This window comes from Anomaloglossus baeobatrachus, chromosome 1 (assembly GCF_048569485.1).
Source record: "Anomaloglossus baeobatrachus isolate aAnoBae1 chromosome 1, aAnoBae1.hap1, whole genome shotgun sequence".
NCBI lineage: Eukaryota > Metazoa > Chordata > Amphibia > Anura > Aromobatidae > Anomaloglossus > Anomaloglossus baeobatrachus.
Genome location: NC_134353.1, coordinates 837,886,691 through 838,175,048, shown reverse-complemented (window position 1 = coordinate 838,175,048; position 288,358 = coordinate 837,886,691). Strand labels below are relative to the sequence as shown.

Sequence of the window (288,358 nt, the reverse complement as noted above, 5' to 3'; positions counted from 1 at the left end):
ACAGGCTGGATGGGGGGGTATGTGAACAGGCTGGATGGGGGGGTATGTGAACAGGCTGGATGGGGGGGTATGTGAACAGGCTGGATGGGGGGGTATGTGAACAGGCTGGATGGGGGGGTATGTGAACAGGCTGGATGGGGGGGTATGTGAACAGGCTGGATGGGGGGGTATGTGAACAGGCTGGATGGGGGGGTATGTGAACAGGCTGGATGGGGGGGGTATGTGAACAGGCTGGATGGGGGGGGTATGTGAACAGGCTGGATGGGGGGGTATGTGAACAGGCTGGATGGGGGGGGTATGTGAACAGGCTGGATGGGGGGGTATGTGAACAGGCTGGATGGGGGGGTATGTGAACAGGCTGGATGGGGGGGTATGTGAACAGGCTGGATGGGGGGGTATGTGAACAGGCTGGATGGGGGGGTATGTGAACAGGCTGGATGGGGGGGTATGTGAACAGGCTGGATGGGGGGGGTATGTGAACAGGCTGGATGGGGGGGGTATGTGAACAGGCTGGATGGGGGGGGTATGTGAACAGGCTGGATGGGGGGTATGTGAACAGGCTGGATGGGGGGGTATGTGAACAGGCTGGATGGGGGGGTATGTGAACAGGCTGGATGGGGGGGTATGTGAACAGGCTGGATGGGGGGGTATGTGAACAGGCCGGATGGGGGGGTATGTGAACAGGCCGGATGGGGGGGTATGTGAACAGGCCGGATGGGGGGGTATGTGAACAGGCCGGATGGGGGGGTATGTGAACAGGCTGGATGGGGGGGTATGTGAACAGGCTGGATGGGGGGGTATGTGAACAGGCTGGATGGGGGGGGGTATGTGAACAGGCTGGATGGGGGTTTATAGCAGGATCATATACAAGGCAGGAGGATCATTACCAGGATGGGGTACCTTAGTAGAGAATTTGGGGACATTACCCCCATAACAGTGTCAGCAGCAGATCCTCGCCCCATAACAGTGTGTTATGACCACATTTTTTGCTTAAAGTTTTATTTTCCCATTTTCCTCCTCTAAAACCAGGGTGCGTCTTATAGTCCGGTGCATCTTATAGTCCGAAAAATACGGTATATCATACAATACAATTAATTATATAAAATCAAAAATAAACAAAAAAGTACATGTATTTGCTATTGTTACATCTGGCACGACATGATCTATAAAGCTGTTACATTATTTTACCCATTCAGTGAACAGTTTAAAAAAAATGCAGCAAAAAAATGCTTTTTCAACATGCTGCATAAAAAAGTGCATTAAAACGCAATCAAAAAGTTGAACATAAACAGAAAAGCTTTACTGAAAACTACATCTTGTCCTGCAAAAAACGAGCCACCACACGGCTCCATCAGCGGAAAAATAAAAAAGTTATGACTCTAAGGTGGGCTTTACACGCTGCGACATTGCTAGCAATTGCTAGCGATGTCGAGAGCGATAGCACCCGCCCCCGTCATACATGCGATATCTGGTGCTTGCTGCCATAGCAAACATAATCGCTACGGCAGCTTTACACACACATACCTGGTCGGCGACGTCGCTGTGACCGCCGAACAATCCCTTCTTCAAGGGGGAGGTGCGTTCGGCGTCACAGCGACGGCACCGCGACGTCACTAAGCGGCCGGCCAATAGAAGCGGAGGGGCGGAGATGAGCAGGACATAACATCCCACCCACCTCCTTCCTTCCACATTCGCTGGTGGACGGTAAGGAGATGTTTATCGTTCCTGCGGTTTCACACACAGCGATGTGTGGAGCTGCAAGAACGACAAACAACATCGGATCTGCAGCAGTAACGCCATTATGAAAATGAACGACGTGACACAGATCAGCGATTTTTTACGCTTTTGCGCTCGTTCATCGTCGCACCTAGGATTTACACGTTGCGATGTCGCTACCGGCGCCGGATGTGCGTCACTAACGATGTGACCCCGACGATATATCGGTAGCGATGTCGCAACGTGTGAAGCCCACCTTAGAATACAGCAATGGCCCCCCAAATTCTTTTTTCTAAAAATTTGTTTTTATTGTGTAAGAGCGGCAAAACATGAAAAAGATATAAATGTGGTATCGCTGTAATTGTACTGACCTGAATAATAAACCTGTGTTGTTACTTTTACCAAACAGTGAACAGCATAAAAAAAATCACAAAACCCAATTCCTGAATTGCTGTTTCATGTTAAAGTCTACCTACCAAAACTGACGATAAAAAGCAATCCAAAAATGTTATGTGCCCAAAAATGGTACCAAAAGAAACATCAACTCGTCTCAGAAAAAGCAAGACATCACATGGCGTCCACTGTCTATTCCAGACAATTGTGCACTCTAAAATTCAAATGGTGCTTCTTCACTTCCAAGCCCTGCCATACACCCAAATAGAAGAATTCCACAACATATGAGGTATCGGCCTACTGAAGAGAAATTGCACAACAAATGTTATGGCGCATTTTTTCCTGATACCCTTGTAAAAAAAAAAGCTATTTGGCTGAAATAACAATTTTGTGGTAAAAATGTTTTTTTTTACTTTAATGGCTCAACGTTATAAACTTCTGTGAAGCCCCTGGGGGCTCAAGGTGCTCACCAAACATCTAGATATATTTCTTGAGTGGTCTAGTTTCCAAAATGGGGTCACTTGTGGGGGAACTCCACTGTTTAGGCAGCTCAGGGCCTCTCCAAATGCGACATGACGTTCGCTAATGATTCCAGCTAATTTTGCTTTCAAAAATTCAAATTGTGATCTTTCCCTTCAGAGACCTGCCGTGTGCCCAAACAGTGGATTTACACCACATTTGAGGTGCGGCATACTCAGGAGAAAATGCACAACAAACTGCACTGTGTATTTTATCCTGTTATCTTTGTAAAAGAGTAAAATTTGAGGCTAAATAATATTTTTGTGGGAAGAACTGAAATTTTAATTTTTTTCCTTCAACAATGCTTTAGTTTCTGTGAAGCCACTTTTTTGATTTTTTTTGAGCAATCTGAGGGGTGCAATTTTTTAGAATGGTATCACTTTTGGGATGTTTCTGTCACCTAGGCCTTTAAAAGTTACTTCAAATGTGATATGGTCCCTAAAAAAATGTCTTCCTAACAAAAACTTCTTTACAAAAAACATTATCGTCAAGCTTCCACTAGGAGGTGCAGGGACTTAGTGGAGATTGAACTCCAAAGTGCAGTAATACAAAAGCCTATCAGAAGTTACTAGCGCAAGAATAAGAGTAGTCAGACATGCCAAAGTCAAACTGGGATGTCACGTCAATACAGGGCAGTGAGCAAGCCGTAGTCAAATGGAAGCAAGGGGTCAGATGTCGAGAAGTCACGTAAAGAGCCAAGGAGGGTCAGAGCCATAGTCAGGGGACATTACTGAGGTCAGAGGCTGGGAGAGCACATAAGTACACAGGTGGGGGTGGAGGCAGAGACATGGGTTTGGACCAGGGTCAGGTAGACAGTAGAGATGAGCGAACTGGCCGTGGTTCGGCTCGAGTTCGGTTCGCCGAACGGAGGTCTCGTTCGAGTTCGGTGAACGTTCGACAAACCGAACTCGAACCAATAGGATATAATGGGAGGCAATCAAAAACACATAAAAACGCATTATAAATGTACACATACAGTTAATAAACATTGCCATAACACTTACCGGTCCCCATGATCCCTCCTGCACTCTGTCTCCTGCCGCTATTCCATCCGATGATCGCTGAATCCTCCCGGTGACCAGCACTGCCAGCAGTGATGCAGGACCTATCGTGACGTCAAAATAGCCATGTGACCAGTCACGTGGCTATTATCTCATTGGCTACAGACTGGTCACATGACTACCACGCGTCATGTAGGACCTGTCATTGCACTCTCCGGTACACGGTGCACATTTGTGTATCGCCGTATACCGGCGACATGCTCTAGCACACGGTCGACTTCCCGTTCCGTTAGGGACCGGCTGACACAGCCGGTCATTAACGGAGATCACCGTTGCCATAGCAACGCAGTTAGCAGTGACGTCACCGCTAACCGCGGCTCCGGGAGCACTGTTGCTATGGTAACGCGTCTGTCAGCAGCACTGATCACTCACGGAATGAAGGCTGCACGCTGCTTCCCGTGCAGCCTTCACGGAGTGAAGGCTGCACGGGAAGCAGCGTCTTCCCCCATGCACCAGTGATGGAGCAGAGCTGCATTTGTTGAACGAGAAAGACAGAAGACCATGGATCGTGGAGGGCTGACAGGGGGTAATAAAGATGGAGTTTCTAATGTGTCTGTGTATTTATTTCTATTAAAGTATTTTTTCTCTGTGTGGTGTCTTTTTTTTAACCCTCTATTGGAGATTCTTAATGGCCGGGTCAAACGTGCCTGACATTAAGAATCTCTGGCTTAATACTAGCTAGTAAAACAAAGCTAGTATTAACTCATTATTACCCAACAAGCCACCCGGCTTCAGGGCTGTTGGAAGAGTTGGCTACAGCGCCAGATGATGGCGCTTCTATGAAAGCGCCATTTTCTGGGGCGGCTGCGGACTGCAATTCGCAGCAGAGGTGCCCAGAAACCTCGGGCTAACCTGTGCTGCGGATTCCAATCCCCAGCTGCCTAGTTGTACCCGGGTGGACACAAAAATGGGGCAAAGCCAATGTCATTTGTTTTTTAATTATTTCATGAAATAAGTGAAATAATTAAAAAAAAACGGGCTTCCCTATATTTTTGGTTCCCAGCTGGGTACAAATAGGCAACTGGGGGTTGGAGCCAGCCCATGGCTGCCTGCTGTACCTGGCTAGCATACAAAAATATGGCGAAGCCCACGTCATTTTTTTGGTGGGCAAAAAACTTCTGCATACAGTCCTGGATGGAGTATGCTGAGCCTTGTAGTTCTGCAGCTGCTGTCTGCTCTTCTCCATACAGACAGACTGCAGCTGCAGAACTACAAGGCTCAGCATACTCCATCCAGGACTGTATGCAGAAGTTTTTTGCCCCCTGAAAAAATTATGTGGGCTTCGCCATATTTTTGTATGCTAGCCAGGTACAGCAGGCAGGTACGGCTGCCCCCAACCCCCAGTTGCCTATTTGTACCCGGCTGGGAACCAAAAATAAAGGGAAGCCCTTTTTTTATTATTTCATGAATTTCATGAAATAATTAGAAAAGAAATGACGTAGGGTTTGCCCCATTTTTGTGTCCAGCCAGGTACAACTAGGCAGCTGGGGATTGGAATCCGCAGCACAGGTTGGCCTGAGCTTTCTGGGCCCCACTGCTGCGAATTGCAGTCTGCAGCCGCCTCAGAAAATGGCACTTTCATAGAAGCGCCATCTTCTGGCGCTGTATCCAACTCTTCCAGCACCTGCCTGCTATACCTGGCTAGCATACAAAAATATGGCGAAGCTCACGTCCTTTTTTTGTAGTTTTTTGGCAAAAAAAATAAAAAATGCTTCCCTGGATTTTCCATTGCCAGTGAAGGTAACACCAAGCAGTGGGGGTTAGCAGCCAGTAGCTGCTTGGATTACCCTTAGCTAGCAATACAAAAAGTGCAGCGGGAGCCCATATATTTTTTTTTTAATTATTTATTTAAATAACTACAAACAAAATGGGCTTCCCTGTATTTTGATTGCTGGACATCACAGTGCTGTAAAAATAAATCTTTAAAAAAAAATGACGTAGCGCTCCGCGGTATTTTCGATTCTCAGCACAGATAAAGCAGACAGCTATGGGTTGCCACCCCCATCTGCCTGCCGTTACCTTGGTTGGCAATCAAAATACAGGGAAGCCCATTAATTTTTTCTATTTAAAAAATAGTTAAAAAAAAAAATGACGTTGGGTCTCCCCATTTTTGATAGCCAGCTAGGGTAAAGCAGACGGCTGTAGCCTGAAAACCACAGCTGGCAGCTTTACCGTGGTTGGGGATCCAATGTGGAGGTCCCCCCAGGCTCTTTTTTTATAATTATTTTATAAATATTAATAATTACACAAAGAAAGTAGGGTCCCCCCCAAATTGGATCACCAGCCAAGGTAAAGCAGACAGCTCTGGTCTGGTATTCTCAGGGTGGGAAGGTCCATAGTTAGTTATTGGGCCTTCACAGCCTAAAAATAGCAGGCTGCAGGCACCCCAGACGTGGCGCATCCACTAGATGCGCCAATCCTGGCGCTTCACCCCAGCTCATCTCGTGCCCTGGTGCAGTGGCAAATGGGGTAATAAATCGGGTTGATACTAGCTGTAAGGTCACCTGACATCAAGCCCAGCAGTTTGTGATGTCATGGCGTCTATTAGATACCCAACATCATAAACTGTCAGTACTAACAAAAAAAAAAATCGACAAAAGAAATTTATTTGAAAAAACAGTCCCCAAAACATTTCCTCTTTCACCAATTTATTGTAAGAAAAAAAATAAAGGGGTCCCTCGACGACTCTGGACCATCTAGAATATGGGGGGGAGACACTCAGGGAACGTATCCCCCATTTTCTAGGAGTGCAGACCCTTCATGTGAGGAGTGTGGGTGCAATGAATCTGCACTCACTCTCCCCGGGTCCACAGCAGCAGAGTCCATGTCGTAATGGTTGCTACCAAAGCTGCAATGCCCTGCTCATCAGATAAGGGCATGCCTAATCAGGAGAACTATTCTTCATTTCCAAATATTGGTATTTGCTGATATTATTGCTATTCCACCTACTATATATTGGGGATAGGATCTTGGAGATGGAATACCCCTTTAAGTCCAGTTATCCGGCTAAATGAATATTTAACAACAGAGCTCGCTATTTAGATGTGTTTTCTTGTGGTGTATAATGGACTCTCATGTTTGGTAGTCGTTCAGCAGGGAAACTATAAAAGCAAATCCCTCCATTTGGAAATGTAGTATATAGCTCTCCTGATCAATTATGTTCCTTACCTCATGAGCAGGTCATTGCAGTAATAATAATAATTTATTCATTTATATAGCGTTATTAATTCCATAGCGCTGTATGTCTTTGGAGTGTGGGAGGAAACCGGAGTACCCGGAGGAAACCCACCAGGGGCGGACTGGGGTGTCTGGGGCCCACCAGGAGAATTGACTCCAGGGGCCCACCCTACAGCTAAGTATAAACACCCATTAGCGTTATCCCCATTATTGTGTTGCTTTGACTGTAAAGCACAGGGGGCTCCTGCACATCTATATTGTGCACCATAACTGTGATGTACAATTATAGTCGTTTGCAGTAATGGGGTCTTTGGTGAAAACAAGTTATCACAGGGTAGGTTGGTTATAACTTATTGATCGGTGAAACCAGACCAGTGGAAACCGCACCGATCGGAAGATTGGGGAACTTTTTGCAGCGGCAGGTGGGATATGTGACCGCAGCTCCATTCATCCTCTGTGGGGTGGGGTGTGTGACCGCAGCTCCGTTCATCCTCTGTGGGGTGGGGTGTGTGACCGCAGCTCCATTCATCCTTCTGTGTGGGGAGGGGTGTGTGACCGCAGCTCCATTCATCCTCTGTGGGGTGGGGTGTGTGACTGCAGCTCCATTCATCCTCTGTGGGGTGGGGTGTGTGACCGCAATTTCCATTCATCCTCTGTGGAGCAGCCAGATAAAAACAAGCCCAGCGCTCGCAGCCACTGAGGGAATGAATGGATCAGGGGTCGAGTCAGACGTGAGCTCCAGTATAATGGGGGATAAAAGTTGCACGATTGGTGCAGGTCCCAGCAATTGGTCCACACAGATGAATAAGTTATCACTTATCCTTAGGCCACGTTCACACGTTTAGTATTTGGTCAGTATCCTACATCAGTATTTGTAGCCAAATCCAGGAGTGGGTGATAAATACAGAAGTGGTGCCCGTGTTTCTATTACACTTTTTCGCTGATTTTACCACTCTTGGTTTTGGCTTCAAATACTGAGGTAGAAAAACTCACTGAATACTCAGTGTGTGCACGTGGCCTTAGTAAAGGTGTATACTTGTTTTCACTGGAGAATCTCTGTAAGTGCATATTTACTGCAGTGTAATAGTCACAGGTCAGGGAGGGGTTAAATGTTTAAGTATTTAATTTCTACTGGAAATAATCTCCCCTTTATATAGAGAAAAAGTGACCTCCATACACAACACAATCCACTATACCAAAACCAATAATACCATATACAAGGGGGAAATACCGCCACACCGTGACAAGACAACATATTACTACCACATAGTGACCGAATACAACCACATACAAGGGATAAATACCGCCACACAGTGACCAGACCACATATTACCAACAAACAGTGACCAAATACATCCACATACAAGGGAGAAATACCACCACACCGTGACCAGACCACAAAGTGACCGAACAATACCACATACAGTCAGGGCCAGAAATTTTTGGACAGTGACACAAGTTTTGTTATTTTAGCTGTTTACAAAAACATGTTCAGAAATACAATTATATATATAATATGGGCTGAAAGTGCACACTCCCAGCTGCAATATGAGAGTTTTCACATCCAAATCGGAGAAAGGGTTTAGGAATCATAGCTCTGTAATGCATAGCCTCCTCTTTTTCAAGGGACCAAAAGTAATTGGACAAGGGACTCTAAGGGCTGCAATTAACTCTGAAGGCGTCTCCCTCGTTAACCTGTAATCAATGAAGTAGTTAAAAGGTCTGGGGTTGATTACCGGTGTGTGGTTTTGCATTTGGAAGCTGTTGCTGTGACCAGACAACATGCGGTCTAAGGAACTCTCAATTGAGGTGAAGCAGAACATCCTGAGGCTGAAAAAAAAGAAAAGATCCATCAGAGAGATAGCAGACATGCTTGGAATAGCAAAATCAACAGTCGGGTACATTCTGAGAAAAAAGGAATTGACTGGTGAGCTTGGGAACTCAAAAAGGCCTGGGCGTCCACGGATGACAACAGTGGTGGATGATCGCCGCATACTTTCTTTGGTGAAGAAGAACCCGTTCACAACATCAACTGAAGTCCAGAACACTCTCAGTGAAGTAGGTGTATCTGTCTCTAAGTCAACAGTAAAGAGAAGACTCCATGAAAGTAAATACAAAGGGTTCACATCTAGATGCAAACCATTCATCAATTCCAAAAATAGACAGGCCAGAGTTAAATTTGCTGAAAAACACCTCATGAAGCCAGCTCAGTTCTGGAAAAGTATTCTATGGACAGATGAGACAAAGATCAACCTGTACCAGAATGATGGGAAGAAAAAAGTTTGGAGAAGAAAGGGAACGGCACATGATCCAAGGCACATCACATCATCTGTAAAACATGGTGGAGGCAACGTGATGGCATGGGCATGCATGGCTTTCAATGGCACTGGGTCACTTGTGTTTATTGATGACATAAAAGCAGACAAGAGTAGCCGGATGAATTCTGAAGTGTACCGGGATATACTTTCAGCCCAGATTCAGCCAAATGCCGCAAAGTTGATCGGACGGCGCTTCATAGTACAGATGGACAATGACCCCAAGCATACAGCCAAAGCTACCCAGGAGTTCATGAGTGCAAAAAAGTGGAACATTCTGCAATGGCCAAGTCAATCACCAGATCTTAACCCAATTGAGCATGCATTTCACTTGCTCAAATCCAGACTTAAGACGGAAAGACCCACAAACAAGCAAGACCTGAAGGCTGCGGCTGTAAAGGCCTGGCAAAGCATTAAGAAGGAGGAAACCCAGCGTTTGGTGATGTCCATGGGTTCCAGACTTAAGGCAGTGATTGCCTCCAAAGGATTCGAAACAAAATATTGAAAATAAAAATATTTTGTTTGGGCTTGGTTTATTTGTCCAATTACTTTTGACCTCCTAAAATGTGGAGTGTTTGTAAAGAAATGTGTACAATTCCTACAATTTCAATCAGATATTTTTGTTAAAACCTTCAAATTAAACGTTACAATCTGCACTTGAATTCTGTTGTAGAGATTTCATTTCAAATCCAATGTGGTGGCATGCAGAGCCCAACTCGCGAAAATTGTGTCACTGTCCAAATATTTCTGGACCTAACTGTATACTCATGCGAAAACAAAAGAGCTGGACAAGGAAAAAGAGGAGGACACACAGATATAGGCATGGCACGCCCTTCTAAAATCATGTAAAACACCGCAAGGTGACTCCAAGCGTAGTCTCCCTTTTTTCCAAAAATTGTGCCCCACACACACCCACCCATTCAGTGGCAGCACTTGTGCCCTAGTTGTACACTTCACAGCTAGATTTGCATCAAGCACATTCCAAAATACACCATTCTTATCCGTCCCCAGGATGACACCGGAGTAGGTAGCAAAGTCTTTCCTGATCCCAGCTCTGTTCATCTTGGCTTCTTTTAAAAACACATCAAGCAAGGGTTACTCCAAGCGGAGCCTCCCTTTTTTCCAAAAATTGTACCCCACACACCCACCCATTCAGTGGCAGCACTTGTGCCCTAGTTGTACACTTCACAGCTAGATTTGCATCAAGCACATTCCAAAATACGCCGTTCTTATCCGTCCCCAGGATGACACCGGGGTAGGTAGCAAAGTCTTTCCTGATCCCAGCTCTGTTCATCTTGGCTTCTTTTAAAAACACATCAAGCAAGGGTTACTCCAAGCGGAGCCTCCCTTTTTTCCAAAAATTGTGCTCCACACACCCACCCATTCAGTGGCAGCACTTGTGCCCTAGTTGTACACTTCACAGCTAGATTTGCATCAAGCACATTCCAAAATACGCCGTTCTTATCCGTCCCCAGGATGACACCGGGGTAGGTAGCAAAGTCTTTCCTGATCCCAGCTCTGTTCATCTTGGCTTCTTTTAAAAACACATCAAGCAAGGGTTACTCCAAGCGGAGCCTCCCTTTTTTCCAAAAATTGTGCTCCACACACCCACCCATTCAGTGGCAGCACTTGTGCCCTAGTTGTACACTTCACAGCTAGATTTGCATCAAGCACATTCCAAAATACGCCGTTCTTATCCGTCCCCAGGATGACACCGGGGTAGGTAGCAAAGTCTTTCCTGATCCCAGCTCTGTTCATCTTGGCTTCTTTTAAAAACACATCAAGCAAGGGTTACTCCAAGCGGAGCCTCCCTTTTTTCCAAAAATTGTGCCCCACACACACACCCATTCAGTGGCAGCACTTGTGCCCTAGTTGTACACTTCACAGCTAGATTTGCATCAAGCACATTCCAAAATACGCCATTCTTATCCGTCCCCAGGATTACACCGGGGTAGGTAGCAAAGTCTTTCCTGATCCCAGCTCTGTTCATCTTGGCTTCTTTTAAAAACACATCAAGCAAGGGTTACTCCAAGCGGAGCCTCCCTTTTTTCCAAAAATTGTGCCCCACACACACCCACCCATTCAGTGGCAGCACTTGTGCCCTAGTTGTACACTTCACAGCTAGATTTGCATCAAGCACATTCCAAATCCACAAGCATTTACTCTCCCCAGGATGACACAGGGGTAGTAAATTCCTTCTGGATCCATGACTTGTTCATTTTGATGAACGTCAGTCTGTCCACATTGTCACTGGACAGACGCGTGCGCTTATCTGTCAGCACACACCCAGCAGCACTGAAGACACGTTCAGAGACAACGCTGGCAGCTGTACACGACAAAATCTCCAAGGCGTAACTGGATAGCTCTGGCCATTTTTCTAGATTTGAAGCCCAAAATGAGCAAGGCTCCATTTGCAAAGTCATGGCATCGATGTTCATTTGTAGATACTCCTGTATCATCCTCTCCAGCCGTTGACTATGTGTCAGACTTGTTGTCTCTGGTAGCCTTGCAAAGGAGGGTCTAAAAAAATTATGAAAAGATTCCATAAAATTGCTGGTACCAGCACCAGATACGGTCCTACTGGTACGTGTAGACTGTTGAAGATGACGAGACCGTCCCATGTTTGTCAAGTTACAACTGGGAGATTAACTCCCTGCACCTGCACGGTTGTTTGGTGGAAAAGCGGATCTAAGATCAAGTAACAGCTTCTGCTGATACTCCTGCATACGTGCGTCCCTTTCTATGGCTGGAATTATGTCACAAAGTTTGGACTTGTACCGGGGATCTAATAGTGTGGCAAGCCAGTAGTCATCATCACTTCTAATTTTGACAATACGAGGGTCATGTTGGAGGTAGTGCAACAAGAAGGCACTCATGTGTCTTGCGCAGCCATGTGGACCAAGTCCACGCTGTGTTTGTGGCATAGAGGTGCTAACCGTTCTTTCTTCCTCTGACATCTCCCCCCAACCTCTTTCAACTGAAATTTGACCAAGGTCTCCCTCATCTGCTGAGTCTTCCATGTCCATGGACAGTTCGTCCTCCATTTCTTCATGTCCTCCTGCACCTTCCTCAACATCTCGCCTGCTACCATGCGCCCTTCTTGATCCCTGTCCCCCATGGTCCCATGCCTGGCGCCTTGGTGATGATGAACGTCTGGACCTTGGTGATGTTGTTGTGTCTTGCGCATATGAATCCTCCTGTAGTTCATCCCCTTCCTGTTGTCCCACCCCCTGACTCCGAATAGTGTTTAGCGTGTGCTCCAGCATGTAAATGACTGGCATCGTCATGCTGATAATGGCATTGTCAGCGCTAAACATATTCGTCGCCATGTCGAAACTGTGCAGAAGGGTGCATAGGTCCTTGATCTGAGACCACTCCATCAGGGTGATCTGCCCCACCTCTGCATCTCGTTGGCCCAGGCTATACGTCATGACGTATTGCACCAGGGCACGGCGGTGCTGCCACAGTCGCTGTAACATGTGGAGAGTTGAATTCCAGCGTGTCGCCACATCGCATTTCAGGCGATGAACCGGCAGGCCGAAAGACTTCTGGAGCGATGCAAGTCGCTCAGCTGCGGCGCTTGAACGGCGGAAGTGAGCAGACAATTTTCGTGCCCTGTTCAGAAGGCCATCTAGGCCGGGATAGTGTGTTAAAAATTGCTGCACGACAAGGTTCAACACGTGAGCCATACAAGGTACGTGTGTCACCTTGCCCAGGCGAAGGGCCGCACCCAGGCTTGCAGCATTGTCGCACACGGCCTTACCAGGCTGCAGGTTGAGTGGAGACAACCATTTATTAAACTCGGACCGCAGAGCTGACCACAACTCCTCAGCTGTGTGACTCTTATTCCCAAGACATGTCAAGCTAAAGACCGCCTGATGCCGTTGCGCTCTGCTGCCAGCATAGTAATGAGGGGTGCGTGATTCCTTCTGCGCAGTGAAAACGCTGGTGGCCTGACCAGGCAGGCTTGGGGCGGAGGTGGAGGACCCAGATGAGGTGGAGGATGCAGAAGCAGTGGCGGAACTTGGACAGACAGAGGATTGACACACAAGTCGTGGGGACGGCAAGACTTGTGCAGCAGACCCTTCACCATCTATCACCATAGTTACCCAGTGCCCAGTGAGCGACATGTAACATACCTGTCCATGCTTACTGGTCCAAGTATCGGTGGTGAAATGCACCCGTTCACACACAGAGTTTCTCAAGGAAGCGGTGATGTTGTGTGCGACATGCTGGTGTAGCGCGGGCACACCTTTCTTAGAGAAGTAGTGGCGACTAGGCATCTGGTACTGGGGCACAGCGACAGACATAAGGTCTCTAAAATCCTGTGTGTCCACTAGGCGGAAAGGCAGCATTTCGGTAGCCAACAGCTTACAGAGGGATAGAGTCAACCTCTTAGCTTTGTCATGGGTCGCAGGAAATGGCCTTTTATTTGTCCACATCTGAGGGACAGAGATCTGGCTGCTGTGTGTAGACGGTGTTGAGTAGGGTGTCCCTGGAAAAATGCAGGTTTGTGAGGAAAGTGCAGGCGGAGACATGATGTTGCCTTCATCCAAAGTTGGTGCTATCGATGTCTGAGAGAGCTGTACACACTCACTTGTTTCCCCTTCCAAAACAACTGACGACCTACCAAGCAAACTGCCTGTTGCGGTTACAGTGGTGGAAGTTGTGGGTGGAAAACCAGGTGTGACAGCTGTTCCCACAGTCCTAGAAGATGACGAGCGCGCGGATGCACTGGAAGGGGCAGGCGGTGGATGGTTCGCTCCGCTAGGCCGCATTGCAGCACGGTGAGCTTCCCACCGGGCCATATGATATTTATTCATGTGACGATTCATGGAAGAAGTTGTCAAACTGCTGAGGTTTTGACCTCTACTAAGAGAACCATGACAAATTTTACAGATCACATAATTTGGGCGATCTTTTTCTATGTCAAAAAAGGACCAGGCTAGGCAAGGCTTAGAGGCCATGCGACCTGTTGATCCACCCCGAATAATGCTCAGAGGCAGAGTGGTGGCTGAGGATGCAGTTGTAGACGTGCTACCAGTACTCCGACTCTGTCCAGGAAGGCACAAGGTAACTTCGTCATCAGTTGCATCCTCCTCCACCACCTCTGTTGACCTCCTCGAGTGCCTGACTGTGGGTTGACAGTAGGTGGGATCTAGAACTTCATCATCAATTGTTGTGTTTGCACTCCCCTCCCCCTCAGACCGAGCCTCTTCTTGCCCTGACCGAATATTTAAGTTGTCATCCCAATCGGGTATCTGAGTCTCATCTTCATCAGCATGTTCCTAATTGTCTATAACCACAGGTGTTACAGTTTGTGACAAAGGGTCAACATTATGCTCCGAAACTTGGTCCTCACGGCCTGAATCAGAGTCACAAAGGTTCTGGGCATCACTGCAGACCATTTCCTGTTCTGTACTCAATGTAGCTTGGGAGCAGACCTCTGATTCCAAGGCTATAGTGTGACTGAACAGCTCTGCAGACTCAGCCATCTCAGTTCCACCATACTGTGCAGGGCTGATGGAGACTTCAGAGCTGGGAGAAATCAAGTTTGATTGGGATGACAACTCAGAGGACTGGTGTTTTTTGGATGCGGTACTTGAAGTGGCTGAGAGGGCACTTGTTGGACCACTTGAGATCCATTCAAGCATTTTCCTTTTTTGGCCATCATCTACCTTTGTTCCTGTTGTTCGTGTCCGTAAAAAAGGGAGCACATCGGATTGTCCACGGTAAGTAGTAGACATCTTACTTTTGCTGGTAGATGGTCTATCTTCAGCAGATGATAATGGAGCTTTGCCACCTTCCCACGGACAAACCCTTTTTTTCCTTTTCCACCACGCCTCTTCCCCTTTCCACCAGCATCTGTCATTTTGCCACTCATGTTGATTGCGACAAGATTGTGGACTGAAAATGTGGTAGTAAAAATTGAGAGGTGGTGTAGATTGCAGTGGTGGTCTAGCTTTATTAACAGCAGAATAATAAAGAATAAATATCCATGACAATGCAACTACGGCCCTTAAACTGGCAGCAAAAATTGCTAGTATAATGGCTTAGTTATAATGAGTTGGAGTGGGCAATGCAGGCAGAGGTGCTGCAAATGTCTTTGCACTAGTGTGACTAGACAAAAGTCTAATAGCCACGTTTAGGATGCCACTAGGTACACTGAGTGTTTGCTAGTATAATGGCTTAGTTATAATGAGTTGGAGTGTGCAATGCAGGCAGAGGTGCTGCAAATGTCTTTGCACTAGTGGGACTATAGCAAAGTCCAATAGCCACGTTTAGGATGCCACTAGGTACACTGAGTGTTTGCTAGTATAATGGCTTAGTTATAATGAGTTGGAGTGTGCAATGCAGGCAGAGGTGCTGCAAATGTCTTTGCACTAGTGGGACTACAGCAAAGTCCAATAGCCACATTTAGGATGCCACTAGGTACACTGAGTGTTTGCTAGTATAATGGCTTAGTTATAATGAGTTGGAGTGTGCAATGCAGGCAGACGTGCTGCAAATGTCTTTGCACTAGTGTGACTAGACAAAAGTCCAATAGCCACGTTTAGGATGCCACTAGGTACACTGAGTGTTTGCTAGTATAATGGCTTAGTTATAATGAGTTGGAGTGTGCAGAGGACAGGAGGGTACAGTGCCAGGATTGTGGGGCTCTGGGTAGAGGAATGGAAGCCTGCCTTTCTATTCCCTCCTAATAGGGAAATGCAGGGAGGAAATCCCTGACCTTGGCTACACAGACGCTGTCGCTGTTTTCAGGACCTGTCACCTATGGCTCTGACCCTGCCGGTTTGAGCCCTTAAAAGGACTGATAGAAAGTGCTCTCCCTAAGCTGTCCAGCGCTGTGTATGGAGCGCATACAGCTGTATCGGCGATAGGACAAAGGACGGAGCTGCGACAGTGATGTCTGACACCAAAGACGCAGAAGAGATAATGGCGTCCTGGAGGAAAATGTCCGGTTTTATAATGCAGGGACATGTGACATGGACATCCTATCACACATGCCGTTGCTTCTCTGGCTAAAAGTCCACTTAGCTGTGTGTGTGTCTGGGATTGGCTGACATGCTGGCCCGCCCCACAAGACGCGCGCGCTTAGGGAAGGAAGACAAGGAAAAAAAAAAAATAAATGGCGATCGCCATTATAGAAACAGCAGTGATCTGAAGGCGCTGTTCACGCACACTATACACTGAAATGTCATAATAGTGTGATTCACAGAGTGACTTACACTATTACAGCGGAATCCAAGCTAGGAATTAGCTGTTTTTTTGCTGCTAGAACCGTTCTCGAACGTTTCTAGAACTATCGAGCTTTTGCAAAAAGCTTGAGTTCTAGTTCGATCTAGAACAGGCCCCAAAATCACTCGAGCCTAGAATTGGAGAACCTCGAACCGCGAACCGCGCTCAACTCTAATGCAGAGCCCAACTCGCGAAAATTGTGTCACTGTCCAAATATTTCTGGACCTAACTGTACAAGGGAGAAATACCGCAACACTATGACCAGATAACATACTACCAACACATAGTGATCAAAAGCGACCACATACCAGAGAGTAAAAGCACCACATCATAATTAGACCACACAGTAACCGAATATTACCACATACAAGGGAGAAATACCGCAACACTATAATCGCACCACATAATGACCGACTATAACTACATACAAGAAAGTAATACCGCCACACCATAATCAGACCACATAGTGACCGAATACAACCACATACAAGGGAGAAATAACGTGACACTATTACCACACCACATAATGACCAAATAATACCACACATGAGACAAATATCAGTACATGACCAGACCACATATTACTACCACACAAGGACATATAATACTATAATAATCATCATGAATAAAAACTACAATGCTAATAACACTAATAGTATCATCAGTGCCATAATGCACATGAACTCTGTATATAGTGTATAGTTAATACAGTGCTCACCAGAAACATTATACACAGGAGCTCTGTATACAGTGTACTGCCCTATAATGTCCCCACTGCCCTATAATGTTTCCCACTGCCCTATAATGTCCCCACTGCCCTATAATGTTTCCCACTGCCCTATAATGTCTCCCTACTGCCCTATTATGTTCCACACGGCCTATTATGTCCCCCACTGCCCTATTATGTCCCACACTGCCCTATTATGTCCCCACTGCTGTAAATTGTCCTCCACTGCCCTATAATGTCCTCACTGTCCTATTATGTTCCCCACTGCATTATGTCCCCCACTACCCTATTATGTCCCCCACTGCCCTATTATGTCCCCCACTGACCCATAATATGCACCATAAAGTCCCCCACCGCTTCTTAATGCCCCTTGTAAAATAACACTGCTCCTCCCCCACCCGCAGCCCCTCATATAAAAGTACATCTTCGGCTCCTCTGGAGCGCTTACCTGTGCCTGCGCGTCCTGCTCTTCATCCCTGCAGCTGCGGCCCCGGTGATGATGATGTCGGTGCAGGACTGAGGCGCGCTCCTCTGCAGCCCCGGCGATGACGGTACGTCGCGGTACCAGCACTGCTCTCCCTCCTGTCACCGGCCGCACTGTACAAATGTATTGCGCGCCTGAAAGACGCACATACATCTGGATACCGGCGCGGTCGGTGCAGGCCTTGGGACTCCCGCATTGCACCGCTAGGACCTTTGGTGAGTCACATGACACATGTGATGTCACTAAAGGTCCGGCAACTGCAAAAACTTCAGTGATAGTGATTGTACAAGTTCTGTACAATCACTGAAGTTTACGATAGAAAGCCCGGGTAGCGGGGCCAACTCAGGCCTGTGATGCCCTGTGGCATGGGAGCTGCCTGAGGGCACCATACTGGGGATGGGGGGCAGCTGCCCTACAGGCCCCCAGAAGCAGGACAGATGGGATCAGTGGCATAACTAGAGTTTGATGGGCCCCGGTGCAAAGTTTGAACCTGGCCCCCCCACACGTACATGACACTCGAGGTATGGGATAGTGTCGCTGACACTTGGCTCTTTCCCTCAGCACCCAGGTTTCCCATGATCTGAAATCTCTCTATCAGCAGCTTTCCCATGCTCTGCTATACATCTTTCCCTCGGCACCCAGCTTTCCCATGATATCAGAGCATGGGAAAGCTTGGTGCTGATGGAAAGAGCCTCTTTTCCTCAGCACAAAACGTTCCCATGCAGTGCTTTATCTTTGTCCCCCTCGTATATAGTTATCCAAATACTATAATGACCCCCACATAGCCTTCCATATAGTATAATGGGTCCCACATAACCCTTCATATATTATAATGCACCTCCCATAGTCCTCCATGTATTATAATACATGTCACATAGTCCTCCCTATTATGTAATGTAGAGCATAGTCCTCCATATAATACACATCCCACAGTCCTCGATTTAAGATAATGCACATCCCATAGTCATCCATACAAGGCAAACCCCATAATCCTCAATATAGTATAATACACACTCCATAATCCTCAATATAAATGCACACTCCATAATCCTCAATATAGTATAATACACACTCCATAATCCTCAATATAAATGCACACTCCATAATCCTCAATATAGTATAATACACACTCCATAATCCTCAATATAAATGCACACTCCATAATCCTCAATATAGTATAATGCACCCCCATAGACCTCTAGCCACTGTTTACTCACTGCTTAAAAAAAAATAAATTAAATATAAATACATTAAACATAATTTTTAATGGAGTGAATTGGGAGATGATTTGAACTTTTAGGTTTTTTATTTTTTTAACCTTTTTTTTAACGTATATATATATATATATATATATATATATATATATATATATATATATATATATATATATATATATATATTACTAGTCCCCCTGCTGCATTGCTCTGATCTGCATAAATGCTGCTTTCCTCTGGCGGTCTGTCAGGTGTAAGAGGAACTGACTCATGATAGCTACAGGAGTCATCACATGACTCCGTGCTACCATGGCAACCATCAGCTCTACGTGATCACACACACTACACCCCCATATGTCACACACCCTGCTCCCCATACAGCCTGCACCCCCCCATATCACACACACTACACCCCCATATGTCACACACCCTGCACCCCCATATCACACACACACTACACCCCCATATGTCACACACCCTGCTTCCCATACAGCCTGCACCCCACATATCACACACACTACACCCCCATATGTCACACATCCTGCACCCCCCATATCACACACACACTACACCCCCACATGTCACACACCCTGCTTCCCATACAGCCTGCACCCCACATATCACACACACTACACCCCCATATGTCACACATCCTGCACCCCCCATATCACACACACACTACACCCCCACATGTCACACACCCTGCTTCCCATACAGCCTGCACCCCACATATCACACACACTACACCCCCATATGTCACACACCCTGCACCCCCCATATCACACACACACTACACCCCCACATGTCACACACCCTGCTTCCCATACAGCCTGCACCCCCCATATCACACACACACACACACACACACTACACCCCGATATATTACACACACTGCTCCCCATACAGCCTGCAACCCCCATGTCACACACACACACACTCTACACCCCCATATGTCACACACCCTGTAACTCCCATATCACACACACACTACACCCCCATATGTCACACACCCTGCTTCCCATACAGCCTGCACCCCCCCATATCACACACACTACACCCCCATATGTCACACACCCTGCACCCCCATATCACACACACACTACACCCCCATATGTCACACACCCTGCTTCCCATACAGCCTGCACCCCACATATCACACACACTACACCCCCGTATGTCACACATCCTGCACCCCCCATATCACACACACACACTACACCCCCATATGTCACACACCCTGCTTCCCATACAGCCTGCACCCCACATATCACACACACTACACCCCCATATGTCACACACCCTGCACCCCCCATATCACACACACACTACACCCCCACATGTCACACACCCTGCTTCCCATACAGCCTGCACCCCCCATATCACACACACACACACACACACACACACACACACACACTACACCCCGATATATTACACACACTGCTCCCCATACAGCCTGCAACCCCCATGTCACACACACACACACTACACCCCGATATATTACACACACTGCTCCCCATACAGCCTGCAACCCCCATGTCACACACACACACTCTACACCCCCATATGTCACACACCCTGTAACTCCCATATCACACACACACTACACCCCCATATGTCACACACCCTGCTTCCCATACAGCCTGCACCCCACATATCACACACACTACACCCCCATATGTCACACATCCTGCACCCCCCATATCACACACACACTACACCCCCACATGTCACACACCCTGCTTCCCATACAGCCTGCACCCCACATATCACACACACTACGCCCCCATATGTCACACACCCTGCACCCCCCATATCACACACACACTACACCCCCACATGTCACACACCCTGCTTCCCATACAGCCTGCACCCCCCATATCACACACACACACACACACACACACACACACACACTACACCCCGATATATTACACACACTGCTCCCCATACAGCCTGCAACCCCCATGTCACACACACACAGACACACTACACCCCCATATATTACACACACTGCTCCCCATACAGCCTGCAACCCCCATGTGTCACACACACACACACACACACACACACACACTCTACACCCCCATATGTCACACACCCTGTACCTCCCATATCACACACACACTACACCCCCATATGTCACACACCCTGCTTCCCATACAGCCTGCACCCCCCATATCACACACACTACACCCCCATGTGTCACACACCCTGCTTCCCATACAGCATGCACCCCCCCATATCACACACACTACACCCCCATATGTCACACACCCTGCTTCCCATACAGCCTGCACCCCCCATATCACACACACTACACCCCGATATGTCACACACCCAGCTTCCCATACAGCATGCACCCCACATATCACACACACTACACCCCCATATATCACACACACTGCTCCCCATACAGACTGCAACCCCCATATCACACACACACACACACACACACACACACACACTACACCCCCATATATCACACACACTGCCCCCCATACAGCCTGCACCCCCATATCACACACACTACACCCCCATGTCACACACCCTGCTCCGCATACAGCCTGCACCCCACATATCACACACACTACACCCCCATATGCCACACACACTGCCCCCCATACAGCCTACACCCCCATATCATACACACTACACCCCCACATCTCACACACCCTGCTCCCCATACAGCCTGCACCCCCCAGATCACACACACTACACCCCCATATGTCACACACACTAGACCCCCATATGTCACACACACACTACACCCCCATATGTCACACACACTGCCCCCCATATCACACACACACACTACACCCCCATATATCACACACACGGCTCCCCATACAGACTGCAAACCCCATATCACACACACACACACTACACCCCCATATGTCACACACACTGCCCCCCATACAGCCTGCACCCCCCATATCACACACACACACTACACCCCCATATATCACACACACTGCCCCCCATACAGCCTGCACCCCCATATCACACACACACACTACACCCCCATATGTCACACACACTGCCCCCCATACAGCCTGCACCCCCATATCATACACACTACACCCCCACATCTCACACACCCTGCTCCCCATACAGCCTGCACCCCCCAGATCACACACACTACACCCCCGTATGTCACACACACTACACCCCCATATGTCACACACACTACACCCCCATATGTCACACACACTGCCCCCCATACAGCCTGCACCCCCCATATCACACACACACACACACACTACACCCCCATATATCACACACACTGCTCCCCATACAGACTGCAACCCCCATATCACACACACACTACACCCCCATATGTCACACACACTGCCCCCCATACAGCCTGCATCCCCCATATCACACACACACACACTACACCCCCATATATCACACACACTGCCCCCCATACAGCCTGCACCCCCCATATCACACACACTCTATACCCCTATATGTCACACACCCTGCTCCCCATACAGCCTGCAACCCCCATGTCACACACACTACACCCCCATATGTCACACACCCTGCCCCACATATCTCACCCTGCCTGTACCCCAACTTACCCCTCTCTCAAACACTCTGCACCCCTTCACATCCTTCTGTCACAGTCTGCAGCCCTCATATGCCACTCAACCTGCAGCCCCCTCCCTCTTATGTCCCCTCTTTTCTCATTACCAGTCATCTGTCCAAATCTTCAGGAATCAGTATCTTCTGATGCTTTCTCCCCGGCATCCTGTGTCTCCTCCCACACAGTCACATGGGCATGACATCATCGCAGGTCCTGGAAGGATGGATTCCGTCTGCTGTGCAGGAGCAATTCTGCTCTGCCGCAGCTCAGAAACACCTGGTGGCCTCTCCAGGTCAGGGGCCCCTCTGCCCCCTGCTGACACTGGGCTCCGCGATCGTTACGCCCCTGGATGGGATGGTGGAGGCAGCTAGAGCTGGCCCCAGGCAGGTGACTGGTAAGTTAAAGAGCCCCCCCCCTTGGCCCCCGCACACACCCGCCCGGGGCCCCTGCATCCCCCCCCGGGCCCCTGCACCCCCCCAAGGGGCCTCTGCTCGCTCCCCTGGGCCCCCGCACCCCTTCCCGGGGTTCTTGTTCACTCCCCTGGGCCCCCGCCTGCTCCCCTGGGCCCCTGTTCACTCCCCTGGGCCCCCGCCTGCTCCCCTGGGCCCCTGTTCACTCCCCTGGGCCCCCGCCTGCTCCCCTGGGCCCCTGTTCACTCCCCGGGGCCCCCGCCTGCTCCCCTAGGCCCCTGTTTACTCCCCGGGGCCCCCGCCTGCTCCCCTGGGCCCCTGTTCACTCCCCGGGGCCCCCGCCTTCTATACTCACGTGCTGCTGCTCCTGCAGTCTGGCCTGGGGCGACGCCGGGCCCGTCCTCCGTAGCGCGATGCTGCCAGCACCTGCACAGGAAGGAAGCAGTCATCACTCTGAGACTGCTTCCTCCTGCAGTGTCGCTGCGCACAGGAGTCAGAGCCGCGCGGCAGAGATCGCTCTCCCTGCTTGCCGCTGCAGAGGGAATGGGCTTGTCACTAATCATATCGGCAATGTACCGATATGATTAGTGAAATTACCAGCCGGGGTGAAGGGGGGGGCTCTCACATATCCATAGGGACCCAGGGGGGTAGGGGGGCGGGGCCTAGGGGGCGTGGCCATCAATAGCAGGGGCCCACCGGGTGTTCTCCCGACCTCCTGGTGGGCCAGTCCGCCCCTGAAACCCACCGCAAACACGGGGAGAACATACAAACTCCTTGTAGATGGTGTCCTTGGTGAGAATTGAACCCAGAACCTCAGCACTGCAGTGCTAACCACTGAGCCACCGTGCCGCCCATTTAGCTTACAGATGCATAACCACTACTCACTGTGTCTGAACACAGGAAGCTGAGCTGACAGCCGCTCTGTGCATGCGGCAGCGTCTATTGTGATGGAGAGGGCCGTGGGGGGATCAACGCTGCACAGGTACCGGGGAACACCGGTGGGGTTATAGGGGGTGACCTGGCAGGGCCTGGGGAGGAGTTTTCTGTCGCATGTGTCATGGCACATGCGACAGAAATCAGAGGAGTAGGGTGAATGTGGCCGGCGCGCTGCTGTGCGCGCTGCCATCTTGGATTTCTGGGAGGGCATCAGGGGGGGCACTTTGGCGACACCGGGGGACCGGGGAGGAGATTTATCATGTTTGTTCATGCCAGATGGGAGATAAATAATTTTTTTACCGGCGCTGTCACTTACTGTAACGTGATCATCGGTGTACGGTGTATACCTGTGATCACGTGAGCGGGGACCGGAAAAACCGTCCTGAATCATGATCTCCAGGGTCTCAGCTAGCCCTGAAACCCCGGAGATTTTCTGACGCTGGGGGGCATTATTCACTTATTTCTGCCTGCTGTTTATAAACGGCAGATCAGAATAAGGCTACATTAACACGACCGATCTATTTTTGCGGTCTGCAAAAAACAGTCCGTTTTTTTCACGGGTGCATCCGTGTGGCATCCGTTTCCGTTCCGTAGATAGTCCGTATGTCATCTGTTTGTCATCCGTGTGCCTTCCGTTTTTTTGTGTACTGCAAAAAAACTGAAGGAGGGTAAATGCATAAATTTACCCATGATCCATAGCTTCATCCTACATGAGGCGGTCACATGTTCACTCCAGTGCCATTTTCTACTGCTTTTCACAACGTAGAGCGCTCTGGTGATTTTCTTGTGCTTGTGCACTTCATATCAATCTTTTCTGTCATTATGATGGCAGAAAGACACATAATGTCCCACTCTCCTGCGTTTTGTAATTTTGCACCCTTTGGTGCCTTTCATGTGGCACTAAGGGGTGCTTAGCTTTGTATTTAGCCAAAATAATGGAAAAAAAAATGACGTAGGGTTCCCCCTAGTTTTGTAGCCAGCTAGGGTAAAGCAGACGGCTGCAGCCTGCAGACCACAGCTGGCAACCTCACCTTGGCTGGTAATCCAAAACTGAGGGCACCCCACGCTGTTATTTTAAATTAAATAAATAATTTAAAAAAACAAACAAACACGTAGGGGTCCCCCCAAAATTGGATCACCAGCCAAGGTAAAGCAGACAGCTGGGGTCTGATATTCTCAGACTAGGGAGGTCCATGGTTATTGGACTCTCCCCAGCCTAAGAATAGCAGGCCGCAGCCGCCCCAGAAGTGGCGCATCCATTAGATGTGCCAATCCTGGTGCTTCGCCCCAGCTCATCCCGCGCCCTGGTGCGGTGGCAAACGGGGTAATACATGGGGTTAATACCAGATGTGTAATGTCACCTGGCATCAAGCCCTGGGGTTGGTGAGGTCAGGCGTCTATCAGATACCCGACATCACCAACCCAGTCAGTAATAAAAAAAATAGATGACAAACACATTTTTATTTGAAAAAACACTCCCCAATACATTCCCTCTTTAACCAATTTATTAGAAAGAAAAACAAATCCAGGTCTGGTGTAATCCAAGGGGTTGCCATGACGATCCACACTGTCCCAGTCAATGAAGAGCAGGATGTTCCCCATTGGCTGGGAGAGCAATGCAGTGACCTGAGCTAACATCAATGGGTTAGCCCAGGTCACTGCAGGGGGTGACAAGTGCTGCTGTCAGGAGCGAGGTACATTACCTGCGCTGATCTCCTGCACACTGACAGCACCTATCACTGAGTTCAATGACCGCCGCCTTCACAGCCAAGTATCGCGAGCGGCCCGTGACGTCACCGCTAGTCAGTCTCGGGTCTGAAGCGAGAGAAGGTGATGTGACAAGCGGCAGCCATGGAGGACAGTGACAGCGCTGAGGTCGGGACTTCATCACCGCAGGTAAGCCGAGCGGGACCATGTGAGCAGAGTGCCAGGAGGACGTCAGTGTCGTGGACTGCATGGCTGGGGACGGGTGTGTGTGTGTGTGTGTGTGTGTGTGTATGTATGTGTACATGCCTCATGCAGGAGGGGGCGGAGTGAGCTGAGCGGGGAAGTGTGGGCTTCCTGCACATAACTAGGATAAACATCGGGTTACTAACCAAAGCGTTTTGCTTGGATACCCAATGTTTATCTTGATTACCAGCTTCTGGCAGGCTGCCAGCGATGGCTCCTGCACACTATAGCTGTAAAAAGCCCTGGTTTTTGCTGCTAGAACCGTTCTCGAATGTATCTAGAACTATCGAGCTTTATCAAAAAGCTCGAGTTCTAGTTCGATCTAGAACAGCCCCCAAAATCACTCGAGCCGCAAACTGGAGAACCTCGAACCGCGAACCGCGCTCAACTCTAGTAGACAGGACAGACAGAGAGTACGGGAGGAAATGGAGGTCAGGGAGACGAAATCTGGTAGCAGGATAGATTAGAGCAAACTCACAGGAACCAGTGCACACATTGCAGAGCAGGAACTATTACTGGCGGCGTCCCGGAGGAGTCCACACCATAATTAAGCGGTGAGAGTCCCAGAACGAGGTACGACCAAACAGACCCCTTCCAACTGACTTAACCCCGTCAGAGCCAAGCAATAGTCATGACAGTTATGTTTCAAAAATTGTGCTGATGTAAAGTAGACATGTGGGAAATATTGTTAATTATTTTATGTCACATAACTGGTTTAAGGGTATAAAAATTAAAAGTTTGAAAATTGCAAAATTTTCAAAAGTTTTGCTATATTTTCACAAAATAAATGCAAAAGATATTGTCTTAATTTTACCACTATCCTGAAGTTCAATATGTTACAAAAAAACAATCTCAGAATCTGTTGAAGTGTTCCAGAGTTATAACCTGTCAAAGTGACACTGGTCAGAAATGAAAAAATTGGCCCGGTCACGAAGGCAAATATCAAAACTGTCATGGAAATATTCAAAATTTAGTTTTATTAATAAGAAAGTATCTGGCAATAGAAAGGATGGCCAATTTTTCAATCTGTCCCAGACCTCGATCACAGCCTATGTTCTATGGTCCATAACAGATTAAGGGGCTGACAGCCAGTAACAATCAAATTTGCATATTTAAGTGAGTACCATGGAATTTTGGACTCTTACTTGGAGGGACATTTCCTTCTACAGTTTACCACTGTTTTATAGCTATGAAGGGCAACAAGAAATTTGATTGATCACATATAATTACAATCCCATGGGAAATGATCTTCACTTTCATTAATATTTTCTATAAGAACCCTTATTGGGTGTCTTAAAGAGAATAAATTGCAAACAGAAGATTATTTGTACTATAAACTACTTTACAATCACATCTTTTTTGTGTGCTACATAGTGAAAAGACAACCATAAAAGTCAGTGATGGTCTAATGAAAACTAAACCACTTGCTTTCTTACATGGGATCAGTGGCGAAATGATCACGGTTTCAGAGGTCGTGATCCTGACCAGGTTCAGGGGTACAGGTATTAGCCGACCCCAGTGAATGGTTCAACGGGAGGTGCACCAAGAGCGCACATCTAGGTTAAATGCATTGCAGCACAAAGACCTGTGTGGTCCCTGCACTGCAAAACAAGCTTTAGGCCAGCAGCTAACATCGGTGGTACCATGAGAGTGACGTCATGCGCCATGGCCACCTGCTACCTGTTACCTGCTGGCCAGTGCGTGCTGACAACACAGGATGAAGCACAATGTGGGAGCAAAGAGAGGTGAGTAGAGTTTAGGGTTTTTTTAAGGGTTAGAGACAGAAAGGGGACTGTATATACTAGCAAGGGGCCCAGGATAAGGATATATATAAGGATATGCTTTTTGTCATTGTCATGCTGGAACAATACTTTTCATACTCATAGTACTCGCGCATACAAAGTAACTCACCTGGTAGTAAAATCACTTATACTGTAGCTCAGCATTGAGACCACCATCGATCCTGGTCAAGTATCCAATGCCTGTCACGCTCCTGGGACCCCGACGTCGCCTGTCACTCACTGGTCTGGTCCCCGGGTCTCCTGTCCGCGGCTGCTCCACCCGCTCTCCCTCCTGTGCGTCCTCCATGCTCCCCGTCCGCCGGTCCCGGCGTCGTGCTGCGGTCCGGGACTCTGCATCTGCCTCACCTGCATCTCCTCCACTACCCCCAGCACGTCCTGCACTGGTCTCCTGCACTCGGGCCTCATGCATGCGCACTAGGGCGCGGGCGCGCTCACTCAACTCTTCTTAAAGGGCCAGCGTCACTAAAACAGGATATGGCTGATTACAGGTACAGGGTATATAAGAACTTCCTTTTCTTGTGGGTGGGTCCTGTTCAACGTGTTCTTGTAGCTAGGTGTTCAGGTCCCTCTGTGCTTCGTACCCAGGTTAACCCTGTCTCTTCACACAGTGTCCGTTTGCCAACCTGAGGGTGTCCAGCTTGCCGGTTTCCCAAGAGTTGCCCCGGTGACCATCAGCTGTGGATCCCACCATCTTCCGTCAGCCTGTACCCGTCACCGGTCCTGGATACCATCTGGTCACATCAGCCTGCATGTTTCGCTGGACCCGGACCCCGTCTGTTGTTAGCACTCGGCACCTGTACCTGGTTCCAGTCATCAGTCCTGCACACGGCCCCGTTGGACTAATAGCCATATCCCATACAGACTTCTGAAGGACATTTACTCCAAACTCTCTTGTGTCCCGGCTACTGTGCATCGAGGCCCTCTGGGCGGGTGACCAGACAGTCCCTGTATAGGGGTTCGCTCCTGGTTGCCTCTCTGGGGGAGTCCGGTGCACGGTTCCGTGGATCCACCTCCAGGACGTTACAATGCCTATGGCTGGGAAACAACCCCATATCATCAGGCTTCTTTTACCAAACTTGACAGTTCTTTCAATTTCTCTATCCATTGCCCCTTTTTCCCTTTTCTTCCAGACCAATTTGCACCCATCAGAGCCTATTGACTTTCATCTCATTGCTTGAAATCACCATATTCCAATCGTCTACTGTCTCCTGTGTACTTTTTTGCAAACCTGAGCCAATGCTTCTAATGAAGATATTGAAATCGAGGTTTCTTCTCCTCTTTTCGGGCCATCATGCCAGACTTGTGTAATGTGTGTCCAACGGTGCTTGCATGGACATTTATGATCTCACTATTATGAAGGATACTAGGCACCTCCACTGCTGTGTTTCTTGCACCAGAGCTGATAAACCTTGCAATGACCTAACTTGTTGACTCTTATATTTTGCCTAGACGTCCACCTCTTGGCTTTAAATGGATATATGGACTTAATTTTGTATTCTTCAAACTGTCATGTCACTCACATGACGCAGTTTGGTAACTTTCTTGGCCAAGAGACCGCTATTGATGAGCTGGATGATATTGTTTCTCTTTTTTTGGAACCAGTGACCTTTCATTTGAGAATAAGCCTAATCACACTCTGACATATTAGGGAATGTGACAGCAAAAAAAAGATTTTTCAAACACCAGAAGCAAATCATTAACAATGCAGTATTGATGTTGGTCTCAATGTTGAGCTATACATGAGTATCCTACACGATTAGTTACTTATTAAACTTGATTACTATGGGTACAAAAAGGCATAGTGTTCCAGCAGGATAATGACCAAAAACATATGTCAAGATTGGCAAAGAGATGGCTCAATGACAACAAAGTAGAAATGCAGAATTGGCCCCCACAGTCCCCAGACCTGAACCCAGACCTGAACCCAACCAACACTTGCGGGTAGAGTTGAAGAAAAAGCTATAAGCACATTGTGAACATGTCAGGATGGAGGCATACATATCAGGACGTGGACAAGAGTGAGGACATATACACTAGGATGGGCTCAGGATAGGGACATATATACCAAGATGGGGACATATATACCAGGATGGGCCCAGCATGGGGACAAATATACCAGGGTGGAGACATATATACCAGGATCAGGGACATATATACTGTGTATATATATATATCAGGATAGGAGACTTATATGGGGAACATAGATACCTGGACAGGGAAAATATGTACCAGAATAGGAGACTTTTATACCAGAATGGTGGACATATAGACCAGAATGGGGACATACATTCCAGGATGGGGGCATACATACCAGGATGGGCCTAGGAAGATGACATATATACAAGGATGAGGACAAGAATGAGGACATATATACTATGATGGGCCCAGGATGGGGATATATATACCAAGATGGGGACATGTATACCAGGATAGGCCTATATATGTCACGCTCCCCGGGTCCTCACCCCCGTTCCCCGGCTCACCTGCCACGCTCTCCGCTCCCCAGTCACCGGATTCCGTCCGTCCCAGGGCTCCGGGCCCCCGATCCCGGCGCCCGACAGCTTCCCTGGACCTGGCCGGCTCCCCTGCGTCCTCCTCGCAGCCTCCTTCCCTGGCTTCTGGCACCCGGGCGGCGCGCATGCGCATTAGGGCGCGCGCGCGGTCACTGACCCTTTCTTAAAGGGCCAGCGTCCATTAACAGGAAATGAGGTTGCACAGGTACAGGGTATATAAGGGGTCATTGTCCAAGGGGGCGGGGCCTGATCTTCGTGTTCCCTGAGCTAGGAGTCAGGTCTCCTGGTGTTACTGTGCTCGTACTCACCTATCTCTCTTTGTAGAGCCGTGCCTGCTTCGCCATCCAGTCTGCCGTATCCTGAAACCCGAACGCTGTCCATCTGCCATCCTGACAGTCCGCACCACCTCGGATCCCTGCGGTGACCCGTCTTCTTGCTCCCAAGGTTCCGGACCCCGCCTGACATCATCTCGGCTTCCGAACCTGAGCTGCGTCACCCGGACTACCACCCGTAACTCCGTAGTCCCAGGGACTTCTCCGCTATACCTGTGTGCAAGGACTGCTCTGCTGTTTCTAGTGCTCCAGCTGCCGGACTCTTTGCTACCATCTAGGAGTTCGGTCCAGTGGATCCACCTCCTGGGCCTGCCCGTACACCTGGCCGTGACAGTAAGATCAGGCCATGGATCCCGCTGCAGCACTATTGGCCCTGCAAGAGGAACTCCAACGCCAGCGTGAAGTCCAGACCCGCATGCTGCAATTTATGACCTCCGTGGACACCCGCCTGTACACGTTACAAGCATCCATGACGCCTGCGGCACCCAGGTCCTCCAATGGACAATCCACGGCTCCCGCACCAGTGGCAGCCTCGTCGGGTGCTTCCCAACTCCGGTTGGCTTCACCACCTCGTTATTCTGGAGATCCCAAGACCTGCAGGGGCTTCATCAACCAATGTTCCCTTCATTTCACGCAGCTGCCACATCTATTCGCCTCCGACCAAGCCAAGGTCGCCTTTATAATGTCCCACCTAGAGGGCGAGGCACTGGCGTGGATGAACCCCTTGTGGGAGAAGGAGGACCCCGTGACCAAGAACCTTCGAGAGTTCCTGCAGGCCTTTCGCAGTACCTTTGACGAGCCGGGACGCGCCTCTGCGTCTGCCTCATCACTTCTCCGCCTACGTCAAGGAACACTGACGGTGGGCCAATACGCCATCCGTTTCCGCACTTTGGCTTCTGAACTCGGGTGGAATAATGAGGCCCTGACAGCCGCCTTCTGGGAGGGACTCTCGAGTCGCATCAAAGATGAGTTGGCGGGTCGTGACTTGCCCTCCACCCTAGATGCCCTGATTGCCCTGGCTACTCGAGTGGACATTCGTTTTCAGGAGCGCTCTAAAGAGCTGTCTCGTGAGAGACGACCGGTACGGCATTCCTCACCTCCCCAGAAGCCCTCCGCACCTCAGTCATCAACAGCTGGGATTCCCGTCCACGAGCCCATGCAGATTGACCGAGTACGACAGTCTGAACAGCGTCGAGCAGAGCGGCTCGCCAAGGGCCTCTGCTTTTACTGCGGAGAGGGCACACACCTGCTACGCGCCTGTCCAGAGAGGCCGGGAAACTCCAAAGCCTAGGGTTGGTAGGAGAGGCCACCCTAGGTGCTGGGACTCTCTCAGACCCGGTTATGTGGACTGTGCAAGTGTCAACGGGAGAGACACGGTTCACGGCTGAGGCATACCTCGATTCCGGGGCAGCAGGCAATTTCATTCAGCAGGCCACGGTGGACAAGTACCAGCTGCCTGTTACTCCACTTGACAAACCCCTCGTGATAGCCTCTGTGGATGGGAGACCCCTCTCTGATACCATCTCCTGGGTCACCAGACCGGTCGAACTACGTATCGGTGCCCTGCACACCGAGAACATCTCTCTCTACGTCCTTCCACACATGTCCCATCAAATCCTGCTGGGACTTCCCTGGTTGCGGACACACGAACCCTCAGTCAGCTGGGGTACTGGCGAAATCACCCGATGGGGTCCTTCTTGTCATGAGAAGTGTCTGAAGTCCATACCACACATCCGACGACCTCCGGTTCCAGAGAACCTACCGGAACTGCCCTCGGCCTATTGGTCCTTCGCAGACGTTTTCGACAAGAAGGAGTCTGAGGTACTTCCGCCACACCGTCCCTACGATTGTGCCATCGACCTGCTCCCAGGAACAACACCACCTCGAGGACGGATATATCCGTTGTCCCCAGCCGAAACCAGGGCCATGTCTACCTACATCACAGAGAGCCTGGCTAAGGGATTCATCCGGAGATCCTCCTCTCCTGCGGGAGCGGGCTTCTTCTTCGTTAAGAAGAAAGAGGGTGACCTACGCCCCTGCATCGACTACCGGGGTCTGAATCAGATCACCGTAAAGAACAAGTACCCTCTGCCGCTCATCCCCGAATTGTTCGACCGGCTCAGAGGAGCCCGTGTGTTCACCAAACTGGATCTTCGGGGTGCTTACAACCTAGTTCGTATCCGCTCTGGGGACGAATGGAAGACCGCGTTTAATACTCGCGATGGGCACTATGAATACTGCGTGATGCCCTTCGGCCTATGTAATGCACCAGCAGTCTTCCAAGAATTGGTGAACGACATCTTCCGGGACCTCCTCTACGTCTGTGTAGTAGTGTATCTGGATGACATCCTTATCTACTCTCCGGACCTCCAGACCCACAGAGAGAACGTCCAGCTGGTCCTACAACGACTGAGAGAGAATCGTCTATACGCCAAATATGAGAAGTGTGTCTTTGAGCAGTCTTCTCTCCCTTTCCTGGGATACATCATCTCGGGTACTGGACTGCAAATGGATCCTAAGAAGGTGTCCTCCATACTCAACTGGCCTCCCCCTTCTGGACTAAAGGCAATCCAACGGTTCCTGGGATTTGCCAACTACTACCGCCAGTTCATCCCTCACTTCTCTGCCCTGACTGCTCCTCTCTCCGCTTTGACCAAAAAGGAGGCTAATCCAAAGGACTGGTCACCTGCGGCCGACGCCGCGTTTTGCTCACTGAAGCGAGCATTTGCCTCCGCTCCTGTACTCCACCGTCCGGAGTTAAACCGCCAGTTCACCTTGGAGGTGGATGCCTCCTCCTCGGGAGCCGGAGCAGTGCTCATGCAAAAGTCCTCCTCCGGGAAGATGGTTACATGCGGTTTCTTCTCCAAGAGCTTCTCTGCACCTGAACGTAATTACACCATCGGTGACCGAGAACTATTGGCGGTCAAACTGGCTCTGGAGGAATGGCGCTACCTCCTGGAAGGAGCAGTGTACCCCGTGATTATCTACACGGACCACAAGAACCTGGAATACCTACGGTCCGCTCAGCGACTGAACCCACGGCAAGCCAGGTGGTCCTTATTCTTTGCCAGGTTCGACTTCCAGCTCCATTTCCGACCCGCAGACAAGAATGTACGTGCGGATGCCTTGTCTAGGTCTTTCATGCCCATGGAGCAGGAGGAAGAGACTACCCAGCCTATCATCCCTCCTAGCAAGATTATTCCGGTGGCCCCTGTCACCCTGGCCCAGATACCGCCCGGAAAGACCTATGTCTCTGAGACTGACAGGCAAAAGGTGTTACACTGGGGTCATGCCTCGAAAACAGCCGGTCATGCAGGCCAGAAGAGAACATGGGGTGCGATTGTACGCCATTATTGGTGGCCATCCCTTCGCACGGACGTCGCTGCTTTTGTCTCTGCCTGCTCCTCTTGTGCCAGGAACAAGACGCCCAAACACCTGCCCTATGGCCGTCTTCTGCCTCTGCCGATACCCACAATTCCGTGGCAACACATAGCGATGGATTTTATTACGGACTTGCCATTATCCTCTGGACACACAGTCATATGGGTCGTGGTGGACCGGTTCTCCAAAATGGCTCACTTCGTCCCTATGGCTGGACTGCCCTCTGCTCAGGAACTCGCGGAAGCCTATATACATCACATCTTCCGCTTGCATGGTTTCCCATCCCACATCGTGTCCGACCGAGGAACTCAGTTTACCTCCCGCTTCTGGAGGGCGCTCTGCAAACATCTGGGTGTGACTCTGGACTTTTCTTCTGCTTACCATCCTCAGTCTAATGGCCAAGTGGAGAGGGTCAATCAAATCTTGACCTCCTTCTTACGTCACTACGTCAACGCCCATCACGACGACTGGTCCACGCTTCTACCTTGGGCTGAATTCTCACATAACCACCACATCAGTGAGTCGTCCTCCAAATCTCCCTTCCATGTAGTTTACGGACTTCAACCCTCCGTCCCGTTGCCTATATCCCCTTCATCGGATGTTCCGGCTGCTGATACTGCAGTTCGTGACTTTGCTACCATTTGGGACTCTGTCAAAGCGTCCCTTGGGCGCGCTTCCCAGCGGATGAAGAAACACGCTGACAAGAGACGTCTGGATCCTCCGTGTTTCTCTCCTGGTGACCTGGTCTGGCTTGCTTCCCAGTACATCCGATTGAAGATACCTTCCTACAAGCTGGGTCCTCGCTACATCGGGCCGTTTAAGGTCCTCAGCAAGATCAATGAGGTATCCTACAAGCTACAGCTCCCGGCCACGATGAGGATACCCAACTCCTTCCACGTCTCTCTGCTCAAGCCGGTTGTCCTTGGTCCCTTCTCCGCTGCTGCCAGTCCGGCCCCTCCTCCTATTGCCGATGATGACATCTATGCGGTAAGGGATATCGTGGCCATGAAGACCGTACGAGGTCGGCAGTTCTTCCTGGTGGACTGGGAAGGGTATGGTCCTGAGGATAGGTCTTGGGAGCCCAGGGAGAACGTGGGCACTCCTCTTATCCGTGCCTTCATGTCCCGGTTGCGGGGAGGGGGGCGTGGGGGGGGGTACTGTCACGCTCCCCGGGTCCTCACCCCCGTTCCCCGGCTCACCTGCCACGCTCTCCGCTCCCCAGTCACCGGATTCCGTCCGTCCCAGGGCTCCGGGCCCCCGATCCCGGCGCCCGACAGCTTCCCTGGACCTGGCCGGCTCCCCTGCGTCCTCCTCGCAGCCTCCTTCCCTGGCTTCTGGCACCCGGGCGGCGCGCATGCGCATTAGGGCGCGCGCGCGGTCACTGACCCTTTCTTAAAGGGCCAGCGTCCATTAACAGGAAATGAGGTTGCACAGGTACAGGGTATATAAGGGGTCATTGTCCAAGGGGGCGGGGCCTGATCTTCGTGTTCCCTGAGCTAGGAGTCAGGTCTCCTGGTGTTACTGTGCTCGTACTCACCTATCTCTCTTTGTAGAGCCGTGCCTGCTTCGCCATCCAGTCTGCCGTATCCTGAAACCCGAACGCTGTCCATCTGCCATCCTGACAGTCCGCACCACCTCGGATCCCTGCGGTGACCCGTCTTCTTGCTCCCAAGGTTCCGGACCCCGCCTGACATCATCTCGGCTTCCGAACCTGAGCTGCGTCACCCGGACTACCACCCGTAACTCCGTAGTCCCAGGGACTTCTCCGCTATACCTGTGTGCAAGGACTGCTCTGCTGTTTCTAGTGCTCCAGCTGCCGGACTCTTTGCTACCATCTAGGAGTTCGGTCCAGTGGATCCACCTCCTGGGCCTGCCCGTACACCTGGCCGTGACAATATATACCAGGATGGGGACATATATACCTGGATAGGAGAATGATATACCAGGATTGGTGATATTTATACCAGGACGGGGAGCATATGTACAAGGATGGGGACATACCAGGATGGGGCCTAGGATTGGGGACATATATAGCAAGACATGGCCTAGGATGGGGGAGAGTATAACAGGATGGGGGACATTACTACATAATGAAGCGGGAGGGGGCAACTTGTATCTCTTTATAGCATTTAGAATGATACATTGGCCCAAACAACTAACCAACATGCAGGGAGGGGCTGGGCGCAGGCCCAAAACTTTGCACTAGTTATAACTCTAGTTATGCCACTGCATGGGACACGCATTAAACATCACTATAAATGCTTTTTCCAGCACTATAAAGTTACCTAGCTTCATAAGATGTGTTTCTTGAACGCTTTCTGTATCACAATTTACAATTACATTTTGCCTCCTCTCTCTAAACTAGTGACCTTTTAAAAGGAGAATTTAGACCCCAGGCATTTAGTGACATTAGCTTTATAACCATATTGACTAAAAAGTACAACTGACTGAAAGTACAAGCTATTCATAAGAGGAGTGTGTGCAGACCTGAAAACCACTATCTAAAGCCTGCTTTACACCTTACAATTAGGTATGCGATCTCGTATGCGATGTGACACGCCCAGGTCGCATATGCAATTGAATGAGATTGCACGTAGGTCGTTCATTTGCTGTCACACGAGCGTTAGTAGTCTATGTTAAATTGATCAATTTTGTGTGCGATCCTTTAGATCACGTGTTCTGTGACGTATGCATTGGGCACCTTTTTTTTTTTTTTTTATTTATTGACTTGCCAAGCGTGTGTAATGTGTAGAGATGCGTTTTTACTATGTCATCTGCCATTCAGCTCTGCTACATGGCCGCTGACAGCAGACACATACAGCCATGTAGCAGCGGTGAATGGTAGTTCACAGCAGACACAGACAGAGCTGCACTGTCAGAATGAACTCGGGTGAACCTCACCCGACTTCATTGTCATGCTGCGGCTCTGTCTGTGTCGCGTCCTGATTAGCGGTCAGCTGTGAAGGACTCACCGGTGACCGCTAAACTCCTGAGTAACTGAATTGAGCAGCCCTCTCTCATATACTCACCGATCCCCGATCCCCGGCGCTGCACGGCATTCACACTGCTCCGGCGGCTTTTACTATTTTGAAAAAGCCGGCCGCCCATTAAACAATCTCGTATTCTCTGCTTTCCCCGCCCACCAGCGCCTATGATTGGTTACAGTGAGACACGCCCCCACGCTGAGTGACAGCCGTGTCACACTGCACCCAACCACAGCAGCCGGTGGGCGTGTCTATACTGTGTAGTGAAATAAATAATTAAATAATTTAAAAAAATGGCGTGCGGTCCCCCCCAATTTTAAAACCAGCCAGATAAAGCCATACGGCTGAAGGCTGGTATTCTCAGGATGGGGAGCTCCACGTTATGGGGAGCCCCCCAGCCTAACAATATCAGCCAACAGCCGCCCAGAATTGCCGCATACATTAGATGCGACAGTTCTGGGACTGTACCCGGCTCTTCCTGATTTGCCCTGGTGCGTTGGCAAATCGGAGTAATAAGGAGTTATTGGCAGCCCAAAGCTGCCAATAAGTCCTAGATTAATCATGTCAGGCATCTATGAGACACCCTCCATGATTAATCTGTAAATTACAGTAAATAAACACACACCCACCCGAAAAAATCCTTTATTAGAAATAAAAAACACAAACACATTCCCTGGTTCACCACTTTAATCAGCCCCAAAAAGCCCTCCTTGTCCGGCGTACTCCAGGATGGTCCAGCGTCGCTTCCAGCGCTGCTGCATGGAGGTGACCGGAGCTGCAGCAGACACAGCCGCTCCGGTCACCTCCACACAGCTAATGAAGACAGCCGTGCGATCAGCTGAGCTGTCACTGAGGTTACCCGCTGTCACTGGATCCAGCGGTGGATGCAGCGGTGGCCGCGGGTAACCTCAGTGACAGCTCAGCTGATCGCGCTACTCACCGCCGCTCCTCTCACCTCCCCGCAACAACTGAGGTGAGTAGCGCGATCAGCTGAGCTGTCACTGAGGTTACCCGCGGCCACCGCTGCATCCACCGCTGGATCCAGTGACAGCGGGTAACCTCAGTGATAGCTCAGCTGATCGCGTCTGTCTTCATTTGCTGTGTGGAGGTGACCGGAGCGGCGGTGTATTCTGCAGCTCCGGTCACCTCCATGCAGCAGAGCTGGAAGCGACGCTGGACCATCCTGGAGTACGCCGGACAAGGAGGGCTTTTTGGGGCTGATTAAAGTGGTGAACCAGGGTCTATGTTTGTGTTTTTTATTTCTAATAAAGGATTTTTTCGGGCGTGTGTGTTTATTTACTGTAATTTACAGATTAATCATGGAAGGTATCTCGGGGAGACGCCTGACATGATTAATCTAGGACTTATTGTCAGCTATGGGTTGCCAATAACTCCTTATTACCCCAATTTGCCAACGCACCAGGGCAAATCGGGAAGAGCCGGGTACAGCCCCAGAACTGCCGCATCTAATGTATGCGGCAATTCTGGGCGGCTGCTGACTGATATTGTTAGGCTGGGGGGCTCCCCATAACGTGGAGCTCCCCATCCTGAGAATACCAGCCTTCAGCCGTATGGCTTTATCTGGCTGGTTTTAAAATTGGGGGGGACCGCACGCCGTTTTTTTTAATTATTTAATTATTTATTTCACTGCACAGTATAGACACGCCCACCGGCTGCTGTGATTGGGTGCAGTGTGACACCTGTCACTCAGCGTGGGGGCGTGTCTCACTGTAACCAATCATAGGCGCCGGTGGGCGGGGAAAGCAGGGAATACGAGATTGTTTAAAGGGCGGCCGGCTTTTTCAAAACAGTAAAAGCCGCCGGAGCAGTGTGAATGCCGTGCAGAGCCGGGCCGGGGATCGGAGATCGGTGAGTATGAGAGAGGGGGTAAGAGGGATAGACTGACATGGACAGAGAGTGAGGGACAGAGATAGTGACCGACTGACAGAGATTAGTGAATGACAGACATTGTGAGGCGCTTCAGAACGCAGCTTTTCAGCTGCGCTCTGAAGCAGACCTTTTTTAAGCTGCGGTGCAGAGCGCACACCTGCGCAAATAGCCTCAGACACCAAAATCGTATGAGGGATGTCACACGTTACAATTGACTAGGTTCATACAACAAAACGTCCAATGTATGAGGAATAAACGACGTGTATGCGATCACCGTATTTTCGTTTAATCCTGATCGCACGTAGGTGTCACACGCAAATGCGTCACGAACGATGCAGGATGTGCGTCACTTACAACTTGACCCCGACGACGGATTGAAAGATTTATTGAAGCGTGTAAAGCAGGCATTAGAGCAACAAGCATAAAAACCAGAGTATGGACATAAAACCGTTAACCTGGTGATACAACACCCAAGAGCGACAAATTACTGAGATTTGCAAGATAAAGAAATGTGAGAAGATATCAGGCAGAAATATATTGTAACTATAAAGTATTTCTCCTTCAGCTCCTATTACTCTCTGTGACAGTCCCAACAGATGCTTAAAGGGAATCTGTCAGTAGGATCAACCCCTCTAAGCCGTCTAGATGGGCAAGTATTGTAGGTCATAGAAAATTGAATAAAATGATACCTTGATATCTACAATGCGATGTCTTATTCCAAAGAAATCTATGATTTCCCTCTTTTTAAATGGTCCAGATACAGATCTCCTTGAGAATCAGTCTCCAGAGCTTGTTTTAAATGAAAGAGGACTTTACCATTGTGATGTGTAATCTGCAGCGAGATCACAGATAACATAGTACAGCAGAGGTAACACATTACAGCAGAATTGAACTTTGTCTCATTACAAAAGCATTTGGAGCTGCAGTTGTCCTCACTAGGTGCTGTCATCTTCCATGTCACAGACAGCTAGTATGGGGAAGGGCAGTACAGCAGAGCTGACAGCACTATAAGAGGACAACTGCTACTGCAAATGTGTATAATGAGACAAAGTTCACTTCTGCTGTTCTGTGTTAGTTCTGATCTCACAGCAGAGCTATGTATGATTATGAGGGCAGACTATCAGTCATTACAAGTCTCAAACTGGTAAAACACCCTTTAATTTAAAATAATCTCTGAAGGTAAATTCTCAACCAGATTAGTGTTTGGCCCATAGCCTGGAACAGCTAATTTACATAAAGGAAAAATGTGCATTTCTCTGGTATAAGACATAAGATTACAGATATCAAGGTATAACTTTATTCAACTTTGTAAGACCTCCCTGTTCGCATAGATGTTGTGAGAGTTAGGAGGTTAGATCCCACTGACAGATTTCCTTTAAACTTTAAACCAGTCAGGGCCATATTTTCTGTAAGTATCAGGATGAACTTTGGTTGTTTGATCAGATGCAGGCGTTATATCCAACTGATGCAGTAGGTCAGACAATTAAGGCCCCATTACACGCTACGATTTATCTGACAATATGTCGTCGGGTCACGGTTTTCGTGACGCACTTTCGTCTTCAATAGCGACGTTGATGCGTGTGACACCTACGAGCGACTCCGAACGATCGTAAAACTAGCGAAAATCGTTGATTGTTGACACGTTGTTCATTTTCAAAATATTGTTCGTCGTTGTGAATGCAGCAGACATATTGCTACGTTTGACACCCTGCCAAAGATGAACAACCTCGTTTTTGCATCCGTCATCAGCGATGCGGCCGTGTCGTTACGAGCAATGCTCCACGCCGCCTCCGCTCTGATTGGTATCACGCCAGGGTGTATGCTTCGGACAATTATACGCCTCTATCGTTGCCGGAATCATTGGGAGGAATGCTGTGTGACGGTGTCCACATGACCACCTTGGTCAAACAATATATCGCTGAACGATGTAGCGTTGTTTGTGAGATGGGTGGGTGTGACCACTACAATACAACCTATGAGCAATCTCGGCAAATCATAGCAACGATCTGGGCGTGTCACATCGCTAACGAGATCGCTAGCGATATCGTTGCGTGTAAAGCAGTCTTTAGTCTTTGCTATTGCAGACATGAGATGTACTGACTCTTTGCACCACCAGCTTAGAGAGGTTGTCTAGTCTAAATCCACAAGTCTGCAGTCACTCTATGCGTCACTCTATGTGATTGTGGATTTGTGAATTCTCACATCGTGCACACTGTGCACTGTGGGGATTCGCCATTGTCAGAGCTGGGAACAACAGTCATGTGGCCGCGAGTATGTAATATGCATATACCCCTCTAGAATCTAATTAGATGGGCCACTGAGTTGTGCCACACCCATACTCGCAGCCATGAGACCACTATTCATGGCTCTGACACTGGAGAATCCTCAGAGGGCACAGTACGTGAGATGTGAGGATTCACAAGTCTGCAGTTACGTAGACAAACACATAGAGGGACTGCAAACTTGTGGATTTAGACTAGACAACCTCTTTAAGCTGGTGGTGCACAGAGACAGTACATCACATGTGTGCAAAAGCCAAGACCAAGCACCTAATCTACTGCATCAGTTGCCTATAATGCCTGCATCTGATCAAACAACCAAAGTTCATGCAGATACACGAAAATTGTCCCTGACTGGTTTAAAGTTTAAAGGAAATTTGTCAGTGGGATCAAACCTCCTAACTCCCAAGCAATCTACACGGACATGGAGGTCTTACGAAGTTGAATAAACATATACCTTGATATTTGTGATCTGCTGTCTTATACCAGAGAAATCCACATTTTTCTTATATGTAATTGAGCTGTTACATAATATAATATATAATATTAAAAACAAAATGATAATATAAAAATGTTGGTAATAGCTAATTGCTAAGCTAATTTCATGGTTAATAAAGCGTTTTCTTGATAAGAAACCCTCTCTAAGGCGGGCTTTGCACACTACGACATCGCAGGTGCGATGTCGGTGGGGTCAAATTGAAAATGACGCACTTCCGGCATCGCATGCGACATCGTAGTGTGTAAAGGCTCGATGATACGATTAACGAGTGCAAAAGCGTCGTAATCGTATCATCGGTGCAGCGTCGGCGTAATCTATGATTACGCTGACGCGACAGTCCGATGTTGTTCCTTGCTCCTGTGGCAGCACACATCGCTGTGTGTGAAGCCGCAGGAGCGAGGAACATCTCCTACCGGCGTCACTGCGGCTTCCGTAGGATATGCGGAAGGAAGGAGGTGGGCGGGATGTTTACATCCCACTCATCTCCGCCCCTCCGCTCCGATTGGCCGCCTGGCGTGTGACGTCGCTATGACGCCGCACGACCCGCCCCCTTAACAAGGAGGCGGGTCGCCGGCCAGAGCGACGGTCGCAGGACAGGTGAGTCCATGTGAAGCTGCCGTAGCGATAATGTTTGCTACGGCAGCTATCACAAGGAAATCGCTGCTGCGACGGGGGCGGGTACTATCGCGCTCGGCATCGCAGCATCGGCCTGCGATGTCGCAGCGTGCAAAGTACCCCTTACACTTGCTTTGCATTTGCATTTCTTAAACATTTTTAAACTTTAGAAAATTACATAGTTGAAATAGATGCTCTCAAGAGAACGTATGTAATAAGATTGCACCTTCTCTAAAATGCCATCCAGTACTTAGTTATAAAAAAGAGAAATATAAATCTATCAAAATGCAAATATAAACACTAAACAAACCTCAAAATGATGACATTTTCTTTCTTGCAGTAATAGCTGCTCGCACTTTATTTCTATCATTATTCTACATGATAATTTTCCACTTTCCTCTATTTTCATTTTTATAAATTTGCAAGTGCACAGAAGACTGTAAAAAGTAAGGGGGATAACTATAAAGGACACAATTCCTGCTGACCTCGCTCGACTTTTATAGAACTTCTCGTTTTTATTTTTCTGCATGTGCAGGTTTTAGAGTACTATCCATTGTTAACTTTTAGCTGTATCAGTAAAGCATGGAGATGATGCATGTAATATCTCCTGAAACAACTGCTTCTGAGGCAGAAGCATTAATTGCTTTAGTGACATTTATTCAAAGAGCGCATGTTACTGCTTCAGACACTCAAGGGTAGAAAATGAAACATTTCCAAAATTCAGCACAAATGTTTCTGTATACTGCACCAATTATTTCCCTATCTTTTTTTTTTCGTTTTTTTTTTATAAACTTTCCTTATGTTAGTAATAATCTAAACAAAAAGTTAACAATGCCATTTTATGATCATTTTTTGTTTGCGATCCCCAGACCCATTGATTATTCACTCTGTTAGATATTAATGAATGTTACTGTATTATTTTAGTAAATATTATTTTAGGCAACTAGACATAAATACAGTTCTACCAACCCAAGAAGTTTTCCTTCCAGTATATTGATTTTAACCTTTTCACCCCTGGGCAATTTTCCATTTTTCGTTTTCGTTTTTTTCTCTCCTTCTTCCAAAAGCCATAACTTTTTTTTTTATTTTACGACAACATAGCCATATGAGGACTTCTTTTTTTGCAGGAAGGGTTGTACTTTTGAATCACATAATCTATTCTGTCCCATATTGTACTTGAACATGGGGAAAAAATTCCAAGCGCTGTGAAATTGCAAAAAACTGCAATTGCACGATTGTTATTGGAGCTTTTTATTTACTGTTTTCATTATTTGGTAAAACTGACCTAGAACTATGATTTCCCAGGTCAGTTCGAGTTTGTAGATACCAAACATGTATAGTTTTAATTTAATCTAAGTGGTGAAAAAAAAATCTGAAATTTGTAAAAAAAATAATAAAAAGAATCACTCTTTTGTTGCCATTTTCCAAGACCTGTAGTGTTCTCATTATTTGGGATCTGGGGCTGTGTGATGGCTTATTTTTTGCGTCTTGACCTGTTTTTTTAATTATACTATAGATATGGATAGATGCAATTTGATCACCTATTATTGCATTTTAATGCAATGTTGCAGCAAGCAAAAAAACCGTAATTCTGGATTTTTGATTTTTTTCTCGCTAAACCGTTTACAAATCAAGTTAATTTATTTTACATTTTTATAGATTGGGCATATCTGAACACGGCAATACCAAATATGTATATTTATTTTATTACTATTATTTTATTTTCAATAGAGCAAAAGAGGGGTGATTTGAATTTTTAGGTTTTTTCATTTTTTAAAAACTTATTTTAAACTTTTTAATTGATTTTACTAGTCCTTCTAAGGGACTTTATTCCTGCACACTCCGGTCATTGCACTTCTCAGGGACCACACTGTTCAGGTTAGCAACCTTGTTTTCCTGGCTGCTAGCCCTTTAAACCCCAATGTGATCTGCGAGCATGGCCACAAAGCTTTCACTATTGAATGTTGTTTGCGCATACAATGAAGGCCAGTGAAAGCATGCTGAGGATGTACTTTGTGGGCGGGGCTAGAGCGCAATGCGCTCCTGTCCCACAGAAGAAGAGGAGCGGCAGGCATACTGTACATGCCTTCCAGTGCTGTATGCCCCCCAGTCACAGTGCTGTATGCCCCCAGTGTTGTCCATGCACTCCTGTGCTCTCCATGCATCTCCGTGCTATCCGTGCTCTCCAGTGCTGTCCATGCCTCCAGTGCTTTCTGTGCTACTAGTGATGTCTGTGCCCACCAGTAAAATCTGTGCTTCCCCTGTGATGTCCGTGATGTCCATACCTCCCGTGTTGTCCATGTCTGTGCACTTCCAGGGATGTCAGTGTCCCCCAGTGATGTCTGTGCCCCCAAGTGATGTCTGTGCCTCAGTGCTTTCTATGCCTCACAGTGCTGTCCCAGCTCCCCAGTGATATCTGTGCCCGCCAGTGCTGTCTGTTCCCCCAGTGCTGTTTTTTCCCCTCAGTGTTGTTCGTGCCCATTAGTGCTCTCTGCTCCCCAGTGCTGTCTTTGCCCCCAAGTGCTGTCCTTGCCCCATAGTGGTGTCTGTTATCCCCAAGTCATATCTGTGCCACACAGCCATGTTTATGCTTCTCAGTGATGTATATATCCTTCAGTGATGTCTGTGCTCCTCAGTGATGCCTATGCCTCCCAGTGATGTCTGTGCCCCAGTGTTTCCTGTGAAGTATATGACCCTAGTCCCTCCTATGATGTCCCATCCCCTCCTGTGATGTGTATACTCCAGCCCCTCCTGTGATGTCTAAATGCATTCAAACATAATGTCCAAACATGGAAGAACATTCCCCAGCAACTAACAACCTCATCGATAACCTGAACATATTGCTCATACTTGATTGTGAATAAATCCAGATGTTTAAACAATGTTGTTTACATTTTCATGATTTGCATATCATTAGTATGACTTCCCATCCTGTAATTTTCAGAACTACACAACTTTTCCTTCTTGGTTTTGCAATTTTAATGTTGAAGATTATACTTTCACACAAATATATGAGTGGTAGTGCTTAAATTAGTATGATGGTAAAGTACCAATGCTTAATTTTTAGTATATGATAAGAGTCTACTCATCAAGGTATTGTAACGATTTGGGAGATCTAGGTATTTCAACATAAGAAGAAGTCAGAGTTGCAAGTAGAGATGAACGAACCGGTCGCGGTTCGGCTCGAGGTCGGTTCGCCGAACGGAGCTCCCGTTCGAGTTCGGAACGTCGACCGTTCGACGAACCGAACTCGAACTGCATGGGAAACAATGGCAGGCAATCACAAACACATAAAAACACCTAGAAAACACCATCAAAGGTGTCCAAAAGGTGATAAACAACTCACAACACAACACAAACACATGGGAAAGTGACAAGGACATATACTCATGCGAAAACAAAAGAGCTGCACAAGGAAAAAGAGTAGGAGACACACATATATGAGTATATGCAAGGAAACATCGATGCCATTACTGTGCAACTTGAGCCCTGCTCATTTTAGGCTTCCAATCTGGATAACTTGCCTGAGCTTGCCACGTACGCCTTGGGGATCTTGTCGTGTCCTGCAGCCAGCGTTCTCTCGGAACCTGTCTTCAGTGCTGCTGGGGGTCTGCTGGCAGATAAGCACACGTGTCTGTCCACTGACAATGTGGACATGGCTCTCAGAGGACTTTTCTTCCCCTGGGTCAGCCAGGGGAGGCGAAAGGCACGCGTATTTTTGAGAGTGCTTCATGCAAAGCATCTTTTTCATTTTGAAAAGGGGGATCAACTGATTCCAGTCAAGTGGGGTGCGTGAGGCCCAATTAGTGGCAACGAGGGAGACTGTGGTTGGAGTCCCCTCGCTGTGTTTCTAAAAGAACCAAGATGAACAAGTCATGGCTCTCAGAGGACTTTTCTTCCCCTGGGTCATCCAGGGGACGGGAAAGGTATGTGTATTTTTGAGAGTGCTTCATGCAAAGCATCTTTTTCATTTTCAATAGGGGGGTCAAGTGATGCCAGTCAAGTGGGGTGTGTGTGGCCCAATTAGTGGCAACGAGGGAGACTGTGGTTGGAGTCCCCTCGCTGTGTTTCTAAAAGAACCAAGATGAACAAGTCATGGCTCTCAGAGGACTTTTCTTCCCCTGGGTTAGCCAGGGGACGGGAAAGGCACGCGTATTTTTGAGAGTGCTTCATGCAAAGCATCTTTTTCTTTTTCAAAAGGGGGGTCAACTGATGCCAGTCAAGTGGGGTGTGTGTGGCCCAATTAGTGGCAACGAGGGAGACTGTGGTTGGAGTCCCCTCGCTGTGTTTCTAAAAGAACCAAGATGAACAAGTCATGGCTCTCAGAGGACTTTTCTTCCCCTGGGTCATCCAGGGGACGGGAAAGGCACGCGTATTTTTGAGAGTGCTTCATGCAAAGCATCTTTTTCATTTTGAAAAGGGGGGTCAAGTGATGCCAGTCAAGTGGGGTGTGTGTGGCCCAATTAGTGGCAACGAGGGAGACTGTGGTTGGAGTCCCCTCGCTGTGTTTCTAAAAGAACCAAGATGAACAAGTCATGGCTCTCAGAGGACTTTTCTTCCCCTGGGTCATCCAGGGAACGGGAAAGGTATGCATATTTTTGAGAGTGCTTCATGCAAAGCATCTTTTTCATTTTCAATAGGGGGGTCAAGTGATGCCAGTCAAGTGGGGTGTGTGTGGCCCAATTAGTGGCAACGAGGGAGACTGTGGTTGGAGTCCCCTCGCTGTGTTTCTAAAAGAACCAAGATGAACAAGTCATGGCTCTCAGAGGACTTTTCTTCCCCTGGGTCAGCCAGCGGACGGGAAAGGCACGCGTATTTTTGAGAGTGCTTCATGCAAAGCATCTTTTTCTTTTTCAAAAGGGGGGTCAACTGATGCCAGTCAAGTGGGGTGTGTGTGGCCCAATTAGTGGCAACGAGGGAGACTGTGGTTGGAGTCCCTCGCTGTGTTTCTAAAAGAACCAAGATGAACAAGTCATGGCTCTCAGAGGACTTTTCTTCCCCTGGGTCATCCAGGGGACGGGAAAGGCACACGTATTTTTGAGAGTGCTTCATGCAAAGCATCTTTTTCATTTTGAATAGGGGGTCAAGTGATGCCAGTCAAGTGGGGTGTGTGTGGCCCAATTAGTGGCAACGAGGGAGACTGTGGTTGGAGTCCCCTCGCTGTGTTTCTAAAAGAACCAAGATGAACAAGTCATGGCTCTCAGAGGACTTTTCTTCCCCTGGGTCAGCCAGGGGACAGAAAAGGCACGCGTATTTTTGAGAGTGCTTCATGCAAAGCATCTTTTTCTTTTTCAAAAGGGGGGTCAACTGATGCCAGTCAAGTGGGGTGTGTGTGGCCCAATTAGTGGCAACGAGGGAGACTGTGGTTGGAGTCCCCTCGCTGTGTTTCTGAAAGAACCAAGATGAACAAGTCATGGCTATCAGAGGACTTTTCTTCCCCTGGGTCAGCCAGGGGACGGTAAAGGCACGCGTATTTTTGAGAGTGCTTCATGCAAAGCATCTTTTTCTTTTTCAAAAGGGGGGTCAACTGATGCCAGTCAAGTGGGGTGTGTGTGGCCCAATTAGTGGCAATGAGGGAGACTGTGGTTGGAGTCCCCTCGCTGTGTTTTACATGATTTTCGAAGGGCATGACATGCCTAAGAGGTTGAGTTTCATCATCTGCAACTTGTTGGCAACAGAAAGGCTGCCTTTACACCCTTTTATGATCGAGGATTTTCGAGACCTTATGCCCGTTGCAGTGCCCCAAGAGCCGATGGACAGTCGTCACTCCTTCTCCAAAAAAGGCGTGCCCGCGCTACCACAGCAGGTCGCACACAACTTCACCGATTCCTTGAGAAGCTCTGTGTGTGACAGGGTGCATTTCACCACAGATACTTGGATCAGTAAGCATGGACAGGAGAGTTACATGTTGCTGACTGGGCACTGGGTAACTATGGTGAGAGATGGAGAAGGGTTTGCTGTACAAGTCTTGCGGTCCACACGACTTGTGTGTCAATCCTTCATCTGTATGTACAAGTTCCTCCACTGCTTCTGCCTCCTCAACCTCGTGTGGGTCCTCCACCTCGGCCCAAACCCTGTGTGGTAAGGCCACCCGCGTTGTAGCTGCGCCCAAGGAATCCCACACACCTCCTTACTATGCTGGCAGCAGAGCTCAAGGCCATCAGGCGGTCAAATGTTTACTTTGAAATGTAGGGGAAATGTGAGACACCGCTGAGGAATTGTGGACGGTTAGCTCTGGAGAGTGAGACCGAGTTTCATCAATGGTTGTCTCCACTCAACCAGCAGCCAGGGAAGGTCGGGTGCGACAATGATGCAAACCTGTCTGCGGCCCTTCGTCAGGGCAATGTGACACACGTGCCTTGTATGGCTCACGTGTTGAATCTGATTCTCCAGCAATTTTTAAAATACCATCCCGGCCTACATGGCCTTGTGCAGCGGGCACGCTGTTATGTGCTCACTTTCATCCTTCGCACCCAGCAGCTCAACAACTTTCATCGCTCCTGAAGTCTTAGGGTCTGGCGGTTAAACGCCGGAAATGCGATGTTCCGACGCGCAGGAATTGGAATCTGCACATGTTGCAGCATCTGTGGCAGCACCGCAGAGCCCTGCTGAAATACGGTATGATGTATACCCTGGGCTAACTTGATTCAGAGGTGGTGCAGATCACGCTGCTGGAGTGGTGTCAGATCAAGGACCTATGCACCCTTCTACACAGTTTACAAATGTCGACGAAGATGTTTAGCACTAGTGATGCCATTCTCAGCGTGACAATTCTGGTCATCTACAAGATGGAGCACACTGTAAGCATTATTCGGAGTCAGGTGTTGGTCCAAGAGGAAGGGGAGGAAGTACAGGAGGAGTCATATGCAGAAGTGATAATAAGATGTACAAGGTCCATACGTTGAGCGGCACCTAGGCGGCAGTCATGGTGGGGGATAGGGATTAACAAGGGCGCATAGTATCAGCAAAAATTGTTGAGGAAGGTGCAGGAGCCCATGAAGAAATGGAGGACGAACTTGCGATGGGCATGGAAGACTCAGCAGATGAGTTAGATCTTGCTCACATTTCGGTTGTGCGAGGTTGAGGGGAGAGGGCAGAGGAAGGAGGCATGATTCTCACCTCTCTGCCACCAACAAACCAAGGACTTGGTCCTCCTGGATGCACAAGACACATGAGCGCCTTCTTGCTGCACTACCTACAACATGACCCTCGGATTGTACGAATTCGAAGTAATGCTAACTACTGGGTTGCCACACTGTTGGATCCCCGGTACAAGACAAAATTTGGCGAAATAATTCCAGCCATAGAAAGGGACGCACGTATACAGGAGTATCTGCAGAAGGTGGTACGGATTCTTAGATCTGCTTTTCCAGTAAACACCAGTGCTGCACAGAGTGAATCTCAACGCTTTGTCATGGATAGGAGGAAATGGGCTTTTACTTGTCCACATCTGAGGGACCGAGGGCTGGCTGCGGGGCTGAGATAGCATTGAGTGCGGTGTCCCTGCAGAGTTGCACTTTTGGTCATATACCAAATGAGTTGAAAAAGGACAAATGCTGGTGGAAAGGGGAACAGGTGTGTTGGAAAGGGGAAAAAAGTTTTTGTCCGTGGGTTTGGTGGTTAAGCAAAAGTAACATTTGATGAGGAAACACCATCTGTTATGGTGGGACTGGCAGATTTGGATAAGGTGGTATATACTATGTTACCGGTATATAATGAAAATTAATAAGAAAAGAAAGAGAAAGGTATATATCCCCATCAGCAGTCAATGTCCACCGTGCTCCCAGATGGAAAAGGAGAGTTTGGCAAATGGAAGGTTAGGTGGAGGATACAGATCTGTGTGGCTATGAAACTAATAGTTGCCTGAACCGAGTTAGACGCCATTCGGATCTTGAGACTGGGAGCCCTGTTCGCGTCACAGGGTCCACACGCCCACCCAGCCCAGGAACTCCCTGTTAACATCACAGGGGCCATTGAGTACGCTGACCGTGTGCATTCGGGCCACACCTGTGGACAGCAAGCGCATCAGCAGCAGCAGGCCTGTTCATGCCACTGGGCTGCACAAGCAGGACTGGTAGGACAGGAGCTGGTCTTAACTAGAGTTGAGCGCGGTTCTAGGTTCGTGGTTCTCCAGTTCGCGGCTCGAGTGATTTTTGGGGGCTGTTCTAGATCGAACTAGAACTCGAGCTTTTTTGCAAAAGCTCGATAGTTCTAGATTAGTGATGAGCGAGTACTAAAAAGCTCGGGTGCTCGAAGCTCGGGCCGAGCCTCCCAAGATACTCGTGTACTCGGCCCGAGCAACGAGCCCAATGTTATCCTATGGGAGACCCGAGTATTTTTGTGAAATGACCTCCCGGCAGCATGGAGAAACCCTAAAAATGGCACAAAAGTCTCAGAAGAGTGCTCAAATGACATGGCAACAGCATGGGGAAGACCCCTTGAAGCATTTATCACTCAAAAGTCACAGCTGTGAACAATTTTGTCCGCGTTTTACGCCATTTTTACGGACTCACCAGAAAACCTTCCAAAATGACCCCAAAATGATTTTTCATGGCAGAAATGTTAAGGGCACATACCCAATAGTGAGATAGAGCTGGTGTATGTTACTTTTTGAGATTAATACATGAAAGATTTTACGTGAAAACATTGTGTGGCACTCCGATGTCCCTGAGAAGAGACGTACATGAAGGCCTCTTGAGTCTAATGTGCCCATTTTGAGGAAGTGAGTCTTTGTAGTATTTTCCTTTGCCAGGGCAGTCCAAAATTGTGAGGTTCACCAATGTCCCTGGATAGAGACGTGCATGATGGCCTGTAAACCTGAAGTGCCCATTGTAAGGAAGTGGGTCTATTTTAGTATAGCCCTTTGCCAGGGCAGCCAAAAATTGGGAGGCTCCACATTGTCCCTGGATAGAGACGTGCATGATGGCCTGTAAACCTGAAGTGCCCATTGTAAGGAAGTGGGTCTATTTCAGTATAGCCCTTTGCCAGGGCAGCCAAAAATTGGGAGGCTCCACATTGTCCCTGGATAGAGACGTGCATGATGGCCTGTAAACCTGAAGTGCCCATTGTAAGGAAGTGGGTCTATTTTAGTATAGCCCTTTGCCAGGGCAGCCAAAAATTGGGAGGCTCCACATTGTCCCTGGATAGAGACGTGCATGATGGCCTGTAAACCTGAAGTGCCCATTGTAAGGAAGTGGGTCTATTTCAGTATAGCCCTTTGCCAGGGCAGCCAAAAATTGGGAGGCTCCACATTGTCCCTGGATAGAGACGTGCATGATGGCCTGTAAACCTGAAGTGCCCATTGTAAGGAAGTGGGTCTATTTCAGTATAGCCCTTTGCCAGGGCAGCCAAAAATTGGGAGGCTCCACATTGTCCCTGGATAGAGACGTGCATGATGGCCTGTAAACCTGAAGTGCCCATTGTAAGGAAGTGGGTCTATTTCAGTATAGCCCTTTGCCAGGGCAGCCAAAAATTGGGAGGCTCCACATTGTCCCTGGATAGAGACGTGCATGATGGCCTGTAAACCTGAAGTGCCCATTGTAAGGAAGTGGGTGTATTTCAGTATAGCCCTTAGGCAGGGCAGCCAAAAATTGGGAGGCTCCACGTTGTCCCTGGGTAGAGACGTGCATGAGGGCCTCAAAACATTGTTCCCATTGCAAAGGAGCGGGTCTCCTGTCGTTGTAATGTCCATTCTGCAAAGAATGGGCGAAAAAATTTACCACTGGGGGTATACCTGAAACAAAGACCTAACTATTGTAACGGTCATCATGATGGCGCATGAGGAGAAGGAGGAGCAGTCCAGCGATTATCCAAAGTCGAGAAGTGTACCCATGGGTGAGTGGAGGTACATGGCAAACTTTAAACTCCGCTCTCATTTGCTGGTGGTGTGGTGAAGTCTGGCCCAATCCAACCCTTGTTCATCTTTATCAGAGTCAGCCTGTCAGCATTTTCAGTTGACAGGCGGGTGCGTTTATCTGTAATGATTCCACCTGCGGCACTAAAAACACGCTCTGACAAAACGCTAGCAGCAGGGCAGGCCAGGACTTCCAAGGCGTAGAGAGCCAATTCATGCCACGTGTCCAGCTTGGATACCCAATAATTGTAAGGCACAGAGGAATGTCGGAGTACAGTTGTTCGATCTGCAAGGTACTCCTTCAGCATCTGGGCAAACTTAGGATTTCTTGTGGCACTACCCCGCACCTCAGGGGCTGTGGTACGTGAGGGGCTGAGAAAACTGTCCCACATCTTAAAGACTGTTCCCCTACCTCTGGCGGATTGGACTTGTGCCTCTCTCGGCTGTACGCCTCGGTTGTCCACTGATTCCTGACCTATGCCGCTAGCGTTTTGTGAGGGGAATGCTTTGCCTACTTCCGTGAGTATGGCCTTCCGAAACTGCTGCATTTTGGTTGACCTCTCCTCCACGGGAATAAGAGACAAAAAGTTCTCCTTGTAGCGTGGGTCTAACAGTGTTACCAACCAGTAATGATTGTCGGCCAAGATGTTCTTAACGCGAGGGTCACGAGACAGGCAGCTTACCATAAAGTCAGCCATGTGCGCCAGACTCTTAACAGCCAGGACTTCAGTAGCCTGACCAACAAGATGACTGAACATGCTGTCCTCCTCCTCCTCCTCCTCCTCCTCCTCCTCCTCCTCATCTACCCTGTCCTCTGGCCAGCCACGCTGAATCGAGGATATGACTGGTGTGCATGTCATATCCTCAATTTGGCCGGAGAGTTGCTCCATGTCTTCATCCTCCTCCTCGTCATAGTCCTCCACTGCACGTTGTGATGAGACGAGGGGGGCTGTGTGTTATCACCCACACCCACTACTGTTTCTTGCTGCAACTCATCGCGCTCCGCCTGCAATGCATCATGTTTGTTTTTCAGCAGGGACCGTTTTAGAAGGCAGAGTAGCGGTATGGTGACGCTAATAATGGCGTCATCACCACTCACCATCTTGGTGGAGTCCTCAAAGTTTTGGAGGATGGTACATAGGTCTGACATCCATCTCCACTCCTCAGGTGTTATGTGTGGAGTTTGACCCATTTCCCGACGGCTTAGGTGATGCAGGTACTCAACAACTGCCCTCTTCTGCTCACATATCCTGACCAACATGTGCAGAGTTGAATTCCAACGCGTGGGGACATCACACACCAGTCTGTGAGCCGGAAGATGCAAACTGCGCTGAAAGCCGGCAAGGCCGGCTGAAGCAGTAGGTGACTTTCGAAAATGTGCAGACAGGCGGCGAACTTTTACCAGCAGATCAGACAGCTCTGGGTATGACTTTATAAACCGCTGAACCACGAGGTTGAGCACATGGGCCACGCATGGAACATGTGTCAGCTGGCCTCGCCTCAAAGCCGCCACCAGGTTCCGGCCATTGTCACAAACGACCTTTCCTGGCTTTAGGTTCAGAGGTGTGAGCCAGTGATCTGCCTGCTGTTTCAGAGCTGTCCACAGCTCTTCTGCATTGTGGGGTTTGTCACCTATGCAGATTAGCTTCAGCACAGCCTGTTGCCGCTTCGCCGAGGCAGTGCTGCAGTGCTTCCAGCTTGTGACTGGTGTGGAGGGCACAGTGGATGAGGATGCGCAGGAGGAGGAGGAGGCTGAAGAGCATGACATTCCGGAGCTGTAGAGTGTGGGTGAAACACTGACTGAGGTAGGGCCTGCAAACCTTGGTGTGGGAAGGACGTGTTCCGTCCCTCGCTCAGACTGGGTCCCAGCTTCCACAATATTAACCCAGTGTGCCGTCAACGAGATGTAGCGGCCTTGCCCACAAGCACTTGTCCACGTGTCTGTGGTTAGGTGGACCTTGGGTGAAACAGCGTTGTTCAGGGCACGTGTGATGTTTTGTGACACGTGGTTATGCAACGCGGGGACGGCACACCGGGAGAAATAGTGGCGGCTGGGGACCGAGTAACGTGGGACAGCTGCCGCCATCAGGTCACGGAATGCTTCTGTCTCCACCAGCCTAAAAGGCAACATTTCCAGTGCAAGCAGTCGCGAAATGTTAGCATTTAGAACTGTGGCATGTGGGGTGTTGGCAGTGTATTTGCGCCTGCGTTCAAAGGTTTGCTGAATGGATAACTGAACGCTGCGCTGGGACAAGGACGTGCTTGATGATGGTGTTCTTTCTGCGTAGGCAACTGCAGGTGCAGGAGTGGAGGAGGCTTGTTCGCAGGCAGCATGGACAGAGGATTGGCTCGCATGCACAACCAGCGAAGACGTAGCAGTGACATCAGCAAGCACTGCTCCTCGACTCTGTTGTACTTCCCACAAAGTCGGGTGCTTGGCTGACATGTGCCTGATCATGCTGGTGGTGGTCAGGCTGCTAGTTTTGGTACCCCTGCTGATGCTGGCACGGCAGGTGTTGCAAATGGCCTTTTTTGAATCATCTGGATCCAACTTAAAAAACTGCCAGACTCGTGAAGACCTAACATTTGTACAGGCACCTTGTGTCGTCGTGTTGTTCCGGGGAACGGTTGCCTGACTTCTGCCTGGGGCCACCACCCTGCTTCTTACTGCCTGTTGTGATGCTACGCCTCCCTCCCCCTGTGCACTGCTGTCCTCGCTCTGCATATCCTCCTGCCAGGTTGGGTCAGTTACTGGATCATCCACCACGTCGTCTTCCTCTTCCGCACCCTGCTCCTCCTCCTGACTTGCTGACAATTGTGTCTCATCATCGTCCACCACTTGTTGAGACACGTTGCCAACTTCGTGAGAACGTGGCTGCTCAAATATTTGGCCATCTGTACAGACGATCTCCTCATGACCCACTTCAATATGAGCTGGCGAGAGGCCAGAATGTGTGAATGGAAACGTGAACAGCTCTTCCGAGTGTCCAAGTGTGGGATCATTAATGTCCGAGGAGGACGTGTACTCAGCCTGGTGGTAGGAAGGAGGATCAGGTTCAGAAATGTGCGGTGCAGTATCACGGCTACTGACACTTGACCGTGTGGAAGACAGAGTGTTTGTGGTGGTGCCAATCTGACTGGAAGCATTATCCGCTATCCAACTAACAACCTGTTGACACTGGTCTTGGTTCAAGAGCGGTGTACTGCTGCGGTCCCCAAGAATTTGGGACAGGACGTGCGAGCGACTAGATGTGGCCCTTTGTTGTGGCGAAATTAGAGCTTGCCCACGACCTCGGCCTCTGCCTGCACCACCATCACGTCCACTTCCTTGTTCCTTGCCAATGCCCTTGCGCATTTTGCAATGCTGTGCACTGCTGACGTGTATATTCACTACTTGTGCGTTATATCAAAGTTTCTGGAAATTGCACACAAGTGCACCTGTACGCTGCCACCGACAGGCACACACGTGCGGTTTTTAAATGCAAGCACGGACGCACTAAGAACCTAACACAGGTTTTAGGAGCAAAAATTAAGAACTCTGACACTATCAGCCACTGCTGACTGACGTGTATTATACACTACACTTGTGCGTTATATAATAGTTTGGTAAAAACGCACACCAGTGCACCTGTACGCTGCCACCAACAGGCACACACGTGCGGTTTTAAAAACCAAGCACGGACGCAATAATAACCTAACACAGGTTTTAGGAGCAAAAATTAAGAACTCTGACACTATCAGCCACTGCTGACTGACGTGTATTATACACTACACTTGTGCGTTATATAATAGTTTGGTAAAAACGCACACCAGTGCACCTGTACGCTGCCACCAACAGGCACACACGTGCGGTTTTAAAAACCAAGCACGGACGCAATAATAACCTAACACAGGTTTTAGGAGCAAAAATTAAGAACTCTGACACTATCAGCCACTGCTGACTGACGTGTATTATACACTACACTTGTGCGTTATATAATAGTTTGGTAAACGCACACCAGTGCACCTGTACGCTGCCACCAACAGGCACACCCGTGCGGTTTTAAAAACCAAGCACGGACGCAATAATAACCTAACACAGGTTTTAGGAGCAAAAATTAAGAACTCTGACACTATCAGCCACTGCTGACTGACGTGTATTATACACTACACTTGTGCGTTATATAATAGTTTGGTAAACGCACACCAGTGCACCTGTACGCTGCCACCAACAGGCACACACGTGCGGTTTTAAAAACCAAGCACGGACGCAATAATAACCTAACACAGGTTTTAGGAGCAAAAATTAAGAACTCTGACACTATCAGCCACTGCTGACTGACGTGTATTATACACTACACTTGTGCGTTATATAATAGTTTGGTAAAAACGCACACTAGTGCACCTGTACGCTGCCACCAACAGGCACACACGTGCGGTTTTAAAAACCAAGCACGGACGCAATAATAACCTAACACAGGTTTTAGGAGCAAAAATTAAGAACTCTGACACTATCAGCCACTGCTGACTGACGTGTATTATACACTACACTTGTGCGTTATATAATAGTTTGGTAAACGCACACCAGTGCACCTGTACGCTGCCACCAACAGGCACACACGTGCGGTTTTAAAAACCAAGCACGGACGCAATAATAACCTAACACAGGTTTTAGGAGCAAAAATTAAGAACTCTGACACTATCAGCCACTGCTGACTGACGTGTATTATACACTACACTTGTGCGTTATATAATAGTTTGGTAAACGCACACCAGTGCACCTGTACGCTGCCACCAACAGGCACACACGTGCGGTTTTAAAAACCAAGCACGGACGCAATAATAACCTAACACAGGTTTTAGGAGCAAAAATTAAGAACTCTGACACTATCAGCCACTGCTGACTGACGTGTATTATACACTACACTTGTGCGTTATATAATAGTTTGGTAAACGCACACCAGTGCACCTGTACGCTGCCACCAACAGGCACACACGTGCGGTTTTAAAAACCAAGCACGGACGCAATAATAACCTAACACAGGTTTTAGGAGCAAAAATTAAGAACTCTGACACTATCAGCCACTGCTGACTGACGTGTATTATACACTACACTTGTGCGTTATATAATAGTTTGGTAAAAACGCACACCAGTGCACCTGTACGCTGCCACCAACAGGCACACACGTGCGGTTTTAAAAACCAAGCACGGACGCAATAATAACCTAACACAGGTTTTAGGAGCAAAAATTAAGAACTCTGACACTATCAGCCACTGCTGACTGACGTGTATTATACACTACACTTGTGCGTTATATAATAGTTTGGTAAACGCACACCAGTGCACCTGTACGCTGCCACCAACAGGCACACACGTGCGGTTTTAAAAACCAAGCACGGACGCAATAATAACCTAACACAGGTTTTAGGAGCAAAAATTAAGAACTCTGACACTATCAGCCACTGCTGACTGACGTGTATTATACACTACACTTGTGCGTTATATAATAGTTTGGTAAACGCACACCAGTGCACCTGTACGCTGCCACCAACAGGCACACACGTGCGGTTTTAAAAACCAAGCACGGACGCAATAATAACCTAACACAGGTTTTAGGAGCAAAAATTAAGAACTCTGACACTATCAGCCACTGCTGACTGACGTGTATTATACACTACACTTGTGCGTTATATAATAGTTTGGTAAACGCACACCAGTGCACCTGTACGCTGCCACCAACAGGCACACACGTGCGGTTTTAAAAACCAAGCACGGACGCAATAATAACCTAACAGGTTTTTTTGGGGAGCGACAATTACAGTACAGACAAGTCAGACACTATCTGGACTGTTTTACACTGTGTACACCAGCCCCAGATATGAAGGCTGGTATACGGTCACCACTACCCTGCCTGCCTGCCTGCCTGTATACTGCTACAATAGTCCTGACAAGGACTCTTTTGGTCACTAGCCTGTATTCAGACCTGGCTATACCCTGCCTGTATATAGCAACAATAGTCCTGAGAAGGACTCTGCTACTGTACGCCGACCTGGCTATACCCTGCCTGCCTGTATACAACTAGAATAGTCCTGAGAAGGACTTTTGGTCACACTGTTTGCAGCCCTGCAACTGAAAAAGCTATAAAGGGCCGCAAAGCTTTCCCTGAATCAGCGACACTCTCCCTACACTCACTGTCAGAATAGCTGTGAGCAGAGCACAGCGCGCCGGCCTATATAAAGGCTCGGTGACGCTGTGCAGGCCGGCCAATCACTGCAATTCCACAACTAACAGGGCTGTGGCATTGCAGTGGTCTGCCAGCCAATCCCTGCATGAGGGCTGGCTCTCAAAAGAGCGCCAACATGCAGAAATGAAGACCACGAGTAAAGCACGAGTATCGCGAGATTACTCGGTCCCCGCCGAGCAGCCCGAGTACAGTGATACTCGTGCGAGTACCGAGTAGTGACAAGCATGCTCGCTCATCACTATTCTAGATACGTTCGAGAACGGTTCTAGCAGCAAAAAAACAGCTAATTCCTAGCTGGCTTTCCGCTGTAATAGTGTAAGTCACTCTGTGACTCACACTATTATGACATTTCAGTGTATAGTGTGCGGGAACAGCGCATTCAGATCACTGCTGTATGGATAATGGCGATCGCCATTTTTTTTTTCCTTGTCTTCCTTCCCTAAGCGCGCGCGTGTAGTGGGGAGGGCCAGCATGTCAGCCAATCCCAGACACACACACAGCTAAGTGGACTTTTAGCCAGAGAAGCAACGGCATGTGTGATATGATGTCCATGTCACATGTCCCTGCATTATAAAAACGAGTATCTGCCCGTCTGGATGCCATTATCTCTTCTGCGTCCTTGGTGTCAGACATCACTGGTGGAGCTCCATCCTGAGTCCTATCGCCGATACTGCTGTATGCGCTCCATACACAGCGCTGGACAGCTTAGGGATAGCACTTTCTATCAGTCCTTTTAAGGGCTCATATGGGCAGGGTCAGAGCCATAGGTGACAGGTCCTGAAAACAGAGTTTAACAGCTACACAAGATGACAGCGTCTGTGTAGCTAAGGTCAGGGATTTCCTCGCTGCATTTCCCCATTAGGAGGGAATAGAAAGGCAGGCTTCCATTCCTCTACCCAGAGACCCACAACCCTGGCACTGTACCCTCCTGTCCTCTGCACACTCCAACTCATTATAACTAAGCCATTATACTAGCAAACACTGAGTGTACCTAGTGTCATCCTAAACGTGGCTATTGGACTTCTGTATAGTCCCAGTAGTGCCAGATATTTGCAGCACCTCTGCCTGCATTGCACACTCCAACTGATAGTTACTAAGCCATTATACTAGCAAACACTGAGTGTACCTAGTGGCATCCTAAACTTGGCTATTGGACTTCTGTATAGTCCCAGTAGTGCTCAGATATTTGCAGCACGTCTGCCTGCATTGCACACTCCAACTCATTATAACTAAGCCATTATACTAGCAAACACTGAGTGAACTTAGTGTCATCCTAAACGTGGCTATTGGACTTCTGTATAGTCCCAGTAGTGCTCAGATATTTGCAGCACGTCTGCCTGCATTGCACACTCCAACTCATTATAACTAAGCCATTATACTAGCAAACACTGAGTGAACTTAGTGTCATCCTAAACGTGACTATTGGACTTCTGTATAGTCCCAGTAGTGCTCAGATATTTGCAGCACGTCTGCCTGCATTGCACACTCCAACTCATTGTTACTAAGCCATTATACTAGCAATTTATGCTGCCAGTTTAAGGGCCGTAGTTGCATTGTCAGGGATATTTATTCTTTATTATTCTGCTGTTAATAAAGCTAGACCACCGCTGCAATCTACACCACCTCTCAATTTTTACTACCACATTTTCAGTGCACAATCTTGTCGCAATCAACATGAGTGGCAAAATGACAGATGCTGGTGGAAAGGGGAAGAGGCGTGGTGGAAAAGGAAAAAAAGGGTTTGTCCGTGGGGAAGGTGGCAAAGCTCCATTATCATCTGCTGAAGATAGACCATCTACCAGCAAAAGTAAGATGTCTACTACTTACCGTGGACAATCCGATGTGCTCCCTTTTTTAGGACACGAACAACAGGAACAAAGCTAGATAATGGCCAAAAAAGGAAAATGCTTGAATGGATCTCAAGTGGTCCAACAAGTGCCCTCTCAGCCACTTCAAGTACCGCATCCAAAAAACACCAGTCCTCTGAGTTGTCATTTCAATCAAACTTGCTTTCTCCCAGCTCTGAAGTCTCCATCAGCCCTGCACAGTATGGTGGAACTGAGATGACTGAGTCTGCAGAGCTGTTCAGTCACACTATAGCCTGGGAATCAGAGGTCTGCTCCCAAGATACAGTGAGTACAGACCAGGAAATGGTCTGCAGTGATGCCCAGAACCTTTGTCACTCTGATTCAGGCCGTGAGGACCAAGTTTCTGAGCGTAATGTTGACCCTTTGTCACAAACTGGAACACCTGTGGTTATAGACAATGAGGAACATACTGATGACGATGAGACCCAGATACCAGATTGGGATGACAACTTAAATATTCGGTCAGGGCAAGAAGAGGCTCGGTCTGAGGGGGAGGGGAGTGCAAACACAACAATTGATGATGAAGTTCTAGATCCCACCTACTGTCAACCCCCAGTCAGGCACTCGAGGAGGTCAACAGAGGCGGTGGAGGAGGATGCAACCGACGACGAAGTTACCTTGCGCCTTCCTGGACAGAGTCGGAGCACTGGTAGCACGTCTACAACTGCATCATCAGCCACCACTCTGCCTCTGAGCACTAGTCAGGGGGGCTCAGCAGGTCGCATGCCCTCTAAGCCTTGCCTAGCCTGGTCCTTTTTTGACATAGAAAAAGATCGCCCAAATTATGTGATGTGGAAAAATTTGTCATGATTCTATTAGTAGAGGTCAAAACCTCAGCAGTTTGACAACTTCTTCCATGAATCGTCACATGAATAAATATCATAGGTCCCGGTGGGAAGCTCTCCGTGCTGCAATGCGGCCTAGCGGAGCGAACCATCCATGGCCTGCCCCTTCCAGTGCATCCGCGCGCTCTTCATCTTCTAGGACTGTGGGGACAGCTGTCAAACCTGGTTTTCCATGCACAACTTCCACCACTGTAACCGCAACAGGCAGTTTGCTTGGTAGGTCGTCAGTTGGTTTGGAAGGGGAAACAAGTGAGTGTGTACAGTTCTCTCAGACATCGATAGCACCAACGTTGGATGAAGGCAGCATCATGTCTCCGCCTGCACTTTCGTCACAAACCTGCATTTTTACAGGGACACCCTACTCAACACCGTCTACACACAGCAGCCAGATCTCTGTCCCTCAGATGTGGTCAAATAAAAGGCCATTTCCTGCGACCCATGACAAAGCTAAGAGGTTGACTCTATCCCTCTGTAAGCTCTTGGCTACCGAAATGCTGCCTTTCCGCCTAGTGGACACACAGGATTTTAGAGACCTTATGTCTGTCGCTGTGCCCCAGTACCAGATGCCTAGTCGCCACTACTTCTCTAAGAAAGGTGTGCCCGCGCTACACCAGCATGTCGCACACAACATCACCGCTTCCTTGAGAAACTCTGTGTGTGAACGGGTGCATTTCACCACCGATACTTGGACCAGTAAGCATGGACAGGGACGTTACATGTCACTGACTGGGCACTGGGTAACTATGGTGATAGATGGTGAAGGGTCTGCTGCACAAATCTTGCCGTCCCCACGACTTTTGTGTCAATCCTCTGTCTGTTCAAGTTCCGCCACTGCTTTTGCCTCCTCCACCTCATCTGGGTCCTCCACCTCCGCCCCAAGCCTGCCTGGTCAGGCCACCAGCGTTCTCACTGCGCAGAAGGACTCACGCACCCCTCATTACTATGCTGGCAGCAGAGCGCAACGGCATCAGGCGGTCTTTAGCTTGACATATCTTGGGAATAGGAGTCACACAGCTGAGGAGTTGTGGTCAGCTCTGCGGTCCGAGTTTAATAAATGGTTGTCTCCACTCAACCTGCAGCCTGGTAAGGCCGTGTGCGACAATGCTGCAAACCTGGGTGAGGCCCTTCGCCTGGGCAAGGTGACACACGTGCCTTGTATGGCTCACGTGTTGAACCTTGTTGTCCAGCAATTCTTAACACACTATCCCGGCCTAGATGGCCTTCTGACCAGGGCACGAAAACTGTCTGCTCACTTCCGCCATTCAACCGTCGCAGCTGAGCGACTTGCATCTCTCCAGAAGTCTTTCGGCCTGCCGGTTCATTGCCTGAAATGCGATGTGGCGACATGCTGGAATTCGACTCTCCACATGTTACAGCGACTGTGGCAGCACCGCCGAGCCCTGGTGCAATACGTCATGACGTATAGCCTGGGCCAACGAGCTGCAGAGGTGGGGCAGATCACCCTGATGGAGTGGTCTCAGATCAAGGACCTATGCACCCTTCTGCACAGTTTCGACATGGCGACGAATATGTTTAGTGCTGACAATGCCATTATCAGCATGACAATTCCAGTCATTTACATGCTGGAGCACACGCTAAACACTATTCGGAGTCAGGGGGTGAGACAACAGGAAGGGGAGGAACTACAGGAGGATTCATATGCGCAAGGGACAACAACATCACCAAGGTCCAGACGTTCATCATCACCAACGCAGCAGGCATGGGACCATGGGGGACAGGGATCAACAAGGCCGCATGGTAGCAGGCGAAATGTTGAGGAAGGTGCAGGAGAACATGAAGAAATGGAGGACGAACTGTCCATGGACATGGAAGACTCAGCAGATGAGGGAGACCTTGGTCAAATTTCAGTTGAAAGAGGTTGGGGGGAGATGTCAGAGGAAGAAAGAACGGGTAGCACCTCTATGCCACAAACACAGCGTGGACTTGGTCCGCATGGCTGCGCAAGACACATGAGTGCCTTCTCGTTGCACTACCTCCAACATGACCCTCATATTGTCAAAATTAGAAGTGATGATGACTACTGGATTGCCACACTATTAGATCCCCGGTACAAGTCCAAATTTTGTGACATAATTCCAGCCATAGAAAGGGACGCACGTATGCAGGAGTATCAGCAGAAGCTGTTACTCAATCTTAGCTCGGCTTTTCCACCAAACAACCGTGCAGTTGCAGGGAGTGATTCTCCCAGTTGTAACTTGACAAACATGGGACGGTCTCGTCATCTTCAACAGTCTACCCGTACCAGTAGGACTGTATCTGGTGCTGGTAACAGCAATTTTATGGACTCTTTTCATAATTTTTTTAGACCCTCCTTTGCAAGGCCACCAGAGACAACAAGTCTGACACATAGTCAACGGCTGGAGAGGATGATACAGGAGTATCTCCAAATGAACATCGATGCCATGACTTTGCAAATGGAGCCTTGCTCCTTTTGGGCTTCAAATCTAGAAAAATGGCCAGAGCTCTCCAGTTACGCCTTGGAGATTTTGTCGTGTCCAGCTGCCAGCGTTGTCTCTGAACGTGTCTTCAGTGCTGCTGGGTGTGTGCTGACAGATAAGCGCACGCGTCTGTCCAGTGACAATGTGGACAGACTAACGTTCATCAAAATGAACAAGTCATGGATCCACCAGGAATTTACTACCCCTGTGTCATCCTGGGGAGAGTAAATGCTTGTGGATTTGGAATGTGCTTGATGCAAATCAAAACATCCTGTTTGCAACTAGGGCACAAGTGCTGCCACTGATAAGGTGTCTGTGTGGCCCAATATTTTGAAAAAAGGGAGACTCCGCTTGGAGTAACCCTTGCTTGCTGTGTTTTTTAAAAATGATCCAAGATGAACAGAGCTGGGATCAGGAAAGACTTTGCTACCTACCCCGGTGTCATCCTGGGGACGGTTAAGTATGGCGTATTTTTGAATGTGCTTGATGCAAATCTAGCTGTGAAGTGTACAACTGGGGCACAAGTGCTGCCACTGAAGGGGTGTCTGTGTGGCCCAATTTTTGGAAAAAAGGGAGACTCCGCTTGCAGTCACCTTGCGGTGTTTTACATGATTTTAGAAGGGCATGCCATGCCTATATCTGTGTCTCGTCCTCTTTTTCCTCGTAACGCTGTTTTGTTTTCACATGAGAATTTGTCCTTGTCACTAGAGATGAGCGAACCGGTCCCGGTTCGGCTCGAGGCGGTTCGCCGAACGGGGGGTCTGGCTCGAGTTCGGCTCGTCGAACGTTCGACGAACCGAACTCGAGCCCATAGGAAACAATGGCAGGCAATCACAAACACAGTAAAACACCTAGAAAACACCCTCAAAGGTGTCCAAAAGGTGACAAACAACTCACAACACAACACAAACACATGGGAAAGTGACAAGGACATGTACTCATGCGAAAACAAAACAGCTGGACAAGGAAAAAGAGGAGGACACACAGATATAGGCATGGCACGCCCTTCTAAAGTCATGTAAAACACCGCAAGGTGACTCCAAGCGGAGTCTCCCTTTTTTCCAAAAATTGGGCCCCACACACCCACCCCTTCAGTGGCAGCAGTTGTGCCCCAGTTGTACACTTCACAGCTAGATTTGCATCAAGCACATTCAAAAATACGCCATTCTTATCCGTCCCCAGGATGACACCGGGGTAGGTAGCAAAGTCTTTCCTGATCCCAGCTCTGTTCATCTTGGCTTCTTTTAAAAACACAGCAAGCAAGGGTTACTCCAAGCGGAGTCTCCCTTTTTTCCAAAAATTGGGCCACACAGACACCCACCCCATCAGTGGCAGCACTTGGGCCCTAGTTGCAAACAGGATGTTTTGATTTGCATCAAGCACATTCAAAAATACGCTATTCTTAGCCGTCCCCAGGATGACACTGGGGTAGGTAGCAAAGTCTTTGCTGACCCATGACTTGTTCATCTTGGCTTCTTTTAAAAACAATGTAAGCAAGGGTTACTCCAAGCGGAGTCTCCCCTTTTTTCCAAAAATTGGGCCCCACACACACCCACCCATTCAGTGGCAGCAGTTGTGCCCCAGTTGTACACTTCACAGCTAGATTTGCATCAAGCACATTCAAAAATACGCCATTCTTATCCGTCCCCAGGATGACACCGGGGTAGGTAGCAAAGTCTTTCCTGATCCCAGCTCTGTTCATCTTGGCTTCTTTTAAAAACACAGCAAGCAAGGGTTACTCCAAGCGGAGTCTCCCTTTTTTCCAAAAATTGGGCCACACAGACACCCACCCCATCAGTGGCAGCACTTGGGCCCTAGTTGCAAACAGGATGTTTTGATTTGCATCAAGCACATTCAAAAATACGCTATTCTTAGCCGTCCCCAGGATGACACTGGGGTAGGTAGCAAAGTCTTTGCTGACCCATGACTTGTTCATCTTGGCTTCTTTTAAAAACAATGTAAGCAAGGGTTACTCCAAGCGGAGTCTCCCCTTTTTTCCAAAAATTGGGCCCCACACACACCCACCCATTCAGTGGCAGCAGTTGTGCCCCAGTTGTACACTTCACAGCTAGATTTGCATCAAGCACATTCAAAAATACGCCATTCTTATCCGTCCCCAGGATGACACCGGGGTAGGTAGCAAAGTCTTTCCTGATCCCAGCTCTGTTCATCTTGGCTTCTTTTAAAAACACAGCAAGCAAGGGTTACTCCAAGCGGAGTCTCCCTTTTTTCCAAAAATTGGGCCACACAGACACCCACCCCATCAGTGGCAGCACTTGGGCCCTAGTTGCAAACAGGATGTTTTGATTTGCATCAAGCACATTCCAAATCCACAAGCATTTACTCTCCCCAGGATGACACAGGGGTAGTAAATTCCTTCTGGATCCATGACTTGTTCATTTTGATGAACGTCAGTCTGTCCACATTGTCACTGGACAGACGCGTGCGCTTATCTGTCAGCACACACCCAGCAGCACTGAATACACGTTCAGAGACAACGCTGGCAGCTGGACACGACAAAATCTCCAAGGCGTAACTGGAGAGCTCTGGCCATTTTTCTATGTTTGAAGCCCAAAAGGAGCAAGGCTCCAGTTGCACAGTCATGGCATCGATGTTCATTTGGAGATACTCCTGTATCATCCTCTCCAGCCGTTGAGTATGTGTCAGACTTGTTGTCTCTGGTGGCCTTGCAAAAGAGGGTCTAAAAAAATTATGAAAAGATTCCATAAAATTGCTGTTACCGGCACCAGAAAAGGTCCTACTGGTACGGGTAGACTGTTGAAGATGACGAGACCGTCCCATGTTTGTCAAGTTACAACTGGGAGATTCACTCCCTGCACCTGCACGGTTGTTTGGTGGAAAAGCCGAGCTAAGATCTAGTAACAGCTTCTGCTGATACTCCTGCATACGTGCGTCCCTTTCTATGGCTGGAATTATGTCACAAAATTTGGACTTGTACCGGGGATCTAATAGTGTGGCAATCCAGTAGTCATCATCACTTCTAATTTTGACAATACGACTGTCATGTTGGAGGTAGTGCAACAAAAAGGCACTCATGTGTCTTGCGCAGCCATGCGGACCAAGTCCATGCTGTGTTTGTGGCATAGAGGTGCTACCCGTTCTTTCTTCCTCTGACATCTGACCCCAACCTCTTTCAACTGAAATTTGACCAAGGTCTCCCTCATCCGCTGAGTCTTCCATGTCCATGGACAGTTCGTCCTCCATTTCTTCATGTTCTCCTGCACCTTGCTCAACATTTCGCCTGCTACTATGCGCCCTTGTCGATCCCTGTCCCCCATGGTCCCATGCCTGCTGCGTTGGTGATGATGAACGTCTGGACCTTCGTGATGTTGTTGTCCCTTGCGCATATGAATCCTCCTGTAGTTCCTCCCCTTCATGTTGTCCCACCCCCTGACTCCGAATAGTGTTTAGCGTGTGCTCCAGCATGTAAATGACTGGAATCGTCATGCTGATAATGGCATTGTCAGAGCTAAACATATTCGTCGCCATGTCGAAACTGTGCAGAAGGGTGCATAGGTCCTTGATCTGAGACCACTCCATCAGGGTGATCTGCCCCACCTCTGCATCTCGTTGGCCCAGGCTATACGTCATGACGTATTGCACCAGGGCTCTGCGGTGCTGCCACAGTCGCTGTAACATGTGGAGAGTTGAATTCCAGCGTGTCGCCACATCGCATTTCAGGCGATGAACCGGCAGGCCGAAAGACTTCTGGAGCGATGCAAGTCGCTCTGCTGCGGCGCTTGAACGGCGGAAGTGAGCTGACAGTTTTCGTGCCCTGTTCAGAAGGCCATCTAGGCCGGGATAGTGTGTTAAAAATTGCTGCACGACAAGGTTCAACACGTGAGCCATACAAGGTACGTGTGTCACCTTGCCCAGGCGAAGTGCCGCACCCAGGTTTGCAGCATTGTCGCACACGGCCTTACCAGGCTGCAGTTTGAGTGGAGACAACCATTTATTAAACTCGGACCGCAAAGCTGACCACAACTCCTCAGCTGTGTGACTCTTATTACCAAGACATGTCAAGCTAAAGACCGCCTGATGCCGTTGCGCTCTGCTGCCAGCATAGTAATGAGGGGTGCGTGATTCCTTCTGCGCAGTGAGAACGCTGGTGGCCTGACCAGGCAGGCTTGGGGCGGAGGTGGAGGACCCAGATGAGGTGGAGGATGCAGAAGCAGTGGCGGAACTTGGACAGACAGAGGATTGACACACAAGTCGTGGGGACGGCAAGACTTGTGCAGCAGACCCTTCACCATCTATCACCATAGTTACCCAGTGCCCAGTCAGCGACATGTAACGTCCCTGTCCATGCTTACTGGTCCAAGTATCGGTGGTGAAATGCACCCGTTCACACACAGAGTTTCTCAAGGAAGCGGTGATGTTGTGTGCGACATGCTGGTGTAGCGCGGGCACACCTTTCTTAGAGAAGTAGTGGCGACTAGGCATCTGGTACTGGGGCACAGCGACAGACATAAGGTCTCTAAAATCCTGTGTGTCCACTAGGCGGAAAGGCAGCATTTCGGTAGCCAACAGCTTACAGAGGGATAGAGTCAACCTCTTAGCTTTGTCATGGGTCGGAGGAAGTGGCCTTTTATTTGACCACATCTGAGGGACAGAGATCTGGCTGCTGTGTGTAGACGGTGTTGAGTAGGGTGTCCCTTGAAAAATGCAGGTTTGTGAGGAAAGTGCAGGCGGAGACATGATGTTGCCTTCATCCAACGTTGGTGCTATCGATGTCTGAGAGAGCTGTACACACTCACTTGTTTCCCCTTCCAAACCAACTGACGACCTTACAAGCAAACTGCCTGTTGCGGTTACAGTGGTGGAAGTTTTGCGTGGAAAAACAGGTGTGGCAGCTGTCCCCACAGTCCTAGAAGATGAAGAGCGCGCGGATGCAGTGGAAGGGGCGGGCGGTGGATGGTTCGCTCCACTAGGCCGCATTGCAGCACGGTGAGCTTCCCACCGGGACTTATGATATTTAGTCATGTGACGATTCATGGAAGAAGTTGTCAAACTGCTGAGGTTTTGACCTCTACTAACAGAATCATGACAAATGTTACATATCACATGAGTTGGGCGATCTTTTTCGATGTGAAAAAAGGACCAGGCTAGGCAAGGCTTAGAGGCCATGCGACCTGTTGATCCACCCCGAATAATGCTCATAGGCAGAGTGGTGGCTGAGGATGCAGTTGTAGACGTGCTACCAGTGCTCCGACTCTGTCCAGGAAGGCGCAAGGTAACTTCGTCGTCGGTTGCATCCTCCTCCACCGCCTCTGTTGACCTCCTCGAGTGCCTGACTGGGGGTTGACAGTAGGTGGGATCTAGAACGTCATCATCAATTGTTGTGTTTGCACTCCCCTCCCCCTCAGACCGAGCCTCTTCTTGCCCTGACCGAATATTTAAGTTGTCATCCCAATCGGGTATCTGCGTCTCATCTTCATCAGTATGTTCCTCATTGTCTATAACCACAGGTGTTACAGTTTGTGACAAAGGGTCAACATTATGCTCAGAAACTTGGTCCTCACGGCCTGAATCTGAGTCACAAAGGTTCTGGGCATCACTGCAGACCATTTCCTGTTCTGTACTCACTGTAGCTTGGGAGCAGACCTCTGATTCCCAGGCTATAGTGTGACTGAACAGCTCTGCAGACTCAGCCATCTCAGTTCCACCATACTGTGCAGGGCTGATGGAGACTTCAGAGCTGGGAGAAAGCAAGTTTGATTGGGATGACAACTCAGAGGACTGGTGTTTTTTGGATGCGGTACTTGAAGTGGCAGAGAGGGCACTTGTTGGACCACTTGAGATCCATTCAAGCATTTTCCTTTTTTGCCCATCATCTACCTTTGTTCCTGTTGTTCGTGTCCGTAACAAAGGGAGCACATCGGATTGTCCACGGTAAGTAGTAGACATCTTACTTTTGCTGGTAGATGGTCTATCTTCAGCAGATGATAATGGAGCTTTGCCACCTTCCCCACGGACAAAACCTTTTTTGCCTTTTCCACCACGCCTCTTCCCCTTTCCACCAGCATCTGTCATTTTGCCACTCATGTTGATTGCGACAAGATTGTGGACTGAAAATGTGGTAGTAAAAATTGAGAGGTGGTGAAGATTGCAGTGGTGGTCTAGCTTTATTAACAGCAGAATAATAAAGAATAAATATCCCTGACAATGCAACTTAGTTATAATTAGTTGGAGTGTGCAACGCAGGCAGACGTGCTGCAAATGTCTTTGCACTAGTGGGACTATAGCAAAGTCCAATAGCCACGTATAGGATGCCACTAGGTACACTGAGTGTTTGCTAGTATAATGGCTTGGTTAGAATGAGTTGTAGTGTGCAACGCAGGCAGACGCGCTCTGCAAATATCTTTGCACTAGTGGGACTATAGCAAAGTCCAATAGCCACGTATAGGATGCCACTAGGTACACTGAGTGTTTGCTAGTATAATGGCTTGGTTAGAATGAGTTGTAGTGTGCAACGCAGGCAGACGCGCTCTGCAAATGTCTTTGCACTAGTGGGACTATAGCAAAGTCCAATAGCCACGTATAGGATGCCACTAGGTACACTGAGTGTTTGCTAGTATAATGGCTTGGTTAGAATGAGTTGTAGTGTGCAACGCAGGCAGACGCGCTCTGCAAATGTCTTTGCACTAGTGGGACTATAGCAAAGTCCAATAGCCACGTATAGGATGCCACTAGGTACACTGAGTGTTTGCTAGTATAATGGCTTGGTTAGAATGAGTTGTAGTGTGCAACGCAGGCAGACGCGCTCTGCAAATGTCTTTGCACTAGTGGGACTATAGCAAAGTCCAATAGCCACGTATAGGATGCCACTAGGTACACTGAGTGTTTGCTAGTATAATGGCTTGGTTAGAATGAGTTGTAGTGTGCAACGCAGGCAGACGCGCTCTGCAAATGTCTTTGCACTAGTGGGACTATAGCAAAGTCCAATAGCCACGTATAGGATGCCACTAGGTACACTGAGTGTTTGCTAGTATAATGGCTTGGTTAGAATGAGTTGTAGTGTGCAACGCAGGCAGACGCGCTCTGCAAATGTCTTTGCACTAGTGGGACTATAGCAAAGTCCAATAGCCACGTATAGGATGCCACTAGGTACACTGAGTGTTTGCTAGTATAATGGCTTGGTTAGAATGAGTTGTAGTGTGCAACGCAGGCAGACGCGCTCTGCAAATGTCTTTGCACTAGTGGGACTATAGCAAAGTCCAATAGCCACGTATAGGATGCCACTAGGTACACTGAGTGTTTGCTAGTATAATGGCTTGGTTAGAATGAGTTGTAGTGTGCAACGCAGGCAGACGCGCTCTGCAAATGTCTTTGCACTAGTGGGACTATAGCAAAGTCCAATAGCCACGTATAGGATGCCACTAGGTACACTGAGTGTTTGCTAGTATAATGGCTTGGTTAGAATGAGTTGTAGTGTGCAACGCAGGCAGACGCGCTCTGCAAATGTCTTTGCACTAGTGGGACTATAGCAAAGTCCAATAGCCACGTATAGGATGCCACTAGGTACACTGAGTGTTTGCTAGTATAATGGCTTGGTTAGAATGAGTTGTAGTGTGCAACGCAGGCAGACGCGCTCTGCAAATGTCTTTGCACTAGTGGGACTATAGCAAAGTCCAATAGCCACGTATAGGATGCCACTAGGTACACTGAGTGTTTGCTAGTATAATGGCTTGGTTAGAATGAGTTGTAGTGTGCAACGCAGGCAGACGCGCTCTGCAAATGTCTTTGCACTAGTGGGACTATAGCAAAGTCCAATAGCCACGTATAGGATGCCACTAGGTACACTGAGTGTTTGCTAGTATAATGGCTTGGTTAGAATGAGTTGTAGTGTGCAACGCAGGCAGACGCGCTCTGCAAATGTCTTTGCACTAGTGGGACTATAGCAAAGTCCAATAGCCACGTATAGGATGCCACTAGGTACACTGAGTGTTTGCTAGTATAATGGCTTGGTTAGAATGAGTTGTAGTGTGCAACGCAGGCAGACGCGCTCTGCAAATGTCTTTGCACTAGTGGGACTATAGCAAAGTCCAATAGCCACGTATAGGATGCCACTAGGTACACTGAGTGTTTGCTAGTATAATGGCTTGGTTAGAATGAGTTGTAGTGTGCAACGCAGGCAGACGCGCTCTGCAAATGTCTTTGCACTAGTGGGACTATAGCAAAGTCCAATAGCCACGTATAGGATGCCACTAGGTACACTGAGTGTTTGCTAGTATAATGGCTTGGTTAGAATGAGTTGTAGTGTGCAACGCAGGCAGACGCGCTCTGCAAATGTCTTTGCACTAGTGGGACTATAGCAAAGTCCAATAGCCACGTATAGGATGCCACTAGGTACACTGAGTGTTTGCTAGTATAATGGCTTGGTTAGAATGAGTTGTAGTGTGCAACGCAGGCAGACGCGCTCTGCAAATGTCTTTGCACTAGTGGGACTATAGCAAAGTCCAATAGCCACGTATAGGATGCCACTAGGTACACTGAGTGTTTGCTAGTATAATGGCTTAGTTATCAGTTGGAGTGTGCAGAGGACAAGAGGGTACAGTGGCAGGATTGTGGTGCTCTGGGTAGAGGAATGGAAGCCTGCCTTTCTATTCCCTCCTAATGGTGAAATGCAGGTAGGAAATCCCTGACCTGGGCTACACAGACGCTGTTGCTGTTTGCAGGACCTGTCACCTATGGCTCTCTGACCCTGCCGGTTGGAGCCCTTAAAAGGACTGCTATAAAGTGCTCTCCCTAAGCTGTCTAACGCTGTGTATGCAGCGCATACAGCTGTATCGGCTATAGGACTCAGGAAGACGGAGCTGCGACAGTGATGTCTGACACCAAAGACGCAGAAGGCAGATAATGGCGTCCGTGAAGAAAATGTCCGGTTTTATAATGCAGGGACATGTGACATGCAGATCCTATCACACATGCCGTTGCTTCTCTGGCTCAAAGTCCACTTAGCTGTGTGTGTGTCTGGGATTGGCTGACATGCTGGCCCGCCCCACAAGACGCGCGCACTTAGGGAAGGAAGACAAGAAAAAAAAAAAAAAAAAATGGCGATCGCCATTATAGAAACAGCAGTGATCTGAAGGCGCTGTTCACGCACACTATACACTGAAATGTGATAATAGTTTGATTCACAGAGTGACTTACACTATTACAGCAGAAACCAAGCTATGATTTAGCTGTTTTTTGGCTGCTAGAACCGTTCTCGAACGTTTCTAGAACTACCGAGCTTTTGCAAAAAGCTCGAGTTCTAGTTCGATCTAGAACATGCCCCAAAATCACTCGAGCCGCGAACTGGAGAACCACGAACCACGAACCGCGCTCAACTCTACTTGTCACTTTCCCATGTGTTTGTGTTGTGAGTTGTTTGTCACCTTTTGGACACCTTTGAGGGTGTTTCCTAGGTGTTTTTATGTGTTTGTGATTGCCTGCCATTGTTTCCTATGCAGTTCGAGTTCGGTTCGTCGAACGTTCGACGAACCGAACACGAACGGGAGCTCCGTTCGGCGAACCGACCTCGAGCCGAACCGCGACCGGTTCGCTCATCTCTAGTCTTAACCGTTCTGCGTTACCAACTGTGGTGGCGGCCTGCATCGACGCCCTATCCCTGCCTGCCTCTGGCCTAAAGCCGCAATGAGTTCAACACATGGAGGTGTGCTGGTTCGGAGCATAATAGAAGACTGCGCACCTCCTTGTTGGCTCCAGCCCATTTTATAACCTGGGTCCGCCCCAAACCAGGGTGGACCACAATGCACCTCCTGGAGACAAAAGCAGAGTGACACGTCATGAGTGGCATAACTAGCGTCCTATTTGGAACCGCAACTTCAATAATGACCTCATGGCTGCCACAACACAAACACCTCACCAGTCATCGTCTGACCATCAATAATGAGGTGACAAGTCATAGGGGCGGGCCTCTGCAAGCCATTTGGGAGTGGCCTGGCCACATCGTCAGGACACCTGATGCCCTGTGGTCTATATGGCCCCCCACATCAGGGGCAGGGCCAAAGAGTTCATTACCGGACCTAGTCTCTGATGCAGTAAGTGCCTGAGCATGCTCAGTAGCATGAAATACAGTCTCTGAAAAAAGACTATCAGCTTTAGCATGGTGTCTAGGCACAAAACAGGACTTAGACCCGGCACGGAATGCAAGTACCTGTGCAAAGAGGCTTTTCACACTAAGTGTGGGAGCATGCGCTGTATCTCGAAATGAAGAGTTAGCGTCAGGAATGGCACAGTCAGGCTGAGCATACTCACTAGGCGAAACACTGTAGTTAGGCTGCAGCTGGGGTAAATCGGCACACGCATGCGCACTAGCTGCCTCTCCACACTTAGACGTGGAGGAGAAATTGTTCTTCGGGTGTGGACTTGGAGATGCTGTCTATGAACAGAAGGAAAAGCTAAAGGAAGCCTCACTTTCTATCCCTCCGAATTATCAAATGCAGCAATGAATTCCCTGAGTTTGCTATAACATTAGCGTTGCAAAATGTGCATGAGGGTGTCCTGCAGAGGTGCTAGAAATAGCTTGGCACCAGTGGGACAATAATGGAATACAACATCCAGTTCTATGATGCCACTAAATGGCAGTATTTTTTGCTATCATTATAGCTTATTAAAAACAGAGCAGCAGGGTGTCATGCAGAGGTGCTGCACATAGATTTGCACCAGTGGGGCACTAATGGAGTACAACAGCCACTTCTTGTATGCCACTAAGTTTACTCAATTTTTGGTATTATAATGTCTTAGTAAGTAACAATGAGTTTGAGTGTGCAATGCAGGCAGACGTGCTGCAAATATCTTTGCACTAGTGGGACTATACAGAAGTCCAATAGCCACGTTTAGGATGCCAATAGGTTCACTCAGTGTTTGCTAGTATAATGGCTTAGCTACAATGAGTTTGAGTGTGCAATGCAGGCAGACGTGCTGCAAATATCTGTGCACTAGTGGGACTATACAGAAGTCCAATAGCCACGTTTAGGATGCCACTAAGTTCACTCAGTGTTTGCTAGTATAATGGCTTAGTAATTATGAGTTTGAGTGTGCAATGCAGGCAGACGTGCTGCAAATATCTGTGCACTAGTGGGACTATACAGAAGTCCAATAGCCACGTTTAGGATGCCACTAGGTTCACTCAGTGTTTGCTAGTATAATGGCTTAGCTACAATGAGTTGGAGTGTGCAATGCAGGCAGACGTGCTGCAAATATCTTTGCACTAGTGGGACTATACAGAAGTCCAATAGCCACGTTTAGGATGCCACTAGATTCACTCAGTGTTTGCTAGTATAATGGCTTAGCTACAATGAGTTTGAGTGTGCAATGCAGGCAGACGTGCTGCAAATATCTGTGCACTAGTGGGACTATACAGAAGTCCAATAGCCACGTTTAGGATGCCACTAAGTTCACTCAGTGTTTGCTAGTATAATGGCTTAGTAACTATGAGTTTGAGTGTGCAATGCAGGCAGACGTGCTGCAAATATCTGTGCACTAGTGGGACTATACAGAAGTCCAATAGCCACGTTTAGGATGCCACTAGGTACACTCAGTGTTTGCTAGTATAATGGCTTAGTTATAAAGAGTTTGAGTGTGCAATGCAGGCAGACGTGCTGCAAATATCTTTGCACTACTGGGACTATACAGAAGTCCAATAGCCACGTTTAGGATGCCACTAAGTTCACTCAGTGTTTGCTAGTATAATGGCTTAGTTATAATGAGTTTGAGTGTGCAATGCAGGCAGACGTGCTGCAAATATCTGAGCACTACTGGGACTATACAGAAGTCCAATAGCCACGTTTAGGATGCCACTAAGTTCACTCAGTGTTTGCTAGTATAATGGCTTAGTAACAATGAGTTGGAGTGTGCAAAGGGCAGGAGGGTACAGTGGCAGGGTTGTGGGTCTCTGGGTAGAGGAAAGGAAGCCTGCCTTTCTATCCCTCCTAATGTGGAAATGCAGCGAGGAAATCCCTGACCTTAGCTACACAGACGCTGTCATCTTGTGTAGCTGTTAAACTCTGTTTTCAGGACCTGTTACCTATGGCTCTGACCCTGCCGGTATGAGCCCTTAAAAGGACTGATAGAAAGTGCTATCCCTATGCTGTCCAGCGCTGTGTATGGAGCGTATACAGCTGTATCGGCAATAGGAGCTGCGCCAGTGATGTCTGACACCAAGGACGCAGAGGAGATAATGGCGTCCAGACGGGCAGATACTCGTTTTTATAATGCAGGGACATGTGACATGGACATCCTATCACACATGCCGTTACTTCTCTGGCTAAAAGTCCACTTAGCTGTGTGTGTGTCTGGGATTGGCTGACATGCTGGCCCTCCCCACTACACGCGCGCGCTTAGGGAAGGAAGACAAGGAAAAAAAAAATGGCGATCGCCATTATCCAAACAGCAGTGATCTGAATGCGCTGTTCCCGCACACTATACACTGAAATGTCATAATAGTGTGAGTCACAGAGTGACTTACACTATTACAGCGGAAAGCCAGCTAGGAATTAGCTGGGTTTTTTGCTGCTAGAACCGTTCTCGAACGTATCTAGAACTATCGAGCTTTTGCAAAAAAGCTCGAGTTCTAGTTCGATCTAGAACAGCCCCCAAAATCACTCGAGCCGCGAACTGGAGAACCACGAACCGCGCTCAACTCTAGTTGCAAGTAAAATTGATTAGACATGGTTGAATGATAAAATTGATGGGGTTTTTTATGGCTTGAAAAAGTAAAGGCACAGGATCAAGGAGGAAACTTATTACATCATCTATAGTTTACTAATTATAGTGTCTAGGTCACAAATCAAAAAACATTTTCATAAATGCAGTATTACTATTTTGTAGGCAACAAAATTTACTTTGGTTCAGAATTAAATAAGGTTCTTTAGCCTTTTCTCCATCTTTATTTTAAATTTGGGCTGCATGTTCAACTCTTTAGGTAAAATATTTTCAGGGAGAGCACATTGCAGGAATCACACAGAGCAACTAATTTTATCAGTTTATAACTTCAGACAAAAGAGATGGAGCTGAGCATTGCAGATTGCTAAATTACAGTAGAATAAGTGGATACGTTATATAACTAATTTTTTCCCTTCAGTTCACTGAACCAGTCGATGTCAGAGATGCAATGTTACTGACTGCATGAGATTGTCAGAATAGCAAATAACAGGTTAAGGGGGAAATGTTAGGAATGAGAAACTGTGTATAGCAATTTATTCCTCTTGAGACCTCATAGGAGTCCCTAGATGGTGCTTTGTAGGTGGAGGAGTGGCACAATGGTGAAGGAGTGTGAGATAAGGGCCACTTGGAAAATGTAGTGTATGCAGATATAAAGAACTGGCCTTCCCATGATTACGCACCATCATTTGCGGCGAAATGCGCGTCGGTGCATCTGACCACTCGGCTGCTACACTGTACTTCTTCCCTTATTTTCACAGGTATGTGGACATATGGGCATAGCTGCAGACATACCCATTTTTACCACTACTATCATTTGAATCCATGCAGGTGTTAGGGGCTTATAGCAACATGGGGCTACATTTGTATTTTTTTAAAACTTTGTATTTATGCTGGCATATGTTTATGGTTGGTAACTATTGTAATTACCTTAATGAATATTTATTCTTATTTGTACCTTACAGTTCTATGCCAATAATTTAATTATGTTATCATTTTGATATACACTCTTTCGCCCTGATTTTACCCCTTACCATCCTTTTGAGATCAGTTGCTACATTCCAAGCAGTCCTCTCCAATCCTAATTATTTTGCCCACCCTCTTCCTTTAATATCGTCATTTCATATTTTAAAATTGTATTTCTGTCTAATAAAGTTGTTTTGTTTTTGTACTTTATACTCCTTGTCCTCCTTTTTTGATAAGATCTAGAGAACTGTCATGAAGTTCAGAATATAAACAATAACATACCACAAGGATGGCAGCAAAAGGCTAAAGAGGATTTAAAAAACAAAATAAACGTGCCAGGAGGTTGGGGACTCATTACAGGGACAGCAAGATCATTTCTTTTTTATTTTTTTCCCATAAAACCCCTTTAAATCCATTACATAAATATTACAGAAACAGTAATTTTTCTTTCAATTACATTTTGAATAACAGTTTGTAAAGATGCTCCTTGCACATTAAAGCTTCCACTCTATGAGTCATTTTTTCATCTCATCTTCAAAACATGTTCATGAAAATAAAAGATGAGGTCTTAAAGAAGAGAACATACTCCAAAAAATATAAAATAACTTGTAATTTATTGTCACATTTTCAATTTACAATTCATTTCTCCCTGCAGCACCACGGTCTTCTCAATAGCAGAGCAAGCCCATTTCTCTTGTATTTAAACATAATTATATTATTGACCTAAAACATCCAGTTAGCAAATAGTCATTACATTTTCCACACACATTACTGTCTAAGAATAATTAAAGTTTGGTAGTACAGTGCGCTCACATGAATTTATTTGATATACATAACCTGCTTAGCCTATGGTGGAAGAAATGTCATCTTACGGTGTCCATAAAAAGTCCATAGTTCAAAATGGTTTCCTATTTTACTTAACAAGCAAACATGTTTCTAACCTTGGACTCTTGCTTTCAGTTTGTGCCCTAGATAATCTCATAAAGATCGTAATGAGACATAATAATTACATGAAAGCCAGATCTTAATGTTACTTACGGTTTTGAAATTGACATAATATAGACAGTGGCAGTAAAATCAGGGTTTCACACCCTATATAGACCTTTTATTGAATTGAAGATGTCCATTAGTAGCACCCCTTTATAGATCTGATTTGGTATGCAGTGTATAGTAGCTGAGATGTGCCCAGTATACATAATCCTTCAGGGACAGAAATATTATTTTAAAGCTGAAAAGGTTTTGTCTGTCTTACGCCTGAGTCCCTACCTATGTAAACAAAGTTGTCTTCGGCTATGTTCACATGTTGCATTTTTGCTGCTTTTTTTCTGTAGCAAAATCTGCTCTTTAGGCAGTAAAAAAAGCTGCTTTTTTCCTGTGTTTTTGCAGCCTTTTTGCTGCATTTTTTGTTGTCTTTTTACCATGTTTTTTGCTGCTTTTTTACTGCACTTTTGATGCTTTTTTACTGTGTTTTTGTTGCTTTTTTTAGCTGCGTTATTGATGTGTCATTTCTCTGCAGTACATGTTTGAATAAAGTTAGTTTCATTCACCACAAAAGCAGCAAAAATGCAGCTGCATTTTTACACTCTCAATACTTTCAATGGTGAAAAAAAGCTGCAAGAATTCTCACGCTGCTCCTTTAAAAAACGCAGCAGTTTTCCATTTAAGTCAGGAAAAAAAAAGCCAGTATGTGTTTTTGTGTGCAGGAGATTTCTGAAATATTACAGCTTTTGCTGGTTCTTTAAAAAGCAGCTTTTTATCTGCATTTATTTGCATAAAAGCAATGAAAAAAACATACACAAAAGCTCAGCAAAAATGCAATGTGTGAATAGCCTTGTGATTGAATCCATTATTTATCAAGTTTGGTTCATCTTTCATGCATCTTGATTTTTCCAAAATAAATATTTTATAGCAATTAAATATCTGCTGAAGGAGACGAAACGCGCGTCGGTGGCAAGAGGGAGACCCAGTGGTCATTAAAGTGTGGAGGCAGGCATTGTCAGCACTATTAATTAATTTCTATGTATATATAGTATTTTTATGTTACCACTGGGAATGTAATTTACAGATTATTATAATAATATACTGTGCTGATAATGTCTGGATATGTGCAATAAATAAAGTTATTATATCTTTTTCTATTTTTGGCACGCAGCACCTTTGAAATATCAATTTTTTAATAGTAGGCTAGTCAGATTTTGGTAATATTATCTTTACAGCACACTGCACTTTTTATGCACTGCATGAATAATTTTTTAACTGTATTTATAAGAATTATCATATTTATGAATTATTGAGTGTATTTTACCTAATTTTGATATTTTTCTACTGCCTGTATAGTATTTTTTCAGGGTGCTTCATATTTATATACATATATATTTCAGGCCCATTAATTACTGTGTATTAGCATTTTTTATATACACATTTACATTGTACTGTGTTTTTTTCCCCACACTGTATATTAATAGGTGTTTTAACAGGTGTTTTAATGAGTGGTCAATAAAAATTAATTTATTACTTTTGTGTCTAGATGTCTATGTTTCGGCTATGATTTGGTTGTATGGGACAGAGGGGGATTTTTTTTTATTTTTTTTTTAATTAAATAAGTTGTAAGACATTTGATGAAAAAATTTCTGATTCGTCAATTTATTTTTTTATGCTGAAAAAGGGAAGTCTCGTCCCAACAACGAAAAAAAAATGCACTTCATTTTTTATCACAGTGGCAGATGATAATTTAGTACTCAGGGAACCTTTACCTTCAGTGTTTGATACTTGAGATTATATTGAACCTACTGCCAAGAAAGAAGGAGAAAAAGCAGCTGTATACATTGTAGGTTTACTTTTTCCTTTATCTTTTTTGGAGGGGTAATTGAAGGGATTTTTTTGCCTACTGACGCTAAGTTCTGTGAAGGTACAATGGATTAAAACTGATGTACATTTTTGCAAAAATAAAAAAAAAATTATTGGGTATAAAGTTGACCTGCTGTGTAAGTCAGAAAAACTGTTTATTCAGTTGCACCAATCATTAATATACTTTTAGGCATAATCATTAAAACTAAGCTTCATTTCTAAATATTTTATGTATTAGTTTACAACTATATCATCGTCTTTATATTCTACATGCATTTGTTATATTGGACAATCTGTGGAATGCATACAATCAATTTTTTTTCCTATTTTTCCTATTATATTGAAAAAAAAAAAGAATTGGAAATTATGAAGATTCAACATATATTTTAAGATTTCAAGACTTTTTTTTTTACCCCACCGTTTTCTTTTTTTTACCATCCTTTCCCTCGAAAACAATGTATATACTGTATATATTACGTCATCAGCCGGGCAATTGAAACATTTCTTATCAAAATTTTCTTTTTTTTTTTAATCACAATTTAGCTAAACATGTCGGTAATATTATTATTAACATTTTCAACCTCAGATTACATAATTCTATGGCATGCTGACTAAAATATACTTCTATATTGAATATCGGGGTCATGTCATTGGGACAGCATCATAGCCATATAAATAAGCATGCGTTCAAGGTCGTCGACTAGATTTTGCATTTATGTTTCGATATAGGCGTGAGCTCTTATATATGAGAAGAAAGAAACATTTTTCAGAACAGGGATCATGTATTATATATTTTCTGTGACTAGCCATATGGAATTTGCATTAATTTCTTTGTAAATACGAACATCATTTTAAATATATCTTTTTAAAGACAATAATATTTAAAGACTACATATAATATATTTAATTAGAATCTTAAGTGTGTTCAGTTCTGTCCAGCAGTTCACTTGGTATAACTGCCCTGAGAAGATGCTAAATATGTTACTGAACAGCTCGTGCTGCCTAAATAGCCCGGTAAAGCTCGTCCAATCCACCTGTAACTCAACACTTCTTAGGCATCATTTAGCTGAATTAAAAACAAAGTACGGTTTGTTCATTAATTATGAAAACATTCATTAATGTTTCATACAAAACAAAAAAAAAATACACTTGACAAGAATTTGATTGTGCTTCTTACATCAATGGGCTATTATATATATATTTTTTTGCTTTTTATTTTTTCCCCCTACTACTAAAACAACCATGTTTCAAAGCAAATACAGTTTAAATACTATGCTAGCTATCTGTCTATTTTTGCAAAACAAGCACCTGATGATATATCTCTTTCTGGTAGTGCATTTCAAAAAATCCAGAAATGTTTAAAAAAAAAAAAAAAACATCAAAAAAATAAAATCTAGTTAGAGATGTGCTTTATACACTTCTTTTAGGAATCAGTTTACATTCCACTTTTCCCGATTTGTCAAGCTATGGCATGCCCATTCATTAAACTACTTTTGATGTGCTGGAATTACAATTCTGTCCTAGTTAAAAATCTTTGTTTTTTTAATTATTTTAAAAGATGACTGAAAAAAAACACAACTTAGTGACTGACAATAATTTTTACAGTAAGTAAAAAGTTTATCACAGTTTTTTTATAGCTTGCATGAGTTCATTTTTTTAAAATAAATCTTTCACATGTTTTTTTAATATTTGTAATACTGTTTTCATGTTTTAGGTTACTACAGTTCTATGCTTTATAACAGTAAACACCATAGAGCTTGTGCTTTTTGTCTGGGTAACCCACAAAGCGGACAGCTGCCTCGTTAGGGCTGCATCGTCTTCTCGGCTTGGAGATTGGGTAACGGACGCTGGCATCAGCCAACCATCCTCCATCACAGCGATCATATCCCAAGAGTTTCCATGCTGCATACATCTGGCCTACTTTAGCGATCTGAGCCCCATCATTGATACAGGCCTGGACAGCTTCATCGTATGTGAGCTTTGTTGGATGTATTAGGTAGTAGAATCGACCTTTTGAGAAAAATAGAGAGAAAATACATTTTAATTCACATATTAAATAGACTTGAGCAAAAAGATTTACAGGACCCAGGTCTAGCGGTCTGTGAGCAGTCTGTAGCCATTAGGCTAAAGCCTTATGAACTTCCTTCTCCTCATCATTAGGCTGGAGTCAAACTTGCGATTGACCCACGCATGACTCATGTCTCGCATCGCATCCCCCGACACGGCAGCTGCTCTCTGGACAGGAGTGTGTCAGCTTCATGTATTTCTATACAGCTAAGATGCTCCTGTCCAGAGAGTATCAGGCCATGCTGGGTGATGCGATACGAGACTCGCGCAAGTCACCTGTGAATCAATCGCAAGTGTGACTCCGGTCTTACAGTGTGAGCCATGTATGACAGCATGACAAGTCTACTAACCAGGAGAAGCATTGGTGATCTGCTATGTATGAGGAGGTTCACAGGACTCTAATCCGGCAGGTGTAGACTACCAAAGTGGCCAATGGACCAAAACCTAGCAAAAACACTTCATGAATGTATTAATCCATTGTCACACAACTCATTTTTACATAGGCCAGTATTCCCTAAACTTTTATTTATATTTTTCAAACTAAAAATTGGACCTACTTATGTTTGCCATGATTATTTTATTAGCATCTACACTCCTGTTATTATGTAAGCATTTCAGCACCGCGCTCCATAACATATAATGCAGTGCATGCCTACTTTATGGAAAAATAAATATGAACAAAATTATGATCTAAATTTCCCAGGTGGATTCAGATTGCCAATCTAAGAAGTTTCAAGGTGCAATAATTAAATACCGGCCAAGAGTTGTTGTCAAACGTAGTTTCTGCATATATTGGTTCTAGGTTGTATAAAAATGGAAAACAGGAATAAAAAAAGTTGTGCGCCTAATTGAAACGAATGGAATGTGACCACACACCATTCTCGCAGAAACCTTAGTAGTGTCTTTTACAAATATATGTATTTTATTACAGTTTTCAAAATCTTACAAATGCATGTATATATACAAAAATTTCAAAAAATTTCTAAACATCTGGCCATACCCTAACAATCTAATTTGAATGAATTGAACATTTATGGCAAGATTTCCTCCAGTCTACAACTGATCGCCTGGGTACCAGCAGGATGACATTTTGGGGGTGATTCATCAAGATGGGTGATTCTCTTGCTAAGGAGGCATGTCAAATCAAATGCTCCATTTTCATTAAAGAGACCTAACCACCAGCATTTTGCAATGTGAACTAAAGGTAGCGCCATATTAGCACTAAAGGGTATTTTACACGCTGCGATATAGGTATAGATATCGCTAGCGAGCGTACCCGCCCCCGTTGGTTGTGCGTCACGGGCAAATCGCTGCCCGTGTCGCACAACATTGCTTAAACCTGTCACACGCACTTACCTGCCTAGCAACATCGCTGTGACCGGCATCATAGCAATGTCACTAAGTGGCCTCCCAATAGTAGAGGAGGGGCGGAGATGAGCGGGCCGGACATCCCGCCCACCTCCTTCCATTCTCATTGTCAGCGGGACGCTGGTACGGTGAGTTTCCTCGTTCCTGGGGTGTCACACAAAGCGATGTGTGCTGCCGCAGGAACGACAAACAACCTCGTTACTCACCTGACAACGATATTTGGTGTTTGGATGACCTCTCTAAAACCAACGATTTTTACCACTTTTGCAATCATTGAAGGTCGCTCGTACGTGTTACACGCTGCGATGTCGCTAACGACGCCGGATGTGCGTCACAAACGCCGTGACCCCGAAGATAAAATGTTAGCGATATCACAGCATGTAACGCACCCTTAAGATGGTGAATCCAGGCACACCTGTTGTAGAAAGATGGGAAGCTTGGTTGATGAAAAATCTTTAATTAATGTTGCAGACATGTACTGCACTTTAATTGACAGGTGGAACAGGGCGGGCCTTTGTGTGTCAGGTCCTCGGTGTTTATTCCTTCTCTGGTGTGCTACTGGCTTGCCCTCTTTTCTTTATTTAAATATCGCACAACGCTGCCATTGCTATTTTTGGCGACACGTGCGCATTTCCACAGTAATTCTATCTTCATTTAAATGGTGCTGGAGTCTGCATGCACGTACCACGATCTCTGGAACTATTTTATTGAAGACACTGTGGTGAAGACTATGAGTGGCATGAGCGGACCCATGGAAGCTCGGTTCGGAGGGTTCAGTCAGACAAACTGACTGAAAAAAATGTCAGAAAAAATTTGATTTAGGACCTGTACATGACGTGAACCCCAATGGAAGTCACAAGTTGGGCAGATCAGGTCCCTACACACATGAGGCAGCAATAAACATCACCTACAGTGGAGGGCGGGCAGTGTTTTTCCATTTTTTTTTTTTGGGTGTACACTACATCCGATAACACTGTTGTTACCCCCAATACGAGCTGTTCAAACACTGTAACCAGCTCGCACTGGGTGAAGCATGGAGTGTACCCAAGCACAGGGATGCTTAATCGAGTAGTTTGCATACGTAAAGCACCCAAACTCAGAACTCAAAACACTGTCAGTGTTCGGTATGAACACCGAACTTTACTTTTCAGGTTCACTCATCTCTAGACAACATTCCAACATCAAGACACAGATCTACAGAGTGGAAAACAGAGTGTGGTCTGTGGGGACATGGTAATGCAGAAACATTTTAGGAGGCACATTTTTTTGCTACCACTTTGAGGAGAAATTCTCAGTGATGTCAAGCATTGAAAGTCCATGATTTGTTTATCATGGGAAAACCAATTCAATATGGAATTAACAAGTCAGTCATTGTTATATCCGGGATAAATTGCTGAAGAAAATAGCTTGTTTGCCTTCTAGGCTTCTGCATGACTTTAGGAAAGTCATATTATCTCCTGCCACCTTGTCAACGACTTGATATAGTACATTTTGTTGTGAACTGTCCCAAAATGTCTGTAAGCTTTTTTTTCTAACACAGAGTACACACGATTAATGGTCGTTAACTTTATAGATTTTTTATCTTTCATAATTATTTTCAAACCTTTCCTAATCTCAGTGAACATAAGTCTGAAGAGGATTGTGAAGCAAATAGTCTCCATGGAAACCAACACTTAAATTCCCATTAGCATCTTCCAGTGCCAGAAATCTGTGTTCTCAGTCAAATGCTCCCAGAAATAGCAGCATCTTATCAATTAATTGCAGTATCATATATTTTCTGATAAGCTATACACTATTTAAAGGACTGAATAATAACAAATAGGTTCAGAGAAATCCACATTTCTATCTGATCAACAAAGGAATAAGGAAATGTAGAAAACACTAATTACAGCATCGTTTATCAAGGTTTTAGATATTTTGTTAATTAATTTGCTATCATGTAAAGCTTCTAAATTATTAAAACAAGAAAATGATTTCCAAAATTTTAGATCTGTACCGTAGTAAATGCATATTTCAATACATCATGCTGCAGAAATAATAATGGTAAAGTTCTAATCTTTTGATTAAAAAATAAATAAATTATTAACCTTTAAAAAAAATTGCATTAAGTGTTTTTTTTTATTGCACCAATAGAGGGGCACTTTAAAAGCAAGTTCCCTGCTATGTCTTTAGGGTGCTTTACACGCTGCGACATCACTACCGATCTATCGTCGGGGTCATGTCATTAGTGACGCACATCTGGGGCCGGTAGTGACATCGCAGCGTGTAACACCAAGGAGCGACGATCAATGATCGCAAAATCGTTCAAAAACGGTGATCGTTGACACGTCGCTCCTTACCTTAACCCCTTCAGCCCCCGGGCACTTTCTGTTTTTGCGTTTTTGTTTTTTGCTCCCCTTCTTCCGAGAGGCGTAACTTTTTTATTTTTCCATCAATCTTGCCATATGAGGGCTTGTTTTTTGCAGGATGAGTTGTACTTTTAAATGAAACCATAAGTTTTACCATATAGTGTACTGGAAAACGGCAAAAAAATTCCAAGTGCGGAAGTCCAAGTTTTATTCACTGTGTTCACTTTATTCAGTATGGTAAAACTGAGGTATCTATGTGATGCCTCAGGTCGGTGCAAGTTTGTAGACACCAAACATGTATAGGTTTACTTGTATCTAAGGGGTTAAAAAAAATTCACAAGCTTGTCCAAAAAACGTGGCGCACATTTTGCGCAATTTTCCAAAACCCGTAGCGTTCTCATTTTTCAGGATCTGAGGCTCAGTGACTGCTTATTGTTTGCGTCTCGACCTGATGTTTTTAACGGTACCATTTTTGCGCAGATGCTACGTTTTGATCGCCTGTTATTGCATTTTGCGCAAAATTTCGGCAACCAAAAAACGTAATTTTGGCGTTTGGAATTTTTTTGCCGCTACCCCGTTTACTGATCAGATTCATTGATTTTATATTTTGATAGATCGGGCATTTCTGAACGTGGCGATACCAAATATGTGTGTATTTTTTATTTTTTTAATCCTTTAATTTGGAATGGGGTTTAAGGGGGGTGATTTGAACTTTTAGGTTTTTTTATTTTTTTTTTATTTTTTAAAACTTTTTTTTTTACTTTTTTTTTATTTTACTAGTCCCCCTAGGGGGCTATAGCGATCAGCAATCCGATCGCTTTGCACTATCTGCAGATCTCAGCTACAGAGCTGAGAACTGCAGATTTGCTGCTTCACTTTCAATGCCGGCTGTATTCCGGCATTGAGAGGAAGTGAGTCATGTTAGCTACAGGCGTCATCACTTGACCCTGTGCTACCATGGCAACTGCCGAAAGTCACGTGATCATGTCACGTGACTTCCGGTGGGGGCGGGGTAAGTGACTGTCATGGCGGCGCCCATATACATATGGCTGCCAAGATTTTGGCAGCAAAATGTAAGGGGTTAATGGCCGCGGGTGGAAGCGATTCCACCCGCGGCTAGCAGGCACACATGTCAGCTGTTGATAACAGCTGATATGTGCGCGGATCGCCGCCGCCTGCTGGCGGCAGGGGGCGGGGCTTACCGGCACACGATCCATGACGTACCCAGTACGTCATGGGTCGTTAAGGGGTTAATATCCCTGCTGCCACAAGTATGATGTTGTTCATCATTCCTGCGGCATCACACATCGCTATGTGTGACACCGCAAGAACGACGAACATCTCCTTAGCTGCGTCCACCGGCAATGTGGAAGGAAGAAGGTGGGCGGGATGTTACGTCCCAGTCATCTCCGCCCCTCCACTTCTATTGGCCGGCCGCTTAGTGATGCCGCAGTGACGTCGCTATGACGCCGAACGCACCTCTCCCTTGAAGGAGGGATTGTTCGGCGGTCACAACGATGTCGCTGACAAGGTATGTGTGTGTGCAGCTGTCGTAGCGAACATTATAGCACCAAATGTCGCACGAATGACGGGGGCGGGTGCTATCGCGCTTGACATCACTAATAATCGCTAGCGATGTCGCAGCGTGTAAAGCACCCTTTACACACACATTCTGGTGGCTTTATCCGCTATCGCTGCTGTTTTATTATTTCATGGAGTGCCAGAGGTCACAACACAATACAACTCTATGAAAGCCTTGATCTGGACTTGTACTGGCTCTCATAAAGTTGTGTTGGGAGCTTGTGATGTAGCTTCTGAGTTCCGGGCAGTTAGAAGCTACAGTCACAATTTGGTGCCGAAAGACTGGATCGGCATCGGTAAATGGTGAAGATGCCGGAAGGTGAGAATATGACAGGGGAAAGGGGACCGAGATTTAAAGTGCCACTTCAGTACTGAAGAGAAAAATAATGAAGTGGTGCAGGTCTCTTTGTATACATACTGTATATATATATATATATATATATATAAATAATGCCGGTGGACAGGATATGGGTGGACACACTGTATAGATGCTGTATATATATATATATATATATATATATATATATTACTTAAAACCTAATGGTTGAAAGCTGAATTGCATAAACATAGTCTATAAATAGGATTATTGGGTGACCAAATAGATGCAATTTCCTGGGGCTTCTTTTAAGTGTGAGTCAGAAGGGATGTATGTCAACTTGTGTTTAAAGGGATCCTGTCAGGTCCCATATGCATTCTGAGCTATAAGCAGGGTGTTGTGTGGCCTAATACCTCCTTCCTACCCATCCCTATGTTGTAATATTGTGGAATATGAAAGTAATAAAAAACATTTTATTACCTACATATTCCCTATGTAAATGTGCAGGGTCTGTAGTCCCATGGACATCACATCGCCCTGTGGATGTTTGCATGTATTCCGTGGTATCACGCCCCTGTGGGCGTGATACCATGGATTTACATGTGCGACGTCACCATCAGCATCTTCAGATCCCACAAGTGCGTACTTACCATTCCAGCAGCCGTCATCAGGGTGCTCGATTCTCAGCTTCAGATGCGCTCTGTGCATCTGTGCAGGAGTCTTCTAAGCATGCGCAGAGCGAGTCTGAAGCAGAGAAGCGAGCACACTAATGACGGCTGCTGGAATGGTAAGTACGCACGTGTGGGATCTGAAGGTGCTGATAGTGATGTCGCACATGGAAATCCATGGTATCAACCCACAGGTGAGTGATACCACGGAAAACATGCAAACGGCCACAGGGCGATGTGACATCCATGGGCCTACAGCCCATAGGGAATATGTAATTAATAAAACATTTTTTATTGCTTTCATATTCCACAATATTACAACACAGGGATGGGTAGGAATGGGTTATAAGGCCACACATCACCCTGCTTAGGCCGGTTTCACACATCCGGCTTTTCGCCGGTTTGCCGGATCCGGCGCTCTCCCGTACAGACAATACAGTACAGTGACAGCGCTGTAACTTCCGGGTCACATGCTGTCATGTGACCGGCGCTTGTTGCGCTGTCACTGTACTCTAGTCACTGTATGGGAGAGCGCCGGATCCGGCAAACCGGCGAAAAGCCGGATGTGTGAAACCGGCCTTATAGCTAGAATGCATATGGGACCTGAAAGGTTCCCTTTAAGGCTATGTGCCCACGCTGCGGATTTACCGCGGATTTTGCCGCGGATTTGCCGCGGATTTACCGCGGATTTTCCGAGAATCTGCAGCAGCGGCACTTCCAAGCCATTTCAATGGCATTTTGGAAATGCTGTGTCCATGCTGCGGATTTTTCCGCAGCGGATTTGCAGCGGATTTTGATCCGGAAAAATCTGCAGCATGTCAATTATTGTTGCGGATTTTGGTGCTGATTTTGGGTATAGAATGGGGAAAAAAAAAAAATCCGCATCAAAATCCGCGGCAAATTCGCGGTAATCCGCGGTAAATCCGCGGTAAATCCGCAGCAAATCCGCGGCAAAAATAAGGTGCGGATTTGCCGCGAAAGTCGCGGATTTTCTTGCAGAAAAATCCGCAGGTACATTCTACCGTGGACACATAACCTTAGTCTTTTAAGCTACTCAATATAAGGAAAATAATAGTTTATTAGTATGGTTAGGCAAATCAGTTCTAAACAAATCAAAAATGAATCTGGAAATTTCGAAAATTTGTGGATTCTAGAGAATCGGAACATTTTGCGAATCATTTTGTGCAAATACATATAAAAAACGGCCAGCTGTAATTTTGCTGATTTATATGGACTAGGATGAAGGCCGTGCCGTAGCAGCTCCCCACCTGCCAGTAGTTAGTTGACAATGATGTCAAGGTGCCAAAAGCACTTGCAAAGATTGAAGAAAAAAATGGAGCCAGCGCTGCTGCCTTAATGACTGAATAAGGCTATGTCCGCACGTTGCTTTTTACCTGCTTTTTTGCTGCTTTTTCAACTGCAGCGTTTAATGCCAAAATGGTTATGTTCTGCTTTTCAAGCAAAGTCTATGGGAATTTGGGTTTCTTGTCCGCACTATGCAGTTCAAACTGCAGCCTTTTTGTTGCAGAACTTTGGTCAAAAACTCAGCTTTGCAGTGCAAAACCCAAATGGCAAAAACAACTGACATGTGAATTGTTTTTGCCATTTGGGTTTTGCACTACAAAGCTGAGTTTTTGACCAAAGTTCTGCAACAAAAAGGCTGCAGTTTGAACTGCATAGTGCGGACAGGAAACCCAAATTCCCATAGACTTTGCTTGAAAAGCAGAACACAACCATTTTGGCATTAAACGCTGCAGTTGAAAAAGCAGCAAAAAAGCAGGTAAAAAGCAGGTAAAAAGCAACGTGCGGACATAGCCTCAAGGTTTATTTTTTTTCATCATTCCTTTCCAGACCATCTTTTTATGTTTTAACGTTACTTCAAATTTCCTGGGAGCATTTGAGTGAACCTGACAAAATCGAGTTTTGGCACATTGCCTGATCTCCCTGAAAAAAAGTCGGGTCTTATATTATTTTTTCCTCTGAAAAATGCGCTAGGGCTTATTTTCAGGGGATGACATATTTTCCCATGACCAACAATCCACATTTATTCTTAAACAAGAAAAAAAAAATCAACATTTATTCAAATACAATCATGTCATCAAATTCTAGAACATCAACATTTTGTGGTAATCCTATTACTGGTTCAGATGCACATTTTCTTATTTGACCTGCTATTCTCATGATGCAGAGCCATAATGGTGCGTACACACCATATTTGTATGGGGGGTGTCTGCTTTGTTTGATGAAGAGTCCTGCTATATTCTTCAACTTTTTTTTTAGCTGTTTAGACACTTCCTTATAAATCCACAACAAGGGCTTATTTTTGGAGTTGGGCTTATATTTTAAGTATATTCAAAAAAAAACCAAAAATCCTACTAAGGCTTACTTTCACGGAAACAGGGTATATGCTGTTATTTTGTGTAACTTCCTAGTCAACGTCTGAAGGCAGCTTCCTCCAATGACACTGAAAACTTGACTAGCCCAATTTTTTATTTTTTTGGCATTGCCTAAAAAAATGACTGAACATTTCTACTGTTTTAAAAATAATTAATGAATAGCACTGTGGATGAACATTTCTTCAGCAATTTAAATGCTATGTGATTCCAAAGTCAACATTTAGACTTTTCAATGAGGCTTAGCCCATACTATCAACATTCCCAAACTCAGAAACCAAATAACCTGCATAGACTTAGGTGTTAGAAGAAATGAGCAGTCTGAAAGTCAAAATGTGCAAATGGAAACAGACTGTTAAAGTGATGGAAAGCTCGACACAATTACTGAATCACTTTCAATGTAATAGCTGAAAACAACTGCTGTACCTCTAATCTAATAGGCTCGGTAACTTGGCTTCAAAGGATAGATCAAGAATGGCTGGTTCCTTTAAGTAAATGGTTATAAATTTACTAACTTTCTTATACTGAAAAGTATAAATGTAAGGGTTTAAAAGGTAATTACTATTGATAGGTGAATAGCAACTATTCATGTTTAGATTATTAGTAACAAATCCAAAGTATTATTACGGTATTCGTCACAAATAATGAACAGATTGCAAGTCAATGAAGAACTCAAGCATTTTTCTTGTCATGATGAATACTGGAATAGTACTTGGTTTTTGGTAAGAATTATCCGAACACGAATAGTTACTATTCACCCATCTCTTATAATTACTATATTGCAAAATAACAAGTCAGATGTTTTATTGGTGGACGTTCGGATGATGAAACCTCATCGACCATTGGCAACATAATTGCTGCAGAATCTGAAGCCTTACTAAAGGAGCCATTGCCTTTACAAATGGTTGCTCATCCCCCAGTATGTTATAACCATGAACATCCAGTCACAATGTAGCTTCTAATGAATGTTTTCATTTACCTTTGAAGTTTGATGTGAAACAAAACACATCATATCGGCCTTTGTCTTTGTCCCTATATCCATAGTTTCGAACTCCAGGAACAGTGTTTTTTCCCCCGCAAGGTTCTCTAGGATTGGTAATTGGGTATTGTACTGAGCCATCGTTTAGCCAGCCTGCATTGCACCAATCAAGTCCTGACCTCCAGGCATCATATAGTTGATCAAAAGAGGCAATTATAGAATCTTGGTCTTGACAGACTTTTTTGGCTTCATAAAAATTGAAATTGTAGCGGCCTATACGTGGAAAATATGGATATACAAGACCTGAAATACAAACAAAAAAAGGGTAGGAAGCTATGTAAAAATGAAAGCAAAGCTTATCAGTAGACTTTATGTAAAGTTTTCCAGCCATAAGCAGTATAAATTAAAGTATGGTGAAAATAATTACTGTTTCTGAAGGATAATTTTTTATATTAGCTTAGTCACTCATACAGCAGAACCTATTACATAGTTACACAGTACGGTTAAAAAATGATATATGTTCAATCAAGTTCAACATAGGGACAAGAAAGGATGAAGAGGATGGGGTATTGGTATGCACATAATGCATGATCCAATCTTCTCTAAAATCTAATTTTCCCACCTCATCTTGAGTGTCAATCAATTGCATCAATATTTAGAACAAGATTTTACACATTTAAATAAGTATTTATATTACTGTCTTTTTTTTAAACCATTGACAGTTTCCACTATGACCAGCTCTGGAGGTGCTTACTAGTTTTACTTACACTACAGCATAATATTCCTGCAACTAAGGGGTACTTTGCACGCTGCGACATCGCAAGCCGATGCTGCGAAGGCCGAGCGCGATAGTCCCCGCCCTCGTCGCAGCTGCGATATCCTTGTGATAGCTGCCGTAGCGAACATTATCGCTACGGCAGCTTCACATGGACTCACCTGTCCTGGGACGTCGCTCTGGCCGGCGACCCGCCTCCTTATTAAGGGGGCGGGTCGTACGGCGTTACTGCGACGTCACACGGCAGGCGGCCAATAGGAGCGGAGAGGCGGAGATGAGCGAGATGTAAACCTCCCCCCTACCTTCTCCCTTCCGCATGTCCTATGGGAGCCGTGGTGACGCCGGTAGGAGATGTTCCTCGCTCCTGCGGCTTCACACACAGCGATGTGTGGAGCGAGGAACAACATCGGACCATCGCGTCAGCGCAATTATGGATTACGCCGACGCTACACCGATTATACGATTACGACGCTTTTGTGATGTGTGTCACTTTCAATTTGACCCCATCGACATCGCACCTGCGATGTCGTAGTGTGCAAAGTACCCCTTAGTGTCCAGGGGCAGAACTTTACATTTATACACAGTGAATTGCATGTGCCAAGGAGATGCTCAAATACTCAGTTTGTCTAAATCAGCTTGTAAATTAAAACTTCCATAGATCCATAGACAACACTATACTACACTGCTTGGTGTCTGCAAAAATGGAAATAACACATCTTCTACATCATTGATAAAAAAAATTATTTTAAAGAACAGAGAGTCCTCAGTGGTTGATACCTTTTAATGGCTAACTGAAAAGATGGTAATAATTCAGTTAGCTATTAAAAAGTATCAACCACTGAGGACTCTCTGTTCTTTTAAACAATTTTTTTATCTCTACTGGCTAACACGGTACAAAGATATATATTTTACGTACATCATTGATAAAACAGTTGAATAGTAGAGGACCCAGCACTGAACCTAGAGACCGTTCAGAGTAATAGTTTATATAGTCTTTTCAATTTTTTACTGCAATTACTAAGTAGTACAGGTCTAGTATTAACAGGGAAAGAGCTAGTACCATTTTTGAATATGAGCACCACATTAGCTTGGTGCCAGTCATTGAGCACGGTATCAGCCACTAGAGAGCATCAAAAAATGACGTAGTAAGAGCACAGCAATAACTGAGCTTTGTTCCTTAAAGGGGTATTCTCATCTCCCAGATCCTATCCCAATATGTAGTAGGTGTAATAATAATAATTATATTAGCAAATACCTCTGATTAGTAATGTAGTATAGTTCTTCTGATTCACAATGTCGCTTACGTCATGTTCAGGACATTGCAAGAGCTTACGTATCCGTGGTTATGACCACTAGTAACTAACTAACTGTGACTATGAGTGGTCATAACTATGGATACCTAAGATCCTACAATGCCCTGATCATGAGGTAGGACACATGGCTATATCAGGAGAACTATACTACATTTCTAATTGGAGGTATTTGCCTAAATTATTATTATTACACCTACTACATATTGGGATAGGATCTTGGAGATGAGACTAAAGGTCCAGTCACACTAAACAACTTACCAGCGATCCCAACAACGATAGGGATCGCTGGTAAGTTGCTAGGAGGTTGCTGGTGAGATGTCACACTGCGACGCTCCAGCGATCCCACCAGCAACCTGACCTGGCAGGGATCGCTGGAGCGTGGCTACACGAGTTGCTGGTGAGCTCACCAGCAACCAGTGACCAGCCCCCAGCGCCGCGTGGAAGATGCTGCGCTTGGTAACTAAGGTAAATATCGGATAACCAACCCGATATTTACCTTGGTTACCAGCTCACGCAGCTACACGTGCAGAGAGCAGGGAGCAGCGCACACTGAGCGCTGGCTCCCTGCTCTCCTAGTTACAGCACACATGGGGTTAATTACCCGATGTGTGCTGCAGCTAAATGTGCACAGAGCAGGGAGCAGCGCACAATGCTTAGCGCTGGCTCCCTGCTCTCCTAGCTACAGCACACATGGGGTTAATTAACCCGATGTGTCCTGCAGCTACATGTGCACAGAGCAGGAGCCGGCACTGACAGTGAGAGCGGCGGAGGCTGGTATCAAAGGTAAATATCGGGTAACCAAGGACAGGGCTTCTTGGTTACCCGATGTTTACATTGGTTACCAGCCTCCGCAGAAGCCGGCTCCTGCTGCCTGCACATTTAGTTGTTGCTGTCTCGCTGTCACACACAGCGATCTGTGCTTCACAGCGGGACAGCAACAACTAAAAAATGGCCCAGGACATTCAGCAACAACCAACGACCTCACAGCAGGGGCCAGGTTGTTGCTGGATGTCACACACAGCAACATCGCTAGCAACGTCACAAAAGTTGTTCGTTACCAGCGATGTTGCTAGCGATGTTGCTTAGTGTGACGGGGCCTTAACCCTAAGCACTCCTGGATACAACCCATCTGGAACTGGGGCTTTGTTCACATTAACTTTATTTAACTTTGTGCAAACCTTAACTACATTCAGCCAACTAAGTATATTTGTTGAAGTATTTAGAGTAACTAGGATAGACTACATCAGTCATTCTCTCTTCTTTTGTATATACAGAGCTGAAGAATAGAGATGAGGGAACCTTTGGAAGTTCGGTTCGCCAGGTACATTCAAACCTTAAAAAGGTTTGATTTTTGACCCCCAACTTGATCTGAACCTCAATGGAAGTCTGTAATTGGCCAGTTTGTGGCTAAACACACAGGCTGCCTACCATAAGCAGAACACTTCTGGGGTAAGGTGGGCAGGGTTTTTCACATTTTTTTTTTGTTTGTGTGTGCACACTGCACTTGACCACACTGGTTTTACCCCCAGTGTGAGCCATTCAAACACTGCAAGTGGCTCGCACAGGGTTGAGCATCACTCGCACCCAAGCACAGCACTGCTCACTTGAGTAGTCTGCACTCGTAACTCACACAACCATCAAGCCCAAACTTTGCTTTTTTGGAAGTCAGATTCTGAACCCAAACCTCGAACTTCTGGTTCACTCATCTCTACAGAAGGACCCATTTAGTAATTCTGCCTTCTCTTGATTCTCAGTGACAAACATTACATAAGGGATCTACCTTGGATTTTTGTTGGTATTAATATACTTAAAGAATTTTTGGGAATTTCTATTGCTTAACCTGGCTACCTGCCATTCATTTGCTAATTTGACTGATTCTGTTGAGCTCTTTGTAGTTTATATTGACTAGAACCGACCTGGCAAAGTTATACGGCATATTTTAAAATGCTCTTTTTGTGGGGTTTTTTTTTTACAATAGGTATAAGCTACGTGATTTTATTTCTGCTGTATTTGATAACGAGTATAATACTCAATAACACAGAGTGACACAGGCATCTGAGCATGCCACGATTTTTTTTTCTGTTGGGTTTGTAATCTTTCATCAAATCCTAATGAATGTATCAACTATTTGCTTGTCTTCCTGAATAATGAAAGCTCAAAATGTCAGCATGCATGTGAAATCACATCACAGGAGCAGGAAATGCATTAAGATTACAATCCTGGTGTAGAACTATATCTCTCAGATGTTTATATGGATGAGTAAATGGAAATGTCACACACAACACAAAAGGTCACGATTTAGAAAGAAGGGCCATAACTTCAGAATGAAATAAAACCTCTGGGCATTTTTGGTTTTGTAAGGTCAGCAATTAATACCGTCCTGCATCAGATTCACAGTATTGAGACATGCGGACACTTCTCTGAATGTGAATAATACCGTACATCAATAATACTTTAACAAAGGTAGAAAACAGCAGACACAGTCAGTGTTCACATTGATCAGATTACTATTAGACAAGGCTGTTTGCTTGGACAGGATGAACTATAATGATTTTTGTACCGTATACTGATAATTAGCACAAGCAAATTTTTTAAAGAACATTATGTTTTGCAGAGATTTATTGTTTTGAATTACACCATTCATTTTACTTCATGTGAACTAAAAAACAGAAAAATAAGATTCCAAGTTCATTAAAATGGTGAAAAAAAAAACCCCACCACGGTTCTACCATCTAACATACACTGTGCAGTCAAAATGACCTGGCAAGAAAATGCTTCAGGTCACTACGATAGCAGTAATACTAAACTTATAATAAATTTATACAAGTAAAAAATAAGTTCTAAACTTTATATACAAAAATAACATTTGGTCTTTGGCACCATTTCCTGAGACCCATACTATTGAAATTTTTCCTGTTATGATGAAGCTGTGTGAGATATACATGAGCGAGTACCTAACTATCCGTACTCTATATACTCATAACGCGTACTGTCTCATATTCGCATGTTTGTTCCGAATAGCGTGTGCAATGCAAGTCAATGGGGAAAAACTCGCAATGTAACGAATAACCCGAATTTTGCACAATTTGATACTCGCACGAATAGTATGGCATTCAGGTTACTCATTACTTTGCAAGTTTTTCCCCCATTGACTTGCAATGCACACGCTATTCGGAACAAATCAGCGAGTATTTGACAGTACTCGTTATGAGTATAGCAACTATGAATAGTTAGGTACTCGCTCAACTCTAGTGTGAGAACTTGTCTTATGATAGTTTTCATTTATACAAATTGGGGTACATGCAATGTTTTTATCCCATTTAATGGCATTTTTTAGGGGGTAAGTGTATTGAGAGAAAACAAAAATTGCAATACAGGTGATTAGAATTATTTTTTGTTGTGACTAAACATGGCAGACCCAGGAGTCTTTATTAAATGTCAGGATGCAAGAGCAACACATTGACAATCTGAAGTCACTTCCCCTTGGGCAGCAATGGCCATCAGAAGTGATGGCCACCATGTTGGGAGCTTTTTAAACAGCGTCATTAAAAGGGACTCTGTCAGCAGGTTTTTGCTGTGTAAGCTGAGGACAGCATGTTGTAGGGGTAAAAAAACAAAAGCAACTGTGTCTCTCTTATTGTGTGCGTGCTGTGGTTTACTTAAACTAATGGCTTTATACCCTGTGATTAACACTAAAAACTCATGCAGAGAAGTTAGACACGGCCCACGCTGTGATTGATACCTCACAGTCAATGCACAATCTCTATTGAGAGCCTTTTGTGGGCGGGGCAGCTCTCTCACCTCAGATACATGCTTAAAACTCAATTCTTTGATTATGTGAGAACAGCTGCACCCAGTCATCTATGGGATACACTTTGGATTTAGAATCTCCTTGCATACATTATGTTGCTGTAAGATGAGGTAGGAAAAACCTGCTGACAGATTTCCTTTAAGCTGATTATCTATTCCTCTTATGTTCTGACATTGCAATAAAACCAATAACCAAGCTGAATGGAGCAGACACCACTTCTGAAGCCTGCTTTACACAGTACGATCTATCGTGCAATTTCATGATCGATCGTACCCGCCCCCGTCGTTTGTGCATCACGGGCAATTAGTTGCCCGTGGCACACAAACAAAGTCGTTAACCCCCGTCACATGCACTTACCTGCTGTGCGACGTCGCTGTGGGCGGCGAACATCCTCTTCCTGAAGGGGGAGGGACGTTCGGCGTCACAGTGACGTCACACAGCGGCCGGCCAATAGAAGCAGAGGGGCGGAGATGAGCGGGACGTAAACATCCCATCCACCTCCTTCCTTTCGCATAGCCGGCGGGTGCCGCGGGACGGAGGTAAGCTGCTGTTCATCATTCCCGGGGTGTCACACGGAGCGGCGTGTGCTACCCCGGGAACGATGAGCAACCGGCGCCATTTTAATTAAACGAGATTATGAAACCGAGCGACGAATACACGACTCACGATTTGTGTGCGATACTGCGTCGCTCGGAGGTGTCACACAGCCCGACGTCGCAAGCGATGCCGGATGTGCGTCACAAAAACCATGACCCCGACGATCTATCGCATGATAGATCATCTCGTGTAAAGCACCCTTGAGCCTAATCCATATGATAATGGCACATGGCTTCTGCTAAGAAGTTTAAATGGTTGTCCAGGATTAAACGTCTGTCCCCAATTAATGTGGTGCTTCTGACTTGTGAATTCACTAATGTGTTTAAATTAGTCACAATGTCTCCTTTCCCGAGTTTCATGACCACTGCTAGCTTGTTGAGATGCAGCAGCTGTGATAATATAATGTCAACCGGTCTCATGATCATAAGCACTTCTAGCTTTGCCCTCTTGACGAGATATCATATGTGACATGACTTCCCATTTGGTGGCAAATAGAATCACTCATGCTTTCAATGCTCTAACCTACATGTATGGACAAAACTAACAGCTGTTTGTGTACATGTGCTGTCCCATGTATGCCCAGAAATATTGGTTTTGAGAAAGAAGAAAAGTGGGAAAAACTTTATTTTACATTGGGATTACAGGACCTTTGACTCAAAGACAAGGAGTAAATTAGGGCGCAGAACTGAAATACACTATCACACTAGGTACGGGGAAATACAAAGTGAGAGGTGAAAGGGAAGGGAAGGGACCCCTGTGTCTAGGGAAGGGAAAGATGGTGACCTCTGACTAAATCTACAGCTGGTTCCTGGGGTCCCTCACCACCCTTGATAGGTTCCACACCTATTCACCGAGCCAGATACCTGACCTTAAATATCCCTAGTACTTGACCTTACATAGGAAACGGGTCGGATGAGCGCTTCGTCAACCACACTAAATGCTAAAGGAAGACACAAGGGGGACACATGGGGGAAAAAGCATGAACTACTTATCCACAGAAGACACTGACAGGAGTTCAGCAAGCTTCAGTGACGATACTACAGATGAGTACAAGCCACCTGCCTACAACCAGCGCTAGAGTGAACTGAATAATATCACCAGCACCAGTCCAGGGAAGAATGGAGTATTTAAGCACCAAGAGAATACTGATAATCAGCAGCTGGATGGAAGACAAGCTCCTGCTGGGTCCAAAAGGGGGAAGAGATAAAATCCAGCAGGAAAGCTACCTATTATATTGAATGCTGACAGCAGGGCCAATGGAAAGTCAGGGAACATTTTGTGCAGCCAAATGCTGTGACCTTCTGTAGCCAGAAACCAGATCACTGTCTGTCACTTGTGACACACCCGTGACACACCCATGGCATACACATAGCACATCACCAATGGAACTGTACATTTAGCATCACATTAAACTATTGATAGCCGCTGCTGCTTCAGGTTATGAAGAAGTGGCACGGGACAGGAAAACTGGAATCAGGCAGTCACAGGGAAATGTAGTTAATGTTATATACATATATTCTGAAAGTGCAGTCACAAGGTATTGCTCAACAACCCCTTTTAAAAAAGTTGTTATACAAATCAAGAAATCACGGTTGGATTGATTTCTAAACACCCTGAAAGGCTGCAACCATATAACTGTGTAAAAATGACTGTCATAATTATAAAGAAGAAAATGACAATCCGGAGGTTTATTTGGCTGCCCATGTGGACATGTTTCTGCCATTCTGAGACACACGTGGCCTTTGTTACCTAGAAGGTATATGACAAATCACAAAAAAGGTATCAGTGCACCCCCGAAAATCTACTTTATTTGACTTGAAATATAATTGCTTAACTAGCCTCAATTGTCTGATAATCTCTAAATAGTGAGATGAAGCAAGTTGGTCATGATCCACTAATAAATTGGAGACATGCTTAACTGCTAGAAAGAATAGTAATTTAATGATAAATTATAAACAGGCTAAATTAAAATGTCTTAATCAGAACGAACATCAGCCTCACATTTATACAGCGATTTACCAGCTAACATTGCTATCATGGGAGTTTTACATTTTAAGAACATTTAACAGCGTATTAAACTCTTATCAACGTAACCAATGTTATTTGTTTCATCATGACCCGTTTCAACCTTGATAATGTTCCCTATTTTCCTATTATTTTCCTGTTAACTGATGATAAATGGCTACAATCAACAGCCCCTTAATAATGAAAAAGCTTATTGAGTTATGTAATAAAGAACTAACAGTTTTTATGTCATGTAAACTATACAGCAAACTGTTAACCCAGCACCTTAAAGCAAATGCTGCTATTCAGACTGAAGTTAATTTTTAAGTATTTATCCACTCTTGAACACTGTCTTGTTATTTCATTTAGTATCCTAAGTTTGGAATATAGTAAATAACAAAAGTGTCAGCAATAGTGATGAATACGCATGCTCGGCACTGCTCGCTAGTTTCAGCAAGCCTGTTGCTGCTTCACCGAAGAATTATTGCTTACAGCTTAGACTGATGTGGAAAATTTGCTCTGAGATGACAATTTGTAGATGAAGGAGGAGGGCTGCAGGAACTGGTGTAATAGATTGAGGAAACCCTGATGGATCTAGGGCCTGCAATCCTATGCATCAGTATCATGTGTGCCTCCCCAGGGTCCGAATTGGTCCTGACCTCCACAAGACCCAGTGTGCCATCAGTGAAATGTAGCGTCCCTGACCACAGGCACTTGTCCACATGTCAGTGGTTAAGTGGACCTTCCCAATAACTGCATTTGTCAGGACATGGGTAATCTTATGGGAAATGTGCTGGAGTAAGACAGAGATGGCACACTGTGAAAAATAGTGGTGGCTGTGGACAGAGTTATGGCCCTCTAATAATTATGAGTAAAGGTCGCCTGATGGCCCTCCAAATTTTATGAGTGAGGGCTGCCTGATGGCCCTTTAAAATTTATGAGTATGGGTTGCCTGATTGCCTTTCAAAATTTATGAGTAAGGGCTGCTTGACGTCCCTCCAAAATTTATGGGTAAGAACCGCCTGATAGCCCTCTAATAACCATGAGCATGGGCCACATAATAATCCTGTTGACATGGTGTAGGGGGAGGAGGAGGACAAGAATAAGAAGAACCATGAACTCTATACCCTTTTTTGGGTGGGAAGGGGTGCATGGGAAAACACCAAAAAAGGGACATTTGATTTGGCTTTATGTTCCACTGCTGTCATCCAAAGGGGTTAAGAAGTCTAGCCCAATCCAGGCATTGCTCATTTTGAGAATAATCAGCCTGTCAGCATTTTCAGTTGAGAAGCAGATAAGAAAATCAGTTATTGTGCCCCCAGCGGCATTAAAAACCCACAGAATCAAGTTAAGCAGGGAGGGAGCAGTGACTATGCCCTGAGAGCCTCAGATTTGGTTCATTTCTGTGGACGATACAGTATATGAGCGAGGGCACATGATGACCCTGTAGGTATGTTGGAGGATGAGGACATGAACAAGAAGAAACCATGAACTGCATACCCCTTTTTAATAATTTTGCTTTACGTTCTGTTGCTGTATCTGGTAACAAGGTTATTAAGTCCTTGTTCACATGTTGGATTTTTGCTGTTCCTTTTTTTACAGCGTTTTTAATTTGTTTTATGCAACTTAAAAGCTGTCTTTTACAGTACCAGCAAAATGCACACAATTGTTTTTTTTTGTGTGACTGAAATGGAAAACTGCTGCGTTTTTAAAACAACACTAAGTGTGAACATAACCTAAGTGGTGGAGCAGGCTTGTTTTTTCCTCTTTGTTAATTTGCCTTATACGCAAGTCATAATACAGGAAAGAATATTTTATAACATTTTTTTCTGTACAATCCATTTTATCTTTGGTTTTGTATGTTTTACTGTAAATCTATAAAAGCGGTGTAATAGTCTAACAACATTGCTCCCAGCAGCGACCTGGGAGACAGACATGCACCCAAGCATGTTGTTCTCATTCCATTTGAGCACTGTTTCCATTGATTTCAGTGATTTTCCAACCCCTTCAGGCCTCCTCAAGCAGTGGCTCTTGACTGACAAGTCAACATTTTAAAGGGAACGTGTCAGGTCCTCCATGCCCTCCAGCCTAGCAGCATTGTAACCTGTATAACCAAATTCCCTGCGTAGTCAGCCCTGTAGAACGCTATTCACTAATATGAATATTTTAAAAAATGACTAATAAATCTCCCTGTCCCTATGCTAATAAGGTCTTTGACTAATCACGAGGGCATTAGTTCCTCTGACTAGTTGGCCCTCTTTTCCTGTTATCATGTCCCTGTTGGAGTGATAACATAATTTCCACAAGCCGACGTCACTGCCAACTCCTGGAAATGTTGCTCATGCACGCAGCTCATTTCAACCACATCAGTGTGGCTTTGAAGCCAGGTGTATGTGTCCTGTACTTGACCGGAAGTTCAGAAGACGGTTCACGTGCATATACTATAATACTACTATATACTATACTGACTGGCTCCAAATTCATTCTTTAGGCCTCTTTTACACGTCAGTGAAAAACACAGACGTTTTTCACTGACGTGTTAAAAACGCATATGTCCCTCCATGTGCCGTGATTTATGACACACGTAGATTGCCCATGTGCAATCTGTGATCCATACTCCGTGATACGTGATAGCACATGGACATATACTCACCTGTCCCTGCTCCTACTGCCGTGGTGCTGAACTCTTCGATTCTACTCTGTTTGCGCCCCCGCTGCAGCTACTTCCAGGTCGGCTGTGGCTGCATACATGAATATGCAGGAGAATAAGCAGCTGGCTCTGAAGCAACCAGCTGAGGCCGGAGACAAGCAAGTGGAGAAGGTGAGTTAAAAATGCTTTTTATTTTCAATATCCGTGTTTTTCTGGTACGTGTTTCACAGATCACACCATAGTGTGGTCCGTGGGACATCAACGATGCCAGAAAAAAATGGACATGTCTCCGTGCGGAAATCACAGACACGCGTGTACAGCAGATGGAGACACGGTCAGTGATAAATCACTGATGTGTGCACGGACCCATTGATTTTAATGGATCTGCATATGTCCGTGATTCTGGTACGTATAAAAACTAGCACATACGTACCAGAATCACTGACGTGTGAAACAGGTCTTAGAAGGACAACAACTCCAAACTTAGACTTAAGCGGGCTTTACACGCAACAACATCGCTAACGAGATGTCATTGGGGTCACGAAATTCGTGACGCACATCCGGCCTCGTTAGCGACGTCGTTGCGTGTGAAACGAATGATCAAAATTACTCACCTAATTGTTGATCGTTGTCCGGTCGTTCTAATCCTGATTATCGTTGCTGTTGCAGGACGCAGATTGTTCCTCGTTCCTGTGGCAGCACACATCGCTATGTGTGACACCGCAGGAACGAGGAACATCATCGTACCTGCGGCCGCCGGCAATGAGGAAGGAAGGATGTGGGCGGGATGTTCGGCCCGCTCATCTCCGCTCCTCTGCTTCTATTGGACGGCCACTTAGTGACGCCGCTGTGACGCCACAATAACCGATAGCGATTTGCCTGTGATGCACAACCGATGTCGCTGTGTGTAAAGCCCGCTTTAGTCATTAAGAACTATCTTTAACGTAAAAAAGAACAAAGGGTTCAACTTGTCACATTAATTATTGATTTGACTTTGATTTCTCTTTGGTTTACTCACTTTGCATTTTGTTGAAATGGTTGAAAAAAATAAACTATACACACTTCTATTTTTGAAAGTATTCTTACTTTGCAGCATTCATATCATTTTTGAACAGTACTGTGGCTACAGGATCCAGCAAAATTTGGAAAGAACACCTCAGCCTTTATGACATTCATTTAAAGGGGTTGTTCAGACTGTGGGGTCAGGATGAATTTTTATTCTGCAATTATCATAATAGCGCATAAAAAAAAAACCAAACAATTTTGCCATGAGTTTACAAACACTACAGCAACCTGACAACACTGTTTGTGTAAAACCCTAAAGGCCGCTTTACACGCAACGACATCGCTAACAAGATGTCGTTGGGGTCACGTAATTCGTGACGCACATCTGGCCTCGTTAGCGACGTCGTTGTGTGTGACACCTACGAGCATCCGCTAATGAAGCAAAATACTCACCAAATCGTTGATTGTTGACACGCCTTCCATTTCGAAAAAATATTTTTGCTGATTTTGGGCGCAAATTGTTCATCATTCCTGAGGCAGCACACATTGCTACATGTGATAACCCGGGAATGACGAACAACACCATACCTGTGTCCTCCGGCAACAAGGTGGGCGTGACTTTCATGCGGCTGCTCTCTACCCCTCCGCTTCTATTGGGCGCCTGCCGTGTGACGTCGCTGTGACACTGCACGAACCGCCCCCTTAGGAAAGAGGCTGTTCTCTGGCCACAGTGACGTCATTAGGAAGGTAAATATGTGTGACGGGTACTAGCGATTTTGTCCGCCACGGGCAGCGATTTGCCCCTGACGCACAAACGACGGGGGCGGGGGCGGACGCTAGCGACATCGCTAGCGATGTCGCAGTGTTTAAAGCCCCCTTTAGTGTGCGTGCCCACAATCAGTGTTTGCTGCTTTTTGGATGTAGCTATTTTTTGTTGTGTCTAAAACCCTGCGTTGTACAGTACAAGCACAGTGGATGGGATTTCTAGATCATGGTTATGAGCAGCTGCGGTCTCCTGCATTCTCCTGCGAAGGAGACTTGTGGCCAAGACCCGCTGCGTCCAGAATGTTGTGAGTCCTAATCGTGGGCACATACCCTTAGGGTAGGAATACATTTACTGAACAAGGTATGGTAAAATAGAGACCAAATCCCCAAATTAATTATTATTTTAGTGATAGACAAACTAACAAGAAGGTCCTAATGAATTCTGCACAATAACTAGTCTTGTTACTTTACGTGGCACTTCACAAAGATGAACTACATAATAAAAGGTTGACTAAACTCATGTCTTTCATTGTGTATTATTTTTAACCTTTCTTTTATAAGGGATGATTATTCCCAGTTATACTATGCACACCATAAAGAACACCTGTCACTTGTAAGTTAACTAATCATATATAACTAATGAGTGTATAATGCTTCTTCAAAGCTGGGTGGGCTGCTAATATTAGGGTACATAAAATTCCAGCCTCGTCATGGCCTGCATTTATAGTCTGCAGCATGTCATCCTTTTAGGCTCTTGTTCATAGCTATAGATTTATCAGAGATGGTCGGATTCTAGTAAATAGCTCTCAGCTGTCAGAAAAGTTTCAGCACTTGCCAAGATGTGGAAAGTCAACTCTGAGACATAGTTGCCTGGAAACAATCGAGGTAAAAGTAAAAGGTAGTGGCTGGGACATGATGTACTGTTGAATCTATAAAATCCCGGCGTCTTCACAGATAGACATAATGTTGAAGCAATGTATGCCACACTCAGGTCACAGACTATTGATAAATTTCTCAACTATTTACTCGTGTTCCTATTGTGTATACTAAAGATGAGCAAATCTTTTGAAATTCTATTTTGTCAGCGTCAGCATTTTTTAATTTTTTATCCATTCCCCACGAGTCGCAAATACTGCCATGCCTCCAATTGCCCTGAAAAGACGTGTATGACATTAAGAGGTGACATTTTAGTAATGTTAAAATAACCTCAAAATTTAAAGTACATCTATGGGTAAATGGATGGTAACTGGCAGAAACAAGCAGCCTACTAAATAACACTAATCTCATTTGCTATGATATAGCAAAAACCATGTGTTTTCTGGCCTTTTCTCACTATCTATATTACTAAACTATGAGCTCTAATGTCCTCTCTATATCCTAGTTCAGCACTAAATGGCTGCTGCTGTGGCGCCCCTGAGGCTTCAGGCGCCACAGGGTATTACACCTCTTTTAAGGGGTAATATCCATCCTGGGTTAGGAGGGGGTTAACTGCCGGTGCCTTCACAAAATCACACACATAAAACAATAAGGTGCTTTCCCACAGAGGGGTGGACTAGGGCAGACAGGGAGGTTAACCATCATAAAGCATGTGACTACCCCAAAGGCTAGGACAACCACTGGGGACGGGCACCACTTGGGGTAAGATGTAGGCGCAACCATCCCACTAGAACAGACTTTCCCAGGCAACAGGCGTTGAGTGTTTCTCTATTTTCGTGGGGCCCATGGTTTGGATCTGGAGGCTCAGCCAGGATTCCGGATAGCAAATAGGGTGACACTTCATTAGAAAGACTTCCACGGGTACCGGCGGTGACCACCAACTATCCGGGATCAGCTGGAGCCCATCGTGGCAGAGACCGGTACTCTGGGGCAGTGCCTGAACTACCAGTGAGTAAAAGACCTGGAACCGCAGCCCCTGTCTCTGCCTCTCCTTTGCTGGTGCCGTCGCCCAGTGCTGCGGCTCCAATGGGGACTGCCACCGCCCCCAGTCGGTCCTCTTTCATCATCCCCAGGGTAACCCCGCTTCGCCTGTGGGGAGCGATACCATCCCGGCTGCGACCTTCACCATCAGCCCCAGAGAGCAGCACCTGCAGCGGCGGCCCATCTCTGGCCGCGGACCACAGCTGGCGTAACGATCTAAAAAGACTTTCCTCACCGTCACTACGCCTATGCTCCATCCTTCCTCCTGTCCACTGCCTTCCCTCCCTCCTGTACGCCTCGGGGTCACGAAACCGGGCAAGACCAGTCAGTGACGTCACAGAGGATCTATAACCCCCTCCCCGGCGACAAGTCTGGTTTAACCCCCTCGACCCCAGGGATTACATTTAGCGTCACGAACAGGATATTCGTGCCCGCAACAATCAAGTACTGTGCGCCTATTGAACTTTCTGTTTATGGACTGTGTGTGGCGTATTAACAAAATCATTAGACGCCATTAACTGCAAAGAGCAGGAATAGAGGGGGCGTGCCGTCATGGGCGGATCACACAGAAAAGGGCACGAACAAGAGTTCCGCTGCAGAGCCACTCAGAGAGCAAATACCACAAGTGATATGTCCGCTGAGGAGGAACGCAAGAAAAGGGTCTTTCTGCTGAGAACAACAAGTACACTTTACCATTCAACGAAGGATAAAGAGGGGCCGTGCCATGGAATGCGGTACCCCTAAAAGCGCGTGAAAAGAAGCCCTGTTACCAGAGGTGGAGTCCACCACCCTGGATGACCAAACCGAGATGGCTGGACAGGGTATGATGAATACCGAAAATTACCAAATTGTTCCAGCCCCCGACACCTCAGCACTAGGAGAGTTAGACTCACATCTAGCACTCCAGAGGCAGCATGGATACCGAGTGCTGGCGGGAACGGACTCCATGCTTTGTATCAAACGCATTTTTTTGCCTGAAGTCCTGCTACCGGAGCGTGATGAGGAATTCACCCGGGATAGTGAGCCTGCTTCTGATACAGTTGATCTCCTAAAACTGGTTTGCCATTGTTGTAGCAGGCCAGGGCATTTTACAAGGGACTGTCCCATGAGTGCCCAGAACCAGGGGGTCAGGACCGGTTTCCTCGTCCAGCCATCACCAGAAGCAGCAGTAAAGAAAGAGTGATAGTAAATGTTTTCCTGTATAAAAGTTAAAGTTAAGGTTGATTTACTATGCTGCACTTTGAAAAATTGATATGACTTGTTGACCTGTTTGAAAAAGTTTAAATGTTTGAAATGCTTTATTTGCTGTGTCTCCCTAAAAGGGAAGAAATGTTGTTTAGTTAATTCCATAACAAAATGCGGTGATCCCTGTATATTGGGAATATGGCACCCCTGAGGCTTCAGGCACCACAGGGTATTACACCTCTTTTAAAGGGTAATATCCATCCTGGGTTAGGAGGGGGTTAACTGCCGATGCCTTCACAAAACCACACACATAAAACAATAAGGCGCTTTCCCACAGAGGGGTGGACTAGGGCAGACAGGGAGGTTAGCCATCATGAATCATGGGACTTCCCAGTCACTAGGAGAACCACTGGGGGCAGGCACCATTTGGGGTAAGAAGTAGGCACAACCATCTCACTAGAGCAGACATTCCCGGGCTCAGCTTCGGATAACATCTAGCACTGGCAACAGGAGTCGAGTGTTTCTCTTTCTTCGTGGGGCCCGTGGCATGTAGCTGGAGGCTCAGCCCGGGTTCCGGATAGCAAATGGGTGACACTTCATTAGAAAGACTTTCCCGGCACCGGCGGTGACTGCAGACTATCTGGGAATGGCTGGAGCCCATCGTGGCAGAGACCGGTATTATGGGGCAACGCCTGAACTACCAGTGAGTAAAAGACCTGGAATCGCAGCCCCTGTCTCTGCCTCTCCTTTTCCGGCACCATCGTCCAGTGCTGCGGTGTCAACGGGGACTACCACCACCCCCGTCCGTCCTCCATCATCCTCCCCGCGGTAAACCCGCTCCGCCTGTGGGGAGCGACACCAAACCCGGCTGCGACCTTCACCATCAACCCTGGAGAGCAGCACCCACAGGTGCGGCCCATCTCTGGCTGCGGACCACAGGTGTCGTCACAATCTATACCCCCATCCCCATCCTCCATCCTTCCTCCCGTCCACCATCTTCCCTCCCTCCTGTATGCTTCAGGGTCACGAAACTGGGTCAGGCCAGCCCGTGACGACGCAAAGAATCTGCAACCCCGGCCCGGCGATGAGTCAGGTTTAACCCCGTTGACCGCAGGGTGTTACACTGCATTCCCTGCTTTTGCTTTTACACAGGCACTGATAGTTCTTACTGATAAGCTGTGCTAAACCATGAGATGTGATAGTTGAAATGCATTATGAGGAAGTCCAATCAACCATACAAGTCATGTGAGCCTTTCTTGACAAATTCAGCTTTTTGCAAAGTGTAAAATGGCAGATATTTTTGTTGATTCACATGAAGCAAATTCCTAAAAATGTAACCACGAGCAGTTCTGGGTGCATATTTTAATCCCTACTTAAAGGTCCAGTCACACTAAGCAACTTATCAGCGATCCCAACAACGATAGGGATCGCTGGTAAGTTGCTAGGAGGTTGCTGGTGAGATGTCACACTGCGACACTCCAGCGATCCCACCAGCAACCTGACCTGGCAGGGATCGCTGGAGCGTCGCTACACGAGTTGCTGGTGAGCTCACCAGCAACCAGTGACCAGCCCCCAGCGCCGCGTGGAAGATGCTGCGCTTGGTAACTAAGGTAAATATCGGGTAACCAACCCGATATTTACCTTGGTTACCAGCGCACGGAGCTACACGTGCAGAGAACAGGGAGCAGCGCACACTGAGCGCTGGCTCCCTGCTCTCCTAGTTACAGCACACATCGGGTTAATTACCCGATGTGTACTGCAGCTAAATGTGCACAGAGCAGGGAGCAGCGCACACTGCTTAGCGCTGGCTCCCTGCTCTCCTAGCTACAGCACACATCGGGTTAATTAACCCGATGTGTCCTGTAGCTACATGTGCACAGAGCAGGAGCCGGCACTGACAGTGAGAGCGGCGGAGGCTGGTAACGAAGGTAAATATCGGGTAACCAAGGACAGGGCTTCTTGGTTACCCGATGTTTACTGTGGTTACCAGCCTCCGCAGAAGCCGGCTCCTGCTGCCTGCACATTTAATTGTTGCTGTCTCGCTGTCACACACAGCGATCTGTGCTTCACAGCGGGACAGCAACAACTAAAAAATGGCCCAGGACATTCAGCAACAACCAACGACCTCACAGCAGGGGCCAAGTTGTTGCTGGATGTCACACACAGCAACATCGCTAGCAATGTCACAAAAGTTGTTCGTTAGCAGCGATGTTGCTAGCGATGTTGCTTAGTGTGACGGGGCCTTAACTGTCCCAGCATCTGAGGGTGTGCTAACATGCTAAGTGGGCGGAATGAGTGCATGAACTAACCCCCTTGCGACTAGTCACTGGCCTCATTAGCATATCATAAAGGATCTTTAGAAATACTTTTTCTAAAGATCTCTTTATCTATGCTAATGTATACAGGGATGGTTAGGCAGGGATTAGAAATATGCACCCAGAACTGCTTGTGTTCTGGGTGCACAGTTCTGTCAGGTTCCCTTTAATTTATGTGGAGCTGTTGAGCAATCACTTCGATCTTGATATGACCATGTAAGCAGGAGAAGCAAGGACCATCTCTTAGTCCATTAATGCTGCATCTATTTACATATGTTTGTCTGACAGCATTAAAATCTGTATTAAAGGTTTTGGACAACTGATGGATAACATGATTTTTAAATTTCGAAGTATTTACCTTTAATTAATAAAACTGCATTGATTTTAAGTTGGCAATCTTTATTCCGTCATTCATTTTTAAACTCTCTGATAGGCATTTTGCAACTCGAGAAAAGTTTCAGATTTTCCTCTCTTGGGAGGGTATCTGAGTTCTGAGTATATTAATGGTACTGCTGTCTTCATTACTTCATATATGTGCATAGCTTCTAGAGTTTCTACCACTCACATCATGTTATTTCCTCTTTCTGCAGCCTCTTTATTCTACCCTCCCTGACACTGTAGATTCTTTCACCTTTATCCAGGCTATGGAGCAGGGTTGCTAACTATCCAAAAATTCCAAGACAGTCTGCAAAAATAGAGTGTCTTTGATTTTTTTTGAAGCTGAAGAAACTTATACAGAAAAGTTTGACTGTAATTATTACTATTTTACAATTCACAGTGAATGCAGCTGATGTTATATCAGAATCATGGCTGAATACATGAATCACGTCTAACCATAATGATTTCTTATGATTCTCCAATATTTTACAACAAAAAATTCTAAGAGAACAGAGCTAATATGTACATGTGACGCCAGCCCCGACACGCACGTTTCGGCCTCACCTTCATCAAGACCCCTGACTATGGTGACGCCACCAAAACGTGCGCGTCGGGGCTGGCGTCACATATACATGCAGGTTCCACTCTGCTCAGGTAAACACCTTTGTCTATGTGTACATTTAGGATGATTTTTGTATATCTGTTTCTACTGTGAACAGCACATGCTGCAGTTTAAATACCCTTGCTATATTTTTATTATGGTTCTTTCTCTCAACCATGTATGATCTCTCACTATATTAGCTCTGTTCACATGAGCAGCAAGCAAAAAAAAACATAGTTGCTGCATATACCAGTACATGCATTTGTAGCAATCACTACAATAGTACATACATACAGAGGATATGGTGTGCCTTGGATCATGTGCCGTTCCCTTTCTTCTCCAAACGTTTTTCTTCCCATCATTCTGGTACAGGTTGATCTTTGTCTCATCTGTCCATAGAATACTTTTACAGAACTGAGCTGGCTTCATGAGGTGTTTTTCAGCAAATTTAACTCTGGCCTGTCTATTTTTGGAATTGATGAATGGTTTGCATCTAGATGTGAACCCTTTGTATTTACTTTCATGGAGTCTTCTCTTTACTGTTGACTTAGAGACAGATACACCTACTTCACTGAGAGTGTTCTGGACTTCAGTTGATGTTGTGAACGGGTTCTTCTTCACCAAAGAAAGTATGCAGCGATCATCCACCACTGTTGTCATCCGTGGACGCCCAGGCCTTTTTGAGTTCCCAAGCTCACCAGTCAATTCCTTTTTTCTCAGAATGTACCCGACTGTTGATTTTGCTACTCCAAGCATGTCTGCTATCTCGCTGATGGATTTTTTCTTTTTTTTCAGCCTCAGGATGTTCTGCTTCACCTCAATTGAGAGTTCCTTAGACCGCATGTTGTCTGGTCACAGCAACAGCTTCCAAATGCAAAACCACATACCTGTAATCAACCCCAGACCTTTTAACTACTTCATTGATTACAGGTTAACGAGGGAGACGCCTTCAGAGTTAATTGCAGCCCTTAGAGTCCCTTGTCCAATTACTTTTGGTCCCTTTAAAAAAATTTAAAAAGAGGAGGCTATGTATTAGAGAGCTATGATTCCTAAACCCTTTCTCCGATTTGGATGTGAAAACTCTCATATTGCAGCTGGGAGTGTGCACTTTCAGCCCATATTATATATATAATTGTATTTCTGAACATGTTTTTGTAAACAGTTAAAATAACAAAACTTGTGTCACTGTCCAAATATTTCTGGACCTAACTGTATATATATATATATATATTGTGAGACTGTGACCGGGGTTATCTATGACGGCCGGTATGTCTCGCCCCGGTTGTGCTCACTCCATGATAGAAAGTAAATCCACTATAGGGTTAATGCTGTTTCCCTACAGGCTGAAGGAAGGGTTAAATAGAATCAGGAACAAGGGCAGGTGTGCCGGGGGTGAGGGAGTGAACAGAACTCCCTGAGTTTTCTGCTGGAGAGGCACATGTATTGTGTTATGGACTTTTGTTTGGACATTAAAACCGTGTGCTGTGAACCTTAATGCCTGGATCCCGTGTCTTCTGCTGCGCAGCCGACCGTGCTATCTCACGTATGGTGGAGAATCGGCGGGCATGACAGCCGGTGAGGTGTAGCATCCATCCCTGGTGACCCAGCTGCGCATGTCCTGGATTCGAGCGGCTATACTACAGCCCAAACCCGGCGACGCCATGGAGGACATACTAAAGCATTTGGCTCAGGCTAATGCACAGCAGCAACAGACCAATGCACACCTGCTCCAATCCTTGCAAGTGCAGGAAAAAAAACTCCAAGAACAGATGGATCAGGCCAATGCACGTCAGCAGCAAGCCTTGCAATTGCAGGAAAAAAGGCACCAAGAACAGATGGTTCTCCTGGCCAAGTCGATCCGTGCCGGACCGGCAGCAACAAACCCGGGACCGGGTGACGACGGCAGCGTCCGGAAAGCGGTGAGACAAGCGTTGCAAAAGATGACCCCGGGTGATGATGTGGAAGCGTTCCTGGCGGTGTTTGAGCGGGTGGCCGAGCGGGAAAAGCTGCAGACCCCGCAGTGGGCTGAGGTATTGTCGCCCTATCTGACGGGGGAACCCCAAAAAGCGTACCTGGACCTCTGTACCGAGGACGCCATTAACTATGTGACCCTGAAAGCCGAAATACTGGCTCGGTTGGGGGTGAATACCTATGTACGGGCTCAGCGGGTAAATCAGTGGTTCTATGAGGAAGCCAAACCCGTACGCTCCCAGGCCTATGACTTGTTGCATCTTGTAAAAAAGTGGTTGCAGCCTGACACTCTGAGCCCGGCGCAAATGGTGGAAAGGGTAGTAGTGGATCGTTTTGTGCGCACTTTACCCGTCACCGTTCAACGGTGGGTCGGACAGGGTGACACGAGTACCCTGGACCAATTAGTGTCCCTGGTAGAGCGGCATGTGGCTACGCAGGACTTGATACGGGACACTGAGACTTTGCGTACCGCCCGTCGTTCCGGCCCCTCCAAACCTAGGGCCAAGGAGCCACTGCTGACAACGGTGCAGGAGTCCCCTACCGTCCCGTCTGAGGCCGCGGCCGCCATTCCTGAGGTCCGGAAGGTTCTGTACCCAAAACGACAACCCGTCAAGGGGGTTTCCGTCCCCATTAGATGTTGGCGGTGCCAGCGGGTGGGACATATGGAAGCCCAGTGTCCACTCACCACGGAGCCCATGGATTGTGGGGTTACCCGGCGGGGTTCAATGTATGCTCAGGTGGTGTGTACCGCTGACCTGGTCTCCCCAGAGACGGAGCCCCACTTGTGCCAAATACAGGTGAATGGATGTCCGGTTACAGGATTGTTGGATTCCGGAAGCTTAGTGACCCTTGTGCGATCCACCTTGAGGGCTAAAGTAAAGGCCACAGGACGCACCGTGGGGGTGGTTTGCATACATGGGGACCGCCGCGACTATCCCACGGGGATTGTCACCATCACAGCACCTTGCGGTCAGGTGCAACATGAGGTGGGACTTCTTAACACTCTTCCTTATGACGTGATCCTAGGAAGGGATCTGCCCTATTTTTGGACTTTATGGAGGGGACCCCCTAAGTCCCCTCAGATATTGGTTGGTCCGGGACCTGAGCCCTACAATCCTGAATCCAGGACACCTGCCGTAGGGGTCACCATGATAGGGACAGAGTGTGAACCCGGTAGGTCGCCCCTAGAGGTATTGGCAGGAGAGGCTGAGACGGTCGAGCCCATCCCGGAGTTGGAGGCGTCCCCGGATACGTTTGGGACAGCCCAACTCCAGGACCCTACGTTGATACATGCCCGGAGTCGGGTGACAGTAGTTGACGGGGTGGCACAGCTGCCCGGTGCCCAGGTAAGGTACCCCCATTTTGCTCTTAAGCAGGATTTACTCTACCGGGTAGATGAAATACGGGGCGTGGGGGTAGAACAGTTGGTGGTGCCCCAGCCGCATCGCCGGCGGGTCCTCGACTTGGCTCATAAACACCTGATGAGTGGCCACCTAGGGGTCAAGAAAACGCAGGAGCGAATATTGCAAAGGTTCTATTGGCCCGGGGTCTTTGGGGAGGTAAAACGGTTCGGCGAAACCTGCCCGGAGTGTCAGATTACCGCACCCCTGACCCATTTTCGCAGTCCGTTGGTACCGTTACCCATTATAGAAGTCCCTTTTGAACGGATAGGGATGGATCTGGTGGGGCCCCTCGTAAAGTCCGCTCGAGGGCACCAACACATCCTAGTGATCGTTGACTATGCCACCCGGTATCCCGAGGCGATACCTCTCAGACATACTGCAGCAAAGCTTATAGCTCGGGAGTTGTTTGCTGTGTTCTGCCGGGTGGGGTTGCCCAAGGAGATCCTTACGGATCAGGGGACCCCATTCATGTCTAAAGTGACCAAAGAGCTATGCCGGCTACTCCAGATCAAGCAGTTGCGTACGTCTGTGTATCATCCTCAAACGGACGGTTTAGTCGAGCGTTTCAATAAAACCCTGAAAACCATGCTAAGAAGGGTGATCTCAAAAGACGGGAAAGACTGGGATATGATGCTTCCCTATTTGATGTTTGCCATACGAGAGGTGCCACAGGCATCCACGGGGTTTTCGCCTTTTGAATTGTTATACGGGCGACATCCCCGGGGATTGTTGGACCTGGCAAAGGAAACATGGGAACAAGAGCCCACCCCCCATAAAAGTGTGATCGAACACATTTTAGGTATGCAGAACCGCATAAGCGCGGTCATGCCAATTGTGAAGGAGCATTTACAGGAGGCTCAGGCCGCGCAAAGCGGCCGCTACAATAGACAAGCCACCGTGCGGACCTTTAAACCCGGGGATCGGGTGTTGGTATTGATCCCCACGGCGGAGAGCAAATTCCTGGCTCAGTGGCAAGGCCCCTACGAGATAAAGGAAAGAGTAGGGGTGGTTAACTATAAAGTATTGCAGCCCGGTAGGCGGAAACCTGAACAAATATACCATGTCAACCTATTAAAACCTTGGCAGGAACGGGAAAGCCTGATGGCTGTTGTTTCCCCACCTCCCTCCTCTTCGGGTCGTTCACATCCGGCTCCAGCGACCTCCGGAGAGGACGAACCGGAAGTAAGGATTGGAGAAGCCCTCACCAAGCAACAGAGGCGAGAGGCCAGACGGTTGGTTCAGCAGAACCCCGATGTCTTCTCCGAGCTGCCCGGTAGGACCAGTCTGATACGACATGATATTGTCACCGAGCCCCACCTGAAGGTACGCCTGAAGTCATACCGGGTACCGGAGGCTCGACGACAAGCCATATCGGAGGAAGTAAAGACAATGTTACGCCTGGGGGTCATCGAAAAATCCCGGAGTGAATGGGCTAGTCCGATTGTCCTAATACCAAAACCCGATGGCTCCTTAAGGGTCTGCAATGACTTTAGGAGATTGAACGAAATATCCAAGTTCGATCTCTACCCCATGCCCCGGGTGGATGAGCTGATTGATAGGCTGGGACAGGCGCGATATTTTACCACGCTCGACCTGACCAAAGGGTACTGGCAGGTGACACTAACGGAGTCCGCCAAGGAGAAAACCGCTTTTGTTACGCCGGAGGGTCTCTTCCACTATGTTGTCTTGCCTTTTGGGTTACATGGCGCTCCGGCCACGTTCCAGAGGTTGATGGACTTGGTGCTGGAACCCCACCAGGCGTATGCATCAGCGTACCTGGATGACATCATTATTTACAGCTCCGATTGGCAGACCCACTTGGAACAGGTACAAGCGGTGGTGGACGCGCTTCGAACAGCCGGATTGACAGCCAATCCCAAGAAATGTGCATTGGGACTCACGGAAGCCCGCTACTTGGGCTACGTGATAGGCCAAGGAGTGATTAAGCCCCAAATTAACAAGGTTGAGGCGATCCAGAAGTGGCCTAGACCCCTGACCACGAAGCAGGTAAGGGCCTTCCTGGGTATCGTGGGGTACTACAGGAGGTTTGTAAAGGATTTTGCGGGACTATCAGCCCCCTTGACGGACCTTCTCAAAGGCAAGAAGTCCGTCATGGTGCGCTGGACTCCGCAGGCCGAGGACTCCTTCCGGGCCCTGAAGGAGGTCTTGTGCGGACAGCCCGTTCTGGTCAACCCTGATTTCCGGAAGGAGTTCATTGTACAGACTGACGCCTCGGAGGTCGGCCTGGGGGCAGTGCTGTCTCAGGTGGTTCAGGGGGAGGAACACCCCGTCACCTTCTTGAGTAGGAAGCTCACCCCTCCCGAGCGGAATTATAGCGTAGTGGAGAAGGAGTGCCTGGCGATCAAGTGGGCCTTGGAGTCCCTACGCTATTACCTGCTGGGACGGCAGTTTCGCTTAGTGACGGATCACTCTCCACTGGTCTGGATGAGGTCCGCCAAGGAACGGAATGCCCGGGTTACCCGGTGGTTCCTTTCTCTGCAGAACTTCCGGTTTACGGTTGAACACCGGGCCGGTAGGTTGCAGGGCAACGCCGATGCCTTGTCCCGCGGCCCGTGTTTGATGGCTGGAGTTCAACCCCGCACGCTTGAACTTAGGGGGGGGGTATGTGAGACTGTGACCGGGGTTATCTATGACGGCCGGTATGTCTCGCCCCGGTTGTGCTCACTCCATGATAGAAAGTAAATCCACTATAGGGTTAATGCTGTTTCCCTACAGGCTGAAGGAAGGGTTAAATAGAATCAGGAACAAGGGCAGGTGTGCCGGGGGTGAGGGAGTGAACAGAACTCCCTGAGTTTTCTGCTGGAGAGGCACATGTATTGTGTTATGGACTTTTGTTTGGACATTAAAACCGTGTGCTGTGAACCTTAATGCCTGGATCCCGTGTCTTCTGCTGCGCAGCCGACCGTGCTACCTCACAATATATATATATATATATATATATATATATATATAGACAGATAGATAGATAAAATATATATATATCGCAGCTTCAGTAACATAGTAAATACAGTAAAATTAAGACAAATTTTAAAAAATATAAAAAATCCCACAAATGTTCAAATCAGCCACCCCCCTTAAAAATAGAACAATACAAAAATAAAAATACCCAGATTTGGTAATGCTGTATTTATTAAAGTGTGATCTATCAAAATAGAAAATAAATAAACCCGGTTGGTAAATGACGTAAAGGGAAAATAAATAAAAAACGCCAGAATTGCGTTTTGTGGTTGCTAAAACATTTCAATAAAATGCAAATAGAGGTGATCAAAACATTGTATCTACCCAACAAATGGTATCAGTAAATATGTCAGCTCAGGCCACAAAAAATAAGCCATCACATAGCCTCATATTCAGAAAAATGAAAACATTACAGGTCACGGAAAATAGTAAAAAAGGCAAAATTTCAAAAAAAGTTCACCTCTTAAATTAAAAAAAAATCTCCACATGTTCGGTATCTGTGTAATTGTATTGACATGGAGAATCATACTGTCAGGTCAGAGTTACCATATAGTGAACATGGTAAATAAAAAGCCCAAAAAACTATTGTGGAATTGCACTTTTTTTGCAATTTCAATACATTTGGAATTGTTTCCCCACTTTCAGTGCATTACATGATAAAACGAGTGATGTCATTCAAAAGTACAATTTATTCCGCAAAAAAACAAGCCTCCATACGACTAAGGGGTGCTTCACACATAGCGAGATCGCTACCGAAATCGCTGCTAAGCAGTGTGCGCGGCTCCCTGCTCTCTGCACATGTAGCTGCAGTACACATCGGGTTAATTAACCCGATGTGTACTGTAGCTAGGAGAGCAAGGAGCCAGCGCTAAGCAGTGTGCGCGGCTCCCTGCTCTCGCGGTTATGATCGCTGCTTCGGCTGCTGTGTTTGACAGCTAAGCAGCGATCATAACAGCGACTTACAAGGTCGCTGTTACGTCACAGAAAATGGTGACGTAACAGCGACCTCGTTGTCGCTGTCGCTTAGTGTGAACCAGCCCTAAGGGGACGCAACAATAAAATAGTTATGGCTCTTGGAAGAAGGGAGGAAAAAGCAAAAGCAGATAAATGAAAATCGCCCGGGGGTGAAGGGGTTAAATGAGCTTTGCCTTATGTTGGGATGTTAATTCTGTCTAATGTGTGTTGCTTTGTACTAATATAATTAAGGCTATAGAGGAAATAAAATCTGAAAATATAACTTTTAACTGAAAATTCAAGTGAAAAGGAAACAAAACATTTTCTGGTCTTCTGTGAGTAATATTGCCAGATTTTCACACCTTTTCTGCCATGATTAGAAGCCACGGAGGCTATGTACATACTGTAACGGAAGGTGATAATTAACAGCAGGGAACAAAGAGGTCAACGTGACAAAGTCTTCACGTGTAAAACCAGATGAGCTAAATACATAATTCTATTTATTATGGTGTCTTGAGAAATACAAATAAAACTTTGTCATATAGGAAGACTATCTGGCCATTTTGTTCAATGTGCGAAGACTTGGATATTACACTGTGGATAAACAATTATACTAATTAATGAAAGCCCTTGACATCAGGAAGAAGGCACAGTATTCTCACTGAACAACACAGGCTTATTCTCAGGGCATATAAGGAGTCCTTCTAACTTTTTGGTTGCCTGAATCAAAAAGTGAAATACTACTCTTGCCCTGCCAAAACTGGCGGTAGGAAGGGTGAATGGGTGGACTATATACAGTATGTACCAACATTCTGGAGGCGATGATCTCGGCCTACCTAACAGATAGTGAAATGCTGTAAATTAGTATTAGGATGGATTCACTCGATGGTATGGCATCCGATGCGAGTGCATCAGACATGATATGCTAATAACCATCTGCTCCCGCTGTGCTGCAAGCATGAGCTGAGTGTCATACAACTGTGATCCAATTCTGCGATCAGATCATAGCTGCGGAAGAGAGGGTGAGAACTGTGGAGGAGAGAGAGGGATTAATATCCCCATCTCCTCCATTGTCAGCTGATGCAATTATCGCACTCAACTCGGATATCATCAAGTGCAGTTTGATGTTTTGTTCGCACCCACAGACTTCTATGGGTGCGAGTGATATGGCTTTCACTGTCAATCGCAGCACGTTGCGACTTTTCTCTCATCCAAAATTTGGATGAGAAAAAAGATGACCATCTGATCTCCCTCATTGAATAACATTGGTTTGTGTGCAATACGAGATTTTCTCGCATTGCACTCATCTGATTCATACGCTCGTGTGAGTGTACCCTTATACTAGGAGCTTTCCAACTCAGTAAACCCTATTGTTCATCATAACTTATTTGTGTAATAGAGACAGCCTTCTTGGCTTGGCTCGCTGTGTTTTGATCATCACATTTTTTTCCCTCCTATAGAATTTTGTCTTAGAGCCAACTCTGAAAAAGAATTCACCACCCCCAACCTGTAGAGGTCATAATATACTCATTTTTTCATTCCATATGTCCATATCATCAATATAGGTACGGTAATACATAATTTAAAAAATTACATCAAAATGTTGAAAAGAGCAGAAGCAAGTACAGTAATTGTTTCCACTGTCAGTTTAAAGGGATTGTCCAGTGAAAACTAATGATAACTTGCTGACTACTGGATGCCCCTCCAATGTGTCTTGCACCAATTGGTGGATCTGGGAATTTTTATCTCTCATTTTTTTCCCATTGGAAAACAGAGCAGGAGGTTGGATTCCCAACTGCCCCTCCATTAATTGTCTATGGGACTACCGCCAGCCTGATGGTGCGGCAATCAAACATGCTCCGTTCCCCACTCTGCTGATCAGTGTGTGTCGTAGCCATCAGGTCCTCACCAATCAACAAGTTACCACCTATCCCCAATAGGGGATGTTTTCAGGGAATAACCCATTTAATTGTAAATTTAGTTATATCTTTACATCACTGGTCTATCAGATATTCTGATAAAAGTAATTAAAATATACCTTGTAAGTCCAATGACACAACAGCGGTATCGTCCTCCAGTCCTTCAATGACTTCACATTTATATCTGCCATAGTCTTCCAGTGTTATGTCAGTGATCACAAGTGAAGCATCATTGTCACTTGCTCCTTGTAGGTAAACCCTTCCCTGATAGCTGCCATATACCCTCTTGTGATGTCCCATTGAAACAAAGACATCCACCTCCTTGAGGTAATCTGAAGTCAGTTTGGTCCACTTGATACGGATTTTGTGAGAAGGTGATCCAGGAGTCACTGAGTCATGTAAAAACTTGCATGGTAATGTTGCATTACCGCCTCGATGGGAAATGACTTTAGTTTGTTCAACCTCCACATAAAGACTGGGTCCATTCTCTGAAAGAAAGTGAAAGACGTTTAGTTAAAAAAATATCCCCGAAATACAATAATCAATAATGTTATGGGCATGTGATTCAGTTATTCCGAGTACGACCTTTTTGTTGAAATCTCATGAGGTTACATCACAGGAGTATTCCATTTTATGTAATATGTATTTCTAGAATATGACATTCATTGTTGACCAACGGGGTTGTGAAAGCTTGGAGTCTTGATGGTCCAGAGAGCAAAAGGGCAGTATCGCTGATGCAGAACTGCACCCAAGATGCAAAAGTGGCAACAGTACCGTGTTCTCACGATCGGTTGGGTACCAGTTAAACCGCCATCCCCAAAAATGTGATATCATATTGTATCATGTGAATATTCCTTTAATGAATATTGTAATAGATGAATAAATCCTTTTTTGTCCAAATATATTTTGTAAACAATACATATTACAGTGTATATATGTTTTTATTTGTTGTCATTATCTTGCAAGTGAATGCACAAACTGCAACAAAGTGACTCTAGTGAAGGGAGTCCTTCCAGACCTACACAACCTTTTGATACTACTGGCATCATGTCTCCCATGGCTGATTGATGATAACAGTAATATGAATACCCATGACTGCAGACTACTGGCTGGCTGCAGCGGTCACATGCTGAATGCTTGTAAGCAAAAATTTAGGGCTTAGTGGCAGCTGTTGGTTGCCATTAACCCATTATTACCTCAATTGCCACCGCACCAGGGCAATCGGGAATAGGGAGGGTAAAGTGCTGGGACTGACGAAGCTAATGGATGCGACAATTTTGAAAGGCTACAGGCTGCTCTTTTTAGGCTGGGGGCTAAATAAGCAAGGGTCTCCCCAGCCTGAGAATACCAGCCCCCAGCTCTCGGATTTTATCTAGGCTGGGTATCAAAATTGGAGGGAAACGCACGCCGATTTTTTTAAATTAAGCAAGCAAAAATCGGAGGACCACTAGAACATTAACACATCATATGTGGAGAAGGAGAAAAGAGACGTGAATTGCTTTTATTAACAACATTTTCTGCTGTTTACTTGATCTTTTTTTCTATTAAATGTTATATTCTAACTTTGCAATATGTTTTTATGTGTAGCAATCCAGTAGTTGAGATGTGGATTGAATTCCACCAATGATTTTCCTGATATATTAACAGTGTTATATTAACACAATATGTTGAACATTAGTGATAAAATGGTGCAAATTACACAAGTGAGATTTTTTCAGCATTCCAGTACATAAGTGCCTGAGACCAATGTATCAAATTTTTCAAGTCAAATGTTGCACAATTTTGCACAGATTTCCACTTTTTATGCATGCTAACTAGCACCCTTTGAAATATTATAAAAAAAAAAGTGAGAGACCAATGTGTCAAACATAACATGGTAACCTTGCAACGCTTTCTGCATGTTAAAATGAATGCAAGATAAATGGATTTGTTCCATGCCTTTTATGTGACCACTATGATCTTTCAAAAATGAGTAAAGGTGGCTTTACACGCTATGATTTTGCTACAGCGATCTTGTTGGGGTTACGGAATTTGTGACACACATCCGGCCTCTGTTGCGATGTCGTTGTGTGTGACTCCTATGAATGAACGATTTTAAATCGTCACAAAAACGTTCAAAATCACTCATTCCTAATTATCGTTGCTGATACTTGGGTGATGTAGTTCGTCGTTTCTGCAGCAGCACACATCGCTACGTGTGACACAGCAGGAACGAGGAACCTCTCCTTACCTGCGGGACGCCAGCAATGAGGAAGGAAGGAGGTGGGCGGGATGTTCGTCCCGCTCATCTCCGCCCCTCCGCTTTGATTGTTGGCCGCTTAGTGACGTCGCTGTGATGCCGAATGAACCTCCCCCTTAGGAAGGAGGCGGTACGCCGGTCACAGCGACGTCGCTATGCAGGTAAGTATGTGTGACGGGGGTGTGCGATTTTGTGCATGACGGGCAGCGATTTGCCCGTGTCGCACAAACGATGGGGGCGGGCACGCACGCTAGCGATCACATTAGCGAGATCGCAGCGTGTAAAGCCCGCTTTACTTCTTACAACTCTTATTTAGAAATGGATTCATGTGGAGATCTCAGTAGAATTTGCAGAGTGGGCACATACAAGCACTGTAGACACAAGACCAGCAATCCACTCAGTTGCACATACCATGGTGGACCCATCTTGTATGCCGATATAATAGGCCTGTGCTTCTCAAACTGGGAGCCTGGCATTACCAGTAAGGTGCCCTTAGAGTTGTTATTGAGGCTCGGCTCACCTGGAGAATCAGTATTCAGCGGGAGGCAATATACAATATAAGCCGCACAGTGCTTTTTATAGCTTTCAGAAATCTCTAGTCTAGCAAAATAATTGACTCATTTTTCATTTAAAGGGAATTTGTCATCAAGATTTTACCACCTAATCTGAGAGTGGCATACTGCAGGGGTATAAACCCTGACTCCAGTGATATAGCACTTACTGGGCTGCTTGCTGTAATTAAAAAAAAAAAAAAAAATCACAGTTTTATCAACGGAAGATTATCAGTAGAGGACTAGTACACTTACTGTCATAAAATCTGCTATGTTTCTAGGCTCTGTATAACCACACACTACACAAAAAAATGATTGGCAGGTTTCTGCCTATGCAAAGTGTAAACAGAAAGCTGCCAATCAGAGGTGTGGGCGGGGTTATAAAGGGCTCAGCATTTAGATAACTCCTAGATCTGCAGCAGATAAAATGGTGATTTTATCCAAACTGGAGAAAGCAGCCCAATAAGTAATATATTGCTGGAATAAAGGTCTCCATCCCTTTATCAAGCAGTTCTTAGATGGGGTAGCAAAAATCTGTTGGCAGATTCCCTTTAAGTTTAATGTTTTAATGAATTTACAAAACCTAGCAAATGTAAATTCAGTAGTTTTTTTCCCATTTTGGCATAAATGTGCCACTAATAGTTATGCCCAGTCTTCTCCTTGGTCTGTCTGGTGACTCCACAGGCTTCAGGTCTCTTGTATGAAGCCCTACATTAGATAAATGATGTACACACATTGCTCACATGTGCATATTGTACTTATCTATTGGATGTATACTGTAAACACTAAAACTAATGGGTTTGGCACCAACAAAATTGGAATTCAGGCGTGGAATGGGCATCTCCAGCTGACATATCCTTCAACCATTAAGCCCATCTGTGTTGTCGTGCTAAGCCCCACTGTGCAATGTATCCAGGACACTAACACAAACTAAATCTGAACCTCTCCTCCCTAACCCAACAACTCACTCTATATGGCCGGACCCCTATGTAGCTGAACCTGCTGCATATGTAGTATATAAACTCCTGCACTGCGTCACTGGTATATACAAAAACAAGTGTGTTACGTATTACTGTAAGTGCACTGACACTGGTACGACAGCAGTAAGTACAGCTCACCTTTCTACTTATCTTTTGCATTCAAAAGTTTTAAAAAATCTTATAAGTGACTATGTACTTTGAACAGTTGTACTCATGTTCTTTCACCTTTTACAAGAAACGCCGACATTGAAATTGTATTGTGAAGACTTTTATTTAAAGTCATTTTCTGTTTTCTCCCAATAACCTGCATTTAAACATTATACTTTTACAGTGAACTTAAAAATCATAAAGTGGATTCAGAGCCGTCTCAGCTTATTATTGGGTTCACCAATCTGTATAGTCAAATATAAAAAATATACACTTGTTAAGGGAAAATCAAATTGTGTATGTAACCCTCCAGGATGAAAATCTCATTAGAGTGACCTCTTTTTTTTAGTATTCTTAGAGAAAACACTGTAAAGGGATTGTAAATGTCGGTCTGTGCAGCAAATAGTAAGAGGCCCATGTTACCATAGCACCAGCTACATACAGAAGCTACATCTCTTATAATAGACCTTCATGGAAAGAAAGCCAACGAGCCAAACATAAATGATATTTGTCTCCCTTTCTTCTTTGCAGTTTTATGGATACACATATCTATATATATATAATTGCCCTATTCTGTCTCTCTGTCTGTCCAAGAAATGACGTCATACGCTGAAACCGCATAAACCTCGCCAACACAGCTCCAACAGGCCGAACAACCCCCCCCCAACACCACCCACCCCTCACTCCACCCTCACCCAATCAGCAGTGGCCCTACATCACATCCCCCACAAACCCACACCTTACTCTACCCACAGCGACGACCACTCAATTAGGACACGCCCACTCGCCAAAACCCTGACAACGACATGACGCAGACGGCGGACAGATACAAGGGACACCGCCATGGAAGCTCCTTACACCCGACGCGACGAAGCACAGTCAGCCCTGACCTATCATCACCGCACATGTGGCGCCCTGGATAAGCCAGGTTGTCACAGAACAACACCAACACACCCCACACCCCGGTGAGGCACACCAAAGCCAAACACAAAATCCTTGTTGCCTTCCTTCAGGGGCTGATGTCCACACCAGGGGGTGGGCCAGGCGGTTGGTCCCGCCCACCGAGGAGTTCACAGTCCTGGAGGCAGCAAAATAGGGGAGTTGAGTCTTAGAGTTTGAAGTGGAAGGAAGTGAAGTGGTAGAGGAGCAGACAGAAAGCGGTCCGGGTGTGTGGCCCGGACGGTACAGCAAGGTTGGCAGACGGTGGTGACCGTCTGCAGGAGAGGCCGATTGGAGTGAGCCGTAAGGACCGTGGACGGGCGGTGGCCCGACGGTACCGGGGCGGTGGCCCGGCGGTACCGGACCGGTGAACAAAGAGAAGCCAGCACCATCCGGCAGGGCTTGCGGACCCCGACAAGGCTAGGAGTCGCCGTTGAATTTGTCAAATCCGTTAGCGAAGGGAACCTCCTAGGTTTCCCAGCAGTCAAGTCCCGATAGAAGGCAACAGCTCAAACCGTGAAAGGAAACACAGTTACCACCAAGGATAAAGTTCCCAGGGCCAGAGCCTGCTGGAAAAAGAGGCTCCCTCAGCCTCCATCCAAGCTGGGGAGCGGGTTACCGGTGGGAACCCATTGGAACCGTACACACTACACAGGTGCAGGGAAAGGCAGTCACCATCAACCTGCCGGGAGGAGAAACACCGCAGCCGTCTGTGGGACCCGTCCATCCAGCCGTTTGTTTTACCGGAGACTTTGTGTTCATCATTGGCTGAGTGAGTACCACCGTGCCATGCGGCACAGCACTGCCCCCGCGACCCTGCACCTCGACAGGCCCCTAACCCGCCTGCCATACATCCCTACCTCCCTCACCGGGCCCTGGGACAACCAACCCCCCTACCCACGGAGGGGAGAACCAACATCCAAGCTGCTCCCTGTCATCGCTCCCGGGATCCCCGTCCAGAGCAGCGGTGGTGTCACCAATCTCACCACAACCGTGGGTGGCGTCACGGACAATAAATCCCCAAAACCATTCCCCATTTCACTCACGGGTGAGGAACGACGCTCGAGTCCCCGGGATCTGGCCCACCGCTTGAGCCACCACCGAGCAGCAGCAACAGCAGCAGCAGCCGGACCCGAGCAGTGGGAGAGCGCAGCGTCACCTCCTCCGCCCGCGACACACACACCAGCATTACCACCCCCATCATCATCGCACACACCCCGCCACTAACTTTCCCATCATCACCACACACACCCCGGCAATACAGCGCCTATCATCACCGCACACACCCCAGCACTACTGCTCCCATCATCACTGCACACACCAACATTACCACCCCCATTATCACCATACACACCCAGGCACTACCGCTCCTATCATCACTGCACACACCCCGGCACTACAGCCCGTATCATTACCACACACACCCCGGCACTACCGCTCCCATCATCACCGCGCACACCCCAGCACTACAGACCCCAACTTCACCGTACACACCCCGGCACTACTGCACCCATCATCACCGCACACACCCCGGCAGTACTGCACCCATCATCACCGCACGCACGCAGGCACTACCACACCCATCATCACCGCACACACCCCAAAACTACCGCACCCATTATCACTGTACACACCTGTTACAAGGGGGACCCAGGGAAGCGTGCCAAGATGGTATATGGACAGCTTCCGCCGGTCAAGGTCCACTGTGCAGTGTAAGGGACCGCTGCTATGGTGGGAGAAGAGTGAGCGGGTTGCTGCTAGCGATCGTCTGGAATGTCACAGACGATCTGCGTACACCTGTCCGCCCGCCCTAACCCGTGAGGGTTGTATGGCACGGGGCTCACAACTCGGTGTACCTGTTGCACGGGGGCGCACAGAGGTGCCTACGCACGTGTGCCAGCGGGAGTCACAGGAATATGGCACGAGGGTAGCACAGAGGTGCCCACGCACGTGTGCTTCAGAAACCAGGTGAGTCCGACAGAGATTCAAGGAGCTCACCTGGGACAGGAACACAGCCTGTTAAACGGAATACTGCCGGAGCAGCAAGGCAGGTGCGAGACCTGCAAAATACAATGACGTCTGTACAGTGGCGTGGCAGCACGCTGCCAGACATCCAAACATAAAAGGACGGTCGCGCGCCGCCATGATGGCAGGAGGGGTTTTTAAGGAGATGTAGCTCCAGCCAAGGGCGGGCGCGAGACGGATGTGACCCAATCATGATCTGTGACGTCCTGGCCCGGCCAGTCACGATTCAGCACATCACCAGCCTCGTTATCTGGCCGTGTGATACCAGTGAGCGAATCAGAAGACGTCACGTGGGGCACATGCTCAACCTCCTGCCTCTGGGTCATAAAGGCGGGATCTTCGGTTTCACAATGTGCAGAGCAAGAAGTCTTGCTGCTTCCCTGAGCATCTATCCTTTGCACACTGTGCAACCACTCTGACCCTCTGCGATGCCGAGCAGGAGGACACGTGGGAGGCAAGGGATGGGAGACCACTCCATTCCTTACAAGGAGTAAACCACTAGGTGTCACCCTTCTGCTGCATCTAGGAGGAGGAAACTCCTGCAGTCTCCCAGGCCTTTGGCGCTGCTGAGCAGGAGGGCTCGCGGCAGACAAGGAATGGGGGACCACCTCATTCCTTGCAAGAGGAGAGCCATGAGATGTAACACACACCCCAGCACTACTGCACCCATCATCACCGTATACACCTCTGCACTACCACCCCCATCATCACCGCACACACCGGCACTACCGCACTGATCATCACCGCACACACCCCAGCACTACAGCCCCTATCATCACCGCACACACCCCGGCACTACTACTCCCATCATCACTGCACACACCAGCATTACCACCCTCATCATCACTGCACACACCCTGGCACTACTGCTCCCATCTTTACTGTGCACACCCCGGCACTACAGCCCCCATCTTCACCGCACACACCCCGGAAGTACTACACCCATCATCACCGCACACACGCAGGCACTACCACACCCATTATCACCGCACACACCGGCACTTAAGCACTGATCATCACCGCACACACCGGCACTACCCACCCATCACCACACACACCGGCATTACCTCAGTGACGTCCCTGCTGACAGCGCGACTCACTTTAGTTTCTGCGTGGAGCTCACAGACAGCAGTGGTGCTCTACTGCCGCTCCTGTCAGCTTCATGTAGCAGAGCTGAAAGAGTCGTGGGACCCCTGTGGATTACATTGGATCTGCAGGGGTATTTGGGGATTTTAAAAACGTGGTGAAAGAGGGTGTTTTTTTGTCTTTTATTCCAAATAAAGAATTTTTTCGGCTGTATGTGGTAATTTACTTTAACTTACATTCATCAGTGGTTAGTGGGAGAGCTGCATCCGAGAATGCTCATGAGCCAATCATTACTATTCATGGCCAGTGGGAAATGAAGCCACACACACACACAACACGACTCCCACACAGTCCAACACAAACACACACACACTGACACATACAAACCACCACGCACACACACTGCCGCACACACACACACAACCCCGCTCATATCAAACATGCCCACTCCACACACAGGCGCATACACACACACACAGGCACACATACAAATACACACACACCGCACAAAATACACCCCCCACAACACACACACATCGCCCCACATACTCACCGCAACACAGAACGCAATACACACACATCGTGCAACACAAACACCGCCCTACACAGACACCCATATACCAGGATGGAGGCCATATAAGGATGGAGACAATACCAGATTGGGACACAGACCAGGATGCTGCATACACAAGGATCCTGCCTATACCATGAAGGGGCCACTTACCAGGATGGGGCCACATACTAGCATCAACCCACATACCAGGATGGGGGCCATACAAGGATGGAGACTATACCTGGATGGGACACAGACCAGGATGCTGTATACACAAGGATCCTACCTATACCATGATGGGGGCACATGTCAGGATGGTGGCTACACCTCAATGGGGGCACATAACAGCATGGAGCCACATCACAGCATCAGCGCACATACCAGGCCAACCCAAACCTCCCAACGCCACAGACTGCAACTCACCACCAGCCACAGTGGAAAAGCAGAGCCGACGCCACACAGGAGTGAGCAGCCAGCGGACAAGTACAAGGGACACCTTAGGAAACATTATGGATGGTGCCTATACCGGGAGGCTGTCTACACCAGATTGCGCACACAGACCAGGATGGGGGCACATGTCAGGATGATGGCTACACCACAATGGGGGCACATAACAGCATGGAGCCACATCACAGCATCAGCGCACATACCAGGCCAACCCAAACCTCCCAACGCCACAGACTGCAACTCACCACCAGCCACAGTGGAAAAGCAGAGCCGACGCCACACAGGAGTGAGCAGCCAGCGGACAAGTACAAGGGACACCTTAGGAAACATTATGGATGGTGCCTATACCGGGAGGCTGCCTACATCAGATTGCGCACACAGACCAGGATGGGGGCACATGTCAGGATGATGTCTGCACCACAATGGGGTCACATACCAGCATGGAGCCACATCAAAGCATCAGCCCACATACCAGGATGAGGGCCATACAAGGATGGAGACTATACCATGATGGGACACAGACCAGGATGCTGCATACACAAGGATCCTGCCTATACCACGATGGGAGGACAGTATACGTTGTACAAAAGTGATGATTCAGCGGATGCAGACAATGAAGACGAACGAGAGCACTATCCAGTTGAATTTTTAAATAGTCTAACGTCATCAGGAATGCCATCACACAGACTTCAATTGAAAGTTGGAGCAATCATCATGTTGCTGCGCAATCTCAATACAAAAAAGGGTCTCTGTAATGGAACTCGCCTTACTGTTACTGGAATGCATTCCCACGTAATTCAAGCTAGAGTGATCACTGGATCTGTACAAGGAGACAAAGTCTTTATTCCACGCAATGATTTATGTCCTTCCAACACACATCTTCCATTTAGGCTTTGTCGATGACAGTTTCCCCTCAAACCAGCATTTGCCATGACAATCAACAAGTCACAAGGTTAAACTCTTCACCGTATTGGCATTGATCTCCCTGAGTCCGTTTTTGCACATGGCCAACTGTACGTAGCATTTTCACGAGTTCAAACACGAGCCAACATCAAAGTGCAAGTTTTGGACACACCAATACAAGTCAAATTACTAAAAGGTAGTGACAAGGTTTTCACACACAATGTCGTGTACAAGAATATTTTTCATTTATATTGCTAAATCACACAGTATACTGTTAATGCAGTTAGTTCCCAACAATATTTAGTTACATACAGTTACATCATCATGTTAAACATTCACAATTCTTAAACAATAAAATGTATCTTTGACCAAAAATATACTGTCTTCCTATCATTATTAGTCAAAAATCATACATTAACTACACAATAAATTCTACAATACCGGATGCGTTAGAATCGGGCCACCATCTAGTGTATACATAAATATACAATTAAAAACTGCATGTTAAACCCCTTCATCCCCGAGACTGTTTTCACCTTCCTGATCAGGCCAATTTTTCCAATTCTGAAGAGTGTCACTTTTAGAGGTTATAACTCTGAAACGCATCAATGGATCCTGGTGATTCTGAGTTTGTTTTTCATGACATATTGTACTTCATAATAAGACAGAAGGAGAATCCGGTGGCTCAGACGTATAGGTACGAAATGACCAGATCCACTTACAGTATATTAATTTTGTCTTTTTTAAAAATTAAAAATTTTAAAAACATCACTTGCTGCACAACGCATTTCGGCAACATCTGACTTCATTAGGTCCATGTACAGCAAGCAATGTTTTTAAAATTTTTAATTTTTAATAAAGACAAAATCACTTTAAGTGGATCTGGTAATTTTGTACCTTTACATCTAAGCTACCAGATTGTGCGCAGACTGCCCTCCTCCTTTTGTCTTATTGTTCTCTGCTCGGAGCCCAGAGAAGGACTCTGATTCAGTGGGCCAACCAGCTGCCACCGGATAGTCAGGTTACCCGGATTACATGCACGATCCATTTTACCCCAAGGTGAGTGCATTACCATTCAAGCACTCCTTGTGATCACAAAATACTGCACCCAGAAAAGTGCCACCTGTCTCTCTTCCTTTCTAGGAATTTTTTTTTCCACTCTGCATATTGTACTTCATGTTAGGAAATTTAAGACATTTTTTGCATTCAATTGTGAAATACAGGAAACTTGGTGAAAATGTTGAATATTTTCCAATGTTCAAACTCTGAATTTTTATGCCCTTAAAGCAGAGTCAGGTCACACAAAAAAGTTGCTAAATAACATTTCCCACATGTCTACTTTAGATCAGTGCAATTTTTGAAACGTATTTTTTTCTTGATTAAGAAGTTAGAAGGGTTCAACGTTTATCAGCAATTTCCCATTTTCCAGTAAAATTTACAAAACAATAATTTTTAGGTACCATATCACATTTAAATTGATTTTCAGAGGCCTATGTGATAGAGAATAACCAAAAGTGACACCATTCTAAAAACTGCACCCATCAAAGTGCTCAAAACCACATCCAAAAATTTTAGAAACCCTTTAGGTGCTTTAGAGGCACTAGAGCAATCTGGAAGGAAAAAAAATAAAATTTACTTTTTCCCCCAAAAATGTTATTTTAGCCGAGATTTTGTATTTTCACAAGGGTAACAAGTTAATAATTCACCATACAATTTGTTGTTCGATTTCTTGTGAGTATGCTGATACCTCATATATGGTGGAAAACTACTTTTTGGGCGCACAGCAAGGCTCAAAATGGAAGGAGCGCCATTTGCCTTTTGGAATGCAAAATTGGCTGAAGCCAATAGCAGAAGCCATGTCACATTTGGATAACCAATGATGTGCCTAAAGAGTGGTAACCCCCAAAAGTGACTCCATTTTGGATATTAGACCCCTCAAGGAACTAGACTAGAAAACTAGAGAAACTAGACCCCTCAAAAAACATATTTTACCACAAAAATGTTGTTTTAGCCCCAAATTTTGCATTTTCACAAGGCCAACAGGAGAAAATGCACAATACAATTTTTCCTAAGTATGCCAATAACCCATATGTGGTGGAAAACTATTGCAGGACTTGAAAGGGAAGGAGCACCATATAGATTTTCATACAATAGTTTGTGGACTGCATATAAAAAGCTCCTAAATGCCCCAAAAAAAGCAGAACCCCCTCAAATGACCCCATTTAGGAAATTACACCCCTTGAGGAATTTATCTACAGGTGTAGAGACAATTTTGAATCCATGGGTGTTTTCTAGAAGCAAGCAGCATTGGATGTTTCTAAGTCAAATTACAAATCTGCTATTGTAGTATCCTGTACATTATAATGCTCTGTATGCTGTAGTGCCCATATATTGTGCTTAGCTCATGCTTTTGGAGACATGGACAATTAAGTGTGCTCTTTTCACTACAGAAATGCCAAACATGTGAACGCTAAATGGGGTTTGGTCATACTGTGGGGCTCAGATATGAGGGGGGTATTTGGATTTGGGACCACACGTTTAATGGATTTCTTTTTGGGGGGAGGCATAGAGCTTTTCCAGAGCCCTTGTTCTACCAGTAACGTAGAAGCCCCATATATTTCCATTGACACATGACGGACCTGAGTGGGGACTTGGTTTTTTTTTTGTGGATTGAGTTGAACATTTTATTGGGAATTTTTTTCATAAAATTTTGGACCACATTTATGCCATGCACTATGCTGATCACTTACATCGGGTTCCTATCTAAGTCTCCTAGTGACATAACAGATGACATCACCGAGGGATCCATCCACTATAATGAGGCAGCAAAGTTAGCCTGGACTCTGTCTGTTTAGCGGTGTCCTTTTCAGAAGGGCACAAAACTGTGGTTGACCACGCTTTTATGCACCACTGAAAAAAACAGACACCATCAGAACACAGACCAGAAAAAGTTCAAGGTGACTCCCTTTGCCTCATTAAAGGGAATTTCCCATCGGGGGTTCTATCAAAATCACCTATTTCAGAGATTCACACGTAAACCCCAGTGCAAGTGCTCAGCATAGAGCTCAGGATAAATATGAGTCAAGCCTTGCTGCAATTTTTGGGAAGAAACATTAAATAAAAGCTATTCTTGTCCTTGGATATTCCTTAAAAATTCTGTAGGATTTAGCAAAAGTAAGTACTACTACTTGAATCTAAAACTATGATCTCTTTCAACACCAAAGAGAAAAGTGATTCCTTTTGAAACATTTACATTTGTCTGATATTGCTTCCCCGGTTTGTTAAAATCTAAACATATGTGTTGCCAATTGCTTAGTGCATAGAGCAGAAGTGGGAACAGGTTAGTGGAGTTGATTGAAGAATGATTAGGAGACCTTGAGAAGGTTACAGAAAATGAACGCAGTCCTCATATTGCAATGCTTTACTGGGGACATTAAGGACAAATGTGAAAACACAGACGGTGATAAGAATGCAAGACAGCACATAAACCGGCAAAGTGGCACAAGGAAATTTGTAAGTCGTTGGCTAGATTCCAAATGAAGTCAAAGTGTAGTGCTAGTATAATGTTGTTATAAGTGCATGCACTTTGATAGAATCGCTACATTTTCTTCCCTGAGTTCTAACATGTCTCTTCATTTTAGGACAGAAAAATTGTAAGTGACTGTTATTAGCATTGACATTATAGTGAAACTTGTCACCATAACAAGTCTTTCTTTCCTTAATAAAAGTGGCTTAACTCCCATTTATATGCACAGAGTATAACTACCCTATGAATCAATTGGAACATTGTATTCCATCTAAAGAAATAGACCATGGTATTTGTTCTGAAAGTATCAGGGAAATATAATGTCTCATTAGATTGTTTCAATGACCTTTCAACGGCTTTGGAAATTGGATTAATAGACAGCTGTAACTTGCTATATTGCCACTGTATTATCTGGATGAGATAACAGTGCTCCAACATGTTTACTGCATTAAAGTCTAATGAAAGAAACTTCAAATTCTCCAACGTTTTTGTACTTTACTTATTTCTGTAAAACTTAACATGAATCTGTAGGATATAGACTATAAAGAAAGTAAATACTGATAATGAAGCTTCAAAATCATGCAAAATATCACAAGTCATGTACCTTGCGATGTAAAATTGTGTTAAAGGGAACCTGTCACCTCTTTTTTTGGCCTATAAGCTACGGCCACCACCACCAGGCTCTTATATACAGCATTCTAACATGCTGTATATAAGCGCCCAGGCCGGGGATATAACATAAAAAACACTTTATAATACTTACCCAAGGTCGCGTGGTGGGAGTAATGGGCGTCTCTGTTGTCCGGTTCCGGAGCCACCTCTTTCGGACATCTTCGTCCACTTTCTGAAGCCTGGGTGCATGACGCGACTACGTCATATACACTCACGGGTCCTGTTCAGGGCAAATCGAAGTGCGCCTACTCAGGACCTGAATGCCGGCGAGTGTGTATCATGTTGGACCCATCATGCACCGTGGCTAGAGAAGAAGGAAAACAAACATGGCCAAAAGAGGCGGCGCTGGCGCCGGAAAATGGAAACGCCCATTAGGCCCACCGCGCGACCGTTAGGCAAGTATTATAAAGTGTTTTTTATGTAATACCCCCAGCCTGGGCTCTTATATACAGCATGTTAGAATGCTATATATAAGAGCCCGGTGGTGGGGGCCAAAAAAGTGGTGACAGGTTTCCTTTAAACTATGGCTATTGCAAATACTGTAATCCAAGAGCACCACTAATGATCAAAAGGAGAGCCTACAGCCACTATTATGTACTATGTAGGTGTGGCGCCCCTGAGACTCAGTCACCACAGGGCATTGCATTTTATTTGGGGTGCAATACTTTGACTCAGGTGATGAAGGCATTAATCACGGATGTTGTTTGTTTCACTTACACAAAGCATCTAGCTATGAGTCACCACTTACACAGGAAGCTGGACAGTTTGGGAAATTCTAGGTTACCCGGTCAACAGACACTAAGGGGCACTTTGCACACTGCGACATCGCAGGTGCGATGTCGGTGGGGTCAAATTGAAAATGACGCACTTCCGGCATCGCATGCGACATCGCAGTGTGTAAAGGCTGGATGATACGATTAACGAGCGCAAAAGCGTCGTAATCGTATCATCGGTGCAGCGTCGGCGTAATCCATGATTACGCTGACGCGACGGTCCGATGTTGTTCCTCGCTCCTGCGGCATCACACATCGCTGTGTGTGAAGTCGCAGGAGCGAGGAACGTCTCCTACTGGCCTCACTGCGGCTTCCGTAGGATATGCGGAAGGAAGGAGGTGGGCAGGATGTTTACATCCTGCTCATCTCCGCCCCTCCGCTCTGATTGGCTGCCTGCCGTGTGACGTCGCAGTGACGCCGCACGACCCGCCCCCTTAACAAGGAGGCGGGTCGCCGGCCACAGGGACGTCACACGGCAGGTGAGTGTGTGTGTGAAGCTGGCGTAGCGATAACTTTCGCTACGCCAGCTATCACCACATATCGCTGCTGCGACGGGGGCGGGCACTATCGCACTCGGCATCGCAGCATCGGGCTGCGATGTCGTAGTGTGCAAAGCCCGCCTAAGAGTCACCCCAAGGGTGGGGGCACTGAGTGAGGAAGAGAAACACAAAGTTTTAACTTGAGAACAGTCTGAGACAGCGAAGGATCAACAGGTCCCCTGGGGGAAGTGCTAAACTCAGCTCACCTCAGGGGGATCGCTCCTGATGTGTGCTTAGAAACCATCTCTGGGAGGGAGGAGAGAGTATCAGAACATCATGGGACTTTTAGTACCATGGCTACTATAGAGAGTGCTTCACAGAGCTTCTATAGCTATGACCGGCCAGACTAGAAGAGGGCGAGAGACAGAGGTGACCAGTGGAGATGGTGAGACAGAGGAGCCATGGCAGCTGGGGGGGAATTTAGCTGCTTCACAGTGCCAGCACAGTCGGGGTGCAGAACCCTCAGTTGGGGACACCTTCACAGACTCTAACAAATCTGCAGGGGTTGGGGATTTCATGTCCCATCGCCCACCACCCACTTTCCTGGAGCACAGTGACATATAGGATCCGGTCCGGTTTACAGTCAGGCCCCACCGAGACGACCCATGTCATCTGCATGCAGGACGGGACACTTAACACAGACAGTGCAGTCCCAAAGTTGCTTCAGGCCACAGGGAGCCACGGGTTAGCGCAAGGAGGAAAGTCTCACACATTTCCACAGACACTGGTGATTGCCTCTGATTCACCCGGGACCGGCTGGAGTCCATCAATGGCGGCGGAAAGTGGCACCTCCAGGGACCTTTAAGAACTGTGAGTAAAAAGAACTTTGAACCGCAGCCCCGGTGTCGTCCTTGTCATTGCCGGCGCCGCCGCCCCGTGCTTCGGCGCCATCAGCCATCCCCATTGCCCTCATCCTCCCTGGGGCTCGCTCCACCTGTAGTAAGCTGGACTATCTGGGCTGCGTTAACATCGGCCCCGGAGGAGAGCAACATCTCGCAGCGGCAGTCGATTCCTGGCTGTGCACCACAGGTGGCACTGCAAGACATCCCCCATTCCCATCCAACACCGCTCCTGGAAGAGGAAAAGTCGCAGAAAGGGTCCACGGCGGAGGGGGCCTGGACCCCCGTCGCCTCTGCAACTGGTGACACGCTTCCCAGGGACCCTCCACCCTCCTTCCATCCCTCTTTACACCGGTCACCCGTTTGCTTGTCCTTTACATGTAGCCAATGGGCCACTGAGCCAGGTCAGGCCAGTCACAGCAACCCCACAAAACCACTGGCCTGGTGACGAGTAACCCCTATGACCCCGTGGGGCGCTACATAGACAATGTGCTTCAGATTGTAATGAGGCGCTATTCGTGGTAGCCTGGCAGCTCTTAATAGGGCATCCGTAGACAGCCTATACTCTAGATATTCCTGATTAGGCAGTCACAAAGTAACCCTGATTTTTACCCTCTAAGGACAGAGTCATACTTGCAGGTGTCTCGCATCACCTGGTACAGCCTTATGCTCTCCATACAGGAGTGTCTCAGCTGCATAGAAATACATGCAGCCAACTCACTCCTGTCAGGAGAGTGTGCGGCCGTGCTAGGTTATGGGATGCAAGACTCGTGCGAGTCACTCACAATTGTGACTCCGGCCTTACCCCTATACAGGGATGAAGAGTTACACATGATCCTATGGGGTATTTCTGTGAGGTGGTTGTTGTCTGGTAGACTGAGTTGGTAGAGAGGACCAGTATAAGCCAGGTCAAAATGAGAGAGGAAAAAAAGGTAAATCAGATTCATCAGCCAGAGCAAAGGTGAAAACAATCTGAGGTCAGCCCCTGAATATAACACACAGGCTCAGGCCCTCCACCCTCCTTCCATCCCTCTTTACACCGGTCACCCGTTTGCTTGTCCTTTACATGTAGCCAATGGGCAACTGAGCCAGGTCAGGCCAGTCACAGCAACCCCACAAAACCACTGGCCTGGTGACAAGTAACCCCTATGACCCCGTGGGGCGCTACATAGACAATGTGCTTCAGATTGTAATGAGGCGCTATTCATGGTAGCCTGGCAGCTCTTAATAGGGCATCCGTAGACAGCCTATACTCTAGATATTCCTGATTAGGCAGTCACAAAGTAACCCTGATTTTTACCCTCTAAAGCGGGCTTTACACGCTACGACATCGCTAATGCGGAGTCGTTGGGGTCACGGAATTCGTGACGCACATCCGGCCGCATTAGCGATGCCGTTGCGTGTGACATCGATTAGCGATTTTGCATCGTTGCAAAACAGTGCAAAATCGCTAATCGGCGACACGGGGGTCCATTCCCAATTATCGTTACTTCAGCAGTAACGAGGTTGTTCGTCGTTCCTGCGGCAGCACACATCGCTGCGTGTGACGCCGCAGGAGCGAGGAAACTCTCCCTACCTGCCTCCCGGCCGCTATGCGGAAGGAAGGAGGTGGGCGGGATGTTACGTCCCGCTCATCTCCGCCCCTCCGCTGCGATTGGGCGGCGGTTCAGTGACGTTTCAGTGACGTCGCTGTGACGCCGCATGGACCGCCCCCTTAGAAAGGAGGCGGTTCGCCCGTCACAGCGACGTCGCCGGACAGGTGAGTATGTGTGACGGCTGTGGGCGATGTTGTGCGGCACGGGCAGCGATATGCCCGTGTCGCGCAACAGATGGGGGCGGGTACCCACACTAGCGATATCGGGACCGATATCGCAGTGTGTAAAGTAGCCTTAAGGCCGGAGTCACACTTGCAGGTGTTTCGCATCACCTGGTACAGCCTTATGCTCTCCATACAGGAGTGTCTCAGCTGCATAGAAATACATGCAGCCAACTCACTCCTGTCAGGAGAGTGTGCGGCCGTGCTAGGTTATGGGATGCAAGACTCGTGCGAGTCACTCACAATTGTGACTCCGGCCTTACCCCTATACAGGGATGAAGAGTTACACATGATCCTATGGGGTATTTCTGTGAGGTGGTTGTTGTCTGGTAGACTGAATTGGTAGAGAGGACCAGTATAAGCCAGGTCAAAATGAGAGAGGAAAAAAAGGTAAATCAGATTCATCAGCCAGAGCAAAGGTGAAAACAATCTGAGGTCAGCCCCTTAATATAACACACAGGCTCAGGGTAAAAGAGGAACAGGGACTGAACCAGGGTCTTCCTCACTTATACAGATGCCAAAGTCAAATTAGGCCAATTGTGACATGTGTTGTTACCACTGCTGCCACGAGGAGTCAACCTTAAATAAACATGTCCACCCAACTGTTCTAATCTGAAGGAGTGCTGTACACACTGCAATTGGATACTAATGGAGTAATAAAAGATGTAAAACAATTAAATTAAACTGCAAATACTGTAAAACATAATTCATCTCTTCAATCTCCTGCTAACTGTCATGTGATGTTCACTTCCAGACCCATTAGGGGTCATGGCGGAATCGGGCTCTGTTCACACTGCAGAGTCTGATAGGCAACCTGATGTCTGCTACTTGTTCAGCCAGAGCTGGGTGTCGGCTGTTTTATGTTCACTGTTCCTCTGTTCTGCAGAAGTTAATTCCTGCTGACCTGGGGAACTCTGCTAGGAGCTCAAGTTACTATTTACTAATCACAGCAGTCTCTTTCCTATATAAGATTTTGGATCCTACTACTCAGTGCCTATGATAGCTCCGGCTTGTGCAGCAATTTTGGTCTATTGTGGGGATTCAATTTTGGTGATCTGTGGTGTGCTTATTGTGTGGTGTGGAAATTTCTCACTTGTCTGTTTACTTCTTCCCTTTTATGTTCTTTTCCCCTGTGCATGTATAGTCGCTCCTTTGTGTTTGATTGCCATATGTACAAGTATAGGTTTTTCCTCAGTCTGTGTTTAGTTGTGGGGTTTGTGACTATGGTCCTGGCTCACTCCTTGGATGGAGGAGGGAGGGGGGAGTTACACCAGGGCTTGGACAGGAGTTAGGGTCATGCTAGCCACTGAGACCTCGCTACCATCAAGCGCACCTCTGAGCTAAGGCACAGTACAGGGTCCCCAGTCTGAGGGTCAGCCTACAGTAGGTGCCTCTAACCTGTCATCCCATCCCCGTGACACCAATTTAGGTCAGATGGTCAAGTGGACCTGTGGCGCCCTGGACAAGCCAGGACGTCACAAGCACTACACCAACACACCCCACACCCTGGTCAGGCACACCAAAGTCAAACAAAAACCCTTGTTGCCTTCCTCCAGGGGCTGATGTCCACACCAGGGGGCGGGCCAGGCGGTTGGTCCCGCCCACCGAGGAGTACACAGTCCTGGAGGCGGGAAAAGTAGAGAAGGAGAGTTTGAGATTAGTTTGGAGAGGAGTTGGAGTGAGGAAGTAAAGTGGCAGTTGAGCAGTCTGAAGTTGGTCCAGGTGGGTGGCCCGGACAGTACAGCAACGTTGGCAGACGGTGGTGACCGTCTGCAGGAGAGGCCTATCGGAGCTAGCCGTAAGGACCGTGGACGGGCGGTGGCCCGGCGGTACCGGACCGGTACGCAAAGAGAAGCCAGCACCAACCGGCAGGGCTTACGGACCCCGACAAGGCTTGGAGTCGCCGTTGAAATTGTCAAATCCGTTAGCGAAGGGAACCTCCGGGGTTTCCCAGCAGCCAAGTCCCGACAGAAGGCAACAGTCCAACTGAGAAAGGGAAACACAGTCACCGCCAAGGCTACAGTTCCCAGGGCCAGAGCCTGCGGGCAAAAAGGGCTCCTTCAGCAACCTGCAAAGCTGGGGAGCAGGTTACCGGTGGGAACCCATTGGAACCGTTTACACTACACAGGTGCAGGGAAAGGCAGTCACCATCAACCTGCCGGGAGGAGTAACACCGCAGCCGTCTGTGGGACCCATCCATCCAGCCGTTTGTTTTACCGGAGACTTTGTGTACATCATTGGCTGAGTGAGCTGCCCCCGCAACCCTGCACCTCACCAGGCCCCGTAACCCGCCTGCCATCCATCCCTACCCCTCACCGGGCCCTGGGACAACCAACCCCCTACCAACATCCAAGCTGCTCCCTGTCATCGCTCCCAGGATCCCCGTCCAGAGCAGCGGTGGTGTCACAACCTCACCACAACCATGGGTGGCGTCACGGACAATATCCCTAAACCACACCAAACGACCCCTTTCACTCACGGGTGAGGAACACCGCTCGAGTCCCCGGGATCCGGCCCACCGCTCGAGCCACCACCGAGCAGCAGCAGCAGCAGTAGCCGGACCCGAGCAGTGGGAGAGGGCAGCGTCCCCTCCTCCGCCCGCGACAACTTGGCATCACGAACAGGATCTTACCGCTCTGCCGTCTGGTAGCGGTGCGCCTTGTGACCGCCAGAGGTGTCCGGATGAAAAATTTGTGAAGCCGCCATCTTGGGCACGAAAAATCCCTGCTCGAGCGTCTCCTCGAGCAGTGGAGGCGCGAAAGCCAAAACCCCGCCCCTGTATAGGAGGAGCCGGAAAAAGACTAAGGGGGACTGATGGCGTCTGGCCGCATGTAGCCCGCGGTTATACCAGCAGGGACGCCGGGACCCCACGATCCGCTGACCCCTGCAAAGAATGTCCGCTCCACCCAGCTATACGGAGGCTACCGAGCCGGTGCCCGCCGGTACAGCGGCATGGCTGAGGGCCCGAACGGCAGGGATCTGCCGACACTACCGGAGTCAGATATGTAGGCTGATGGAGCAGTGGACCACGGAGGTGGAGGAGGTAGCTGCAGTCGCCTGGGTGTATGGAATGGAGACCATGATGGAGGAGCTGGTGAGTGACCCACGCCCCTGTGTCCCCGAGGAACCGGCCATTGCGGCTGAGGGACCCGGTCTACCCCTGGCCCCTATGCCGCCTCTGTCCTCCTTGCCCGTGCATCACGCTGCGCCTGGCCCATCGGGCGTACACCCCTTCGTAGCAGTGGCCGAGAGAGTGGCGAGCCTGGAGACTGCGGCAGCTGGCGGCAACCCGCCTGGCGCAGGGACGGACGATAGTGACTCCGGGCCTGATACCGAGCCCGTTTCGGAGGAGGACGAAGGAGTCGTCACCCTGCATGACATGGAGGCCACTTACATCCCCCGGAGCGGAAATAACAGGTATCGGGCGGCCCTTCCTCGCCGCGCCTGCTATGCGCTTGAGGGGCTGGTGCCCGTGTTCTTCCACCCAGAGCCGGGTGGGTAGGATGAAAGTGCACCATGAGGTCAGCGGAGTCCCGTTGCAAGTTGTCCCCATTGGGACCACCAGTATTATGTGTTGAAAGTACCGTTTTGCAAGTTTAATGAATGATAAGAAAGAATAAACCGAAGTTCACCTGATTGACAACTCTGAGTTGATTCGGTCGTTGCCGGCAACTGTTGTCCCCGTGGGGGCTGTTTGAAACCAATGCGTAGAAACTGCTACGGACAAGCCCGATAACTGGCAGGGCAACCATGAACTTGTCGTGTATAAATAAAATATGTTTTAAGGCTTTTACCGTTACCGCTTCCGGAGAGGCTGATTTGGAGGATGGGCCTGGAGGAAATGGATGGCCCAGGCCCGCCACTACCGCAACCGGTGGCGATCCTCCGGGGGTTTCAGGGGTTTCCCATGGACGTGGGTCCCCTGAAAAGGACAGAACCCGCTCGGGCAACTTGTGCTGGACTGGGGGCAAGGGATGCTGCCCATTTGCTTAGGGGCAGCATCAGGGCCAGGTTGCTTGGGTGGGAGAGAGCTGAAGCCGATACTGTTTTAGTAACGTTTAAGAATGTGCCTCCCGATGTGGGAAGATTGCAAAATGTTTTTATATGTTTTACCGTTTATCTTTTTCAGTTGTGAAAATAAAACCGGTGATGGACGGGCAGCTCGCGGATGGTCTGCATTTTACTAAGGGGGAATGTGGCACCCTGGACAAGCCAGGACGTCACAAGCACTACACCAACACACCCCACACCCCGGTCAGGCACACCAAAGTCAAACAAAAACCCTTGTTGCCTCCCTCCAGGGGCTGATGTCCACACCAGGGGGCGGGCCAGGCAGTTGGTCCCGCCCACCGAGGAGTACACAGTCCTGGAGGCGGGAAAAGTAGAGAAGGAGAGTTTGAGATTAGTTTGGAGAGGAGTTGGAGTGAGGAAGTAAAGTGGCAGTTGAGCAGTCTGAAGTTGGTCCGGATGGGTGGCCCGGACAGCACAGCAAGGTTGGCAGACGGTGGTGACCGTCTGCAGGAGAGGCCTGTTGGAGCTAGCCGTAAGGACCGTGGACGGCCGGTGGCCCAGCGGTACCGGACCGGTACGCAAAGAGAAGCCAGCACCAACCGGCAGGGCTTACGGACCCCGACAAGGCTTGGAGTCGCCGTTGAAATTGTCAAATCCGTTAGCGAAGGGAACCTCCGGGGTTTCCCAGCAGCCAAGTCCCGACAGAAGGCAACAGTCCAACTGAGAGAGGGAAACACAGTCACCGCCAAGGCTACAGTTCCCAGGGCCAGAGCCTGCGGGCAAAAGGGGCTCCTTCAGCAACCTTCAAAGCTGGGGAGCGGGTTACCGGTGGGAACCTATTGGAACCGTTTACACTACACAGGTGCAGGGAAAGGCAGTCACCATCAACCTGCCGGGAGGAGAAACACCGCAGCCGTCTGTGGGACCCGTCCATCCAGCTGTTTGTTTTACCGGAGACTTTGTGTACATCATTGGCTGAGTGAGTACCACCGTGCCGTGCGGCACAGCGCTACCCCCGCGACCCTGCACCTCACCAGGCCCCGTAACCCGCCTGCCATCCATCCCTACCCCTCACCGGGCCCCGGGACAACCAACCCCCCTACCCACGGAGGGGAGAACCAACATCCAAGCTGCTCCCTGTCATCGCTCCCGGGATCCCCGTCCAGAGCAGCGGTGGTGTCACAACCTCATGGACAATATCCCTAAACCACACCAAACCACCCCTTTCACTCATGGGCGAGGAACGCCGCTCGAGTCCCCGGGATCCGGCCCACCGCTCGAGCCACCACCGAGCAGCAGCAGCTGCAGTAGCCGGACCCGAGCAGTGGGAGAGAGCAGCGTCCCCTCCTCCGCCCACGACAGACCCCCTTGTCTTTGTTTAACGGATAGTATAGGATTGTTTTTACGAATAGTATGTGACCGCAACAGTCAATCAATGGTCCCAGAGGTCCCTTCTTTTACTACTGCCACAGTGGCTGCCTGCTGAGTGGTAATTCCAGTGCAGTATGGCACCAGACTGTTGAGACCATAGATTGATAAAAGATATTTGGAAACCAAGACCATTAGAGCTGGATCAATGGGGGGGGGGGGGGGGGGGGCTGCTGAGTAATGTTTCCTTTTTTATTTTACACAGATACTATTAGTTGCATTATTTTTGGCAAATGAAGGCAAATAAATAACTTTTTTAAAGGGAACCTGCAAACAAATTTGACCTATCTAAATTATTAATATGGGTTATAGAGGTATAATATACAGGTTATAGAATGCTGAAAAATGTCATACCTGTATGTCTCATTTCAGATTCCTTGTTGTGGACAAATCCTCTTTTATCACTTTATGTAAATGACCTCTTCCAGGCTATGGGGCAGATGCTGCCTGGAAGATGACTCTGCCTTCATATCTTATTTTAAATAGAAGGAAGCATTACCAGTGTGAGACAAGTAACTGATATAGAATAGGAAAAATGAAATTTGTCTTCTTTTAAATACATTTTTTTGCAGCTTCCTGAGCTCTGCTTCATTGTAACAGTATTACAACACTGTCTACCTGTGAGCTGGAGGCTGAAACTGTGAGGAACCTGTAGAAGTGTCAGTTGTCATCACACCCAGGTCTGCAGTGAGAACAGAGCGGCCATCCCACATCAAACTGGAAATGCCTCTTTTATTTAAAATAAGCTCTGGAGGTGGAGTTAGCATCCAGGCAGCATTGACCCCATAGCCTGGAAGTGCTCATTTACATAAAATGATAAAAGATGAATTATCCACAACAAGGCATCTGATATCAGACAGACAGGAATGACTTTTTTCAGCATTCTGTATGTAACCTATCTGCCCATATTAATAGATTAGGTACAGTGCCTTGCAAAAACATTCGGCTCCCTTGAATTTTTCAACCTTTTCCCACATTTCAGGCTTCAAACATAAAGATAAAAAATGTAACGTTATGGTGAAGAATCAACAACAATTGGGACACAATTTGCAAATAGCTGGAACTGAGTGACGTTAGATGGAGATCGTTTGTGAGCAGCAGTTTTCAGCTCTTTCCACAGATTCTCGATTGGATTCAGGTCTGGACTTTGACTTAGCCATTCTAACACCTGGATATGTTTATTTGTGAACCATTCCATTGTAGATTTTGCTTTATGTTTGGGATCATTGTTTTGTTGGAAGACAAATCTCCATCCCAGTCTCAGGTCTTGTGCAGACTCCAATAGGTTTTCTTCAAGAATGGTCCTGTATTAGGCTCCATCCATCTTCCCATCAATTTTACCCATCTTCCCTGTCCCTGCTGAAGAAAAGCAGGCCCAAACCATGGCCCACCACCATGTTTGACAGTGGTGATGGTGTGTTCACACTGATCAGCTGTGTTGCTTTCACGCCAAACATCGTTTGGCATTGTGCCCAAATAGTTAGATTTTGGTTTCATCGGACCAGTGCACCTTCTTCCACGTTTGGTGTGTCTCCCAGGTGGCTTGTGGCAAACTTTAAACAACACTTTTTGTGGATATCTTTGAGACATGGCTTTCTCCTTGCCACTCTTCCATAAAGGTCAGATTTGTGCAGTGTATGACTGATTGTTGTCCTATGGACAGACTTTCCCACCTCAGCTGTAGATCTCTGCAGTTCATCCAGAGTGATCATGGACCTCTTGGCTGCATCTCTGATCAGTCTTCTGCTTGTTTGTGATGACAGTTTGGATGGATGGCCGGGTCTTGGTAGATTTGCAGTGGTTAAAATTTTTATCTTTATGTTTGAAGCCTGAAATGTGGGAAAAGGTTGAAAAATTCAAGGGGGCCGAATACTTTCTCAAGGCACTGTAAGTCAAATATGGTGACAAATTCCCTTTCATTTCTATCTATTTCCTTGTTTTTTTAGGAGGAACTCTTCCTTTTAGGAAACGCTATTCACCTGCAAGTATAGGGTTGATCAGAAGGTAAATAGCGCTGAAATGCTTGCTGGGTTCCATACTGAAAGTGCGGATATCGTGGGAAAATTTATTTTTTTACTCTTAGAAGCTGTTTTCTTTTAGTTATGTACAGGAAAGCTACAGTCAACGCTCACAGCACTGCTCAATATTTTATGGGCAGTGGCTATAAGTATGTCTTGACACTTTGATTGACAGGTCACTCTGCACAAATACACTGCAATGCTTACAGCTGCCATTCACAGTATAGTGACCAATCCGAACATGCCCCCATGACTGAAAGCCAGCATCTCCCGGGAGGAGTAAATTTTAGCCACACTGGCCAGGTAGCTTTGTAATGCTATTTACCTTCAGAATAATGATATATCCAGAGGTAATTAGTGATTTCCAAGTTGACAGGTTCCCTTTAAGGTTTCCAAGAATGTAGCAGGCTGGATCTGGTCAAAAACAGTTCATGACATTAAATGAAATAAACTGATGTACTTGGCGATAGCAATGATTGAATCAAAATAAATGGACTCATTTCCAGTGAATGACGTTATCGAAAAGGACGCTACATGCCAAAAACTATGTACTGCTGAGAACAAAAATAAATAAAAATGATAATTTTTAAACAAGCCTAATACTTATCTCGTCATATGAATGCCCATATTGCTTGTTTAGTAGGTGATTGACAGCCCCTTTAAACTGTCCTATTACTGGGAAATAAACATTATTTGGAATCCCCTTTTGCTGGAGGATTCCGAGGTTCACTCATTCTCGTTACATGTCTAGTGTAAGTGGAACTTAAAGTTTGGTTTACAGGGCTATGGGGTTTACAGTGAACAACCTAGAGCCATTAAATGATGAACAATTGGTAATAGATTGTTGGGTGAGCATAGACGAACCATGTTAATGCTGCACAATAAATTGCTGAAAACAATGATTGTTAAACAAGTTCAAAAATTATTTCTCACAAAGAATGTGCATTTGGTGATTATTCTCATTGTATTCACCCTGCCGTATTATCGAAAATGAATTCTGCTGCTGTATTATTTTGTTTGTATATACAGTTTACACACTTTATTCTCTTCAGAGGTGCTGTTCAGTTTTTAGTGTTGGAAGAGGTGAGCACTCTTCCCATCACCCTAAATCCCCCTTCACACGTGCATGTAAAACACGTACACGTGACATGGTCAATTTTTCCCATGCCTCAATGTCAGCAGCAGCTGCTAAAGCAAACAAGATTTTAGGGTGTATAAAAACAGAGATTACATCCCGGGATCCCAATGTATTGTTACTCCTCTATAAATCACTTGTAAGGCCACATCTGGAATATGGGATCCAGTTTTGGGCTCCACAATTTAAAAAGAACATTCAGAAGTTAGAATCAGTTCAAAGGCGGGTAACTAAATTACTACAAGGAATGGAAGGCCTCCCATATGATGAGAGGCTGAAAAAGATGGATTTGTTTAGCTTAGAAAAAAGACGTCTCAGAGGAGATGTCATTTAGATGTATAAATACATGTCTGGTCAATATAAAGGACTAGTACATGACTTATTTCTTCCAAAGACAATACTAAGGACCAGGGGGCACTCACTGCGAGTGGCAGAAAAGCGAATCCAGGAGCTAAATAGGAAAGGGTTCTTTACAGTGAGAGCAGTCAGACTGTGGAATACCCTACCACAAGAGGTAGTGATGGCAGATACTATAACAGTTTTAAAAAAGGGCTGGATGATTTCCTCACTACACACAACATTGTCGATTATAAATGATTTAGTGACAAAATATATAATTCTTGGAGGAAGGTTGAACTAGATGGACCTAGGTCTTTTTTTCAACCTAAGTAACTATGTAACTATGCTTTAGAATATTTTGTCATCCATATGTACGTCTCTGTCATCCATGTGTCATTCGTGTGTAATCTGTGTGTCATCCGTCTGTTATCTGTGTACTATCCTTGTGTCGTTTTGTGTTTTCTCAGTATGGCTAAAGAAAAAGATATTACAAAACTTCTAGAATTTAGATGTTAAACATATACAGCACACTAACAGCACACAGATAGCACATGGATGCCATCGGTGTGCTGTGTTTTCAGGGACCCATAGACTTGTATTGACTATTGCCATCCATGCTGTCGGTAAAAAGTTGGACGTTTCTTGGTGTGGTTCACACGGACATATGAGCAGCCTCATATGAGTATTTGTGGTATTTGCAAAAAACAAATTCCACGCATACAGATGCCACACATACCGGAAACATGGACGTGTAAAAGAGGCCTCAGGCATAATGTACACACCTGTGTTTAAACACGTACGTGAAAGAATGGTACCATATCATCAGCGTTTTGGATTAGTGGGCTAACCATTTTCAGTCTGAGTGTCTGTTTTTAACATCAGTGTTATCAGTAATTTTCATGGATGGATAAATAAATAAATTACAAAGCTTCTCCTATCCTTGTAATGTTAAGTACGCATAGCACACGGATGGCATATGGGTGCAGTTTGTGTACTGTACATATTTTTAATGGACGCATAGACTTTTATTGGCCCTTTTTATATGTGCTGCAGGAAAAAAAAACGTACATGTGAACTGCCCCATGGATTTTAATGGCAATGTAGCATATCCGTGAAGAAAACAAATAAAAAACGTATGATACACGAATGTCTGAATGCAGTGTAAGGCCTGTTTCACACATCAGTGAAAAATGTCTGTGTTTTTCAATGACATGTTAAAAACGCATATGTTCCTCCATGTGTCGTGATTCACGGCACACGTGGGTTGCCATATGTTATCCGTGATCCATCATCCGTGATCAGTGATAGCACATGGAATTAAACTCACTTGTCCCCGCTCCTGCTGTTCATGGTGCTGGACTCTCCGACTCTGCTGTGTTTCCTGTCGCCGCTGACCCCGCTACTTTCGGGTCGGCTGCTCCGTGCATAAATGAATATGCATGAGAATAAATAGCCGGGCTTGAAGAGAAGGCAGCAGAGGCTGAAGACAAAAAAAAAAAAAAACAGCAAAAAACTGAGCTGTAACAAAAGAACCAGTAAACATGCAACGTGTAAACATGTTCCAAGCATGTAAATGGCAGCCTCTAGACAAGAAAAAAACAAAGAGAAAAATGGTATGAAAAATACCCTGAATATCTATGAATAAAATGCAAGTTCTTAATAAACGGGTACCTAGTATATACATTTTGCAAAGAGGTAAGAAGCCATCCCACCTCGTCACGGTGTACCCATCTGGGATGGTCCCTAACCAACTAAAGTTAAAACCATTATATATACCTGACTTGTGTCTGTCAAAATTCCAATGTGAATGGTAACAAGTGGTCAGCTGGGTCCCAGAATAAATACACAGCAAAGTGGGAAGTTCAGCCTCAGCATAAGGAGGGATGCACCCCCAACTTGCAGTAAAGCAGGATACAGGATAACAGACAATTGGTTAGGGACCGTCCCAGATGGGTACACCGTGATGAGGTGGGACAGCTTTTTACTTTTTTGTAAAAATGTATATACTAAGTATCCTGTTATTAAGCACTTGCATTTTATTCATAGATATTCAGGGTATTTTTCATACCATTTTTCTCCTTGTTTTTTTCTTGTCTAGAGGCTACCATTAACACGCTTGTAACGTTACATGTTTACTGGTTCTTTTGTTACAGCTCAGTTATTTGGTGTTTTTGCTCTGCTATCTTGCTTTACTGCAAGTTGGGGGCGCAGCCCTCCTTATACTGAGGCTGAACAATCTAATTGCTTCCCACTTTGCTGTGTATTTGATCTGGGACCCAGCTGACCACTTGCTACTATTCACATTGGAGTTTTGACAGACACAAGTCAGGTATATATAATGTTTTTAACTTTAGTTGGTTAGGGACCGTCCCAGATGGGTACACCGTGACGAGGTGGGACAGCTTCTTACCTTTTTGCAATAATGTACATACTAAGTACCCTGTTATTAAGAACTTGCATTTTATTCATGGATATTTAGGGTATTTTTCATACCATTTTTCTTAGTTTTTTTCAGAGGCTGAAGACAGCAGAGCTGGAGAAGGGAAGTATAAAAAGCTTTTTATTTTCAATGTCAATGTTTTTATGGTATGTGTATCACGGATCACAACACTGTGTGGTCTGTCTGACATCAGTAGTGCCGGAGGAAAATGAGTAGGTCTCTGTGCGGAGCACACGGACACGCGTGTACGTCGCATGGAGACACGGTCAGTGAAAAATCACTGATGTGTGAGACAGATAGAAGCAGACAGGGAAAGAGACATAGACAAACAGACAGAGACATAGAAAATAAAAGCCAGACAGACAGAAAAAGATACAGACAGAGACAGACAGAGACAGACAGGGAAAGAGACAGAGACAGACAGAGACAGATAGGAAAAAAAGCCAGACAGACAGAGAAAAAGACAGACAGAAAGACACACAGGGAAAGAAACAGACAGAGGCAGACAGAGAAAGAGACAGACAGAGACAGACAGACAGAGGGAGACAGGGAAAGAGACAAACAGACAGAGAAAAAAGACAGACAGAGAAAAAAGGCAGACAGAGACAAACAGACAGAGAAAGAGAGACAGAGGCAGATAGGGAAAGAGACAGAGACAAACAGATAGAGCCACACAGGGGAAAAAAGGCAGACAGACAGGGAGACATACAGGAAAAGAGACAGACATAGGCAGACAGACAGAGGCAGACAGGGAAAGAGACATACAGACAGAAAGAGGCAGGCAGGGAAAGAGACAGACAGGGAAAGAGACAGACAGAGACAGATAGGGAAAGAAACAGACAAAGAGACAGGGAAAAAGACAGACAGACAGAGAGACAGACAGAGGCAGACAGGAAAAGAGACAGAGACAAAAAGACAGGGAAAGAGACAGACAGAGGCAGACAGGGAAAGAGACAGACAGACAGAGAAATACAGACAGGGAAAGAGACAGACAGATGCAGACAGGGAAAGAGACAGAAAGACAGATAGAGAGAGACAAATAGACAGAGACATAAAGAAATAGACAGACAGGGAAAGAGACAGACAGACACACAGAGATAGACAGAGAGATAGACAGACAGAGAGATAGAGATACAGACAGAGAATAGAGACAGACAGACACTAACAGACAGACAGACAGAGACAGACAGGAATAGAGACAGACAATCAGACAATTAGAGAGAGACAGACAAATAGAGAGAGACAGACAGACAGATAGAGACAGACAGAGATAGACAAAGATACAGAGACAGACAGAGAAAGAAACAGACAGACAGACAGTCAAATAGACAAAGAGAGACAGAAAAACAGAGAGACAGATGGACAGATAGACAGAGAGAGACAGACAGAGACAGACAGAGACAGACAAAGACAGACAAAGATATAGAGACTGACAGGGAAAGTGACAGACAGAGAGACAGACAGCAGACAGAGAAAGAGACATACAGACAGAGACTGACAGACTAAGAGACAGACAGATAGAGAGAGACAGAGAGAGAGACCGAGAGATACAGACAGAAACGGGGAGAGACAGACAGACAGACATACAGATAGAGAGAGACAGAGACAGACAGATACAGAGACAGACAGGGAAAAAAAGAGACAGATAGAGACAGACAAGCCAAGAAACAGACAGAGTGAAACAGAGAGACAGACAGAGAGATAGAGAGACAGACAGACAGTGACTGGGAGAGAGACAGAGAAACAGTTACTATCCCGAGCAATGGCGGGTACTACAGCTATATATATATATATATATATATATATATATATATATATAACAGCTGGAATCAAGTCTTCTCATATACTGTTACTCATCTTCTGTGTGTGCGTGCGTGCGTGTGTGTGTATACACACTGGGGATCAAAATTAGAGAACAATGCATGATCAATTGCTTTTTTCAGAAATGATGTAATCTACATTGATCAACATTTGAAGGTTTTTTGTAAGGGGTATGTAGCACCCAGGGATATGCGGTACTCAGATCCGGGCAATGTCTCTATTGGGAGTGTCACGGTGGTGGCCATTCCCGGTTCCGTGCCCTGAGTCCTTTTTGTAATGGGGGATATTTACAGGGTATTTGTGAAGAAAGTTATTTGTGACGACATTTGCAGTGATGCGGCTAAGTGTAAGGAGCCGCCGCTGCAGGTTTTGCTGGGGCTGATGTAATATGCAGCTCTGATGACTTGGGCCATCCGCAAGTAGGGTATTACCCCAGCAGGTGTATGGTGCAGTAGACGTCGGAAGAAGGAGTGCAGACAGGTATTCAGTGCAACTGGTTTACTCACTTTTCAGGTGTTAACTGGTTGCCCGAGGCCGGCTGGTTTTGCCTCCAGGTCCCCTTCATCCCAGTGCTAGTCTGGTTCTCTGGTACCTTCTTCCCCTGCACCTGTCTCTGGTAAATGGATCCTCATGGTATGAAATGCTGGGGGTCCCTGGTTTGTGGTTTGTCCACCTCTGACCGCCTGACGGTAGCGTGAACCCTGTGGGGATGGAGTCTCTGGTCCTGTCCCCGGCTCTCTCTTTGCTACTGAGTCTTCAGATTCTTTAGTGTCAGCAAGGTCCTTGATGGTCCCCTTTGCTGTGCAGGTGTTAATAGGTCGGCTTGAAGCTCTTTCCTGTCCTAGGGTCCTGTACCTCGTTGGTGCGTAGTTCCGGTAGTACTCCACCGTACTCCACCATCAACTACCTTTCCTTGGTATCAGATTACTGTCAACCCGAGTCAGGGACTCACTTCCTTCACCTTCACTGTCAATTCTTGTCTGCTCCCTTTCACTGCAGACTACCTTCTTCCTTCTGACTTCCTGTGTTCCCGACTACTCTCCACAGTCTGCCCCTCCCACCTGGTCAACTAGTGGACTGAAGAGGCTCCACGTCTAGGTGGCCATCCATGGTCCCACCCTAGCTGGGTACCACTGTATGGGGGATTGTTGGGGAAAACTGGGATTACCTAGGTTTTTGGTGTTACCGGCACTGGGGTTCTGGGATAGAAAGTTCATCAACATTAATCCTTTTTTTTGCCCAAAACGTGATGTTCATAATTAGAGAACAGCAATGACTGTAGCACAAAGAAAGATTATAACTAAATTTTCTGAAAGTAACAACAGTCACCAATCAGTAGGAAGTGTACAGCACATGACTTCAGCACATCTGCAGCCACAGGACATCACTGGTCTCTCACAATGCTCTGGTGTGATTTTGGTACATTCTTCTTCCAGTCTTTTCCACTGTTCTTTGACTGTTGTGGGTTTCTTGGCCATAACTTTGTCACCAAGAATTTTCCAGAGGTTTTCTATTGGGTTTAGATCAGGACTCTGGGCTGGCCATTTCATTGTTTCAATGCATTCTGTTTCATTAAACTCTTTACCTGTTTTGCTGTGTGACAGGAAGCATTGTACTGCATGAAAATTGCTTACTGAGTGATGTATGTAAGTAAGGAACGACGTGTTGTTGAAGAGGGTTCTGATACACACTTGCATTCACTCTGCCATGTAGCTATATGAAGGATTTAGCTCCTGCTGAAGAAAATATTCCCCAAACCATTACACTTCCTCCACCACCTTTCACTGACTTCTTAACATACTTTGGGTTCCGTCTTTCCCCTGTTTGTTCACAAACATAATATTTCCCATCAGACCCAAATAAATTAAACTTGCTTTCATCACTAAAATAAACTTTGGACCATCCATAGTGTCTTTTGGGAGCTTGGGCATAAGACCTCTGACCTCTACCAGAATACCGGAGTCCCCTGATGATTCCTAAACAATGAAACGCGTTGGGATGAGGCTAGGAATAGTAAAGGGGTTTCAAGTGAGGGTTAGATGTGGTCTGCCCTTGTTAGGGCAGAAGTCTTTGGGGTAACAGGTAAAGGTAGTCTCTCTAGGGATGTGTAGGGTCAGTGACAACATGAAAATGGAAGGACTCACACAGAAGAAACCTTGATGTACCCCAAGCTACATAATATGGGTGAGATTGTTCCTTTTTTTATTCTCATCTAGAGTACTTCTACATATTGTAGGTTTCTCCTCTGAGGACCAATATATAGTACCTTAGTTATTTATATTGAGTTTTTTTGATCATTTTTGAGTGCTTATCTTTTGGACCACTGTCCCTTTGGGCCAAATAATCACACTCAATTTTTGATTGTTTTTGTTTTGTTTTTTTTTTGCTAATTTTGTTACGTACTATCTATAGGCTCCTTGGTCACCATATTCTACATCATATCGCATAGTCTGATGTGTCAGTACACTAAGGAGGTTTTGGTTACGTGTTACCTAATCTAGGTTTTTAAGAATATTAGGATTAAAAGTTACATTTTAGCCTCTTATTATTTGCTTTGTACAAAGCCCAATAGTATAAAATTTTGTGACACACCTGTAGTGTCAATATGCTCACTGCACCCCTGTATGCATTCCTTCAAAGGTGCAATTTATAAAATGGGGTAACTGGTGGGAGGAGTCTGCTGTTATAGCACCTCAAGTCTTTGCCAATGTGACATGGCAGCCACAAACCATTCCAACTAAATTTGCACTCCAATATGGTGCTCATTCGCTTCTTCACTTTGTACTGTGCCTGAAAAGTAGTTTTTGACCACATATTGGGTATTGGCATACTCAGAAGAAATTGAACAACAAAGTATCAGGTCCACTATGTCCTGTTACCCTAATGAATTTGAAAAAAATGGGGATAAAGCAACAGTTTTGAGGTTAAAAATGTATATTTCATTTTCATGGCTCAACGTCATAAAATTCTGTGAAGCACCAGGGGGTTCAAAGTGCTCACCAAATATCTAGATAAATTCCTTGAGGGGTCTAGTTTCCAAAATGGGGTCACCTATGGAGGAGCTCTACTGTTTAGGCACCTCAGGGGCTCTCCAAATGCAACATGGCATCCGCTATCTATTCCAGACAATTTTCAGTTGAAAAATTCAAATGGAACATGTATGGTGCAATTTCTCTCCAATTACCAGCAGCATTTTTCTGGGGAAAAATGAAAATTTTCATTTTTTCCTTCCACATCGCTTTAGTTCCTGTGAAGCACCTAAAGGGTTAATAAAGTTCTTTGATGTGATCTTGAGCAGCTTTAGGGGTGCCATTTTTAGAAGGGTGTCAATTTTGGGTATTTTCTGTCACCTAGGCCTCTCAAAGTTGCTTAAAATGTGATGTGGTACCTAAAAAATGGTTTTCTAATTTTTGTTGGAAAATTGAGAAATTACTGATAAACTTTGAACGCTTCTAACTACCTAACAAAAAAAAAAGTTTCAAAGGTAAAGTAGATGTAAAGTAGACTTTGCTGGTGTAAAGTAGACATGTGGGAAATGTTCATTATTTACTTTTTTGGGTGACATAACTCTTTGGTTTCAGGGCATAGAAATTCAAAATTTGAAAATTGTGAAATTTTCTTAATTTTTACCAAATTTTGGCTTTTTTCACAAGTAAACGCAAAAAATATAGTCACAAATTTACCACTAACAAAGTACAACATGTCATAAAAAAAACAAACAATCTCAGAATCACTGAGTTCCGTTGAAGCATTCCAGAGTTATAACCTCATAAAGTGACAGTGGTCAGAATTAAAAAAAAAATTCCTGGTCAAGAAGATGAAAACCAGGCTCGGGGTCAAGGGGTTACTGTAGTCTCTGCCATGTTCACAGAACCATGAGGGTCAAGTGGGTCAAGGCTAAATTCATACTTGCATTCAGATGTACTGCTGGATCCACAACACTATGGGTACTCAATGGACCCCATTAAGTTACACAGAGGTCTGTCACATTACTTTGGGCTGTCTGTATTGATGAGAAAAATAGTAGTGCAGTAACATTTATTCTGTTAAATATAACATCGGGTCAAATTTGATGCAATGAATAGCAGTAAAGGCTCCGAAAGTAGTGCCAGCAGCCTTAACTTTTTTAGAAACTTATTAATAAAACAGGGGAAGTACCTGATAATGTACACAAATGAGATTAGTCATATTCGCCATCTCTCCCTGTAATGTTCAGGATGGTGGCAAAAACATCTCCCAGACTCCCAAAGGACTCAGCAAATTTTAAAGTGCACTTGTCACCAGGATTTTCCTATATAACCTAAAGCCAGTACTATACTGGCACTATCAGGCTGATTCTATACATACCCGTAGTTGTCAGGTTGGATGTATAGGTTTTGAAACAGAAGTAAAGTTTATAAAATGAACAGTTTATTGATTGGCAGCAGCTGCAAATAGCTGGGGTGGGGTTTGATAATGATTCCGGCCACCCTGCCTGTTGTCCCTCCCCCTATCTATTATTTATGCTAATTTCATTACAGAAGTGTTTTACTAATGGTTATGGGTAAATGATGGTGGCTAAAAGGACCTGTGCTTATGTCATACCCATGTGACCAGAAGGGGTGGGGCCTCAGCCAACATAGCTTATACCAGGAAGCAACATTATTTTTCTTTTGAATAAATCAGCAAACAGAAACGGTTCCGCACTACCTTGCTAAGCCCTTTACGACGCCAGGCAGGAGTAAGCTCATCGGGTCCTTATGTTGTGTGGGTCTCGGGTGCACGTAGACAAAGAGAAGATGAAATTGCAAGCATCCACAGAAGTAGAAATCCATGGCACATCCAGCGAGTATCCCAAAGGTGCTTTATTTATTTCCAAAGGTGCATTAAAATAGCGGGCAGAGGACCAAGTGCAGGTCTCCTGGGGATGTGCATTCTTAGGGGGGCTTTACACGTTGCGACATCGCTTCCAAAATATCGTTGGGGTCACGTCGTTAGTGACGCACATCCGGCGCCTGTAGCGACATCGCAACGTGTAAATCCTAGGTGCGACGATAAATGATCGCAAAAGCGTAGAAAATCGGTGATCTGTGTAGCGTCGTTCATTTTCATAATGTCGGGTCGACCGCAGGTACGATGTTGTTTGTCGTTCCTGCAGCTCCACACATCGCTGTGTGTAAAACCGCAGGAGCAACAAACATCACCTTACCTGCATCCTTATGGCAATGCGGAGGGCAGAAGGTGGGCGGTATGTTATGTCCCGCTCATCTCTGCCCCTTTGCTTCTATTGGCCGGCCGATTAGTGACGTTGCGGTGACGTCGCTGTGATGCCGAACGCACCTCCCCCTTGAAGGAGGGATAGTTCGGCAGTCACAGCGACGTCGCCGAGAAGGTAAGCGTGTGAAGCTGCCATAGCGATAATGTTTGCTATGGCAGCAATCACCACATATCGCATGTGCGACGGGGGCGGGTGCTATCGCGCTGGACATCACTAGCAATTGCTAGCGATGGTGCAACGTGTAAAGACTGCCTTACTGCATAAGAAATGCCACACCCTATTTGTACTAAATACAAGAGATTACATAAAAGCAAAAAGGGTTTGGCCCCCCTCTTAGTGAGCTGGGCATTTCATTCTGTGCATCTCATGACTGTGTCCTGTTGGGACCCGGTCACTCTCAGCCCTTATTCACATTGAGGAATTTTTTAGACCCATGGTAAGGTTTTAATATTAGAGAGTGTAGGTACTTTCCCCACCGGGTACACCTTGTCGTTGGTGGGATAGCTTTATGCTTTTTTTGATCAAAAACAGTGTTTAGTAAGTACCCTATGTTTACATGCACTATGCTTTTATCTAGTTACAGCAGGGTATATGTTCATAATTTTTCCCTTGGTTTTTCTTTGTCTTAGGCTAGTGCCACACATCCGTGCCTCCGGTATGTGTTTGGCATTTTTTACACGTACCGGCGGCACGGAGACACGTACAGCAATGCTACCCTATGGTAGCAGGCACACACACGTAAAACCACACGGAACGTGTGTCCGTGTGCGTTTGTACGTGTGTGCGCTTTTCAAAGAGCTGACATGTCCGTTTTTTCACCGGCAGCACGGGTGTCACACGGCCCGCACCCGTACCACACGGGTGTAGTGTGGATGCGGTCCCGTGTGACACGCGCCGGAGAAAACACACATGTCAGTGAAAAAAAACCAAAACATTAACTCACCTTCTCCAGCCCTCCTGTCTCTGCCGCTGCTGCCTCTTGCTGCCGACCGCCGCTCATTATTCTCATTGAATATTCACTTCACTGCCTGGCAGCAGCAGCAGCGGGGAGACGGGAGGGCTAGAGACCGAGGATCAGCACCACGGACAGCAGCGCGGACATCAGGAAGGACCAGGTGAGTATAATAATTACCGGTTCTACGTGTGCTATCGCGGATAGCACACGTAGAACACACGTGTCACGCACGTACCAGAGACACGTACTTACCTGCACGCAACACACAGGGAAAATACGTGTCTCTCGGCACGTGCGTGAATTTCACGTGAGTGTGGCAGAAGCCTTATGGCCAGTGTGACCATGAGCTCACAAGCTCCATGTATACCATCTCATACTTCGGCTCACTTTTTGGTTTTCAAGAATCTGCCAATTATCTTATTCAGATGTTGTGTTTAACGAGTTGACAAGTATGAGTTTAGTGCATTTAGTGCACATTAGACTAGAAGTACAAAGTAGGCCTCAATGATGAAAACTACATAAAAAATTAACTGGCTTTAGAAACCAATCGCAGTGCAGCTTTCATTTTTCTAGAGCAGTTTAAGAAATAGATTCTGGGCTCCTATTGGTTGCTAACTACAACCTAGACTAGTTTTCCTGTTTTAATTATTGAGGCCTAAGTTCACACATTTCTATCACTACATATGTAATAGTATGCCGTAAAAAGATGTTAGTTCCAAAATATGAGAAGCTGAGACAACGCAGTCACATAAATGATATAGTTAGCTCTTCATATATTTCACTATACAATATAATCCAGTCATTTTACTGGTCGGAAATTAACAAAATAGTGGTGCTGATTGCGACTCTCACCACCCAACACATTCACATGACAACCGGCCTTGTCTTGGACGTCAGTGTGCCACATTGGACGGTGCTGACTTGAGATATGTCATAGGGGCCTGTAAAGCCGAGAAAGCAAAGCACAACACCCTCGCCATTCTGGCAGCAGACAACTGAATACATTTTATACGACAGATTAATGAGATCCCACATATCACATCGTAAGACCTACAGCTGTCATTAAAATATGTCACAGCGTTTACATAGCCCTCTGCCACTTTAAGTGTAACCTTTTCCTGTCACAGTCGAATGCAGATCCCTTTTTTGCATTTTTCTATTTTTATCTAATAAATATATACAGATTAGATAAATTTGCCATAACCTGACAATATGCAAACCTCGAATTTTCCTGGCACTGTGACTTTTAACTACTCATGCCAAACCTGGAAAGCTGACATGCACTGCAGATTTAGATTTTGCTGCAGATGCATAGTGTATAAGACAGGGGGAAAAATACACAAAAATGTAAATCACAAATGAATAGGGTTTATAGAACATGGGCATTAGCGCAGTATTAGTGTCATGCAGTCGTTCCTTATGTTAGGATATTAATATGTCTCCTATCTTTAGAATGAAGGACACTGCAGTAACATTAAATGGATGTGATCAAGGAGAGAGAGCAAGACTTTCCCACACATCAGTGATACCGGATTGCAGAAACGTAAACTCAGGGTCACTTTATTAGGAGCAGCAAACATTGCAGAATCAGAATACAAATGCAAACTTAGCAAAAGTATAGAGGAGGTTGGAAGGGGCGAACGTCAATGCAGCATAATATGAGCCAGGAAGCAAGGAGCAAACATATTGTATATCACATAAAAGCCGGAAAACAAATCTACGTGCCCACCTTTGGCGTACACTTACCGTGGACTTGAATGATCCTGTCATGGTGCAGTGTGGAGTTCCTGGCATGATGATCAGCCCAACAGAAAGAGATTAGCACCAGGAAAAGTACCCTCTTCATCTTCGGATACTAAATGGATCTCCCTTCACTGAAAATGCATAACATAGAAAGAGGCTTGTGAAAACTGCTGCTCCCACTGCCTAACTTGTTACAGCATTACCATCAATGGGAAAATGCCTGACAACATTGCTTGTCCTGTTCTGCACTACAGAAGTTACAGCAACTGATATGAAACAAGGTAAATGTGGCCACAACCATCTATATAGTAGTGTCAGAGACATTTAACTTGAATTATTGCAGAGAACTTAATTACATTCTCACTCATTTATACATAATAGAATACCTAGATTGATTTTGCTAAAATAAATAATTTATAGTTGCACCAGGTCAATGAGAGATAAAATAGCTGCTAATTATTTTATCCATTTGCATCATTCGAATTAACCTGATATGTACCGTAGTGTAAAATCATGTCTTTCTACAGCATTGTAGTACTATACGCTACCACTGCAGTTGTACAGATTGATTCTCAATTCACCAGTACCTAGAATGCTGACACGTATATATAATGTGTATGGGAAATCGCTGCACTCAGCCTCTGCAGAGAGAATCTGATGGCTCACTGGCACAATAATTAGATAAAAAGGGTTAATGATGGTAAAGAGGGAAAATTTGACTAATAGTAATAATGTATGAAAGAGACTATAAAATGCCAATGTGCAAAGGGAGGATTAAAGGACAATATGTAACAAGATTTCCACATATTTGTATGATGAAATAAAACACCACATAGATAATACAATCCATGTAATAAATAATGCATACTATGTATATATATATATATATATATATATATATATATATATATATAAAATGTTCATACATAATAATGTATGTACGATGAATAAACATTTTTTTTCTTTTATTGATAGCCAAAAAGAATTTATCAGCTCCTGAGATACGAAGAGGTGTGATCTAATTAGACATTGTTTGCATAGATACAATATAGAAAAACTTTGATATGAAACCAAAAATGATCACAGAAACATTTAGAACATTTCATTTTTGGGACGTGTTGCGATTAATTGGATTTTTTATTTTACCCTGATTTATATTTGTTAAAGGGGTTGTCCTGTGAAAACAAGTTATCATCTACCTAACTTGCTGGTCAGTGGTAGTCTGAACATTGGGACCTGCAGTGAGAACTTTGAATGTTTATCCACAGTGGAGCACTTTTATCATCGTTACAACAGGGAGCGTCAGATTGGATGCTTAACTGCAGCTCTATTTCCTATGAAGACTCCAGAGAAAGCAAAGTGAGTTCTTGGCAGGTCCATATTGGTAATGAATGGAGTGGTGGTCAAACATGCACTCTGACACTCTATTCTATCGAGGATAAATGTGCCTGGTTATGCTGATCAGTGTGAATCCCCATAATCAGACTCCCATCGATCAACATATCACCTAGCCTGCGAATAGGTGAGAACTTCATTTCACCAGACAACCCTTTAAGCTTTAACAGAACACTTTTGAGCCTTCTATTGGAGACACAGGGCCCGATTTTTCAAATCTTTCACAATTAAATTCTGGAGTAAAAGCTTTAAAAAATTGCATGCCAGGTTTTCAAACTAGGGAGAAACTGAAGGAGCTTGGACGAGAAGAAGTACGGTGGGCTTTTAAGAGTAGTGAACAATGGTGGTCGCATTTCTGCCCCTCAAACACTAATTGCGTTCTTGTCTTCTAATGTGACTTGTAATGTAATGTGCCTGTGTAATGGAAGGTATAATGTACCATGTTTTTCAGATTATAATACGTACGTTTCCTCACTAAAGTTTGCGTGGAAAATAAGGGTTGCGTGTTATAATCCGAATGTAGTTTACCGTGGGAGAAGGAGAGGGGTCATAGGAGATGCTGTGGGCCACTGTGCTGCGGGCTCACTACAGGTGGTGCGCTGTGCTGCAGGTTGTGCTGCAGGCTGTGCTGGGGGCTGTTCTGTGGGCTGTAAGGCAGGGGCCGCCACTCTGAAAATGTTGGTGGTTCGGGCTTCAAATAATGGCGCTGAGAGTTAGTGCGTGCGGAAATGGAGCTCTCAGCTCAAGACCTCATCTGTACATGCACCACTTGATCTCCCTCCAGCAGACTTACGTAAAATGACACCCGGAGGTAGCGCTTGCGCAGATGAGATATCTGAGCCGAGAGCTCCATCTGCATACGCGCTGACTCTGGGTACTATTTCTTTGAAGCCTGCACCGCTGGCAGTTTCTGGATGCTCCTCCTGCCTCACAGTGCCCGTAGCAAGCATCTAGGAAACCCGCTGCACTGCCCTACTCCAGCACTGCCCTGCCTCTTGTGACCCCGATCCACCATCGCTGCCACCCCCCTTCAGTAAGACATCACTGGATTGCACTGGTGTGAAAAGCTTTATTCCGGTCATTATGGGACCCCTGAGGAGACTAAATGTGGGACTGCAGAAAGGGAAAGTGACTGTCATTGTACACTGTAATGCTGTACTGAATTGCACTGCGACTCATAGATCCAGTTAGATTGGACACAACTCAGAGGCAAGTTGAACTGTGCCTGGTAAAGTGAAAATGTCACATTTTGAAAGATATGTGCTCGCTAACTGGAGTATAAGATTGTGAATAACAATGAACTGTCCAAGTAAAGAATTGTGTTTTAAAGTAACCAATAGTGGCAGTATTGTGGCATACATGGGTTCACAGCCCACACGGTCAAAGTCCACCCAGCCAGGACCAGGCATATCTTGTAGCCCTCGACTAATGTCTCGCACAACTACTCTACACTTGGCATAGTTGGCAGGTTCAAACCTTGCCAACAGAATATCAGAGTGTTGCAGGAAAGACACTGGCTATGTTTAAGATGATGACCATTTTGAGGTCAAAGACCGCACTGAGTATAGGCCGTAATATGATGGATGGTGGCGCAGCTGTAAAAGAAAACTGCCAGTTGTAAGTGGCAATGAAGTGGAAGTGCATGAAAATCTGGCCAGTCCTGGAGAAGCTACCCCCATTGGAAGTGCCATGCCTGGAGATGCCAGCCCAAGATGATCTGTGACTGCCACTGTTGGACAAAGTGGAAGAAGAAGGTCTGCCCACTGCAACAATACAGCATGGAACAGGTGTAGACATGGAGGAAATGGGAAGGTCAGCCAGTAGAGACCCCATCTTGCCTGAGGCCGAGCTAAAAAGCTATTTAAGAATGGATGAGATGGTGTCATTTTGCGAAGAGAAGTTGGAGAGGAAAGAGAAAATGGAGAGTGCGAGTGCTGCCTCAGAGGATTTGAGTAGGACCAGGACTCAGGAAATCCCTCCCGTGGGGGCAATACTCTGACACTACATCGACCCACTTCTCCAGGGGGCAGTACTAGTAAGTGTGGTGCCTAGGCCCACATTCAAATCACCTGCAGTAGTTTATTCTTCTAGTTAATGTTTGTCCTGTCAATGAGCTGGGGCAGACATCTCTAATTGCTTGGGGGACTATTTTCATCCAGGTGGCTCTGAAGTCCATGGACTTTGATTGTGGGTGGGGCATACTACCAGCCTCAGAGCTCTAAGTTACTCTGAATCCTGGTGATGCCCATATCAACCCTGGCCTGAGGCAATTCCTAACAGCATGGCAGACACTTGAAGAAGAAGAGGACTTAGATGACTGAAGACCCTAGTTGTTCCAGTTGCACTCTCAACGGGTATAGTTGCTTAAGTACCCAAGAAATTTCATATCTGGGACTCTCTGCTGTTGTTGTGACTTTTCCCTTTGTTTTGTTGATAGGTTCTGAGTCGTGAGAGGGTTCTACACCTTTTGCCGTGGACTTTGCTCAACTAGCCATGGACTGTGCTCTAATGCCTCATGGACTGTGTCCCAAAACCCCCTGATGGACTCTGCCTTACCCCATCCTGGACTGTTCCCTCAGACTGCATGGGCTGTGTGCTACATTTGTCTACTGGCCAACCAGTTAAAGTACACTTGGATAGTTCCAAGGTTGCACCAACCCAGAAAAAGACGATGTCACTCACCTTCCGGAGCGCGACTGTTACTTATGTTTTGTGTGATGTGGTTGGTGTCTTCCAGGTCATCGCATTGTCGAGGACAACCATAGTTAAAAAGGGGAGGAATGCAAGAGTGGTGGACAAAGGTGGTTGCGCCTCTGTAATGTGAATTTTAATGTAATGTGATGTTCCCGTGTAATGTAATGCATAATGTATGTTATGATATTATAATATATAATGTAGAATTTGAAAATGTAATGAACATGAAATGTATAGTATTTATGTAAAAATGTAACATTCTGAAAGATATATGACCACTATTCAGCACTATTCAGTTGTCTGAATGAGGCTCTCAAAGAGGTGCATGTTGCGACCTCGGGCAAGCTTCAGGAAACACTATAGTTGCCATCAGATCACAGATCAATGGCAACCGCTGCCGAGACACCCCATCCTGTGACCCTCCTGAGTCGCTCCACTACAGCACCACCCCCGCAACCCGCCATGACACCCCCGCAGCCCACTGGCAGATCAATGGTATCCGCCGTGACACCCCCAGGCCCACAGTATCGACGACCCTCATGAACCGCAACACCCCTCCTCTGAGCCAGCAGCATCGCTGACCCTGCCTCCTGTGATCTTCCTGAGCCGCTCCACCACTGCCACTCCCCCCTGGTGAGCATTAGGATTAAAACGCACTAGGATAATAAGACAGACCCTCATTTAAACATTAAAAAATTATTTTTTCCTATTTTTCTCCTCTAAATTTGGAGTGCGTCTTATAATCCGGTGCGTCTTATAAAACGAAATATACGGTATATACTGCATTTTAGATTTCATTATAGACTTCATACTAACATTTGCATAAAAAAAGCTGCAGATTTTCTTGTTTCTCTAGTTTCTGCATTTCTATTTTTTTCTTAAATTGATAATGCAGAGCGAGAGCCTGAGAATGTGCTCATGTACAACTTCATTTGTCAGATAATGTCGACATCAGATTTCATTGAGCAGAAAAAGTTCATTCTAATGCGATAAAAAGGTGAAAAAGGTGAATGCTTGGAGGCAGCTGGTAAACTCAGCAAATTAGTTTGATGCTGCAGAAATGGCGTGTCATCGGTCACATATCTGTATGTGTAATACATATCTGTATTCTGTGAGATCATCACTGTAAATGCAGTCTACGGATGAAAATAGAAAAAACTTGTTGGATAATCAGATCCTTATTCTGTAAGAATATATATGCGTTCCTAGTGTATGAGCACCAATGTTCAGTAGTTAATGTTTCAGTATAAGGAGACAAGAAAATTGAGCCTACTAATACAATTTCACATGTTGAGAAATCTATCATTTAAACCAAATGCAAAAATGTTTGCTTTTCAATTTAACATGTAGGATAACGCTATAAAAGCTTAGTATGGTGAATCTTTGCTGGTGTCTCAAGCATCTGAGTTCACATCTGGGTTAAGAATAACGTTTTTCTGTTCCATCTTAGAAGCGGAAAAATGGAATTCAATCTTGTGATGGATCCACACATAATGGAAAATAAAAGCGCCTGAAATACCCTATTGACGTATAATGGGTTATGTTGGGTTCCATTATGGTGTCTGCGCTACATTTTCTGGTGAATTTGATGAAATCTGTAACTTAGGCTCATAGAGAAACCTCCGACACAGATGTGATCAAAGCCTTAAAGCATGATTCCATAGATCAATAAGCAAGAAATGAGCATTCATAAGCACACTCTTCCCCAATTATTGGCCTATGTATGCATGCCGCCATTCAGCTGAACAAAACGCTCATTCCTAGGTGGATCTGATCATTTATGCCAGCATACCAATCAGCACTATGAAAAAAGGAGAGTTGCTGGCAACAACCCTCTTCTTGTATGAGCAGAAAACAATAGTATTTATGAAAGGGCTGTTGCCGTATAATGTTCTTGCACCTTGTAACGATCCTATTTCTAACGCGTCTTCAGTTTTTATTGTTACCCCGATTAATTGCTTTGCTAATTTCAGCATTTTTATTTTCATTATTTACCAGAAAAATCTTTTTCTCATAAATGCTTTTCTACAAAGCTATCACAATTAACTTTATTTCATACCATTCATAACATGCTGGATTGCCAACCATCTAAAAATTACAGAACTGTAAAAATAGGGCACTTTTTGCTTTGTCCGTAAAAAAAATCCAAGAGCTCCATCTGCACACTCACCCGCTCCCGGCGCCATCATTTGAATCGGGACTGTGGACACACTGTAACACAGGGTAACCTGCTGCACAGCCACCCGCCCGCACAGAGTAGCAGCCAGGAGGCTGCCCGCCCGCCCGCACAGAGTAGCAGCCAGGAGGCTGCCCGCCTACCTGCACAGAGAGGCAGCCGGCACCAACAGGCACCCGGCTGCTGCCCGCACGGAGGCACAGGCACCCGGCTGCAGCCCCAATAGAGGCACAGGCACTCGGCTGCAGCCCGCATAGAGGCACAGGCACCCGGCTGCCGCCCGCACGGAGGCACAGGCACCCGACTGCCACCCGCACAGGCACCCGACTGCCGCCCGCACAGGTACCCGGCTGCCACCCGCACGCAAGCACAGGTACCCGGCCGCTTGCACGCAGCCAAAGGCACCCGGTCACCCTATCGCCGCACTGACAGGACCCCAGTTAAAACTATATTCGGATTTTAAGACGCACCCCTCATTTTCCTCCCAAATTTTTGTGAGGAAAAGTGCGTCTTATAATCCGAAAAATACAGTAATTCTGCTCAATATTAAGTGATACAATTAATTAATTAATAAAAATATTGTGCAGTATTAAATTTCAATCCATTGGTTCAGCCCACCAAACCAGTCAGAATCTCTCATGTTGCCTCTCAGGAAAATGAATTGCCCATACCTGGCTGTAGACATGTATCACTTCTAATCATAATGATTTATGGTTTTACAATGTATCTATAAAAAAAATATAGTCTGTCTGTGATTATTTGATAAGCTGTCCAGAAAAAAATAAATGTCAAATTAGCAACCCTGATGACATATCCAAATATATCAGTAAATAACACCGAAATCTGTGTTTAATAATCGTGTTATACCTGTAACCCATGACAACGGCCGTCAACTACATTCAGGAATCAGATGTTTTATAAGCATCATACGTACAGATTGTTATGGATGCTATGTCAAATAGATGTGCTCTTGATACAGGAATTAAAACGGAAGTGTACTTTCAAGACATTTTAAATGAATTAATAAATAGTACATGCAAATATTACAATCTTTGTAATATATCTCATCACATAAATGAACTTCCTTCCCATTTGTCAGACACTTCTTTTCCCTCATGCCTTTTGTATTTGTCATCCAGATTAGCTCAAATCTGCCTTTTCCACACAAAACAGACTGCTTGTTATGTGTCACACTAGGTACGGGGAAGAACCAAGCGAATGAAGAAAGGGAATCAGAAACCCTGTGTCTAGGGAGAGGGAAGATGGTGACACCTGAATGAACCTACTGATGGTCCCTCAGTACCCTAGATAGCTTCAGCACCTATGCGCTGAGCTTCATACCTGACCCTAGGTATCCCTCGTGCTAGGCCCTAAATAGGAAACGGATGGGATGAGCTTTTCGTCAACCTCACTAAACAACAACATAAGACACAAGGGGGACACACAGGGGGGAAAGCACAAACTACTAATCTACAGATGATTCAGGTTGAGGTTCAGCAGAGCTTTCAGCAACGATACCACAGAGGAGTCCAAACCACCTGCGCCTGCTTGCAACCTCGGCTTGAAGGAACTGAAAATATCACCAACACAGTCCAAAGGAAGGAAGGGGTATTTAAACACCAAGGGAATACTGAAATACTGACAATCAACAGCTGGGTGGAAGTCAAACTCATGCTGAGTCCAAAAGGGAGAGAGATGAATCCAGCAGGAAAGCTACCTGTACCAATGAATACTGACAGCAGGAACAATGGAAAGTCAGGGGGCATTCTATGCAGCCCGACGCTGTGACCTTCTCTGGCCAGAAACCACATGACTGTCTGTCAAATGTGACACACCCGTGACATTATGTGACAGATTACATTATATTCCATGGAGGGGGTAGGATAAGTGAGGAGCAGGGAGAGAAAACAGGTAGAAGAAAACAGAAAAATTTTGCAGAGCTTTTTAACAAGTCTTTTACCTCATAGTATAACTTAAATCTGATCAACACAGCTGAGCAATCATATATAATTTATTTAATGCTACTGTAGCTTATCTCTGTGTGCTAAAAATTTATTGAGAAGCAGGAATTACTCGCTGTGCGTTTTGGTGTGTGGTAGAGAAAATTGCAGCTAGTCTCCTTCTACCAGCACGCCCGTGCATTGCAAAGAGGAGATGCAGCATGCAAAAGGGAAACCTGATAAAAATCCAGGATCCAGATCATATACTCGTATGCCAGATAGTGGCATTCCTCATGTACACACACAAGAGTGCTTTTTCAAAAAAGTTACTTGTAAGTATGTTTACCTTTTAATGCTTTATCTACGCAGTGACACTATTTACACAACATGATGATCGGTGTGCTTCCTTGGACTGGAGTGCTTCCTGTTGGTTACATGTGACTTTTGACCCAATAGGCTTTAAAGTAAGCCATGTGCAACTTGTATAACATGATGCAGAGCAGCAGTTGTGAGTGAGGTCAGCATCTTCTAGCGCCCTGGCATGCTACATGAAGATAGCGGTGTGGAGACATGGGGCTCAGTGGGTGCTCTTGTCTTTAGAAAGACAGCGTGGCTCAGGGCTCATCCCAACTGAACGCCGGCCTCCCTAACCGTGGGCGTAACATTACTCAGACAACACAGGGTGAGGGACCCACAATAATTAGACTTTATTGGATCCCCAAACAATTAACGGCACATAACACATAACCAGCAAAACACAAATGTAACAGGCAACAGAGTCTCACCCTTCCGCTGGCTCACCAGGGATTTAGAATGTCCATGCCTCAGAGGTTCCAGGGCTATTAACTCCAATCCAGCAGCACCCCACTTTTGGCGGGCACCCACCGAGAAAGGAATAATGCCAGATTTAGGAAGCTGTCTGAGGTCTGCAAAGTCTGTATCAGGTGACTTAACTGTCCCAACCTGAGTGTCCTCCTTAGGTAGTCCTGGTATGATGATACAATCCTGGCAGCCGGAGTCGAAATCCCTAGGCTGTGGATATGGTCTCCAACCGGAACCGGAGTCCCTAGATTGAAGCCATAAGATATCCTGATCTTCTAGCCAGCTCCAAAGAGCTTAGACTGGATCCATCAGCATCCATCAACCTGGTGGCTTAAAGAAGTCCCTTTTATAGCCACAGCCTTCCACTTGGATACACTGCATCCTCATCGATTGGTTGGACAAGATCGCCTCTCCCATTGGATGAATCTCAAGCTGCATGGACAATGTTCATCCAAATGATGTCTACAGAAAGACTGAGGATATCTACATGGAGCCTGCAAGTCTCCGACTAGACAATGGCTACTAAGGTAATTACATTAGCAATACACAACTACATTACAAGGATTACTGGAAGAGTCGGGTCCCAAACAATAGTTAAGCAAACATGAGTTACCACACAGTAGAGCAATACGTCTGGCTGAATGTTAAGAAACTTTAATCCATGAGAGTCCATGTCGTCACAAGCGGTCCTAGCTGGATGTGTAATTTTGCATTAAGGAGGTGATATGCCTTTACAGGCAGCTTTAAAAATCTGAGTTTACTCAACAGTAACTGGATGACAACTACATACCTTTAGGCCCAGTCACACTAAACAACATCGCTAGCAACATCGCTAGCAATATCGCTGCTAACGAACAACTTTTGTGACGTAACAGCGATGTTGCTACTGATGTTGCTGTGTGTGACATCCAGCAACAACCTGGCCCCTGCTGTGAGGTCGTTGGTTGTTGCTGAATGTCCTGGGCCATTTTTTAGTTGTTGCTCTCCCGCTGTGAAGCACACATCGCTGTGTGTGACAGCGACAGAGCAACAACTAAATGTGCAGGCAGCAGGAGCCGGCTTCTGCGGACTCTGGTAACCACAGTAAACATCGGGTAACCAAGATGCCCTTACCTTGGTTACCCGATATTTACCTTCGTTACCAGCATCCGCCGCTCTCAGCTGTCAGTGCCGGCTCCTGCTCTGTGCACATGTAGCTGCAGTACACATCGGGCAATTAACCCCATGTGTACTGTAGCTAGGAGAGCAGGGAGCCAGTGCTAAGCAGTGTGCGCGGCTCCCTGCTCTCTGCACATGTAGCTGCAGTACACATCGGGTAATTAACCCCATGTGTACTGTAGCTAGGAGAGCAGGGAGCCAGTGCTAACCAGTGTGTGCGGCTCCCTGCTCTCTGCACATGTAGCTGCAGTACACATCGGGTAATTAACCCCATGTTTACAGTAGCTAGGAGAGCAGGGAGCCAGTGCTAAGCAGTGTGCGCGGCTCCCTGCTCTCTGCACATGTAGGTCAGCTACATGTGCAGAGAGCAGGGAGCCGCACACACTGCTTAGCACTGGCTCCCTGCTCTTCTAGCTACAGTACACATTGGGTTAATTACCCAATGTGTACTGCAGCTACAGTAGCTGCAGTACACATTGGGTAATTAACCCCATGTGTACTGTAGCTAGGAGAGCAGGGAGCCAGCGCTAAGCGGTGTGCGCTGGTAACCAAGGTAAATATCGGGTTGGTTACCCGATATTAACCTTAGTTACCAAGCGCAGCATCGCTTCCACGCAGCGCTGCTGGCTGGGGGCTGGTCACTGGTTGCTGGTGAGCTCACCAGCAACTCGTGTAGCCACGCTCCAGCGATCCCTGCCAGGTCAGGTTGCTTTTGGGATCACTGAAGTGTCGCAGTGTGACATCTCACCAGCAACCTCCTAGCAACTTACCAGCGATCCCTATTAGGTTGGATCGTTGTTGGGATCGCTGGTAAGTTGTTTAGTGTGACTGGGCCTTTAGATAGCAGGTACTTATCTTCTCGAATGTTTTGTTAACGCAGATCATTTCACATTCAATTCACTTCCTCTACTTCACCTGTTCCAGACTCCACTAATCTTAGGCGGGCTTTGCACACTACGACATCGCAGGTGCGATGTCGGTGGGGTCAAATCGAAAGTGACGCACTTCCTGCGTCGCAGTCGACATCGTAGTGTGCAAATCCTTGACGATATGATTAACAAGCGCAAAAGCGTCGTTATCGTATCATCGGTGTAGGGTCCAACATTTCCATTATGCCGGTGCAGCGACGGTACAATGTTGTTCCTCGTTCCAGCAGGCAGCACACATCGCTGTGTGTGAAGCCGCTGGAGCGAGGAACATCTCCTACCTGTGTCCTGGCTGCAATGCGGAAGGAAGGAGGTGGGCGGGATGTTTACATCCCGCTCATCTCCGCCTCTCCGCTCCTATTGGCCGCCTGCTGTGTGACGTCGCTGTGATGCCGCACGACCTGCCCCCTTAGGAAGGAGGCGGGTCGCCGGCCAGATCGACGTCGCAGGGCAGGTGAGTGCATGTGAAGCTGCCGTAGCGATAATGTTCGCTACGCCAGCAATCACAAGATATCGCTGCTGCGACGGGGGTGGGTACTATCACGCTCGGCATCGCAAGCATCGGCTTGCGATGTCGAAGCGTGCAAAGTACCCCTTACTTGTTTCACCACAATCCAGTCTAGCACCACAGTACAGTCAATGAAAGTCATAAGGGGGCTTTACACACTACGATATCGTTAATGTTTTATCGTCAGGGTCACGTTATTAGTGACACACATCCGGCGTCATTAACGATATCGCAGCGTGTGACACTGACCAGCGACCTTAAGTGACCTCAAAAATGGTGAAAATCGTTCACCATAGAGCTGGTCGTCCCAAAATTAAAAATTGGTAATGGTTGATTATCGATGTGGTTTGTCGCTCCTGCGGCAGCATACATCGCTGTGTGTGACACCGTAGGAGCGAGGAACGTCTCCTTACCTGCCGCCGGCCTCAATGCGGAAGGAAGGAGGTGGTAAGTGCGTGTGACGCTGCCGTAGCGAGAATGTTCACTGCGGCAGCGATCACACGAAATCGCATGCACGACGGGGGCGGGTGCTTTTGCATACGATATTGCTAGCAATTGCTAGCAATATCGTAGCGTGTAAAGCCCACTATATTCTCTTTTAGGGGGTTCCGCTTTCTCTGCCTCTTAAAGGGATAACTTGCCAATTTGGCCATACCTAGTTTGCAGCTTACTGATGGCTTAGGGAACTCCTTCCCGAGGCACTCACTTCATTTCACTTTCAGCTCTGTCTTGCAGCAGGACCAAACTCACTCAGTCACTTTAGCCTACAAATCAGTCTTGTGACCTGTCTCCCATAGATAACTCTGTAACTCAGTTCACTCTTTCTCTCTCCGTTATGCTATCCTAAAGATCTCACTATCCATGTCCTTGGTCTCCACTCTGACTAGGGACACCCACGTCATGCGGCTTTCTTAGGTCTGCTTCACTGTAATCCGTGGTCCTATCTGATGTTCTGACAGGAAACCATCCTCTGTCCCAGCTCTAGCCTCTCCGATTATGGGCCAGTCACAACTGTTAACTGTTTCTTACTCTATTCACCTGTTGGTGAGCAGAACACTGCTTTATCCTAGTACGGTGCAAAACATTACAATATATCACAACACAATTCACATTACAAAATAACGCACATGTGACGCTTTGGACTATCAGGTCGTCACAGTGTATTGTATAATCTGCCCTCCCGTGCAATATTGTCAGGACCAGGTGGACGGGCAGACCCAGGAGGTGGATCCACTGGGCCGAACTCCTAGATGGTGGTAAGGGGTCCGGTAGCTGGAGCACTATAGGCAGCAGAACAGTCCGTGCACACGAGTATAGCGGAGAAGTCCCTGGGACCACGGAGTCACAGATGGTAGTCCGGGTGACGCAGCTCCGGTTCGGAAGCCGAGAAGATGTCAGGCGGGGTCCGGAACCTTTGGAGCGAGATGACGGGTCACCGCAGGGATCTGAGATGGTACGGACTGTCAGGATGGCAGATGGACAGCATTCGGGGTTCGGGATTCGGCAGGACCGGATGGCGAGGCAGGCACGGCTCTACAAGAGAGATAGGTGAGTATATCACAGCGACACCAGGAGACCTGACTCCTAGCTTAAGAAACACGAAGATCAGGCCCCGCCCCCTTGGACATTAAACCCCTTTGTACCCTGTACCTGTTTGCATCATTTCCTGTTAATGGACGCTGGCCCTTTAAGAAAGGGTCAATGACCGCGCGCGCGCCCTAATGCGCATGCGCGCGGCCCGAGTGCCAGAAGCCAGAGCAGGAAGCTGCGAGGAGGAAGCAGCAGGACCGGGCTGGGGCTGGGAAGCCGACGGGCGCCGGGAGCGGGGACCAGGACGCCGGGGACGCGCCGGCAATGGCTGCAGGAGAGCGGGGAGCGGCGGTGACCGGACCGAGGACCCGGGAAGCGAGGCAGGGGAGCCGGGGAGTGTGACAGGTGAGCCGGAGGGCAGCGCAGGGGACCCGGGGAGCGTGACAGTACCCCCCCCCCCCACGCCCCCCTCCCCGCAACCGGGACAGGAAGGCACGGATCAGCGGTGTACCCACATTCTCCCGGGGCTCCCAGGACCTATCCTCAGGACCATACCCTGCCCAGTCCACCAGGAAGAACTGTCGACCCCGTACGGTCTTCATGGCCACGATATCCCTTACCGCATAGATGTCATCATCGGCAATAGGAGGAGGAGCCGAACTGGCAGCAGCGGAGAAGGGACCAAGGACAACCGGCTTGAGCAGGGAGACGTGGAATGAGTTGGGTATCCTCATCGTGGCCGGGAGCTGTAGCTTGTAGGAGACCTCATTGATCTTGTTGAGGACTTTAAACGGCCCGATGTAGCGAGGACCCAGCTTGTAGGATGGTATCTTCAATCGGACGTACTTGGAAGCAAGCCAGACTAGATCTCCAGGAGAGAAACACGGAGGGTCCAGACGTCTCTTGTCTGCGTGTCTCTTCATCCGCAGGGAAGCACGCCCAAGGGACGCCTTGACAGAGTCCCAAATGGTTGCAAAGTCACGGGCTACAGTATCAGCAGCAGGGACATCCGAAGAAGGGGATACAGGCAATGGGACGGAAGGCTGAAGTCCGTAAACGACATGGAAGGGAGAGCTGGAGGACGACTCACTGACGTGGTGGTTATGGGAGAATTCAGCCCAAGGAAGAAGCGTGGACCAGTCGTCGTGATGGGCGTTGACATAGTGACGTAAGAAGGAGGTCAAGATTTGATTGACCCTCTCCACTTGGCCATTAGACTGAGGATGGTAGGCAGAAGAAAAGTCCAGAGTCACTCCCAGATGTTTGCAGAGAGCCCTCCAGAAGCGGGAGGTGAACTGAGTTCCTCTGTCGGACACGATGTGTGATGGAAAGCCATGCAAGCGGAAGATGTGATGTATATAGGCGTCCGCGAGTTCCTGAGCAGAGGGCAGTCCAGCCATAGGGACGAAATGAGCCATTTTAGAGAACCGATCCACCACGACCCATATGACTGTGTGTCCAGAGGACAATGGCAAGTCCGTAATAAAGTCCATCGCTATGTGTTGCCACGGAACTGAGGGTATCGGCAGAGGCAGAAGACGGCCATATGGCAGGTGTTTGGGCGTCTTGTTCCTGGCACAAGAGGAGCAGGCAGAGACAAAAGCAGCGACGTCCGTGCGAAGGGATGGCCACCAGTAATGACGTACAATCGCACCCCATGTTCTCTTCTGACCAGCATGACCGGCTGTTTTCGAGGCATGACCCCAGTGTAACACTTTTTGCCTGTCAGTCTCAGAGACATAGGTCTTCCCGGGCGGTATCTGGACCAGGGTGACAGGGGCCACCGGAATGATTTTGCTAGGACAGATGATGGGTTGGGTAGTCTCCTCCTCCTGTTCCATGGGCATGAAAGACCTGGACAAGGCATCAGCGCGTACATTCTTGTCCGCGGGTCGGAAATGGAGCTGGAAATCAAACCTGGCAAAGAATAAGGACCACCTGGCTTGCCGTGGGTTCAGTCGCTGAGCGGACCGCAGGTATTCCAGGTTCTTGTGGTCCGTGTAAATAATCACGGGGTACACTGCTCCTTCCAGAAGGTAGCGCCATTCCTCCAGAGCCAGTTTGACTGCCAAAAGCTCTCGGTCACCAATGGTGTAGTTGCGTTCAGGCGCTGAGAAGCTTTTGGAGAAGAATCCGCAAGTCACCATCTTCCCGGAGGAGGACTTCTGCATGAGCACTGCTCCGGCTCCCGAGGAGGAGGCATCCACCTCCAAGGTGAACTGGCGGTTTAACTCCGGACGGTGAAGTACAGGAGAGGAGGCAAATGCCCGCTTCAGAGAGTCAAACGCGGCGTCGGACGCAGGGGACCAGTCCTTTGGATTAGCCTCCTTCTTGGTCAAAGCGGAGAGAGGAGCAGTCAGAGCAGAGAAGTGAGGGATGAACTGGCGGTAGTAGTTGGCGAATCCCAGGAAGCGTTGGATTGCCTTCAGTCCAGAAGGAGGAGGCCAGTTGAGAATGGAGGAGACCTTCTTTGGATCCATCTGCAGTCCGGTATCAGAGATGATGTACCCCAGGAAGGGGAGAGAAGACTGCTCAAAGACACACTTCTCGTACTTGGCGTACAGACGATTCTCTCTCAGTCTCTGTAGAACCAGCTGTACGTTCTCTCTGTGGGTCTGGAGGTCCGGAGAGAAGACAAGGATGTCATCCAGATACACTACCACACAAACGTAGAGAAGGTCCCGGAAAACGTCGTTCACCAGTTCTTGAAAGACGGCTGGGGCGTTACACAGGCCGAAGGGCATCACGCAGTATTCATAGTGCCCATCGCGAGTATTGAACGCGGTCTTCCATTCGTCCCCAGAGCGGATGCGTACCAGATTGTAAGCACCCCGAAGATCCAGCTTGGTGAACACACGAGCTCCTCTAAGCCGGTCAAACAATTCGGGGATGAGCGGCAGAGGATACTTGTTTTTTACGGTGATTTGATTCAATCCCCGGTAGTCTATGCATGGGCGTAAGTCGCCCTCTTTCTTCTTGACAAAGAAGAAGCCTGCTCCAGCAGGAGAGGAGGATCTCCGAATGAATCCCCTTGCCAGGCTCTCTGTGATGTAAGTAGACATGGCCCTTGTTTCGGCTGGAGACAATGGGTATATCCGTCCTCGAGGTGGTGTTGTTCCTGGGAGCAGGTCGATGGCACAATCGTAAGGACGATGTGGCGGAAGTACCTCAGATTCCTTTTTATCAAAGACGTCTGCGAAGGACCAATAGGCCGAGGGCAGTCCTGGTAGGTTCTCTGGAACCGGAGGTCGTCGGATGGGTTGTATGGTCTTTAGACACTTCTCCTGGCACGAAGAGCCCCATCGGGTGATTTCGCCAGTGTCCCAGCTGACTGATGGTTCGTGTGTCCGCAACCAGGGAAGTCCCAGCAGGATTTGATGGGACATGTGTGGGAGGACGTAGAGAGCGATGTTCTCGGTGTGAAGGGCACCGATACGCAGTTCGACCGGCCTGGTGATCCAGGAGATGGTGTCAGAGAGGGGTCTCCCATCCACAGAGGCAATCACTAGGGGCTTGTCGAGTGGAATAACAGGCACCTGGTACTTGTCCACCGTGGCCTGCTGGATGAAATTGCCTGCTGCCCCGGAATCGAGGTAGGCCTCAGCCGTGAACCGCATCTCTCCCGATGTCACTTGCACAGTCCACGTAACCGGGTCTGAGAGAGTCCCAGCACCTAGGGTGGCCTCTCCTACCAACCCTAGGCTTTGGAGTTTCCCGGCCTCTCTGGACAGGAGCGTAGCAGGTGTGTGCCCTCTCCGCAGTAAAAGCAGAGACCCTTGGCGAGCCGCTCTGCTCGACGTTCTTCAGACTGCCGCACTCGGTCGATCTGCATGGGCTCGTGGACGGGGACCCCAGCTGTCGATGACTGAAGTACGGAGGGCTTCTGCGGAGGAGAGGTATGCCGTACCGGACGTCTCTCACGGGACACTTCCTTGGATCGCTCCTGAAAGCGAATGTCCACTCGAGTCGCTAGGGCAATCAGGGCATCCAGGGTGGTCGGTACGTCACGACCCGCCAGCTCATCTTTAATTCGCCCCGAGAGTCCTTCCCAGAAGGCGGCGGTTAGGGCCTCATTGTTCCACCCGAGTTCCGAGGCCAGGGTGCGAAACCGGATCGCGTATTGACCCACCGTCAGAGTCCCCTGACGTAACCGGAGAAGAGACGAAGCAGACGCGGAGGCGCGTCCGGGCTCATCAAAGGTGCCACGGAATGCCTGCAGGAACTCCTGGATGTTCGTGGTCACAGGATCCCCCTTCTCCCACAAGGGGTTCATCCACGCCAGTGCCTCACCCTCTAGATGGGACATGATGAAGGCGACCTTGGCTTGGTCGGAGGCAAACAAATGCGGCAGCTGCGTGAAATGGAGGGAGCATTGGTTTAAGAATCCCCTGCAGGTCTTGGGGTCTCCGGCGTACCGGGGTGGTGAGGCCAAACGAAGTTTGGAAGAATCTGAAGAAGTCGCCACGGGAGCTGGAGCCGTGGATTGACTAGTGGAAGCCCGGGATGTTGAAGACGTAACTGCCGCTTGTAGCGTGTTCAGGCGGGCGTCCACAGAAGACATGAATTGCAGCATGCGGGTCTGGACTTCACGCTGGCGTTGGAGTTCCTCCTGTACAGCTGCTAGTGCTGCAGCGGGATCCATGGCCTGATCTTACTGTCAGGACCAGGTGGACGGGCAGACCCAGGAGATGGATCCACTGGGCCGAACTCCTAGATGGTGGTAAGGGGTCCGGTAGCTGGAGCACTATAGGCAGCAGAACAGTCCGTGCACACGAGTATAGCAGAGAAGTCCCTGGGACCACGGAGTCACAGATGGTAGTCCGGGTGACGCAGCTCCGGTTCGGAAGCCGAGAAGATGTCAGGCGGGGTCCGGAACCTTTGGAGCGAGATGACGGGTCACCGCAGGGATCCGAGATGGTACGGACTGTCAGGATGGCAGATGGACAGCGTTCGGGGTTCGGGATTCGGCAGGACCGGATGGCGAGGCAGGCACGGCTCTACAAGAGAGATAGGTGAGTATATCACAGCGACACCAGGAGACCTGACTCCTAGCTTAAGAAACACGAAGATCAGGCCCCGCCCCCTTGGACATTAAACCCCTTTATACCCTGTACCTGTTTGCATCATTTCCTGTTAATGGACGCTGGCCCTTTAAGAAAGGGTCAATGACCGCGCGCGCGCCCTAATGCGCATGCGCGCGGCCCGAGTGCCAGAAGCCAGAGCAGGAAGCTGCGAGGAGGAAGCAGCAGGACCGGGCTGGGGCTGGGAAGCCGACGGGCGCCGGGAGCGGGGACCAGGATGCCGGGGACGCGCCGGCAATGGCTGCAGGAGAGCGGGGAGCGGCGGTGACCGGACCGAGGACCCGGGAAGCGAGGCAGGGGAGCCGGGGAGCGTGACAGGTGAGCCGGAGGGCAGCGCAGGGGACCCGGGGAGCGTGACAAATATCTACATCCTTCTTGGTTATGGGTCCCCAACTACATGGTGTTGCCTACATCAGCTAATTAAAATCCTAGGTACACTCTTTACCACACCCACCAGACACACCAGTGGCCGACCTGAGTGGAATAGGGTCGCCCACTTGGGGGGTTGGTTAGGGGAGGTCAGGAGTGTCAGGAGTGTCAGGAGTTGTAGTTTGGAAGTGAAGGAGAGAGGAGGTCAGGAGGCCGGGCTCCTAAGAAGCCATCTAGGTAGCAGACAGTGGTCTGGGCCTAGAAGGAGCTGGACCCCCAGTCGCAGGGGATCGTGGCAAGGTGCACGGGGCACGGAACAGCCGGCAGCCTTGGACCATCACCGGGCTGGACCAGGGCACGATGGGGTACGGTGACCCTAGGTCAAGGAGTAGCTTCAGGCAACCTGACAACTTACCCGACGAGAACGGAGTCTTCAAGATCTGCTCTCCACCCACTTCAAAATCGGGGTAATAGCGCAACGAGGGGGATAGGACTTTATACTCAAACGGTCCAGAAAATCCCAAGCGTGAACCCTGAGAGCAAGCTCCCACACTTAGCTATAGTGGGGTGCGGAACCCGACTAATTCCATACTACCGGGACCAACAGAGAAGTAAACTTAGTGCCAGGAGGATCACCAAGCAGCACCATTGGGGATGGGACCCAAACTAGCTCCCCTCAGCGTCAGCGGTATCCAGAACTTTGGTTTATCCAGTTGTTGGTGTCAGCTTAATGGACTGAGTGAGTACGAAAGTGACCCCTTCGCTCCCCACGGCACCCCCAAACACTATCACCGAGCCTCCCTCGGGGCATTCTCCCCTACCCGTGGAGGGTTTTAACACCTGGCTGCTCCATTCCATCACCCCGGGTACTCCCAACCGCAGCGGTGGTACTCCAAATTACCACATACCATGGGTGGCGTCACAAACTTTAACACAATTCCCTGTAAATACTCCCTTCATTTGAGTGGCCACATGACCCCCGGGTCCGGAGACCCCTCGAGCCACCGCGGATCCAGATCCGAGCAGCCCGGCTGCTGGCATGGGAACAGCACACCCACAAATAACACCCATTACATTTTACATTATAAAAATAACATATTCAAATTGTCTCTCCAGTAAAGGAGACAAACTCTAGCACAGCGCCACCTATTGGAAGTAGCGATCCTAAAAGTCACAAGTGGATTTTTGACAATCCTTTGCAATATGACTCAGGATATATAAGCCAGATCAGAATCCCAATTTGCAGACACGGTGTTTCGGGGTGCTTGCCCCTCGTCAGTGCAAAGTATGGGGGTGTCTGATCTGGCTCATGAGAAAGCTATGTGGGGACCACGGGGGAACACTATTCTCCTTAAGGAGACTTTGCAAGCCAGTCTGGCTGCCAGGTAAGGGGACTTATAGCTGCAATGCCCCTAAAATTCCACGGGGGAACACTATTCTCCTTAAGGAGACTTTGCAAGCCAGTCTGGCTGCCAGGTAAGGGGACTTATAGCTGCAATGCCCCTCTGGGAAATATTCAAATTGTCTCTCCAGTAAAGGAGACAAACTCTAGCACAGCGCCACCTATTGGAAGTAGCGATCCTAAAAGTCACAAGTGGATTTTTGACAATCCTTTGCAATATGACTCAGGATATATAAACCAGATCAGAATCCCAATTTGCAGACACGGTGTTTCGGGGTGCTTGCCCCTCGTCAGTGCAAAGTATGGGGGTGTCTGATCTGGCTCATGAGAAAGCTATGTGGGGACCACGGGGGAACACTATTCTCCTTAAGGAGACTTTGCAAGCCAGTCTGGCTGCCAGGTAAGGGGACTTATAGCTGCAATGCCCCTAAAATTCCACGGGGGAACACTATTCTCCTTAAGGAGACTTTGCAAGCCAGTCTGGCTGCCAGGTAAGGGGACTTATAGCTGCAATGCCCCTCTGGGAAATATTCAAATTGTCTCTCCAGTAAAGGAGACAAACTCTAGCACAGCGCCACCTATTGGAAGTAGCGATCCTAAAAGTCACAAGTGGATTTTTGACAATCCTTTGCAATATGACTCAGGATATATAAGCCAGATCAGAATCCCAATTTGCAGACACGGTGTTTCGGGGTGCTTGCCCCTCGTCAGTGCAAAGTATGGGGGTGTCTGATCTGGCTCATGAGAAAGCTATGTGGGGACCACGGGGGAACACTATTCTCCTTAAGGAGACTTTGCAAGCCAGTCTGGCTGCCAGGTAAGGGGACTTATAGCTGCAATGCCCCTAAAATTCCACGGGGGAACACTATTCTCCTTAAGGAGACTTTGCAAGCCAGTCTGGCTGCCAGGTAAGGGGACTTATAGCTGCAATGCCCCTCTGGGAAATATTCAAATTGTCTCTCCAGTAAAGGAGACAAACTCTAGCACAGCGCCACCTATTGGAAGTAGCGATCCTAAAAGTCACAAGTGGATTTTTGACAATCCTTTGCAATATGACTCAGGATATATAAGCCAGATCAGAATCCCAATTTGCAGACACGGTGTTTCGGGGTGCTTGCCCCTCGTCAGTGCAAAGTATGGGGGTGTCTGATCTGGCTCATGAGAAAGCTATGTGGGGACCACGGGGGAACACTATTCTCCTTAAGGAGACTTTGCAAGCCAGTCTGGCTGCCAGGTAAGGGGACTTATAGCTGCAATGCCCCTAAAATTCCACGGGGGAACACTATTCTCCTTAAGGAGACTTTGCAAGCCAGTCTGGCTGCCAGGTAAGGGGACTTATAGCTGCAATGCCCCTCTGGGAAATATTCAAATTGTCTCTCCAGTAAAGGAGACAAACTCTAGCACAGCGCCACCTATTGGAAGTAGCGATCCTAAAAGTCACAAGTGGATTTTTGACAATCCTTTGCAATATGACTCAGGATATATAAGCCAGATCAGAATCCCAATTTGCAGACACGGTGTTTCGGGGTGCTTGCCCCTCGTCAGTGCAAAGTATGGGGGTGTCTGATCTGGCTCATGAGAAAGCTATGTGGGGACCACGGGGGAACACTATTCTCCTTAAGGAGACTTTGCAAGCCAGTCTGGCTGCCAGGTAAGGGGACTTATAGCTGCAATGCCCCTAAAATTCCACGGGGGAACACTATTCTCCTTAAGGAGACTTTGCAAGCCAGTCTGGCTGCCAGGTAAGGGGACTTATAGCTGCAATGCCCCTCTGGGAAATATTCAAATTGTCTCTCCAGTAAAGGAGACAAACTCTAGCACAGCGCCACCTATTGGAAGTAGCGATCCTAAAAGTCACAAGTGGATTTTTGACAATCCTTTGCAATATGACTCAGGATATATAAGCCAGATCAGAATCCCAATTTGCAGACACGGTGTTTCGGGGTGCTTGCCCCTCGTCAGTGCAAAGTATGGGGGTGTCTGATCTGGCTCATGAGAAAGCTATGTGGGGACCACGGGGGAACACTATTCTCCTTAAGGAGACTTTGCAAGCCAGTCTGGCTGCCAGGTAAGGGGACTTATAGCTGCAATGCCCCTAAAATTCCACGGGGGAACACTATTCTCCTTAGGGAGACTTTGCAAGCCAGTCTGGCTGCCAGGTAAGGGGACTTATAGCTGCAATGCCCCTCTGGGAAATATTCAAATTGTCTCTCCAGTAAAGGAGACAAACTCTAGCACAGCGCCACCTATTGGAAGTAGCGATCCTAAAAGTCACAAGTGGATTTTTGACAATCCTTTGCAATATGACTCAGGATATATAAGCCAGATCAGAATCCCAATTTGCAGACACGGTGTTTCGGGGTGCTTGCCCCTCGTCAGTGCAAAGTATGGGGGTGTCTGATCTGGCTCATGAGAAAGCTATGTGGGGACCACGGGGGAACACTATTCTCCTTAAGGAGACTTTGCAAGCCAGTCTGGCTGCCAGGTAAGGGGACTTATAGCTGCAATGCCCCTAAAATTCCACGGGGGAACACTATTCTCCTTAAGGAGACTTTGCAAGCCAGTCTGGCTGCCAGGTAAGGGGACTTATAGCTGCAATGCCCCTCTGGGAAATATTCAAATTGTCTCTCCAGTAAAGGAGACAAACTCTAGCACAGCGCCACCTATTGGAAGTAGCGATCCTAAAAGTCACAAGTGGATTTTTGACAATCCTTTGCAATATGACTCAGGATATATAAGCCAGATCAGAATCCCAATTTGCAGACACGGTGTTTCGGGGTGCTTGCCCCTCGTCAGTGCAAAGTATGGGGGTGTCTGATCTGGCTCATGAGAAAGCTATGTGGGGACCACGGGGGAACACTATTCTCCTTAAGGAGACTTTGCAAGCCAGTCTGGCTGCCAGGTAAGGGGACTTATAGCTGCAATGCCCCTAAAATTCCACGGGGGAACACTATTCTCCTTAAGGAGACTTTGCAAGCCAGTCTGGCTGCCAGGTAAGGGGACTTATAGCTGCAATGCCCCTCTGGGAAATATTCAAATTGTCTCTCCAGTAAAGGAGACAAACTCTAGCACAGCGCCACCTATTGGAAGTAGCGATCCTAAAAGTCACAAGTGGATTTTTGACAATCCTTTGCAATATGACTCAGGATATATAAGCCAGATCAGAATCCCAATTTGCAGACACGGTGTTTCGGGGTGCTTGCCCCTCGTCAGTGCAAAGTATGGGGGTGTCTGATCTGGCTCATGAGAAAGCTATGTGGGGACCACGGGGGAACACTATTCTCCTTAAGGAGACTTTGCAAGCCAGTCTGGCTGCCAGGTAAGGGGACTTATAGCTGCAATGCCCCTAAAATTCCACGGGGGAACACTATTCTCCTTAAGGAGACTTTGCAAGCCAGTCTGGCTGCCAGGTAAGGGGACTTATAGCTGCAATGCCCCTCTGGGAAATATTCAAATTGTCTCTCCAGTAAAGGAGACAAACTCTAGCACAGCGCCACCTATTGGAAGTAGCGATCCTAAAAGTCACAAGTGGATTTTTGACAATCCTTTGCAATATGACTCAGGATATATAAGCCAGATCAGAATCCCAATTTGCAGACACGGTGTTTCGGGGTGCTTGCCCCTCGTCAGTGCAAAGTATGGGGGTGTCTGATCTGGCTCATGAGAAAGCTATGTGGGGACCACGGGGGAACACTATTCTCCTTAAGGAGACTTTGCAAGCCAGTCTGGCTGCCAGGTAAGGGGACTTATAGCTGCAATGCCCCTAAAATTCCACGGGGGAACACTATTCTCCTTAAGGAGACTTTGCAAGCCAGTCTGGCTGCCAGGTAAGGGGACTTATAGCTGCAATGCCCCTCTGGGAAATATTCAAATTGTCTCTCCAGTAAAGGAGACAAACTCTAGCACAGCGCCACCTATTGGAAGTAGCGATCCTAAAAGTCACAAGTGGATTTTTGACAATCCTTTGCAATATGACTCAGGATATATAAGCCAGATCAGAATCCCAATTTGCAGACACGGTGTTTCGGGGTGCTTGCCCCTCGTCAGTGCAAAGTATGGGGGTGTCTGATCTGGCTCATGAGAAAGCTATGTGGGGACCACGGGGGAACACTATTCTCCTTAAGGAGACTTTGCAAGCCAGTCTGGCTGCCAGGTAAGGGGACTTATAGCTGCAATGCCCCTAAAATTCCACGGGGGAACACTATTCTCCTTAAGGAGACTTTGCAAGCCAGTCTGGCTGCCAGGTAAGGGGACTTATAGCTGCAATGCCCCTCTGGGAAATATTCAAATTGTCTCTCCAGTAAAGGAGACAAACTCTAGCACAGCGCCACCTATTGGAAGTAGCGATCCTAAAAGTCACAAGTGGATTTTTGACAATCCTTTGCAATATGACTCAGGATATATAAGCCAGATCAGAATCCCAATTTGCAGACACGGTGTTTCGGGGTGCTTGCCCCTCGTCAGTGCAAAGTATGGGGGTGTCTGATCTGGCTCATGAGAAAGCTATGTGGGGACCACGGGGGAACACTATTCTCCTTAAGGAGACTTTGCAAGCCAGTCTGGCTGCCAGGTAAGGGGACTTATAGCTGCAATGCCCCTAAAATTCCACGGGGGAACACTATTCTCCTTAAGGAGACTTTGCAAGCCAGTCTGGCTGCCAGGTAAGGGGACTTATAGCTGCAATGCCCCTCTGGGAAATATTCAAATTGTCTCTCCAGTAAAGGAGACAAACTCTAGCACAGCGCCACCTATTGGAAGTAGCGATCCTAAAAGTCACAAGTGGATTTTTGACAATCCTTTGCAATATGACTCAGGATATATAAGCCAGATCAGAATCCCAATTTGCAGACACGGTGTTTCGGGGTGCTTGCCCCTCGTCAGTGCAAAGTATGGGGGTGTCTGATCTGGCTCATGAGAAAGCTATGTGGGGACCACGGGGGAACACTATTCTCCTTAAGGAGACTTTGCAAGCCAGTCTGGCTGCCAGGTAAGGGGACTTATAGCTGCAATGCCCCTAAAATTCCACGGGGGAACACTATTCTCCTTAAGGAGACTTTGCAAGCCAGTCTGGCTGCCAGGTAAGGGGACTTATAGCTGCAATGCCCCTCTGGGAAATATTCAAATTGTCTCTCCAGTAAAGGAGACAAACTCTAGCACAGCGCCACCTATTGGAAGTAGCGATCCTAAAAGTCACAAGTGGATTTTTGACAATCCTTTGCAATATGACTCAGGATATATAAGCCAGATCAGAATCCCAATTTGCAGACACGGTGTTTCGGGGTGCTTGCCCCTCGTCAGTGCAAAGTATGGGGGTGTCTGATCTGGCTCATGAGAAAGCTATGTGGGGACCACGGGGGAACACTATTCTCCTTAAGGAGACTTTGCAAGCCAGTCTGGCTGCCAGGTAAGGGGACTTATAGCTGCAATGCCCCTAAAATTCCACGGGGGAACACTATTCTCCTTAAGGAGACTTTGCAAGCCAGTCTGGCTGCCAGGTAAGGGGACTTATAGCTGCAATGCCCCTCTGGGAAATATTCAAATTGTCTCTCCAGTAAAGGAGACAAACTCTAGCACAGCGCCACCTATTGGAAGTAGCGATCCTAAAAGTCACAAGTGGATTTTTGACAATCCTTTGCAATATGACTCAGGATATATAAGCCAGATCAGAATCCCAATTTGCAGACACGGTGTTTCGGGGTGCTTGCCCCTCGTCAGTGCAAAGTATGGGGGTGTCTGATCTGGCTCATGAGAAAGCTATGTGGGGACCACGGGGGAACACTATTCTCCTTAAGGAGACTTTGCAAGCCAGTCTGGCTGCCAGGTAAGGGGACTTATAGCTGCAATGCCCCTAAAATTCCACGGGGGAACACTATTCTCCTTAAGGAGACTTTGCAAGCCAGTCTGGCTGCCAGGTAAGGGGACTTATAGCTGCAATGCCCCTCTGGGAAATATTCAAATTGTCTCTCCAGTAAAGGAGACAAACTCTAGCACAGCGCCACCTATTGGAAGTAGCGATCCTAAAAGTCACAAGTGGATTTTTGACAATCCTTTGCAATATGACTCAGGATATATAAGCCAGATCAGAATCCCAATTTGCAGACACGGTGTTTCGGGGTGCTTGCCCCTCGTCAGTGCAAAGTATGGGGGTGTCTGATCTGGCTCATGAGAAAGCTATGTGGGGACCACGGGGGAACACTATTCTCCTTAAGGAGACTTTGCAAGCCAGTCTGGCTGCCAGGTAAGGGGACTTATAGCTGCAATGCCCCTAAAATTCCACGGGGGAACACTATTCTCCTTAAGGAGACTTTGCAAGCCAGTCTGGCTGCCAGGTAAGGGGACTTATAGCTGCAATGCCCCTCTGGGAAATATTCAAATTGTCTCTCCAGTAAAGGAGACAAACTCTAGCACAGCGCCACCTATTGGAAGTAGCGATCCTAAAAGTCACAAGTGGATTTTTGACAATCCTTTGCAATATGACTCAGGATATATAAGCCAGATCAGAATCCCAATTTGCAGACACGGTGTTTCGGGGTGCTTGCCCCTCGTCAGTGCAAAGTATGGGGGTGTCTGATCTGGCTCATGAGAAAGCTATGTGGGGACCACGGGGGAACACTATTCTCCTTAAGGAGACTTTGCAAGCCAGTCTGGCTGCCAGGTAAGGGGACTTATAGCTGCAATGCCCCTAAAATTCCACGGGGGAACACTATTCTCCTTAAGGAGACTTTGCAAGCCAGTCTGGCTGCCAGGTAAGGGGACTTATAGCTGCAATGCCCCTCTGGGAAATATTCAAATTGTCTCTCCAGTAAAGGAGACAAACTCTAGCACAGCGCCACCTATTGGAAGTAGCGATCCTAAAAGTCACAAGTGGATTTTTGACAATCCTTTGCAATATGACTCAGGATATATAAGCCAGATCAGAATCCCAATTTGCAGACACGGTGTTTCGGGGTGCTTGCCCCTCGTCAGTGCAAAGTATGGGGGTGTCTGATCTGGCTCATGAGAAAGCTATGTGGGGACCACGGGGGAACACTATTCTCCTTAAGGAGACTTTGCAAGCCAGTCTGGCTGCCAGGTAAGGGGACTTATAGCTGCAATGCCCCTAAAATTCCACGGGGGAACACTATTCTCCTTAAGGAGACTTTGCAAGCCAGTCTGGCTGCCAGGTAAGGGGACTTATAGCTGCAATGCCCCTCTGGGAAATATTCAAATTGTCTCTCCAGTAAAGGAGACAAACTCTAGCACAGCGCCACCTATTGGAAGTAGCGATCCTAAAAGTCACAAGTGGATTTTTGACAATCCTTTGCAATATGACTCAGGATATATAAGCCAGATCAGAATCCCAATTTGCAGACACGGTGTTTCGGGGTGCTTGCCCCTCGTCAGTGCAAAGTATGGGGGTGTCTGATCTGGCTCATGAGAAAGCTATGTGGGGACCACGGGGGAACACTATTCTCCTTAAGGAGACTTTGCAAGCCAGTCTGGCTGCCAGGTAAGGGGACTTATAGCTGCAATGCCCCTAAAATTCCACGGGGGAACACTATTCTCCTTAAGGAGACTTTGCAAGCCAGTCTGGCTGCCAGGTAAGGGGACTTATAGCTGCAATGCCCCTCTGGGAAATATTCAAATTGTCTCTCCAGTAAAGGAGACAAACTCTAGCACAGCGCCACCTATTGGAAGTAGCGATCCTAAAAGTCACAAGTGGATTTTTGACAATCCTTTGCAATATGACTCAGGATATATAAGCCAGATCAGAATCCCAATTTGCAGACACGGTGTTTCGGGGTGCTTGCCCCTCGTCAGTGCAAAGTATGGGGGTGTCTGATCTGGCTCATGAGAAAGCTATGTGGGGACCACGGGGGAACACTATTCTCCTTAAGGAGACTTTGCAAGCCAGTCTGGCTGCCAGGTAAGGGGACTTATAGCTGCAATGCCCCTAAAATTCCACGGGGGAACACTATTCTCCTTAAGGAGACTTTGCAAGCCAGTCTGGCTGCCAGGTAAGGGGACTTATAGCTGCAATGCCCCTCTGGGAAATATTCAAATTGTCTCTCCAGTAAAGGAGACAAACTCTAGCACAGCGCCACCTATTGGAAGTAGCGATCCTAAAAGTCACAAGTGGATTTTTGACAATCCTTTGCAATATGACTCAGGATATATAAGCCAGATCAGAATCCCAATTTGCAGACACGGTGTTTCGGGGTGCTTGCCCCTCGTCAGTGCAAAGTATGGGGGTGTCTGATCTGGCTCATGAGAAAGCTATGTGGGGACCACGGGGGAACACTATTCTCCTTAAGGAGACTTTGCAAGCCAGTCTGGCTGCCAGGTAAGGGGACTTATAGCTGCAATGCCCCTAAAATTCCACGGGGGAACACTATTCTCCTTAATAAAATAACATAAACATTGATGTCTTTAAGGAGGAACGGGCCAGCATGTCCATCTCCTTACACTTGCATGCCATATGTATGTGGTCTGGTTGTTTTTGCTCATGTTACTCCAAGGGCGGCAATTTGTTGCCCGTGGCGCACAAAGTCGTTTACCCCTGTCACACGTACTTACCTCCCGAACGACCTCGCTGTGGGCGGCGAACATCCTCTTCCTGAAGGGGGAGGGACGTTCGGCGTCACAGCGACGTCACACAGTGGCCGCCCAATAGAAGCAGAGGGGCGGAGATGAGCGAGACGTAACATCCCGCCCACCTCCTTCCTTCCGCATTGTCGGCGGGACGCAGGTAAGCTGTGTTTGTCATTCCCGGGGTGTCACACGGAGCGATGTGTGCTGCCTCAGGAACAACAAACAATCAGCGCGCAGAAGGAGGAACGACTTTATGAAAATGAACGACGCGTCAACGAGCGACGATAAGGTGAGTATTTTTGCTCGTTCACAGTCGTTCGTAGCTGTCACATGCTACGATATCTCTAACAATGCCGAATGTGCGTCACGGAATCTGTGACCCCGACGACATATCGCCTGATATATTGTAGCGTGTAACGCCGCCCTTAGGGTACGTGCCCATGATCAGGACCCGCTGCAGGACACTGCAGCTGCTCGTGCGATCAGTGTTTGGGACAAAGCGGTCTCTCGCTTGTGTTCACCCTATGGAGGACGCTTGCAGCTCTGCAGCAAAGAATTGACATGCTCAGAAAGCCACACTGCAGGTCAGTTTTTGCTGCAGGCCATACACACACAGTGGGCACAGGATTTCGAGAAATCCCATCCACTATGCTTGTACTGTACAACGCAGTATTTTGAATGCAGCGAGAACACGTTGCATCCAAAAACGCTGCAACCACTGATCGTGGGCACATAGCCTAAAGGGTGCTTTACATGAGACGATCTATTGTGCGATAGATCATCGGGGTCACGGCTTTTGTGATGCACATCCGGCATCACTTGCGACGTCGGGCTGTGTGACACCTCCAAGCGACGCATTATCTCTTACAAATCGTGAGTCGTGTACTCGTCGCTCGGTTTCATAATCTCGTTTAATTCAAATGGCGCCGGTTGCTCATCGTTCCCGGGGTAGCACACGCCGCTCTGTGTAACACCCCGGGAATAATGAACAGCAGCTTACCTCCGTCTTGCGGCAGTCGCCGGCAATTCGGAAGGAAAGAGGTGGGCGGAATGTATACGTCCCGCTCATCTCCGCCCCACCGCTTCTACTGGCCGGCCGCTGTGTGACGATGCTGTGACGCCGAACGTCCCTCCCCCTTCAGGAAGAGGATGTTCGCCGCCCACAGCGACGTCGCATAGCAGGTAAGTGCATGTGACGGGGGTTAACGTCTTTGTGCGCCACGGCAACTAATTGATCGTGACGCACAAACGACAGGGGCAGGTACGTTCAATCGTGAAATTGCACGATAGATTGTACCGTGTAAAGCAGGCTTTAGAATCACGGCTAATATTTAGCTCTGACTTTATTTTGAGCTGGTGAGAATATTGTCCATGACAACTACAATTACATTTTCACAGTTATAGCATAAGCAGTTGAATATAATTTATCTTCAAAGCCAGATAAAAATTCCGAAAAACCTGTCAATTTAGGAAGCCTTACCCACATGATTTATCATTGGGACTCCATTATTCTCTGTTGTTTTTTTGTATTTTATGCAACAGTCTTTACTTGCCTTTTTGAAGGCTTTTTGAGCCTTATTGAAATATTCTTGTTGAGAAAATCAACCATGAAAATAGTTACATTAAATAATTAGAAATAGATAAAGAGATTTCTGCATGAGGACAGACTCATAAAACATCTTGTTATAGGAGGACATGTTAAAATTCTAAGACTGTTTGTTCCATCAAAATTTGAGTCACCTTTGCCTCCAAATGTCATATAGGAGAAATGTTCAACAGAACAGAAATTCTCCCTGGAAAACCATTCTGCTCTATAAAAATGAAATGTTCACGGACTGGAGCATTATATGTGTCATTCAGAAAACAAATGAAAATTGAAAAGTGGTTGAGTCTTACAATGCATGAATACTATTTTCAGACAGAAAGGCATTTATCTTAAAGGATAATTCCAATGTAATCACAGACAGGCTCTATATACACAAAGGGTCAATTCAATAAAGTATTCCTGAAGCAAAATGGCATCAAAAGTACAGAAAATATTTGCACTAATCTAAGAAAAAGAAGATTACTTTACGTCAAGGCTGCACTGTATGAGAGTTGTCAAGATTTTACAGATCATTTCCACAAAATGTTTACTTTTTTACTAATGTGATCTATGAAGTACATGTAGACCCGTTCCCCATAATGCCCTGGTTTGAACCAATGACAAGTCTATTCTTAACATTACAGCAACAAATGCCGTAATCCTTTTGAAAGAATTTCCTATTTTTACATACTTTTAAAATACTGAAAATGTGCCAAACTGTTCCCGGAAAATGCATAGAGAACTATAACGTTCCAAACCAGATTTCCTACTGTTCTTCGATGGGCAGAACATTCTTTATTTATTATCTTGTATACAAGACCGTAAGTTGCTCACTGGTCCCCTTCATCTTTCTGTGTACCACTTCACTTCCAGCTGTTCTGTGTTCCAGATCTCTCAATTCCAGTCAATTCCTTGTTTTCCAGACAAATCATTCCACAGGTCTTCAGTATGCCAGTGTAGCATGGAGAAGCAGGAACCTTAGAGCTAGGATAGTTCCGAGGACAGCTTTTGGAGAAAAACATGAAAGTGGCAGAGGACAGTAGTCAGCATGCTCATCTAGAGGGTGTTTGGCATACTGGTCCTGTGAGTTTGGTGTAAATTATTGCAGCACTGAGATCATGGGTTCATATCCCACAAAAGGACATCTGTGTAGAGTATGTATGTTCTCCCCTTGTTTGCATTGGCTTTCTCCGGTTTTCTCCCCTACTCCAAGGAAATACCTATAGGTAATTTAGATTTTGAACCCCCCCGCGATAGTCATGATTATGTTTGTAAAGTGCTGTGGAAATAATGCCACAATATAGGTGAGTAAAATAAATAAGTACATAAAAAAATCATTGGGTTCAAAGTAGCAGAAGGAAAGCTTACTACAACAAAGTTAAGAAGATTGGCAAGTAACAAGTGATCCAGAGAGATGATAGACGATACAATCGGCTTAAGGCCACTTTACACACAGAGATAAATCTGCGGCAGTTCTGTGGTTGCAGTGAAATTGTGGACAATCAGTGCCAGGTTTGTGGCTGTGTACAAATGGAACAATATGTCCATGATTTCACTGCAACCACAGATCTGCCAAAGATTTATCTCTGTATGTAAAGTGGCCTTTACCTATCTATATATACTGAACAAAAATATAAATTCAACACTTTTGTTTTTGCTACCATTTTTCATGAACTAAACACAAATATGTAAGACTTTGTCTAAATACACAAAAGGTCTTTTTCTCAAAAAATTGTTCACAAGTTTGTCTAAGGCCCAATCATACATCCATGGTAAAAACGCACGTTTTTCACAGTCCGTGGTGTGGATGTGTATGTGTTCCGTGTATGTGTTCAGCATGTGCTGTCAGTGTGATGGCACACGGACAGCAGGAACTTCTATACTCACCTGTCCCCGCTGTTGCTGCTTCTGGGTCTGCAAAGTAGGGAATATGCATGAGCTTAATGAGCGGGCCCAGAAGCAAGTGACAGCAGAGCTGGAGAGAGGTGAGTATAGAAAATCATTTTATTTCAAAAACACGTGTTTTCTCTGGTATATGTCACAGGAAGACCTATCAGTTCTCTACACCACAATATACGCTGCTAGACAATCAAAGGCCGGTAACTCTTGGCATTGGTGTTGCATGGCAGTGAAATCATGTGACACTATAGTAGGCATGCCAATGTCATCTGCCAACATCTGCGCCAGCTAAACAAGACGACACAGCGCATTGTGGGAGTGTAAAAAGGTAGGAAGGATGTTTGGGGGAGTTTCTTTATGCATTAGAGGCAGCATTGGGGACATATATGCCAGGATGGGGGGACAGACATACTGGGTAGGATCCCAGGATGTGGGCATATACACTTGGAAAGGGTCCAGAATGCTGGACATATAAATCTGCAAGGGTCCCAGGATGATAGACATATAAACCAGGATGGGGAACATATATACTTGGGAGAGGACCAGGATGGGGACATATATATCAAAATGGGGGACATATATACCAGGAAAAATTATTGTCTGCTGAGGTATGGCATCTCACTCTTCTTGGAGGGCAGCTCTCAGGTTATTATTGAGGTTCTGAGGTACAGAATTTTGAGCCTTCACAAAGCGACTCAGCTGATCCCATATATTTTCTATAGGATTCAGATCTGGAGATAATGCAGACCGCACAATTTGAGGTACCCCAGTTTCCAGCAGCTGTTCCCTAATGATGCAACCTTGATGAGCTGGAGTATTGTTGTCCAAGAAGATTAAATTGGGCCTGTGTAGTTCATTGGAGGCACAATGACTGGATTAATGAGGTTATTCAAGTAGTAGGGGCTAGTCACTGTACCATTCACAAAAGTGTAGGGCAGTTTTATATTGACTTGACACACCTGCCCACACTGCAACAATACCACCACCAAAGACTTGTCCGATGACAGAGGCTGATGCATAGCGCGCTCTTTGATGTCTACAATATACCATCATTTCTGCTTAGCGTGAATCGACTTTTATCAGTAAACAGCACTGAGGCCCACTGGTCCCTCGTCCAGCAAGATGATGATGACTGTGCCTGGTAGTGTGGTCAGTTACCCTTGCAGGTTGTCTAGCACAAATATCATGCTGATGTTCACAGTTTTGCATTGTTTCATGTACACTTGGGTGTCTCTCATCTCTCTTAAATGTGCCTGAAGTTGTTGGGCTTTCATCATCCAGTTCTGAAGTGCATTCTTCACAATGAAGCGGACATCAGTATGGGATGTGGCCAAAGTACTTCCACTTCTATGTCTTTCTGTGACTCTTCCAGTCTCTCTGCCTCTGTGTTGCAACTTGCTGATGACACTCTGTGACACTAAGATCAGTAACCACTTCCATCTATAAACATCCTGCTTGAAGCCTTGCAGTGAGAGGTACTGTTGATCAATTGTTAGGTATCATCTTGGACTCATGATGTCAATATGTGAACAGCATGATAAGAAGGACTGTTTAAAAAACAATTTTAATTGAATCCCAAAATTTATTGGACGATTCATGGCTCAAACACATGTTGTGAATTTTTTCCATTAAGCTCATTGTTGGAGAACAGCAAGTTGTGCAAAAAGTCCTAAAACACTGAACAGTTGGATATGTGCATTCAAAAGCTTAAAAAAGGTCACATTAAGTTCATCTGAAAAGATTAGAGTGCATTTTAAGATCATCCTAAAATTTCACCCAAAAGCCGTATAACCCTAAGTTTTTTGTGAGTAGTGTGTATCAAGAAATATCACAGGATGGGGATATATATACCAACAAGAGGCCCAGCATGGAAAACTTATATACTTGGAAGGGGTCCAAGTACAGTGGAATCTTGGATTAAGAGTAATTGAGAGCGTTTTGCAAGACAAACAGAGCTTTATAAAAATTTGTAACTTGGTTTAAGATCAATACTTTGCAATAAGAGCAAATACTCACCATGCACACTTCCGGTTCCGTCCTTTCTCCGCGCTCTGACCCGCTCTGAAGGTAAATTTCTGTACATATATACTGTATACTGTACACATTATACCATTGCACAGTACAGCACCATGGAATGGTGCAATGGTGGCTCTATAAATAATAATAATAATAATAATAATAATAATAACTACAGTACAGTATATACTATATAGCATATCTATCAATTTGCATTTGTGGATACAGTATTGGACTTTCTTATTGATAACCAGTACAGCACATTGATTGTACTGTACGTCTCATACACCAACAATTCTATTGTACGCTAACGTACAGTTTAATCTGTTTTATATGCTTTTTACTGTACAGCATTTTGTATTAGCGTACTGTAATAATTTTATATGAATACATCACATTATTTTGTATTACAGTAATATGTTTGTACAAATACAGTAAGTATTTTTTGGTTGTGGAACGAATTATCTGCGTTTCATTTCAATCTGGAAGGGGCCCAGGATGAGGGGTATATAATAGTATGGAGGAAATTACTAAGTAATAAAGAGGGGGGGGGGGCAACAGATATGTCTTTATAGGATCTAAAACGCTAAAAGGGCCCATACATCTGGCCAACAACCAGGGGTGGGCTTAGGTTCAAATTTTGCACTGGACTAATCAGACTCTAGTTACGCCACTGGGTAAAGTTGAGAGCTCTGCTGTTCTTATTCATGCACAGTGATATTTTAATAGATTACAGATCATGCCTAGCAATCTCTTCCCTAGACGTGGCTTGTCTATTGTTGTCATTGGTCTATGTGGTTGCTGTAAAACATATCTTTGAATGCTCTTTACAGAAGCAGATAACAAAGCTGCCCCTTATTATCGAAAAGAAAATTGAATTAAACAAAATATACATAGAGAATAAAGAGGCAGATTACAAAAAAAAAATATGTATCCGTTTCTAGTTTAAAGGCCCCGTCACACTAAGCAACATCGCTAGCAACATCGCTGGTAACGAACAACTTTTGTGACGTTGCTAGCGATGTTGCTGTGTGTGACATCCAGCAACAACCTGGCCCCTGCTGTGAGGTCGTTGGTTGTTGCTGAATGTCCTGGGCCATTTTTTAGTTGTTGCTGTCCTGCTGTGAAGCACAGATCGCTGTGTGTGATAGCGAGACAGCAACAACTAATGTGCAGTGAGCAGGGAGCCAGCTTCTGCTGAGGCTGGTAACCAATGTAAACATCGGGTAACCAAGAAGCCCTGTCCTTGGTTACCCGATATTTACCTTTGATACCAGCCTCCTCCGCTCTCACTGTCAGTGCCGGCTCCTGCTCTGTGCACATGTAGCTGCAGCACACATCAGGTAATTAACCCGATGTGTGCTGTAACTAGGAGAGCAAGGAGCCAGCACTAAGCAGTGTGCGCTGCTCCCTGCTCTGTGCACATTTAGCTGCAGCACACATCGGGTTAATTAACCTGATGTGTGCTGTAACTAGGAGACTGGGGGCTGGTCACTGGTTGCTGGTGAGCTCACCAGCAACTCGTGTAGCCACGCTCCAGCGATCCCTGCCAGGTCAGTTTGCTGGTGGCATCGCTGGAGCGTCGCAGTGTGACAGCTCACCAGCAACCTCCTAGCAACTTACCAGCGATCCCTATCGTTGTTGGGATCGCTGGTAAGTTGCTTAGTGTGACTGGACCTTAAAGGAAAAATATAGGTGAGGTTATCAATATTTGATTGTGAAATAATAGAACACTTTTGTAATAAATCTCTTTCCATTGTAGTTCATTTTGGAGGACAACTAGACTAGTGGGTGACATGTATTTTTAAGAAGAAGCTAAGTATCATCAAATCATTGTTTTAGAAAAAGTTTTTCAATCAGTATTCCACAGAGGTAAATGATCCACACAAGACATCCCCTTCATCCTTGGAGGCAGTATAGCACCTCCTCTTAGGATATCGATTTAATTTATAGAGAACCAACCAGTATGATTTTTTTATATGCGGTAGAGGCAGTGCCATACAGCCACTATGATGCTGAATGTAGGCATACCTGTTATAGAAAAAGCCTGGTTGATTAAATATCTTTAATCAAAGTTGCAGAAAAGCACTGCAATTTGATGGGCGGGTCCTTGCATTTATTCCTCCTCCTCCGGCGTCCTCTGGCATGCCCCATTCTTTATTTGAATATCGCGCCATGCCGTCATGCTGTTGTTGGCGGCACGTACGCATTGCTACAGTGCTCAGGTCTTTAATAAAATGGCGCCGGAGTCCGCGTATGCGCGTACCATGTTCTCCAGCACCGTTTTATTGAACACACTGTGGTAAAGACTATGATAAGCATTGATGTGTGCGCAGATGTAGAAAAAAAAAATTGTCAGTGCTGATTCTTCTCATAGGGGACAAGCCAGGAGGACACTGGAGGGGAAGGAATAAACGTGAGGACTCGACCCGCCCATGTTGCACACATCTATCAAAGTGCAGTGCTTTTCCGCAACTTTAATTAAAGATATTTTTCCCCTCACCCATGACAGCACCACGTGATTATATGGGTGCTGTCATGGGTTCTGGAAAAACCGGCTACCGGTAAGTAACTGAGGTGTTTTCCCCTCACCCATGACAGCACCCATATAATCACGTGGTGCTGTCATGGGTTCTGGAAAAACCGGCTACCGGTAAGTAACCGAGGTGTTTATCAACCAAGCATCAGATCTTTCTATAACAGGTATGCCTGGATTCAGCATATTACTGCCTGTATGGCACTGCCTTTACCTCATATAGCAAAATCCTGCTGGTTGGTCCTTTTTAATGGAGGGAGATGTTAGCAACATATAATAGGATATGGAATGAAGTTCATCTCTTCCAGATATTTTCTACAATTAGTAAAATATCATTTACTTTTAATTGCTTGCATTGTTATAATACTTGTATAGTATTAATTGGTACTAAAATGTTGGTTTAGTCAAGTCCAAAAAAAGTCCATATCCTCAGACCTAATCTAGTGTATGGAAATGCAACCTCTCAATTCATGCCCGAAGAATATCTGAAATATTTCTAGAGATTTATACATCTTTTGTCAAACTTTGGGCAGCCATTCTTTATGATCTGGCTGTGATTAACCTTTTTCCTTTTACGCAATTAATTCCCTAATGGAAATTGTTCCTCTCGTATGCTTACTGGTTTTTCTGCCTCTCTATTTTATCTCCACATATATTTCAGGATTTTAGTGTTGGCGTTTTATTGTCACTTAGGGCAAAGTCTGATCATTTCATATTTTTATGTTTTAGAATCATTTTCACCTTCTCACTTATTTCTTTTAAATTGCTTTTAATCCTTTACTTTTGTCTGTTTTTATATGGATGTAAGGCCATTTGAGATCTGTTTTCCACGTATTAACTTGCAATTGCTTATATTTTAGTTCTTTTCAATGAAGCATATCTTATAGTTCATCCACCTGCAATATTGCTGCCTATAAATCACTAGATCCAGAAATGATCCAAATATAACTGCAATTCTGCTCTTAGGCTTATTGCCCTAACGAGGGATATTTAATCTACTAAGTACATTATAACGTATATATATTTTGTCATCATGGTGCAGGTAGTAATAGATATGTAAGGCGGGCTGCCTTGTCAGTGGTGAGTAGGTTAGCCTAGACTAGTATCTGAGTGTTATCTAATAAAATTAGTTTTCCAAGATTGTTCCCTATAAAAGCTACATTAGTAGTTTGTTATATTACACTATGGTCAAAGGATCTAGATAATGAATGGGAAGTTGGTAACATGTGTAACACACACACACACACACACACACACACACACACACACACACACACACACTGCACGTACATACCAGAGCCTGTCTCCTCTTCAGCTTTAGACTCCTGCAATTAAGAGACCATTGGTAACCACATGGTCAGAAGATCAAGATGTCACAGAGGTCCTTAAGCAGTCTTATGTTATCAGGGTAGAAACGCTAGGGCCCTAGGAGAGTGGGGGCCCTGTGAAATTAACCAGTTTGATCTCCCTTCCTCCAAATGCCAGTCCTGCATACCAGCCTGTCTCCTGTTCATTTGCTTTAGACTCCAGCAATTTAGAGACCTTTGGTTACATCATGGTCACATGACTATGAAGTCACCAAAGGTCCTTAAACAATCTTAACTTCAGAATGCAAATGCTGCGTTTCCTAAGAGAGCGGGGGCCCTGCGAAATTTCACAGTTCGACTCCCCCTAACGCCAGTCCTGATTGTAACTAGGGCTTATATTTCAAGCATACACCAAAAATCCTGTAAAATCATGCTAGGGCTTATTTTCAGGGTAAGTCTTATTCTTGGGAAACACAGTAGATAATTATGATGCCTTCAATAATGAGGAGGCCTAAGATCATATTTTGAGCTATTATAGTTATGCATGGTTATGCAGGGTCCTAAGATTTAAATTAAAGGGGTTTACAAGATTACAACAGCTGCTAGCTTCCAAATCGAGCACCATACCTCTACGCAAGTTGCTGTATAATGGATTCATGCAACATAATGTAGATGCATATTATTGGCAGTTGCTATTTGCAATTATACAACCCAATCCAACAGATTCAGTAGTAGATACAATACAATTATTATTAAAAGAGTTTTTCCAAAACGGTAAGTTATTCCTTATTGCTGAGATACACAGTGATCCCAAGAACAGGGATTCAGAACCTCCAAGAATATGGCTCCATAGAACCCTGTTTTGAATGGAGCAGAAGTTCACATTATTGGCCTCCATTCCATTAATGGTCTATGGGCCTATTGAATAAAGTCAGATATAGTGCTCGGCTATTCCTGACAGTCGAATAAATATTAAATGGAGCAGATTCCAAGTATGTGACCTCCACTCCATTCAAGATCTTGGACCCCATTTTTAGGGTTCCTGAGCACTATTCTAGGGATCACTGGAAGTCCCAGAGGTTGTATCCCCAGCAATCATCAAGTTATCCCCTATTTTTTGGCAAACACTTTTTAAATAATAATGTTCATTTTATTGAAGACATTTGTGTCCATTTCTCAGGCTCTATAAAAACAAAGTTAAAAACAGATCCATTGATAACTCCCTATGTACGTATATTCAGTATCTTAACACACTTTTAATAAAATTAATTTGCATTCTCAGATATCTCCGCGTTTATCAAAGCATGTATTTAATACTATTGAATGATAGCTTGGATTGCTCATGAAATTCTCATATATTGGATATGATACAAAGGTAAGATAAGCTCTTGCTGTTTATATGAGAAACCACTGATTTTTATAGTCATAATAAACTATTTATGTTGCCCTGATTTTTTCCATCTAAACAAAACGTGAATAGGCGTAAGTGTTTATTTAGCATTCCAGACCTATTTACAGTGCGTTGAAAAAGGTATTCATACCCCAAGAGCTTTTCCACATTTTTTCACATTACACCCATAAACTTAACTTTATTTTATTGGGATGTTATATGATATACCAAAGCAAAGCAGTAAGTATTTGTGAAGTGTAAAGGAAATGATACATGGTTTTCTAAGTATTTTAAAAATATGAATCTGAAAATTGTGAGGTGCATTACCCACAAATTTGGCCTTTATGGAAGAGTGGCAAGAAGAAAGCCATTTTGGAAAGCAAGACATAAGAAATCTCATTTGTAGTTTGCATGTCGTGGACCAAGAAGGTGCTCTGATCATGAGACCAAAGAGAAACTTTTTGGGTTCAATACAAAACACTAAGTGTGCTGAAAAATTAACATTGCACATCACCCTGAAAACACCATCCCCACCATCAATCACGATGGTGGTAGCATCATGCTCTGGGCATGTTTTTCTTTAGCAGGGACAGGGAAGTTGGTCACAGTTGTTGAGAAGATGGATGCAGAGAAATAAAGGAAAATTTTAGAGGAGAACTTGTTAGAGTCACCCAAAGATTTGAGACTGGAGTGTAGGTTCCAGCTGAACAATGACCCTAAACATACTACCAAAGCTACAATGAAATAGTTTAGATCAAAGCATATTCATGTGTGTGAATGGCCCAGTCACAGTCCAGACCTATCTCGCATTGAGAATCTGTGACAACACTTGACTATTCCTGTTCACAGATGCCGCCATCCAATCTCACTGAGCTAGAGCTATTTTGCAAAGAAGAACTGGCACAAATTTCACTCTCTATATGTGCAAAGCTGGTAGAGACATACAAGTGCATCTCAATAAATTATAATACAATCAAAAAGTTAATTTATTTCAGTAATTTAATACAAAAAGCGAAATTCATATATTAGAGTCATTACACACACAGTGATCTATTTCAAGTGTTTTTTTCTGTTAATGTTGATGATTATGACTTACAGGCACTGAAAACCCAAAAGACATTATCTCAGAAAATAAGACTATCATATAAGACCAACTTAAAAAAGGATTTTAAACTCAAAAATGTTGGCTGCTACTGAAAATTATCAGTAAGTGCGTCAATGCACTTGACGCACCCCAGGACTTTTGGGTTCTCGGTCCCAGGCGGTATATTTATTGGGACAGTTTACTGGGTGGCCATTGCCCAGTTCCATGACCCTGGGGGTCGCTTTAAAGGGGTTATGTACATGGGAATGATAATAAAGTTTTTGACGTGACGCCACTTGCGGCTTGCGGCTATATACTGTAGATGGAGCCGCCGCTGCACAGTTTCTCACTACTGGGGCTGATGTTAATGGCAGCCTGGATGTTGGGCTCTCCGCAAGTAGGTCCAGGCCCCAGGGGATAGATGATGGCATTGGGTGCGAAAGGAAGGTAGGCCACACAAGGGATTGCAGTGTAACAGGTTTCTTTACTCACAGCGTCGATATGGCTGGCAGTGGCAACCCAAAGAAGGCTAGTCCTCACCACTGGTTCCCTTAGTTCCAGTGCCGGTGTGGTGACCTGATGGGTGTCTTCCCCTGCATCTGTCTCTGGTTGGTGGGTCCCCATGTCTTGGAGTATCTGGTTGTCTTTCAGTCTTAGTCTGTATGGCTGGTAACTTGAACCCTGTTGGGACAGATCTCTGTCTCATTCCCAGGTTCTCCCGTCGTTACTGTGCCCCGAACCTTTAGGTCAGTGACGTCATGGATGGTCACTTCACTGTGCAGATTTTATTAGGTCTGCCTGGAGCGTTTTCCTGACCTAGGGCTCTGCACCCCGTCGGTACTATGGTCCCGAGAGTACGCCACCATACTACTTCGGCAACCACACACCTGAGCCTGGCAGGTCACTGCTACACTCTCCCGTCAGTACCGTTATGTCCATCTCCTTTCGCTTCCACTTACTGACTGTCTGACCCTTCCCCCCTGGTTGTCATCTAGTGGACTGGATCAGTTCAACCCCTAGGTGGCCATCCATTGGGTCCAACCCTAGCCTGTCACCAGTCCTTAGAAATGGGAAAGACAGGGATACCGCCACTGGTCTTCTGGGTCCCTGGGGTTAGGCCCTGCATCTTTGACAGGATGTAGTTCAGTGTAGCTCCTGATGGCTTCAGGGGCGCTACACACTCAATACTTGGTCAGGGTTCCTTTTGCATGAATTACTACATCAATGTGGCGTGGCATGAAGGCGATCAGCCTGTGGCACTGCTAAGGTGTTATGGAAACCCAGGTTGCTTTGATAGCAGCCTTCAGCTTGTCTGCATTGTTGGGTGTAATGTCTCTCATCTTCCTCTTGAAAATACCCCATAGATTCTCTATGGGGTTTAGGTTAGGTGAGTTTGCTGGCCAATTAAGCACAGTGATACTGTGGTTATTAAACCAAGTATTGATACTTTTGGCAGTGTGGACAAGTGCTAATGAAATTTCCATCTCCAAAAAGCTTGTTGGCAGAGGGAAGCATGAAGTGCTCTAAAATTTCCTGGTACATGGCTGTGCTGACTTTGGTCTTCATAAAACACAGTGGAGCTACCCCAGCAGATGACATGGCTCTCCAAACCATCGCTGATTGTGGAAACTTCACACTAGACCTCAAGCAGCTTGGATTGTGGCCTCTCCACTCTTCTTCCAGACTCTGGGACCTTGATTTCCAAATGAAATGCAAAATTTACTTTGATCTGAAAACAACACCTTGGACCACTGAGCAACAGTCCAGTTCTATTTCTCCTTGGCCCAGGTAAGACGCTTTTAGCGTTGTCTATTGGTCATGAGTGGCTTGACACAAGGAATGCAACATTTGTAGTTCATGTTTATTTTTTGCTAATTATTCTAGTTTTCTGAGATAATGACTTTTGGGTTTTCATTGGCTGTAAGCCATAATCATCAACATTAACAGAAATAAACACTTGAAATAGATCCCTCTGTGTGTAATGACTCTATATAATATATGCATTTCCCTTTTTGTATTAATACTGAAATAAATTAACTTTTTGATGATATTGTAATTTATTTAGATGCACTTGTATCCAAAAAAATTGCAACGGTAATTGCAGCAAAAGGTGGTCCTACACATGATTGACTCGGGAGGGCTGAAAACAAACACACATCACAATTTTCAGATTTATATTTTTTAAACATTCAGAAAACCATGTATCATTTTCTTTTCACTTCACAAATAATTTCTACTTTGTCTTGGTCTATCACATAAAATACCAATAAAATACATTAACATTTGTGGGTGTAACGTGAAAAAATATTGAAAAGTTCACTGGGTATGAAATGAATACGTTTTATGGCACTGCATATAAGATCAGAAGATGCATTTTTTTCTGCTTCATATGTTCACGTATTTCGGTATTGTATAACATTCTACAATTAATTTGATATTTCTGGGATGATTTCAATTAGAAAATGTTTAGAAATAAACTATGTTTTAAAACAATGTAACATTTACTCACGATTGTGACATATTTTTTTTTAAATCTAATTACCGGTATATTTATGTTACTTTGCTGCTGAATTCCATGGCAATACTTACATTCCTGCTATGTTGCAAGTACAGTTTATTCTTGTACTGTAGCATTTAGGATTTTATTTTCACATCCAACCACACAACGAACATTTGGTATTATGAAAGCTAAGTGTTGATGTTGGATAAAAATAATTAACTATTCTTTTTATTTTAGCACAGTAATCAGTTGAGTTATTCGGGGTGGACTTTCAGTGCTTATGACATCAAAATAACTAAATAAGTTATGTTACAGTATATATAATAAAAATGTTATGCTTGTTTAAGGGGGTCTTCTAGTCTGGCGGATCGGAAAAATTATTATTTTTTCTATATATTTAGTGTGTAGAATACGTCTGCAAAACGATTTAGCTCGATGCGCAATATTAAAAAAGTTCTACCACCTTATAGTGAGCGATGTCTATATACATAGCTACATTTTTGATAATAATTATCTTTAACAGGGAATTTCTGAAAATTCTTAAAGTAATGGACATAACGGAAATGACTGTTGAACAGCAAGTGGAGATGTACGCGCACCCTATGGACGAGGCTCGTTTACATCGCTCAGAGTGGCGCTCATCTGACTCCATTCGAAAGATTTCATTGCAGAAAAGAGAAAGCAGCTCTGCAGGAATGTTATGAACACAAGAAATGATCAATCTATGGTTCTGGAGTAGCTCATTAATCATAAGTAAAAGTATCTCTGTATGATAAGTACGAAAAACGTTAAACCCATTTTTCTAGAAACCACTGTTTTCGAAATGGTGGCCTCAATATCTCCAGAATCAACTGAGTCGAGTTTTTGCACACATTTTCACTATATAAGTCGAAATCTTTATTTTTGTAATTTAGACAGGCCTCCAATTGTGCCAAAACTCGATGCTCACTTTTCATCATTATTCCATTTTTTAATTTTCATGTTTTTTTTAATTCTGTTACTGCATATAGCGACATTCATAGTAATTAAGAATGTCTTAGTTTTTTTGTTTCAGACAAGTAAAACAGCCGGGATCGTGGCCACTGCTCAGCACCATTTTGTTTTCCTTGTCCATGTCACTTCTACAGCACTTTATAATATTTTCATGATCTAAAAATGTGTTAGAAATATGCAAACACGTGTAATTATATAGTAAAAAAAAAAGCCCTATCCAAAAATACTTGTACTTTTTCCACAAAAAAAATTGTGAAAAAAGCATAAAAATCGTCCGTCTAGACCAGAAGACCCTCCAACCAAAATGCTTCTGTTTTAGGATGTAATCTTTGTTTTTTTGTAGATATTAAAATAAGAAATATGTAAATTCCTCCTTAGTGCAGTATGTCAGCCTTTGTGCATAGCTTACTTTCTGTTTCTCTCTTTTTCATATAAAATCTGTATGTGTTTCACCACAACCAGTAGAGTGTAAGGAAGATGTTGTAATGACAAAACATCTACTGAGACTGACAGAGACCTAAGGGGAGAATTGAGAAGAAAGGACAAGCAAAGGCTAACTCCAATGAGACAGGAAGGACAAGTCTGCAGTTTCAAACAATATAGTTTGAGAAAGGGTTAATCTTCTGAGCAGCCACACAGTCCAAACAATGTAGATAAATTATGATTTATTAGTCAACGCATTTCAAAGTCATTATAGACTTCATCAGGACTACTGATATCATGATAAGCAGCAAACAAGGGTTTATATCATCAGGATAAAGGAGAGGGTGGGAAGTCCTAAAGTCAAAAGGCACCAATGCTGACAACAAGAAAAAACAATTAAAAGTCAAAAACCAAAAGCGGTTTAATATACCCTCATGTATCAATCAATGTAACTGCATCAAGAGTTGTAATAATTTTTTGATGATTACAATTTTTTAACAATTTTTTGATGATTACAACTCTTGTTTGCTGCTTATCATGATATGACTGCCCTGATGAAGAAGTCTATAATGACTTTGAAATGCATTGACTAATAAATCATAATTGATCCACATCGTTTGGACTGTGTGGCTGCGTGAAAGATTAAGCCTTTCTCCTTCTACACTGTTTGATCCCCGCGTGGGTTCTGCTGCGGCCTCCAGGTGTTCATGGTGGTTGTGACCTGACAACCATAAGAGGTGAGCCTCTCCAGGATATTTCTCATAATTTAGTCATTGGATAAGACACTATTTGCGCAATTATCTCTTTCCAGCTGCATCTGATTAAACCTACGACTAACTATTGATGTCTGAAATGCGTCAGTGTTTTGCTTTTTATCACAATTTTAATGATGAAATAAACTTTGAGTTTTATTCAGATTGGTGCTGGATACTCACCTTTTCGTTCTGTAATCTGTGGAAGCCACCCACATGTATTCGTGCACCTGCAGTGGAGTCTGGATGAATACTACCTGCACCTACGGTGAGCTGATCCCCTCTTCTTGTTTTCCTGCATCTGATTAAAGCCTACAGCTTCATGAGATCAAAGATATCAACAGGATATATATTTTTAGAACACGGTATGTATGTGTATCCTAAGGTTATTGTCCTAATACACTGTCAGCCACCACCAGGATGGAGTTGTTGTGCTGAGAAGTCACCACGGTGGATTCTCCTCCTGGCTTGACTTATGTCTATAAGACCAAGAACATCATCAGAGGAAAACTCCAGATGAATATAAAAGGTACGCAAGGCTCAGATGAAGCTGAGGATAGTGCACCTCATATCACTGTGCTTAAGCCACATGCAATTGGAGGTGGTTTGTGATAATATACCTAGGCTATGGGATGTCAGTCAAGCCAGGAGGAGGAGTGGCTTGGTTTAGGAGATCCATCCTACCGGTCCCTTGAAATTAACTGTACTTTTTTGTTAAGTTGCTTCAGCCAGAATATGAAAAGTCATCATGTTATGTGCTACCATTCTGGATAACAGGTTGATGATGGTATAGGAATCTATATCCCCCAACAGATTCTATTAAAAGCATTTTGGATTTCAAAAAAAGGGAAAAAATTATTCAATGTGATTATTTTTTGAAAAGAACAAAACCCTTCACTGCAAATAACTTTTAACATCACTATTTTCATTCACACAACTTCAATAACACAAGCATTGGCAACTACAGTAAATTAGTTAAACATCTGGATGTATAAAACAACATTGGATAATATGTCAGCACAAACGGATTGGATCAATTACAGTTTGTGGTTTTGGAGGTAAAGAACATTTTTTACACTGTAAGAGGCTTGTCACTCAAAATGGATTTCTGTTAAAGTCCTCCATGTTAGAAAGACGTACAGTAAAATTAAAACTGAGCTTGAAACGTAGCTTTGGTGCTTTTTTACATTTAGCAATATTGTATAAAGCTGATCCAATTAGGCTGAAAGAAATTTGTGTGGTTACCCTGCTGACACATCAGTTGGTATGTTGCTTTTTTGGGAGAAAAACCATTTGCTCATAAATAATAATACCGGAGTATTTCAAATTACCCTCAGATATTTCGATTTTCAGGACACCCCACTTCTAAGGTTACACTATAAGTTTTGGCTCCATGCACGGTGCATTACAATTGTGCCATCTCTGTAATTCAACATTACTGTTTCCCTATGGGAACCAAGGTACCAGACACGCAATCTTGTGATGGCACCCAAATCCTTGTATATTCATAGGGAGACACTTACATTTCTTGTTCTCCATAAAACAATAAGCTTCACCATGTCTTGAGGGCATCTATTTAGGTCATACTCATTAACATGTTAGGTAAAAACCAACTATATATGGTATATAAATATATATATAGAATATGAGATTGCACCGAGGTACAAGTGTGGTATATTCTGTATTTAGGCCTCATTATAATGAATATGACCTTATATTTCAATGTTATCATATAGTGATGCTTTTATACATATCAGGATCTTGGTTCAATTCCACATATCTCTTATGGTGTCATTTTTTGAGTTGTTGTCATAGTTATAAAACACATAAAAGAAGAAATGATATTGTGTAGGAATGCTGGCAATTCCCAAAGGATTTTCTGTCAGTTAACATATTCACAATCTAGCAAGGTTATTGTTTCCATCACTGTTCGTTAACTCTATTGCTTGGGGAGAGAGGTTTTGTATTGAGCTTTATTTTTTATGGTTAGCTATTCCTGGGGGTTTTCTTTTTTTGCATTAAAAAACAAATCCTTAACAGCCTGGGGTCCACTAAATAGGACACTATGGACTAAAAGTCCTATGTAATTATGCATGTCAAACACAAAAAATAACTGGAAGAAAATGGATCAATTTGTGGATGCTGGGTAGGAGCTGAGAACTGCTTCTTTCCTGATGACATTTTTTGAATAGCCGACCTGGTGCACCGTCAAAGGTGCATCATATGACAGTGATGATGTCATGCCAGGCTAGCTAATTAACTGAAAAGCCACGGATACCGTTAGTTAAGGGATAGATGTCTCAGTTTCTGTGCAGGGGCCATAGATTATTTATGTAGCTAATGGATCATATTGAATGAATCGACTCATACCAACTATACTCATATATAAATAATCTCATAGTTTACATCTCAAATCGATTTGTGAAATGTCCCTTATTCAAGCCATATCCTGCTATAACTCTTGCACACTTTCTACATCCCTCAGTGACCTATTCACACACAGCAGGAAAGATACCTACCTTTCAGACCTACAGATGTCCCAGAGGTCTCTAGGAGATTAGTAATGAGCCTGGGAGATTTGACAAATAAATCTGGCATTCAAGAGGTTCTCCTATTTTTCAGGAACGTTCCAGGAGAATTAGAAAGAATAAACATATATAGAACTTCCCATGAACATGCAAGGATAACGATCTTTCCCTGAGAAATCCTCTGTCACGCTAGGTACGGGGAAGTACCAAGCGCATGGCAAAAGGGAAGGGAAACCCTGTGTCTAGGGAGAGGCAAGATGGTGACCCCTGACCTAACCTACTGCTGGTCCATGGGATCCCTCACCACCCTAGATAAGTTCCGCACTAATGTGCCGAGGTGGATACCTGACCCTAGATATCCCTAGTGCTGGACCCTAAAAAGGAAACAGATGGGATGAGCTCTTTGTCAACCCCACTAAACAACTGTGGAAAACACAAGGGTGACACTCAGGGGAAAATGCATGAACTACTTATCATTCAATGATTCAGGTAGACGTTCAGCAGAGCTTTCAGCAACAATACCACAGAGGAGTACAAACCACCTACTTGCAACCTCGGCTTGAAGGAACTGAAAATATCACCAGTGTAGTCCAAAGGAAGGAAGGGATATTTGAACCCCAAGGGAATACTGATAGTCAAAAGCTGGGTGAAAGTCAAGCTCCTGCTGGGTCCAAAAGGGAAAGAGATGAATCCAGCAGGAAAGCTACCAATGAATACTGGCAGCAGGAAAAATGGAAAGTAAGGGAGCATTCTACGCAGTCAGATGCTGTGACCTTCTGTGGCCAGAAACCACATGATTATCTGTCACATGTGACACACCCGTGACAGCCTGGTAATGGAAATATTAGAACAACTAACACATCTTTGTAGTGGTGGATTACAAGGAAGGTCTGTTGCTTGGTTTAACATTAAATATTACAAGATAGAAGAGTTGATTTTTTGTGCTACCCAATGATTGAGACATCCTATTGATCTTAGAAGGGCAGAAAAACCTCGTAACACAACAGAACACATATAAGACCATGTCACAGTTTTTTTCTGCTACAAGCTCATGGCTATGTTAAAAAAAATCTTCTTATGCTTATGTGAATAGATTCATGCGCTCAGAGGTAATGCATGGGCTATAGGAATTGCCACAACACCAATCGGCCTAACATGGACCTGCAATACGGGTGTAAGCATGAGGACTAAAGGCCCTGTCCCACACAGAGATAAATCTGTGGCAGATCTGTGGCAGATCTGTGGCAGATCTGTGGCAGATCTGTGGCAGATCTGTGGTAGATCTGTGGTAGATCTGTGGTAGATCTGTGGTAGATCTGTGGTAGATCTGTGGTAGATCTGTGGTAGATCTGTGGTTGCAGTGAAATTGTGGCCAATCAGTGCCAGGTTTGTGGCTGTGTACAAATGGAACAATATGACCATGATTTCACTGCAACCACAGATCTGCCAAAGATTTATCTCTGTGTGTGACAGGGCCTTAATTCTGTTTTATTCTTATATTACATTTACAAATTGTATTTTTATAATATAGATGCAGAGAAATTGCATATTATTTACCGTATTTTTCGGACTATAAGACGCACTGGACCATAAGACGCACCCTGGTTTTAGAGAAGGAAAATAGGAAAATAAAATTTTAAGCAAAAAATGTGGTCATGACACACTTATGGGGCGAGGATCTGCTGCTGACACACTATTATGGGGGTAATGTCCCCAAATTCTCTAGTAAGGTACCCCATCCTGGTAATGATTCTCCTGCCTTGTATATAATCCCCATCCTTATATTTATTTTTATATATATATATATATATATATATATATATATATATATATATATATATATATATATATATATGTGTGTGTATGTATGTATGTATGTATGTGTGTGTGTGTGTCCCTCATCCTGCTATATGTGCCTCATCCTGCTATAGGTCTCTCATCCTGCTATAGGTCCCCCATCATCCTGCTATATGTCCCCCATCATCCTGCTATATGTCCCCCATCATCCTGCTATATGTCCCCCATCATCCTGCTATATGTGCCCCATCATCCTGCTCATATGTGCCCCATCATCCTGCTCATATGTGCCCCATTATCCTGCTCATGTGCCCCATTATCCTGCTCATATTTGCCCCATCATCCTGCTCACATGTGCCCCATCATCCTGCTCACATGTGCCCCATCATCCTGCTCACATGTGCCCCATCATCCTGCTCACATGTGCCCCATCATCCTGCTCACATGTGCCCCATCATCCTGCTCATATGTGCCCCATTATCCTGCTCATGTGCCCCATTATCCTGCTCACATGTGCCCCATCATCCTGCTCACATGTGCCCCATCATCCTGCTCACATGTGCCCCATCATCCTGCTCACATGTGCCCCATCATCCTGCTCACATTTGCCCCATCATCCTGCTCATATTTGCCCCATCATCCTGCTCATATGTGCCCCATCATCCTGCGGAACACACATAAAAAAAATAAAATAAACATTTATATTCACCTTTCCTCGCTCCACGCAGCGTCGCTCCTCCTCCGTCTGTGCCGGCAGCGCTGTGTGGAGCCGGCCACGCTCCCTGCTGCACCGCGATCTCCTTCTGTCTGTGCCGGCGATGCTGTGTGGACACGTGCGCACAGCGATGACGTCATCGCTGTGAGCCCCGTTAGTCTCTACACAGCGCGGCCGGCAATCAGGAGGACATTGCGGTGCTGCGGGGAATGGTGAGTAATGTGCACTGATTCACTGCACCCCGCGCTGATGATGATGCACGAGGAGCAGTGAATACAGCCGCACATGATCACTCCTGGCTGTAGTTGCCAGGGGTGATCACGGCTGGCTGTTTACTTCACGCGCGTCCCCGCTCATCACCCCGCCCACCTGTCAGCGCTGAGAGATGGGCGGGAGGATGGGCATGCATATGTAATGAGCGGGCCCACGTGGTCACGGCAGGCGCTGCTGCTGCCTGCTCGTGCCCCCGATGACCCGCTCCACCGCAGCACCCTCATTCCCCGCAGCCATGCCTTACATTCAGACCATTAGATGCACCCCCCACTTTCCCCCAACATTTGGGGGAAAAAAAGTGCGTCTTATGGTCCGAAAAATACGGTAATATTAGATTTGTATTTTACAAATATGCTTTAGAAAATGCCCTAAAAAATCCTTGAAATGCTGATGATTATTCTTTCTTCCCTATGAGATAGTTTTACATGAAATATACTTTATGTCTATCAACTTTCCTTTACGGCAGTTGATATATTTGTTTCCTAAGAGTCCACAAAGTCATGCCGGTAAGCAACATATTCTTTATTTGACATATTTAAATCCTGTTAGAAAACATAGGTTATAGCCTCAGCTTGGACGCAGAATCCAAATACACAATAGGACTTAATTTAAGTCTCTATCTTTCTAATGATATAGTACAAAGTATGAGTTGCCTAACGTGGCATTCTGTATAATTGCATTCTGAAGCAGAAATTACTTGCTAGGATGTTGAAAGTTTCCCCTACCTTGTTAAATTACTAAATGTTTCTTATTTTCTGCATATAAATAATCTATTTAATGGGCCTGTAGTATACAACTTCTAATACCCAATATATTGAATGTATAACTGTAATATTAGCTGCTGCCACTAGGCACCATAGACTATAAGAAGAGCTGGCAGGTGGAAAGTGAGATAATGTGTAGCTGAGCCCCAGTACAGCCAGAACTCTCGTGTACTAAGTGAAAAACTAAACCAAAGGCATGATGAGGGTCTCAAAACAAGGGCATAAACAAGAGGTAGCCTCCGGTGAGTCTCCCTTCAGATGTAGTTATAGAGACATCATATCATTGAGCTTTTTGTGTAGCTCATATCAGATAGGCTTCAGTACATAGATAGGATGACACAAGAGGACACTAGCCAATAGAGGAGTAAGCAGTCAAATATGAGGCTTAACATTTCTCTAAAAGAGGCTGTCACAGCGGCATCTCACTCACATACCACCTCAGTGCCGCCCCACTCATGAGGTTCCACTCACAGTGTCTCCTCATATCAGACATACCAACACTCCTTTCCACTGATGTACGTAGCTTCCATTGTCCTTAGGGGGGCATGGCAAGGAATTTAACCTGCAGTGTCCTGCACAGAATAGATTCCCTGGCCTATCCCTATCTAGCAGGGCCTATTTTAGGCAGTTGCTCCCAATACTCTCTGCCTGATCGTGCTTGCTAATGTCTTCTTTGTGTGCTTGTCTGTATTGATTCTTCAGTTATTGACCTGTCTCGCATACTCGTCCTTTTTGACCCCTCACTCCTAACCTCAGCTTTGTAAACTTAACCTGTGCCAACCTTGAACCTGACTACACCTCTGTCTCACCCTCCTGTATCTCGTTTCCATGTGTTTGACCCGCCAGTAAGCTGCTGCAGACCTGGAGACTGTCTTGGAGTACTACCTGGTGTCTACCGGCAGCTTAGCCTATACTCAACATTAGAGCCACTAGTGAAGATCTGGTAGACACTTAGTCACGCCCCTCCGGGGTAAGCCTGGCACATAGTGCAGTGAGTCCACACTGGTCAGCGTGACATACCCCCTCCAGCATTACAGAGGTATTATTCCTCTTCAACTTGAATTTGAAGTGTGTTAGCTATCGAAGGTCAGTGACCACACTCATTTGTAAAAATGCAAGTATTGCTCATGTGCACTTATGTATAACCATGAGTTGTAATGGTCAGCAGGAATTCCTAAAGAAAAGTAGTAATATTGCAGTTGTAAGGTGCTATTGTCATCATATACAAGATATTGTTGTACTCCTGTTAGACACATCTAGGCAGGACAAGCAGTGGTAAAGGGTAACCTTCATAGGAACCATAAAGACCAAGTTGGTTTACCCAAAATCTATAGCTCAACTTTGATCTCCTGGAAAATATGGTGTTGCCTACTGCCCACTGGGGCCTAGGTAAACAAACAATAAATATAACCACATTAAATATTGAATAAAAGCAATGATGCTGTTTATATGTTCCAATGCAAGATTTCCGCAAAGTGTAACTGTAACGGCTAATCATAATGTATAATTTAAAATAATAGGAACATTAAAGGGAACCTGTCACCTGTTTTTTCCCTTATGAGCTGCAGACATCTCCAGTAAGTCCTTATATACAGCATTTCAGAATGCTGTACATAAGAGCCCAGGCCGCGCTGCATAACGTAAAATACACCTTTAGAATACTCAACTATCGGGCGGTCCGGTCCAATGCATGTCGCTGCTTCTGGTCTGGCTCCTCCCCATCTTGTGCAATCACCGTCCTCCTGCCCAGCCTTGTGCGCATGACGCGTCCTGCATCATTCACAGAGAGGCCTCCATTACACTCTTGCACATACATACTTGATTTGCACGGCTGAGGGCAGAGAGAATTGTGCATGCGCATTAGCGCAATGGAGGCCTCTCTGTGAATGTTGCAGGATGCATCATGCACACGGGGCTGGGCAGAAGGACAGCCATCGCAAGAAGAGAGGAGGCACCGGACTGAGAGCTGCGACACCCATCGGACCAGACTGTCCCCTACGGGAATATAATAAAGGTGTTTTTACATTATACAGGGCACCCTGGGCTCTTACATACAGTATTCTGGAATTCAGTATATAAGGGCTCACTGGTTGTGGCCACAGCTCATAAGGGAAAAACCTGGTGACGAGTCCCCTTTAAGATTGTTTTGCTTCTGTAGGAGAAAATTATTTTGCACTAAAGAATGTCTTTTTTGCAAATAGAAAATGGTTGCATACTAGAAGCATGGTTAAAGGTACAGTAATGGAAAGGTCACACAAATTCCTCTTACACAATCTTTTTTGACAATTTCAAAAATTTTAGCAATGAATGACTGACTAATGCAAGACTATATCTGAGGTCCATAAAAATGTAGACATCACATTTGAATGTTGATTTTATTAAAGAATGTTCCAAACATGACAACAAATATGTGTCTTTCTCGTGGTCACCTGAGCGTATACTCTAAACATCGCATGCATTTTTGTTAATTAATGAAAAGTTTTCTTGTGCACCAAACAAAAAGACAATTAGTGTTACGTTGTTAACTCTCTCGAGAAAATGGATCAACATAACTAAAGCGGTCATCAGAAGAAATGATCTTTCCTCGCAATCCAATTATTCCTTTGAAACAATTTTTCAATTAAATTGATTATGGTCAAAATTTCTGATCGTGTTGCAGTAATTAAATGTAATTTCAGAAAAAATGATGTGAACGTAGTGCAATAGGGAATGGAGAGTTTACTTGCTTTGAGATACATGCAATTAAAGCTTTTTTTATGATATTAGACATGACGTTTATTGTATTCCTACATCTTGTTATCATGATGGAAAGATAAATTCTAAAAAACTAGTTTTTGATAGATCAGATAGAATAAGTTGTACTTTTATAAAAAAAAAAATGTGCTACTTTTCCTTTTAATTGTCCTAAAGGGCACTTTACACACAGCGATGTCGCTGGTGAAAGCACCCACCCCCGTCGGTTGTGCGTCACGGGCAAATCGCTGCATCACAACATCGCTAACAACCGTTACCTTCCTAGCGACGTCGCTGTTACCGGCGAACCACCTCCTTTATAAGGGGGCGGTCCGTGCAGCATCAAAGCAGCGTCACTAAGCGGCCGCCCAATTGAAGTGGAGGGGCGGAGATGAGCGGCCGTAACATCCTGCCCACCTCCTTCCTTCCTTCCTCATTGCCAGTGGACGCAGGTAAGATGATGTTCCTCATTCCTGCGGTGTCACACATAGCGATGTGTGCTGCTGAAGGAACGAGGAACAACATCGTACCTGCAGCAGCAACGATATTTGTGATTAGAATGACGTGTCAACGATCAACGATATGGTGAGTATTTTTGATCGTTAACGGTCGTTCCTGCGTTTCACACGCAATGACATCGCTAACGAGCCCGGATGTGCGTCATGAATTTCGTGACCCCAACGACATCTCGTTAGCGATGTCGTTGCGTGTAAAGTGGTCCTAAGTGTTTGTAAGGTTTTGCTCATTTCTGCATATAATAAATCAGTCAATTTTTCATCCAGAGTAATTGACGAGTGAAATCCATTTGATATTCTATATGTCATGCGAGTGTGCAATTTGTTTCTTGCCTATCATCGGTACACAATGGGTTTTTTTCTCAGCAACTATTATTCTAAAATCAATTACAGGACCATTTGAAGTATTCTGTGCTACAGAATTGTAATGGATGGTCTGTGTGCTGTCCATTTTTCTTCTCGCATCTATAGACTTGCATTGACTAGTCTCATGCAATATATACGGCCATATGCAGTATGCTACAAGTTTTTCCACAGACCAAGAAGAGCTGAGGAATAAATTGCAGATCAGAAGTGCCTAATTGTATGGCATTGGTGCAAGTGCAATGCGATTTTTTATTGGATTGCAGTTGGCGTATTTATACGCAGATGTGAGCAAACCCTAAGAACTTAGAACAGCAGGTTTTTATTGCTGTGGCTATACAAATGTCAACTATAGTTAAAGGGAACCAACCAGCAGGATTTTCATATATAAAGTAAAGCCAGATCAATACTGGCGCTAGGATGCTGAATGTAACCATACCTTTTGTTCTGAGATTGGATGTTTCATTTCAGTTCATTCAGTTTCATTTCAGTAAAGTTCCAGCAATGCACTGCTATTTGATTGATAGGTGCAACAGGAAGCGAATATGTGGGTTGGGTCTTGCTATCTATTCCTACCTCTGTATGCCTGCCTGGCCTTCCTCTCCCTGTCATCGTCATAGACATTAATTCTGGAGCAGGCAGACAGACAGGGCTGGGAATAAATAGCAAGATCTAACCCACATATTCCTGACCCTGAAGCACCTGTCAATAAACTAGCAGTGCATTGCTGTAACTTTACTTGCACATATTTCTGAAATAAAACCTCCAATCTCAGAACAAAAGGTATGCTTACATTCAGCATCCTAGTGTCAGTATAGATCTGAATTTATGTTATATATGAAAATCCTGCTGGTTGGTTCCTTTTGAGTCAATTAGAGGCTAGAATAAAAATTGCAAGATTACGTTCTTTTTTTATAAATAACATCCGTTAAAGGGAACCTGTCAGCAGAAATTTTGTAATAAACCTAAAAGATTCCCCCTCTGCAGCTCCTGGGCTGCATTCTAGCAAGGTTCCTGTTGCTATTCTGCCCTCTTTGAGAACTAAATAAATAGTTAATAAAGTCTTACTTTTTGTATGCAAATATTTTTTTCTGTACAAGGGGGTGGGCTCTCTTGCGTCCGTTAGTCGCCCTCTTGCCGCTTTACGCTGTCCCCCATCGCTCATTTCCATACTGAGGCTGCCGCACAGTGCTCCTGAGGTCTCGCGCATGCGTCGTGCCTCTCTCGTGGTACTGTGCACAGTGTGACCGCTGGTCACGTGATTGCGCAGGCGTGAGATTATGGACGGTGCTGTGACTGTCATCAGCAAGTACCCGCCCATAATCTCGTGCCCACGCTTTCCCCTCTGCCTCCACCATTCTGCGCAAGCGCTGGCCAGATGAACCCATGTCACCTCTTACCCATGTTTCCCTGGAGCAGGAAATAGATGGGAGGAGCAGAGCACACCACCGATCAACAGGGTTCATCTGGCCAGCGCTTGCGCAGAACGGTGGAGGTAGAGGGGAAAGCGTGGGCACGAGATTATGGGCGGGTACTTGCTGATGACAATCACAGCGCCGCCCATAATCTCACGCCTGCGCAAATCACATCACCAGCGGTCACACTGTGCATGCGCGAGACCTTGGGAGCACTGGGCGGAGTCCTCAGTATGGAAATGAGCGATGGGGGACGGCGTAAAGTGGCAGGAGGGCGACTAACGGACGCAAGAGAGCCCACCCCCGTGTACAGAAAAAAATATTTGCATAGAAAAGTAAGACTTTATAAACTATTTATTTAGTTCTTTAAGGGGGTAGAATAGCAACAGGAACCTTGCTAGAATGCAGCACAGGAGCTGCAGAGGGGGAATCTTTTAGGTTTATTACGAAATGTCTGCTGACAGGTTCCCTTTAATGCCAGGTTTTTTTTTTAAATACTTGTAACACAAGAATGCAATTTATACAATAAATCATTTTCTGATGATACCTTCCCAGTCTGAGATATGGATAAAGCTCTGTTCAGATCTGCATCATAGCTTGGAAGCCAAATCTCTTGTGCGACATACCAGATCAGTCTAACACATCTCGATGACTTAGCAAGTATTAGTTGTGTTAACTCATTTTATAGAAAAAAGGATTTACTTGCACTCTACCAAGGTGGAGACTTCACAGTTACATTAGATGTTGCGAAATGCAAATGTGGCACCCTATGGTTAAGTAGCCACAGTAACACCTGGTAGGTGCAGGAAGGGATTTCCACTTTAGGAGAATTTACATGACACATGCACACAGACAGACTCATCGCAATACTCCACTAAATCATGGTTAGGGTCTAGTGCAGCTGAGCTTGTATAGTGGTGAGCACCGTCCCTGAAACCAGCCTGGATGTAGAGCTTAGGGCCTGAGCTGTCTGAGGTGAGTGGGCGGGAAGCCAGTTAGTTCCAGTCAGAGCAAGTCAAAAGAGACAGTTGGCAGAGTCAGTCGAGTCCAGTAAAGTGTGAGAGATCCTTTGTGAGGGTCTGAGGTGAGGCGACACAGAAAAGGGAAGGAGGGACCGATTTGGTTCACCCCAAAAGAAGCAACCCGGATACAGGAGTTCAAGTCTGCTCGGGTTCAGTCAGGCCCAGCAGAAAAGACTGGAGAGCAAAGGAGACTTCAGTCTCCTGGTGCAGGAACACTTGTAGCACCACCATTAATAGAGCCAGTGACCACAGCGGAGTTAGTGGTACCCAGGAAATTGGTTCTCATCACCTGCTATACAAGTGAGAGATACAGGAGAGGTCAGGGCTAGGTTTTAGACAACCCATTACTTAAACAAACATACAGTAACAAGGAGGCCTCATAACGCACAAATGTGGAAATCCTAACTGCCACCTGACCACCCGGATTGTACCCAGGACTTAACTTTGCCAACAACATCAGTAAAGGTGCAGAAAGAAACATCCGGTGTGTGTGTGATAGTTATTGTTTTCAAAGGTACTGCTCTCACTATGGACTTCGTTTGCCTGAACATGGGGATCCGCACATCAGTGGCTTTGAAGAAACTGGTATCAAGACTTGTGTGGTACGCTGCCTCTCTGTGTGTAAAATCTTGATCCTTCCCAAGGGCCCTGGGGACATCGCTCCACCTATGGGGAGCGTGACAAACTAGCTGCTTTATCATCACCCGGAGGTCTGCAAGTAATATTACGGGGAAACGTAGGCGGCGTCACAAGACACTTTTATTTTATTTTATTTATTTTTACATTTTTTTTCACCAGACTTCTTTTAACTGCCACCAGGGTCACGGGACTGGAGCCCAGCCACCTGTGACAATCCTCTGAAAACTAAAAGCCCGGGACCGAGTACCCCCCGGCCCTGGGTCAGGCACAAACAGCAGTTACAAGCCTCTGCCGCTCCAGCTATGTGAAAACTATACCTACTTCTTCATTACCATGGGTCCACTGTGAGTTGTAGTTTTGCAGCAGCTGAACTGCCATTAGTTGGAGACTGATCCTTTTAAAAGGAACCTGACAGCTGAAAAATGCTGGCCGCTCTATGTGCATCATGTCCTGGAGACTACCTGTGTGATTTCAGCCATATATGTTTGACACTGAAAGGCTGTGGTGTTTCAGAGAAAAACATACTTTAAAAGCCGCTGGGGACTGATCCGAATATCAGACAAGTCGGACAGATGAGTCTCTGATGGCTTCTCCACACCCACCACCTCTTGAGTGAAAGGTCTCTCTGTGTGCATTTGTGCGTTTGTCACATTTGGGGAGCAGGAAGAAAACAGCCACCGGAGATCTTTATTGGAAATTTTTGCTTTTCTCTTCAAAGTTTCTCTTGATACCTTTTCTCTTATAGAAGACCTTCAATTTTGCTTTGGACAATCCCTGAAACTTAGTACACAGGTACTTAAAAGTCTCTTCTTCTTTCAAAAACTGCTTCATCAGTAACAGTTTTAAGTGGAGTGATGGCTGGAGAACTTTAATAGGATCAAATATTCTCCTTAACTATGTTCTTGAGTCAAGGTTTCGAAGGTGTTCTCTTGGGCCAACTTTTTTTTCTCCGGTGATGAGTCCTATCCTGGTTGTCCCATTCACACAAAAAGCATGGTTACTTTTTGTATCCTCCTTGCTGCCCATGGAGCAAAGAGAGAACTTTCAGATCACCACATATTGACCATTCTTGATTCTCATAGTTAAGTATCTTGAGACTAAAGTTTAAATTCTCATTGCTTTCCTTAAGTACACAGAATGTCATACATGCATTGATGCATACTTGCAGCCATTGTGCAGCAGCAGCTTTCAGACTTTTTTGGATGAATCAATAAAGAGTCTCTACACACTCACATTGTACTCAATTTAAAATATTTACATCAGCCCAGCAACATCAGTGCAATACACTAGAGCACCGTCTTGAGAAAAGTATGGAAGGAATTCCTTTTCTCTGCTTCTGTACCAGGAAAAACAGGTACCAGGAGTGAGCAAGTTATTTTTCTTTAGTCTAGAGCCTAAAGGGGGCTTTACATGCAGCGATATCGCTAGAGATATCACTGGTGAAAGCACCCGCCCCCGTCATTTGTGCGTCACTGCAAAATCGCTGCCCGTGGCACACAAAATCGTTAGGAGCCATCACACGGACTTACCTGCCTAGTGGCTTTCTAAGGTAGCGGTTTGTGCGGCGTCACAGCGGCCGCCCAATAGAAGTGGAGGGGCACAGATGAGCGGCCATAACATCCCGCCCATCTCCTGCCATCCTCATTGCTGGTGGCCGCAGGTAAGCTGCAGTTCGTCGTTCCCGAGTTGTCACACGTAGTGATGTGTGCTGCTTTGGGAACGACGAACAACCTGCGTCCAGCAACAATCAATGATTTTTTGAAAATGAACGACGTGTCAACGATCAACGATAAGGTGAGTATTTTTGATCGTTAACGGCCATTCGTTGGTGTCAAACGCAACAACGTCGCTAACGATGCCAGATGTGCGTCACGGAATCTGTGACCCCGGCGATATATCGTTAGATACGTCGTTGCGTGTAATTGGGCCTTTAGGCTAGGTACACATTTCCGTTGTTTATGATCAGTCACAATCCGCCGCTCTGATAAACGCAATCCGATTGGCGGATTCCATTGTTCCCATAGACTTGTATGAGCGGCGGATTGTGACTGATGATGCTGCGTTGCATCCACCACCCGAGTGATCAGTCATGGAACGACTGACCGTCGAACGGCAGGAACGCAGCATGTAGTCTTTTTTGAGCAGCGGAATCCTTTTGATTTCGCTGCGCATGCTCTCTCTCAGCGGCCGAACGATCAGCTAATGTGAGCGATCAGCTAATCACCCAGCGGACGGCTAATGAGAGCAATCAGCTGATCATTCACAATAGCTGGCCGCCGGCTTTTGAGAGCGAACAGATGATCTCCCGGCAGCCGGCTAATGAGAGCGATCAGCTGACCATAAATACCAACTATAACCTCATTTTTTTGTACAGGATACAGCCAGGCCCCTTTCTGTTGGGCCTTCCATTTTAGAGTTTCTGTCCCTGCATGATACACAGGTGGGGTACGGCTTGGCAGCCCGCCTGATCAAATAGTATGGGCATCAGTTAATAGGCTGCGAGCTTGTGACTGTGTTATCTGCATGTGTGAATAGCACTCTATGCAAGCCATCAGTGTGCAGTTTTATCACCCAGCAATCGCCTCCTCCATTCTATGGAAGTGTGTGTGTGATTTGCTCCTCCTGCACCTGTGATGCCTCCACTTAGTGGGGTTTAGCTGTATCCTGGTAGAGTATTACTTTTTGGCCTGGGCGATGTACACACTGCAGCCCATCTTTGCTGTAAGTAATACTTAATTTTTGGAGGATATTTGTTCCTCTTTTTGTTGCTATTTTTGTATCCCATACAGTCTAGCATCTACCAAGGCCAGACAGGGGCGGGAATAGATAGCAAAACCTAGCTCACATATTCCCTTCCTGTTGAACCTGTCAATCAAATAGCAGTGCATTGCTGGAACTTTACTTGGCCATATTTCTGAAATAAACATCCAGTCTCTTGACAAAAGCTATGCTTACACTCAGCATACTAGTGCCAGTATAGCCCTGGTTTTACTTTATATATGAAAATCCTGCAGGGTGGTTCCCTTTAAATGCCATTTTTGTTAAATTGTGGTAACCAGAACAAGCTCAGATCGTCGGAGTTGGAGGCAGGTGGTGGCTGAATCAAACAGGCTCGGCTCCTGAGCCTGCAGCACCATGTCTGTCTTTGCCTCTGTCTCTTTCTAGTTCCGCCTTCTTTCCCCCCTTCCCCTTTGCATTGACTTATGATCATCAATTTCACCCTTTAGTGAGCTGATCATCTGTCTTCACTGAATAAAGATTTTACCAGTAAAACTGAGTACTTTTTGAGCCCAGGCAGAAAAAAAGAAGCAAAAAAGATACAGTATATTGTGTTTTTAGCTTCGAGTGCACTACTAATTGATAAAATAAACCTACTCTTCATTAATGGACTCTTTAACCTTAGGCGGGCTTTGCACATTACGACATTCCATGCCGATGCTGCGATGTCGAGTGCGATAGTCCCTGCCCCCGTCGTACGTGCGATATCTTGTGATAGCTGCCGTAGCGAACATAATCGCTACGGCAGCTTCACATGCACTCACCTGTCCTGCGACGTCGCTCTGGCCGGCGACCCGCCTCCTTCCTAAGGGGGCGGGCCATGCGGCGTCACAGTGACGTCACACGGCAGGCGGCCAATAGCAATGGAGGGGTCGGGGATGAGCAGGATTTAAACATCCCGCCCACCTCCTTCTTTCTCATAGCAGCCGGGACGCAGATGAGGTGATGTTCCTTGCTCCTGCGGCTTTATACACAGCGATGTGTGCTGCCGCAGGAATGAGGAACAACATCGTACATGTCGCTGCATCGGCATTATGGAAATGTCGGACCCTACACCGATGATACGATAACGACGCTTTTGCGCTCGTTCATCGTATCAAAAAAGGTTTTACACACTACGACATCGCAAGTGACGCAGGATGTGCGTCACTTTCGATTTGACCCCACCGACATCGCACCTGCGATGTCGTAGTGTGCAAAGCCAGCCTTAGGCTACTCTTGTGATAATCGTGGTGACATTTCCTATTTTTTAATAGGCATCACTTTCATTTACCATAGTATTTTGGGTACCAGATTAAACCGACAAATTACTTTCATAGAAAATACAGAATCAGTATGTGACGACAATGTCTTTTTGTCTGTGGATCACATTATTTACTAGGATTCAGTATAATAATCCTCAAATAATATTTTTATACTTTGCTTTAGGAATGAAGCCTTTCAAGTTCAAGTGCTGTAAAGGGCCTATAGTGCCTATGGTGGGTGTTTGGGGTCTTCAGCAGAGAAAAGTTATTTCAGATGGATAAGAGCCAAAGGCAAATCCAGCAAAGCGTTGTTACACACTGATACTATTCAGTCTGGAGGCACAGCTGCCTTTTTATCAGCAGCGCTTTAGAATTGTAAGATAAGCTTGCAAGATTTGCACATTAGTTTAAAATACAAAGATGAAAAACAAATTATCACATATCACGTCGCTTACAACAATCGCTGGTTTTGTCATGGTAAGATGTGGTTTCCATACATAACGGACTTGAAGCACAGAATGATAGCAGGGTAATTGTGAGTGAGTCATTCAGCAATTACTAGTTTATCTAACGGCTGGAAAAACACATACGCCTTATTTTATATTATCTAAATGTAAAATATTTGCCCAGCAGCTTGTAGCCTGTGGCATTTTAGTTGCTTGCAGGTATAATAACCACTACTTTGTGTTAGCCAGATGATATTGGGAGTATTACTGTTCTGTGCCTTTGTGACTATACCATATGCACTGCTATCTTTTACGCTATGTTCGCATGATTATTGCTTTCATTGCTGTTTCTATTTAGGAAAAACTGAAATGTAATCAAATATACTAATTAAGATGCTCAGTGCACCCTAAAGGCCCCGTCACACTAAGCAACATCGCTAGCAACATCGCTGCTAACTAACAACTTTTGTGACGTTGCTAGCGATGTTGCTGTGTGTGACATCCAGCAACAACCTGGCCCCTGCTGTGAGGTCGTTGGTTGTTGCTGAATGTCCTGGGCCATTTTTTAGTTGTTGCTGTCCCGCTGTGAAGCACAGATCGCTGTGTGTGACAGCGAGACAGCAACAACTAAATGTGCAGGCAGCAGGAACCAGCTTCTGCGGAGGCTGGTAACCAATGTAAACATCGGGTAACCAAGAAGCCCTGTCCTTGGTTACCCGATATTTACCTTTGTTACCAGCCTCCGCCGCTCTCACTGTCAGTGCCGGCTCCTGCTCTGTGCACATGTAGCTGCAGGACACATCGGGTTAATTAACCCGATGTGTGCTGTAGCTAGGAAAGCAGGGAGCCAGCGCTAAGCATTGTGCGCTGCTCCCTGCTCTGTGCACATGTAGCTGCAGGACACATCGGGTAATTAACCCGATGTGTGCTGTACTAGGAGAGCAGGGAGCCAGCGCTCAGTGTGCGCTGCTCCCTGCTCTCTGCACGTGTAGCTGCGTGAGCTGGTAACCAAGGTAAATATCGGGTTGGTTACCCGATATTTACCTTAGTTACCAAGCGCAGCATCTTCCACATGGCGCTGGGGGCTGGTCACTGCTTGCTGGTGAGCTCACCAGCAACTCGTGTAGCCACGCTCCAGCGATCCCTGCCAGGTCAGGTTGCTGGTGGGATCGCTGGAGCGTTGCAGTGTGACATCTCACCAGCAACCTCCTAGCAACTTACCAGCGATCCCTATCGTTGTTGGGATCGCTGGTAAGTTGCTTAGTGTGACTGGACCTTTAGGGTGACCAAGATTTTATCAGTGTTCACCAAGGAACTGACTGTTCCAGGGATCATGCAAAAAGGCAAAAATCAAAGTCCCCCCCAATAGAAAGAATTTTAGACAAAAAGTACGCCTGCGTCTGAATAAACTAAATACTGACAAATCCCCCGGGCCAGATGGTATTCACCCAAGAATATTGAGAGAATTGAGCTATTGAGCTCAATAATTAACAGACTGCTGTATCTCATCTTCTTAGACTCTCTTGTAACATGATTGGTACCTAAGGATTGGAGAATTGCTGATGTGGTACCGATATTTAAGAAAGGTAAGAAGGTGGTGGATCCAGGTTACTACCCTCCGGTAAGTCTGACATCAGTGGTGTGCAAGGTTTTTGAGGGCATTTTAAAAGATGACATGCATATTAGAGAGAATAAAATAATAACTGATAACCAGCATGGATTCATGAAAGATAAGTCGTGTCTAATCAACATGTTGGGTTTCTATGAGTGGGTAACTGCAAATGATGTGATTTATTTGGACTTTGCAAAGAAATTTGATACTGTGCCCCATAATAGCCTTATACTAAAGCTCCAGAAGCAAGGACTAGGGGAAACTATATGCAACTGGGTGACTAATTGGCTAAAAGATAAGAAACAAAGAGTAGTCATAAATGGTACATTCTCTAAATGGGCTAAAGTCAGCAGTGGGGTGCCGCAGGGATCTGTGCTAGGACCAATTATTTTTAATCTCTGTATTAATGATCTTGTGGATGTTATTGATAGTAAAGTGTCAGTCATTGCTGACAACACCAAACTATGTAAGATATTTGAATGGGCAGACACTTGGCAAATAAGATTTAATGTTGATAAATGTAAAGTAATGCACCTAGGACAGAGTAATCCTATAACTACGTATACATTAAATTGAACTAAACTCTGGACTACAGAACAGGAGAAGGACTTCGGTATTTTCATTATAAATAAGCTGAGCAGCAGCACTCAATGTCAGGCAGCAGCTGCTAAAGCAAACAAGATTTTAGGGTGTATAAAAAGAGAGATTATATCCCATGATCCCATCGTATTGTTACCCCTATAAACCACTTGTAAGGCCACATCTGGAATATGGGATCCAGTTTTGGGCTCCACATTTTAAAAAGAATATTCAGAAGTTAGAGTTAGTTCAAAGGCAGCAACTAGATGACAGCAAGGAATGGAAGGCCTCCCATATGATGAGAGGTTGGATTTGTTTCGCTTAGAAAAAAGATGTCTCAGAGGAGATCTCATTTCTATGTATAAATACATGTATGGTCCATATAAAGGACTGGCACATGTTACTTATTCCTTCCAAAGACAATACTAAGGACCAGGGGGCACTCACTGCGAGTGGAAGAAAAGCGATTCCGGCAGCTAAATAGGAAAGGGTTCTTTATTGTTAGAGCAGTCAGACTGTGGAATGCCCTACCACTAGAAATAGTAATGTCAGATACTATAACAGCTTTTAAAAAAGGGCTGGATGATTTCCTCAGTGCACACAACATTGTGAGTTATAAATGATTTAGTGACAACATGTATAATTGGTGGAGGAAGGTTGAACTACCGTATTTTTCGGACCATTTTTTCCCCCAAATGTAGGGGGAAAGTGGGGGGTGCGTCTTATAGTCTGAATGTGGCTGCGGGGAATGAGGGTGCTGCGGTGGAGCGGGTCATAGGGGGCACGAGCAGGCTGTAGCAGCGCCTGCTGTGACCACGTGGGCCCACTCATTACATATGCACGCCCATCCTCCCGCCCATCATCCCTCAGCGCTGAAGCCAGCGCTGACAGGTGGGCGGGGGTGCGCGCATAATTAATAGCCGGCCTGCATGATCACCCCTGTCAACTACAGCCTGTAGTGATAATGTGCGGCTGTATTCACTGCCCCCCGCGCATCGTCATCAGCACGGGGTGCAGTGAATATTATACTCACCGGTCACTTCCCTGCAGCACCTCAATCTCCTCCTGTCTGTGCCGGCCAGCTGATCTATGTAGAGAGCGGTGAGCACAGCGCTGACATCATTGCTGTGTCTCAGCGCAGGTCAGCTGACAGGCAGACAGGAAGAGGAGCGATGCTGCAGACAAAGGTGACGGCTGCCACAGACAGGGGGAGGAGCAATGCTGCTTGGAGCGAGGAAAGGTGAGTATAAACGTTTGGGGTTTTTTTTGTGTTACACAGGATACATGCCATATAGCAGGATAGGGGTATATAGCAGGATGGGGCCATATAGCTGGATGGATGGGGGTATATAGCAGCATGGATGGGGGTATATAGCAGGATGGATGGGGGTATATAGCAAGATGGGGAAATATAGCAGGATGAGGGCATATTTCAGGATGGCAGTATATAGCAGGATAAGGGCATATACCAGGATGGGGTACATATATACAAGGATGGGGATCATATACAAAGCAGGAGGATCATTACCAGGCTGGGGTACCTTAGTAGAGAATTTGAGGACATTACCCCATAACAGTATCAGCCGTAGATCCTCGCCCCATACCAGTGTGTCATGACCACATTTTTTGCTTCAAATTTAATTTTCCTATTTTCCTCCTGCGTCTTATAGTCCGAAAAATATGGTAGTTAGACCTAGGTTTTATTTCAATCTATGTAACTATAAGAATGGAAACAGCAAATAGAAAACTAAAAGGTGGGATTTTATATTGGATAATTACAATAAAAGGCTCTGTGTTTAATTCACATTGTCCGTTTGGGCTGGAAAAAACTCCCTTTGAAGGTTTTTTTTTGATTCAGAACATAAATGTTATTATTTGCATAATAAAAAAAAAAATCAATATACCTTCTGTATTAAATCTCACAGATTTCAAGATCTCTGTAGTCATTTACAAAGATTATTCTTATATTATAAAGTGGTCATACTTAGATAGAATATGTGAAAATTAGCAACTTTGCAATTGACATCATGTCTCAAGTTTACACTGTTCTCCAGATATTACAGTTTTTATGTTTCATTGTATGCAGTTCATTACCGCCACCACCACCACCAGATCCACCACCTTAAGGGCGACCGAACATGTGAAGTACAAACATTACGTCATGGCAGAGAGCAGGGTTCTGACCTACTGTTACATTTTTCCTGGACAAAATTTCAGGAAATTTTTCACGTAGATTTGCCATGCTCCTCAATAAAGCAACGCCCCTTGATATAACCACACCCACTTGTAAAACCACCCCCCCTGAGATGTAAAAAAAAATACAGAGTCAGAGCACATACTGAGAATTACGCCCAGCATAAAGGATAGGAGAAGTTGCAATGGGCAGTATGAGTGTGTTTGTATATATATATATATATATATATATATATATATATATATATATATATATATATATATATATCGTAGTTTTCAGATTACAGTATATGGTGCACTTTTCCTCCCATTTGGGAGGACACTGGGGGGGTGCATCTCATAAGCCGAACGCAGCCTACTGGGGATTGCGGTGAGGGGTCTCAGGAGGCAGGGACGATGCTGCAGGCTGTGCGCTGTTCTGTGGGTGGTGCTGATGCTGTGGGCGGTTCTGATACTGATGTCGGGCTGTGCTCGCTGCGGGGGGTGGGGCAGGGGCCATCCTGAAAATGTCGGCAGTGTGGGCTTCAAATAATGGTTCCCGGAGTCAGCACGTGCGCAGATTGAGCTCTTGGCTCAAGATCTCATTTGCGCACATGTCGCCTCCAGTCCATTGATCCCCCTGCAGTTGACTTAAGGAAAATGCCATCCGTAGGTGGCACGTGTGCGGTTGAGATCTTGGCCCGTCATTGAGTCGATAGCTCAATCTGCGCACATGCAGACTCTAGGCGCCATTTCTTTGAAGCTCGCATTGCCAACAGTTTCTGGATGCTCCTTCCTCACAGTGACCGCAGTGAGCATACGGATACGGGACACCCGACGCACTGCCTGCAGCATCGTCCAAGTGCATCCAACAGCAGAACATTCTTCAGATGACCATTAATAACCTCAATGATAAGAGCTGAGGCTGGAAGTGCTGGGACTTCTGCACGTGGCTCTTACTTCACACTAAATAAATAGGTTAAAAAACTGTTTCCTTATTTACATTATTTAGATATTATTATTATTTTGTCTATCCACCCTGTGATTTCCATAACACCATGTTGCAATTCCAACGTTGAGGATTGTATATATAGTGTTGCGCTGTGCCTATGAATAAAGTGCATAGTATGATGTCCACACTATACACAGCATCATATCATATATACAAGTCCACACTGTAAACTATATTATGCCTTATATATGACATGGGATGTGCTGAGACCCTGCCGATTACATCACATACAGTAGCAGACAGACTGGCTGTATATAAAGTATATAATATAGATGATACAGCCTGCATATATGTAAAATAATATGGAGGATACAGCCTATTGGCTGTGTACATATAATCTATAGGTACCCAAGCTGCTGGCTGTATATATATATATATATATAAAATAGAGGATACAGCAGACTACTGGCTGCATATGTATAATCTAGAGAATAGAGGCTGCTGGCTGTACATATATAATATAAAGGATACAGGCTGCTGGCTGTGTATATAGTATATAATAAGGAGGACCCAGGAGGCTGCTGGCTGTATTTATAATATAGAGGGCTGTATATAATGTCTACACAGCACTATATTGTACACACAGATCCACACTATATACATATAGTACATACAGACATACTCTAATACGGGATATAGTGTTGGCCTGTATATACAGTATGGTGATGTGTACAGGAAAAAGGAGCCGGAAGACAGACACATACAGATTATACACATATTATAGTCACCAGCCATGGGCGGTTCTGCCACTGAAGACAGAAGATTCAAATGGAGTCCTGGCCCTCTCGGCAGTGATTGGCTTGTTCTTGCGGTGATGTAATTCTTCTTCTGGTAAGGTCCTGTTTGTACTGCGCATGGCAGCCTCTTTAGTGTATGTGTGGCGCCCCTGACCTGGTCAGGCACCACTGAGTACTGCACCCATGCTGGGGGCAGTGCAATACAGGTAATCCAGAAGGCTGACCGAGGTGTGACTACACAGGCGCATAGTAATCAGGTCTCACACATGTACCTTTGGAAGGACTCCTGAGAGCTTCCAGGAGGGGGCATGGCCTCAATATCCACTCAAGGGGTGTGGTAGAGAGCCTGGTTGCTAGGTGGCGTAGGCAAGAACAGGAGAGGAGGAGCAGTGAGCCAGTTAGTGAGTGGAGCTCAGGGAGAGCAGAAGCATGCAGCAGACCCTGGAGTCTGACACAAGCTGACAGCGTACGCTCAGTGACTACTGACGGGGGAGATCGGTCATCTGGTAGTGCCGCCCGAAATACACCCAAGGCTAGAGAGAGCAAAGGGGTGGCATAGTAAGGGGACTGCCAGGGAGGTACCAGGGCCACAAGGGTAACAGGTCCCGGTGCAGAGATAGATTCACCTTTCTTCTGCCAAACCTGCCGGTGTGGGGCCCTTAAAGCCCACACCATACCACCACAGAGTCCGCAGCCAAGTAGCAAAGAGAGGGCCCATACTTCACAGTAGGCAAGCAGCCGGAGTGACCTGGTCCAGGCTACAAGCAAACGGGCTGAAACGAGGGGAGCAGCAACTTTCCTGGGTGACCCTCGTAGGGACTGCAAGTCGGGGTCATCACAAACAACAGAAGGGCTAGAGAAGGCGAGTCAGTAGCCACCCTCACAAGTCAGCCTGAAGGATACCTGGTTCCAGCCTGGTTCATCCTAGCTATGCCCGGGTTACTCACCCTGCAACCTAATGTGCGTAAAACCCCTGAAAGACATTCTGCTTCTGTGCCTGAGTCATTCTGAGACCTGTGGTTCCACACACCTACACAGGGCCCTGGGGCTTGCCTCACTCTCGGGAGGCCACTACAACTGACTGCACCCACCATCAGCCCCAGACACCCCTTAATCTGCAGTGGCGGTCCCCACTGACCGGAATACCGAGAGTGGCGTCACGAAAATCCTAAAAAGAAGGTTCCCTACCTGTGACCAGACTGTTCTATCCACGTGGAGTCCCTGAAGGTAATGCACCGACACAACACCGGCGGGGCTTCACATATGTACAGTACAAACCCAGGAGAAAGCAAGAAATTCACAGATGGTGCTTTTTTATGGTACTCTACAAACGGGTTTTTACGGAATCAAAGTGTGAGGTTTTCAGACTTTTTGCCTTGTTTTGTCATTATGCTTTAATCTGTTTTTTTCTTCATTGGCCATTTTGCTTCCTGTTCTGTTGCCCTCACCTTGCCCTCAGTCAATATGGATTCCTCAGCTTCTATGTTCCCGCCCTATTCCCTGCCAATTACCTGCTTAAGCCATCTCAGCTGATGGACCAGTGCTTCTGAATCCTGTTTGAAGTCTTTGGAAGAACTACTTTTCTGCCATCCTCTGCTTTGGATCCCTGGTACTCGTGTCCACACAGGAATCCTTCTGCTCTGCCATGGACACTTACAAGTACAGTAAGAGAGACTGAATTATACCTTGACACTTCTGCTGAACTTTGAGGATCCATTCCTGCTGAATTTGTTCCCAGCCTCTGCACCCTGCAACTGTTTAACCCTTCATGTTTTGTGCACTTGTATGAAGTAATTCAAGAATTGTTTAGCAAACCTGTGTTTCCCTTGTACCCTTGCACTAGACTCTGTCCATAAATTTACACTTTCGGTAAGGAGTTAAATACTGTTTGTATAGTTGGCAACCCAGACAGAGAGGCCAGCTATGATCTCGGGAGCGTGCATGCAAAAGCATGTGCAATAGCTCCTGATCAGGGTCGCTTCTCTGTAGCAGTACACACAGCTCAATAAAATCCCAAGGAGCGGTTCAGATGTAGAGGAAGAGCTTGGCCTTTCCTGTTTTTGTTCCTCATTGATGGCCTTCAGAGCCCTGATCAGGCCTTTGACATTAGGTGTAAATGTAGAGATAACAATGGAAAGTTTAGAACAAGCTCCAATGCTGAAAATACAGACAAAGCTAAGGGTACCGTCACACTTTAGCGACGCTCCAGTGATCCCACTAGCGATCTGGCCTGGTCAGGATCGCTGGTGCGTCGCTACATGGTCGCTGGTGAGCTGTCAATCAGGCAGATCTCACCAGTGACCAGTGACTAGTCCCCAGCCAGCAGCTACGCGTGGAAGCGATGTTGCGCTTGATAACTAAGGTAAATATCGGGTAACCAAGTAAAGCACTTCGCTTGGTTACCTGATATTTACCTTGGTTACCAGCGCACACCGCTTAGCGCTGGCTCCCTGCACTTGTAGCCAGAGTACATATTGGGTTAATAAGCAAACCGCTTTGCTCATTTACCCGATGTGTACTCTGGCTACGTGTGCACCGAGCAGGCAGCCAGCACTGGCAGCCTGAGAGCGGCGTACGCTAGTAACCAAGGTAAATATCGGGTAACCAAGCAAAGGGCTTCGCTTGGTTACCCGACATTTACCTTGGTTACAGCTTACCGCAGGCTGCCAGATGCCGGCTCACTGCTCTTTGCACATTCAGATCGTTGCTCTCTCGCAGTCAAACACAGCGATGTGTGCTTCACAGCGGGAGAGCAACGTCCAAAAAATGAACCAGCACTGTGTGTAATGAGCAGCGATTTCACAGCAGGCGCCAGATCGCTTCTCAGTGTCACACACAGTGAGATCGCTAATGAGGTGAATGGTGCGTCACAAAAACCCGTGACTCAGCAGCGATCTCACTAGCGATCTCGCTATGTGAGAAGTACCCCTAAGATATCAACATCGAGAGAATGCATGATCAAGTCAGCCGCAGGGCAATACTGCTGGCATGAAGTGTGACTCCAGCAACAAGCAAGTTCAAGAGCCTGGGGAGCGCATTTTTCCTCAAAAAGAACCTTCATTGTCACTACAGACAAATAGTTATCCTCCAGTAGTATGTGGCATGTCTGTGGTAGACAGATGTGGAGAATGATAATACAGCTGGTAGAGTACATTCACATGTTGCAGTTAAATTTAGTTTTTCTGCTATCGTTATCACAAAATACTCAATATTCTAAAGTGATTTCAAGTTAACTGCCACAAAAATACACCATTTGACTGCAATAAGGGGAAGGATGTTTTCCTGTTAACCTGTTACATGCATATAAAACTTGCGGTGTTAACTGTGTTTTCTTGCAGCCCGGGAGTGCTGCCATTTGCCATGGGGGAATGTGGCACCCCTGAGGCTCTGGTCACCACAGGGTACTGCACCTCAATTAACGTGTGATACCTTTGTCAGGTAAGCAGGGGGGTTAATCACCAGTGTTCCACATTCACACACTACAAACAGCTTGGGAGCCTTCCTACAGGGTGGGATGGTTCAGGTTAGGCAGGGGGGGTAGCCATCACGATCATGGACTTCCCCAGTCACTAATGCCAGCCACCTGGGTGAGCGGGTTCCACCTGGGGGTATAAATAGGCGCAACACACTCACACTAAAAACACATCCGTCAGGACCATCTGGCAAGACCTCTCTGGAAAACTTGGACTTCACTAGGCCCGGGGCTTGGAGCAGGAGCTCAGCAAGGGTACCTAACTGCTTAGGGGGACATCCTAGAAATAGGACACTCTCTCTCTCTTCTCCTCTCTTCAAATACTGATGGTGGCCCCTTGCTTGCCTTGGATTGACCAGAGCCCATCATGACAGTGACCAGTACTACTGGGCTGGCGACTGAAGCTGAGAAAACTACACCTTGAACCTTACCGGCATCGCCGCCCAGCGCTTATGTGACGCTTATGTGACACCCCTGGACTAGTCACATAGGTACTGCACGCTCTTTATCTTCCAGTTCAGGACTCAACCCCCCATGGTTCTGGGTTCCCAACTTGCAGTACTGCCTCCACCAACATCTAAAAATCCTAATCACACCTCGCACCACACCCTGTCAGGCACACCAGTGGGCTGCTAATCTGGAATTGGGGCACCCACCTTGGGGTCAGGCAGGGAGGTGGGAGGTGACAAGTCAGAACAGTGGTAGCCCTCGAGCAGTGAGGAGCTCAAGGGAGTTGGAGTTCCCAGAGGAAAACGTAGATTGGGTTGCAGACAGACGGAGACCTGGTCGTGGGAGATTGGGACTGGGTGCTGGCTTAGTCAAGCAGGACGGTCGGCAGCTGCAGTATAATGGCCGGTCTGGGGCCGAAAGCATGTCAGGGTACTGAACCCTAGGTCGGGGAGAAGCTTCAAGCAACCCGGAAATTAACCTGTGGAGGACAGGGTCTTTATGGACTGTTCCCACGAAGCTCAGAGACCAGGGGCACTAGCGCAACAAGGGGGGTAGGGCTTTCCAAGCAAAGCAGCCCACTAAAATCCCAAGCGTGAGCTCCTGAGAGCAAGCTCCTCTGCTACTCATAGTAGGGAGCGGTGCCCGGAGAGCTCCAAGCTCACGGGCCACCTGAACACTTTCAAATTCTGTGCACGGAGGCAGGTTACAGACCACCAGGCAGTGCTGCAGGGGACGGAACTCGGATGAGCTCCCCAAGAGGGCAGCGGCACCCAGAGACTTGGTTTACCACGTTGTCAGCGTCTGCTTTCCTTCTGAGTGAGTACCTGATTAACCCCTGCTACCAGCGAGCCTGCGCTCCCCCTGCAATCCATCCCACCATTCGGAGTCCCGGGGCCTTTCCCTACCTGTGGAGGGTAACGTCATCTTGCTGCCCCACTCCCGGGTACTCCCAATGACAGCGGCGGTACTCCCTATTACCGAACACCACGGGTGGCTTCACAAACTATCTAACTCCCCTGTAAATATCCCCCATTTTATTTCGGAGTGACCCCCGAGCCCCCGGGTCTGGAGACCCTCGAGCCACGAGTAGCACACCCGGATCCGAGCGGTTCGACCGCTGCTGGGGCGGCACTCGTCCGGAACACTTAGGCGCCAACGGCCATTACTACCCTCATAATAATAATAATAATTAATAATAATAATCTTTTTTTATAGCGCCAACATATTCCGCAGCACTTTACAATTCAGGACGATCATACACAAACAACAGTTATAGAAAATACAATATTTAGAGGGGAAAAAAGACAACCCTGCTCGCGAGACCTTACAATCTACAATGAGATATTGGGGGGGGGGCAAGGTTCAAGTGCTTATTTACAATGACAATCCAGCCATCTCACGGAAATGGGGGATAGATAATGGTTTCCTGGACCAGTTGGCCAGAACCTTGAGATGCATTTGGGTGCCATGGAGTTTGATGTGGAGTTATGTTGTGAGAAGTTGTAGCGGGACTATGTGAATCGAATCTGATTAGGGAGTGTGATAGGCCACCCTAAGAAGATGCATCTGAAGCTGAGTAAGTTGTGATTTGTCCTAACGTCTTGGGGTAGAGCATTCCAAAAGGTTGGTGCAGCTTGGAAGAAGTCTTGGATCCGGGAGTGGGAGGTTCGAATTAGTGTGGATTTTAGTTGAAAGTCATTTGCCGAGAGTAGAGAATGGGTGGGGTGATAGACAGAGAGGAGGGTGGAGATGTAGGGGGGTGCCGCACTGTGGAGAGCTTTGTGGGTGAGAACAAGCAATTTGAATTGGATCCTATGATATATGGGCAGCCAGTGCAATGACTGGCACAGAGCAGAGGCATCCCAGTAGCGGTTAGCCAGATAGGTGACCCTGGCTGCTGCATTAAGGATGGACTGTAGAGGAGAGAGTCTAGTTAGGGGGAGACCAATTAATAGAGAGTTACAGTAGTCGAGGCGGGAGTGGATCAGGGCCACGGTGAGGGTTTTTGTCATTTCCATTGTGAGAAAGGGGTGGATTCTAGAGATGTTCTTGAGGTGCAAGCAGGAAGAGCGGGCAAGAGATTGCATGTGGGAGGTAAAGGAGAGATCAGTGTCAAGTATAACACCCAGACAGCAGGCTTGCTGATTAGGACTTATAGTTGTGCCACACACAGAGAGGGAGATGTTGGGTTTAGGAAGGTTTGAAGACTGAGGAAAAAGAAGTTCAGTTTTTGAAAGGTTAACTTTCAGATAGAGAGCAGAGATGATATTGCAAACTGCAGTCAGGCAGTCGCTTGTGTTCTGCAGTACAGCGGGGGTGAGCTCAGGGGATGAGGTGTATAGCTGTATGTCATCAGCATAAAGATGGTACTGAAAGCCAAATCTGCTGATGGCCATTCCAATTAGGACAGTGTAGAGGGAGAAAAGAAGACGACCAAGGACTGAACCTTGAGGGACCCCAACAGTGAGAGGAAGAGGAGAAGATGTGGAGCCAGCAAATGATACACTGAATGAACGGCCAGAAAGATAGGAAGAGAACCAGGAAAGAACAGTGTCCTTTAGGCTGATTGATTGGAGCATAGAGAGAAGGAGATGGTGGCAGAGAGGTCAAGAGGGATAAGCAGAGAGTGGTCACCGTTACGTTTTGCTGTCAAAAGGTCATTGGTCACTTTGACAAGGGCAGTTTCTGTTGAGTGTAAAGGGCGGAAGCCAGACTGTAAAGGATCTAGAAGAGAGTGAGTGGAAAGGTAGCGGGTGAGGCGAGAGTAGACCAGGCGCTCCAAGAGTTTGGAGATGAAGGGGAGATTGGAGACTGGTCTGTAGTTGCTTGTGCAGGACGGATCAAGGGAAGGTTTTTTTTTAATAATGAAGTAATGATAGAGTGTTTGAGGGAGGAAGGGAAGATACCAGAAGAGAGAGAGAGATTGAAGATTTTAGTTAGGTGAGTGGTGACAACCGGAGAGAGGGACTGGAGTAGAGGTGAGGGGAAGGGATCAGTAGGGCAAGTGGTAGGACAAGAAGAGGATAAGAGTCTGGAGACTTCCTCCTCTGTGACTGGGTCAAATGTGGAAAGTGAGCTGGATGGGATGTAGGGAGGGATGAGATTCACAACGCTTGGTGGCTGGGAGCTGATCTCTCGGCGGATGTTTTCTATTTTATCTCTGAAATAAGAGGCCAGGTCATCAGGATGAAGGTCTGTGATGGGGGTCTGTACTTTGGGACTGAGGAGGGAGTGAAAGGTGTCAAAGAGCTTTTTTGGATTGTTTGGTAAGTGAGGAAATAAGGGTGGTGAAGTAGGTCTGTTTGGCGAGGTGAAGGGAAGAGTTGTAGGTCCTTAACATGAACTTGTAGTGGATGAAGTTTTCTGGAGTGCGGGTTTTCCTCCATAGGCGTTCAGCACTCCTGGAGCATCGCTGAAGAAATAGTTTGGGATGTGAGCCAGGGCTGTTTTACTCTGTGTTTGGTCTTTCTGAAGGTGAGGGGTGCTACTTAGTCTAGGGTACTCCTGAGTGTGTCATTGTAGTGCTTTACAGCCAGATCAGGACAGGAAAGTGAGGACATAGGGGACAGTGATGAGTGTAAAGAGTCTGTAAGTGTTTGAGAAACCTACAGGCCATTGACTCTCAATGTGTGATAGGTGGGAGTGTGCTAGGGTGGGCGAGGGTTTGTGAGCTAGGAGAGGATGTTGTGGTCAGAGAGGGGAAGAGGTGAGTTGTCAAAGTGAGAGATTGAGCAGAGGCTGATAAAGACCAGGTCAAGGGTCTTACCATCTTTATGTGTCTCACAGGATGATAGCTGTGAGAGGCCAAGGGAGGTGGTGAGAGATAGAAGCTGGGATGCAGATGAGGAGGAGGGGCTGTTCATGGGGATGTTGAAGTCTGCTAGGATAAGGGTTGGTAATTCTGAGGACATGGAGTGCGGCAGCCAGGCTGAAAAGTGGTCAAGGAACTGGGTGGGTGAGTCTGGTGGACGATATATGACCGCCACTCTGAGGGAGAGGGGATGGAAGAGCCTGATGGTGTGGACCTCAAAGGATGGGAATGAGAGTGATGGAGCTGGGGGGATGACCTGGAAAGTGCATTGTGTGGACAGGAGTAAACTGACTCCATCACCATGTCTGTTTTCAGGTCTTGGTGAATGGAAAAAAGTGTAAACCACCTTGAGAGATAGCAGCAGGGGAAGTAGTGTCAGAATCCGGAATCCAGGTTTCAATGAGGGCTAGTAGGTTAAGAGAGTTATTGAGAAAGTAGTTGTGGATGTAAGGAAGTTTGTTACATACAGACCGTTGATTCCAGATAGCACAATTAAGAGGGAAGTGACGGTGTACAATTAAGGTTAATAAGGTTAGCAGGGTTTCTATGGGAGGTGGGGGAGGAGGTAAAGTTAGCATGGGGTGGACCGGGATTAGGTGAGATATCACCTGAAAGAAGTAGGAGTAGAAGGAGAAAGATCAGATGTTTTTTTGGACTTTTGGCATGGCTTTTTGTGTAAGACCCTGGAGCGTGATGGATTGAGATTATTCAGATAGATGAAAAGAGCCTGGGAGACGTACATAAAAGAGGGGCTGATATGGATGAGTGGTGATGGAGGGGGGACAGGGCAGTAAAATTGAGCAGTAAAGGCACATAGGATGATAGAGATAGGAATAATAGTCATGGTGGAAACAAAGTGTCAAAGAGTAGTTTACCTGCCTCCTGCCCTGACTGCCATTGAAATAACTGCTCAGCACTTAGCAACGGTGGCACTTTGCATAAGATGGCACGCATGCAGGCAACCCACACTCGTGCACCCTTTAAGGAGCTCACAAATATATAGGAAAAGCTAGAGGAATAGGTAAGGGGGATTGTGGGAGCTCAGCTTGTTAAGAGAAATTAACAAAAGGTAATCACACCAGGGAATAATTAGTGAATCAAAGGGAACAGGACATTCTACATCCAGCCTGACTTCAGACTGCACAATCACACCTTCCACCATCAGATAACATTTTCAAAGAGGAAAATAGTCATACATCTGTGAGTATCAAACTTAATGTAAAGGTGACATAGCAGGAGATACAGCAAGCAGGATTATAGTTGTACCAGAAGACAGGATTCAGCAGAGATATTATGCAGGACACATGGAGATACAGCAAGCAGGATTATAGTTGTACCTGGTAAGAGAGAGGAGAGGGATGTTAGTCCATTGCCATTGAAATAACTGCCCAGCACCTAGCAAGGATGGCTCTTTGCATAAGATGGCACGCATGTAGGCACCCCACCCTCATCATCCACAGCTTGGCCTGTGGGGAGCGACACCATCCCAACTGCCTTAACACCTGCCCCGGCGAGGAATTCTGCAGCGGCGGCTACTACTGGCCGCAATCCACAGGTGGCGTCACGACAAACTCTCCCGAATACCTTGCTTCCCCCACCATTTACTGTACGCCTTGGGCAATGGAACCTAGCAAGGCCACCCGTGACATCGCCTTACCCGACCTGAAACGGCCCGACAACAAGTAGGTTAACCTACCCAATGAGGCGCTACAACAGAAGTGACTCATACCTGGATGGAGCCCATACAGTCTAGCATCTAGAGGCCAGGCAGCAAACAGGGACAGGAATAGATGGCAAAACTCCACCCACAACTTAGCTATTCGGCAGCTGCTGCTAATCAAAAAGAAGTGCATTTCTGTAACTTTACTGTATTTCAAAAACTATATATCCAATCTCACAACTAAAGGTATGTATAGAATCAGCCTGATAGCACCAGTATAGCACTGGCTTTAGGTTATATAGGAAAATCCTGGTGGTTGGTGCGCTTAAACAGGAAAAACTCTGTGTAAAATAGGCGTGTTTTTGCTGTGTTTTTCCACATGCATTTTTTTTAAAGCTGCAGCCTCATATGTTTGAAGATCTGGCTCCCAGTTGATTCTCACAAGACTGCCTAAGCTGATTGACAGGTCTCCCCCTATGTAAACTATATTTTCTCTAGTGCCAGAGTGCTCCAAAGAAAAAATATACTTGATTGCAATCTTATAGCCAGTCTCTCTCCATGCAGCCCGTGGCTTGTGCAGCAGGAATCATGCCCACTAGTCGGGTTCTGGTGGGGAGTAAAGATATTGCATACTTGACCGCCATTTCCAGCACAGACACCGACTAATCCATGTGTGACGCCCTGGACTAGCCAGGTAGTCACAGACATAACATACACACCCCCTCACCCTAGACAGTTACAACAGTCAGACGAAAACCCTTGTTGCCTTTCTCCAGGGTCGGATGTCCACACCAGGTGGGGCGGAGCCAGGCGGTTGACCCCACCCACCGAGGAGTTCACAGGCCTGGAGGCAGGAAAAGCAGTAGATAGAGTTTGGAGGTGAAAGTAGGAGGACACTAACTGCAAGTGTCTGGGTTGGAGCCCAGGCACTGACAGCAAGGTTGGCAGACGGTGGTGGCCATCTGCAGGAGTTAGTGGAACTCTGCAGAGCCGTAGGACTGGGGTTGGGCGGTGGCCCACCGGTACCGAACCGGGGAGCGGAGTGAAGCTAAGCACACAGGCAGGGCCATCGGACCCCGACCATGCTTGGAGCCGCCGACAATAGTCAAATCCGAGTGTGGCAGGAACCCCAGGGGTTTCACAACAACCAAGACCCGACAGAAGGCAATGTGGCGCCCCTGACCTGGTCAGGCACCACTGAGTACTGCACCCATGCTGGGGACAGTACAATACAGGTAATCCAGAAGGCTGACCGGGGTGTGGAACACAGGCGCATAGTGATCAGGTCTCACACATGTACCCATGAGAGGACCCCTGGGGATCCCAGGAGGGGGAAAAGCCTTCACCTTCACTGGAATAGTGGAGGGGGCCAAAAGCCTCCATCTCCTCTCAAGGGGTGTGGTAAGAGAGTCTGGTTGCTAGGTGGCGTAGGCAGGCACAAAAGGGAAAAGAGAAGGAGGAGTAAACAGTCTAGAGTCTGCAGCAGAGTGTGGAGGAGTGAGGAGCAGGAAAGTGAAGCTCAGACAGGAGCAGCAGTGAAGGTCCCAGATGTGAGCCGGTGCAGTGCAGAGTCCAGGGAGCTCGAGTGAGGAGCAGATCCCGTGGGCTGCTGTAGTCTGACAGCGTCCGCGCAGTGGCTACCGACGGGGGAGAACGGTCAACTAGGAGTGCTACCCGAAATCCATCTTCAGCTAGAGAGAGGGCAACGGAGTGGGAAGTAAGGAGACTGCTAGAGAGTACCAGGCCCAAACGGGCGGCAGATCCCGAAGCGGAGATAGATCCAGCTTTCTTTTGCTAAACCTGCCGGTGTGGGGCTCTCAAAGCCCACGCCACAACACCACAAAAGCCGCAGCCACGTAGCCACAGTTAGGGCCCATAGGTCACAGGAGGCAAGCAGCTGGAGTGGCCTGGTCCAGGCAACAAGCAAACGGCAAACGAAGGGGAGAGAGGCTGCAGCATCTTCCCTGGGTGACCCCCATAGGGACTCAAAGTCGGGGTTACCCCAAACCACCAAGGGCTAAGGAAGGCGAGTTAGTAGTCACCCTCACAAGTCAGCCTGAAGGACACCTGGTTCCCACTTGGTTCATCCCAGCTACGCCCGGGTCACTCACCCTGCCATCAACTGTGAGTAAAAACCCTGAAAGACATCCTGCCTGTGTTGAGTCATTCTGCGCCTTGTAGTTCTACACATCTACACAGGGCCCTGGGGCTTGCCTCACTCTCAGGAGGCTACTACAACTGACTGCACCCACCATCAGCCCCAGGCATCCCTTAACCTGCAGTGGCGGTCCCCCACTGACCGCAAATCTGAGAGTGGCGTCACGACAAACTACAAAGAAGGTTTCCTACCTGTGACCAGACAGATCCATCTACGTGGAGTCCCTGAAGGTAATGCACCGACACAGCGTCCCCGGGGCTTCACATCTGGCGTCACGAACAGGATAAGGACTAGACCTGTTGAGACAGGTGACCATGTGCCTGGGCGGTCTGCTTGAAAAATTGGAAGCGCCGCCATATTGCCACCATGAAAAGCGCGCTGAAAAACAACAGCAGCCCGCGCTGGAAGAAGTTACCGCCCACGAAGAGGTGTGGCTACCCAGAGATCCCCTGCAGAGTTCTGACCTCGCTTGTGAAGAAAGCGGAAGCGTCCAGAGACGGCGGGAAGGAAAGGGAGCCACAAGCCTGCTGCTGCAGAGAGAAGAAATGGAGTCCGGACGTGGATACCCAGAACCAGGCTCTGCTGCCTGGTGGTGCCGGGAGCTTGCTATCTTCTGCGATCAGCTGGAGGCCAGGATTATACGACAGCTCAGTGAGGGACGCACGGAGCTTCTGGAGATGGCTGAGGCGGTTCGGACCTACGAGGAGGGAGCCGCGCGACGCATGCCAGATCGAGCGGCGACGACTCAGATCCCGATGGTGCCACCGATGGGTGAGTCCAGAGTTGCCCCGGCCAGCGCAAGTGCTCCGACCCCTGCTGCTACGACCGCGGTCCCAGAAGAGGCGCCTGGCGCGGCGACGCTGAGCGAGGCCGCAGCCACGCTAGGTGCGGCCCGCCAAATCCAGGCCGCCGCAGCGACACCCCGCCTGGCCCGCAAAGGTCCGACTGCCACGGCGATACTCATCCGTGCCGCAGGTGTGACGCTGACCCAGGCTGCCACCCTGCTGAGCCCAGTCCGCCAAGACCCCACCGCAGCAGCGACGCTCGTCCGAGCCGCAAGTGAGATGCTGAACCAGGCCGCAGCCCCGCCAGGTGCGGCCCGTCAAGCCCCGATCACTGCAGCGACGCCCAGCTCCACCTGCACGGACCCCATTGGGGATGCGACGCCAATTCAGACCGCGGCTGCAATGCCCAGTCCGGCCCGCCAAGAACTGGCCGCAACAGCGACGCAGATCCAGGCCGCTGCCACGCCAGGCTCGGCCCGCACAGACCAGGCCGCCGCCATGCCAGGCGCGGCCCGCCAAGACCAGGCCGCCGCAGCGATGCCCTGCGCGGCCCGCCAAGAAAAGACTACATCACCATTTACCCCGGCCTGCAAGGCCAGAGCAGACACCGCTCCCCAGTCTAAGGAGGTCCCTGCAAGGAAATCCCTGATAGGTGAAGACCCCGCATACTGGCAGCTGAAGGCTGACATGGAGGCCAAGTTTCCACAGGAGATGGTGGACCAGTACATGCTCCCTCCGCACACCCCTAAGGCAACCCCTGCGGCAACCACGCCGAAGAGTCCACCGCAAGGGCCAGCTGAGGAACACTCATCCCCAGCGCTGCCACGACCAGAGTGCAGCGAAGAACTAAGGGGGAGAGGAGGGCAAGAAGCTGAGGAGTTGCCCCCGGAGCCAGCAGCAGTGCTAGTCCCAGAGCCGGAGATGCTGCCATATTCCCGCTGGGACGAGGAAGACCTGACACCTCCTGCTGAAGAAGACCTGCCCAACCGCCCCACCTGGGAGCTTGTAAGCTGCACTTCGCAGAATCCAGCCCGCAAGACACAGCGCCGCAGTAGAACCCAGTCTTTCCCTGCACCGCCATCCCCAGAGCAGAGAGAAGTCACGGCCAGAGACCTACAAGAAAAACGGTTCCTGAGAAGAGCCAAAGCACAGATCAGAGGACCCCTGCGTCGAGGAATTGTCGAAGATTTCAGCCTCAAATCAGGATACGGCTTTATAGTATCACCTGGTGTGAAGGAAGGGATTTTTGTCAATCGAAGGGATGTGAGAGCCCACCTGCCCAGAGGACACCCTGGAAGAAATTTGAAGATAGGAGACTCAGTGGAGTTCACTATGCATCAGGGAGAAAGAGGCTGGTATGCCCTAGATGTTGCACCATGTTCTAGAAGTCCTTGCAGAAGCCCTGCAGTCACAACAGAAGATGAAGACAGAGACACTGAAGAAGAAAGAAAATACAACGAACCCACAGACGAAGAAAGAGATCAAGAAACCAACAGGTGCCGCAGCCCTACAGGCCCAAGCCCTGGTATGGAAGAGTAGAGGAATCTGCATAAAGTAAAGCATACAGCAAGTTAAAGTTTTGAAAAGTTAGAAGTTTTGCAACGTTTACGTTTAAGTATGTGCCCACATAAACTTGTGTGAGAAAACCATAAACCTTAAGGCTATGAACTGGCTATAGCCACAAACTCTCGCAGTGTAAATAGTTACACCAGAGGGCACCACCACCACCAGAGTCAGCCTGTTTAGGGGCTTGGCTCGTCTGCAACCAGGAGGAGCCCGTCCGTATATAGGGCCTTGGCTCACCTGCGACCAGAGAGCATGCCTGTTTATGGGGCCTGGCTCTCCACCACAAAGAGGGTACCTGGTCAGCACCAACTGTGGAGGCCGCCTCTACATCCTGCCAGAAGAGGCTGAAGGCGCGGATCCACCAGGCCAGGTATACCCTGAAACCACCAGCCCATGAAAGTCGCCTCTACATCCTGCCAGAAGTGGCTGAAGGCGCGGCCAACGTGAGAGGGTTTTGGGTGGGTTAACGGACTTGTGGGTGGAGGGTGGTGATGTATGGTACCTGGTGCTTTTAAAATGTTTTACATGTTTTAATGTTTTATGCATTTTTAAAATGTTGTCTTGCAGCCCGAGGACGTGCTGGTGATAACTAAGGGGGAATATGGCGCCCCTGACCTGGTCAGGCACCACTGAGTACTGCACCCATGCTGGGGACAGTACAATACAGGTAATCCAGAAGGCTGACCGGGGTGTGGAACACAGGCGCATAGTGATCAGGTCTCACACATGTACCCATGAGAGGACCCCTGGGGATCCCAGGAGGGGGAAAAGCCTTCACCTTCACTGGAATAGTGGAGGGGGCCAAAAGCCTCCATCTCCTCTCAAGGGGTGTGGTAAGAGAGTCTGGTTGCTAGGTGGCGTAGGCAGGCACAAAAGGGAAAAGAGAAGGAGGAGTAAACAGTCTAGAGTCTGCAGCAGAGTGTGGAGGAGTGAGGAGCAGGAAAGTGAAGCTCAGACAGGAGCAGCAGTGAAGGTCCCAGATGTGAGCCGGTGCAGTGCAGAGTCCAGGGAGCTCGAGTGAGGAGCAGATCCCGTGGGCTGCTGTAGTCTGACAGCGTCCGCGCAGTGGCTACCGACGGGGGAGAACGGTCAACTAGGAGTGCTACCCGAAATCCATCTTCAGCTAGAGAGAGGGCAACGGAGTGGGAAGTAAGGAGACTGCTAGAGAGTACCAGGCCCAAACGGGCGGCAGATCCCGAAGCGGAGATAGATCCAGCTTTCTTTTGCTAAACCTGCCGGTGTGGGGCTCTCAAAGCCCACGCCACAACACCACAAAAGCCGCAGCCACGTAGCCACAGTTAGGGCCCATAGGTCACAGGAGGCAAGCAGCTGGAGTGGCCTGGTCCAGGCGACAAGCAAACGGCAAACGAAGGGGAGAGAGGCTGCAGCATCTTCCCTGGGTGACCCCCATAGGGACTCAAAGTCGGGGTTACCCCAAACCACCAAGGGCTAAGGAAGGCGAGTTAGTAGTCACCCTCACAAGTCAGCCTGAAGGACACCTGGTTCCCACTTGGTTCATCCCAGCTACGCCCGGGTCACTCACCCTGCCATCAACTGTGAGTAAAAACCCTGAAAGACATCCTGCCTGTGTTGAGTCATTCTGCGCCTTGTAGTTCTACACATCTACACAGGGCCCTGGGGCTTGCCTCACTCTCAGGAGGCTACTACAACTGACTGCACCCACCATCAGCCCCAGGCATCCCTTAACCTGCAGTGGCGGTCCCCCACTGACCGCAAATCTGAGAGTGGCGTCACGACAAACTACAAAGAAGGTTTCCTACCTGTGACCAGACAGATCCATCTACGTGGAGTCCCTGAAGGTAATGCACCGACACAGCGTCCCCGGGGCTTCACAGCAACAGTCCACACCGAGAGGATATACAGCCACCGCCACAGGCTAGAGATCCAAGGGCCAGCGCCTGCGGGCAAAACTGGCTCCTATGGCACCTATACGCCGGGGAGCGGACTACCGGTGGGCAACCACAGGAGTTAGAACATTCTAAAAGGTGCAGGGAAAGACAGCCACCATCAGCCGTCCGGGGAGAGCACAACAACAATGCAGCCGGCTGTGGAACCCGTCCATCCGGCCGTTTGGTTTACCAGATACTCTGTCATTGATTGTCTGAGTGAGTACACCAGTGCCGTCCGGCACCGTGCCGCACTGTCCCTGCACCCCAGCCATCCAGCCTCCCCGTTACACCACCGGGCCCCGGGATCACCAACCCCCTACCCACGGAGGGGACAACATCCTCGCTGCTCCCTACCATCTCTCCCAGGATCGCCGTCACCAGCAGTGGTGGTGCCATCATCACCACGTCCCGTGGGTGGCGTCACAAACTCTCTCCACAAACAAACCATCCCTTTTCACTCACGGGCGAGGAGCGCTGCTCGAGTCCCCGGGTCCGGCCCACCGCTCGAGCCACCGAGCAGCAGAAGCCCCGGACTCGAGCGTGGCGAGCGCGTCCCCTCCGCCCGCACACATGCAATGCACCGTGCGAGCAGTATGAGGATTCACATAGAGCGACTGCAGAGTTTTCATTCTAGACTGGACAACCCCTTTAACAACTGAAAAATCTGCTCCATTTAATCCTAATAGACATTTGAAAATCCTGCAATTTATAGTTACTGACCTGTTAAAAGGAATCTGTGAGCAGTTTTTTGCCACGTAATCTGAGAGTAGCAACATGTAGGGGCAGAGATCCTGATTCCATGAATGTGTCACGTACTGAGCTGCTTCGTATAGTTTTGATAAAATCACTAAATTAATCAGCAGTAGATTATCATTACATGACTACTTGGTCTGCTGCAGGTAGTCCAGAATATTTACCAGCTCTGTAAACTGCTAGATCTGTAGCAGAGAAACCGTGGATTTTATCAAAATAACAGCAGACAGCTCAATAAGTGTCACATCACTGGAATCAGGCTCGCTGTCTCTACATTATGCTGCTCTCGGATGGGGGAGCAAAAACCCGGGGACAGATTCCCTTTCAGCAAAATTTGTGATTGCTTTACCTGTAAAGAATGGATTTGAATTGAGCTGCCAGGGCACAAATGCCATCACAATCTATTACGAAGAATATTAGGAAGAGATCATTTTTTTTTTTTATCATCTTAGAGCTATAGAAATAAGTGGCTATGCTTATTCTGACATGTTATGTTGTGATTTTTGTTTTATTCATTTACAGAACAGTCAGAAGTAATCCTTCAAGAAACTAGCCATCTTGCTTCGACTGTGTATCCATGGCCCCTAAAATTAATAATGAGCCAGGCTAAACCTTTTATTTCACGTCTAGTTTAACCTCCATGTTATAAGCAATGTGTGTAAAAAAAAAAAAAAAAAAAGTCTATTATGCAGGCAATGTGCATTAATTAATGCTATTAACGCATATCTTGAGTGATGGTTATGCAGGCTTACTAAGGACACAGGTCACATGTTTGACACCAGAGAGTTGTGCTGCACAGTCTCCATTTTTAAGTGTCTGAGACTTTAAAGGAAATTTGTCAGAAGCTTCCCACCCTACAAGACAAGAAAAAAACTATTTGTGCATGTATCTCTTTCAAAGACAAGTCCCGCAATACCTTTACATGGCCGGTCTGTTCCTTTATTAATTGAATTTTTATGTAAATGAAGCTGAAGGACTATGGTAGATCTGAAGCCTATCACTCCAGCTCTTACCCACCCTGTGCTGCCTTCTCCTGCTTGACTGACAGCCTCAGTGATGTTTGACATCAGACAAATGTAATGCCCCTGAGATTGGCTGCTTCAGGTATTGTATTTTATTGTATTTTTATGCACTTTATCTGTCCATCTTGGGCAGGCAGAGGTTAAAATCTTAGTAAGTTTCATTTCCTGCTTAATACAGCCTCACACACAGGCAGAGGGGACATTACTTAGGTGGGAGCACGTTCAGGAGGGAGTTACAAGAGACAGTTTACTTTCAGTTTACCTCTGAACGCCTTCGGAAAGCAGAGAGAGTGGAAGCACACTTTTTGCAGCTCCTCGTGAGAGCTCTCCCTATCAGGGAGGCAGAGCAGAGAAGCCACCAGGTCTAGACTGATTATACAAACTTTCCTTACCTGGGACCAGGCGAGTGGATGGCTGAGGACCGCTAAGCTGAGAGAGCAGATAGCGCCAGTTAGGAGGCTCCAGGTCCATTAGCTGGCAGAGACTTGAAATGGAAGAGGTGTCTGGCCAGGAAGGAGTTGAGAACCTGGGACTGGTAGTCGTGTGGCATGGAGGAGGAGAAGAGGGTTACAGAGGGGAAGATGTCGTTGCCCCCCCTTGGAAAAAGTGCAGCTTCGAGTGGCAAAGTAGTGGGTCTGAAGAGCTCCAGAAACCAGGAGGGGACCATCACAAGAAGGAGAAAGCCCACAGGCTGCTCTAACAGACTTTGACCTCAGCCCTGCCTCGGAATGACTGGAGTCATTGCAGTAAAAGAACTGGGAGTAAACAAGATCTGAAACACGCAACCCAGTGACTCTGACTCCGTTTGTCGTCACCTTGTGATTCCCAGTTCCCCGTTCTCCCTCCTGGAGCGGTATCATCCCGACTGCACCCCAACATCTCCCCCGGCGAGGTACCCTGCAGTGGCGGCCTTATACCTGACCACACACCACAGGTGGCGTAGTTGACATCATCCGTTCCACTCCTGGAGGAGGAATGGTCGGAGGAAGGGTCCGCAGCGGAGGAGGCCGGGACACCAGTCACCACCGTAACCGGTGACTACCTCTCCAGGAACAATGTTTGCTAGCCTCCCTTTACTGTGCACCATGGGGCCACGGAACCGGGTTAGGCCACGACTTCTACAAACCATTGGCCCGGCAACGGGTATACAAGGTACGGACTGAAGCTTCTATCTTGAGATCTGTGCGGGTGTCACACAAATAATTCAGTCAGGCAAGCAGGAGGAGGCAGTGTTTGGAGCAGAATAGCACTGGAGTGACAGAGGCTTCACATCTTCGCTAGCATATCAATTCAAATATTGATTTCTCATTAACGGAGGAACAGACTGGCCAAATAAAGGTGTTGCTGGACTTTTGTTTGCAAGAGCTACATGCACATATAAATGGTGTGAAATCCTACTGACAGATTGCCTATCGTGAAGCCGGTACGGTCCCACCTAGTCAGTTGGTAAACAGTGAGTGTCAGTGTGTAGCTGAGCTACATACAGTAGGGCACCTGTTTAGAGTGTTTATTTAGAGCTGTAAGAGGTCCATAGGTTGGATTTTGGTCTGATAAGCTAACCACATGCCCTAAAATCTAATAGAGTGCAGATGGGTAACTGTCTGCACCCTGAGACCTGCCGGACTACAGCATAAATAACTGGAAAAAGCACCCAGTAAGAAGAAAATAGTTATGGAGCACTTGTACTGACAGTTATGGGCGGGCCACAAACCATCTAGGGAAGGGGCCCCTGAGTGTTGGCTGAGAGGCGTCCTTCTAGGGGTGTACTGACTTTTGGACCCTCCTTTGGCTTGATAGGAGGCTTATGTGAGAGCCCGCCTCCTTCCATGTTAAACATGTAATGCCATAATGCATCACCTATAAATTCCCTTATAGTTCAGAATGGGATTCCCCATCGGCTTATAGGGCAATCCCCTAGGCAGAGGGGCCTCTTTTCTGGTGTGGGCTGTCTAAGCTTCTCACCCTCTCTCCCCTTTTCTGTGTGTTACTCCTATTTGTGTATTGATTTGGTTTTTCATGTTTTAGTGTTGATGTTCAGGTCACAGCTGGCGGTTAAAGTTATAAAAATTAATGAGGAAACATGAGACCGAGGATGCACGTGTCCACCGTGAGCCGGAGGGGCACACCATTTCGAAGTTCAATGGTTGAGATTGATGTTTGATCATTAAGAAAAAGTTAAAGTGGAAATGATAAAGACGTTAATAAAGCTGTGGCCGACCCCATCCACAAAAGAAAGCAGGTAGTGGGTGTCTTATTTCGCGGCGGTGGGATCAAGGGAGGTATTTTCAAGGTATGGAGAGGTTTAGGCATGGCAGGAGTCCTCTTAATGGGGTGAAGACAGATAAATGCTCTGTCCAAATGTGTGATCTTGGGCAAATACAGAGAAATATACCCTACAGTGATATACAGTTATTGACTACATTAACCAGTGTGACCTGAATAAGCAAAGAGACTGTGGCCTGTAACATTAGTAAGTTGTGGCTGTGGTTTTAAATAATTAAATAGTGAAACCACCGTGGCCAGTATTGTCGAACCCTGATGAGTCCCGCTGTGACCCTTCGTCAATATCACTGTTTACTGTTCCTAGTGAGAGAAACTCTGGACTGTTCTGAGTGTGATTAATGGCGATGCTGTGTTATCTGGACTGAATTATAAGTTGTTGGGTTGTCTGGTGCCGGTGGTAACTGTCTGTAGATTGCTCCTGCTGTTTACTGTAACCAACAAGCTCAGTGGAATGGTAGTGTGGTATAACCAACAAGATCTGTGCCAATAGTCAATGTGTGACCATTATGTCAATGCCCACTTTGAGATATTACTGTATAGCTGTTAACTTTGATCTGTCTCAAGTCATATTAAAATAGTTTCTATGGCCCATTCTCAAAATGTGAAGCTTACATAACCATATCCTCCATATACTGTAGACCCCTATAGGAGACACTTTGGATAAAAGACCTAATAATCTTAAGAGACAATAAGTATGTTCAGATACATGTTATTCTATGATTGTAACGTGTAGAGTATTTCCTCTGCGCTATGAACCACCTCCCGACCCTTCTAGGTTAAGTTACACAACATGACTGTTGATCTATGACTTACACGCTCTGAATCCACAATGGAAGGGTCAGTAAAGCAGTGACAGCACGACAGCAAATAATTCTCCAATGTCAAGAAAAATGACATATCTTCAATATAGTTTTGCCACCACTGTGCTTTGAATTCTGTATTATTGAGACTTTTGATGTCATGTTGCTAAATTTATTGCTGGGACCTGTCATTGATGTAATATTTGCCACAAATAAGTGGAATTGCAGACAGAATATCACTTCACATTACTATTACTCGGTATGTAAAGATTCTTCTAATAGTTGTATTGGGGGGATATAAGTGGCTAATGAATGCTGCTAGTAGTTTACAAAGTACAAAATATCAACAGATATTTGCTTTAAAGAGGCTGTCCAGGCCTTGGGCGCCAATCTGCAGTCTCTATGTGACTGTAGATTTGTGAATCCTATCAACTTGCACTGTGTGTAATGTCACAAATCTCCAGTGCCTATGCCCTGAAAGGGGCGCATGACATACTGTACATACATGTTCTAATTAGACTTCTACGTCTTCGCCCAATACAAGTTAACTGAGCAAGGCCGGTTATGTCTAGTTTGAATGTTGCCAAAAGTAGGCAAATCACATATTTACAGTCACATGACCACCTGCTCCCAGCACCAGCACTAGAGAATCTTGACAATGGGTACACTGCGCATTGTGAGGATTCACAAGTTTGGACACATGTTAAGTGACTACAGACTTGGGCCTGAAGGCTGAACACCCTCTTCAATTCAGTTACAGTATTAACTTTCATCAGAGGAGTAACTCGAGGCTTCTGAAGAATAACATAAAAACTGTAACACATCTAAACCCCAACCTATCAAGTGTAGTATTTAATACAGGTGTTTTTTGTGGTTCAAGACCTTTTGCTAATCCAAAATGTCTAACAAGGCCCCTACTAACACTGGTCTTTGATAATATTGATCTTCTCATATGGGCCAAAGGCATCTCTAGGCCTTCATAGGCTCTAGGACACCGATTCAAATGCAAACTCAGTGACCACTATAATTACACCCCTGGCCTCACCCCCTTTAGCTCCTCATTGCTTTTATGTGTTTCCTTAGAAACCAACAATGTTATTTTCATATTTTCACCAATAATAAAGACTTTCTTCCAGATATTTGCAGCATTTAACCCATACTTTTTAGTTGATCATCTTTTCTACAGATGTAGCACTAGCTAAAGCGGGCTTTACACGCTACGATTTCGCTACAGCGATCTCGTTGGGGTCACGGATTTTGTGACGAACATCCGGCCGCTGTAGCGATGTCGTAGCGTGTGACTCCTAGGAGCGATTTTGGATCGTTGCAAAAAACGTCCAAAATCGCTCCTCGTTGACTTGGGGGTCCACTCCCAATTATCGCTGCTGTTGCAGGGGCGAAGTTGATCCTCGTCGCTGCGGCAGCACACATCGTTACGCGTGACGCCGCAGGAACGAGGATCATCTCCTTACCTGCCTCCGGCCACAATGCGGAAGGAGGGAGATGGGCGGGATGTTACGTCCCGCTCATCTCCGCCCCTCCGCTTAAATTGGGAGGCCGCTTAGTGACGTCACTGTGCCGCCAAACGGACCGCCCCCTTAGAAAGGAGGCGGTTCGCCGGTCACAGCGACGTCGAAGGACAGGTAAGTATGTGTGGTGGGGGTGCGCGATTTTGTGCGCGACAGGCAGTGATATGCCCGTCGCGCACAAACGATGGGGGCGGGTGTCATGCTAGCGATATCGGGCCGGATATCGCAGCATGTAAAGCCACCCTAAATTGATAATTACCTCCTTCTTTAACGACTGCATAGTGCTCTGCTGATGGAAAGTGAATGGACTCTACACAAATATCGTAGAGCACCATGGAGTATTACACTATTTAAAGGGGTTGTGAATGATTTTTACATTGATGGCCTATACTCAGGATAAGTCATCGATATCTATTGGTCGGGCTGCGGCACCCAACACCTAAATCGATCAGCTATTTCTGGTGCTAGCAGTGGCTAAATATGTTCACTTGCAGAGTAGAATAGCAAATCTGCATAAACTGTATAATGGCCAAAGCTGGGTATTGCACATACACCGCTTCCTAATTAAAATAGGGAATGGATGTGCAATATGCTGCTACGGCCACTATAAGCTTATCATAGTTGTGCTCTGCATCTATGCAAAGGAGCACACCCGTCCTCCCTGGCACCAGGGAGACCTGACTGGTGGGGAATGCTCGGAGTTGCACCTCCAATCGATTAGATATTGATGACCTATCTTAAGGAAAGGCCATCAATGTAAATGTCCTCCTGGAAAACTTTTTTAACATAGCACACTGCCTGCTACATCTATACTATACTGGCTTAGTGGGCAAGTTTTTACACATTGTAGCAAGGAAACTCACAGAACTCTATGTAAGTGGTGCATTGATTTCCATATCCTACTGTATAATAGTAATTTCTAATCTCTGGCTCTCCAGATTGTAAGGAATTACAAGCCCCATCATGCTGGGAGCAGTACTTTTAAGCTACGATCTTACGATTCGGCCACGCTGTGTTCTGGATAGAGAGTATCTTCTCCTGCAAAGATGCAAGTGTTTTCTGCAGGAGAACACAGCAGTCCATGCCCATGACGTGGACTCTGGGTCCTGTGTTTTCCCCGCTGAGAACACTTGCATGTCCACACGGATAAACTGACATGCAGCGGCTTGGGAAGTTGCGCAACATGTCAATTTATGATGTGGAAAAAAGAAAAATGGTGGGCAGGGGACTTATAAAAATTCCAACCATTGTGCTTGTGTGACGCCCTGGCAAAACCAGGGTGTCACAGAGCCTGGAAAAATCCAGCAAAGTGCAGGCCATTCTCCTCCTTGGCAACCTGATCCCACACCAGTGCAGCAGGACAGACACCCCCCTCCCCAGGGTAAGAGCTAAACTGAGCAGGAGGGGAGGGGCGAGAGCAGAGTGTGTGGGGAGAGGGAGAGGAGAGGAGTCCGGAGTTGTAGCTCCTGGGCTACTACAGAAGCGTGCTCCAAAAGGGCCGGGACAGGCTGTTAGCGAGGAAGGGACTTGAGGTGACCGGGGCAGGGTAGTGGCCCGCCGGTATCAAAAGAGATCCCGGATCACTGCAGGGGAGTGGACTCCGCGTTCTCGGCCGAGGAGGAAAGAAAGAGAGTGGAGAAAGAGGCACCTGACTGCAGGGAAAGAACAGGGGTCTGCTGCACAGTGTGTGGGACTTAAACACCCTCCGTACCGAAGGCTGTGGACTCCGGCAGTTTCTAGTTTACCAGAGACTCTGTGAATTTGTGCCTGAGTGAGTACAACAGTGCCATCCGGCACCGCGCCGCACTGCCCCTGCAACCCTGCACCCCGGCCTTCCTGCCTCCCCGTATCATCATCCGGGCCCCAGGATCACCAACCCCTACCCACGGAGGGGGAACTAACATCCTAGCTGCTCCCTACCATCGCTCCCGGGATCCCCATCACCAGCAGCGGTGGTGCCCACTATCACCACGACCCGTGGGTGGCGTCACGGCCTATCTCCCCAAAACAAACCACCCCCTTTTCACTCGTGGGCGAGGAGCGCTGCTCGAGTCCCCCGGGTCCGGCCCACCGCTCGAGCCACCGAGCAGCAGCAGCGGACCCGAGCGTAGCGAGTGCGGCCCACTCCGCCTGCGACACTTGCACTGTACAAGTTTGGACAGACCGAAAACAGCGGGAGAACAGCGGATTCCAGATCACTAGTCCACCCTCACTAAGCTTGCCTACTTTCCGCATTGGGCCTCTCCGTTAACTATCTGTATTACATAAATAAGTACGCCCATATACTACAATCAAGTGGAAACGTTACATTCTGTTCTGTGTATTCAACCTTCTACTAAAGTTACGTTTGTTATTCACGTATTATAAACTAGGGCTATTTTAGTGTGTGTGACTCACGTAAGTCACGCTTTACAGAAATGACTAAAGCATCAGGAATGTTACTGTTGGTATTTCTGAATTTTACAATTTTACATGGACCCAGCCTCTATTTAAACATTAGCTTATAAAAACGGCTGAAATAAGATGGAGTTCACTTAAATCCTTCACAGATGTGGTTTGTTTGAAGGCCAAAGAGACAGCTTCATGACAGTAACCACTAGGTGGCACACAGTACCCATATTTATTCCAGCCGACCCGCACAAACCGACCATTCATATGGTAAATAAAGAGCTGCATTATTAATTTATGCCATTGCATCCACTCCGCACCTAATATTTGTTTAGCCAGCTGTTTCCTCCAATCCTCCTTTAACGCCACTGATTGAAGCCCTAAGTACATTTAGCCTTTTTTCATCCCAAAGAACATTTTGTTGCCTACAAATTACAAGCTACCTTTTCAAATGAGGCCGTATGTTACAGTAACGAACTGTGGAGCCAGCATGTCTAATAATTTCTGTGGGATAACAGAAGTTCACTGTAATCTATACATGGCTTTTCATTTTAAACAGCGCATATGTGTAAGTAACCCTGACCCAATGCCATCAAAGAAGCACTTCCAGGCTAACAGCAATCATTTACCCATATTATATAGGGCACATATATCATCACCTTTAATCAACTGTATACACTTACTATTAGCTGTGTGTCTTTTATCAATCTCCCCTAAAGGAAACACATGTCAAACAATGGAGCTGTATGGACGCCTTATGTGATTGAGAGTGTAATGAAGGACGATCTACTGCAAATGAAAAGGATCTATCACGAATATGAATACCGGTAATGGGCTCAGCTCGCTATTTGCTATGCCCAGATATACGAGCCATGCATACAAGTTGTTTGCTGGTCATCACCAGTCGTTCATGGAGCAGAATGTGAGTTATCACTCTATAAATATATATTACATATAAAGATTAATTTGGTAAAGAAGTTCAGTATATACACATGACAGTATACCGTATGTTGCATTCATTAGCATTCACGGCTCGGAAAAAGTAACTATAGAGGTCCTATATGGCAATATAGTATTATGGCAGTATGATCCCTTTATAGATGGTAAATCCCCAGGACATGAGCGGTTATTGCATTGGAGCCGGATCCATACCTGGAGTTAATAGATGGAGTTTATCACTTCAATACTCAATAATAAGAGCTAGTCTCATCTGGACGATTCCTTCAACCAAACTTTCAGCTTCTATTTAGAGTCCAGAAAATAATAATATTAAAGTGATATTATTGGATTTTCCACCTTACAGTGAGAATAGTCTTATATCAGGATAGTAAGACAGAAGTAAAAGGCCCTGCCGCCTCCGATATTAGACCTAGTCCATTGATGAATTGGCAGAGCAAACACAATAAATGTATCTTTGCTGCTTCCCAGAAGAGGCAATTTACAAATACAATTTATTTAATTGAAATTCAGTTTCATAAAGCCGAACCATTATGTATACAGGTAGTGAGTGTGTGTATGTGTAATAGATATATATATAATCTATCTATCTATCTCTATCTATATCTGTATGAGGTAGTCATCATGATCGGATCCATCTTACCCTATTGACAGTAAATGATTTCATGACGGAAATCTTTAGCAATATGTAATGTGACCAACTGACAGTACGGAACTTTACAAATTACACCGCAGATCTAAAATTTCATGCAGTGTCATGGTGTCATTGCGGACAGCAAGTCCCAAAGAGGCTGCACCTCACATCACCACTGGGTGGCAGCATTCAGCGCACAGCACAGACATCTCTCCTGATAGAGTATCAAATACTGCAGAGTGATTTTTTTTTTTTTATATATATAGATGGTAACAGACTGAGAGACCGGGCTAGGTAGCCTGACTGAGAGACCGGGCTAGGTAGCCTGACTGAGAGACCGGGCTAGGTAGCCTGACTGAGAGACCGGGCTAGGTAGCCTGACTGAGAGACCGGGCTAGGTAGCCTGACTGAGAGACCGGGCTAGGTAGCCTGACTGAGAGACCGGGCTAGGTAGCCTGACTGAGACACCGGGCTAGGTAGCCTGACTGAGAGACCGGGCTAGGTAGCCTGACTGAGACACCGGGCTAGGTAGCCTGACTGAGACACCGGGCTAGGTAGCCTGACTGAGACACCGGGCTAGGTAGCCTGACTGAGACACCGGGCTAGGTAGCCTGACTGAGACACCGGGCTAGGTAGCCTGACTGAGACACCGGGCTAGGTAGCCTGACTGAGACACCGGGCTAGGTAGCCTGACTGAGACACCGGGCTAGGTAGCCTGACTGAGACACCGGGCTAGGTAGCCTGACTGAGACACCGGGCTAGGTAGCCTGACTGAGACACCGGGCTAGGTAGCCTGACTGAGACACCGGGCTAGGTAGCCTGACTGAGACACCGGGCTAGGTAGCCTGACTGAGACACCGGGCTAGGGAGCCTGACTGAGACACCGGGCTAGGGAGCCTGACTGAGACACCGGGCTAGGGAGCCTGACTGAGACACCGGGCTAGGGAGCCTGACTGAGACACCGGGCTAGGTAGCCTGACTGAGAGACCGGGCTAGATAGCCTGACTGAGGGACCGGGCTAAGTAGCCTGACTGAGAGACCGGGATAGATATTCAGATTAACTGCATGGATATATAATAGTTTGATATAGATGAATAGTTATGAAATTATAGCATATATAAATTATTATAGATTGATTGATATAGATAGATGACAGAAAATAGATAATATAAAAATTATGAAGGCATGACTCCATAGATTGGTCCATAAAGTGGTCAGGCGACATTTCTGTTCCTGGCAACCTATTTCAAGCTGAGGTAGATAGAGATAGATATAGCAGATTGACACACACACAGACCGATCGATAGCTACTGTAGATAGATAGACAGATAAAATCTATAAAATAGAGAACAAGCAGCACAGTCTCAGAATGAACATTGGTGCCCACCACTAGTTGGACCCCAAGCAACTTATGAGGTAAAAACCAAAAATGTATGTAGCACTCCAGACGGCTCAAACAAGAAAAAACTGATTTCTTTTCCGTGGGGCATCGAGACAATGTTTCGGCTCATAAGTGTCTGAGCCTTCATCAAACTTGTCCACCTGATAGGTGATAAATGTGCATTTTAACACTAGAACTACTGGACTCGTGACACCTATATAGAAATACATGGTGCAAAGTAGTCAAAATGACTACCTCAGTAGTTCTAGTGTTAAGTGTATTGACTATAAGGGTATGTGCGCACGTTGCTTTTTACCTGCTTTTTACCTGCATTTTTGGTGCTTTTTCTTCTGCGCTGTTTAATGCCAAAATGGATGTGTTCTTCTATTCAAGCAAAGTCTATGGGAATTTGGGTTTCTTGTTCACACTATGTTGTTCAAAATGCTGCCTTTTTGAGGCAGAACTTTGGTCAAAAACTCAGCTTTTCAAAGAAGCAACATGTCAATTGTTTTTGCCATTTGGGTTTTGCACTGCAAAGTTGAGTTTTTGACCAAAGTTCTGCCACAAAAAGGCAGCATTTTGAACAACATAGTGTGAACAAGAAACCCAAATTCCCATAGACTTTGCTTGAATAGAAGAACACATCCATTTTGGCATTAAACAGCGCAGAAGAAAAAGCAGCAAAAAAGCAGGTAAAAAGCAGGTAAAAAGCAACGTGCGCACATACCCTAACACGCTTTATATTTAGTCCATCATGGTTTCTATTATCTGGAAATTTGATTTTACTGAGAAAATTAATATAGAAATTTGATATAAATTTGGATGGATATTCTCATCTGATTCATTTGTGTTCCCCTTTCCTGAGCCGGGATCACACTGGAATGACTGTGTGACATCAGAAGGGAAGACGTGGAAACTTTCCACAGAACATTCCCTTATAGATGGGTCTCCCCTGTAAAATTCTAGTGACAGAAATGCCACAGATCTGCGTCGTCCCCCATTGCCCCAATATATCAGGTCCAGGCCCAGCAGCAGTCGTGTGACTGAGGACATACAATGCTCGGGGTTGTACGCTGCCTCATACATATTTTATTCTATCACTTAACATTGCGATTCACATTTCTCTGATATCGAGGGATAGCAAAATGTATCTGGTGCTGGCATTTTTTTTCCAAACTACCCTATTCTATTAAATATACTAAGCCTGGAGGTAGAAAGGTTATAAAGTGATGTCGTACGAGATGAGAAATCCACTGAGAGAGCCACAACTTCATCTAATGAATTTCTCTGCGCAGGGTACAAGCAGCAAAGTATGAGACCCCAGTGCCACCAGCGCAGCTCCCAGTGGGCCTGGAGAGAAGTCCAAAACTCAGGAGCAGAAACCAGTATAATGATATACGTGCTCCGAAAATCAGAGAATCAATTTCCCCATCCTCGGCAATAGGCAAATATTCTCCAAACATACAAACAGTAAAGTAGTGCAAATAGCATATTCAGATGTAGCAGAGCCGAGTATGTCAGAAGTAGCCGATGTCATATAATATTGGGCCAGGTGAGGTTTTACATAGGAATGGAGTCAAATAATCGATTTCCCCAACCTTAGCAATAGGAAAAGATTCTCCAAACATAGAAACAGTAAAGTAGTGCAAAAAGCATATACAGATGTAGTAGAGCTGAGTATGTCAGAAGTAGTAGCTGTCATATAATATTGGACCAGGTGAGGTTTTACATAGGCATGGAGTGTGAAAATAGATTTCCTAATCCTTAGCAATAGGCAAAAATTATCCAAACATACAAACTGTAAAGTAGTGCAAAAAGCATATACAGATGTAGTAGAGCTGAGTATGTCAGAAGTAGCAGATATCATGTAATATTGGACCAGGTGAGGTATTACATAGGAATGGAGTCAAATAATCGATTCCCCCAACCTTAGCAATAGGCAAATATTCCCCAAACATACAAAGAATAAATTAGAACAAAAAGCATATACAGATGCAGTGGAGCTGAGTATGACAGAAGTAGCAGATGTCATGTAATATTGGGCCAGGTGAGGTTTACATAGGAATGGGGTAACTCTACCCCATTATAAGGAGTTTCACAGTCTACAAGCAATGCATAGAAAATTACATGTAATAGATATAAGCTGAATTTGCTGTTGAACACAGGTGAGGCCATATCTGTTTTTACATAGGACTGCGCTTATACAGGCAGAATACCACTATAGGATGCCATTATCGCCATATGATCCTTCTAACCCTTTACTAACCTGTAACTATCTTCCCCATTATTGATGAGTAGATCACTATTTTTCCATCCCACTAGAGAAAGTAAATGCAGCAGAGCTAATAATGTGCACACTGGGATATCACATATGTTACCTATACTTATGCATTCAGCTCTGCTACATGTGGAGCCAGCATACTGCTTCTGACCTTCACCTGTGCTGCAGGTATTAATGGCCAGGATCCATGACCAGAGACATTCAATACTAATCCGCACAGCCACCTGACAGCTCAGGCAGTGTCCCCTGCTACCCACAGGAGAGCTGATCCTGGCACTAGAAACCCTTTTGTACTTTTTAAGAAATAAGGAAAAAAGTTTGTAAAAGTTTCCCAATTCTCTGGAGTTGTCTTCTGCCCATCCATTAATGAGGTGCTCACCTTGTAAACTTTGCTTGAGTCCTGACTGTTGCTTTGTGGCTCTGTGGATGGCAGAGGTCCTGATCCTGGGCACCAGAGCCAGCTTCTCATCCAGCAGAAAGGGAAAGCAATACGTCATAAGAAAGTACGCCTCCAAGATGGGTTAATTACAGCCCAGCATTAACCGTGTGCTGCTCTCCAGCCTTAGTGGATGGTGCTGAAGACAGCAGCACAACACTGTGTCTTCTGTGTGCAGCTCACCCACCTACTCCACCACCTCCAGCCCAACCTTACACAGCTTCTGTGTGATCCCACTCATGGGACCTCATATGGGACCTGTCAGATCACCCATACAGCTAAGGAGAGCCCAGGAGGTATCAAAGTCCTACTAACAAGTTCTTATTGTAGGCTTGGTTCTTATTAGCAGAAGTCCCTGTATACAGTAGAGTATATATAGTGTGTGCAGGGGTTAGGGTGACACAGGCGTGGGTGGGGTTGGGAATACATATACACCACTTGCCAAAATTAGAAGCAGATGGAAAAGTGAAGGGGACTGAGGAGCATGATGAAGAGCAAGGCAAGGGCATGCAGAAGGAGCAGCCTCACCAGCTCAAGCCTCAGAACAGGCTGGCATTATCCAGCCACAGAGCATATTGGGACCATTGATGCCTGCTCTCAGGAAAAGCGTGTTCTTGGATAGGAAATAGCTTCATATTTCAATAACAGAGCGACTTTTGATGAAGTGGAGTCTGTCCACCTCACCGTCAGCCAGAAAGAGGCGGAAAGTGAGGAGAAATGAATGGGAGCAGGTTTAAAAAAGAAAATAGGAAAGGGCGGGCGGCGGTTGGAAAAATATGCCCTGAAGTATACTGAACTAGTGTGAGGAATTAGCAATGGGGTTATATACGTTTTATTACTAGGGTTGGGAATGTCTCAGATTCTGATGGATTAAGAGGCGACGCTCTACCAGGTCAATGAGAAATGCTTTCTAATGCAAACACAGCCATTTCTAATATTGGACTCAGTCCCATTAGCCTGGGTCAGTCACCAGCCTGGAAATCTGGAAAACCTCATTCACTTGTACTGGAGACTGAACCTGGCCTGGGAGCATTGTGATATCACATATACTGTATACACATACACTCCCCCACGGGGCCTCCCTCAGCCAATAAACAGGCAGCGCCGGTCATCGACACGCCAGGGGTGTACCACGATGGGATTGGACAGGGCGGTGCCTCAGCGACGCCCGTCATTCACTGCGGGGGAAGGGAGGGTTTGCGTTACTACAAATATTCATTGTATAATACTGCACATACCAGCTCTATGCGGGCAGTATTATATATATAATATTGTGTGTGTGTGTGTGTATGTGTGTGTGTGTATATATAATATATATATATATAATATATATATTATATATTATATACACACGCACACACATATATAAATATATATATAATATATGTGTGTGTGTGTGTGTGTATACATATATGTGTGTGTGTATATGTATAATATAGATATATATTTGTTGTGTATGCATGTGTATGTATGTGTATATATATATATATATATATATATATATATATATATATATATATATATATATATATGATATGTTTAACTTTTTTGCTAGAAAATAACCTCCTTGCATATTTTAACATGTTTCAATATTATATTATATTACATTATATCCTATAATATTGCTATCTGCTGACATCACTACTTGTTATTGCATGCTGATTTGCAAAGGAGTAAAGTGAGATTTAGCCTTAAGGCCGCTTTACACAAAACGACATCGCTAACGCGTTAGCGATGTCATTGGGGTCACGGAATTCGTGACGCACATCCGGCCTCATTAGCGACGTCGTGAAACGCATGAACAACCGTTACCGAGCAATTTTATTTAACTTATCGTTGACATGCTGTCCATTTCTCAAATATCGTTGCTGTAGCAGGACGCAGGTTGTTCGTCGTTCCTGCGGCAGCACACATTGCTATGTGTGACACCGCAGGAACGAGGAACAACCTCGTACCTGCGGCCGGCCGCAATGAGGAAGGAAGGAGGTGGGCGGAATGTTTGCCCCGCTCATCTCCGCCCCTCCACTTCTATTGGGCGGCCACTTAGTGACGTCGCTGTGACGCCGAATGATCCGGCCCCTTAGAAAGGAGGTGGTTCGCCGGCAACAGCGACGTCGCTAGGCAGGTAAGTCCATGTGACGGGTGTTAGCAATGTTGTGCGCCACGGGCAGCGATTTGCCTGTGACGCACAACGGAGGGGGGTGGGTACGCTCGCTAGCGATAGCGATATTGCTGCGTGTAAAGCGGCCCTTACTGTAGGAGTGATTCAAATTGCCTGTCCTCCTGTGAAATTCATACTCCCTTTTCTCACTATCTGGTTTCATACATGGAAGATTGTTGCCATCAGCCTCAATGTAAATTTTTGAGGAAGCGGAAAAATTTGCATTTATCAGGAAAATGGATATATAATTTTTTTTTTTTTTTTTAATCGAAGGACTCTGGGAGTCCTGTTAATAAAATATATTTTATATATATATATATATATATATATATATATATATATATATATATATATATATATATATATATATATATATATATATATATATATATATATAAAATTAGGAAGCTGCTACTTAAAGGAAAACTGTCAGGTGCAATATACACCCATAACCACGAGCAGTTCTGGGTGTATATTGCTAATCCCTGCCTAACCATCCCTGTATACACTAGCATGGATAAAGAGATCTTTAGCAAAAGAGATCTATAGAAAAAGTATTTCTAAAGATCCTTTGATATGCTAATGAGCACAGGCACTAGTCCCAAGGGTGTTACTTCCCCCAACTAGTCCTCCCTCTTAGCATGTTAGCTAACATGCTATTCAATGCCCAGTGTCATTTGCAGTGATGCGTGTACCTGTGTCCGTTGTCACCGACGCTGGGTTTAGGTTCGCTAGGTTTAGGTTCAGTGCACATGATCACTAGACCTCTCTGAAGCCGGGACATGTACACACAGCTTCATAGTGCGCATGACCGGATATGCGGTGACTTCTGATCATGCGCACTGACCCTAAACCCAGCGTCTGAGACAGTGGCAATGGATAGGTACGTGTGTCTATGCTGATGACGCAGGGCAATGGTCATTGAATAGCATGTTGGCACGCCCCTGTGGGCGTGCTAACATGCTAAGAGGGCAGACTAGTTGGGGGAAATGTCCTTGCGATTAATCTGTGCACTAATTAGCATATCATAAAGGATCTTTAGAAATACTTTTTCTAATGATCTCTTTATCTATGCTACTGTATACAGGGACGGCTAGGCAAGGATTAGCTATATGCACCCAGAAGTGCTTGCAGTTCTGGGTAGATATTATACCCGATGGGTTCACTTTAAGCAATGGTCACTTGCTTTCAGGGAAGTACATTAAAGGGAACCTGTCAACAGATATTTTTCCTCTATAAACTGCAGCCACCACCAGTAATCTCTCATATAAAGCATTCTAGAATACTGTACATCACAGGCCAGGCTGTTTTATAGAATGCAAAAAACAACTTTTATTATACTCCCCTTCGGGGCGGTCGGGTGGTCTTGAGTCCAGCACCTCCTCTCTTCTTGAGATCGTTGTCCTCCTCCTTGTTTCATGTGGATGACGCATCCTACGTCATTCACACAGAGATCTCCATTGTGCTCCTACACACGAGCACTTCTCTCTGGCCTGCTGAGGGCAGATCAAAGTATTGTAGAGCGCATGCACGGGCGGTCTTTGACCTTCCACACGCATGCACACTACAATACCCTCAGGAGGCCAGAGAGAAGTGCACGTGCGCAGGAGCATAATGGAGGTCTCTGTGTGGATGACATAGGACATATTATCTACACAAAGCAAGAAGGAGGATGGCAATCGCAAGAAGAGAGGTGTCAGACCAAGACCAGCGACGGCCATCAGATTGGACAACCCTGCAGGAGAGAATAATAAAAGGTGTTCCTTTCTCGCCTTTTCATTGGGGGACACACAGTGGGTTATATGTTGTCTCCAGGGGAGGCTTGACACTAGGTTTAAAAAAAGAGTTAGCTCCTCCTCCCACAGCATATAACCCCAGCTAGGCGGGAACTAGCTCAGTTCTTTTTAGTGTCAGCAGGAAGGCTGACACGTCTGGCCTGAGCCCCAGGCCAGCTCATGTTTTTTGTTTGTTTATTTCTTTTTCTTTGTAATTTTATTCTATTTTTGACTATGGGGCAATACCAGGGTGTGCTCACCCTCACCCTGTGCTCACCCTCGTTCCCTCTGCTTACGGGCAGAGGAAACCTGGCGTGCAAAAGCCACCAGTCTTTCCTCGTGCCCAAGTGGTCGGGTCTGCGTACCCCTCCAGGCTCCCTGGAAGCACCTCACAAAAGGTAGCTCCAGAGGGCTAAGCAGAGCCGAGCACCTGCTAGCCTTGAGCCGAAGATGCGTCCCCAAGATCTCCGCATCCCAGGACGCGTCTTCAGATGGAGCAAAAGCAGGTAGGGAGACAACGTGTATCCGTCCCCTGCATCCAACCGCCGCCTGAGGAGGCGCCGGTGGGGTGATGCAGGCCGTGTTCCCGGGGAAGCATCATAAATTTAGCTCCCGGTTTTGGCCTGCAGTCTTAGCAACGCCCCCTCCACTGCTCCAGAAGCCGCTCCCTCTAGTGGGCCATCTCTCCCCTCCATGCTGCCAGAGAACACTGGACGGCATTACATGTGGGGAGCAGACATGGGTGAGATCGCCTCCTTGGCTCTGCAACTCTGCAACACTATATACCGCTCTGTTCAGCGGTATATCGCTGTCTTTCTAGCGGTGTGTGCCTGCTGGCTGGCGGTGTATATCAGCTTTTAGCGGTATATACTGACTGTGTCTGCAGGTATATACCGACTGTTTGGCAGTGTATGCCACTTTACTATTAGTATATACCAGCTCTGTATAGCAGTCCCTTTCTAATACTGCTAGTAGCTCCTCACCCACAGTAGTGTAATACTGCTAGAGGCTCACAGTACTAATTGTACGTTTGTTGCTGACATGCGTAAAAACCGCAAGGGTGATAAAGCTTCCCAGGCATCCTCTATGGACCTGTACTATGCTTGTACCACCTGTGGAAGCTCGTTTCCCAATGGGCGAAGCTATCCACTCTGCCGGGGCTGCGATGCCCCCACTACAGTGTCACAACAGGCGTTGCCGGACCAGGGGGTCGTGCAATCTGTGGGTTCAGCCCCGGCCACCATTCAGGCAGCACCCCCGTCTGATGAAGCTATCCCTGCATGGGCTCTTCTGATGTCTAAAAGGTTAGATGACTTGGCCGCTCAGATATCCCAGCCTTCCACAGGCTCCTGCAGCCTCCCCCCGGCTCAGCTCCCTCAGAGGAGCCCGCCTTCGTCTGGTGTATCATTCCCAGTACGTAAAAAGACTGTCTCCAAAAGGCGCCATTGCGACCGCTCCACCTCGTCTGACTCACACGATGGTCAGTCTGACTCAGGCTCCGTGACCTTTAGTAGTCACGATTCCCGAGACTCTGACTCTGATTCAGATGTCCCTTCTGAGTCTAGGCATATGGAAGACACTTTAATAGCGGCTGTCAATCACTCTGTCAATTTCTGATCAGCCCTCGGACCCGACTTCTCAGTCGGCAATCAAGCGAGCCAAGAAGCCTCCTAAGTCCTTTGCCCAGGATCCGATTTTTCATCAAATCATATTTAAACGGTGGGATCACCCTGATAGGAGGTTTAATAAAAAATCCTCCTTCATTTGCTTATCCTTTTCCTCCGGAAATGGTTAAGCCCTGGTCGGTACCCCCCGTTGTGGATCCGCCAGTATCCAGACTGGCTAAACACACGGTTATGTCTGTTTCAGACAACGCGTCTCTCAAGGACTCATCCGACCGCGCAGTTGAGGCTGCGGTCAAATCTATTTTCCAGGCTTCGGGCTCCTCTCTGCGCCCCCTGTTTGCCATGACATGGGTGGCTAAAGCTATGAGCGTGTGGAGTAGGAACCTGCGCAAGTTGCTTCGCCCTTGCAATATTCCTTCAGAGGCTCTTGAGATTCTTGATTTGTTCTCTCTCGCCTCTAATTATTTTCTTCACGGCTCCCTAGATGCAGCTAGTTGGTCAGCCCTAACGGCAGCCAATGCTGTCTTCGCCCGCAGGGTTCTGTGGCTAAAAATATGGAATGCGCACAGTGCCTCCAAGAAGTCCCTGTCCACACTTCCCTTCCAGGGTCATCGTCTGTTTGGTGAATCCCTGGACAAACTCATATCTGTGGCGACGGGTGGTAAAAGTACCATTCTACCACAAAAACGGCCTGTAGCCAGAAATTTTTAAAAAATCTTCTTGGCGCAGGCAGTGCTTTTCGGCCTGCCCCCCAAAAACCATCGGCCCAAGGACCGTCCCAATGCTCAGATCGAGGATCCGGTCCCTCAAGGGGCTCTTCTTGGCGTTCCCACTCCAAGCAACCTAAACCCAATGGACCTCGCTCTGTACAGGCCCCCTCAGCATGACGCCAGGTATCCCGCAGATCCGACTCCTGTGGGAGGGCGGCTTCTGCTTTTTCGGGATATCTGGCTAGACCACACTCACGATGCTTGGGTTCGAGAAATCGTCACCTCAGGTTACAAGATCGATTTCCATTCCCTGCTGGCCAACAGGTTTCTGCGTTCTCGTCTTCAAAAGTCCAAAACGCAAAGCCAGGCCTTATTTCAGTCCATAGCCTCTTTACAGAAAGCAAACGTTATCATTCCAGTGCCCCTGGAACAGCGCGGCAAAGGTTTCTATTCAAACCTTTTTGTCATTCCCAAAAAAGATGGCTCTGTCCGCCCTATCTTGGACCTCAAACGGCTGAACAAATTCGTACGGATTCAAACTTTCCAAATGGAATCATTGAGAGCAGTACTAGCCGCCATGGAACCTGAAGAATTCCTAGCTTCCATAGACGTTCAAGATGCTTATTTACACATTCCCATATGTGTCTCTCATCAACGGTTCCTTCGCTTTGCCGTAGGACACCATCATTTCCAATTCAGGGACCTCCCCTTTGGGCTGGCCACTGCGCCTCGGGTCTTCACAAAGGTCATGGCGGCCGTCATGTCCATTTTACACCCCAGAGGCATCCTGGTCATTCCCTATTTGGACGACCTTCTTGTCAAAGGGAGCTCTCTTCACGTTTGCTCAGAAAGCGTGCAGATTTGCCTAGACACGCTGTCAAGGCTAGGGTGGCTTATCAACTTCAACAAGTCATCCCTCATTCCTCATCAGCGCATCAGCTTTCTAGGTATGCTGATAGACACGACTCTGTCCCGGGTTTTTCTTCCAGAGGACAAGAGGTCTTCCTTGATCCGGGCCGCCCAATCCCTCCGCTCTCGCCGTCACACATCCCTTCGGAATGGAATGAGAGTGTTAGGCAAGATGGTGGCGGTCATAGAAGCCGTGTCCTTTGCCCAGTTCCATCTGCACCCTCTACAACTGGATCTTCTATCCTCCTGGGACAAGAATCCACCTTCCCTGGACCGGTAAGTCCGCCTATCTCGGTCTGCGCTCAGCTCCCTCGTCTGGTGGACTCAAGCCTCATCCCTATCTCAAGGGAAGTCCTTCCGCCCGGTCCACTGGCAGGTAGTCACGACGGATGCCAGCCTGATAGGCTGGGGGGGCGGTGTTTCTCCACCACACTGTTCAGGGACGCTGGTCTCCTTCCGAGCGCTCTCTGCACATCAATGTTCTGGAGATCAGAGTCCTATTTTTGGCCCTTCAGAATTTTCAACCCTTACTATTGGGCCTCCCTGTTCGGATCCAGTCAGACAATGCCACGGCTGTGGCTTACATCAACCATCAGGGAGGAACTCGCAGCAAGGCAGCGATGAAGGAAGTATTCAGGATTCTTCTTTTGGGCAGAGAAGCACATCCCCATTATTTCAGCTGTCCATATCCCAGGGGTAGACAACTGGGCCGCAGACTTTCTCAGCAGGCAAGGTCTAGCGGCTGGGGAATGGTCCCTCCACGACAAAGTGTTCCATCAGATCACTCTTCGTTGGGGACTCCCGGATGTGGACCTCATGGCATCTCGAATGAATGCCAAAATACGTCCCTTCATATCTCGGTCGAGAGACCCGCTAGCGCTCGGCTCCGACGCTCTAGTCTTTCCATGGTCGCAGTTTAGCCTGTCCTACATCTTCCCTCCGTTTCCTCTCATTCCGAGAGTAATCAAGAAAATCAAAGCGGAGGGAATCCCGGTGATCCTCGTGGCCCCGGACTGGCCCAGGAGAGCCTAGTGTCCAGAGCTCCTCCAACTTCTCAGCGACACTCCCTGGCGTCTTCCCGACCGCCCGGATCTTCTGTCGCAAGGTCCAATATTCCACCAGAATACAGCACAGCTGCATTTGACGGCGTGGTGCTTGAATCCCTGATTCTAGCCAAATCGGGTCTTTCTTCCAGGGTAGTTCATACCATGCTTAATGCTCGGAAGCCTTCCTCCGCCAACATTTACCACAGGACCTGGAAGACCTATCTTTCCTGGTGTGACCGTCATAATCGGTCGCCCCTGACCTTTTCAATCCCTAATGTTCTTGCTTTCCTGCAAGACGGTCTGGACTCGGGTCTTGCTCTCAGAACCCTTAAAGGACAAGTTTCTGCCTTGTCGATTTTTTTTTTTTTCTCAGAAGCAGTTGGCTTCTTGCCCTCAGGTCCGTACCTTTCTTCAAGGAGTAGCGCATTTGGTCCCTCCTTATCGCCACCCCTTAGATCCCTGGGATCTGAATCTGGTTCTGGCAGTCCTTCAACTTCCTCCCTTCGAACCTCTGAGAGAAATCTCTCTTCAACGACTGTCTTGGAAAGTTGAAATTTTAGTCACTATTACCTCTATCAGGCGAGTGTCCGAACTGGCAGCTCTTTCCTGTCGCTCACCTTACCTGATATTCCATCATGATAAGGTGGTCCTTCGGCCTTCCCCCGCCTTCCTTCCGAAGGTCGTATCCTCTTTCCACCTGAACAAGGACATTGTGTTGCCGTCATTCTGCCCGGCCCCGGTCCACTCCTTTTGAGAAAGCCCTTCACACTCTCGATCTTGTCAGGGCTCTGCGGATCTACATCTCCAGAACAGCGCCGTTGCGCAAGTCCGATGCCCTCTTTGTCCTCCCAGTAGGACACAAAAAGGGCAACCCGGCATCTAAATCCACAATTTCTTGATGGATCAGGACTGCCATCTGTGAGACATACAAAGCACGAGGTGCCATTCCCCCTCAATCTGTGCGGGCCCACTCTACACGAGCAGTGGGTGCCTCCTGGGCTATCCGCCATCAGACTTCGGTGGCCCAACTTTGCAAGGCTATTACCTGGTCCAGTGTGCACATGTTCACAAAATTCTGCAGAGTGCATATGCATGCATCCGCGGATGCTGCTCTTAGAAGACAAGTCCTTCAGGTGGCAGCGGCCCATTTATAAATGGCCACTGCTCAGTTCTTGACAGTGTTTTGATATGTGTTCACTGCAGTTGTTAATCAGCTCTTAGTCTTATGTTATACACTGTTAATAGTTCAGTTCCCACCCAGGGACTGCTTTGGGACATCCCACTGTCTGTGTCCCCCAATGAAAAGGCGAGCAAGGAAAGGACATTTTTGTGTAAAATGTCTTTCTTGGAGCCTTTCATTGGGGGACACAACTCCCGCCCTTGTGGTTTTGGTTGTCCTTTTCCTACTGCTTTTACACCAAACTGAGCTAGTTCCTGCCTAGCTGGGGTTATATGCTGTGGGAGGAGGAGCTAACTTTTTTTTTTTTTTTTTTTTTTTAAACCTAGTGTCAAGCCTCCCCTGGAGACAACATATAACCCACTGTCTGTGTCCCCCAATGAAAGGCTCCAAGAAAGACATTTTACGGTGAGTACACAAAAATGTCCTTTTTTACGTTATACAGATCGACCTGGGCATTTATATACAGGATTCTTGAATGCTGTATATAAGAAATCACTGGTGGTGGCCGCAGTTTATTGGGGACAAATCTGCTGACAGGTTCCTTTTAGAGAGGACTGTCACTACCGTAGATATGCATTAATTTTACTCAGTGTTAATGTCGAGTTTGTCCGGAACCTGGTGCTGTTTTTTTTTCTTTTGCTTCTCCTTCTCTCTATTCTGAGACATGGCCCCCTCTACCTTGAATATAAATCTTGTCTTGTTATCCAAGTGGGCGTTGTCTTCCACTCTTATCTGTGGGCGTCTTCTTGAGGATCATGCCCTCTTAAAAAAGCCTATATTTATATATTGGGACAAGGGGGCCATATCTCAGGAACAGTGAGGAAAAAAATGAAAAATAACAACCAAAATGAGAACAGCTATATTTATATCAGATAAAAAAATACATATTTATAACAAGTAACAAATGCTGTATAAGCAATACATCTTCATCTCTTGGGCTGTGCTGTGTATCATGGTGATCAAATCCGGCCACCGCAGAGGTTATATTCTGTGCCTTCGCCGTATTTACTTTGCACTCTTATCCTTACACATTAGACATTCAGAGAATATTTCAGTGGTTTTATAAAACTAGTAGATGATAGACTGCATTGCCCGCACCGCAGCTGTAGATGGCGCTATTGTTCCAGAATATCATGTACACATGGTGAGATTACGAGTCCCACCACACAGCAATTACTGTTTGGAAACTGCACCGTGCCCCTTCCTTCCCTAACGTAGTTGGCATTACGTGATTTCATTTCCTAACAAAGGGGTCTTCTGATGAATTTCTTTCTTTTTCCCTGAACTGAACCTTTGCTGTGACTGTTCCTGTAAGACTGAACTAAAGAGAATGGAAAATGGGCCCCAACTGCACACATTAAAAATAACTCCTTGATTGTGGAAAATATGCAATTTGCTAATCACATGCGAAAGCCTCCAATTGTTATAGCTGTATCAGGCTACATGCACACCATGAGTTTCATTGCATTTTTTTACGCAGCGAAATTTCACTGCTTCAAAAACGCAGCATTTTAAGGTTGAAGCAAAGTGATTGGGATTAATAGAAATCTCATGTCCACTGGGCTTCTTTTTTACGCTGCGTAAACTGACCTGCGGTGCGTATTTTACGATCTGCAGCATGTCAATTTTTCTTGCAAACATGCTGAGTTTTCTGTGCAGAATTTCCGCTTAGGCTTGCACAAGATGTGAGCGAAAAACCCACAGGTGAAAAATGTACATGCGATTTTGGTGCATTTTTGCTGTGGGAACACAGCAAAAATGCATGTAATCTGCACCTAAAAGTCAATACCAGGATGTTTCAAAAGCAAAGCAACTTTATTTAAAGCATGACACACCAAACAGAGCCAAAAAAATAATGTAGCTTCAAAAGCGCATGTAAAAAACACACATAAACTCAAGGAAAAAACACAAGAAAAATAAAGTGCAAAAATAGTGTACATTTATACAGTGTATGGCCTAATTAAAGGGATTCTGTCAGGAGGTTGTTGCTATGTAATACGAAGACAGCATACTGTAAGGGTTAACATACAGATTGCAGCCCTGCATCTCTTATCCCAAACTGACTTTATTTACCTGTAATGTTAGTTTAAAGGGAACCTGTCACAAGATTTGGGGCCTATAAGCTGTGGCCACCACCAGTGGGCTCTTATATACAGCATTCTAACATACTGTATATGAGCCCAGGCCACTGTGTAGAACATAAAACACACTTTATGATACTTACCTAAATGGTCGGTGCGGAGCAGATGGGTTGGATGGGTGTCTCCGTTCTTCGGGTGCGGCGCCTCTTCTTTCGGCCATCTTTGTCCTCCTTCTTCTTCTGAAGCTAGCGTGGATGATGTGTTCGACGTCATCCACAATAGCCGGTATTGAAGTTCTGCGCATGCACACTAAAATACCTGTGCGCATCAAAGATCAAAGTGCGCCTGTGCAGGACCCCAGTGTCGGCTTGTGTGGATGACATAGGACGCGTCATCCACACTAGCTTCAGAAGACGGAGGACAAAGATAGCCGAAAGAGGAGTCACCAGCACCGGAGAATGGAGATGCCCATCCGACCCATCTGCTCCGCACTGACCGTTTAGGTAAGTACTATAAAGTGTTTTTTACGTTCTACACTGCGGCCTGGGTTCATATAATATTATATATATTTTATATTATATTATATTATATTATATTTTTAGAATGCTGTATATAAGAGCCCACTGGTGGTGGCCGCAGCTTATAGTCACCAAATCTGGTGACAGGTTCCCTTTAAGCTTCCTTGCTTTATCATTAGTCTGACTGAGCAGTTCCTGCGCTGAGTCAGACTCCGCCCACTTCTGTGATTAGCAGCTTCTGTCTGTGTAAATGTACACTGAGAGCCTGGTGTGGGCGGGGGCAGCTTGTTAAGCTCTGCTACATACAAAAAATTTAAATCATTGATTATATCAGAATGGCTACACACAGTAAACCAAATTGTCTCTGACAGCCAGATTGGTTTGTCAGTCTCCGCAAGGAGGAAAGTTCTCCTCTTAGACCCCAGTATACCAAGTGACCCATCGTTAGATTCAGGATGTCTTTACCTACATCATGCTGCTCTCAGATGAGGTAGAAAAAAACTGCTCACAGATTCCCTTTAATTAGCATGTTCGCTAAAATACTGACTCATGGCTGACATGGATTTCATTTTCTGGTGCATGGACATCCTAACCATGCAACAAATGTATTCTTAGTGTTATTGTATAAATGTAGCTCTTCATACTCCAGTTGGCATTAGTTCCAAGACAGGTATATAAAACACCAACCTAGATATGTCCCATTAAGTGTTGACCTCACAACAACCTTTGTCAAACTCACGTGTAAGAACATGTAGAATACAGAAATGGAGTGGTAACATATTACAGTTGCAAAACAAATATTTGAAAAATGGAGGTACTGTTTAATTATCCCAAAACGTCTCAGAAATCAGGTATCCAATCTCTTATTTAGGGAACATGTAAGATGCATATGTGGCGCCCTGGACTAGCCAGGTAGGCGCAGACAAAACACACACACACACACACACACACACACACACCCCCAGACAGTTACATTAGTCAGACACAAAACCCTTGTTGCCTCCCTCCAGGGTCTGATGTCCACACCAGGTGGGGTGGAGCCAGGCGGTTGGCCCCACCCACGGAGGAGTTCACAGGCCTGGAGGCGGGAAAAGCAGTCAGTTAGAGTTAGAGTTTGGAGTAGATTAGTTCAGGAGGTGAAAGTGAGTGGACACGTACTGTGAGTGTCTGGGTTGGAGGCCAGGCACTGAGAGCAAGGTTGGCAGATGGTGGTGGCCGTCTGCAGGAGTTGGTGGAACTCCGCAGAGCCGTAAGGACCGGGGCTGGGCGGTGGCCCACCGATACCGGACCGGGGAACGGAGTGATGCTAAGCACACACAGGCAGGGCCATCGGACCCATACCAGGCTTGGAGCCACCGTCAATAGTCAAATCCGAATGTGACAGGAACCCCCGGGGTTCCCTAACAACCATGTCCTGATTTGAAGGCAACCGCTCACACCATGAGGATATGCAGCCACTGCCACCGGCTAGAAATCCAAGGGCCAGCGCCTGCGGGCAAAACAGGCTCCTCCGGTATCTACACACCGGGGAGCGGACTACCGTTGGGAAGCCATTGGAGTCAACACGGTACACAAAGGTGCAGGGAGAGACAGCCACCATCACCTGTCCGGGGAGAGACACTGCAGCTGGCTGCGGGACCCGTCCATCCAGCCGTTTGGTTTACCGGAGACTTTGTGCATCTATTGCTGAGTGAGTACACCCGTGCCATCCGGCACTGCGCCGCGCTGTCCCTGCAACCCTGCTCCTCACCGACCCTGTCTCCCCATCACACCACCGGGCCCCGGGACCACCAACCCCTACCCACGGAGGGGGAAAACAACATCCCAGCTGCTCCCTACCATCGCTCCCGGGATCCCCGTCACCAGCAGCGGTGGTGCCCATCTTCACCACAACCCGTGGGTGGCGTCACGGACTAAATCCCCAAACAAACCACCCCCTTTTCACTCACTGGTGAGGAGCATCGCTCGAGTCCCCGGATCCGGCCCACCGCTCGAGCCACCGAGCAGCAGCCGCAGCGCCGGACCCGAGCGTTAGCGAGCGCAGCGCCCCGCCGCCCGCGACACATATGACGCGCCCATGGGGTCTGGGGGGGTGGTTACTCGTCACCGAGCCAGTGTAGTGAGTGGGATGTCACAGCAGCCAGGCCTGGTTCTGTGATCCCCACCAGTGTCAGTAAAGGTGGAGGGGTTTTTTACAGGGGAGTAGAGTTTATATTTGTGATGCCACCTGTGGTTTGCGGCGAATATAAGAGCCGCTTCTGTGGGAGGTATCCTCTGGGGAAGATGGTAGCGCAGCTTGGTTAGTGCAGCTCTCCACAGGCAGAGCTCAGGCCACAGGGATGTTGGGAGTCGTAGTAGTCTTTGGTGCAGGGGTGCGGGACTGAGGATAGGGCGCGGGAAGGATTGGACGACACAGGGGTTGCAGTTAAAGTTCTTTACTAACTGACGTATCACCGGAGTGAGGAGCTCTGCTGTAATGGGCTCCAGCCAATACCGGATAGTTCGGAGGACAAGGCAGGTGTTTCATCCTGTGTGTCCTTCCAATTGGTAGTCCCTCCACCCCAGTGCCTGGCTAGTGGAACGGGTCACGGGTGCCTGTCTGACTGCCCGTGAGCCCTGGGATCCCACTTTCTATCTGGGAACCCGGGTTGAGCACTCTAGATCCAGACCACGGGTCCCTGGCTTTTGAGTGCTCTTCCTATCCGTGTCTGCTCATGGTCGGTTTCCTTGCTTGCTCGTGTGTGTGTGTGTGTGTGTGTGTGTGTGGCCTCACTCCCTCCTGGATGATGCTTCACCCCCCCCCCGGGTCACTGAACTAGTGGGCAGGAGGTTCCATACCTCATGATTGCCACCCCCGGCACCCTGCCCTAACCCAGTCCCAGTGGAAGGGCAACTGATTGTGTGTTGTATGGATTGTAGTGTTTACCGGCAATGACTTCCTCTGTACTCGAGATGAATACCGCACCTCAGCTGAGGTGCGGTACCCTGTGGCGACTGAAGCCTCAGGGGCACCACACATAGAGGGAATGAGGCCAAGAAAAAGGTGTGACTACATGGACACAGTTTTCAGATTTTTTTTTTCATATTTCTTTATTTTCTACCCATGTTAAATACTGACAGAAGTTCTATTAGAAGTACCAAGAAAGCAGCCATGTGCGCTATTGTGGAATCACTATACAAAGACCAAGACCAATATTACTGCCCTACGGTGACCGTATAGTAGGAGATACCAGTTCTGTAGAATATATGAAGAGATTATAACACTGTTATATTAGATGAATAACAAATCACATTCTTTCTGATGGAGTTGTTCAATTTTTCACCTTTTCCATCTGACACAGACTTACATGGTGACTTTTCCAGCCACTACTCATCTGTACAGTTTACAACAAGAATCATCTCACATCTGACATTTTCAGCATCATTCACATCTGTTCTCTACCAGGGCACACTCCCCATCCTGTTAACACACCAGTGTTGAGTTTGTTGCTGTTGTATTGTTCCCTATTTGTGCAGTTACTTCGTAGCATGGTAAAAGTGGTTCTCTTAGTGTCCCTTGTAATGTCTACCATTGTGCCTCATGAATAATAAAATTACCCTTTTGTGACGTCCTGTATGGTAAAAATTGCCCTATAGAAAATACTAATGCCCTCTGTGAGTGCCCTAGAAAGTAGGTGCTTACATTTTGCCTCCTAGAATGTAATAAATAATGCCTTCAGTGTGCCCCTTTGACAATAAAAATACCCTAAATGTTCATACTGTATAATATAAAAACACATTTACGGTGCACATTTAACATTTAATATTGTCCTTGGTGCTCCCAAAAAGTAATAATGTCCCCTGATGGCCAACACATTTCCCCACATACAGTGTGATGTACCCAATAGCCCCACACAGTATGACTACTTCACAGCCTCCCAGTACCATGTTCCCACAGCCACCTACTGTAGTGAACGTCTCCCGTCATTAGGAGACTAGTGACAGGTTTGGGTTCGGAGTCTCACTTTGTTTTGTGAGACTCTGGAATTTAAATGTGTTTTCTTTTGTTTTGGTGCACCAAGGGTTAGTGTCAGTTTTGCTTGCTAACAGTTTGATTACTTCTCCTCATGTGCATCCAGTTTGTGACCACAACCATCACCTTTAAATAGTCACATGTTCCATCACATGAAGCCAGTTATACGGTAGATAGAGTTGTATACATGCCACTGAGTAGCCTCCGGAGTCTTTTTCTAGTAGCCTCTGCAGCCTTGCTGCTGCTGGAGCCCTTGTGTTGGTGAATCCTTGCTGGTGGAAGTGGTGTAGGCTGCAGTCTTGGTGTCTGACTGCAGCTGAGAAGTTGGTGTTTATCCTTTTGTGTATTCCCCTGTTTGTTGGTTTTTCCTTAGGTTTATTATTGCAGTGGTTGGGCTAGTGGTCTCGCCATCAATCTCACTAGTGAGTGGTGAGTTCAGGGCTAGCGAGGGACTAGGTAGCTTGCTTGGTGATTGGTAAAAGAAAACGTATAGGGACACTTGGGAGCTTAGGGTACTGCCTCAAATGCGTGCTGGAGGTTTCTCATCTACCTTCTCCCTAGCATCAGGGCCCACTGTTGTTTCAGTATCCCTGATGTACCCTTGTTTGTAGTGACACTTGTCAGGGGTTCCTGTGTCTGGAGGAACCCCTGATAGTCACAGCGTGACAACTTACACATTATGTTTCATGGCTCCCCAGCTCTTCCACACACAATATGATTGCTCCACAGCTGCCCTGCACAAAGTATGATGGTCCCATAGCTGCTCCACACACAGAATGATGTGCCCACAGATCCCAATATATAGTTTGATTCCCTCCAGCCATCCACACAGTATGATACCCCCGCCCCACAGTAGTCATCAACAAACAGTATAATGCACCCACGCCACTTTACAACAATGTTCTGACTCAAACTAAAAACCTAAATACTTTATTACCTAACTCCACACTTGGAGACATTGCCAACAAAGTCTTCCTCTTGGCACAGGTTGGGCAACAAGGTGATACCATCATGCCACTTGACACTGATGTCCTGAGTGTTCTACTGCCATTTTGTCGGGTGCAGGACTTCGGCTGTGCACACTGATACAGTTAAGAGTAGCAGAAGCTCCAGATGGGCCCCACTTTGTGAGTAGGTCTCAGACGATCGCCCTCTCTGCTCTCCCTAGTAGCAATGCAAACCTCTATATTTATTCTTTAACCCTAGAACGCGCAACCATAGAAATCTACAATAGAAAACCAGTAACCTAGCAGGCCTGCGAGGCCCCAGGTATGCATTCTAGGGTTAAAGAGTTGTCTGATTTGAGCAATGTTAGAAAGCTTATTACTATTCACTAATCCAATGTTAGGCTATGTTCACATTTCCGCTTTTTTGCATCAGTCACCTGCATTGCTTGACGCTTGTGACTGATGCATTGTACAATGGGTGACCGTGGGTGAAATGCTTTCAGTATAAAAATGAGAAGCCGTCAAAAGCCGGCCGCTGGGAGATCAGCTGATCGCTCTCAAAATCCAGCGGCCAGCTATTGTGAATGATCAGCTGATCTCCCGGCAGCTGGCTTTTATGAGAGCGATCGTTCACAATAGTCGGCCGCTGGGCGATCAGCTGATCGTTCACAGAAGCCGGCTGCCGGGCGATCAGCTGATTGTTCGGCCGCCAAAAGAGAGAGGCATTGATTTGAATAATTAAACACAACATCTGAGCATGCGCAGTGAAAACAAAAGGATTCCGCTGCTCAAAAAAAGTTACATGCTGCGCTCCTGCTGCCCAACGGTCAGTCGTTCCATGACTCCTCAGTCAGGCGGCGGATGCAACACAAGGGCATCAGTCGCAATCCGCCGCTCATACAAGTCTATGGGAACAACAGAATCCGCTAAACAGATTACGTTGTTTATCAGAGCGGCGGATTGTGACTGATCCTAAATAACGGAAATGTGAGCATAGCCTAACCTGTATGGTAACATAACAGCAAGTACTAAATTTTCCTACAGCTCTTGTGCAGGAGAAATGTACAATTGCACTGTTTCCTTCAAAATCATAGCGCAGTCCATGTAACGTGGACATTTGGGGTCTTTCAGAACTTCTCAGTTGCTGTCTTTTGCTCTGGCTAACAGAAGAGGGTAATGAATCCCCTCCCAGTAGAATAAAATGACCTTATTAGTTATTTGAAATGTGTTTTGGAAAAAAATTACTTTTTTCTTTTTTTTTTATTTTTTATAATAGTAGTGCACATCATTAAAATGTGAATAACTGAAGCATTTCTTGAAATGTCATTGTTCATTTGATGCAAAGTAACATTTTAAATTCCACCCACATTGTGATAACTTTAGAATTTGCAAGACGTTACCTTAATTATCTCACTATGTTTTTAATTAAAAATTCCCCTCATCCTATAACCAGGTCATTTGTTTTCTAGAATAAATCTAATTTACTGGTTAAATAACTTTTTACACCTTGTTTAAATGAAATTTGACACTTTAGAAATGAAATATAGAATTCTCCGGTTTGCTATTGCTTGCCTTCTGTGGTACGCATCCATATTCATCTGAGACGGGGTTTCTTTTCACAGGTTCTTTATGTTCTCGCCTTGTCAGACTTCCAGCAGCATTTTCTCCTGCATTGTAGGCTTTCGCCAAGATGACTTTGTCAAGCTCGCAGAGCATGAGAGCTATGACATTTAGAAGAAGCCTGCCCGGGAATAAGTACTCTGTTTTGACAGGACTGCTCAGCTTCTAAACGGAGCCATAATGCCGCAGATCCAGGCTTTACTCCGCTACAGAAAGAGATCATCTCCTGTGCGGCAAAACATCTGTTCTAATTGATTTATACTATATGTGAATACCTTACATGCATGGACACGCTATAGGTTACCCAGTGTTACCTGCCCACACAACATTTTCAAATTTATGTTTTGATATTAATTGGAACAGGCAATATGAATGGAGGAGAAATAAATGCTTCATATACAGTACTGACCAAAAGTTTGGACACACCTTCTCATTCAAAGAGTTTTCTTTATTTTCATGACTCTAAAAATTGTAGATTCACGTTGAAGACATCAAAACTATGAATGAAAACATGTGGAATGAAACACTTAAAGTGTGAAACAACTCAAAATATGTCTTATATTCTAGGTTCTTCAAAGTAGCCACCTTTTGCTTTCATTACTGCTTTGCACACTCTTGGCATTCTCTTGATGAGCTTCAAGAGGTAGTCACTGGAAATGGTCTTCCAACAGTCTTGAAGGAGTTCCCAGAGATGCTTAGCACTTGTTGGCCCTTTTGCCTTCACTCCGCGGTCCAGCTCACCCCAAACCATCTTGATTGGGTTCAGGTCTGGCATAGCACCCCATCACTCTCCTTCTTAGTCAAGTAGCCCTTACACAGCCTGGAGGTGTGTTTGGGGTCATTGTCCTGTTGAAAAATAATTGATGCATACGTTTTACGAGACGTAAAGACATAGGTTATTTTATAATCTTCATATGCTGTAGCATTGGGTAACATGAAAGACCCTTATGCATTTCTTATCTTCTGCTATATGAAAACTTTTGAAATAATAAAGAAATATTAAACGAAAAATAATTGATGGTCCAACTAAACGCAAACCAGATGGAATAGCTTGCCGCTGCAAGTTGCTGTGGTAGCCATGCTGGTTTAATATGCCTTCAATTTTGAATAAATCCCCAACAGGGTCACCAGCAAAGCACCCCCACACCGTCACACCTCCTCCTCCATGCTTCACGGTGAGAACCAGGCATGTAGAGTCCATCCGTTCCCCTTTTCTACAAAGACACGGTGGTTGGATCCAAAGATCTCAAATTTAGACTCATCAGACCAAAGCACAGATTTCCACTGGTCTAATGTCCATTCCTTGTGTTCTTTAGCCCAAATAAATCTCTTCTGCTTGTTGCCTGTCCTTAGCAGTGGTTTTCTAGCAGCTATTTTACCATGAAGGCCTGCTGCACAAAGTCTCCTCTAAATAGTTGTTCTACAGATGAGAAGGTGTGTCCAAACGTTTTGTCTGTACTGTACATTGTAAACAAAAGCAGCAAACAGAACTTAAAAAAATTCTGTATAAAGCAAGAGATAAGTGTTATTCTAAAGGTGTTGTCCGCTACTTTTACATTGATGGCCTATTCTTAGGATAGGTAATCAATGTCTAATCAGCTGGGGCCCAACACTCTGCACCCCAGCAAGACAGTTGATCTCGGTCCCGGAGGCAGCAGAAGGCAGCTGTAAATGCTCAGTTCCAGAGCTGCTCTGTCTTCTGATATTGGCCACCTCCCATTCTAATAAATAGGAGGACACTATCTGAAGACAGAACAGTTCTGGAACTGAGCATTTCCGGCTGCCTACTGTCACCGCTTGGACCCAGAACAGCTAATCAGCAGGGGCTCCAGGTGTCAGACCCCGGCCAATCTGACATTAATGACCTATTCTGAGGATAGGCCATTGATGTAAAAGTAGTGGATAACCTCTTTAAGTGAAAACTGTCAGAATTATTTATCCTAAAACTAATGACGTGCATAAAGGCTATAATGCTGAATAAATCCATACCTCGCTTGTAGAAAACCTTTTTGCTGTTTTTAAAAAATCAATCTTTGAAATCTTATGCAAATGAGTCATAAGTGTAGCGAGGTGGGACAATGCACTTGCATCTCTCCCTTTTCCTGCCCGCTGCCGTCCTACTGTCTCTGACTGACAGTTGCTTTTCTCTTAGTGACTTGTTTTCTCCAGGAAGATCTATTGCAAATGTGGCACCCTGTGCCTAGTCGCCACAGCTCATATCACACAATTACATGTGTATTTCCATCTGTATGATTTGTATTGTAAGCCTTAGTGAGAATATTGTTATCTTTGCTGCTCACAACAAAACACACATTTGCATACACTCCCTTACTGGGGTTGTCACTTGAGAAAACCAACGCTTGAGTGATGAGTCCTAGAAGAAGAAATGGGAGGAGCTTAGTTGTGAGGTGAATTTCAGTCTGAGCCAGTGTGAGGTGAAGTGAGGAGCTTACTGAGGAGAGGTCCTGTCATGAAATGATGTCAGAAACCTCAGGAGGGGCCTGCTACACTTGTCAGGGTATCAGTCCCTAGGTCATTGGTGCCTTGAAGGCTGTAAAGAATGTTTTGGACTGTTATGCAGAGCTTTAGGAAAAGGTAAAAGCTCCCTGTCCTGTCTCTGACTGATTTATTTACTGCTGCACTATCCTTACCTCAACATTCCCCGGGACCCAGTCCTAGTTGGAGGGGGGGCGCTAAAGGACAATCCTCTGGTACTGTGCATCACCACCTAACTACTGGGCTCACCAGCAGTGCCCGGCCATACCACAGCCAAGCATCCCAACTGGCATCACAAACTTTATTTACTGTATTTTATTTTTCTTTCTCCCCTTTTTAAATATTTTTACTCCCCATTACAAAAAGCGTGTCCCTCGCACCCGGTACAGCCACATCGCAACTCTGAGCCACCACCATGATATCAGAGGCCTCTGGGGCGGCACACAAGCTCTGTTATTGCTTGGAGCACAGAATGATAGTCCTGCTCTCACAATGTCATTAGGAGCTTTTTGTACATGCATCATCTCAAGTAATGATGACGTTTGTGAGAAATTGCACTAGGGAAAGCAAATCACCAAAGGAAGAGTGACCTGTTAGTCAGAGACAAGAGAAAGGTAGAGGGCGAGGAATAGTGAGAGAGCCAAATGCATTGTCCCACCTCTTTGTACTTGCAACTCATTTACATAATGTTTCAATAAGGATTTCTCTAAGACAACAAAAAGGATTTCCACAAGCAAGGTATCGATTTATTCAGCACTTCAACACCTTTGCATACATTCCTTTACTTTGTGACATACAATCCTGATGACAGGTTCCCTTTAACACTGCAAAACTGTAAACTCATGTCAGCTATATTTGAGAGTACTAATAAGGTAGATATAATTGTCGGTGTTAGTCAAAAGTAGTATTGGGCATAAAAGTGTAGTGTTGCCCTTCTTTGGGGGAGGACTAACTCTCCTTAAAGAGTGTAAATAGAGTTGATTGCATTTTTTTTAAACTTACATTCACCTGCTTTCAGAAATGTTTCCTCAAAATTTGATTTGTGGTGAATAAATTTGCTCTGAAACTCAGGTACTCCAACTGCCCTGAAAAAATGTGTTGAGTAAAAAGCTGTGGAGAAAAAGCGCAATAGGGTTTTACCCCAATAACACACGGGGTAGAGACAGGGAGCAGTAATACTCACCAAGTGAAGTTGTGAAAGTCACAACTACTATGCAGGCATGGAAAGTTTTGATAAAGGCAGCAGCAACCCAGACGGCAGATAACAGAGAACAATAGAGGAAAATAGGGTTTATTTGAGCCGCGCCAATGATCACTTCTCAGGTATTCAGATTAATGGATCTTTATTTTGCACAGGTCTACGCGTTTCTGGAGTCTCAGCTCCCTTCCTCAGGACCATCAGGCATAAGAACACATCAAGTTCTTATGCCTGATGGTCCTGAGGAAGGGAGCTGAGACTCCAGAAACGCGTAGACCTGTGCAAAATAAAGATCCATTAATCTGAATACCTGAGAAGTGATCATTGGCGCGGCTCAAATAAAACCTATTTTCCTCTATTGTTCTCTGAAAAAATGTGTATAACACTCTGAATTCTTCACAGCCTCCACAGCCTAATTACCCCCTTGCCAACATCTGCAGTACATGTGTGGCGCAAGTTGGTAGGGGGTGCATGGAGTGGGCAAGCCTGACCCATACCCAGCAGATAATGGCTGTGATACACAGCTACAATTTGCCTCTATAAGATGGAGCTCCATTTTTGGAAGCAAACAGCCTTCCTGTTTTTTTTTTTAAAAAAAAACAGGGGTGCAAGTGGAAGCCATGGCTTTTTCACAATGGCGCATGGTACCAAAATTAAATTGGTCAACAAAAAAAAAAATTTTTTTTCTGTAACTGGTTTGAAAATGGTTTAACTAATTTTGGGGTACTGATTTCAGTGGAAAAGTCAAATTCTTTCTATCACGTCACATTTAATAGATACACAACATTTTAAGTAAGACAATAAAACTATTAGGCCCACTTAAAAGCTACGCTACCAATGTTATAAAGTCGTAATGATAACTCAAAGTCACAATAATAGCAATAGCACTTAAATTATACATTTTCCGCTTAATTGCTATCAAAATCCAAATTATAATGTCATGTTGTTTGGACAAAATGGGCTGATGAGGCTTTCCTTTTATATGTACTTAGCTGCAATCAATTGGAAACATAACAACCAAATGATTGAAAGCCTGACCCTCTTTATCAAGAGCTTTTACAAAGTTCTTGATCAACTCCAGCTTTATATGTAGAGGCAGCAGATTTATTTTGCTTGGATCAACCAGTGGGATATATTTGACATTTTCTTTTCCAGAAATGTACAATTTCCTCACAGGCCATTCCTTGACTGTGTAGTGGTTTTTGGTGTTTCGGCTGTGCCACAGACACAAAAAGCAGCAGCATTTAGTAAAGCCACCATGTAAACCTAAAAGCAGAGCAACAACTTTTAAATCACAGCAAATCTGCCATTCATGATCCTTATATTTCACATTTTTGTTTTTGTTTGCTTTTGTTGTAAACGTTCCACACACACAAAGCAGAAGTTATCAGATGGTTTGCGCAATGACGACGACATTGAGCACTTGACATTTTGCTATTTCACTGTAGTTAAATAAGACAGGAATTTTAAAAGGGTCTCACCAATGCTAAGAAAGACACCAGAACTCTATGATCGCACATTGATATATCGTTCAGACATTTCACTCATTCCCAAGCTTAACATATCAATGTGCAATACCATTTCATTGAGCAATACCACAGAAGCCCGCTGAATCACATTATACAATATCAATCATATAGGACGCCTGCCCTCTGCTCACTGTTTATAGCTTTTTACACTGGATATTACACCAAAATGAATACTATCACATGCTTAGTGGGTGATTCTATCATTTCAAACAAAAAAGCAAAAGAGGGATTGCGGTGACAAAGCAAGTACACAAAATACATTTCTAAAATCTGCAATATCCACAATATCTAAAAAAAAAATCTTACGTGATATATAATTTCTGCTGGTATATTTGGAATCTGGAGGCAAAAATACATATGATTTGGTATATTGCAAACCAAATGTAATTTTGTTGTTGCCCAGTGTTATCTTTGCTTTGGAAGTATTAAGAGTTTTGTTATTTACTGCATGAAGAAGCATTTTGTTTTTTTTTTTTAAAACAATTCCAACCACACGAAGGTCCAGAAATATTTGGACAGTGATGGAATCTTAGTAATTTGAGCTCTGCATGCCACTATATTTGACTGAGATGCTATTGAAGAATATTCCACTTGTTTGATTAAACATAACCTTGGATAGTTTCACAGTATGTTTTGAGTTACTCTCCATCAGTACTGTAAACATGAGCAGAAATTATCGCCCTGTACATTTCACAATTCATCCAGCGGTTTCTGTCTTCAGTCATATCATCAATAAACACTAGTGACTATTAGAAGCCATGCATGTCCGGCCATCACACTGCTTCCACCATGTTTTACAGAGGATGTTCTGTGCTTTGGATCATCAGCCGCTCCAAGCCTTCTCCATACTTTCTGGTTCCTATCATTCTAGTACAGGTTGATCTTCATTTCATCTGTCTATACAATGCTTTTCCAGAACTGGGCTGGCTTCTTTAGATGTTTTTGGCAAAGGCTAATCTGGCCTATTTTTAAACATGGTTAATGGTTTGCACCTTGTATTGAGTCCCCTGCATTTGCTCTCATTAAGTATTTTCTTTATGCTAGACTTTAGATACTGAAACACAATTCCTGGAGAGTGTTCTTCACTTGGGTGATATCGTGGAAAGGTTTTTCTTCATCATGGAAAGGATTCTGTGATCATCCACCACTGTTGTCTTCTGTGGATGTTTATGCCTATTTGAGTTCCCAAGCTCACCAGTGCCCACTTTCTTTTGCAGAATATACAAAAGTGTTTGAAGGTGGAGAAATCAAGATGATAATGTTGCTAGCAGAGGTAACATCATCCTTCTTTGTCTCAGATGAGCAATGTCTAGTACATTTGCCAGTAAAAAAAAGATGCAACGTATGACCTGCATTTGGTACTACTGCTGGTAACCGGAAGTGCCAAAGGAAATTCTACTAGAAGCTCCCACATTATAGGTAGTCTGTTTTTATCCACATACACTACTATGTCCATTGCCAGTGGCACTTTCTCATTCCATTGTATTTGTTCTTTCTTGGTTTGCTCCTCTTCAGCTGTTTCTCATTTTCCCATTTTGGTCTGCCCTATCACATTCTGGGTTTTTTTTATATGTTTACCCTTCACTGCAATTCCTTGCTGGCTGTAACTTCTAGTAGACTTGTGTTTTAGTAGTTTCAGTCCTTCAGCTAGTGAGTTTACCTTATTGGGTAAATATCAGTTTCATTTCTGCAGTCAGTCTGTTTCTCTCCTTCTTTCAACTGATTCAAAACTAGTACCCTTGATGATGCATTTATTAGTACATGAAAGACAATTACCACATGAATAGCAACTACATTTTAGTTTGCTATTAGTAGAATTAAGTGGATTTGATACCTTAGCCGCATAGTGGTGATTGAGTAAAGTTTCTTTTTTTTAGAAAGTGCAATGTTGGTAGAGATATATTGATGATCTCCTGTTATTTTGCAGGGTACAGAATCCAATATTCTCTCAATATTAAACTGAATCTACAAAACACATCAGAACAAAATTTAATTCTTTGACGTTTCACTTGAAGTAGGAGCTGATGGTATATTACAGACTGATCGCTATAGCAAGGATACTTTTGTTAATTTGTTACTGCATGCTTCATCCGCTCATATTTATTCTACCATCAAAGCCATACTATTTGGGCAGTTCCTCAGGAAAAGGCAGATATGCTTCACCTGCAGGATTGATTCAGATCAAGAGGCTTTAGTCACTGCATCATCAAACATAGATATGTAAGTGCTAAAAATATCTCCAGGGAACATTTATTTAAATCAAATAAATGTGAGAATTCAGACTGAAACATCAGGTTTATTTCCAAGTACAATTGCCAAAAGACTAGGATTCAAAACATCCTATGTAAACATTGGCCTGTTCTCAAGACTGTCAGTGTTGGCTGCAAGCCTTTCTGATGTCCCGTTACTCACACCTCATAAAAGAAAAAATCTAAAATATATTTCAGTTAATACACTATGTTGCTAAGTTATCAAATCCACTTAATCCTACTTAAAGCAAACCAAAATGGGGTTACTATCCTTGTGGTAATTGGCTATCATGTATTAGGGAAAACCTCATCAAGAATACTAGTTTTGAATCAGTTAACGGAAGGATACATTTTGTTATTTCCTGTTACGCTGTTCTACATATTTTTAAAAGTTGTCAGGTTCAGTTATGAAATGAGACATTTCTAAATAATTTTGACCTTCTGAATTCCAATTTGATAATTAAAATGTTTAGTTTGCTCTTGTTTCTATGATATCAAAGAGTCTTCCTTTTACTGCTACATAAAATGAATGAATAAAAGTTTCAGTACTTTTAAGTTATTATTTTTGCAAATATAAAGGAATATTTTATGCCAATTTTCTGATACTGTGTTTTTCCAAAAATAAGACCTCCCCCAAAAATAAGCCCTAGCAGGGATTTTCAGCATTTTCGGAGCAAGGCTTAAATATAAGCCCTCCCACGAAAATAAGCCCTAGTCGCGGATCAATAATGAAGTGTCCATGCAGCTAAAAAAGATACAGATACTACAGGACACTTCATTTTACACAGCGGCACCCAGCAATTACATTCACCCGACACTGAGCAGCAGGACCTGTTGTGATCACACACACACACACACACACACACACACACAATCAGATCGCACACACATAATCAGATCGCACACACAAACATCAAATTGCACACACATCGGATTGCATACACATTTACCTCATCCAGCGACACCGATCTTTTCTCGCCGGCAGAATCCTGAGAGGCAGTGCAGTGGAGCGCAACAAACAGGACCTGCGGCTGGACACGTGACTGACTTGCTCTCATTCCCTGTGGCCGTAAGTGCTGGATGTGATGTGTGTGTGTGATCTGCTGTGTGTCTGCGATCGGCTGTGTGTGCCTGTGATCGGATGTGTGTGCCTGTGATCGGCTGTGTGTGATCTGCTGTGTATATCTGGGATCTGCTGTGTGTGTGTGTGTGTGATCTGCTGTGTATATCTGCGATCTGCTGTGTGTGTGTGTGTGTGTGTGATCTGCTGTGTTTCTGTGTGTGATCTGCTGTGTGTGATCTGCTGTGTGTTTCAGCTAGCAGCAGGGTAGGATGGCGTGCAGCACAGACCGGAGATCACAGGAGGACCTGGGAACCACGCAGACGTCCTGGTCTGGTGAGTATGAGTCTCCTGGGAAGTGGGGGGTCTGCTTTTTTGGGGGGTAAACTTACCACCAACCGTGTTTCTCCAAGAATAAGACCTCCTCCAAAAATAAGCCCTAGTACTTTTTTGGGGGGCAAAAAAAATATAAGACAGTGTCTTATTTTTGGAAAAACACTGTATTTACAGTCATGAAAAAGTTTGGGCACCCTTATTAATGGTAACCTTTTTTCCTTAACAATTTGGCTTTTTGCAACAAAAATTTCAGTTATATATATATATATATATATATATATATATATATATATATATATATATATATATATATATATATTAAATGGACTCAGTAATATTTCTGAATTGAGATGAGGTTTATTGTACTAACAGAAAATGTGCAATCTGCATTTAAAACTAAACTTGACCGGTGCATAAGTATGGGCACCTCAACATAAAAGTGACATTAATATTTTGTAGATCCTCCTTTTGCAAAAATTACAGCCTCTAGTCGCTTTCTATAGCTTTTAATGAGTTCCTGGATAAAGGTATTTTTGACCATTCCTGTTTACAAAACAATTCCAGTTCAGTTAAGTTTGATGGTCGCCGAGCATGGACAGCACCCTTCAAATCATCCCACAGATGTTCAATGATATTCAGGTCTGGGGACTGGTACGGCCATTCCAGAACATTGTAATTGTTCCTCTGCATGAATGCCTGAGTAGATTTGGAGCTGTGTTTTGGATCATTGTCTTGCTGAAATATCCATCCCCTGCGTAACTTCAACTTCGTCACTGATTCTTGCACATTATTGTCAAGAATCTGCTGATACTGAGTTGAATCCATGCAACCCTCAACTTTAACAAGATTCCCGGTGCCGGCATTGGCCACACAGCCCCAAAGCATGATGGAACCTCCACCAAATTTTACTGTGGGTAGCAAGTGCTTTTCTTGGAATGCCGTGTTTTTTTGCCTCCATGCATATCGCCTTTTTGTATGACCAAACAACTCAATCTTTGTTTCATCAGTCCACAGGACCTTAATCCAAAATGTAACTGGCTTGTCCAAATGGGCTTTTGCATACCTCAGGCGACTGTTTGTGGCGTGCTTGCAGAAACTGCTTCTTTCGCATCACTCTCCTATACAGCTTCTCCTTGTGCAAAGTGCGCTGTATTGTTGACCGATGCACAGTGACACCATCTGCAGCAAGATGATGCTGCAGGTCTTTGGAGGTGGTCTGTGGATTGTCCTTGACTGTTCTCACCATTCTTTTTCTTCTCTGCCTTTCTGATATTTTTCTTGGCCTGCCACTTCTAGGCTTATCAAGAACTGTACCTGTGTTCTTCCATTTCCTTACTATGTTCTTCACAGTGGAAACTGACAGTTTAAATCTCTGAGACAACTTTTTGTATCCTTCCCCTGAATAACTATGTTGAATAATCTTTGTTTTCAGATCATTTGAGAGTTGTTTTGAGGAGCCCATGATGCCACTCTTCATAGGAGATTCAAATAGGAGAACTACTTGCAACTGGCCACCTTAATTACCTTTTCTCATGATTGGATACACCTGCCTATGAAGGTCAAAGCTCAATGAGGTTACAAAACCAATTTAGTGCTTCAGTAAGTCAGTAAAAAGTAGTTAGGAGTGTTCAAAACAAGAAATTGATAAGGGTGCCCATACTTATGCACCTGTCAAATTTAGTTTAAATGCAGATTGCACATTTTCTGTTAGTACAATAAACCTCATTTCAATTCAGAAATATTACTCAGTCCATCAGTTATTAGATATATGAAACTGAAATAGCTGTTGCAAAAACCCAAATTGTTATAAAGAAAAAAGATTAACATTAATAGGGGTGCCCAAACTTTTTCATATGACTGTATTTAGAGGAAACATAGCAACAATTTGAATAAGTAAACCTGTCTAAACAATATTGTGAATTATAAACAGTTACAGAAAATTGCACTACAAAATTTGGTCCTCATTCAGTGACAACTCTTTTTTGCTTGTCTCTTGAACTCTTGCATTGGATCATCTTTCAATTGTCCAACAGTAATCTGCAAGCGTTATTGGATAATTTACTGTGTTGAATGCACCAAATGTTGTAAGAAATATATTGGTTGCACTACACACAAATTGAAAAAGGGTATTGCCGAACATGTATCCAATATTTAAAAGAAAAATGGCACTTATTCTGGTGTTACAAAACACTTCATTACAGCACACAATGCAGTTTTTCAGACCAGGTCACCTACCCTGCTGCTGCACTGTCGCTGCGGCAGTGGTTGGCATGCGACGCCGCACCTTTAAGGTTTAAAATAAATTAGGGACTCACTCAGAGGTTCACTGTGACATGGCAGTGGGCTTCATCCAGTCTGATCAGAATGTTAAACCAAGAATCTAGTGTTCAGGTAATTTTTGCCTAGCTGCATTAGATCAAAGTATGATTTTTGGAGTGTGATTCATGTCTTTTTCTACAGTTATTGCATACTTCATTACAACACACGATGAAGTTTTTTCCAGTCTTAAAATTTTGTGCCATTGAAAAAGTTAAACAACCAAAACGTGGTGGCAATTGGCAGAAACAATTGCTACCTCATGAAGCATTCTGGATTTTGGTGCTGGATACTAAATTCCCAAAGGGGATGAATTTTAGAAACAATTTGTTTTACATTTACTAAACTGGTAAAAATGTAGTGTTTATACATGTTTATTATATTTTGTGTATTTGTATATACAGTATTTGTTCTATTTGAGGCTTTGTTATTCACACTGAATGTATATTTTTAATTATATGTCATGCCCATTATGTCATTCATTGGCTGACTGCTATATATAAATATATCAGTTCAGCTATTTCAAATATACAGGATGGGCCATAAGTATGGATACACCCTGATAAAATGCACGGGAGGGGCAAAACATTTGAGGCCGGGTGACACGCATGGCAGCCATCTGCAAAGCCACCCTTTTGAATTAAACTTTACTCTTTTTTTTTTCATCGGGGTGTATCCATATTATAGCC

The 288,358-nt window shown here is 46.2% G+C and overlaps 1 protein-coding gene and 1 long non-coding RNA gene across 4 annotated transcripts; one reads left to right on the top strand and one right to left on the bottom strand.

Moving 5' to 3' along the window:
* Positions 1-77,528: 77,528 nt before the first annotated feature.
* HAPLN1 (hyaluronan and proteoglycan link protein 1) lies at positions 77,529-257,913 on the bottom strand. Of its 3 annotated transcripts, none has more exons than XM_075325133.1 (5): positions 257,845-257,913; positions 159,228-159,355; positions 120,162-120,530; positions 91,501-91,803; positions 77,529-81,790 (listed from the first exon to the last, which is right to left on the bottom strand). In XM_075325133.1, exons 2-5 carry the CDS (start codon positions 159,325-159,327, stop codon positions 81,507-81,509), a joined length of 1,056 nt encoding a protein of 351 aa, XP_075181248.1. In that variant the 5' UTR covers positions 159,328-159,355; positions 257,845-257,913; the 3' UTR covers positions 77,529-81,506. The 3 variants fall into 3 exon arrangements, with proteins under 3 accessions (XP_075181248.1, XP_075181250.1, XP_075181247.1); XM_075325135.1 differs by lacking the exon at positions 257,845-257,913 and adding an exon at positions 159,724-159,773; XM_075325132.1 differs by lacking the exon at positions 257,845-257,913 and having other exon boundaries at positions 159,228-159,477.
* On the top strand, positions 159,005-203,731 carry LOC142253865 (uncharacterized). The gene is made up of 3 exons (XR_012726900.1): positions 159,005-159,505; positions 198,422-198,514; positions 202,637-203,731. It is a non-coding gene; the product is annotated as an uncharacterized LOC142253865 (long non-coding RNA).
* Positions 257,914-288,358: the final 30,445 nt, after the last annotated feature.

Coding starts and splice junctions, on each gene's coding strand:
- HAPLN1 (XM_075325133.1), bottom strand. CDS start 159,327: ATGAAGAGGGTACTTTTCCTGGTGCTAATCTCTTTCTGTTGGGCTGAT. Junction 91,804..120,161: donor TGTGTCATTGGACTTACAAG/GTATATTTTAAT, acceptor TTTGTATTTCAG/GTCTTGTATATCCATATTTT. Junction 81,791..91,500: donor TTTCACATCAAACTTCAAAG/GTAAATGAAAAC, acceptor TTTTCTCAAAAG/GTCGATTCTACTACCTAATA.